The 211,760-nt window shown below is 37.1% G+C and overlaps 1 protein-coding gene across 3 annotated transcripts; it reads left to right on the top strand.

Annotated features, from left to right (window-relative positions):
- Nucleotides 1-6,789: 6,789 nt before the first annotated feature.
- Nucleotides 6,790-197,879, top strand: ATPCL (ATP-citrate synthase). Of its 3 annotated transcripts, none has more exons than XM_081741358.1 (22): nt 6,790-6,973; nt 134,125-134,299; nt 138,458-138,580; nt 141,716-141,778; nt 144,677-144,867; nt 149,009-149,267; nt 149,934-150,146; nt 151,702-151,859; nt 154,971-155,139; nt 165,337-165,510; nt 167,406-167,529; nt 168,885-169,000; nt 171,111-171,307; nt 173,549-173,708; nt 175,518-175,638; nt 177,785-178,023; nt 181,310-181,405; nt 184,197-184,406; nt 188,669-188,812; nt 190,350-190,546; nt 194,469-194,545; nt 196,504-197,879. In XM_081741358.1, the coding sequence occupies exons 2-22, from the start codon at nt 134,147-134,149 to the stop codon at nt 196,596-196,598; spliced, it is 3,279 nt and encodes a 1,092-aa protein (XP_081597484.1). In that variant the 5' UTR covers nt 6,790-6,973; nt 134,125-134,146; the 3' UTR covers nt 196,599-197,879. The 3 variants fall into 3 exon arrangements, with proteins under 3 accessions (XP_081597484.1, XP_081597485.1, XP_081597483.1); XM_081741359.1 differs by lacking the exon at nt 6,790-6,973 and adding an exon at nt 96,365-96,572; XM_081741357.1 differs by lacking the exon at nt 6,790-6,973 and adding an exon at nt 96,365-96,601.
- The last annotated feature ends 13,881 nt before the right edge of the window (nt 197,880-211,760 follow it).

Here is a 211,760-nt window from a genome sequence, read left to right as displayed (position 1 = left end):
TTTTAACATAGCAGAACATAAGACTACGTAACATAGCAAGGGTGTACTCGTTCCCTTTTATGAGCATATTTTTCAACCCTTATTTTAACATAGCAGAAATTACACTGAGACTATGAACACACAGCAGAGCATAAGACTACGTAACACATAACAACCTCCATTTTAGGGGTGGACTCGTTCTCTTTTATGAGCATATTTTCCAACCCCTACGAACACATAGCAGAGGTGTATTCGTTTTCAACCACTTAGCATAAGACTATGTAACATAGCAGTTACGAACACATAGTAGAGCAGATAATAAACACAACAACCTCCATTTAAGGGGTGAATTTATTCCCTTTTATGAGCATATTTTCCAACCCCTATTTCAACATGACAGAGACTACGAAACATAGCGGACATAGCACAGGGGGTGTATTCATTTTCTCCACCCCTAATTGAACATAGCAGAAATTACACTGAGACTACGTAACACACAACAACCTCCATTTTAGGGGTGGACTCGTTCTCTTTTATAATTACTTTTCCAACCCCTATTTTACCATAGCAGAAATTACATAAAAAATTTTTTTCAACCCCTATTTTAAGACAATGAATACCTCGAAATAACATAGCGATTCGATACGCTCTTTGAACCGATTTGGATGAAACTCGGCATATGGGGGTTTTCGACCATGCTGAGTACGAATATCATACTTATTTTTACCTGGGTCCTATAGTTTATGTGGCATACGCCCTTTCTATGACACTTAAAAACCCAATCACTCGTAAACGAAGCAACATATTAAGGTTCTGTTTCCTCATTTAGCAATTGGTCATCAACTACTACAAGTTCCAAAAATAATGACCATCGAGGTCAAAGGTAAAAATACTTAAAACCCAATAACTCGAAAACGAAGCAACGTCTTGAGGTGGTGTTTACACATTTAGCAATAGGTCATCAGATACTACAAGTTCCAAAATAATGATCATCGAGGTCAAAGGTCACAATACTTAAAGCCTAATAACTCGAAAATGGATCCACATATTGAGGTGCTGTTTCCACATTTAGCAAGAGGTCATCAACCACTACAAGTTCCAAAAATAATGGCCATCGAGGTCAAAGGTCAAAATACTTAAGACCAAATAACTCGAAAATGGATCGACATACTGAGGTGCTGTTTCCACATTTAGTAATTGCTCATCAACTACTACAACTTCCCAAAATAATGGTCATCGAGGTCAAAGGTCAAAATACTTAAAACCTAATACCTCGAAAAGCGGGCCACATATTGAGATGGCGTTTCCACATTTAGTAATTGGTCATCAGGTACTACATGTCCCAAAATTAGTGGTCATCGAGGTCAAAGGTCAAAATACTTAAAACCTAATAACTCGAAAACGGAACCACATATTGAGATGTTGTTTCCATATTTAGTAATTGGTTACCAACTACTACAAGTTCCAAAATAATGATCATCAAGGTCAAAGGTCACAATACTTAAAACCTAATAACTCGAAAATGGATCCATACATTGAGGTGCTGTTTCCAAATCTAGTAATACGTCATCAACTGTTACATGTTCCAAAAGTACTGACTATCGAGGTCAATGGTCAAAATACTTAAAACCCAATAACTCGAAAACGAAGCAACATATTAAGGTTCTGTTTCCTCATTTAGCAATTGGTCATCAACTACTACAAGTTCCAAAAATAATGACCATCGAGGTTAAAGGTCAAAATACTTAAAACCCAATAACTCGAAAACGAAGCAACGTATTGAGGTGGTGTTTCCACATTTAGCAATAGGTCATCAGGTACTACAAGTTCCAAAATAATGATCATCAAGGTCAAAGGTCACAATACTTAAAACCTAATAACTCGAAAATGGATCCACATATTGAGGTGCTGTTTCCAAATCTAGTAATACGTCATCAACTATTACATGTTCCAAAAGTACTGACTTTCGAGGTCAATGGTCAAATATTTAAGCCTTAATAACTTTAAACAAAGCCTGTGTGACCTATTCAGTTTTGTACCAAGCAGAGAGAAGTGAAGAAGGAATAAATTTGAGTGGCTTATTTACTTTTGTATTAATGAGAAAGAAATCAAAGGAACACAATTTTAACTAGCGCAGACTTTCTGTACCTTTTTGGGCTATTCAAATGGATTAACAAGAAAGAAAGCAAAGATATGTCATATTAACTAGGTATGTATTATTTAAGCAAAACGAAGGGCTAAATTTGAGAAAGCGAACATGGACCATTTTACTCAAATTTGGATGGAGCATTTATCTTTGTATGAACCAAAAAAAAATGAAGGTTCAATATTTCTATACAATTTTGTACTACCCAAATAAACGAAATTTTATTTTTGTACCAATCACAAGAAAATCAAAGAAGGGTCATTTTATACCTTTTTGTGCTATTCAAATAATAGAGGGAACAAATTTCAGTGGTCTATTTTATTTTTTGTACCAATCAGAAGAAAAGCAAAGATATGCCATTTTAACTATTTAAACAAACGAAAGGATAAATTTGAGTGACCTATTCAATTTTTTACCAACGAGAAATACCATTTTGTACTACTCCAATAAACGAAGGAATACCAACCAGAAAAAAAGAAGTGAAGATTAGGTGGATTATTTTCTTTTGTACCAACTGGAAAAGAGAAGAAGAGCTACTTTAACTAGCTCAGAATTTATGTAACTTTTGAACTACTGAAATGTTCTATTTTTGTATCAATCAGAAAAACCCGAAGAAGGATCATTTTAACAAGTTCATAATTTCGATGTTCTACTTTTTATAAAAACGAGAAAAAATGAACTAGCTGAATATACGAAATAATAAATTTAAGTGACCTATTCAATTTTGTACCAATGAGAAATGGCATTTTAACTGGCTCAAAAAAGACGAAGAAGGACTATTTTATATAATTTACCACTCAAATAAACAATGGAGAATTTAGTTTTGTACCACCGAGAAAAAAAGAAATTGCACCATTTTGGAGTATTCAAATAAACAAAGGAATTATAATTTGTGTCAACTCTAAAATCAATTAAACGAAGTAATGCATTTGAGTGAGCTATTTAATTTGAAAAACCGAAGTTGAGTATTTTATACCATTTTGTATTATTTCAACAAACAAAGGAATAAGCAAAAAAGGATCATTTTATATCATTTTAAACTAGCCTAATAAACGAAGGCATAAATATGAGTGAGCTATTTAATTTTGTAGCTGAGTATTTTCACGAAAGAACAAAATTGTACTAATCAGAAAAAGCGAAGAAGACCCATTTTAACTAATTGAGAATTTCTGTACCTTTTTGTACTACTTAAACAAACGATGGGATAAATTTGAGTGACCTGTTTTTTGTACTAACCAGAAAAATCGAAGAAGGTACAATTTAGCTAACTCAGAATTTATATACCTTTATACTAGCCCAATGAACGAAAGAACAAATTTGGGTGTTCTACTTTTTATACCAAACAAAGAAGAACCATTTTAACTTGCTGAGTATTTTATACCATTTTGTACTACTCAAATAAACGAAAGAAAAAGCGAAAAAAGACCTTTTTTAACTAGCGCAGAATTTCTGTAACGCAAAAATTAATTTGGATGGAGTAACAAGAAAGAAAGCAAAGATATGCCATATTAACTATTTAAATAAACGAAGGGATAAATTTAAGTGTTCTATTCCATTTTGTACCAAGAAGAAATGCCATTTTTATCTAGTGCTTAGAATGCCATGCTTAGAATTTCTAGTGCATGTTGTATTATTTAAACAAAACGAAGGGCTAAATTTGAGGAAGCGAACATGAACCATTTTACTCAAATTTGGATGGAGTATTTAGCTTTGTATGAACCAGAAAAAAAAAGTGAAGAAGGACCATTTTAACTAACTCAGATCTTTATACCATTTTGTACTACTTTTTGTACCAATCAGAAGAAAATCAAAGAATGGTCATTTTAACTAGCCAAACAGAAAAAAAAGGAAAGAATTAACACTTTGTACTAACCAGAAAAGGAGAAGAAGGATCAGCATTCTATACTTTTTGTGCCATTTATTGAGGTGTCCTATTTCCTTTTGTACCAACGAGAACCATTTTTAACTGGCTTAGAATTTTATACCACATAAGTATTATTTAAGCAAAACGAAGGGCTAAATTTGAGAAAGCGAACATGGACCATTTTACTCAAATTTGGATGGAGTATTTATCTTTGTATGAACCAAAAAAATGAAGGTTCAATATTTCTATACAATTTTGTACTACCCAAATAAACGAAATTTTATTTTTGTACCAATCACAAGAAAATCAAATGAACGAAACCAATGAACGAAAGAACAAAGAAGAGCTCTTAACAATGTACTATCAGATAGAAATGTAACAAAGGCGTCAGATTACAAGAAGTTTAACCCTCTAAGGATTTCCACTTTCTGAGGTAAATTTTAGTTCACTCAAACAGCTACTACTTCCTTACTATTTATCGTAGGATCATGGTTCATACCTCGTTTTTTTTCATGATAGAACATACTTACCAACGGTACCACGTGTCCGTATCATAAACCTTAATCGGGGAAAAAACGGATTTTTTTTTGAAAAAATCACCCCTTCGTAACACTTGCGCTCCCGGCCCCGGTTTCACGTAGGGATCTAAAAAAACAATTATAAATACCCAAAGGTACACACAATCCTTATGCAAATTTCAATCTGATATCGTGAAAACTAAAGGCGCGAAAAAGTTTTGAAATTTGCCTTAAGAAAAAAAGTCAGGCCCTACACACCACTTGGTGAAGCCGAGTTGACCAACCTGTTCCAAAACGCATCTGCGGTGTTCTTTGGTCCATCCTTGACTTGAAAAAAAAAACGTCTTAAATACCTGCTATAGAACCTAAATAAGCGGTCAAAGACGATAGTACACCATGGTATATAAATATACCAGAACTCTTATAAAGGTTAAACTTCCTACAGAGTAGGGATAACCACATTTTCAGGGAAAACGGAATCTAATTCTTCCGGAAACTGGAAAATTAGAAAGGAAAGACGGAAAATTTTCCGGGAAAATGGAAGACGGAAATTTTCTTGAAAAACGGAAGACGGAAAATTTTCCGGAAAAACATGTTCTGTGTCTGGTTCGGGCCCGCCTCCAAATGGTCCCTGTTTGTTCCACCGCCCCCTTTGGAAACGAAAACGTCCACCTTGAGAGCCACTCAGTTTTCGTAGATAACCTGTTTCTCTTAGTTTGAAGAAATAAAACGTTATACTTTTTATCGATGTGACTTCCCTCACGAGCCACCTCATTTGACACACACATGCACAAATAAAAGTATGGATTTAATGAACACACACACACACCAACTCACACACTTACCAACACACACACACAGAGAGAGAGAGAGAGAGAGAGAGAGAGAGAGAGAGGGAGAGAGAGAGAGAGAAAATAGACACCTATCTGTTAGAATTTATATTAGCAGATACACACAAACACACACACTCCAGGTACAGTATATCACAACATTTTATCATCTAATAATCATAGCGGGTATCTCCGTCATAGGCTACCGGGTCAGCGGGTCCAGCTGCGTTTCGGTCAGGAACTTGGTATCCCGTTCCATCTCTTGACTTTATTACTTATTTACGTGAGAGCTTATTTTGAATTTTTGCAGCTGGTGTGGTTTTAGCATCTTAATTACCTACTATCAGGACCGTCTGTGAATGGGTTATACACCACAGGGGGAAAGAATTTGTCCCTTCAGGAAATGCAGTTAATTCATTCTTGGGATTCAACATTTTAGAAATTATAAACTCTGTACATCAGTGGAGTGGGGTCTACACAGAATTAAATCGAGAGGAGGGTTCAGACACCTATCTGTTTGTATACATATCTTAATAAGGTGAACTTTTGCATACTATCTTGTTTCAAGGATGGGTTAAACCCGGATCCACCTTGCGTACGCCATTGCTATGCAGCCATTCACAACGAAAGGCACTCATAGTACAGTCAAAGTTGGCACAAAATAATTTATTCATACTCATAGGTGCATCCAGGGGGAGACGAAAATCGTTCTCCCCCCACCAGCACAGTCACCAGTGATGGAGATAGAGAATTGTCTTTATTTCAGGTTTTGCCAAGGTAGGCGTAGAGGGCGAGATTGTCCACCGACAGGCACTTACGCAGGGGAAGTCCAAATCCAATATGTGGGCAAATTACATTAAAATTTGTAAAATTACTAAAATTAGACAGTTTACAGAAAGTCGGAAGACTTCGGGGGGTCGAGTCCGTACGTCCCAACCTATCGAAATAAGAGTTCACTCAATAAATAAATAAATTACTATATTAGTACATATTTTTTTAAAAAGCATTTGTTTCCCGAACTCAGGTGGACATTTCCCCCTTGCTCTCCCCAAATGACGATCCTGCTGCAACAGCCCGGTAAGACAGAAAATTGAGATTCTTGCACTATCCCTCTCTCTACGTTCTGGATCCGCCCCTGTTCATACTGGATATCGAATTCTCATCTACATTTGCACAAAAAATTAACGGGATGGTCTTGACTATAGTATAGTATACTGATGTGCCGTAGCGTGCGATTCGACCACTGTAACAGCGTAGTGTGTTAAATATGTCTTATTTTGAAAATGCTATCAGCCATTGACCTCTCCTAGTCACCTAAGTATACAATACAAATCTTTGCTCTGTCTTTGACCTCTTTCTCCTCTGATGCCATAGTTCGTTAGCACTGCTACTAGATGGCATATTGATTCAGAAAAACACTCGGAACGTAGCCACATTGCTGGTGATTGCGGATATCGTATGTGTTTTGTCACTTGTACTTTGCTTGTGCAAGGGTTTAATGGCATGTCAGAAACAACAAATTCGAAACAAGTATTGAACTTTTTGTGTGTTGTTCGTGACTTTTCTGTATTATTGAAGTTGTCCTGGGTGGCAGACTTTTCTTAGTGTGACAATTACAGATCTGTGTTTGCATACGGTAAGTGAACTTAATTTTTTTTTAGTGTTTCCATTTTCTGTCAAATTTCGTGACACCGTGGAATGTGCTTAGTTAACAAGAAGTATTTAGCACAAATGTGTGATTTTGAAATAAATTTTAACAATTATTTTATATTAGCTCTGCATTTAGTCATTGTTTCTAAGGTATAATGAAACATTAACTAACATACTTCAATGGAGACATTTAATTGGAAAGTATTAATTAAATCCGGTATTTGATTTTTGTGCAAGAAATCTCTTAGAGCATGTTTTTATCCATCCTAATAAAAATAATTATTTTGTATCGTGGAATTCTCTTAAACAATGGTTGTAACTGGTGCAGATTGCGGCCCCGAAATACAAAATGAACAGAAACTGAAGAGAACATAATAAGAATTGAATTAATGTGTTTAACATTCTGTTCAGCAGCGAGGCTATATGAGACGTGGACCTACTGATGAACATGGAATCCGATCCAAATGAGCTCCCACCGAGAATCGAACCCCGGTCTCCCACGCCAAAGGCGCGTATGCTTACCCACGAAGGAGCTCATATCAGCATAACGGTAAGAGAAAAGGTGATAAAGGTTATTAATGTATAGTGATAAATAACGGAAATAAATTCCGGACTATACGTGTTTGTGTATTGATGTGATATTACGTAAACAGGCAGTAAAGCATAAGATGACCGTGTTACAAACCCACCGTCTTATTAAGTAACCTAGGTCGTGTACATTGCAGTAATGGAAGAAAAATAGAAATGTAGAGCGAAAACTAATAAGAGTGGAGTTACATCTGAACCAAATGTAAAACTGGGCAAAATTTTGAGGTGCAGTTTATTGTACGAATCCATAGATAAATTCATTGGCATTAGCGCTGTATTGCCGGACCAATTTGAAAACCGAAAAAAGTACGAAAATGTACTGCGTTCGGTTACATTTTGTTGGATTACATTAAGTTACGTTAGATTACGTTACATTAGGCTTGCAATATTACTATACAGATCTATAGTACGAGTACAAGTAAAAGTAGGGGCATTTATTCTGAAGTTGGACGTCTGCTTTCGTCACGTTTTTTCGCTGTCATGTGCTTTCCACAATTTCTGCAATTTGTTATTAGGTTCATTATTCCGTGCTCTTCACAACTTTTAAAAGATTTTGCTCGTCATCACCGTATTGCTTCACAAATGTTAAAAATGTTAGTTAAAAGTCCTTGTACATGCGCTATGTTAACAAATAAATGCTTGTTACTTTCCCACAATGCAACTGTTCGATTACCTTGCCCCAAGTAGTTCCCTCCGCTCGCCGTATAGTCTCATGTTTATAACCGCGGATATAGTATACATGAAGCTGGATCAGTTCCCAAAGGAGCAGGACGCTCATACGTTTAGGGATTATTCATTGAGTATGTACAAAGCGACTTTTATTTACTTATCGACTGATACGAAATTAAAAAGGAACAAACCTGTACTTACTTTATAACTGCACGTGTAGTGCCCTTGTACTTGATCTATGACTATGTGAGTGTGTGTGGAGGGGGGAAATTCAACGCATATCGCATGTCTTGTGTACATGGATACTTCTTACTATTGCACTACGTAGAAAATTTATGGTATTTCATGTAGAAGTGGTAATAGGACACAGAAGAAACGCAGACCAGGGGGTTCTCATGTATACTATTACCATAACCGCTTATATATAGCAAATAAACAGATTTTTCGAGACTTACATATTATCAAGCACACAAACGATCAAATTATCCATATCTTCCCTGTAAATTTTCAAAATTTTGGTGGAAACGGACATCCAGATTTGGAACTTAACCCGAAATAGGAGTAGTAGTGGTAGTAGTAGTAATAGGAGGAGGAACAGGTTAGAAGCCAAGCAGAGGTTGGTTGCGTTCTGTTCTCGACATGACAAGGGCAAACTTAAGACTTACCCAAGTTTTTGTATACATATTACAATCTATGGATTCGTATAGTAAAGCAAGTGTACCTCTCCGCTAAATAGTCTATCCGCCTCCACATACAGTGCTGCTTACATCATCAAAAACAACCAATCTCTTGACTTTTACTGTTCTCTTTATCTGACTTTCACTCATTCTTTCTCACAAACTTAAATAAATTCTCCAATTGACCCAGTAAATTTCCTAAAATTGGTTTGGCGATATAGCACTGAACCCAATTCATTTCATATATACTTCTTTTTCAGTAAGTCTTCTGTATCATATTCATTTTTAGTGTGTGGAATTCCACTCTTCTGTGCAGATTAACTTTTTAGAGCTTCAGTGTATGTACACGGTAAGTACTATTTTGCAGAAGACACTAACCAGCTTGTGCTAGGTGTTACTAAAAAGAACGAATTTCTCTAACCGAGTCAGGGCAGTAGCGTAGCATAGGGGCTCGAGTGGTAACGAGGGTTGCGTCCGTATGGAGCAAGCTTGTTAGCGACAGTAGGTATGGTAGTAAGAATCATTTATCTTACTAATGGGTTTTGACCAGTATGGAGTGGGATCAAGTTGTGGTTTCTTTTGTCTTTTTTTACACTTGGCAGTTTATAACATTGTCATTTGCTACAAATGCCCTGCAATATTCTTAGAAGGAAACGAGAGGTACGTACGGTGACTCAGTGGTAGAGCGCTTACCTCTTGCTACATGAGGTCCCTAGTTCGAACCCTGAGGCTCTTCGTGACTAAGCGATTAGCGTACGTGCCTTTGGCGAGGGAAACCGAGGTTCGAATCGCGGCAGGAGCTCTTGTGGATCGGATTCCACTTTAATCAGTAGGTCCATGTCTCGTATAACATTTGCGATTTTTCTTTTAACCTCCGCACTAACATGAACATATACGGCCATGAACTTCCCTAGGTCGATGGTGTACTTTTATACCTTCCAGAAATGATCGATATCGGTCGAACAGTTTTTGTGTCATACTGTTCATTTGAATTTTAAGCCTGATCCGTTGCATGACTCCTTTCTTTTCCGCGCTGAAATTATATTTGTAATATCATTTGAGTTTTGCCACTTCCATTCCACTCTGTTATCTGTGTCCTGGTCAAAATAAATATAGGCCCATGTATAAAATTTCCAACCTTGAAGGACTAACTTTGTGACAAATGTGCCGCATTTTACTTTTCTAACAACTTTTATTATGCATTAGTTTTCAACATATTTGTTGTATGGTTGTGAAACATGGTCGCTTACTCTGAGGGAAGAACATGGACTGAAAGTATTTGAGAACAGGATCCTGAGAAGAATATTCGGACCCAAGAGGAACGAGAATGGGGAATGGCGGAAGCTTCATAACGAGGAACTACATAGTTTATACGGTTTACCCAACATTGTTAGGGTCGTCAAGTCTAGGAGGCTTAGGTGGGCAGGTCATGTAGCTAGAATGGAAGAAAGTAGAAACGCTTTCAAAGTCTTGACTGGTAGACCCATAGGAAAACGACCATTAGGAAGACCTAGGCGCAGATGGGAGGATAATATTAAGATGGATCTCGCAGAGATAGGAATACAAAGTAGAAACTGGATGCAATTAGCTAAGGATAGAAGTCAGTGGAGAGCTTTTGTGAACGCGGCACTGAACCTCCGGGTTCCATAGGCCATAGAGTTAGTTAGTTAGTTAGTTTCAACATATTCCCCATTCAAATTTGAGGCAATTACAAGGTTTGAAATTCCTTCGCAAAAAGATCTCACGCCTGGGAATGAAGTTACCCGCTAAAAGCATTATGAAGCGCATTGTGATTGTTGAAGCGGTGCGACACAAGCCACTGTTTCATCTGCCTGAAGAGGTGTAGCCGAGTTCATTGCTGAGCTGACTATAGATGGGCGCACACATTTTGCCGCATCGGACACATCAGTTCGTCCATCTTGAAACATGCGGCACTATATTCACTTTTGTTCCGTAAACACCACGCAGTTCGCGATGTATAGCAGCTGTCGAAATTTTTTTCGCACTCAGAAATCGTCTTACCACACTCCACATTTGTCGGGTTCAGTGAACATTCATTTTCAATTGTTACAGTAGATGAGTGAACTGCAACACAACGTTTTTCTTCCACTGCTTACTGCCTACAGAACTAAATATTAAATTGTGACACAGAATATCTTAATATGGGAAAAACCTCGAATTCTTCCTATAGAAGTCCACAAGCATTTTTGGTTATACAAATAATGTACAAATTAAAAGCTCAATAAACCAGGTGGGTTTTAAAGTTTTTTTTTCTTTCTTCAGATGGATCCGACCTGGAAAAAAAAAATCAGGCTAGGTCCACTTGAGCAGACCCTAACTTTGATTTCCATTAAACAGTTTCAGCAATCTCTGTCCCATTCTTCAGTAGCTTTAGGTACTGACAAGAAAGTTTTCTTAGTTCTTAGAATTTAATTTTGCGCGATTACTTTGCTCCAAGGTGAAAAATGTTGAGGATCAAACTCTTGTTATTGTAAATCCCATCCCTTCTATTCAAACAGTACTTCTAGTGAACGATCTACTACTGTAATGCTTTTCATTAAAACTACTTTTGTAACTGCATAGCTATGTAACATGTTACAAGTTTTGTACAAAATTTATTCACCATTTTGTTTGTTTTGTTTGACGTTCTACAATTATGTTTCGACGTCATGGCTTATGGTAATGACGAAGTGGTGAAATGAAGAAAGTAGAAGAAAATGAGAGACTCCTTTTTATATATACATGCAGAGTTAACTTTCGGAATTCACTTGTAAAGTTCCTATTGTATTTATACGCTATGTATATACAGGGTGTTTCAAAACAACAGCGACAACGTTTGGGAGGTGTTTCTTGACAGCAGGATAAGACAAAAAAGTATAGACCAACTTGGGTGCACAGATTTCCTTTTATTCTACCCTTATTCGTAATCGTACTGATATTGCCAGTAGTGCAGTGCGCTGAAAAAACAGCACCCTGGGTGAGAGTATGCGACGGCGCCCCCGTACATATGAGTGAGGTCGACAGACCAGCCACGAAGCGCCATCGTGGTTGACGCAAAGCGTAAGAAAATTTTCAAAAATAAACCCTTTTTTTGCTCGATTTTGAACATTTTGTATTACTTTTTTCCTTCCATTTTATATATGTGTGCAGATTCATTTTCCGAACATGAGTAACATTATAGGACCCAGAGTTTGAAAAAACCCGGGTATTTTTGAAAAAAAACCCAACCCACCTGGGCCCATGTGGGTTTTATTGGTTTTTTTCGAAATATTTCAATCTCTTTGGGGTAAAAATGTTAATATATTTCATGAGTGTCATTGTCACAACTTGCAACAACTTTCTATTCACTACTGTTTTGAAAAAATTGCCGCCATTTTGAAATTTTATATTGGATCGCCGAAAAAATCTATACAGCAAATTTAGAAGGTCTTGTGCTTCTACCCTCAAAATATCAACTTAAAAAGTCCGAAAATTGCACCTTGTAGCATGGATACCCGCTATTTTGAAAAATGGACGCCATTTTGAAATTTTATGCCACCAAAATATATAGAGCTAATTTAGTCTCTCGTGCTTCTACTTTGAAAATTTCAACTTGAAAGACCTAAAATTGCGCTTTGTAGCGTGGATATCAGCAGCGGCGCAAATTTGTCAACATTGGGGGGACGGGTAAGACTATATATGTATATATAAATATATACGATGTACAAAATATTTATGAAGGCGAAAAACTGCTGAGGAGGATTACCCATGTCGGTCCCGGCGTCCTCCACAGGGGACATAAAATATGACGACATTATTATTGCTTTATAACTTTAAAATCCGACCAGCAGCATTGAAAACTGTTCACAAGGGATGATCCAAATATGACCATTCCCTGTAAACAGTTTTCAGTGTTGCCAGTCTGATTTTAAAGTTGTAAAGCAATAATAATATCGTCATGTTTTATGTCCCCTATGTGGGACTCCGGGACAACGTGGGTAGGGGAGCAGAGTTGTCTTCAACATTGGGAGGCGGTCAGATTTGAGGCTTATTCTGGGAGGTATTAATTTCATCTCACTTTCCTTTGTGACAGTTGGACACAAATCATCACATTTCTTCCTGAAAGACACATTTCCAATCGGATTATTGAGGGGGACAGTTCCAAGATTGTAGGAGATATGTCCCCATCATCCCTCCGGGATTTTCGTCAATGGATATCAGCTATTTTTTAAAAACGCGCCATTTTGTAATTTTACGTTGGTATGCTGCCAAAATCTAAACAGAAAATTTAGAGTGTCTCTGGTTTTTATCCTGAAAATTTAAAGAGACCGAAAGTTGAACACTGTGTGGTAAAGGCAGACAAACTAACAAATGTAGATCGAGTCATCCTAGGAGTCAGTGACGTTCGCCAAATACGAATACCAAATAGCTAGATTAATTTAAAACAGACATAATTCATCAAAATGTCTTGAATATTTTTCAACGTAAAATAAATAGATTTATTGTTGAAGTATTCACTTTCGATGCTTTGTGGGTTCAATTGCGGGAATTTCCCGAACACTTCTTTCACGACGGGTTTTCCCTGAAAATGCAGCTTGCTTTACTGTACATCGAAACTTCCATTAATACTGAAGTTTGAATGCAGCACTTGAAATAGTAAGCGTTACGTAGTCTTCGGAGCTCCGAGCATTAAGCTTAATTTTGACAAGAATTTTTACGTTATTGCTAGTGTTGATTCTACAGAATGCTTATTTGAAGGCTAGCAACAAATGACTGAACTTAACTGTTGTTGGAAAACCAAATTTTACTGAATACTTTTGTTACCATCGAAGGTAAGAAATAATACTGATAGCTTTCCTAATGTATTTACATATTTACTGTTAGTACTGGCACCTATGACCTTAAACCCGTCAACATATGAAGGACAGCGTCCCTCGGCGGCGCCGAGTCAGGAAATATACTATTCACGGAAAGTATTTTCTAAAATATACAATCGCTTACTTTACTTCAAATAGGCTATAAGCATAATCCGCACATTAATTTGTTCTACAACTATCTCAAGCTAAGGTGAGGTTATTTATTTATTTATTTATTCATTCATTCAGTGCATTTAGAGCTTTATAAAGGTCTAATGTTGAATATTGTTGTCTATCTTAACATGAAAGCATATAATTCGCCCAAAGAAAGTTTAAAATCTGATAAAAATAACTTTCAATGTGATCCCCTTAGTTGTACTAATAATACACTAACAAAAAATCAAAAACCCAGGTGGGTTTTTTCAGGTGGGTCCAACCCAAAAAACCCGGTGGGTTTTTTCGGGCTGGGCCCACTTGGGCAAACCCTGATAGGACCACGTCCTAAAGCAGGAAAAGGTTTTAAGTACAAACTAATTTGTAACAATATAAAGTATTCCGAGTAATTTTTCGTCTCTATTTTCCCCTTCTTTTCTTTCTTCTCCCGAATCTTGCACGCCCTTACTTCGACGCCCGGGACCGACTTCCCACTCGCCCAACCTCACGGTACTGATGGCCAGTTTTATTATTTCTTACTTCAAATATTTGTGTTCTGATTGTATTGCTATCCTCACCGTATTCCATTGAGTTATCTCAAGAAGAACGAAAATTATTTTCTTTAGAACATTTTTTGTCATACATTTCTTGAAACGGATTAACTCTTAAGTGGGTGATAGTCATATATTTCTTCTTTCTTTTTATAATGTGCGATCTGGTTTGCTGTTCAAGGATTGCTGTTATGTCTTGTAAACGCGCTGCAATTGGGCCAAAAGTCTCAGTGATACAAGAAGGCACGTGTCAAGGAGTGTATCTACGGAAATGTTGCTAAAAATAATTTTCAGGGTCTAGGTCGTTGAAGATTATGTTGCGGCCTGGGTCAAGGCGGTATGCCACACGAATAGATGATCTTGTGGAAGGTTACAAATCCAAACTCAATATGTGACAGAATGTGCAACCGCTGGCCTACGAGGCGGAGAGAGAGAGAAAGGGCATAACTTCAATCTCAGGATTCCAAATTATTTTTTCAAAGTAGACAATTTTCCGCATTATAGAAATTACTATAAATCTAAATAATTTTATACTAATTCTAAATGCGTACCAACAGACATTCTATCTACTGTTCAGGCGTGTAAATTCCACAGTACATTTCTACCAATCACGTAATTATTATTCATGAACAAGTAGATTTCATACTGTATTTCGGGGCCGCGGTGGCTCAGTGGTAGAGCGTTCACCTCTGGTGCATGGGGTCCTTGGTTCGATCTCAGCTCGCGCCAAGTGACATTTGTCGTGTCGACAAACATCGTGTGCGTGGGTTTTCTCGGGTTCTTCCGTTTTCTTCCACTTTCTTCATTCTACCATTTTATTCATTCATCATCACCGTCTCCTTTAGCGTAGCCGGCATAACTTTGGGACGTAAAAGAAAAATTTCGTGCTGTAATTCACTGCAGTACACTCTCATCTACCATGTAATATTGGTGTGAAATATTATGCACAAAGACATTCAGCATTGACAAAGCAAAAAGGTATGGTGCTTGAATATTCTCACTTCTCTCTGCAACTTGTCGATGCGCCGTTATTTGTACTCTGTCAAAAGATGTGTACTGAGTTACACGTAAACAGCGCGGAGCAAGCGAACAAGAAGAAAGATGTGAAAATACTGGAATACTAAAAATAAATTCTCAGTGGTGGAATATTCTGAAAATATTTCCATTTTATACATGTAGTTCCCAGGGTTGGCAAAAGCCATGGTTTTTATTGAAGAAACCAAAAAACCCTTCTTTTTTTTTGTTTAAATAATTTGCTCTATGTATTTGTATTACATATGGACAAAACTAGGTTTGTTTCGCCGTGGTGTTACTGTGCAACAACGGGGTTAGCTGAATTCAAATCGCTTGTTAGAATACACCCGTGAGAAATTGTTCTCCATTTGGACTCGAAACCGGGACTAATTGGCCACAAATACAATGAGTCTGCCGACTCACTCACGAAGGACTGGTGATAAAAATGTTGTACTGATCTTTACATACTTGTTAACATAATCGTCATTTCAGAAGGACAAAAAGGTAAACAGTTGCACAAATGAAACCATTATACAGAATTATATATAAATAGGGAAACTCCCGTCGTAGCCATTGGGAGAATCCTGTTATTTAAATACAAAGCAATAACGGAGAAATCCCGTTATTGCTTGGCATGTAAAATTTTATGCTCAACGTACTTCTTTAGGCTTGGTAACTACTTTTGATGATAAGAAGGGTATCTTTCCTTTCTCGCGTGATTATACCCGAAAGCTCTCAACGATAAGCTCGTGTTTTCACTCCTAAGTCAGTATGTATTTTAAGTGTCCTATACTATCTTCTTTCTGAGAAGAGTGATCTGGTTTTAAGACTTTGTGAGAAACTGTTTCACCTGAAATGATTGAATTGAAAAGACTGGGCGAGGATTGATTATTATCGAAAACATCCTTCGTTTTAACATTATTATTATTATTATTATTATTATTATTATTATTATTATTATTATTATTATTATTATTATTATTATTATTATTATTATTAAGTATTCTGCCTATTGGCAGGTCCTGGGACTAAAAAATGAGTTTTTTTTTTTCTTTCTTAATTTTCAGTTTGGACCTGGAAATGTCTTCCACGTTTCTCGATTTTTAGCTTTCCCTTTTGATTCCCAATATTTTCTTTTAATTTTCAAGTCATCTATCAGTTGTTTTTTTTTTCTACTGAGTCCTCGCTTTCCTTCATCTTTCCTTCTATGGCGGTATGAAGAATGCAATTTCTTCGCAAGATGTGTCCAATCCAATTGGCCTTTCTACGAGGGATGGTAGCTAGAAGCGTCCTCTTCTCTCCTATCCGTTTTAAAACATCTTCGTTTGTTACTCTTTCTGTCCATTTTATCTTTTCCATCTTCCTACAACATCACATTTCGAAGCTCTCTACATATTTCTTTAACTTCCGTAATGTCCAAGTCTCTGAACCATAAAGTCCAATGCTCGATCTATAGCACTTGACCAATTTCTTCCTTAGTCCAATATTAAGGCTGCTAGTTAAGAATGACCTTTTCTTGTTGAATGCTTCTTTGGCTATGGCAATTCTCGAGTTGATCTCTCTGGTGCAATACGTGTCTTTCGTCAACATACTTCCCAGATATTTGAAATGATCAACCTCTTCAAGTATTCTTTGTACTGATCTGACTCATAAAGGACGAATTTCCACGCGATATTCTCATGACTTTCGATTCTTCGATGTTGATTTCCATTCCATATAGTTTCCAGTGCCAACTACTTTGTCAATCATCTCCTGTAATCCTTCCTCGGTTCTAGCTATAATAACCGTAACATCAAAATATTAAATGACTTGTAAACACTGTTGTATTCTGAGATTTTCACACCAGCGGAGGAAGGAGGGGGTATAAGGTTTTGAGAGTTAAGCTGATACAAAAAGCGAAGTAGGTTAAGTGGTAGAGCGTGGGCTTCGCATTCGGGAGGTCGTGGGTTCGTTCCCGCGGCCAGCCATCCTGACGGGTTTTCCAGGGTTTTCCTTAGTCCTACCAGTCAAATGCCGGTATGATACCTACTGTACAGGCTCTGGCCGATACCTTCTCAAATCCTTTCTTCTATTGTTGTTAAATATCCAGTATAAAATGACCTCTGAGCTGTATCTCGTAATTTTAAATAAATAAATAGTGTAGAAGCTACACAGGAGATAGACATTCCAGGTTTCAACAGGCTCTTTGCGTTCGACCCACTCTCTACAGTTGCTCTGCTGGATGTATAGTCTGATCAAAATAACCTGATTGAATTCAAACGATTAGTTGAGAGCTAGGAATTACTTTGATGGATATATTCACATGGTAACTCTCTATCTTTGGTTTGGTTCTAGACTATGATAATTCATGGGGACTATATCGTGCCACTAGGTTTTCCCGTGGTGGTTCTGCTTGCTCCCACATGGTCATCCTACCAACTTGTCATAACGATGATGATTTGATTTTAGCGTCCTTTTTACTAGCAGCGAGGCTGTATGAGACTTGGATCTATAGCTTAACGTGGGATCCAAACCACGTAAGTTCCCGCTGGGAATCGAACACGGGTCTGCCGCCGAAAGGCCCATGCACTAACTGCGTAGCTACGAGGGAATTGTGTCCGTGTGTATAGGGCGTCAACCTGAAATATTTTTTCCCTTTCTGTAGAATGATGGAAGAAACTGTCGAGGGATCGAGGCAAACAGCTCGCATGCGATCGTTGTCGATATTTTGAAATGGAATTTCTGCTTCTGCCACAATTACGACCTTTCGACTGAAGGAGCCAGATGATTAATGAAAGCGAATGATTGTGCAAAAATTGGTGGAAAGAGAATGTGGGAGGAAAGGGAGCAGCCTGAGGAACTCCACGGACACGATGTAGTCCACGACAAACTCTCACATACCCTGAGATCAAACCAGGAACCTCTCGTATCAGCGCTGGACGCTCTACCGCAGAGATGACGTGGGTCAATGAGAACTTGACTCATTACCACTGACCCACGACTCACCGTGACCACTCTGACCCACGACCCACCATGACCCACGCCCTTCTCTCCACTGACTAGAGTTTACACTTGCAATAAAATAAGGCTGTGAAATATACTGAATTTCAGCTCCCTAAGTTGAACGGCTCGTGAGATACTCAATTTTTAGCAAAAAAATTCGGACACCCACTCCCCGTCCAGGGGGCGGCTTTAGGATTTTGATTTTGGGTAGGCCTGCTCCCTCGTTTATTGAATACATACACACATTTGATTGATTCAAGGACAGTAGGAAATTACTTTTACAATTAGTAGTTGATGCTATTTGTTAAATAATTATCTACCGTTAATATAAATAGTGAAAAGTATATGTACTATTTATTCTGTGTTTAACGTTTATATATTTTTCAAAAATTTTTGGGTGAGCCCGTGCCTACCCACTAAAGCTGCCACTGCTCTCCCCTTAGGATATATGATAATAATAATGGAAGCGATATAATAACATCGCAGTTGGGATTGGGGCCTAACTATAAATACCAAAAGTCATTTCATTTGGCCGTAATGATTACGCACACATAGTTACGTTTTTTTATATACTAATTCATATATTAGAGGTGATTCAATACTATATTTTTTCCAGTAGTCAGCTCCTCTAAAAACGTACAGGCTATTGTCTCTCGAAGGCCAAATAGTTAGTCGTGTTGCTATTGTTACAATTACAAATGTCAATATCCAAACGTGCCTGAAATTCTTTTTTTTACCTACTTATCTCAGGGAAATAAATAGAATCAAATGATAAAGGGAGAAAAATGGAGGCATCAGTGTTCAGTGGATGCTCTCTATAATGCACTGAGCAGAGTGGGTCACGTTGGGTGGTGGGTCGCAGGGCCGGATCTAGGGGAAGGGTCAGTTCGGGGCATTTTCCCCGGGGCGCAGCTGGTTGAGAGTATGTAGGGGGCGCCATTTCGATGCAAAATCGGGAGAAATTAGGGCAGGTTACGTCTTTGTCCCGGGCACAATATTTCTTAGATTCGGTCCTGGTGGGTCGCAGTGGGTCATGTGTTGAGCCACTGACCCACAACCAATAACCCATTCTATCTCTGGTCTACCGTGGTCCCTGTTGACATTTTGTGTGTAGTTTAGTGTAATAATATATTAGTTTCTTTAGTGGTTTTACGATTTTTTTTAAAACTCCTTCCCATGTTCGTATTTGGCGTCAGAAAAATAAATGCATTGAGAAAGTAAAATATTTAATATTCCAAGCCTCAGTACCTGATCAGTTACATACGAGTGGTCCGTGGCAGCAGTAACGTAAAGTTTCAATTGAATTGAACAAGGCAAGGAATGCACTGAGTCGACATTTTTTTTTTTTTTTTTAATATCCTGCAGTTGCACAATGAAAGAATATCGCGACGGAAATTCTTAATGATATAATTTCTTCCCCTTCACTGAAATCCTCGAAGGCTATATAGCGAGTCAGACGTGAACTTCGATTGGTCATAACATTTTCATCTGCACAACAGATACTGGAAGCAAATTGCACGTGCATATTCGTAAGAAACTTGTTTCTTTTTTTTTTCTTTAATAATCTTATCTTCCACACCAAGATAAAGAAGCATGAAGTTAGCTGCGGAAGCTGACATTTTCTGTCATCGAGTAAAGGTCTGAGATGTTGGTTATGTAATGATAATAATTGAGGTTCGGTTCAAGGCCATCGTTAAATATATGTAGTGCTTTCTTGGCTTATTACTGGTTAGTGCTAGGAAGTTTTCGCGGTTTTATTTTATTTCATTTTAATTTTTAATTAAGAAATTTGGTTTACCAGGATTACTTTATTATCCAGTCTATCTGCATGCGCCCATCTGCAGTGCCGTGCCGGAAGGGGGAGCGAGCGGGTCGATGGCCCCGGGCGCCACAGTAAGGGGGCGCAAAATTCGAGAGGGAAAAAGAAAAATACAATAAGTGCTCAAAGTCAAGGAAGAGCAGGGTTTATTTTTCAAAATTTGCTTACGCTCCGTGTCAAATATGGTGACGCTTCGCGGCTGTCTGTCGACCTCACTCATATGTACGGGGGTCGCCGTCGTATACTCTCGACCCGGGCGCTGGATTTTCCATGGCAAGGCACTGTCCATATGGATCACCGTCAATTTTGCCCAGGATATAGAGGATCAAGTGATGGTCCACCTATGTTAGAAATTACCAATTTCCGGGTTTACCGTTGAAACTATAGAACAAAAAGGGTAATGGATAACTATAAGTGGTTTCCTGCAAGCGCCCCATGAGAAGGGCGCCGATTTCTCTAAATTTTGGGGGGGGGCGTTCTGATGCAGGAGGATTTTAAGACAAATTCAAATTATGCCAAATATTGTATATTAATAAATACAATAGGGGCCCACATGAGCGTTGGGGGCCCGGGTCCCCCAGAATCGGCGCCCTTGCCCCATGAATAGTATTTAGATGTAGATAATTGACATTAGTACGGATTTCAGGGGCGGATCCAGGACAGACTTCTTGGGGGGGACGTTGGGTTGTAATACTGCTACTTTTAAGAGCTAAAAACTGTTTTATTTATATATAAAATAAGAAAGTTTCCTCTTCTAGGGGGAATCCCACCCCTGGATCCGCCACCAATGGATGTAGAAATGGATATTGACTTAACATGTAGATTTTGAACAGAAAGGGATTTCGATTTTAATGTATTTTTCATTATTCAGTTGAAATGATAATCATTTAAGTGGTGGTGGTTAGATTAATTGTCGACAAATTAACAATGAGATGCATATACTTAATAAATAATATATATATATATATATATATATATATATATATATATATATATATATATATATATATATATATACACACTTGTGCTCGCATTGTAGTTTTATTATGAATACACTACGAAACTTCTCGTGGAACAGACACAGACGTAGGCTACATAATAGGATAATCTCAGGCTAAAGTTTGCATATACATATATCCAGTGTGCGAATTAGATAATCTATGTTGGGGGGGATAAAATTAGGTCAACAAGTGATAAAGTTTGAAGCTACAAATTTCAAAATAAGACAATAATGCCTTACCCCCTATATATATATATATATATATATATATATATATATGTGTGTGTGTGTGTGTGTGTGTGACATCTGTAATAAATAAGAGATTTATTAATTTAATAAATCTACCAACAATAACTATGCATGTATATATTGTCTAACATACCCCCCCCCCACCAAACCTTTCTGAACGTGTTTAAATGTTGTACTCACTCTTGTACCCGTACGTCTCTAAGGTTTATTTAATTAATAATACGTCCCGAGCGATAGCCATGATCACAAGCATATGCTAATTTTTCCATTCATATTGAAATCTTACACTTTGCGTAATTACAAACAGGTAGCAAAAAAAAAAAAAAAAAAGTCTTATGAAAACCACTAAAATTATCAGTTAAACTGGACATACTTTTTAAAAAAGAAAATCTAGATATTAGCCTATCACACAAGAAATGGATTGTTGCTGGTTCCTATTTCTGACATTAAGGTCAAATCGAAGGCCAAACATTTAAAATCTCTCAATTCAAATTTCGAGCTTGCGCTTCTACTCCCCGCTAAAGCTGCGCTCTTCACGACTTTTTTCTCCAAATATCGATTCCGTGATAGGGCTCAGGAAGTCAACACTTACAATTACTTTACTGTTAAGTTGCATATAAGTTGATTCACTATGGGCTACGTTATTCAAATAAAGTAAAACATTACATTGAAGTTTTTCAGACAACATTATTAGCGTGGACAGCAAACTGTACAGTGAAAAGAAAGATAGAAAAATGAAGGGTTAACTTAAAAAAAAAAAAAAAAAAAAAAACGCTTCAGTTGAAATGCTTATATAGACACGGAGAACCAGTCGTATTAACAAATGCTGAAACAAATTTTCAATTATGCGCTTATTCACCTAGAAATCACCTTCACTAACATGTCTGCTCACTAGGAGCGTATCCCCAGCGTGTACGTTAACATATACTTACGAGAGAATACCTATATCTCAGATTTTGAGTACAGTTTCAAAATTCATTTCCGTAAACTGAAAAGGCAGTGATTACTATGTTAATTATCACAAATTAAATGCAACTTTTGATTTGCATACACACAAACTACTAGGGAATGAAGACCATGTGCTAACAAAGAGTACACTGGAAAATGAAATAACATGTTATAACAAAAATTAAAATAAGATGATAATCGATACAAATGTAGGGGATGAATATGACATGTCCGAACTTTGCCAAGTATGGTGGAAGTAGCTATTTGTTTACTTCTTCTTGGCCAACCGCTAAGAGCATTTATAAATCCATATGTGGCTTTGTTATACGGAATTAGTACATTCAAATTCACGAACGATGACGAACTTAAGGGTACGATGGTACAGTTGCAAGTAACAACCATAGTCATAATAATATAGTTCAACTAAATTGAAAATAGTGGTTAATTAGGTGGTAAGTAGAAATGACCACAACTGAATAGTTTACATCGATCATTCCGAAGAAATTTGTAGTTATACTGAGCATAGTTTGGGGGGGAAAGCGAGCATCCCCGGTGGGAATACTTCAGCTGACTTCTTTGGGGGGGAACAAAATGTGATTGAGGGGGAAAATCCCCCTCATCCCCCCGGTAATTCGTACCCTGCATATATCCATCAACCGGATGTCCTAGGATCTATAACAAGCAATGTGAATAGTAAAGTTTCCTTCTTAAGAAAGCGGAAATGAAAATAAAAGTGAGTTTTATGTAAAAGGTTATTTTGTGGATCGATTAGATTCTTGAAAATAAACGTTTCTTTACACGTCCCTTTGAGTGTTTAGGAAGGTAAATACCGTATGTAAATTTGCAGAGAATTATGTAGCAAATATTTTCCAAGGCGAGCAGGATTTTTTAAGCATTTATCGTGTATTTTGCTCTGGATCAAACCAGCTACAAGAACCATGAAGAACGAGTCAACTCATAAACCATCCAATGATATTTCTGTCTCTCGTGCAAATACATAGAACAACAGTTCTGTAAATTCAAGCGTAATTATTGAAAGTGAGTTGTGTCACTCATCTTATGAATCGGTATTAAAAGTTCCATAACGCTGCGCAGATAATTCCAATGTTCCGCTTCCGTATGCTGTCCAGTTTTACCAGTGTTTGTAGCTGAAGGGAGATTTCACTTTTTTTTTCTTCTTACTTTCTTTGTACTAGATCTATCTGGAAAAAAAGGGATCATTACTCACAAAACAAGATAATTTCCCCTTCTAGTATGTTCAAGATATTACATATCGCTTCCTTTTTCCTGAATTATTGGATATAATTGTTTTGTTTTGAATGTTATTGCAGGGCGTAACTGCTTTTTCCCCCCTACTAATATTTTGTAGTAATTGTGTTTCACTTTATCTCTCTTTGAGAATCTGACTTTTAGACTGAAATATGTCAAGAGTGCTATTAATCGTGGAGTATGAATTGGCTGAGCTATTGTGGATATCTACTCTATAGCAGTGGTGGGGGCCGCGGTGGCTCAGTGGTAGAGCGTTCACCTCTGGTGCTTGGGGTCCCGGGTTCGATCCCAGCCCCCGCCAAGTGAACTTTGTGGTGGACAAACACCGTGTGCGTGGGTTTTCTCGGGATTCTCACGTTTCCTCCCACTTTCTTCATTCCACCATTTCATTCATTACTCATCATCACCGTCTCCTTTAGCCTAACCGACATAACCGTGGGACGTAAAACTCAAAGATTTCATTTTGTATAGCGGTGGTTCTCAACCTGATTCCTATCACGACCTCCATTTTACCACGTCACTTGCCAGCGACCTCCTTATAATTTCTGGTTTGTAATAAGCTTGTGTGGGATTTTCATTATGCCTATTGCGGAGATCCCATGACATCGTCTATTTCTAACATAGTAGAATTCATTTCTTCTTGTATATAGTGGATACACAGCTTCTTCCCTAAAAGCAAATAGATTAAAATCAAAATTCGTCAGTTCATTCATATTACAAATATTGAATCCGATCCGTCATACCGTAAAACTTCCTAACTCCTTTAATTTGGGTCATATGATAAAAAAATAAAATGATTTCTAATTTTGGTGCAAAAAAACTTGGACAGTTGTTAAAAAAAGTTATTGAGTATTTTAAATGACTTGATAACATGCGTCACGAAGATTGAACCGGACATTACCGCACTAGTAAAATCACACCCTGCTCAGGTATCTCATTAATTTCAATTTTAATTGTACTTCAATCAGGAGTAAAAGTGAGGGGGAGCGCGGGGGGACGTCAACATCCTACTTCCATGAAATATCTATGGCGTCCCCCCATTTCCTTAAAAAAAATTACAATGAGTAAAAGGCAAGGGGAATGGCGTCCCTCTACCTTTTCAGGTCCACTTATCCTGATTTCAACATACAGGTTTTGTTGCATTTATATTTTTTGGTTATTTCAATATGCATTTCTCATTAGTTTCATGTCGTACCTCTTTCATTTAAATTGATTTTTAAACAACTCTGCACCTATTGAAAATGTTCAGTAGACTTATTTTTTGTTCTTAACAGCATCTATAAAAATAAAAATATGTCTATGAGAACAAAATTTAAAATAATATTTAAAAATATTTTCCGGTATTAGATTCTAATTATGTTTATCTCTTCCGATTATCTTCGCGACCCTCAGGTTGAAAAGCCCTGCTCTATAGAGATCTACGCGTATGCGGATATATGTTTATTTAGTTTCTGTGTGAATGATGGAAAAATGAAATGAAATCTTTCAGGTTAACGACCCACAATTATGTTCTTTAGACTAAGGGAGACAGATGCTTAAGGAAAGTGAATGACGATGAAAGAATTTGTGAAATGAGAATGTGGATGGAGATGGGAGTGCCCCGAGAAAACTACAAACACAAGGTTTTGAACCACAACTTTGTCGGGTATCAACCAGGGACCCCACGCATTAGATATAAGCGCTTTGCTACTGAGCCACCGTGATCCTGGTGTAGATATAATAACGGATCTTCATGAAAGACAACAATTTCCTAGTTATTCTTTAAAAGCTAATAATTAGATATAGGCCTAGTAGGGCTGTTTATCAGAGAATGCGCTGTATGTCAGATGTCACTCTTAGTGTGCTACTTAAGTGATTTTTTTTTAGTAAGCATGGGGTTCCTGGTTCCACCCCGGCCAAGTTAGTTGACATCGTGTCCATGGGTTTTCTGAGGTACTCTCGTTTTCTCCCACATTGTCATTCTACCAATTCGCCCATCATCATTCACTTGCCTTAATCATCAGTCTCCTTTAGTCTGACGGGCATAATCGTGGGACTTTGAAATGATTTATTTATGTATTTATTTTAGTAAGTGTTCTCGGACTATTAACCAGATGAAGATACAGTGAAACCTCTCTAAAGCGGACAGCCGTGGGGAATCAATAATTGTCCGCTATAGAGAGGTGTCCGCCTTAGAGAGGTTTCAATATTTCCTTACGTAAATTACTAAAGAATATGATATGCAATTTGAAAAAGATATTTTCGCATGAATCATGTATTTATGAATATTACAAAAATGTTACTGTACCTGCATTATCCTCCGCCATCCAATACTCTATGTTCGAGGCACAACATGGAAATAAGATGTTATAGTTTTCTGCGCTTTACACTTATTGCTCCTTATTAGTTTTCAGTGTGTCGTTTTAATTTGTGGGTTAATTGTAGCCCAGCAATGTCTTTTTTTTTTTTTCCAGACGATATGCGTATATCTACACGCGGGCAAAAAATACTCAACTTGTCTTCTGCTTAGTTGGAGATTCCAGCGGGACAGTAGCATAACGTGTCATCCCAAACGGCGGGCAACTGTGAATCACTTCTCTGTCTAAAACAAGTTGGGTGGTAGTGAAATACAGGCAAAGTACATGAGAGTGTTTTTAAAAACAGAGATTTCGTCTGGGTTGCTGAGCAGACAGTTGAGGAGGAAAAGTGTCGTCACAATGCTTCCTTGATGACACATGTATGAATTGAACAAAATGTATTTTTACTGTACTTTTCAACTTGTTTCTAGAGAAAGTGTTCGTTATACGGAGGTAAATAATACCTATGAAAGACAGAAAAGACTGTCCGTGTCCGTACTGGAGAGTGTCCGCTTCAGAGAAGTTTGCCAATATGTTTTTTTTTTTTTTTTTCTATTACAGTGTTTCGGGATTACAAAATATGTCCGTTACGAGCAGAGATGTTCACCCTCGCGAGGGTGGCCCTCTCGAGGGCATCCTCACCCTCAAGTTCCCTCGCCCACAGTGCCGCGAGGGCGAGGGTGCGCGAGGGCGAGGACAAGCTTCGATGGCGAGGGTGAGGGTGCGCGAGGGCGAGGAAAAACTTCGACGAAGAGGGTGAGGGTAGCGAGGGCGAGGACAAGTTTCGGCAGCGAGGGCGAGGGTGCGCGAGGGCGAGGACAAGCTTCGATGGCGAGGGTGAGGGTGCGCGAGGGCGAGGAAAAGCTTCGATGAAGAGGGCGAGGGTGCGCGAGGGCGAGGACAAGTTTCGGCAGCGAGGGTGAGGATGCGCGAGGGCGAGGACAAGCTTCGATGGCGGGGGTGAGGGTGTGCGAGGGCGAGGAAAAGCTTCGACGAAGAGGGCGAGGGTGAACGAGGGTGAGGGCCAAGTGTTACTGCAGGAGCGAGGGACTCGGGATTTTCCCGTTTCCTCCCGTTTTCTCATTCCACCTATTCTTTCATCATCATTCACTTGCAATTCCATCAGTCTCCTTTAGCCATCGATGGCATAACCGTTGGATGTTAAACTAAAGATTTATTATTTTATTTTTTTTATTATTTTTTTATTTTTTAAGATTGGTATCTTTGAAAGCGTTTTTAATATAGTGTAAGAATATGCAGCGCACAGTCTTGAAAAGGGAGACTATTTTGGGCGTCCAGTAGGCTTCTTTCTGTGATCTGTTACCCTTCATTATCGACGTTTTTATTATAATTTTTTTTTTTCGCTAAATAGGATATTAAAATAGAATGATTTGGTTCTATATCGCAAGTTTTAAAGCTCCCTGACAACTGATATTTAGTCAGCAAAGCATAGGAAAACTTAGAAATAAAGAAGCAAAACTACCTCAAGTATTCGGCTATGGTTCATCTAATCATGGGCGTCATAACGAGGGGCTTGGGTGGTCGCGTTCACACGTATGTAAGCAAACTAAGAAAATAAAAGCATATATTCAGGGGTGTAGTCGAGAGTATACAAAGGTGTATTGCTCAATCTTAGTCATTTGCGCATACTTTCTGCTTCAAGGCTTGTAGTACTATATTCAAAACTAGCATATATAACCTGTGAAATTTTTAAGACTAGCGTATACTCTGTGAAAATTTTAAGACTATGGTGTACGCCGTGTGAAATTTTAGGACTTGAGCAGGAAGTTTTTGATAGTCTATTATTGCACCACAGCCCCTGCCCGCTGCAGCCCCTAGTTATTCGTCTCTACTTTCTAAACATTTTCTATATATTTTACATCCCTGGAGTTGGTGGCCCCGCATCGTGGAGGTTGTGGGGACATTATCTAAGCCTTTGGTCAAGTGACCTTACATTTGGACCTGTCAAGTGACCTTACATTTACATAGATTACTATTGAGATAAGTGGGTAAAACTGCATTCAGGTTTACACCTATAATTTCATGATTCTTAGTGTTCATCCTCCAGAAGGGGAACTTTCGAAGATGTCCTCAATTCTAACTATAGAGAAACGTTCTCACACAACAGAATAAACATAATTTCAAACCGTTCATTATCTATATTTAGAAAAAAATAGCACTCTACTAACGTAATTTGCTGTTTTGGAAAATATAAGTTTTACTTATGAATATCTGGGAATCAGTCGATCTGTCTGTATTCTGACATATTAGAGTTAATGTCCCTTTATAATTCATCACCGATGCCGATGCTAAATGGTACGTGAATCTATAGTTTATGGTAGGATCCGAACCACCATAATGCGTTCAAACTTCACTCAAGGGAATCGAACCTGAGACTTGCTGCAAAGCAGACATGCTTGCTAGACACTATACTAACTTCTTTTGTATATTTCAATATCATTAACTTTCAGTAATCACCGGTAATCGACCTACAACCAGAGTCGAAGTCTAAGAGGGAGTTATTGAAAATGTTTAATTATCCTAATTTCTATGTAAATATTTCACTTTAGAATATTAGCGTTTAAATACTCCTCTCCCCCATACAACCATTACACACGCTAATACTATGTAACAAGCAGTAACGACTACATATTATCAGGTGCAACATTTAATCAATCAACATATAACATATAAAGCTTATAAAATTTTAATTAGTCAGCTGGATTACATCTTATGAAAAAAGTTGAATAATTTCCACCTTATATGTTAGTTGTTTGACGTAACGTAAGCATGAAGGTAAGCTTAGATCTTTGTTCGAAATTCACATTGAAATGATATTCGCAAAGAATCTTCAGTGGGCTCAATCTCTATCGTTCCAGGTTGGCTACAAGACTGCGATAATCGTAGGACGTAAAAATGAAGATTTTATTCCCCAGTCAGAATTTTTAAACTATCCTATCTCTTCAAGTCAATAATAGTCTGTTTTGCATTATTACTTTTCAACCACAGAGCAAAATAACTCAGTCACTCTACTCCCGTTTTAATGATGTATGGCAGCGTGTAACAAATTGTTGCGAGGTCCTGGGCCAGAAAAGTTTATGATCGTCCTTTCAGTTTTTAATTGCTAATTATAATAAAATTTCTGGAAATCAATTAATCTACACATTTAATTATTTGTGCTAAAGAAAATAAAGGTTTGTTCTCTTACTTTCCCGTTCCACCATTTCTTTCATCATCATTCACTTGCAATTTCATCCATCACCTTTAGCAGTTACATAAAACTCTGGGGCGCTAAACTAAAGATTTCATCTTTTCTTTCATTACTACAATCTTAAAGTTTGCACGTATTAAAGTTTGCACGACATTATTAATTGTTGACTTGGTGGATTTATAAAAGTCAGTGCTAAATCATTTTAGGCTCGATAATCTTTCCAAGGCCCCTGGAGGCGCTAAGCTCTGAGCGTGCCATTTAGGAAGGAACGGTGGCTCAGCGATAGAGAAATTACCTTTGTTCGAAGGGTCGCATGTTCGATTCCCGTCCAAGTAAGTTCGTGGTGGAGGACATCGTGTTCGTGGGTTTTCTGGGGATTCTCCAGTTTCCTACCACATTCTCATTCAACTATTTCTTTCATCATTCACTTCTGTCTCCTTTAGCATTTAGCTTGCATAATCGTGGGATCTTAAACTAAAGTTTTCATTTTTCATTTGCCTTTGCGTATTTGTAGTGTAAGGAATCCTTGAAACAACGTTTGAAAGATATCATTTCATAATTGTGGGAATTACTGAAAATAAACTTTCCAACAATGATAGCTGCCAAAAATGAACCAAGACCAAAGTGATAAAGTGCACAAATTGGCCCCTAGTGTAGTTTCTTAAGACAAAGTTTCATATTTATGGCAATTATTGAAAAAAATTAAAAATTTTAACATTGTTAAGGTAGGACAAATGTATCTCTATTAGTGGTGAATATTAACAATATTTGAGCATCGAAATTAACCTTACAAGCACATTGACACATTTCAGTTTATATTTTAAAATACCAATTAACTTAGATTCACATTCAAATCAATGAAGTCATTCATGTTATAGGTTAGAGTGGGTATATATTTCCGAGTGATAATTCAACAATAGTGTTCTGAAGTATTTTATTTGTTTGCTGACGGAGTTTCAAAATTAAGTTCTTTAGATCTTTCCCTTTGAATTTGTTCAAATTCCTCAGTTACGCTACATACATCAGGGATGGCCAACGTGTTGACTGTCAAATTCTGACAGACAGTCCGCGGCAGTCACTCTACCGCTACTCATCAAACCTTGATTTCACCTTCACCCTCATGATAGCCGCCCTTGTGTGGCTGAATACTTATGCTTGCATCGTAGTTCAAGGAACATTTTGAAGTAAAGGCATTGGATACTGTTGATAAATGATGTAAACGTCACTATCGACCGAGATCTCCATTGTAACAGTTGTTCCATTTTAGGTGTTCCACAGTAAGTTATACGATGATATGTTTAGTTTCCTTTCTTTAGGACGTATGTTAAGCAAGGGCGGATCCAGGACGGACTTCTGGTGGGGGTGGTGGGTTGTAATACTGCTACTTAGAGCTACTTTTAAGAGCTCCAAACTCTGGGATGCGTTTTATTTGTATATATAAAATAACTAAGTTTCCTCTTCTGGGGAGGAGCGATCGCCCCGATCGCCCCCCTGGATCCGCCACTGATGATAGGAAATAATTCAACAAATAGGTTGAATAATTGATGCTCTGATCCTCACGAAGGAGGCCCTCTCGAGGCCTCCTCACCCTCAATTGCCCTCGCCCTAAATGATATGAGGGCGAGGGTGCGCGAGGGCAAGGAAAAGTTTTGAGCACGAAGGCGAGGGCGAGCGAGGATAATGGACAACTCCTATCGCGAGGGCGAGGGTGCGCGAGGGCGAGGACAAGCTTCGATGGCGAGGGTGAGGGTGCGCGAGGGCGAGGACAAGCTTCGACGAAAAGGGCGAGGGTGTGCGAGGGCGAGGAGAAGCTTCGATGGCGAGGGTGAGGGTGCGCGAGGGCGAGGACAAGCTTCGATGGCGAGGGTGAGGGTGCGCGAGGGCGAGGACAAGTTTTGGCAGCGAGGGCGAGGGTGCGCGAGGGCGAGGACTAGTTTTGGCCTCGAGGGCGAGGGTGCGCGAGGGCGAGGACAAGCTTCGACGACAAGGGCGAGGGTGCGCGAGGGCGAGGACAAGTTTCGACAGCGAGGGTGAGGGCGCGCGAGGGCGATGGACAATTCCATTCGCGAGGGCGAGGGTGAACGAGGGCGAGGGCCAACTGCTACTGCGAGGGCGAGGGTGAGTGAGGTCGAAGTAAAATGAACATCTATGGTTACGAGAGGTGTCCGTTAGTAGAGGTTTCACTGTATTATACATCCGACGTTTCAAATGCAGACATTTCATTCATTTTTACAATTCCTGAAAATGAATGCAATATCTGCATTCGAAACGTCGGATATCAGTATCTTCATTTGGCTAATAGCGCGAAAACACGCACTAAAATCATGTTGCTAGGGAAAAAAAAAATTAGTTTTTTCTTCATCTTTCCCATATACAGCGACGCAAGTCTGTCTTCAACATTATATTAGGGGGGCAGGTAAAACCGTTTCCATAATATTTTTTTTTCTATGTTCCAAATATTTATGAAGTTGAAGAACTGTGCTGTGAAGTTTCAGAGGAGGAGAGTTGTCTTCAACATTGGGAGGCGGGCAGATTTGAGGCTTGTTCCGGGGGAACATTAATTTCATCTCGCTTTCTTTGTGACAGTTGGACACAAATCATCACATTTCTCCCCCCCCCCAAAAAAAAAAACACATTTCAAATCAAATTATTAGGGCGGAAGTCACCCAGTTTCAAGATTGGAAGGGACACGTCCCCCTCATCCCCCCGGATTTGCGCCAGTGCTCATATACAGTGCATAAATATAATATTTAAAAGTATTTTCGTGAATCTTTTCAGGTGAATTCTTATTTTAATAATTTTTCAGTTATTAAGATTTAGTTTCACGTATTGTTATTCATTTGTTTTCCAAAGTGTTTTAAATGTTCATATCTATACTCAAAAGATTATCATCATACTAATTATGACGTAAAATGAGTCTGCATCTAAGAAAATTTTATTAAAATTGGTACGAACAGTATGAATGAAAATGTCCACAGATTTTTTTATGTTCGAAGAAAAAGAAATTAATTAAAATATTTACAGGTTGATATACAGTTAAAAAATTAAAAAAATAAAACACGATATTTTCGACTTCGAAAATAAATATTTTATACATTATTAGCAGAATGATTTACCAAACATTGTTAGGATCATCTAGTCTAGGAGGGTCAGGTGGGCAGGATATGTAGCCAGAATGGAAGAAAGTAGGAATGCTTTAAAAATTTTAACTGGAAATCCAACCGGTAAACGACTGTTAGGAAGATTTAGTCGCAGCTTGGAAGACAATATTAAGATGGATCTCGCAGAAATACGAATACAAAATACAAACTGGATCCAGTTGGCGGTATTTATTTCGAAGTTGGTCGTCCGCCTAGTTTTTGGCTAAAAGTGTAATAATTAGTTCCTTTCTGTACCAAAGTTTAATATTTAATTCACATAAGATTGCCGAGCGGGCGTTAGCGAGTGAGATCTCCCATGTTTTCTGTCTTTATTACAGCTAAACGAGAAGGGGGATCTGTGTTCCAGAATCTTGTTGCCATGTTGGCTATGCTACCGTTACATTGAAAAGTATATATTTCTTCACGTTTCTTTACAGTTACTTGCTTACCCCATTTTATACAATTTATTTTTCATTTATTAAGCTATGATTTTTACTTACTTTTAATAGACTTTCCTGATTATCGCCTTGTTGTTTTATGAAATGTAATATTGTTACCTCGTATAGAGGACTGCGTGTCTAGCCATGTTTGCAAAACAAATGCTCAAATGCTCATCCTACCCAGCGTTGCCAATGTGTGTGTAATTACACAAAATGTGTGCAATTTTGTCCTGTGTGCATTTTGTTTGTAATGCCAATCAATGTGCATTTTGTGTGTAGTTTGGCACAATTCAAAATTTTGATCATTAATGATTTTTGCAAAGTTCCTCTCATTCAAAATATTCATTATTTCCATTTCTTCTGTAAAATTCCTTCTAAAAACTACGAGCGTCAACGCCTGACTCCAGGGCGGCGCAATAAAACCTATCTTGTTTCCTTGGTACCTCACTTCTTGCTTTTCAGAAGAGGGTGTCATGACCATTAGCACCCCCAAGCAAAACCGCGTTGTTCAAGCAAAGCAATATGAATAAATGTTGACCCTCGATGCTGACCAAAACATGAGGCGGAGGGGGTAAGAAGTATATTTTGTCTTTTCACCACTTGTCAAGAAAATGCCATTTTGGAAACAGATGAACGACAGAGTGGATGAGAGGGGTGGGAGGTCTTTTATTGAACGAGAAAAAGGTGACGATTTTACTATAATAATAATAATAATAAATCAAACTATGAATCTTTGAACAATGGTTGGTCGATGTACGTATAGGTGTGTACATCATCAGACATAATATACATATGGATAGATAGTTATGTATTGTGCAATTTTGTATGCACTGTCTTCCAGTTTGTGTGTAAGCTTGTGCAATTTAGACGGAAGATGTGTATAATTTCGCTTGTAGTGTCTGGCAACACTGATCCTACCATGCAGTAACCTTGCGCCAAATAGTTCCATGTTTAGAACAGCTTATATAAGAAAATAAACATGATTTTCGCTCTCTTTATACGTTATTAAGCACACAAACAAGTAAATTATTCATTTCTTCCCAGTAAATTTTCAAAATTTTGCTGGAAACGGACGACCAACTTTGGAACTTAACCTTAGTTGGCTAAGAACAGAAGTCAATGGAGGGCTTTTGTGGACATTGCATTGAGCCTTTGGGCTCCTTAAATCATAGAGTGAGTGCGGTGAGTTACCAGAACGATTTATACATATTTTAGAAGGAATATAAACAACACTACGTTTGAGAAGAAAGTAACATTTTCATCTTTGTTTCAAATATTGGTATATAAAACGAAGGTGGAATCAGTAATCGCAATGATTCTGCAGAGTGTAGCTCTTTGGTTTTCTCCAAGCATAATCTTTTTTTCTCCTTCAAGTATGTAATTAGAATTACAAATCTACAGCAATTAAAATCTAGTAACTTATTCATTCATGGAGAACTGTATGTTATAGTCTGCAACAAATTCTGCTTTATGCCATATGCCACATGAATGCATTCTGTGAATTGCATCTTATGAATAAGTGTATTATGGGCAATATCCTTATTAAATTCTGTCATTGTTCTTCATCTCAAGGCTGAATATATATTCAATTTGCAAACTTCCAAGTCCATGTTGAGTAGTTATGGCGGTGTGATTTCCTAGCACAACGTATTTGCAAGTAGGTATGTATTTTTTTTAAATAGTAAATATGCAAGAGAAAAGTATAAAATAAAATAACTAACTCTATTTACGACCGGAAAGGTTCACTGTCGCGTTCACAAATGCTCTCCTTTGACTCCAGTCCTTAGCCAACTAAATCCAGTTTCTACTTTGTATTCCAATCTCTGCGAGATCCATCATAATATTGTCCTCTTATTTGCGCCTAGGTCTTCCTAATGGTGGTTTTCTGATTGGTCTTCTAGTTAAGACTTTGAAAGCGTTCCTACATTCTTCCGTTCTGGCTACATGACTTGCCCACCTGAGCCTCCTAGACTTGATGACTCGAACTACGTTTGGTGAACAGTATAAATTATGCAGTTCCTCATTATTAAGTTTCTGCCGCTCACCATTCCCGTTCCTCTTGGGTCCGAATATTCGTCTCAGGATCTTGTTCTCAAACACTTTCAGCTTATGTTCTTTCCTCAGAGTAAGCGACCATAAAAAAGCAAAACTTAATAAAACAAATAGTAATATAGCCTACAATATAAACAAGGTAAAACTAATATGGGTGCTTACATATTCGTCAGTTTGGATATTATTTTTTATCTCCTTCAGCGGTACATAAACCAATGGAACTGCATGGTTGTGGACATCTCTTCCTATTGTTGGCTTCATGACTTCGTTTTCTGTTTTGTACAATATCAATTATTGACTGTATCTTCTGTGTAAATTTTCTCTTCTTTCCAGTTGAATGGTATATAATAGTGATATATTGGATCAGTCCTGTTTGGATCAATCAGTTTTTTTTTTTTTTTTTTTTTTTTTTGTTCGTACTGACCTGCCTTTTCGACTACCTACTTCTTCTATCTTCAGTTTTTTTTTTCAAATGATTTCTTATTCTGCTTACCAAATATAATGGGAATGTTAAAAAAAAAAAAAAAAAAAAACTAAATAGGCCTATATGTGATACGGTGAACTACGTGAACAGAAACACCTGTGCGTACTTATTGGAACCTGATGTTTATAAGAAACTAATAACGATAGAAAAGTGAGGGTCAGATCGAAAAGTATGCTTTTTAGTCTCACTTGCGGTGGGAAAACTGTTCTCGATCTTTCTCTATTTCCTGGGAGATACGTGTGGTTGCACACTATCCCCTACCATCTGCAAGATCTAAATGGTACCGGTACCAGTAACATATCTGGATGATCTAATTACAAACCGACATACTATTCACTTTCTTCTGCAATGTTGCAAGCGCTACGCGGAGTTAATGCAAGCGCTAATCAATTACCACTGGATTTATACACACGCATGGATTTATAATATCTACGCTAAATCTTGTGTATGCAAGCTACATAGTATTCTGTGCTGGTGTTATATTTTAGTTATCTATAGTGTAAAGTAACAGCGCTAAGTGAAAAACTACGGAGTTTTCGGGAACTAACTCCACAAGTAATTTGAAGGTATGTGGGAGCAAACTACAAATTGAACTTCCTACACTGTTGCCTAAATCTGGCAACAATGTTCCGCTAGACACACTGCATGTTTGGTCACCAGCGTGCTCTACCGAAATAGAAACGGACGTTTGAGAACCTGAAATACTAAAAATAATACAAAATTTACCATTTTTCTTTTGTTTGTTTTTCATAAGTGAAACTAAGTGAAGTGCATCACGTCAATCATAGAGAATGTTATTCTACAACAGAAAATATAAACGTGAAGGAGTTGCAGTGTTGCTTTCAATAGAAATTACAGTGTTGCCTGAATAACACTTGCCCGAAGCAACTGCTTTAACTTAGATTTTGGGAGAAATGTTATGCTGGCAACACTGAAAATTCTTGAGGTTCATATTTTCTATTGTAGAATAACATTATTTATGATTGTGGTAAGGTACATCATATTATCTCCTTTCACTTATGAAAAAACAAGCAAGAAAGAGTATTTTTTAATTATTTTATATATCAGGCTCTTAAGCGGGAAAGATACAAGGCGAGAATCATACTATTCACACTACTCAAATCCTTTTCCAGACGTTTGTAAGATTATAATGCCTATTCTTAGAACACTAAATCGATTCTCGATAAAAAAAATACCTTCTCTATATCTTTTCCCATGTTTGTATGTAGATTAATATTGAAAGCGGAAATTGTAGTGAATTTGTATCACTTCCGGTTTTAGTAGAATGAAGGATGGAAATGAAATGAATTCTTGGGACGTTTATTTGTAGCAAACTGCTTCTTGCTATTTATTACCATTTTGCTCTATAGTGATCAACGTTAAAACCGGAAGTTGTGTATTTTACCACTTCCGGGTCGAGTTTCATCTCTATCAAGGAACTCAATTCTTAACTTGTAGGAAGCGTCTACAACTTAGCCAAATTTGGTGGTGATCCATTAAGTAATACTTGGAGATTTTTGTTCTCCAGATAGACACACTGACAGGACAAAGATATAAAGAAACTTTGGTAAACCGAACGTCTTAAAATTATTATTTTTTCCTACTGATTTTTTTTTTTAAGTATGGCTTTGAATTCTTCATCTGATCTTAAATACAATGCGGCGTTGATAACTCGAAGCTGAAGGAAACACATAAATCAGAGTAATCAAGGTTGGAGTTGTCAAGGTGGCTACAACAAAAATTCAAGGTACCGAGGTTCCATGTTCCTCATTAAAAGTGGCTATATAATCTCTCTACCTCGGTTTAATTCATTTAAACTCTATAACTCGAACTTTTGTTCATTCAACCTCTATGCAACTCGAAGTTTTATTCATTCAACCTCTATAACTCGAAGTTTTATTTGTTCAACTGCTAGAACTTGAAGTTGTGAAAGTTTCTTAACTTAAATAAGATGACTAGTAAAAATAAAATAAGTGACCCCGCGTAGCGTAGTCGCTAACGCTAACGCCCTAAGTTCGATTCCCCGCGGGGACACGCAGTCAAAAAAACCTTTTTCAGGCCAGGCATCGTGAATGTGGTTTTCCTGGGTTTTCCTCATTCACACCAGGCAAATGCCGGGGGGTACCTAACTTATAGGTCCCAGGTCGCTTCCTTCCTTCCTTCCCTTTCCCTGGATAATGTGCTCGCCGAGGGACGTCATCTTTCATACGTGTAACGGACTAAATGGCCATACATGCCGAAACCCCAGAAATCTAAATCCTAAATCCCTAAAAATAAAGTACTGTACATATATTGTTTTGGAGGGGGAGTATTCATGTCTAGACATGAGTAAAACACAGTTACAATCAGTGGCGTAACTAAAGATTTGGGGGCCTCCTCGCGGACAGCGTGGAGTGGGACCCCTTCTCTACTTTCCACTTCACGATTTCGGGCCCCGTGATGGCCTGAGGCTCCCCACAATGTGGGGTCTGCGGGGCCCTTATTTACGCCCCTCGTTACGGTACAAATTAGCAATAATGACAATTACGTAAAAGCATAGAGCTATAGCTTCGACATAGAGAGTCGCAGATATGAAAGTTTTAGTTACCGAGGTGTTTAAATATGATTATGTAACCCTTAAATCTCGACTTAAGGTTGAAAGTTAAACATTCTATCTATAGAGGTTGTATTAACATTGAGTGTTATGGAGAGTTCAAGGGAATGTGAAAAATTCGAATTATCAAGGAATTCGAGTTACCGGGGACCAACTGTATTAGAATACATCGAAAATACATCAGAATAGTTTTGAGTGGTGCACAAACACCGTGCTCGTGGGTTTTCTCGGGGTTCTCCCGTTTCTTCCCACTTTCTTCATTCCACTATTTCACTCATTTCTCATTATCACCGTCTCCTAACCGGCATAAGCGTGGGACGTTAAATTTAAAGATTTCATTTTCTAAAGAATAGTTTTGAACTATCTAATGGCCTATTTACAACACAAATAAACCAATACATTATATTCATTTATGGATAACAGGTGAAACGATACTTTGGTCATATATTTACATATTACGTAACTGCGATCGATAAGTAACCTTCGTCTTTACCACTGAAATATATTTAGCATTTTGCGTGCTGCTTGGTATATTGTCAAACACGTGAAAGTCTTCCAAAGGGTTTTTTGAGACGCTTTAGATCGAATCCGTATCAGATTATATAAAGACACTTCCTAAGCGTGCTTTTGCACTCCGAAAATTCATGCAAAGGTATTTTAAAAGAATTCGAATTGTAAACTAAACTTCATTTGGCGAGATGTACGTATTGATCCAAGTGAAGTGTTATCCTATAGAGGGTGGCCCTAAAAGAAAATTATTTTAAATTTTAAAAAGTTGTTTTAATAACGTAGCCATAATATTTTGAATAGCATGTTCTAAAGTTTACATGGTTGACAACGAATATTTCTCAACTGTAAAATAGGTTAGTTGTTTTAAACGTAAATATCTAAAATACATAAAATGTAAAGTGGGTTTTAGGAAAGAAGTGAAAAAATGAACTTTAAAGGTCCATAGCTCCAAAACTATGAGACCTTTCGTAGTCAGGTCAAGATTTCACTTAGGAGCTATGTAGTATGAGCCTAAAATTAATCGTAATATGACCCATAACAAACACTTTAGCATTTTATATCGTTAAGGTCAGATCCACCAGTATTGTAACGGCGGTGCCTGAGCGATTGCTTGTAAGAATTCGAAGTCTAATTAGTGATAATTTCACAGCCTTGTTTTAATGTAAATGTAAACTCTTTATTAAGTTGAGAGGACGGCGTGGATCATGGGTCAGAGTTGACGATTGGTTTTGGTGGGTGGTGGGTCGAAGTGAATCACAGTGGGTTACGGTGGATCAGTGGGTAATGATGGGTGACGGGTCAGAGTGGGTCATCGGCCCCATAGCAGAACATGCCGCGATCTGAGATGTGATCGCAGAAAATATGCCGCGCCTCTACAGAAAAATTGGCAAGGAGAAAAAAATAGCCAATAAGAAAAGTTCACTAAGGGACTAACTGATCAATTAAAAAATTCTGAGATCTGATAAAAAAAAAGTGGTAATCCAGAGGAAGAAGATGATATTGCTATCATACATGTTTTCGAAGAATACCCCAAGTTTTTAAATTCTCTTCTGGAACAATATGAAGTTTATACACAGGAGTCTGATGCTGACGCAAGCTTCTTGAAACAAATAGTATCTAGATGAGAATTTTTGTTTAATTTCGATATTTTAACTTTTCCAAGAAGTAATGTTTCTGTTGAAAGCAGAGGACTTTCCGTCTTCTTCAAACTTTTTTGAGTTCGTGAGTATATTTCCATTTCAGTTTTTGATATAGATCAGGATCGATTTTTTTTTTTTTTTAAATACAAGATTTTCATTAAATCTATACAGGACTTGGTAACCAGCTCAAGTAATAAAGGAAAGTTTTTTGAATTGAAGACCCTCTTTCAAGTTGCAGCAACAGATTTCCGAAACAAGTACTATTTTGGAGTAAAGCTAATTATGTTTTGTTTTAGTATACCATTGTTTGAGGGCATATGTGAAAGTTGGGGTTCAGTGGTTACTAATGGGATGGAGAAAATGTCAGCAGGAAAGGATGGACTTAGTGATACTACAGGGTGCGGCACGTAAAACTGGCCCGTAAAGTGAACACATAAAATGAAATGTAATGTATTGAATATGACTACTCACCTTCACAGCAGGTGCTGAAAGTGTCCTCTGCCCACTTCAACACACATGTGAGCACGATTGAGGAGATTCATATATACCCTTGTCAGTTATTGTGTTGTAATGCTATTGGTGACATCCTGGATCCTGGTCTTGAGTTCTTCAATTGTGTGTGGATTTGTTTCGTATACTCTTCCCTTTAACAGTCCCCATAAGTAAAAGTCACACGTGGACAAGTCTGGTGACCGAGGAGGCCACGTCCTCTCTGGTGTAAACATCTCATGCACAAGGGACAATGATGCAGACTTCAGTCCCCTTAAAACACGTCTGCAACTTCTCTCACTCGCATGAACCTGTTGACTCAATCTCCTGGTTGACTTTCGAGGACTTCTTGTCATTATCTCCTCCACCTCATCTTTAATTCAGGTGTGCAGACAGATGGTCGTCTGTTCCTGGGAGCATTTTGAACCGATCCTGTACGCCGCCATTTTTCAGTCAATTCCTGAATGATGCTTTTTGCTGGCACAGAACGTCCTGGAAATTTCTCCCGAAACAAATTCTTTGTTTTCACAAAAGATCCAGTGAGAATGAACCCTTCAACAATGGCAACACGCTCGGGTATATCGAATACGGCATTATCACACACTGACACTCGCCCGGCTTAACACAACGAGGCCTTTTTCTCAACTGGTTTCGACAAGTTTTACTGGCTGCGGCTGCACGTGACTGCTGCAGGTCACGTAAGTCGACCCGACCTCGACACGCCATCTCTTGGTAGGAAGGTAGATTATTTAAGTGTTGCCAAAAACACAATATACCAGAATATTACGACGGGCCGGTTTTACGTGCCGCACCCTGTAGAACAACAGACCAGCTTACATTATCCTAAATGGAGCCCCATTAGGAAATAATAATAATAAAAAAAATCCTTAAAACTGCTCTCATTACAAAATACGGTGTATCGTATCATAAATATTTTAAATCTGATTCATTTAGCAAAACTCTTTCAAAAAATGAGAGTTGACAGGTTGTAACTCGAACTACGGATACCGCTGAAAACTGTTTACCATGCTTCATGTGACGCTGTAACGAAAACATGATTGTATCATCTTGATTTTTTATTTTGTAATTCCTGCAGAAAATTTTTGACTTACAAAATCTCATCGCAGAAAGACAGTTCTGCCATGGGGGTCATGGATAAGAGTGGGTCACGATGGATCGTGGGTCAAGATTTCATTGACCCACACCATCTCTGCTGCTTTGGAGTAAATGCAACCGACAAGGGAACATTCGTAAACATTTGCGAAACACATTCCAGACAGTCTTTGGTAGAACTTTTAGTTTTGAACTTCCACGATTCGACTTCTTCGAGCTGCTCGTGTCTCATGAACATGAGTTAAAATACTTTCCTTTGATCTGGTGGTTCGTGAGGGGATAAATAGCCTCGAGCTGACGTCCCCATTAAACAACCGGTACTGAATAAATCGATTCCTCAATTTTCTTGTCCCAATCATAGTTGGACTGCCTTGTGAGTGGTTGTTTACGATACATGTTCTAAGACAGTGCTGTACGACAATATCAGAATTTGTGTTAGCACGCAGAAAGCCTTTCATAACTGCCATATTTTTTTTCGACCGATGTCAAGGATGTTCAAGTGATGCTGAGAGGTACGAACACAAACGAAAAACGAGAGGTCATGTTACTTGCACGACGACTTGTATAAAATAATGCTAAATCACTGATAGTGCAAAACAGTTTTTGGTTTATAAAGCGTTTAATGCATTTCTCTTATTCTGTATAATTGGGTAATTACATTTAAGCTGCGTTTAACACCGAAAGTAAGCTATGCTAGCGCCAAGCGGTTTAAGCGAAGCTTTTCATACATGTTTATTATGTAAGGCTGGATGTTAGATTTCCAACCGAAGCTTTAATTTCTATTTCTACGAGATAGGATGGTCATAAACAGATATTACCAGGTACCAAACACAGTCAAATGTGTAATATAAATTATTCGTTGTCCATTATACGGCTAATGTTTACCATTTATGCTAGCATTGATAGCACTACGGTTGTTCGTCCCTAAAACCCGCACTGTTTTTAGATGATTATTTTTCTTCTTTTTATTTCTAGTAATTGGGACAAATACGAGGCGCATCCAGAAAGTAAACTCCGAAAGTACCACGGTAAACATGGCTGCGCGCATACAGTCTTACACAGAGTTCGAGGTAACTTCGGTAATCAAGTTTCTCCATCTTAAGAAGGTGTCAGCGTCAGAAATCCATCGGCAGTTGTGTGAAGTGTACGGACCGGATGTCATAAGTGAAGATAAGGTCAGAAGTTTGTGCACACAGTTCACAGCAGCAGGTCACACTGATGTCCACAATAAAACAAAAGAAAATAGAAAGTAATAATGGAGAATATTGTAAAATTGTAGTTTATAGAATTAGTAAATAAATACTGACTGCATATAAAATGTTATTCGTTGTATTTACGGACTAATGATTCCCACCTGAACGAGCCTAGCTACTTTGCTGAAGGCAATTGCTAGAACGGTTCTACAGATTTACTAAGTAATACTGACAGTACGTAAATAAGATCGTAAATGACCGTAAATAAATTGCACTCTTACTACGTTTAGAGTGTCTATAGAAACAGTAATATTAATACCAATACGGTCACACCCGTACCTAGAAGTCGCACAGATAAATAAACAATAAAACGTAATTTGAAAAATATGAAAGATACTATTAAAAGTTAAATGAATTCTTTGTTTTAGGTCCCACTGTTGGGCCGTGTGGGCTAAAGGAGACAGTGATGATGAGAAAAGAATGAAATGGTGCAATGAGAACCAGCGAAAGAACCCCCCCCCCCACAGGGTGTTTGTCCATCACAAAGCCCACTAAGATTGAGCTGAGATCGAACCAGGGGCCCCCACGCACTAGATCTGAACACTCAACCATTGAGTCACTACGGACCTGGAAAGAAATTATGAAATCAAACGAAATTGCTAGAATGTGGAAAAAGGGAATTGCTCGACAAGGAATTGAACACCGGGTTCTTCGGGCTCTAAAAGTTTACTGGCACAGACTAGATACCGAAATGCAAACAACATCGAAACATTTGTTATAAGTAGATTTCAAAGTAACTCACTTTGTCGAAGGTACTGGACTGTCATTAATCGCACGAATGTAATAAAGGGAAATCTAAATTTGTAACTCACCAAAGAAATGCAGGTTTAATGATACTTCTTATACTCTGAGCTGCTTCGATTGAAGTATTGTCGCAAAGAAACTTCTTGCACATTGTAACACACAAATATATTTCAGATTTACTTTGACCACCATCATCACATTCTTCATAATTTGTATAGATTTGAAGTTCTGTTTTCATTGCATCTACGTCGAATCTATTTCTCATGTCTGCCTACAGAGATTTCGTTTTTAAAAATATTCTTTTATATTGAGCATTGCAGTTGGATATATGGGTAAAAAAATGTAAGAGGCTATTTGTTTTGTAGTTTTTAAAGTTTGTAGTAGAATACTCTTCAAAAACGAGTCAATACTTTTCTTTGTCTAGTGTAACTTGCTTTAGCTTCTCAGAGGGTATCGTTTCCTTAACCAAACAAACGCATCCGGCTCTCTTAAAAGCAGGATCTCAATTTGCTTAACTTCAAAACCGAGTGTTTTTTTTCTAAAAGCCGGATCTGGCAACTCGAGTTATATGGTCAGTGTGTATATACAGGGTGATTCACGAAATTCGTGATAGGGCATTAACACAGTTCCTAGTGCACAGAAATCCTTGAAACAAGAACTGTTAATACCATTGCATGTGCCGAATCGCGAGGTGATGCTTGTGAAATCAGGGGCGTTTGGGGAATATGTCTACGGGGAAGGGAGGGAACTTCCAAAATTTAGATGAAAACAAGGGTTGATTTTGCTCCCATTGAAACAATCGCTTAATTTTGAACAACTGACAGGAATCACTCTGCCATATCTCTTCCGTTTGGCTGCTACACGAGCTTATTAATAGGGCAATGCGAATATTTCCTCATGCTGCAATTCAAAAGGAATAGTAAATAGTTGTTTGAAACTAAAGCGCATGCATACAGCATGCAGAAACCTTTTAATGAGCTCGTGCAGTTGCCAAACGGTAAAGATTATATAAGTGTTTCCTCTCAAAGTTGTTCAAAATTGTGCGATTATTTTCATTTAAAATTTTGAAGTTGCTCCTCCGTAGATGTATTTCCTAGACCCACCTGATTTCAGAAGCATTACCATGTGATTCGGCATGTGCAGTTTGGTCTTAACATTTGTGGTTTCAAAGATTTCTGTGCACTAGGAGCTGCGCTAGGGTCATGTTACAGATTTCGTGAATCACCCGGTACATTCTACATTGTTTTTTTTTTTTTTTTTTCCTCACTATCTTTTACTTCGCTTTGAAAACGAATGTTCTATTCTATTGAGTTTAACACTGAGAAATTTTGAGTACCGTTATGGGAAATAGAGCTTCTAATATACATAAACCGATGCTGTGCATGATTCTTATTTCGCCGTGCAAAAGTCATTGTTTTATTAACTTAATCCTACACATTACTACAGAAATGCTTAGGCATTTTTATTTCGATCTTTGCTTTTTGCCAAAGAAAATACACCTTCGGGTAAGTCTAAGAAAATTACTATAGAATGATGTAAAAAAAAAAAAAAAAAAAAAGAAGAAAGAAATAAAAGGAAAGGAGAGTAATACTGTATTTTCTTGTGCATAAGCCCCATTTTCCCAGGCAGAAAGTATCTTAAAAGGATAGGTTTAAACACACGAATGGGCAGAAATAGCACATCTGACAATGCAAGTTCATGGAACATTCAAGTCAGTCTGTTTAATATATAGAGGGCGCAAAATTTCAGTCAGACGCATTCGCCAATCCAAATATGATAGTTGCCAGCATCTGTCACGTACAAATTATGATAGCCCTCCCCCCCTGGCCTTTGGTTTGACAAAGAAGATTACATTAGGGCAAAAAAATTTCAAAACCAGACAATTAGATTGAGGATAATAAATTTGAATTGGAAAATTCATATACATGTTAAATATCTTACCTTAAGATTTCACGTTTGTGTAACGCTCTCTGCACTGAAGTACCAGTTGTCGATTACAGTTTTCGGATCAAAGTCCTTCAGTTCGTAAGGAAAGGAGGGGCGAATTACAACGTTGTGGACTTCACTTTCCATGTCCATTGTAAAGATTTGACATTCCGTGCTTTCACTCAGTGACAATTTTTTTTCTCTCACTCAGTGACAATTATTTTCGTGCGAGACAGAAACTGCGCAGCCCTGTGAATTTGCGTAGAAACCATTTCCGCTAAACACTGGTCGCCAGCTCTAAATTTCTAGTCGCCAATGGCGGATCCAGGATATGATCAAGGGAGGGGCTAAACCACAGTTTGCCGCTTTATCCAGTGTCAGGCAGGATTGAAGTGGATATATACAGGGTTTAAAGTCGAATTCCAGTATGGAGGTAGTGCATGCAGTAGGAACTGGCAACTGAGTTTAATGGATAGGCGCGCGCCAGTAAGAAGACGGTTATTCAAAATGGTGGATAGGAATACAAACGTGTACATGGAATGGAATATGGTGAAGGTGGTTTTTAGTGGAGGGTATTAAACCAGCTGAAATATACAGAAAACTTCAGTCACAATACGGTGATGAAACAGCCGCAGTAAGACATTTGAATGGAAGCGCTTCAGAGATGGCCATAAGTACGTCACTGACGATCTCGGTCGTAGTAGATCGCTACACAGAGCAGCTATTCCTGGGAACATTCAGCGCGTTTAACTAATCATTGATATTCGTCGCAGGAACCTGTCGTGAAATCGCAAAAGTGTGCAGCCTTTTGTTAGGAACAGTAATCACAGTAGTTCGACCATTTAATGTTCCGAAGTGAATGCATGCTGGGTTCCAAAACAGCTTTTCGTTTCTGCACTGTGCAAAAGAGATCTTTGTGACCTGTCTGCATTAAATTGAACGACAGCTACGACAAAGAAGGGCAATGTATCCTGGATTAATTCATCACATGTAATGAAACTTTTCCACCGTAATGATGAAGCAAGTTGTCCTAGTGGTTCAGACGTACTGACAAACCTTTGTACTCGAAGCTTCCCAGCGCTAGGAGAAATGTATACTGTAGCAGGCAGTTAGTGAAAAATAAATGCAGTGTCCATTCTTTAGATTTTTTTTAAAACAAAAAGTTCCTGATTGACGTGAACGCCTCTAGTATATGTGCTTCATCCTTAGGAGTAATCAAACAATATAGTCTCCTACTTACCTGTGCTTGATATTCAGTACACAAATAAATAAGTACAGTAATTATTCCAACAGAACATAAACTATTAACTATATGAGATTACCCACAATCTTACCATTTTATTCGGGTCGCTATAATTTATCGAGTAATTTGTAGTCTTATCTTTTGACAATTAGAGATGAGCATGAGTCGAGCTAAAACTCAACTCGACTCGAGTTTCGAATCGAGTCAAAAATAATTTTCTCGAGTCGAGTCACTGTTTTGAGGTCGAGTTTCGAGTCGAGTCGAGTTTGATGAATGGCTCGCTCGTTCAGCTTGATTTAACTATTTAAAATCATGGCTTGATTAGACTGGAAAGCGAAAGCCATAGAAATGTGAGCAGTAATAAGGAAGTGTTCTTCACGACATGGTGTATCTCGTCTCGTACTTTTAGTGCCATCTTGTGGGGTACTTTCAGTATCTCGTCTCGTCTCGATAACGAGACGACAATAGATTTTTAAACGAAACAGCTTTAAATGTCGTGAGCACCAATATAAGTATATACTAGAGTTCTTTCTATCAAGACTGAGAAGTCGAATTTTTGAGCCCAAGCAGAAGCCCAACCTGGGTAGTGATGTCAACCGGCTCGGCTCGGTGCAATTGAGAGTGCCGCTCGAGCCCGCTCGGTTGGAACAAGCCATCGACTCGGCTCAATTGAGCCGATGGCTCGAACCGGGTCGGTTGGGATGAGCCACCGACTCGGCTCATGTGAGCCATCGGCTCGAGCCAACTCCGTTAAAACGAGTCGATCGGCTTGGTTGGACGTAGCTCAGCTGAGGCGATGGCTCCAACTGGCTCGATTAGTGTGAGCGATCAGCTTGGTTCGGCTCGGGTGAGCCATTAGTTCGACTCAGCTCGGTTGGGTGAGCTGTCGGCTTGACTCACCTCTCAGTTCAATAGTGAATGACCTGTGAGCCGAGCAACTCGAGCCATTGACAACCCTAAACCCGGGCCGAGCAGTTTTGAACGTGTTTGGACGGCGCCCTATAACTTTTAACAATTTTTGGCTCGAACCTGAATACTTGCTCCTCTGGAAGTCAAACCCAGAACCTCATGACCGACGTCCTTGCCTCCTGAAGACTTTTCGACAACCGAGATCGACAGTCAACTAGTTTTCAGATAACCCCTACTTTTCTTGGTTGTATATGGCGTTATAATAATAATAATAATAATAATAATAATAATAATAATAATAATAATAATAATAATAAGTTGTAGCAGTATCATTGATGTAGGATCATCAGTTGTCTATGTAGGATGTTTGAAGATAGTACTTGGAACAACACACAGGGTTTAGCTCGAATTAGCTCGTTTTGGCTCGACTCGACTCGAAACTCGAACAGAATTCAAGTCTAGTTTCGACTTAAGTTGCAGGAAAGTTTTCGAACCGAGTTTTCGAGTCAAGCTCAAAGACGTCTGTTTCGAGTCGAGTTTCAAAGAAAACTAGCTCGTGCCCATCCCTATTGACAATATTCTGTTTAAACAAAAAATAGTTTGAATTCATAATTTCAGGTTATATTTAATTAACCATTCTGTATATACTGTTGTGTTTCCAGTGTAATAAATAATTAGCTTAATATTACAGTTACCTCAGTTACAGTTACATGTTAATAGGTGCTGTGGTTAGCGTACAGTAGCATTTTTAGATTTACAACAAAAATAGTTCTCGAAACCTACGCATGAGGATTTATACTCATGCATATAATGTTATTCAGCTGATTGAGATTATCAATTTACCTAGTTATTTCATAGATACTGTCAGAGGATAGGAAATGAAACACTGATCTTGATAATCCTTTTACAAGGCGGTACATGAAGAACTCCAATCAGTTCTCAAAATGTCCATCTTGAGCCTAGATTCAGGTCCGGAGTCTGGTGGACCACTCGTCAATGGAATTACGAACAGTATCGGTGGGAAAGTGGCGGGCTACCTTGACAGTACGCGCTTCAGGAAATCCAGAATAGGGCGTCTCTTCTCAGGCCATTGATTGAAGCACTGACTACAGTTTGTAGTCAAGCGAGTTGAAATCTGGGCTACTAGAGGGCCAGTGATGAAATCTAGGACGCTGGCTCGTAGCCACTTCTGTGTTGACCGTGTCTTGTGCGCGAGAGCAAAATCCTGTTGGAAGGTCCACTGTAGGTCGGGAACCATCGTACTCATTGGTTTAACAGTGGGCTTCAACATTGTGATGTGGTACACGGTAGTCGATGTCTTCACCCATGTTCACAAAAGTGGACCCGTGTTATGTAGTTGAAGCTGACATCCCAGCATACCATGACTGATGTTGGGTGATGAGACCTTTGCACCCTAGAAATACGTTCAGCATCTTGCACATGATGATGATCCGTACGCACAGTCATTGTGGGCATTAATGGGCTGCTCAACTGTGAACAGCTTCTCGTCGGAAAAGAGAATTGTCCTCTATTTCCTAAATAACGTTTGAGATGTTTTGATTTCATCAATCTCTGCTGGTGTAACGCATCAGTTAGGAAGTGACCTGTACGTTGTTTGTAGTCTCTTGAATCCCAGTCCTGATGAGCACTCGTGACATGTGTGGTCTTGAAATGGACATCTCTTGTGGCATCACTGATCGAGTCTTGACGAGAAGTAGCTGAATCCTCGCAGGTAGAGCTTGAACTACTTGTAGTACCCTCAATGTCCGCAGTCTCCCACTACTCTGCCTTTCCTTGACACTTCTCATTTCATTGTAACGCTGAACGATGCTGTAGGCAAGTAGTTCGCTAATTTGCAATGGTTTCTGGATGGCGAAGATCCATGGTAGTGGCATCTCATGTAGCTCTATGATAGCTCTATGACTGCAGCACGATTCTCCTAGTCGCCCCATTCCATCGTTATACGTTCCTACTGCCATGCGTCTCACCGTAGAATGAACACCTGAATGACTTACTTCACCCACGATACCTAGATGGCAATACTCACTCATTTCCAGCATGGTCAAATGGCGGTCAAAATATGACAGTATTGTAAGGTTCCATACCCTCATCTGTAATACATGCGACCAAGTATTACTGTGTTCAAGACATAAACACCGGCAGACTATGGACGCGGATACGAAGAGGACACAAAGAAAGATGGAGGAGAACCGAAGATGACTGACCTTCTCACGGACCTCCCCTTCAAGAGAACGTGTATAAGAGAGGACTTCAAGAGCTACGGAGCATCAGTTAATAGCTAATCAGTAACCTACCAATTCCTCTCTCCGGGGGCCGCAATGGGCTATAGAGAGTCCCTCTAAACGTTATCTCTGGAGGCTGCAGTGAGCGAAGGAGATATCCTATACAACCACCTTTCTTCCGGGGTTACAATGAGCTACGGAGAAATCCTGTAATTGTCTCGCGAGGCTGCAGTGGGCAAAGGAGACTCCTAATCACCCACCCCAGAGGCTGCAATGAGCGAAGAAGTTCCTATCATAACATGTCAAATTGAGCCTATATTTCCCAAGCTAGTCACCCCGTCCATCGCCTTTGGTGCGTGGGGTCCTTGGTTCGATCCCAGCTCGCGCCAAGTAGCTTTGTGGTGGACAAACACCATACGCGTGGGTTTTCTCGGGGTTCTCCCGTTTCCTCTCACTTTCTTCATTCCATCATTTCATTCATTTCTCATCAACACTGTCATCAGCGTCGCCGACGTAACTGTGAGACGTAAAACTTTAAGATTTAATTTTATATTTTTTTTTTCACATTTCATTTTTAATTATTTAGAATGGGAAGTCCGTATACCAAATTTCATATTTCTGCTCTTCAGACATTCGGAGATAGGAACATTTTATCATAATTGCCACTTGTATTTCTCCCCCTTCCTCATTGAATTTCGAAAGATCCTTCCTTAGTATTATACGTCAGCAATCCAATGCTCTGTTCAAGTTTCTAGCTTCATCGGTGTGGCCTGAGCGTTGATAAGTCAGTTAGTCAGGACTACTACTTTGAAAAATATATCTATTTCATGGGAGACTACAGAAAATTAACAGCTGCTACAAGGGGTCCACGACAATAAAAAGATTGAGAAACGCTGCCCTATGCTATTCTTTTTTTTTTCTGTTGAAAGAGGAACGAGAAGAAATTCCCTGGTGTTTCTTTTGACGTCACGGGGTCGAACGGTGACCTTGTGAAAACCACTGAATGGCGTGATACTTAGGCTTACGTAAGCTAACTAACTTTTCTTTCTTTATCGGAAAAGCTTGTTGAGAACAGGCTTGCTCTGTTCCTTATCCTTTTCCTAGTCAGGTAAAAAGTTTATCTGCTAAGCGAGTGAAAGTTTAATGATAAGTATTATATCTAATTGAAATGTTGGAATTCTGGTACGACTTAAGATTTTTAATGAAAAGGCATCAAGGTTCAGATGTATTCGGATGATTAACGCCCAGTCCCTTGTTTGATTAATTACTTCAATGAAGAGGTAGCGAACTTCGATGTAAGAAACCTGAAATAAAGGCAGTGTAAACATATGAGTCAACCAAAAGCATTCTAGCCGGCTGTAGTTCTTTGTGAGTATAATGATATTAAGGAGATCTATACGTGCAGTTGATTTGATGTATAAATCTCACTAGATAAAAGGAGGAATACTGATTGGCTAAGAAACGCCTAGGCCAAACTGCTTAACCCAGTTCCAGGTTTTGATTATCTTTTATCTGTTTGAAGATATCATATACTTACTGTTAAAATTGAGCGATATTTTAATTTCGCCGTGATGGGACCTTTTTAATAATTTTAACGTTTCTTGGTATTCGACTTAGAGTGGAAGAAAAAGTGGCAAGTGTAATTGACTAAAGTGCCCGTACAAGGCGTTCGAATTTCGTGAGAGACCACGTTTTGACGAATTCTAAATAAAATATGCGGAAGGAAGAACCCAAAATAGTGTTTACAGTGACACGTTGAGAGGATGTGTTAGGTGTAGGTAATATGTGTGTCTTATCTTTGATGCTCAACCATGAATTATTTAGTTAGCAGAATTCTGGAATGAATGATTTCTCCCCCAAGGTTAGTAAGCTCGTAAGTCGTAACGTATGTCCCTTCTCCGCACAGATATACAGTATGTATATAATATAAACCTAAAAGATGTGAACAAACTTAGGGAAGTGATTCGTGACATCAAAAGAAGACAAAAAGTCGTCCTCGATATTGACGAATTCCGCGTCGTGTACGAGTGACAGGGGTGCCAACTTGGAATTAGTGGTGGGCACAAATGATCTATGGCTTACAGAAGCAGACACTACGGTTTTCGGTTTTTAGAAAATTTTCAAAAAACCAGTTTCGGTGAACAACCGAAACCGGTTTCGGTTTTCACATAAACCGGTTTCAGTTTTCTTCCAAACCGGTTATCGGTTTTCTCCAAAACCGGTTCGGTTTTTTACCTGGTCCGGTTTCGGTTTTCTTCAAAACCGATTCCGGTTTTTTTCCAGAATTTGTTCTATTTCTGACCAGAATGGTGTTTCGTTGTTCTCCGGAAACCGAGTCCATTTCCACAGAAATAGTTTTATGTTTTCGAAAAGTTTTCACCGAAAACAGTTTCGGTGAAAACCGAACCGGTTTTGGTGAAAAACCGAACCGGATTTGGAGAAAACCGAAATGTCGGTTTTTATAGAAACCGGTTTTCGGTTTTTATATAAACCGGTTTTGCCCATCACTACTTGGAATCGAAACTCAAATCCTGACAGTTGGAACGGAACAGAAAGATGTGCACAGTGTCACTCGTACATAATATATAAACTTAGAATTAAGCCTTAAAATATTTAAACTCCAGAATTCAGCATACATAATATGTCTGCTTCTGTAAGCCATAGATCATTTTTGAAACAAGCATTTGTCGTTTTAGACAACATTAATTACAGTTTAAAGAAGGTGTGAAATTTTCGGTAGTCAGATCGCCAATGACTACTAAATATATAGTTTGGCGATAGACATCTGGCCTTTACTTTACCTCCGGTGTATTCTCCATTTTTTGGGTGACCAAACTCTCTGCCTACTGGATTCAGACTGAAATTTCATGCCCTGGTTTAACATCGCTTTTTAGTATCGAAGCTGTACGAGAAACTTGTGTAAAGTAGTCTTCAATCCGTCATACAGTGTGGACTACATTAACAATTCCAGTCATGTTCAATTAAAAAGAAAAAAAAAAGCTCAGGATTAGTAGACATAATAGCCCTTTAGCATGGAAGTGGTGGCTTGGTGTGTCCTTGAGACATTTTGAAACATGCACCGAGATATCTTTATTCAGTACGGCGTAGCAACCACTTGAGTGCGGGCATGTGTGTCTTGGCGGATTTTTAAGTGCGCAAAATGGATGAAAATTGGAACAATGCTTTTGTGTGAAATTTTGTTTTAAAACTGGGAAATCTGCTTCGGAGACTTACGAACTCTTATAAACAACTTTTGGAGACAAATATCGGAGCCGGTCAAACGTGTTTATCTGGTTTCACAGATTCAAAGATGGCCGCGAGTCAATAGAGGATGACACCCGGTCTACCCGGTCTTCAACATCAAAAACTATCGAAAACATTGCGAAAGTTCGCAATTTAGTGCGCTCGAACCGTAGACTTACAGTTAGGGAGATGGCTAAAGAGCTGAATTTAAGTTTCTATCCGGTTCATTCAATTTTAACTGATGATTTGAACATGCGTCGAGTGTCCGCGAAATTCATTCCAAAAATTTCACACGAGCAGAAACAACACAAGACTTGAAGTGTCCCAAGAACTGTTTAATCGAGCCGAAATGGACTCAGATTCCTTGAGTAGGGTAATAACAGGTGATTAATCATGGGTTTATGGGTATGGCCCAGAAACAAAGGCCTAATCTTCTCAGTGGAAGAGCCCAGATTTACCAAGACCAAAGAAAGCGTGGCAATATCGGTCGAATGTGAAGACAATGTAAGTTTTTTCTTTCTTTCTTCGATTCTAAGGGTATTGTGCATCATAAGTTAGCCCCTAGGGAGCAGACATTCAACCAGGAATACTATAAAAGTGTCCTTCAGCGTCTGCGCGAAAATGTGCGGCGGAAAAGGCCTGCCCTCTCGAAAGAAAAGGGATTCTTCACCACGATAATGCACCAGCGCATTATGCGTTCTCGATCCAGGAATTTTTGGCCAAATTCAACATTCCTGTGCTTTTGCAACCCCCGTATTCCTCAGATTTAGCCCCGGCTGACTTCTACCTCTTTCCTAAATTAAAATCGTCATTGAAAGAGAAGAGATTTGACTCAATTGAGAACATTCAAGCAAATACGGAGAGAGTGCTTCACACAATTACGGAAAATAATTTTCAGGAATGCTTTCAAAAGTGGAAACACCGTTGGAATCGATGTGTTCATTCAGCAGGGGACTGCTTTGAAGGAGATCCATCACAATAGCTTGTAAGTACTGCCATTTTAAAATTACAAGCCCAGTCTTAAAACTTTCCAATCGCACTTCGTACACTTTCTGAGCCGAGCGATCAATTTCACATCTTTCCGAGACGAGACATCCTAAGTTCTTGAGTCGTATACATCTCTAACGTTATTTAGAATTGTAAGATATTGTAATCTACTTCCTGAATTTTTGTTATGTACGAGGCCTGTCGTAAAAGTATCCGACCATGTCTTGGAAAACCAATACACTCGCCTGACGTTTTCTTCGTCCTCATCTCCTTCAAACTAGTTCCCTTCAGCTTCCACACACCGAGATTTGCAGCCTTTTTACTGCTGGAAACAAGCCTGGAACTCTCCATCAAGAAGTGCTACGAGAGCGCCTGTCGTATTGCACTAATTAGATCTCCTCTCGGGTGCGAAAGCTAGTTTTTTTTCCTGGTACCTTTTAATTTTTGGAAAGAGACAGTCTTACAAGGCTATACCCGGAGAGCAGGAAGCTTGACGAAACATCGAGATCTTCTGCTGTGGGGAAAAGGACAACCACATGAGCTGTACGAATGAATTCATTATCCTGGTGCAGCCTTCGGAATTTGAAGTCAATAGCTCTGATCATTTCGGACAAAAAAAAAAAAAAAAAAAGTCACGTAAACGAAGGAGAGTTGTCCGAAAAGTTCTTTGTATCTGTACGTCCTTCCTATACGTACTCATGTTGACATTGCCTCGGCAATCGGAGAATATCATTGGTTTGATTTTGCTACACATCTTGAGATCTTCTCTGAGACTTCGCGAACTTTTTTCAGGCCTTGGTGATGTCGGATGTTTCCACGGAGTCGATTGTGACTTTGTTCTCCTACCCATATTCCCACAACTCTACTATTTTAGCCGCACCGAGACCACAGATGAGCAACCAACATAATCACTCTGCTACAGCAGAACATGCATGTGAAAGTAACGCCATGTGCAGGAGAAAGATATCATGGAGCTCTCTTCCATGACGCTAAATTTGCGCATCCTAGACCATGTAGTTTTCTTGAGAACAAAGAAGATATACTTTTTCGACATGCCATGTCTTGTATTTTTTTTTAAGAGCGGGACCCACAACAAAGAGCTCTCTTTGGGCCACCTCTAACCTGCGGATCATATATTGAAGACCCCTGGTGTAAAGTGATATTCGAATCACTATAATTTAAAAAAATGAATTTTAGTACTCTGTTGAGAATCGAACGGGAAATACGCGCACAGAAATTACGTAGTATTGTTATATATCTGGGGTACTCTATGTACTTCAGAAAATATATATTGATTAACTAAGGTAATTACTCATTTTAAAAATAACGTCTGTTTATTCTTTTACCCAGTGATCCATACTTTACACAATTTCGATTTGACCATCTTACACTCTTATTTATAACCCAGTTACTGAACATTCACTACCTCATAGAAGGTCAGATTTAACAACCGCGTATCGTATGAAGCAAATATTACCGGTAAGCCATTTTTAGATGTGATATTAAATAGCAGTAAATTGTACGTGGTTTCGGAAGAGCCAAGGACGTTAGAATTACAAAGTTAATCTAATAATGTGTAGTGTGTGTGTGTGTGTCGTAATTTTTATTTTTAAAAACTCTATAAAGGTCAAAGTAAGGCAGGGTATTTCCCAATGTTTTGTTTTTCATAATTCAAATAGGAATTAGTGATATAGTGTGGGAAAAATCTTGAACAAGTGGGCTACTAAAATTTGTTGATTCTACGTTGCAAAATATTCATCCTATACACTTTTTTTTTGGGGGGGGGGAAAGAGGGTGTGTATAGTCTTAATTCGATTCCCGGTGTTTACATAGCACCGTCGTCAGTTAATTACACTGAGAGGCGTAGTTTGGTAATTGATCATTTTCCGGACTTGTCTGGAAGATGCTGTGGTCTGACCAATCTGCTTTTCTCACTGAATTTAGTGCGTCTTCTATTTAGGGCAGCATTTTTGCCCTTAGGAGGCCTAATCACTGCGAAATTAAAATACCTCTAATTTTACAGTAATTATGTGATATCTTTAAATAGATAAAAGATAATCGAAATGTGGAACAAGAGCGCCCTAGACAATATTATTTTGCATGAGGTACCGTTATCAGGAGTAACCTACTAGCTTTCCGTTTGCAGCCATTGAGAAATAAATGCCGATTTTTTAAATGGCTGGAAATCGAGAGCAGATAAGTGAGTTGTCATAGCGGTATCTCACGTAAAATAATATTGTCTAGGCAGGTCTTGTTCCACTTTTCGATTATCTTTTATCTATTTGAAGATGTCACATAATTACTGTAAAATTAGCGGTATTTTAATTTGGCCGTGATTGGACCTCTTAATCGCTCTTTTCTAGTCATTTCTTTACCTGTACCTTTTTCCAATAAAAAGTGCCTCTAAAAATGCCTAACCTTGCCTATAACATCGTCTATCGCTATTTCAACCTCCCTGTAAATATTATCAAAGCCATACCATTAAGAATCATTGTCCAGACAAAACACAAGTATATATTCTTTAGAAAAAGAAATGAAGTCTTTCAGTTTTACGTTTCACGCTATGCCGGCTAGGCTGAAGGAGACGGTGAGAAATGAATGAAATGGTGGATTGAAGGAAGAGGGAGGAAACGGGAGAACTCCGAGAAAACCCACGCGCACGGTGTTTATCCACCACAAAGCTCACTTGGCGCAAGCTGGGATCGAACCAAGGACCTCATGCACCAGATGTGAACGCTCTACCACTGAACCACCGCGGCCCTAATTTTATTATTTAGAAAGAGTTTCAAAGTCCCTTTTTTGGGACGAGGAGGGTATTAGACCAGGTGCATTCCCTTCGCCCAGGGGCGGATCCAAGGGAGGACGACGCCCCCTCAGAAGAGGAAACATTTTATATATAAATAAAACCCATCCCAGAGTTTAAAGCTCTTAAAAATATCACTAAGTAGCAGCATTACAACCTACCGCCCCCCTCCCAGACGTCCATTCTGGATTCGCCCCTGCCTTCGCCCTGGGTACGGCTCTGGAATAAAGGAAGGAAACAGATCTTAAGTACATACCAGTTTCATTCAGCTGTTTGCTCTTACAACAGTTCTCTTTCTCAAAGAGCCATGACCTGTCCTTGCACTCAAACAGAACGTCTGCCGCTATTGCCGGTGGTTTGTATGTCATCACGTTGATTCGTGACAGTCTCGTGGCTTCCTTTCTTTCGTAAAGGGTAAATTTCCTCGTGAAATTCCCGGCAGTGATGCAATATATATATATATATATATATATATATATATATATATATATATATATATATATATATATATATATATATATATATTTAACTAAAGTTTTGCGCATGATGGACTACCGTTGTAGTTCTCCACCGAGTTCTAGCTTCACTCAAGTTTAGGGCAAGTAGGCAACGTCCTAAACTTTAATTCTATTCAGAAGAAGAGACGAGACGAGCTCTTTCAATAGACATAGGTGCATTTTCCGAGAGGAAATGTTTTATGACACCTTTTCGAGATGAAAGAGCCTTAACTTTTGTATCATTGGCTACAAGTTTCTCGGCTTGGACTTTGTGGTGGACAAACACAGTGTTCGTGGATTTTCTCGGGTTCTCCCGTTTCCTCCCACTTTCTTCATTCCACCATTTCATTCACTTCTCATCATCACAATCTCCTTTAGCCTCACCGACATAACCGTGAGACGTAAAACTTAAAAGATTTCATTTCATTTCATTTCGATTCTCGGCTCGAAAACGGGACGAGGGGACACTATAACTCATTGGCGTCAGCACCACATAAACTTCGGGGAGAGGGAATGGGATGTATGGAATAGCCCCAAGGAAAGCGGGGAGTCCAGGGGTCTTTCATCGAATAATAATAATAATAATAATAATAATAATAATAAAATAGTCTTCATAGTTTGCATTTTAAAACAATTATGACTTAAAAACAAACAAAATGTGGTACTATTTTTTTTTTTTTTGAAAATGAGGTACTAAAAAAAAAACGCTCACTTTGTTTATTCAAACAGCTAAATTCAACTTCGTTTTATGATTTTAGTTAAATGATATCAAGTGTGTCAAACGGAAAATAATGATAAAAGATAGTGTAAAGTGCATAATCAGAAACAATAAATTTTTGAAAACAGGTTTTAGGCCTACAAGCCTACAACTAATATAAATGAAGCTCAACAATGTATAGTTAAAAACTTACTTGATTTTTCTTTTAAAAAACTAAACAAAGACAGTTTGCTACTTTACAGTTTACTCCACCATCACTTTCATAGGTCCAAAAAAAGTTTTGTGGTACTTTTCTCTTCTTCACTGTGTCTAACATTGTTTTGTGAACGTATCAAACTGCTACATGGTTGAGTCTCGTTTGGATTATAGTTGACCTCAGATACTTGAAATATTGGGAAAGGGGGGACGAAAATCGTTTTAGAACGTCTCCGGTGGGATTGACGCCCGTACTGTAAACTGAATTTTAGAGCGCCTACCTCTACGGCAGGGGTCCCTAGTTCGAGCCACGGCCAAGTAAGTTTGTGGTGGACATCATCATGTCTGCGTTTTCACGGGTAGACTTACTGTGTTTCCTACAATATTCTTATTCCACCATTTTTTCCCATCATTCAGTTGCCTGAATCAGCCGTCTCTCTTAGGCTAAAGAGCTTAATCGCGGGACGTTAAACTCAAATACACTATCTACCAAAAAAAAGACCGGTCACCCCAGAACTTTCGGAATGAAGCAAATCATGACGTATCTAATATCGGGTAGGGCCTCCTTTAGCCTGGATCACAGTATGTATCCTCCGAGGAAGGCTTTCCACCGGTTACTGATAGGCATCAGGTGGGGTGGCAGCCCACTTTTCTTGTAAGGCGGTTCCAAGTGCAGCAGGTGAATTTGGACGAGTTGGTCTGGACCTTAAACGCCGCTCCAATTCATCCCACAGATGTTCCTCAGGGTTGAAATCAGGCGATTGAGCAGGCCACTGGAGTCGCACATTGTTAACGTCATACTACGACAAAACATTGACAGCTTTATGGCAAGGGGAATTTTCATCCTAATAGTAACATAGGTTCATTCAAAAGAATTTCTACAATGTGGGAAGCACTGAATTGTCCAAAATGTCCAGATAATTCGCACTCGTCAGGGTACTAGGCACAACAAGCGGGCCTAGGCCGAACCAACAAAATGCACCCCACACCATTACACCATCACCACCACCTAATTTCACTGCTGGCACAATGCAGTCTGGTAAGAAGCGTTCCCCGGGTTGTCGCCACACCTACACCCGTCTGACATAAAACATGTAGCGTGATTCATCACTCCATAACAAGTGTTTCCATTAATCTAGTGTCCAATTTCGATTAGTCTTACACCATCTCAACCTCCTGGTGTTGTTCGTTGGAGTGATGTGTGGCTTGTGGGCAGCTGCTCTACCATGGAAACCAAGTGCATGCAGCTCTGTCCTAACAGTGTTCAATGAAATATTATGTGCCCGGTACAGTGTGGATCTCGTGCTGGACACCACTCCTTTAAGCACTTTCCGGTCCCTGTCCGTCAATTTCTTGTGTCGTGCGGGCCGTTTAGGGACACTGGTGACACCATGACGTTTCTATTTCAGGAGTGCATCACCCACCGTTGATATTGGTGGCGTAATTGGGCAGTGATGGCGCGGTTCGACAAACTCGCAATATGACTCCCCTTACCAAATTCACTAGGTTCTTGTGTGTGCGCCATTCTCAGTCAAACTGACTCCTCTCCTGATGCACGATCACTGATAATGCCTTCGTTCAAGTCTCATCCGGAAGTTATTGAGTTCTCTCTTCCGGTTTTGAGAGAGTATATTATACCTCTTCTCAGAAAGCTAAATCGATAAAATAAGCTTTTTAAAATCATTTTTCTTTTGTAAAGATTGAAACCGGAAGTTGCCCTGGATTTCTGTCATTTACAGTTTTAATAGAGAACTGAGAATGCACATAAAATGTATTCTTGGGCCGCTTAATCCATTGCAGTAAACGGCTTCTCACTATTTATAGTATCTTGTTTTTTCTCTATAGTAATGAACGTGAAAACCGAAAATGATTTCTACCACTTCCGGTTTTTAATATAATGTCCATCAACGAATTCGATTAACTTTTGACTAAGTGGCGGATCTAGAAGATTGAAACTGGGGGTAGCCAGAACCTAGATTGTAATAGGTGTATCATGAGTTTACGCAAATCATTTTATATCCCCTTCGTATATATACCAGGTTATTATAAAATAAGTATCGCTGTTCAGAGACCGCTGGAAACGTAACCACTCGACAAAATGAAATCAAACTTGGTAGGAATATATTTGGGAACATGCAGAGGCGACTGGTGTAGAAAACAAAATTAGTTCCAATTTTCGCCACTAGAGGTAATTATGGCGCTGTACGACACCAAGTAAGTGCAGCGTGGAAGAAAAACGACACTGGTGATGCTGAATGATAAGGAAATCTGTAATTACCTCTCCAGGTGCTTACTTATTCCTGAATGTGTTTCAGTGATACGGGTTTGAGTGCCACTATGTTCCAGAAGTGAATTGATTGTAATTCGGTGTTTTTTTTTCTTCCCACATTCTTTGCCTTGTGATCAAGGGGTCCCGGGTTGATTTCTGGTAAAGACACACGTGAGTCGGATCCCATGTTAACCTGTAGGTCTCGTCCTTAGAACATCATCATCTCATACGGTACTAGTCACCATGGATTTTCCTTGTCCAGGGACCTTCTAGTCAAAGACTTGACTTGGGACAGAACCCCACATCACCATCATCGCCCGTAACACATAAGCCCGTACCACAGGGTTATTAATAAGAGTACAAATCAATGCCATGCGTCGGGCGGGCGCATAATTACGGCCTTTCTTTCATTGAATATCAATAATATCATTTGTCTTCCATACCACACTTACCGTACTTAACACTGAACAGAAGTACAATAACCTCTAGAGGCGAGATTTGACACTAATCTTTTCCTGGAATTTTGGAGGGAGCTTGCATTTTATGAGCACAGGAAAGACTAACATTTAACTTCGTTTTTGGAAGATATCCAAGAATTTTAAAGAGATGATTCAGCTCAAAAGTCCCCTCCTCCCGTAAATCCACCATTGAACACGGAATATTAATAGCATTGGTAATCAATGCCACGAGACCCACAGTAGAGGTAAATACAGCCTTTCTTATCATTTAGCATCACTAGTGTCATTTTTCTTCCACGCTGCACTTACTTGGTATTGTACAGCGCCACAATTACATCTGGTGGCGAAAAGTTGAACTAATATTATTATCTACACCAATACCTTCTGCATGCTCCCAAATATACTCCTACCAAGTTCGGTTGTATTCTGTCAAGTGGTTACGTCTCCAGAATTCTCTGAACAGCGATACTTATTTTATGATAACCTTGTATATATCTCCCAATTTAACTGTAGAGTGAGCAGTTCAATAATAGCACTAGATGAAGTTTAAAGAGCTGCTGCTCTACTATATGAATGTGTATCAAATAGTTTATTTTTATTATTATTTAAAGGTTTGTCAGAGTTCCTGAATCAATCTTTCAGTTCAAAAGCTTTTTCGTACTGTGAAAAATTTGGCAGAATACATGCAAAAGAGTGAGAATTTAGTGAATATGGGAACATGCATATTATGAATGCTCTTTTCTTTTCAATTACCAATAATATGTATTATTCAGTAAAACTTGGAACGAAATAGCAAGAAATTGTATCAATTAATATTTGCTTCTCTTGTAAAATAAGGACAGCACACATCTTTGTTGGCTTTTGTCTTCGTTTTCTTATATTTTACTACCAAGCACACAATGACAACACATGATCATGATCCATTCAAGATCTAATTCGTCGATTATCTGTGTTTGCAAATTGATTTACAAATTTTCATGGTTTCTGCAGCAGTTTCCAACTGAATTCTCTATCGATAGATATGGCTAGGTTGGGCGTTGATATTGCGGACCTCAAGTATTGTTTCACTCATTGCATAATAGAAAAACTGCAACTGAAAATATATCTAATGTTTCAAAAAAATTCTAGTAAAGAATGAAACGCAGCGTTTGGTGTAAAGTTTCAGAAATATATAAATAGCCTCAATTATTTTTGTCACTCAAAAAACCCGGGAGCCAAGGCACCCCGGGCTAGATCTACCACTGTTTTGACCCTCTATACCATGGTGAAATTTAATGTTACTCCATCAATTTGTTCTTGAGATTTCTTTTTCTCCCGGATGGATACACATACGGGCATATATATATATATATATATATATATATATATATATATATATATATATATATATATATAGGGTGTAACATAAAGGTATAGCAAAATTTCAGCAGTGGATTCCTTATGGGTAGACAAGCAAAAAAGTTCATATGATCATATGTCGGGAAATGCATCGTTACAGAGTTACGACCACTGAGCCGCCTAATGGTGTGAAATAGTCACATTCTGGTCGCTCTTTAATGTGGTTTAATTTAAACCTCAATAACTCAGACCCTAATTAAAAAATGATATGAAATCTGAGTTTTACGTCCCAGGGTTATGGTGGTTAGGCTAAAGGAGACGGTGATGATGAGTAGTGAATGAAATGGTGGAATGAAGAAAGTGGGAGGAAACGGGAGAACCCCGAGAAAACCCACGCACACGGAGTTTGTCAGACCCTAATTAAGTTAGGAAGATAATTTTAGTAGCATTGTGTTCCTGAAGGATGAAGCTTTCCGTCGATATGCATTTTATGAGTGTACCCCCAAGGGGAAAGAAATGTCATCCCCAAAATCCTAATGCAAAAAAAAAAAAAAAAAAAAAAGCAAAAAGAAAAAGAAAAGAAAAGAAAAAACCTAATTACCTTCCGCTGTCCGCCGTGGTATTCCCCACATACACAAAATACATATCGGCGGAAAGCGTCGTCCTTCAGAAATATATAGATAACAAAATTATCTTCTAGCTTCATTAGGGTCTGAGTTATTGAGGTGTAAATTGAGTCACATTAAGGAGCGACCAGAATGGGACCATTTCACACCATTAGGCGACTCAATGGCCGTAACACTGTAATGATGCATTTCCCGACATATGGTCATATGAACTTTTTTGCTTGTCTACCCGTAAGGAATACACCCTTGAAATTTTGCCATACCTTTGTTACACCCTGTATATATATAAATATGAGTTTTCTTAAACCAAATTCTATAATTAATTGGTTGTGGAAGACCCAGGGCCGGATTTTGCATTTTGGCGCCCCTAGACCTAATAATTTTTTCCTCCCCTAGTCTGGTTAAAGTTACTTTCCTAAAAACCTTTATTAAAAAATTATATCAGGCCTATATGTTAATTGCTTAAACACCACTCCACGATGCAATTTTATCATTGCAAGTTTTTTGAGGAATTTACTTGGTTCTGGGCTTAACAAAATACCGTTAATGTATTAACAAAAGATTGGTGAATAACTTTGGTTTTGTTCAATTTAGCCATTTGGGTAAATAAATATATATAAAAAACTGTAATACATTATAAAATAGTTTTAATCTCAGAAACACAGCTTACATTTTTTTCTCTCGGCCGTGCGCCCCCTGGGAGCTTGCGCCCATAGGCCCGGGCCTATTGGGGAATCCGGCCCTGGGAAGACCTGGTAAAAGATTAAATTCGTACCCAGTTTTGTGTCTTCAGCACTAAATGACAATAAGTAATGTTAACAGCAATATCGCTGAGGTAACAGGTAGATGATTCTTGATGATGATATGCAGTGTCAAAGTAAACCAACTGTATTATTAATAGGTTGTATTTAATTAGCCTATATCTTCTATTAAAATAGTTAAGTACTCTCACATGCAACAATGACCTCCAAAAAAATAGCCTATTGTATTGCATCACTTCAATTACATAATTTACACACAGGACATTGGTAGCGGAAAAGGATGATTAGTACGTTGTGAATCTTCCATCAGTATTATACTTTTTCTTTAGGTGAGTATTATGAAAATATTCTTTGCTAAATTATATATTTTTAAAGTATTTTTAGTTACCAGGACACGGCGACTAGTTCTCCGTTATAGTGTTTGCTTTTTTACAGAGTCCCGCTTTTACTTTCCGAGAATAATCCTATTTAAAAAAGCTTAGGTGTTGGTCTAATTTAGGAGAAAGCAAGTGAAAGTGTTATTGTTTGGTCAGTGCGTTGGGAAAAGCTAACGGGAACGGCTTTGAGAATACGTCACTAATCCTTCACTTGTTCTTAATTTTCTTCTGTTGTGAAGCATAAAAATAGTATCTGATGATTAGAATATTGCAAGCATGTCCTGTAGAGCAGGGGTTGCCAAACTGTGTGTCGCGACCACTCCTGTGGGTCTAAGACATTGCGACCAGTCATTCTTTCAGAAAAAAATATTCCGAGGGGGCATATTTAGTATTCCGGGAGGCACTGCTGGTACTTTTCTATTTCTTATTATATTGCAGACGTATTATTTTGGTCTTTTCCGCGGAGGCACTCTCAGAGCTCCGGGGGGCTGTGCCTCCCCAAAAAACTGGTCTGGAAGAAACACTGGTTGCGACTAAAGAAAGAAAATAAATTTTAAATTTTGAGTTTTACGTCCCACGCTTATGCCGGTTAGGCTGTGACATTCATAATACAACGCAAAATTTCAAATACATTCTCATTGGCTTGTGATCCATTTCATAAAGATAGGCCCCTGACTTCGAGGTGCTGCTGTGATGTCCAGTCAAAACTTATACTGCATTGTCGTACCTCGTTGGAATTGTTGGAATGTTGTCTTTTCAATACTTAAGACATACAAATTTTCTTTGTACTGTATAATGAGAAAAAAATAGAAATTAATGAAAAAGTGCGTATTTTTTCGTATTTTTTTGGTAAATCAATGTTTGTAGGACTATATCTCGGAAAGGAGTTAACATGAAATAATTTCCTGTGCAAGATATGTAGATGCATATATTACCTGCAAGTTCTGAAAATTTCATTACTCAACACGTAGTAATTTTCTTGTTATTCAGCAAAAAGTGAGACATCATTATCTCTGAATTGCGGCGGTGTATTAACAATCTGAAAAAACTTTTAGAAAGATCTTAAAGTAGCTTTTTCAACCAAACTGTTTTGACTTGTTTTAAAAGATAAACAATCACAAATATGACATTATGATTTTGTCTACTTTGCGCCCTTCGCTATCGCAGTTTATACGGAGTGCTACGTTGCCACATTTTCCTGACGCGTATACACTCTCAGCCGGACGGGTATTTAAACTTGTTACGCACTGTCCGTCACTTTTTAGAGATATTTTAAAAATGTAATGTCTCCACAGATTTTAAACCAATTTCTTAGAAATTAACAGGATATACAGTAAATGTACCAAGTGTTCAAAATTAGAAAAGCGAACTGTTATCTTGTTTGGATTTGCATGTGATGGTCCTCGAAAATTTGTTGATTTTTGTCAGCTCTTCACTTATTGCACGCAGTACAAAATACACTTGCACAGAAACAAAAACACGCACAAAGTTTATTATATGATACAACCTTAGTTGATATGTAATATTGAGTTTACAATTCACAGAAAATCTGTTTTCAGATCTAAGAGCTCCAAGCTACATTAGAATCTGCCTTTGAATAGGAATGACGCTTTTTTTTTTTCGGCGCAGCCTCAGGTTTACTTGAAACAGAGTTACTATCTTGTTCACTCCAGGATACGCCACTGAGCACAGAATAATCAATGTCCTTACTATTAATTACTAACTCATAACCGTCTGAGTCAGAGTCATTCATCAGTTCTGCAATTTCTTTATCGCTAAACATTTTGCCTCTTCTTTTTGTAATACCGCCGCTCGTGAAGGAATATCCACTTTTTTTTTTTTTTTTTTTTTTAATCAAAAAGCACAAGATATACTCACGAAAATATAAATGCCCGTTCGTCCGTCTCATTGCAATGAACCCATATGATATGAATGCGTGTGTAAGTTTTTGACGCCTACGAACCCAAGGGAAGTATTGAAGACTTAATCAGTGCGACGTGATTAGACGCAAATACAGCCCTCGTCACCTACTCATTGCATTGTTTTCTTTCGTTGAAAGAAAACAAAGGACCCATTCTGTGTTACTGTACATTCGGCAAGGGAATTGATCGCAGAACTTGGGTGAACACGTGATTGCCAAGGCACATTTCTTTTTAACCTTTAACATGTTCGTAAGCTAGGTAGAAATGGAGCAATTGTTTATAAATATTAGGGAAGATAGCAGGAGCAGCGATGAGTCAACAAAGTCATGACGAAAGTGAATGAAGTAAAATAGATTAAGAGATGAGTTTTTGGATATGTTACTTCAACGTTTTATTTCGATTACATTGAGATGTGTACACTCATGTCCAAAATTATTGTCGCATATCTATAACTGTCTTCTTGTAAGAATATAATTTGATAATGATTTTGCAGGGTACTTTTAATACTGATACTATATGTAGAGTCGGGAAATGTATATTTGTGGTAAATTTCATAGGAAAAGAATACGAAAATTAGCATGAGTAAAACAAAATGTTGCTAAATGGATAAGAAAATTTTAGTTTCGTTTTATTGTTCTTATTTACTGCTCTTTTGACATGAAATTTTCCACCTAGCCTACATGTCTTTGCCGATTATACACATACTAACATTATAAGAAATACCAGGCGAATTCGTTATCAAATTATATTCCTACAATAACATATTTATAGACATGCGACAATAATTTTAGACATGAGTGTACATGCATTAATGTTTTTATGATGTTGTGAAAGGTTATAATAAATACTTTTTCCTATTACATTCTTATGAAGTAGGCTTCGCGCTACAAGCTTCCTGAACGCGACAACACTGCACGACAGCGTTGCCGCACTTCCATTTACTGTATGCTGTTTCTTCATATAAGCGCGGGGAATTTAAAGATTGGGTTGCAACATGGCTCACCGCTTAACGCAGAGAACATGTTGAAGTAAACATATTTTTTTAAAAAAAATAAATACTCTACCAACTAAACCCTTTTTTGTTAATAGTTCCAAATATTTGGAATACTAGACTTCCAAATTTTCGAACAGTATTTTGTACGTTTCTCTACCTACCATGGTAAAGGAGATCAGAGCTTCGCACATTTGTTTTAATTACACAAAAAATATCAAGTGATGAAAATTGAACTTTTCACAACTTACAGTTAATGGATGCATCTACATATTGTACACAGGAAATTATTTCACGTGATCTCTTTTCTGAGATATAGCTCTATAAACATTGATCTACCAAAAAAGTACGAAAAAATACGCACTTTTTCATTAATTTTTATTTTTTTCTCACTACATAGTACAAAGAAAATTTTTATGTCTTAAGTATTAAAAATACAACATTCCAGCAATTCCAACGAGGTACGACAATGCAATATAAGTTTTGACTGGACGTCACGGCAGCACCGCGAAGTCAGGGGCCTATCTTTATGAAATGGATTAGTCTAATCCTAATAACTTTTTTATAAAACCACATAAACTGACATAAAATTAAAGGGTACTTCCGGTTGACATGGAAAGTTGAAATTTGGTATGATTGTAGCTTTTCGGGACTAACGCTCAGAAAAATTGCCAAATGTGAATATTTTTAATTTTTAAGGAGTCTAAAGAGGGGATGAAAAAATCCCCATGTTTTTAAAACCTATAATCTCATGTAGGTACTTGGAATCGGAATAAAAACTTGAAGTTCGGTATGCTTGTACGTTTTCGTTAGCGTTAACTAAGTAAAACAACAAAACTAAAATTTTCCAAACTGTAGAGTGGTTTTATGAGGAACTGAAAAATCTTTCCCATGGTATTTATATAGGACATTTTCTACACTAAAATGTTTAGGCACTTCGGTCAGGATTAGACTGATGAAATTTGGTATTGTTGTCGCCTTCCAAGACTAACCCACAGGGAAATTGCCGAAAGTGAATATTTTTAGTTTTTAAGAGGTTTAAATTGGGGGTGGAGAAATTGCTATGATATTTAAATAGATGTTTTCTTGGGATCTTATGTTTTAGATAATTGAAATAGGAAAAGAAAGTTGAAATTCCGTAGAATTGTGGATTTAAGTAGGGATGCGCTCGAGTCGAGACATGTCTCGAATCTCGACTCGACTCGACTCGAATTCGAGTCGAGATTCGAGTCGAGACACACTTTGTAAAATTCGAGACGAGTCGAGACAAACGTATTTCTCGACTCGAATTTTCGAGTCGAGACACGGGTCGAGTCGAGACGGCTCTTAAAAATCTCGACTCGACTCGAATGTCTCGAAAATCTTTGTATAATTTTTAATATTATTTTGAAGAAAGAATTCACTCAGAAACAGCCTTGAAACCAATTCCAGCTTTTATTCCTTCAGAAAGGTACAGAACGCATAAAATTAATAGTTAATCTTTAAAGATCAAGATTTAATTTTCAGCTCAATTCAGTTAATTAGAACTAATAGTTAATGTCGTTGTATTTGGTTGTACTGCAAATATAATGATAATAATAATAATAATTGATTATCTAGTTTGTATAAAACTATTATCCGTAGTCTAAATCTAGTTTGTATAAAACTATTGCGATAAAGTGAACTTCATAAATTCTCTGAATGAGCAGTTGGTAGTCTATAGTAATTTAGCATACTTATAATTATTGTGTTTTCGTTCCCATGAACGCAATAGGGTTACGTAACTTCTGGATTATTCGCTTGCCCAACTATTCTGAGGCTTTAATATGTTGCAGCATTTCACGAGCTACGGATAATATATAATGTAACATTTGTTGTGCATCACATATTATGATACGAGACTATTTTACACAGTATATCTTATCTAATATAAATAAAATAAAGAGTTTGTTTGTGTGTTTGTCTGTCTGTCTGTGCGACCTGGGGACCAGACGAGTGGACCGAGAGTTCCCAAAATTTGGTCACGGGTATCTTAGTCCAGGCCCCAGATCAAGAAGAAGCGTTTTTTTTTAATTTCGAACCAGGGGGGTCTCGGGGGGGACGTTTACTGAGACCGACCTGGGGACCAGACAAGTTGACCGAGAGTTACCAAATTTTGGTCACGGATACCTTGGTCCAGGTCCCAGTCTAAGGCGAAAAGGGTTTTTGTCAAAATTGGAACCAGGGGGTCTCAGGGGGGCGTTTAGCGAGACATGTAGTAAAAGTAATCCAAATTGATCGACATTAGTGTCAAATCCATAGTTTTCACGGTCGCTGAGATCAATGGTGACACTTCCATCACCGATGACTTGCAAATTCAGCTACTACTGTATGCGGGCCGGGTGTCAGCGGGTGAGGAATACCGAGACATGTATAAATAGCCCATATTGATTGATACTAGTGTCAAATCCATAGTTTTCGCGGTCACTGAAATGAATGGTGATACTTCCACAGGTGTTGACTTCGAAATACAGCCCCCATGCAAAGATTGGGTATATTAAGCTAGTATTACAATAAATGGACTGCTTGGATGCCAAGAACTAGTACAGATAAGTACCATTCACTTCTATGAATAGGAATTTTTTAAAAGGATTTTTGTAAACACTAAGTTATAAAACAATGAACTACATACAGTAGTTATGGTTTTGGTTCCCAACATAAAAGAAATATGGATTGTTCATGAGATATTGAACTTCAACTTTCACTCCTGGAAAATTTCAATTTTGGAGTTAGGCCACTTGGCATCAAAGCAGTTCACTGTAAGATAAATACATTCCGCACATTAGTAACATAGTTGTTCAGGGGCCTTCGATTTCCATCCTCTCAAATGAAAGCTGAACGATTGCTTGATACATGCTGACTATATAGGAGAAATAGTGTATTAAGTTTTCGAGCTTTGGTGCGTATCCGTATTTACACTCTGATATAACTTTAAGTTCACACTCAAATCGAGCTAATTGTTTAATGCATTTCGAAAGCTTTTGTTTTTATGCAGCTCATTAAGAAAAATCTATTTCATAATCGTAACATTTATGTACTAAGAAACTATGAACGTAAAGTGGACTCGACCTAGCCCCGTAGCCGCTGTGACTCAGTGGCACAGCTCTCACCCTTGGTGTGTGAGGACTCTGATTCCGTGTGTGTGTGTGAACTCCGCGGCTAGTGTATGCGTCTTTGCCGTGGAAGACTCGGGTTCAATTCCCGGCGCGAGCTCATGTAGTTCGGATTCCACGTTAATCAGTAGGTCTACATTTCATATATCCTCGCTGCTGAAAGAGACGGTAAAGTCAAAATCAACTCAACAATATATATATGTGTGTGCTTATGTGAATTTCCTTGTGGCTGTATGGTTAACACATACGCCTTGATCGCGGGAGACTCTGGTTCGATTTAAGGTAGAAGCTCATGAAGTTGTTACCGGTATTCCACTTTAAACTGTAGATCCATACCTCATATAACCATAGATATGATATATATGCCTTTGATACACTTATTTTCCGACTTGGAAGCCATCGAAAATTTCCGGACACAGAGTCCCGTAGACCGAAAATGAGAAACATGGGTACAGAGTAAAACAGCCATAGAAATTTAAGCTTTTTAGGCTAACTTAATCCTTACATATAATGCAACTAGCTTGGCCAAGTTATAATGGAGGAAATGCTATCATTGCAACACTCTGAGAATAGAAAATGTTCGTCAGGTATTACTATCCCCCCTCTCCTGCAGAATGAAAACCCTGACTAAAACTCAATATATATATATATAACTATTTTGTGTAATGTAACAAACAGTGGCGGATAGTATTCATGTTTCCTTGCAGAGGTCCTTACGAGGGTTCGATTCCATCTTCCTCTCCCCAAGAACTAAAATAAATTAAAAAATTGCTATTACTTGTTAATCTTGTACAAAGGACGCAATTAAAGTCCCAGTGTAACACCCCTTCACATTTAGATTTTTCCCCTGGAAGAAAACCAGTTATTATTGTTTCTTGATTTCTCAGTCTCACCTACATAAACATACGAATAGAATTACAGGATAGGACATGTTTAGAGTGCTTGCACGTGACATCTAACTATATTTCTCATCAAATGTGTCACAGATGAAAATTTCCGTTTGTACTGCCTCTATTTTCTGGTACATATGTTTCATTTATGTTATGTTGCTAAAATTCGTTAGGAAACAAGTACAGACTGCGCCTGTGTGCCTGACAAAACGTAAATGTACTGGATAATTATTTCTTCACTTTCTTCGAGAAAAAAAAGGGTAACCCATCTCATGTCGGCTAACAAAAGGAGGTAGCGGACCAAAGATAGCCGTTGTTTACCTAAGGTCGTTACACAGCAGGAGTTTCATTCAGTCAGAGGGAAAAGAAAAAATAATTTAAGGTTTCTACATTTGTTTTGAACTGCAATATACTTCTTCCTTTTATTTTAAGAACCATTTCCTTCTCATTTGTCTGCATCAGAAAAAAATGCAAAAAAATCACTAGAATGTGCCTATTTACCCAAAGTACGTACTAGATCACTAGTTCAATAGTAAAGTCACTAAATCTAGTACGAAATCATAAATGTGGCATCCCTGGGTTGGAACGAAAGTAATGGTTGGAGTAAAAACTAGTCCGTATTTCTACTGCGTTCTGTTGTTGAATTCACAGAAATGTTCAAAAATAAATTCAAGAAGTAAAACACGATCCTACAAAAGACTGTTTACTTGCTCACTGGTTTTAGTATTGTGAACTGAAACTCAAGTGCGCAGTCATGTTGAATACTTCTGTCCCTTTCTACTTTACAACTTGAGGTGGGATGAGGGTCAGAATAGATCTAGTGATATACTGCTAAAGGAAGTGCTTCAGTACACAGTCGGAAGCGGTATGTATTGTTTATACTACTTACAACGTTACCCCCCCACATAAAATATAAATTCACCCTTTCTCCCTTCCCTTTTTCGAATACAATGAACCGACTCTTTTGCTGAAGAAAGATGCTAAAATAAAATTGAAACATCTGTGTCTAAACTTTCTTTGAAGCACAGTCTTTTGTATTTGTAAGGTTTTGCGAGTGTTTTCGAGATAGCCAAATCTTTTACCATGGACTCCTGCTACGAACTGACCGTGAGTAAACACCCGATCTCGCTGTGTTCAATTTCTCTCGCAAACGTGAAATGGGTTTGTTGTTTCCAAAATAAATAGGAAGTTACCTTGTGCTTTTGCATTTCTGCACGCACACAGGTACCATTGTTGTTTTAATGATCAGAAGAAATATCAAAACCATCCGATATATATGATACAAAACAGCTAACAGAGGGAGGCAAAGATAAAAGTAGGCCTATACCAAGTTTTCCGCGTGGTACCATTATGGAGAATAAATATTTGATAAAGTCACGTAGATACGCTTAAACCTATTCCATCTGTCCTTATAATTTTTCTGGTCTCATCAATTTCTCAGGAGAATACGTACAACATATGTCCAAATTCCATATATACTCTTTCTAAACTAATGAGTCAACTCATTAAGAACACCAACTGATATCAATAAACAGGAAAGAAAACAATACTTTATACTTCTATCATTTGGTACACATCTCTATGAAGCACAGCTTGTTTCTTTTCGAAATAGCTCCTTCGTGTCACAGCTGTGGTTAGTTTTGTTGTGTGTTAGGATGAAAGAGAGAAATGCAACATTTGCTTCGCGGTGAAGTTATATATATTATTAAGATGAGCGGTGATAAGCGAGGTTTAACAAAGAGTGCCTTTCGGATGCACAATTTAACGGGTAGTTGCAGTCCGTGTTGAGAATCGAACCAAAGCTATGTAAGACATGTTAATATTGAGCTCTTTTGTGGTAAAAGTGAACTTCAGAAACACACAAAAGACTTGAAACATCAAGCTAATGTAAAGCAATTGAAAAATAGCCTACCTATCGCTGCATCTTTTCTGTGGCTAGGAACATGCAGTGTGTAGCAACAAGAATCGTGTTAAGGACTTTTTTTTCGAACATAACATTCCCTTCCACACCATAAAAGACAATATAATGTTTGTTAAAAGAAAGTGCACATAATATTTTTAAATTTTGTTTGTGATCCTATGCAAATTATAAATTATATAAATTATATAAATAATTATATTAATTATAAATAATGCCTTTCATACTACGAGAATGAGTTCAACTATACGTCATGGCCCCTCTAAAGCGGGGCCGCGGTGACTTAGTGGTAGATCGTTCACCTCTGGTGCTTGGGGGCGTTGCTTCGATCTTAGCTCGCACCAAGTGAACTTTGTGGTGGACAAACACCGTGTGCGTGGGTTTCCTCGGGGTTCTTCCGTTCCTCCCACTTTCTTCATTCCACGATTTCACTAATTTCTCATCATCACCCCTCTCCTTTAGCCTAACCGGCATAACCGTGGGACGTAAAACTCAAAGATTTCACTTCATTTTTTCCCTCGAAAGCGATATCTTTCAAAATTTATTTATTGTTAGATATTGTAAATTTACGGTATCTATTTTAGTGGACGGGAAATTTTGCATCTAATCGGATAATTTCATGGCTTCTAACAGGAATTCGCAGTTACGAAATTTGCATCACTGTCTTTTGAAAGGATGCCTAGAAAAAATACTACTAGAAAATAACTGAAAACACAAAATGGATTTGATAGCCAAATTCACGTCATCTTGGTGCGTCATCGTTTTTCTTTAAATATTTGTATTTAGTATTAGATTAGAGTTTAGTGTCCCTTTCAGCATCAAAGCTATATAAGACGTGAACTTACAAATTAACGTGGGTTCAGAACCACAGGAGTTCCCATCGGAAATCGAACCTAGGTCTCCCGCACCAAAGACGCGTACGCTAATCATATGGACAAGGGTGTTCGATATTTAGTAATGTGTACATAAAGTTGTGAAATTGCGCTTGTATAATGGAATGCAATTCCTTCTACTGACATAAACCTTCACAATACTTAGCTGGACAAAGTATCTTTAAAAAGAAAATGCCACTCTTTATGTTTCAGTTCCTGGTTGACTGAAGGATGGAACAAATTGCAATGAGCATTTTTGGATCCTACTTTGTGTAGTTGATTCATCATAAACTTGGTATTTGATACGGATATGAACTATTACACTTATTTGGTGTTTATTTCTAAATAATAAGTCCTAATACAATTTCATAAAGTTGTAATTCTTCTTCAGTTTGTATCACTTTACATAATGACAAATCCAAAAGGTGTGTTGTATCGGTGCAGTACCAGTTTTTCACGTTTTTCAAAATGTTCCAAAACCCAAAGAATAATCTTTAATTTCTGATATTTTAGTCGTCACAAATTACAATTTTATAATGTAGTCAATGTTTATAATTACTGGGCAGTTGGGCGTTTAAACTAATGACATCATAATAAAGTCAAAACCATAATTTTGAGTTGAATTGATTCTGAGTTTAACGTCCCGTTCAGCAGCGAGGCTATGTGTGACGTGGACCTACTGATTAACGTGGAATCCGAACCACATGAACTCCCACCGGGAATCAAGCCCAGGTTTCCCACGCCAAAGGCAAATATGCAAACCGTAAGCCACGAAGGAGCTCCACCATAATTTTAGTGGGCGATAAGAAATATCTCGCCAGTGCTTTTACAATAAATAAAATTTTATAAGTATTAAAGAATAGTGGTAAGAGATTTTATAATAGCTCTTTTATTTATGAGATATTAGTATTTTGAAAGAAAAAACAACAACTAAAGAATAGGTTGGCGGAACCACAAAAGACTCGTAAAATAAACTTTCTTATAAATACATACGCACCTTACTCACCTTTTATAATTGCTATGCTTACATTCTCCATAAAAACAGAAATTCTCTTTTAGTGATACTTTACACAAGATCATGAAGTGGGTTCAAATTTAATTAAAGGCAAAATACAATACAATAATCCACAAATATTGCCTCAAGTGAGTTTAAAGATTTCTAAACACTAGTGCGAAACCGGGCTCTGCCGTTGCGATCGATTTACAGGTCTTGAGACGAAAGTAAGAAGGGACTTACGCACACAGTAAGTAAAAACAATTAATATGCCTGTAACAATTAATATGCCTGTAGTTTTAATATCTTAAAACTAACCTCACCATTATTTTTCTAATTAAATTCTAGCCCGAAATTATGTATCATATTACCCTATTCCCATTTTGAAAACTTGACCTTAATTCAAAATGGCGGATTTCAAGATGGCTACCATCAAGGTCATATCTACCATACGACTTACCCCCAGGACTTATATGTATCCACATGGTTTTTCTTCACTTTTCTTCATTAACGCTCCGTTTACAAAGGGTAGTAAGGGACTTCTGTAGTAATCTCTAATAACCACATCACAACTCTTAAAAGTTATTAAAAAAAAATAGAAAACATGCACCATGGCAAAATTTTGTCATCACAAGTAATGATGCATACATGCCTTCTATCAGCTAAAAAAGTTTCATTGAAATTGGAGCCGGACATTTGAGTGATGTCCCTTGTGGGATGTGATTGAACGTGACGTCAGAACACATCGACCCCCTTCCCGGAATTTACGGGAATTAGGTGACCTGAGTGAGCACATGTGGTGCCAGCTCTCTCCAGCGACCTATCAAGGATCATTGCGTGTATGCCAAGACGTGTCGCCGTTTTTATCCATGCCAAAAGTCGACATACTGACAATTAGGTAGGTAGTCATGATGGTCTGGTTGATGTGTGCGTATATTTTAACTCGTACATTTTGTCTCGACTCGAATTTCGAGACGTCTCGACTCGAATTCGAGTCGAGTCGAGACAAAGACTGTCGAGTCGAGACACGAGTCGAGACAGAAACATATTTTCGAGTCGAGACACGAGTCGAGACAACATTTTCTCGAGACGAGTCGAGACAGGCTTAAATCTCGACTCGACTCGACTCGAATGCATCCCTAGATTTAAGAGATGCGAGGCCGTAGGCCGAGTTAACGTCGGAGTCTGGGGGCGAAGCCCCCAGCTACCAAAGGTTAGTCTAATATATAAAATTGAAAGTGACTATGTTTGTGACTATAATTTTCATCCACCTGACCGATCTCGATCAAATTTTCAACATAGATGAAGTGCGGGCCTGGGGTGTTTTTTATTTCACTTTGACGGTGCAGCTTAGGGGAGGGAGAATATTTTAAAATGATTGAATATGACCTATATTAGTACCGAATCCCTGAGATGAACAGTGACACTTGCGACCTCGTTTAAATCTAAATTCAGCCCTGAAATTTGAAAGAGGGGAGATGTATAAAAATAATCGAAAGTGACCAATAATAGTGTTGATTACATGGTTTTCGGGGTCGCTGAGACGAACAGTGACATTCCAATGCCGTTTAAATCCAAATTCATCCCCCATTGCTCTTTGTCAAAAATGAAACTTATTTTTTCCGTGCGAGGAACGGGCAAACTAGACGTGAACTTTCTTAATGTAGACATGAACGTTCTGAATGTGGTATATCTAGAAATGAGTACCAGGGTGTAACGTGAAAAGTTTCAAATCGTTTTGGTGTAAAATTATGAACATCAAGATACGCCTCTTAGCCGCTTTACCGATGATATAACCTTTGCAGAATCCGAAACTCCTCAGGTCCCAGAGGTTCCCAGACTTCTGAATGTCAATCTGTACTAAATTTCCAACCCGCGATGGTGACTGCATCTCTCATAGCCTTGTTTGCTGGAAGGGGACGATAAGAAAAAGAAAGTATTTTGAATCGTAGAAATACGTGATTGAAGCAAGGAAATCTTGAGGAATCGAACAAGGCACATGACTAATGAACTGGTTACAGTTTCGTAAACAATCCTTATCGAAACAAGGTCATACACAGCACAGTAATTCAAAACAACAAACAAATAAATTACTGAATAATGTGGATATTTTTCTGGTGTAAGTGAAACAGTCTTCAGACTCGATTGTCTACCTTGAAAACATCTCTAAACTGTTTGATTAGATTAGTAATTATCATGCTAGATCTTATCTCTCTTCTGATATATGTATATTCAGAATTAAAGATAATGTTCACTGAATTTTTGTGTCACTGGAAAATCCCCTCCTCACCACCAAGCAACTTATTTCATACTTTCCCTATATTCGATGTTTTAATTTTAAAATTCATGTCTGTCTTTAACCCTTGTGAGTATCTAAAGCCATCAATATATAAAGGGTGACTCAAAAAATTCCTATTACATAAGGTAATTATGTTATCAGAATGACAACAAAATGTAAGAGAAAACCGTCTCCTATGATATTTTCAATCTAAAGTGAAGGATTTTTTTTTTTAATCGGACAAGCCGTTTGGGCTGTAGACTCTTTATTCGCCCAATGTTAAATGAAAATGCAACGTTGCCATTTACCTGGATCCACAACTTAAGTGAATGAAGTGAATGTCTTTTACACTATCTTGTCCATGGCCAGTCTATTTCAAACATGCCTTCGTTCAATTTATGTTGTGGATCCAGGTAAATGCCAACGTTGCATTTTCATTTAACATTGGCAACATAAAGATTGTACAGCCCAAACGGTTCGTCCGATTTAAAAAATTCCTTCACTTTAGATTGAAAATATGGTATATGGAGACGGTTTTCCCTCTTACATTTTGTTGTAACTCTGACAATAACAGTTACCCTATGTCAGGGGACTTTTGAGACACCCTGTATATGTACTAGAACATTTGCACATATATATATTACAATCGTTAAATACAGACCCAAACCGCATAGGATAACTGTTATTGTCAGAGTTACAACAAAATGTAAGAGGGGAAACCGTCTCCAAATATGTTGTTTTCAATCCAAAATGAAGGATTTTTTTTTTTAATCGTACGAGCTATTTGGGCTGTACACTATTTATGTGCCCAATGTTAATCGAAAATGCAACGTTGCCATTTACCTGGACTCACAACATAAGTGAATGAAGTTACTGTTTGAAATGGGGGCTGGCCATCGATATGTTAGCGTAAAAGACAGTAACTTCATTCACTTATGTTGTGGGTCCAGGTAAATGGCAACGTTGCATTTTATTTCAACATTGGGAGCATAAAGAGTGTAGAGTCAAAACGGCTCATCCGATTTTAAAAATTCCTTCACTTTAGATTGAAAACATCATATTTGGAGACGGTTTCCCCTTTGCCATTTTTTTGTAACTGATAATAACAATTACCGTCAGGAGATTTTTGAGACACCCTGTAATTTGTTCATCTGTTTAGATAATTTTAAAGAGATGACAGGAACTATCAGAGAAAATTTGAAATTAACTTGTAAAGAGTTTTATACATTTATTGAATGTGAAAAAGGACTTCTTAAAGGATTTTCCTGTAATTTAAGTATAAGTTCAAAGAGTAAATTTCATTTTGTAAATCCAAAGTTGTCACGTAAAGATTATACTTTTGTTCGTCTGTTTCGATAATTTTAGAGAAGTGGCATTACTGGTAAATGCAATAAAATGATCAATACTGACTTCAGTTTCTCATTTTTAGCATAATATATCAATGAAGTTTATTAATGAATGTACTAAGGATATGCAGAATACATGTGCTAATGCACTTTTGTCCACGGTAGTACATTCCCTTCCCATGGATGGGTCCGAACAGAGATACTTCACACTGAGGCCTATATCATTGGGAATTTTGAAGGGGTGCCGGTAATTTTATTTTCCTGGGTGGTAACCCTGTATGTAGTATATATGAATTTAATGTCCCAAGAATAGATTCTATCTCCCTCCTCATGCCTCTGTTGAAACCGGAAGTGGTAGAAATGTTCCATTTCCGGTTTGAATTAATCTATATAAATGAAGGAACAGGTTTTTATGCATTTATTTAGACAGCATTTCAGCGAATAGGTTTAATCTGCTCCCATATTCCTAAATTGAAACCAGAAGTTGTAGAACCTGTTTTAAAATTTAAACCAGAAGTGGCAGAACCTGTTTTAACATTGTATTTTTCTTGCGCTCAAACGGTAAAGGAGAGCGAGAATCAATTTTTGGTATGAATTCAGTGAATCAAGAAGAGGTTGCATTTCTGCCCCTGTCACTGTTGAAACCGGAAGTAGTAGTGATCATTTCCGGTTTCAGTATATTAGCTTTCCTTAGTTTGGAAGTCTAACATAGTTCCATAATGTGGAATTAAATTATTTTATTTTTATTATAGAGAGCGCTTTTTTATATCGCAGCAATTCCATTAACCTAACTGGGTATGTAATATTGCAAATTTGGAGCTAAGCGATCGACCTTTATTCCAAAGAACACGAAATCCAGAATTGAATTTAACATATTAGCGAAAAGAATAATGGCTTTGAAAAAATGTGTTCGCAGAACAAAACGAAAAGCGCTTCACCCTATTTCTAATGCTGAAAATTTTATTTTCCATTGTTTACAATGAGAAACCGCGCACCAAATACTTTTCCAAGGTTAAGTTTATGGGCATCTAGTTTTTCGGTGATTATTCTTTAATGGTATGTCCGATCGGAACATGCGACCCAGTATGACACACAGAGCGCGCTCTCGATTTCATATCAAATTTGGTCAAGGACGGTTCCGGACAGACACCGAAGTCGAGTAACAAGGAGCTTCGATCCAATAATGAATGAAACAAAATACTAAAAAGATACGCAGATTGTATTGATTTAATTTGTTGCGGGGCAAAGTTGAAATGCCCATCAATTGAAATTGACAGAAACATGCGGCCATTTAGTGTGGCAGTTGGTGCAACTTTATTCTCACTCGTTTATCATAACAACACGAATAAAGAAATGAGTCATAGCTATTAGCACAGACTTCTGGGTGCATTGACTCTGATTGTTCCACTTGAAAAACCTCAACTGATACAATATCGACCATATGTTACATATGTAAGCTCAGGATTAAGTACTCTCGGTATTATGATATTTGTTACTGATTATATAGTGTTCATTTCATAGAGGAAAGTACCAGTTGTAAAATGATTTAATTAAAATAAACTAGGAAGACGCTTCATAATTTCACTTATGATTATTATGCTGATGTACTTACGTGCTTATAACTAGACAGATTTATATATTTATTGATTTATTAACAAATTTTTGGATACATTCTGCAGTAGTGATGAGTTTAGACGATTTTTCCCAAGGAAAATTTCAGTACACGCGGTTGAAGTAGTACTGCGAATAAAATACTGGTAACCCTTGTTGAGCACGATTGGAAATTTGCGTGGCCCTGCGTAGCGTAGTCGCCAACGCTTTCGCCTTTGGTGCTAGCGGTCCAGGGTTCGATTCCCGGTGGGGACATTCGGTCGAAAAGGTGTCACAATATTTTCAGGCCGCCATCCTGCGTGAGGTTTTTCCTGGGCTATTCTCATTCACACAAGGCAAATGCTGGGATGTAAGCTAATATACAGACTCCTGTCTGATTCTTCCTCTTCTTTTCCAGGGTAGTGTGCCCACTGAGGGACACCATTCCTTTTGCGAGACGAGCTTAAGACCATAGATACCACATACTGGTAATGACCAGAAATATGTATAAATTTAAAAAAAAAATAATTGGAGATTTGTCCCGGGAGCAAATTCCAGAGCTCCGGGAGAAGACGGAAATTTCCCTCCTGACTGCCTTGCACGAGCAATTTGCACTGAAATCATCAACGATCAATAATAATGACAATATGATTGAAGTCAGTTGTGGCTTTATTTAAATACACCATTCCGAAATTCGCCTGGTAGGACCAAAGAAAAGCCATCGGAGGATCTCGGTCAAGATGGCCAACTTCAAATACCTGTACCACCTGGTTTTAATTGTATCGTTTTTTGTTCGTTTTACCATGGTTGAAACTCATGTTGCTCTGTGGTCACAGATCTGGAGTAGTGGCGGGTGCAAAAACTTTTTTTTTTTTTTTAATATCGGTTAAAATGGGCTTCAATCCTGCTTTACACTGGATAAAACTGCAAACTATGGTTCAGCCCCTCCCTTGATAATATCTTGGATCCGCCACCATATATAGGGTGTTTCAAAACACCGACAACGTTTGGGAGGTGATTCCAGACACCAAACTAAGACAAAAATCAGAGACCAACCTGGGTGCAGAAATGCTTCCTTTCAGAGTTATAGGCTGCTGAAAACATGAAAAAATGAATTTTAAGGATCCATAGCTCGAAAACTATGGGACCGACCTTAGTCGGATCAAGACTTCACTTAGGAACTAGCATGTGCGCTATCCAAAAATACATGTTTCAGAATCCTAAGGTACTCTGTAATTTGTATAGAGGGAATTTGGCTACCGGCATATAATTTGAAGTACTCACCAACTACCTCTATAAAAAATGTTGCGGAAGTACCGCAGGATTATGAAACATGGATATTTGGACTAATATATATATATATATATATATATATATATATATATATATATATATATATATATATATATATATATATATATATATATATATATAATTGGAGAGAGAGAGAAAAGTAAAATTATTTGCACTCGATATTGTTACACGTAGGCTACTGTGATAAACATGGACGTTCTGGGACGAACTAGGCAACTTGAATAAGTGTTTTGACACTTCAACCCAAGATTTCAAATATTCATTCGTAGTAAGCAATGTAGATCCGTCTATTGCTGAGATGAACACAGGTAACCTCTCTAGTTATGTACCGTCAAATGGAGTGAATAGAAACATGGGGGTGAATAGAAACAAAAAAAAAAAAAGATTAGTTTTGGATTTATCTGGACGATAAATTAATCAACAAAACTGAAATTTCTTAACATAGTCTTATATGGCTAAAGTGGTCACAGCAGAGACAAAATGTTTTAGTGAGTTGGGAACACTGAGGTAGAGGGCAGCAGCGTTCATATGTTACTGAAATCCTACACGGTATTTTGGCGTTCCGCAAACTTTCTTGGTAAGTATGACATTTTCATATTTGTTGCGTTTGAATATATGCCTATTTTGTAGTTTGCTGTTTCATTTAATGAGGTTCATAGTAAAAGTTTTCCTTTTGTAAATTATTTGTAATCAAAATTTAACTTTACTGGGTTATTGTTATGATTTTTAATTAATGATGTGAATAGAAACACTTCTTGAAGAGTGGAAAATTCTTGAGGAGCGGAAAAAAGGACCTGATAGGAATGAATCAACCATCTCTAAGAACAAATTTCCTAGTCTTCTTCTTCTTTTTAAAAAAAGTGTGACAAAACTGAAGGAGGTAAATATAAGGGCTGGATTTGAAAAGTGTGGAATTTTTCCCCTTTCTCGAGACCAAGTACACCCCTACTGAGGATGCTGCCTAAAAGAGACACTGAACGAGAAGAAACAGAACAGCAAGAAACATCTCAGACTGTAGACCGTTCCCTTATGGGTCTTCTCAAGAGCATGCGAGAAAATGAAAAACAACTGAAGAAGAGAGTACGAATAGATGTTGTTTCTGGTAAGAATTTTGGTTTGTTTTCTGAAAATGATATACTTCCATCAAATTACAACGAAACTCTACCTGGGCTCTCTCACTCCGAAAGCAACGGAACAGATCTCTCACGAACAAGAAAGTTGATGCATGTAGAACACTCGTCATCAGAGAGCTTCGACTATTATTCTCTTCACGACAGTGACAAAGATTTAAGTTTAACCCTGTATTGTCGAAAGAGGAGAAAGACAACACTCCAAAAGACAACATTCCAGACGATCACGAACTAGATGATGGTTTTCTAAACCTGATGATTTTGCTGTGGTAAGGGTTTATGGAAGCTAAAATACTCGGTGAGGCTATTCACTACCCAAGTGCGAAAATGTGAACATGGTGGATATATGGGATTGTTTTATAAGAGCACCAAAAACAATCAAATTTTCAGAAACTTCTGAAGAATCGTTCTTACTACATGAGGATATTGTGACGAAACTGTCGGGTCCTATTAGCAGTTCGTCAGCACGCTTTAAGTATATGATAAGTTTCCCTAGTGATTTCAGTGGTTAAGTCTTTTTTTCAAATATCATCAAAACTGTATGGTCGTTTGTACCTACTTTGTACATTGTATTGTTTTATAAGTTTGTAACTTAGATAATATTAGTCTTATTGAACTTATATCTTGCACATATCGAATAAATAATTCATTTCAACAAATACGCTGTTTCTTTTTCCTTTTCCAATAGTGTAAAAGAAACAACAATGAAAATAAAGTCATTGTTTCTATTCACCCCTACCCATGGGGCGAATAGAAACATTAAGAAAAATCAAGGTGAAGAAAAGTGGAGTTGATAAATTAATATCACGTTTACTTAACTTCATTAGCATATTAAGACCGGTTTCTTGGTATAATCTGATTCGCGAAATCTTAAACGTCACCAAACTTATATACTCATATAGCCAAAAATGTGTTTCTATTCACCCCATTTGACGGTACAAAAGCTACCGTAGATTCGAGAAACAGTGGATAACAACGCAGGAGATTATACCGAAGGCTTACTAATACCAGTACAGTTGTCAATGTACGTTTAAAAACATGTCCGTACTATGTAGTCATTACTCTACTTTATTTAGAGCCCTCGTATGTGTATCGAGACAAACAAATAAAAAGTTCCAGGGGCTGAATGAAGGTGGTCGCAGGCGGTTCAACTCCCTGGCCATCTTGTAGCCTTGGGTCTGGCCAAGTCTCATATAGCCTTAAAATCGGACGCTGAACTTTTGCTACGTAATTCAGCTCTGAAAGATCAAGTATTATGATCACGTAATGAAATGCATCTGTTAGCGTAGTATTCAGTTCTATTTTCTCCCTCGTAGTGCATATGAAAGGGATAGAACATGTAATCTGCTGCTGTGTAGAGATGAATTCATTCTCCCATTCATTCATTCCCTCCTTTTTGCATACAAAAGCACATCTTCATTAGGTTTTTAAATATGATGTATTGTTTGTTATGTCATCAAACCACGTCACATAAGATTCCACATGCAAGCTTGCATGAATATATGTATCATAATACAATTGATGAGACTTTGCTAAAGATATCTAACGCTTTATGTATTGTTGACTTTAGTTATCAGTACTATGATTGTGGTGCTAATGATTCCATTATCTTAGTGAATTTGTACGACACCCGTTTTATCTGGTATTATGACACTGTTTTTTTTTTTAAACTATTGATATTAACACATCTATAAACCTGTGTAAAACAGTTCTGAAAATTTCGTTATCTTTTCTATAACGTATTATAGGATGATGAATATCATTCGATATTTTATAGAGCAGTGGTTCTCAAACTTGTTGTTACCGCGACCCATATTACATACTAAAAATTACTTTGTGGCCTACCTACTTTTATTCAAATAGATATTGTCATTCTACGAAATGGTGGTATTTCAAACCAATTAAATTTTGTAAATCATATTTCTATTTTTTTTTCATATAAAGGTAACACAGAGCTAACACTATTCTCTACGCAATGCCTTACCCCATGATAGATTTTGACTCACCCATTCTCTTTTCATCCTAAGGCAGCATCTCTACTTATTGTACAACAGGGCAGGGCTCTGAGTAAGCACTTACTTTTTCACCTCATTAACAAACGCTTTCAATTTTCATTTTCTGAATGGTACTTACTTTACAACATATGTTTCTGCGTTAAAATAAAATTTTCACAATTAAGAGGAAAAACTTCTCGCGACCCACACTTTGAGAAACACTGTTATAGAGTATTTACTTATTTATTGGGACGGTGGATCAGTGGTGGAGCGCTTACCTGTGATTAAGGTTGCCAACTGGAAAATAAAATAAAATAAAAAAAAACCCGGCACCCTTTCAAAATTCCCTATGATATAGGTCTAAGTTTGAGGGAAGCAAATGTACTATGGTGGACAAAAGTTCATTATCACCTGTATTGCTAAGCTTGTTAGTGAATGTACTAAATATTAATAGATATATTGTGCTAAAAATGAGAAACTGAAGTCGATATTGATCATTTTATTGTACTTACCAGTAACTGTCACTTCTTCAAAATTATCGAAACAGGTGAACAAAAGTATATTATATTAATCTTTATGTGACAATTTTGGATTTGGAAAATGAAATTTATTCTTTAAACTTCAAGTACAGGAAATTGCTTTAAGAAGTCCTTTTTCACCTTCAATAAAGGTATAAAATTCCTTACGAGTAAATTTTAAATTTTCCCTGATACAATCCCTGTCAGCTTCTTAAAATTATCTAAACAGATGAACAAAATATATTAATCGTTGATAGATGGTGAAAGGTTTTGGATTTAATAGAATGAAAGTTACTTTTTTAAATCTATACTTTGAACTAGATACAAATTTGAAAAAAAAAAAAAAAAACGTCATAAAGGGGATGGTAAGAAGTTTGTACTGGTCACCGGCTTTAATCAAAATAACAGTAATATTTCCGGCCAGGCCAGTGAAAAACCGGACAGTTGGGAACCCTACCTCTGGTGCATAGTTAGAAATTGGCAATTACAGATGTAGAATTTGCCGAAGTAACAGCTAATATAGCCCAGTCAATAAAGGTTTTTGCAAGGAAAAAATTTGGGTAAAGCTGATTTTCTCCCAAGTGATAGACCACTATGAGGGGAACATTTTCCCAAAAGTCCCCGCCCCTCCCCCTGGAGCTTCTCCCCCCACGCTCCCTCAAAGTCAAAAAATGGGCGTTTTAGAAAATAGGCCATATCTTCAAAACTAATGAACATATTGATATGCTTCTTTTTTTCTCGTAATCTGTGAAATGTGCTCTATAATTTCGTATTCCTTAAAGTTTTTCATAAACCTAATGGTTTCTTGGCAATTTTAACCTAAAGAGTAAAAAATGAAAAAAATCGCCCGCGCTATTTTGTTTTTCCTCTTATATTTCCTTAATGAGTTGTGATATGGAAAAATGTTTCAAATAAATCTTAAAGACCATAAAATTATCTTTCCAACGGTGTATATATTGTAGGGTTACTCTTAAAATTAGCCATGTAGCGAGGTAAGTTTGAAGTCGAGCGGGCTCAAATTTTCGCCCCAAATATCAGTCTCACTATGTTTCATTTCGAAAGAAAAAAAAATAATAATAACAAAGCTTTTTAAAAAATAATAAACCACTGCATTGTTAGAAAAGCATTTTTGTTTAGTTCTGCCTCCCCTGTGAAGCTTTAACCCTTACTCTATCCCCATTATCATTCCAAATTTAAAAATAAGCGTTTCTGACAAAAGGTATTATCTCCAAAATTATTCAACACACTGATAATTTTCACATTCTGTTTTATTCTTGAAAAGTGATAACATTATTTTATTTTATTTTCTATTTTTTTATAAATCTAATAATTTCTAGATAAACAAATAAACTATAAAAATTTGAAATATTTTGTTTGCTCTTCCTTTCCCTATTTTTTGCCTTGGATCTCCTCAGTCAATTAGCGTATGAGATTATATCTTTAACATTTTTATTATGTTTACATCTTAATTTTGAACATGTGCGCTATGCTTACTGCAGTATTTTCAACTTAATCTTCCGTAGCTATACAGTATACTATTTAATTTTCGGATGTGATTCTACAAGTTCTTCCTCGGAATAGAAATGTTAATTTAGGCAAGACAGCCCATACAGTGCTCACACATTGCAGAGCAATCTATTTTAGTTATTTTACATTTACAGTATTGCCTACATCCTTGCTTACACGAACATGATATTATGTACAGAAGCTCGTCTGGTGCAAATGGCTTAAATGTGGGAATAGGTTTCAATGTCTTTTTGGAGCGTCCGTTTTCTTTAATTATTTCTATCCTCCAACCCCACTCTGTGTCATGAAGTTTATTTCCTAACCATTTCTGTGCTTGCAAAAATACTCTGAGCGAATGTTCATTACACGCTTCAGAAGTTTGGCCAGGTCAAAGTTAGATCTTAGTGAACTTTTCTTTGTGAAAGACAAACATCTGTGGTATCGGGCCTCATTCAAATTTGAGTATTTTCCCAAATCATACAAAGCCAAAACTAATTTTTCACCTGTAGATAATATTTCTCCTTTAGATTTTGAAATATATATATATATATATATATATATATATATATATATATATATATATATATATATATAAACACTCTGGTCTAGTTTTGAAATTCCGGTGATTTGAGCATATCTATTACTTTTAATTTGCCCATACCATAAAAACACGATGTCGTGTCACATCCTGTAAACGCATAACAGAACAAAAGTAGTTGTCGGCAATCTCCAAACTTTTCAATCAATGTTTCGATCCTGAAGTACCGTGTGTTCGGAGTCACACCACCTTTCTCTTTACAGAAGTAAACAGAAGCACTTTCTTTCTCAGGAGACAAAGCAGTAAGTAAGACTACCAGGTCAGTATCAGATCCTACAACAATAACTTTTGAAGCAGTTTTCAACTGTTGAATGGCCGTCATTATAATGTCAATATACGCGTCTTCCTCTGCTGTAATTACAACCAATCCCCGTTTCACGAGTTCAGACCCCAGAGCCAACGATAATCTCTTCTTATTGTTTCTATTACCTAAGAACTCGTCTTTTCCCGTGACACAGACTGCGTTTTGACAAAAAATTATGTCTTGTGAAGATTTTTTCGCCGCTCTCCTGTTTTGTTCTTCATTTTCGTGGTAGGCTCACTAGGGTAACCATCAAAAACAACGATAGATTTTTGACCATATTTATTAAGAACATGTGTACAATAGTTCTCTAAGACAGCTCCAAAGGTACAATTTTTTGGCCATGGCAGATGGTGAAGAAGAAACCCTCCGTCTACAATATATGTTGCATCCTTTACATCTAGTTCTTCGATGATTCCTTCTTCAAAAACCTTCATCAAGGATGATTTTGTACCTTTTCGAAGAGAAACTTCGTCAAACAGAGCTGGTTGGCGTACCGCCAATTCATATTCGAAATATGTCTTTAATTTGCTGGCGCTATCACAGGCACACAATATCCGATTAAAAAGCTGTTGAGGATTGATATTGACCTCTTTTGATCTTACTCTTGCTGACTTCTGTGCTGCCTGTGTCTTCACCATATCTTTTCTGTGCAGTTTGAGTTCTTGGAAATTTTTACCTTTAATTTTGTTCATGGTAGACAAACCGACATCGTATGCTTGATCACAGTTTATTGAATCATCACAAACAAACCCAGTGGCCAAAGAGACCAGTTCATCAGACAACTTTGTAAAAGGATTGTGTTCCTGTAACCAAGCTGTAAACTTCTGTAAGTCTGACAAGTCTTTCTTCTTTCTGGATTCTCGTAGTTACATGTGCTGTTCGCTAAACTGCATTGCTGTTCCGAAAACATCTTCTACAGCCTCATGGACTTTGAGCAAGAATGGTGTTCCAAGTACCCATTTTGAAAGAGTATTGTCAGTAATGCCACGGCCATGTGTCAGTCCTCCAACAGATTTCATGGGTCGCATCAAATCTTGTTCTATGCACATATCACACCACGTTCCTGACCAGTACTTGCCTTTCCGCCTAATAGTGAAGAATCCTTTCTCCTTAAAAAGAACTAGTTCTTGATTTGTGAGTTTTGATTCAAGTTTGCACATCTCTTGTGCATACAAGTGGGCGGATTTAGCATAGGGGAGATGTCCGGCAGCATGAAAATATGGGAGAATTTGAATTATTGTATTCATATGTAAATCCCAGTTTCCTGATTTTTCTGCAAAGATAAACAGCATTATAAGGTCAATGCACCTAAGGAGATTAACCCACAGCTTAATTGTTCTGCTTAAAGTTATAATTTCCTGCAAGAAATCGTTAAATTTGCTCAAAGCTTCTTTAACAGCTGGTTCTTCTAGAACATCTTGTTCATTAAAACTCTTTTCAAGAAGATCTTTAGAAATATTTTCCAAATATGCAAGAGAGCCATTTATTTCAGGAAAACTGCTCTTCATCACTTTAACAATCGCACAAGCAGTAAGGCTATATGCTCGGACAGCTCTTGCGTATGCGTGACCATTCAAATGTGGTTCACAGTCAGTTTACCGAAAACTGTAGCCCATAGGTCTTCCAAACCACTCCCCTCCATTATCTTTCCAATAGCACCCATAAAAGACATTAATAGATGGAATCCTCCTAGCCTCAGAATAATTTTTGACACTTCACTGTTGGGATTTGCTGACGCTACAATTTCAACCGCCTTTAAAACCAATGGTTGATCGAACGTAACAATACAGGCACGGCGTTGCTTCTGACATTGTTCTGCAGCATAACTGAGAGCAGAGAAAATTGTTGATGGATTGCTAGGATTCATGTTTATAAAGGGAATTCCTAATATATATGTATCCTCACAATCTTCTCTTCTACTCATTACGGAGGTCATGAATCCATTCCACCCAGGCTGCATATCTGCGCCTGCAATCCACAAAACATTCATTGGAAATATGGGATGTATCGTTCGACATTCAATTCCTCTGGTAACTTTCAAGTCATTAAAATCTTTCACAAAAATATTGGAGAGCCCACTACGGTGACTTTTTTTGGCATACGAAAGAATACGAATAGTTTCAGGATTAAATGTTCCCAACGGAGTTCAATTCACATCCACTTCTGTTTTAACACATTTACTTAGTGTTATGCATTTTATCCCTCAATGATATTTGAGGCGAAAATTTGAGCCCGCTCGTCTTCAAACTTACCTCGCTACATGGCTAATTTTAAGAGTAACCCCCACAATATATACACCGTTGGAAAGATAATTTTATGCTCATTAAGATTTATTTGAAACGTTTTTCCATATCACAACTCACTAAGGAGATATAAGAGGAAAAACAAAATGGCGCGGGCGATTTTTTTCATTTTTTACTCTTTAGGTTAAAATTGCCAAGAAACCATTAGGTTTATGAAAAACTTTAAGGAATACGAAATTATAGAGCACATTTCACAGATTACGAGAAAAAAAGAAGCATGTCGATATGTTCATTAGTTTTGAAGATATGGCCTTTTTTTCTAAAACGCCCATTTTTTAACTTTGAGGGGGCGTGGGGGGGAAGCTCCAGGGGGACGGGCGGGGACTTTTGGGAAAATGTTTCTCTCATAGTGGTCTATCACTTGAGAGAAAATCAGCTTTACCCAAATTTTTTCCGAACTTTGATATTTTTTGACCTTCATTGACTGGGCTAATATCTAACCCACATTATCATTGACTAGGCTTATGGTGAAAATGAAAATTGTTAAAGAACACATGCTGTTAATGTAATTTTTTTAAAAATCGATAACATTTCCTTCAAAATTGGGTGGGCTTTTAGGAAGTTACACTTTGCCTCTACCAATTGATGTGTAGGTATCAAAATTTGAGGGGATAGTTGGGTAGAGTGGATTAATCTGCATTGAATCTAAAGACATTTTAATAAATAAGTATATTATGTCTAGTGTTCACAAATTTCACGGACATGAAAGCTATCGTTCTGGAACAAAGAACACTGTGTTAGAACATTACCGTATTATTATTATTATTACAGCAAGTGACTCACGTTGTGAAACTTGCTAGACTTTCAAACTATTAAGAGTTCGATGTTGAAACTGCAGGTACTAGGTTTACAGTGTAACTTCTAGTTGTAGTAGAGGGATAACTCAGATAAGAAACTTACGCTAGGGACCTGAAACTATATATATATATATATATATATATATATATATATATATATATATATATATATATATATATATATATATATATATATATATATATATATATATATAATATAAACTAGACAGGTCTTACCATTTTTGCTCTTTGAAAATTAATATTGAAACTGGTAGCATCCTATTTTAGTAGAGAAATTAAGATGGGTATTTTAACAAAAGAAACACTGACCAAAGCTTAAAACACACTTTGATTATTTTAAATTATAATAATTTAAAATAATCAATCCAAAGCCATGGATAGTCTTACTATAGGATGGATATGAAACCTTTAAGTACCCATTGACGCAACTCCTGCTTCAAGGCTTTAAAGCTCAAGAGCTCAGCCCCTAATTAAACTAGGAACATAATTTTGATGTCAGTGTATTCCTGAATAATGAAGCTTTCCACTGAAATGCATTCTGTGACTATGTATCTGGGGGATAACTCGGCGGAGGAGGGGGGTAAATTCGTGCTTTTTTTTGCATCAGTTTTTTTGGGAGGTTATTTTCCCTTTGGGGATACACTAATAAAAACTGGTATGTGAAGCAGTAAAGTAGTCCACTACATGGTATTATCATATATATTATAATATACTTGTTGCTTATATGGGGAAAGGAAGGCGGGCAAAGGTGGCCAATTTTTTGAGCATAACTTTTTTTAGTTTTTTATTTTACGTAAATTACATGTGTTCTCATGACTGTTCCATATAAAACGATATATCTTTTCGCAAGATATCTTTCACTGAATTGGTCTAGAAGTATAATTCTTGTTACTGTATGTGATGTTTGCAACAAAAATGATGTGCATATAACGTGGTACTATGGTTACGGTACTGGGGGGGGGATGTCAAATTCAATGATTTTTCTTCTACACACAACTTTATTATTATTATTATTTTAATATTTCCTTTGTATTGCAGCTGCCTACACAGTAGCATAATTTTGTCGGCATAGGGTGACTGCAGGGATTGCTAGGCCCCCGAAATTCTATTTTTCCCCCCATATTTTTAAGGACTTTTTGTTTCTTCTTCTACGAATGAGGTGGAAATTGCACATGTGTCGTTGGAATCTGTGCTCCATAAGCTTTCCAACGATGTATAAATCATGACTCTGATAATTAGGAGGGGGTAACCAGGGCCCCAACAAGAGAGTCTACGATTTCGTTCAAATCTCTGGCTGGCGTAGAGAGGTTAAGACTTTTGATTGATTGCAGAAATCTGTTTCTCGTTATCTGTAACCGATTATACTCTGTGGCGATCAAAGTTGAAACTGGAAATGGTTGATTTCTGTCACTTCCCGTTTGAATAAAGGGTTAACGGAGGAGGTGAAACCTATTCTAGGGATGGTGAGTCGATTCCAGAAAATCTCGTCTCGATGTCTCTTACTATGTTTGATCTTATACCTATTGACACACAAATGGATATAGCCGTCTTGAAACGTCTGATACTTACGCGTAGTTTAGTTTGGAATAATAATAATAATAATAATAATAATAATAATAATAATAATAATAATAATAATAGTGAAGCTGCATTCTTTTCGAAGTAAAATTGTTTGAGAAAACGGGATTCTTGTGTGAGTTGAAGGAAAAGTGACTGGAATTCGTAAGCTAAAAATAAGCATATAAATCACACTACATCTCTTGCTATGCTCTAATGACCTAGAATGAGAAAAGTGCCAGTCTACAGTATGTACACAACACATATTTTCATTACTGTATAAATTCAGAAATTCTTTTGTTGGAAATTACATCATTATATGTTAGCATAATTAGAGGGGGGGATATGTAAAATTAATATTGTCTGTTGTGGGTTTTGTTCTTAAACAAATGCTAAGTGCTATACTTTGAATCATTAACAATATTGATATAATTTTCCGAAAGTTCTTTCTTATAGCGACTGTTCTTAAGTGGCCTAATTCACTTCTAGTCATAAATACAGTTTTCGAATAGTAATAAGAGCACAAAAATAAGTGGAATACTATGTTGATGTTTTTTAGTCACCATCAAAAGTACTTATCTTATATTGCACCCAGAGACGCAGTGATTCTGTGGCAGGGATGCCCTTCGCAAGCAGCGAGGCTACATAGGTCGAAATTCACAGTTTAAAGTGGGATCTAAACCGTTGTAGTAGGTTCAGTGCTTTCCCATTAAGTATCGAATTTTGGAACTTGTGCATCCCATTATCAGGAAAATCGAATTACTGTAGTAAATTGCATTGAAGGCACTCATGCTAGAGGATCCTTTTGTAATAGGCAACCAACATGTCTTAGATGTTATGTTGGTTGCATAGAAGCTAGGGCATGCTACAGATTTTAAACGGGATATGTATATTTAATGTTAGCCACCGTTATCCCATTCCATTAAGATGGCTGTTATTCCATTAACGAACTCGGCCGGAATGATTGAATGTGTCATTTATGGTAGGGAAACATTCTGTTTAGCTGATTTTGAGAAAATAAAACTTCCTGCTGGCCAAAATAGTTTGTTTCTTTCATGTTATTATGCCATTGAATATATCAGAACAAGTGTTCAGCGGCATAACAACACAAATTGAAAGAAACAAAATATTTTGGTCAGCAAGAAATTGTTTCATTTTCCCAGAATTAGCTAAACGGAATGTCCCCCTTCTTGAAATATGTTCATTTGCTCTAGCTATCTATTGAAAATAAACAGTTCAATAATTCACTTTCGTTCAAGAGACGTACATACATACATACTAAACAGTACAATCTTGTAAGTCCCACTGCATGATTCTACGAATCCATTCGAGAGCTCGGGTCTACGTCTCAGATAGCCTCGGTGCTGAAAAGAACACTGATGTCCAATCCAATCTAACAATTGACTCCCTACACTTGTTCGTAACTTATTGCCAGGAGAACATTGGGAAATAAGCATTTCATGGTCGTCAAATTATTTTAGTAAAGTTTATGTGTATACAAAATAATATCTCATGTTTTAAGCACGTCTGAACTTTGTCGTGGACAAACACCGTGTACATTGGTTTTCTCGGGGTTCTCCCGTTTCCTCCCACTTACTTCATTCCACCATTTCATTCATTACTCATCATCACCGTCTCCTTTAGCCTAACCGGCATAATCGTGGGACGTAAAACTCAAAGATTTCGTTTTCATTTTAAGCACGTCAGATAGAAGCAATGATAGTGACTACGCGACCTTTTGTCTTGGGAGTAGTTTGACTTGTCTTCAGCCGCTTGGTATATGCCGAAATTACGTGGAAGTGCATACATATGTCTGTCAGGATTTTCCTGTGTCTTCTAATACCACAGATTTTTCTACACGATTTGATTTCATTAACTTTTGTATTTTTATTGTACACTGTATAATAAATAGAAATATTGGCACCTCCTTGAAATAAGGAGCACCGTATTCTCGTAAAAATTCTGTAAGTAAATGCTTTGGGAGTCAATGTACTGATCACTTATCTCCCAAATAGAAGCTGTCTAGGTAACCAAAGCCCCTCATGAGTTTTGACGTCAAAAGTTTTAGTAGTAGCATTATTATCACTTAAACCAATCGTTTCCATGCTCCACGACGTCACAGTTTTTGTATACATTCTCGGTAAATCACACGTTGAGTACAAGTAGCAGCGTGAAATCTGGCGTTCATAAAGTCATTAATGACAGACAAACATTGTCGATCACGTTCTCCGTGGTTTTGCTAATACAGTAGTTGTTGTCTCGAAAAGTAGATGAGAAATACTTTTTTTTAAAAAAATCGAGATGAGATTAGACGAGGCGAGAAACATTGATATTCTCTTCTTGTTTTCGAGACAAGAAACATTACAGTTTTCTTATTTTCGAGATGAGATGAGCCAGTAAAATTCTCGTCTCATTTTGTAGACGAGACGAGACGAGAAACATTAAAATTTTCTTCTCGTTATCGAGACGAAAATTTTCATACGTCTCGTGGGTAACACTAATTTGCCCAAGTCTTAGATCTCGAACACTGTTTTGGGGGCGCGGTGGCTCAGTGGTAGAGCGTTCACCTCCGGTGCTTGGGGTCCCTGGTTCAATCCCAGCTCGTGCCGTGTGGACTTTGTGGTGGACAAACACTGTGCTCGTGGGTTTTCTCGGGCTTCTCCCGTTTCCTCCCACTTTTCTTCATTCCACCATTTCACTCATTTCTCGTTATCACCGTCTCATTTAGCCTAACCGGCATAACTGTGGGACTTTAAACTTAAAGATTTCATTTCGAACACTGTTTTAGTGTTACTTGATTAACAATATGAAAACTATGAATTGAGAAAGTGATTATACGAACACAATGAAGAGCATTTATCAACGTCACAAGTCATTAGACAATATACTCCAATAATAAATATGGTTTAAATGTTGTATCACAATCTTCATGGACCTCTCGTGACGGAGAAGGGTTGATAACTACAAAAAAAAAAAAAAAGCAATTTCGTAAAAAAATTTACGAAACGAAACAAGGAAACCTTATTTGTCGTCTCGTCTCGTCTCGCAGACAACACTAATGACTACTCGTACACTGCCAGCATTTAATTATTTCATTCCATTACCGCGTTTCCCCCGGTTAAGAAATTTATTTTTCTCTTTTCATTATTTCGATCGTAAAAACATTAATATTTATCATAGATTGTCGCAACAAAAAAAGAGAAAAACTTGAATTTGTTCAAGTTTATAACGTCCGACGGCATTCCCTTTAGACAAGAGAGATTGATTAATGAAAGTGAATTATTCTGTAATTAAGTTTTTTGTGTTCTCCCACTGGGAATCGAACGTGTACTAAAGGAAAAAATAATAATTTAGTAATTTCCTACTAACAATTCAAAGATTGTTTGGTGGCCCCGCGTAGCGTAGTCACTAACTCTCTCGTCTTTGGTGCGAGCGGTTCCGGGTTCGATTCCCGGTGGGGATACTCGACGAAGAAATGTAAAAACCGTTTTCAGGCCAGTCATCCGGAGTGAGGTTTCCCTCATTCACACCAGGCAAATGCTGGGGTGGTACCTAACATATAGGTCCCAGGCCGCTTCCTTCCTTCCCCAGTACTTTCTTTCCTTTCCCAGGATAGTGTTCTCACTGAAGAACGCTATCTCTCATACATGACGAGCTAACATGACCATAGATGCCGAAAGCTCAGAAATCTACTTCCTATTCCTTGTCGAGGATTGTTTGGTGTGGAATGTCTTCTCAGTACTGAAACCATAAATATCGGCGAACCTTCAGTTTAACGTAGGATCCAAATGAATTTTTTCAGTTTAACGTCTCACGTTATCCCCTTTAGGCTAAAGGAGGCATATGATTAAAGCAAGTGAGTCATGATCCAAGAATTGGTGGAATGAGAATGTGGAGGAAACGAGAGCAGTCCGAGAAAACCCACGGACACGATGTTGTCCACCACAAACTAACTTGGTCGGGGATCGAGCCTGGGGCCCCACGGACTAGAGGTAAGCGGTCTGCCACTGAGCTACTGGGAACCAAACGGTGGTCTCCCACACCAATGATAGAAAGTATCCGGCTTCGATTCCCGATAAGAGCTTATGTTCTTCGGACCCCATGTTAAGCTGCATCTCATGTAACCTCAATGGTGAAAAGGATGCCGCCAAAGTCCTGAAGAACTAACCAAAGCTAACCATGCAACTAATCTATAGGAAGCCTTACAGTATCCATGCAACAAATTCCATGTGATGTCAATAATGCTAAACATTTCATTTTATTGTTGATTGTTGCATACTTCGTATTCATCGTATGTTCGCGGACCGATGATGTGATGTCAGATTATGCAACTGTTTCTTATCCAACATATGGTACGATATGCCAAAGTTCTGGTTCGGTCTTTTAACATAAATCACCTTTCATTCAATGGATTTTTAGTTAAAAAGAAGAAAAAAATGTTACGTTAGTCTAGTTGGTCATGGAACTGAAAGTATTATTGCAACGTGTTGAAGACGTGGCCTTATCAATTGAGTGAAAATTTCTCCGTTGTGTATGCGAGTGCGCGCGCCGTGACAGTGTCTCGGCAATTGTCGTGGTGTGTGGAAGATCAGTGTGACGTTGTCAGTGACGGGAGGAAGATTGGCGATCTCAAGACGGCCACTGCGACTATAAACGGTGACCGGCTGGTGGCGTTTCCGCTTACATACTCGTCAGTTCCTGCACTGAACAGTTATCCGTCGGGAGTCTACCTCGGGTGATTGACTGACCTCCCACGAAAGGTCAGACTCATTTCAATTGTGTTAGATTGGTAAGGAAGTTATCAGCACACTCATAGTTACGGAGCGAAATCCTTTTTTAAAAATCTCTCTTTCAGGTATTAGTTAATCAGGTGTATGAGATAATTATATTGTTGGGAAGTCTGGTATGACCCTGACTTCTGGGAAAATAATTTTGTGTTTGTCATTTTAACAAAAAATCTCATCCTCTCAACATTGTGTGGTGTTGTGTGGCAGTGGATTGTGCTTCGAATACTTACATGATTTCAAGAAAAGTTTAGCACTGCTGTGCTACCGTTCTCCAGTTTTTCCATAAAGAATAAGGATATTTAGTGGACGTTCATTTACCAGTGATTTTTCTCGTAGTGTTTCTGCGCGAATATGCTGTTAAAAGTTCGTAGCAAGAAATTGTAAATATACTTAGAAATAAGTTTGAGATCATAAATGTTTTTAAGGTCTCTGTTTTTTTTTAAAAGAGAAGTTGAATTTCATTTAAAACTATGAAATTAACAGGATTTCCTTGTTTTCAGAACATTTTTTTAACACGTGTAGGATTTTTTTATTATGTGTATACGAGTTTCTTGGATGGACACTATATAGGATTGCCATCTGTCCCTAATAAGCGGGACATCCCGAATTTGATGAATATTCTCATAGTCTTGAATTGCATCTAAGAGGGACGCCAAATTAATGGAAACACAAAATATGCGAGTAGCATTTATGAATATATTGATGCCAGTGGCGGCTTTAGCGGGTAGGCCGGGTAGGCACGGGCCTACCCAAAAATTTTGAAGTATATATATAAACGCTAGAGATACAATAAAGAGTAAATATATTTTTCACTATTTATATTAATGGTAGATAATTATTTAACAAATAGCATCAACCACTACCGTAAAAGTAATTTCCTTCTGTCACTAATCAATCTGTGTATATGTATCCATAAGCGAGGGAGCGGGCCTACCTAAAATTAAAATCCTAAAGCCGTCCCTAATGCACGATATGTTACGTAGGAATATCGAGATACGTTTATGCACAGGTGTGTGTGCGGCAGGGGCGGGTCCAGGTGGGGGCGATCGCCCGCCCAGAAGGGGAAACTTTCTTATTTTATATATATAAATAAAACCCATCCCAAAGTTTGGAGCCCTTAAAAGTAGCAATATGACAACAAACCGCCCCCCCCCAGAAGTCGGTCCTGGATCCGCCCCTGGTGTGCGGATGCAGAAAATCGCATCTGCATCCATACCGGCATCCGCAGATGAGATAAGTATAAAACTGTGGTTCTTCTGTGACAGTTACAATTTAAAAAAAAATAGTTCCTATTATAATGATTCCAAATACTTCTTTATAATTTTGCGACTCCCATAATAGTAATAAAATTCAGGCTAAATAATCAATACCATTTTTTCCTATTGTACTTATTGTGAGTCAGCTACGCCAAATAAAATTCATGAAATTAGAAATACGAAATTAATAGAACACACCTACTTAAGATTCTTTCAAATGCAAACTTCTAACTAGAATAAAAGTTAATCTGATAATTCCATATCTGTCAATTAATTGTAAGGCAAATCTTTAGTTTTTTCTTGCTTGTTTTTCCCAACTGATAATACAAAAGTATCTTTACTCAGAACGCACAAGCAAAATTGAGATAAGAAAAAAACCTTCTCAAAGGAAGGATAAGCCACATCAGACAAATTGCCATAAAATCAGATTATGTCTATAAGGTTATAATCAGATTGTGTGTGTAAGATAACATATAGTCTATAAGGTTAAATGCAGAGAGAAGGGTTAAAAAATAATTTTATTCTGGTGGCTTTTTGTTCCGAAAGGGTAATCATGCTTTATTACAAGATGTAAATCAGTAATAAGTGATGATTCTTCTAAACATTAAGTTCTTGTCTTTTCACGAATATCCGCATTTTTGTCCGCCATCAGCACAGAAACTAAAAATATATTCGCAAAAAAAAAATCTATAATGATGCGGGTAAATCCGCATCCGTGCTGGGATACGGTTCTATTGTGAAATCACCGCCAATCATGTTACTGTTTGTATCCGTTCAATGGTTCATAACTTCTGTTGTAACTAACCGTCAGCAAGCTGATGCTAGGGATTTTCTGTTTCCGCATGTTCTTAGTTCAAAATGTTCATTGCAATTTTCATTCAAGAATACATGCATGTTTTCGATGTGCAACTATGTGTGTGAGGAACGTACAATCTACATATATTCGATAAGTGTGTCTGGTTTTTAGGCTTACCCAAAGCTGGCAACTCTAGTACATGGGAAATATTACATATATTTTATTAGATTTTGTGTTTTTAGATTCTAATTTCTGCTGTTTTCAGCAATGGCGGACCTAAAAGGTAAAAACGGGTGCGCCTAGAATACAGACTATGATACGTATATCTTGTGTTCACAGGTTTTCATGGGTTCTGCAGAAATTTCCAAGCTATGTCTCTCCAGATAGATATCATGACTAGATTGGACGTTGACATTGTGGACTTCAAATATTGTTTTACACGTTGCATAAGAGAAAAATTGTATCCGCAGGCAGGGGCGGATCCAAAACGGACTTCTGGAGGGGGTAATACTGCTACTTAGAGCTACTTTTAAGAGCTCCAAACTCTGAGACGGGTTTAATTTATGTATAAAATAAAAATACTGCCCTCTTCTGGGGGGGGGGGCGATTGCTCCCCTGGATCCGCCACTGGCCGAAAGTATATATGTTTAAAAAAAATCAATAAAGAATAAAAGGGAACACTTACGGTAACTTTCAAAAGTTCTCAAAATAATAGCTTCAGTTTTCTTTGTCGCTCAAAAAATTGGGGGCCCCGGTCTCGGGCTAGACCCACCACTGGTTTTCAGTGTGACGTCAATGAGCGATTTTGGATTACACGTAACTTTCTTCGTGTGATCAGTGATTGCGTTCGTATTTGTGTCGTGGAGTAATGTAAAAGCAAGATTTAACATCAAACCTATTCATAGTTTTCCCACATGTGTTAGAAGAGCGAATCAACCGAGGAGACTTATCCTAATATGAGCTTATAGTAATCCTCTTCATCTTACGAATCGGAAATGATCAGTTATTTTGTTTCCCGTTATCTTAAAAAAATGTGAAAATAGTTTACTAATTCCTAAGTAGCTCCTGTAACACGGAAATAATTGCAGGAAACGATAATGAATTTTTAAAATGGAATTCGATAATTGTCAGTTGATAGTAAAATAAATAAGTTTCTCTAGTGCTGATCTAGACCTATGCACATTCTATTCCTGTTAGATGATAAGCGGACCAGCATGTTCACTTTTGGTGCACATGGTATCGGGCTGGATTTTCAATGGGAAGAGAGCCTTGAAAGTTACACGCATTATGTTGGTTAGGATTTCATCTTAAACTGAATGTCCATATGTGATAGAGCCTGAGTGCTGAAAAGGAATGCTGAAGTCCAAACCAGTAGTTCTCAACTGATGTGTCGCGACATACTGTTATGTCACGGTCCCTTAAGAGGCCTCATCCCGGCGAAATTAAAATACTGCAAATTTTATAGTAATTGTGTGATATCTTTAAATAGATAAAAGATAATTGAAATGTGGAACAAGAGCGCCCTAGACAATATTATTTTGCTTGAGGTACCGTTATCACAACTCATCTAGTGGTTTTCCGTTTTCAGACGTTTATAAACGCGAAAATAAATGCCGATTTTCAAAATGGCTCGAAATCGAAAGCAGATAAGTGAATCGTGATAACGATATCTCATGTAAAATGATTTTGTCTAGAGCGCTCTTGTTCCACATTTCGATTATCTTTTATCTATTTGAAGATATCACATAATTACTGTAAAATTAGCAGTATTTTAATTTTGCCGGGATGAGACCTCTTTAACGTGTGTTGCGAAATTTTAAAAATTAAAAAAATCATAAAGAATTTAATAATAATTAGTTAAAATCGAGACAAACTACCACTTAACATTTCCAGCGGTAGCAATAACGTTTAGTGCTATATAGAGTCATTATGAAAACTAATTGATATTTTTATTATAAATACTAATACTAATAACAATAACTATTATAATAGTAAAACCAAATAGGTGTGTCTCGATGTACTGGACGTTCAGTAAAGTGAGCTGTCAAACAAAAAGGTTTGAGAACCACTGCTTCAAACAACCGAAGATGTCACACTTAATCTCATGACACATATTGTTTTCTATATTATTGTTAGCTGAAGCCACTGTGCCTCAGTATAAAGCGCTCTCTTTTAGAGCGAAGGATGTCAGGTTCAATCCCAGACCTTTTCAGTTTAATGTGGGCAATATCGTCCCCGTATATTTTTCTCTGAGTTCTCTCATTTCCTCCCACATCCTTAATCAACCAATTCGTTCTACCCATTCAGTTTCATTAATCATGCGTCTCATTTATCCTAAATGAGCTTCTTCGTGGCTAAGCAGTTAGCGTGTGCGCCTTTGGTTAGGATTAGGAATTAGATTTCTGGGCTTTCGGCAACTTTGGCCATGGTAACCCGTCACTAGGATTAGGATTAGGAATTAGATTTCTGGGCTTTCGGCATCAGGCCATTTTAGGCCATCACTAGGATTAGGATTAGGAATTAGATTTCTGGGCTTTCGACATCTCTGGCCATGTTAGCCCGTAACGTACAAGGGATGACGTCCCTCGGCGATCACACTATCCAAGGAAAGGGAAGGAAGGAAGGAAGGATTGATGAAGGAAGGAAGGAAGCGGCCTAGGACCTATGTTATGTACCATCTCAGCATTTGCCTGGTATGAATGACGTAAACCCAGGTAAACTCCCTGGATGGCTGACCTGAAGCTTTTACACTTCTTCGACCGAGTGTCCCTACCGGGAATCGAACTTGGGACCACTCGCACTAAAGATGAGAGTATTAGCGATTACGCTACGCGGGACCACATGCGGGCTTTTGGTGTGGCAGACCCAGGTTCGGATCCCATGTTAAGCTCTAGGTCCACGTCTCATATAGCCTCGCTGCTAAAAGGGGCTCTAAACTAAAAATAAAATATAATTTATCCTACATGATCACGATCGTGGGACGTTAAAGATTAGTTTCGTTTTCAAAATAATAATAATAATAATAATCACCTAATTAATATGTCACATGGCTGGCCAGATTGCTTAGTGTAAAGAGCATGCTGGTTTCTGTGTTCACAATACAGTAACCCTTCTCACTGGCCTAGTGACTAGCGTTTGGTCTTTGTGTATGAAGTCCTGGGCTCGATTCCCGGTGGGAGAGCGTGGAACGCAGTAAAGATTTCATTTTAAACTGTTGATGTTTTTCTGTATGGCCTTCATGTTGACCAAAATACAAATCAATCAGCCGGATTTGAATACAAGCTATATTCAGATCAGTTTAATTTACATTGTTAATTGCTTTTCAGTTTGGAGAGAGTTTTCTGTAATATGAACAGGCTCTATGCATGAGGGTGAAAGAATAACATATTACAGATACACCGGATAAAATAAATACGTTGATAATAAAGTGAAAATGGTCTCAATACCGTTACCCGAAAATAGAATCTGGGATTACACTACTTCAACTACAAAATAAATCTCTTTATTCTCGCTTTGTACACTCATGTCCAAAATGATTGTCGCATATCTATAACTGTCTTTCTTTTTGTAAGAATATAATTTGATAATGATTTTACAGGGTACTTTTAATATTGATACTGTGTGTATAGTCGGGAAATGTATATTTGTGGCAAATTTCATAGGAAATGAACTATAAATACGAAAATTAGAGTAAAACAAAATGTTAAATGAACAAGAAAGTTTTATTTTCGTTTTATTTTTCTTATTTACTGCTCTTTTGGCATGAAATTTGCCACACACATGTCTTTGCCGATTATACACATACTAATATTATAAGAAATACCGAACGAATCCGTTATCAAATTATATTCCTAGGACAACATATTTATAGACATGCGACATTAATTTGGACATGAGTGTACATGTTAACAGAAATTAACTACCAATATACTTGTCATGAGTTAGGTCATCCTTTTAACACATTTAGTAGATAAAGGCGCTAGAAATACGTACAAAATACAGGTCTTTTAAGGCATCTGTTGTCGGGACATCTTACGTCGTTGTATAAACTGATACTTTTGCACCATAAGTTTGCATGTTGAATCAAAAATAAACCATGTTAAATATTCTTAAACTATCAGATTGGATATTTGGTCTGACGTTGAGAGAGAAATAGTGATAGCATGCTCAACGGACATTGCGTGCATAGGGCAGGCGTCAATGAATCACGTGTCATTTATAACGGTAAAAGCATCAATAACTAGTGGGATTTTGGAAAAGACTCAAGTGGTTATTCGTGACCTAATTTTACATGTGAAAACAATCTGTTTATTCGTGCCTACCTGAGTTTTTGATTGAATTTTGTTATTTATCCATCCAGTGTTCTGTTCCCGATCAGTGAACCCATGAGACGAGAAATTTTTCATCTAGTCTCTATTCTCGAGACTCGAAAACGAGACGAGAGTCGATCCGAGAAGTGTATTTTTAAAATCAAGATCAGACTAGTATCGAAACGAGACTATAAACATTCCACGAATCTCGCGGGAGTTAACACAGGTCTTAGATCTGAAACAGTATTTTAGTGTTACATAATTCATAGTAAAGAAACTATAATGTGATTATATGAACACAATGAAGGGCATTTATCAACGTTTAAAGATAGGCAAATCATTACACAATGCTTCAATGATAAATATGATTTAAATGTTATATTAGATAATACTAGGGATGCGCACGAGACGAGTCGAGACACGGCTCTTCCAATGGAAAAATATACATTTTTCGAATCGAGACCACTTTTACACCACATTTTCGAGACGAGACAGCCACAAATCTTGTCTCGTGCGCATCCCTAGATAATACTTTCGACAAAGTGGATACTTTTTAAATATCTAGGATCCATATTAATTGTCCATAACCATATTCACAAAGAAATTAAATTCGAAGCTTATATATATATATATATATATATATATATATATATATATATATATATATATATATTTGGTCTAGGAATTAATTCGTGCGGTTGGTACGCACACATTGAAGCTGTAGTACAAACACAAAATACATAAATACCTTAAGAAAAATATTGTCCATCGCTAGCCACCACTTTCGCCCATCTGTCAGGCAATGTACGGATTCCGTGGCGAAAGAAGTCCTCATCCTTGGAAGCGATCTAGTCAGAGACCCATGTTTCGATATCTTCTGAAGAAGTAAACCGCTGTCCAATCAAATCGTTGTTCATGCAATCGAACAAGTAGTAGTCCGAAGGAGCAACGTCTGGTGAATACGGCGGGTGGTGTAAAACTTCCCATCCGACATTTTCTAAATAGGTTTTGACCGGTTTTGCGACATGTGGGCGAGCGTTATCATGTTGAACAATAAGTTTATCATGTCTGTTCTCCCATTCTGGTCGTGTTCTGGCCAGAGCTTGCTTCAAACGGATTAATTCTCGTCGATAACGTTCTCCATTCATAGTTTCACCCGGTTGCAGCAGCTCATAGTACACCACACCTTTCATATCCCACCATATGCACAGCATAACCTTTGCACAGTGAATATCTCGTTTTGGTTGTGATGGACCTGGTTCACCTGGTTTCACCCAGGCCTTTTTTCGTTTAGGGTTCTCGTAATGGATCCACTTCTCATCACCCGTAATAATTCGATGCAGAAACCCCTTTCTGCTCTGTCCTTGAAGCAGCAATTCGCAAATGGTTTTTCGTCTTTCAACGTCTCTGTCTTTCAATTCATGTGGAACCCAATGTGACATCTTTTGAATCATTCCCATGGCTTTCAAGCGTTTGGAGACTGTTGTTTGATCAACGCCTAATGCTGCTGCAAGTTGTTCCTGCCTTTGACACGAATCCTGCTCCAGCAATGCTGTCAATTCTTCGTCTTGAAATTTTTTTGGCTGTCCAGCTCGCTCTTGGTCTGCCAAGCCGAAATCACCACTTCTAAACCGTGCAAACCACTTCTGACACGTTCGCTCAGCTAGAGCATGGTCACCATACACTTCCACCAAAATACGATGACTTTCAGTCGCACTTTTCTCATGTTAAAGTAATGCAGCAGGACACATCGCAAAAACACTTTATCAGGCACAAATTGCGCCATGTTCACTTAACTACAAACTGGTGTTGTTGACGCTTTAATCCACTGCCCTATACTACGAACGATACGCGATGACAGGGGTTTGCAACACATGTGTGGATACTTGGAACTGTGCGACGCTCCGTTCGTTGCGCCATCTCTTGTCCACCCGCACGAATTAATTCCTAGACCAAATATATATATATACAACGATAATCATGCCTGTTGTTCTGTATGGTTGCGAAACATGGTCGCTTACTCTGAGGGAAGAATGTAGACTGAAAGTGTTTGAGAATAACATCATGAGGCGAATATTCGGATCCAATAAGAATGGGAAAGTTAAAACTTAACCAAATGTTCCATGGCAAATGTTTTACTGTACGGGACAGATAAGTTGAATTACGGAAGAGAGAGAAAAGGACTGAAAGTGTTCGAATTACGGGTGTGCAAAGATATGCCAGCATATCCTTTAATTGTAGGCAACCAGCATTCCTTTACTACTGTCCAGGTTGCATAGACGCTAGGTAATGTTATGTATTTTAAATAGGTATGGAAATCCACCGTTACCCGCGAAGATGTTACTGGATTGACTTCATTAACGAAATTGACCGAGATAATCGCTAAAGCTCCCTATTGCGAGAAACAGGATTCAAAAATTCGCTTTCGTTCAGGAGATATCGTGTGTAGTAACGGACGTGCTGACATACTAACAGTGCATTCACTTAAATCCCACTGCATGTTAGCGAAAGTTTGAGAAAAAAGGGACACATACTGGAATTAGTTTTTTTTTAATGAAGAAAAGAAATTAAGGCAGTATTTGACAAGATTTCTTTAAAAGTTTTTACGTCCCACGCTTATGCTCCGAGGCTAAGGTAGACGATAATGATAACGGACATAATGTTAGAATGAAGGAAGTGTTTGGAAAGGAGAAAACCCACGGTGATAGAAACTAAGCCCTTGCATTAACAATAGTACAGATAGGTACGATCAAGATGTTCATGGTATATACACTATAATATAATGTATACTAAGGGTACCTTTGGGTTTAGGATGCCATTGTAACTTACATCCTGGGTATGGATTGTGAAAGTGAAATGTTCAAGTGCATTGATTAATTACATGAAGTATTTTTTATTGATTACTAATAGAATGCCCGTTCTTCGTACAGGGAAAACACGTTTCATTTTCATAACTGTTACCAATCAACTAAGGGACCCTAAAAACGAAGATTTCAACACTAATCTCGGTCATTTTCAATAATTTTATATGTCACCATCCTCGCTTAGGAGTATTAATGGTGACTGAATTTGCGCTTTAAACGGCATCAGAAATGTCATTATTGTCTCAGTAACCCCGAAAACTGGAACTCCTGACACCAAGATAAGACAATGTGGAGATGATTCCTGACATAGGGTTGGCAAAAACCATGGTTTTTATTAAAAAAACAAAAAAAAACCGGTTTTTTTGGTTTAAACCAGGTTTTTTTGGTTTAAACCAGGTTTTTTTGGTTTAAACCAGGTATTTTGGTTTAAATAATTTGCTCCATATATTAATATCATATATGGACAGAAATAAGTTTGTTTCGCCTTGATGTTATTATGCAACAACCGGGTTATGTTGGAAGGGGTCACATAAGCTTAAAGCAGAATAAAAACCGCTTCTCGAGTTACATCAGAGAAATTGTACTCCATTTGAACTCGGAACCAGGACTAATTGGCCACAAATACGATACGTCTGCCGACTCACTCACGAAGGAATCCTGATAAAAATATGTTATACTGATCTTTACATGCTTCTTAATATAATTAACTGTCAAGAGTCATTTCAGAAGGACAATTTCAAAGTACTACGGAGTACAGAAGAACTAATTTAGTTCAAGTTAGTAACAACGACTTTTATTGGTCCAAATTAAAGAAATACAACGACTTAATTTGCATATCAGTAAGAAAAGTGAATAAATATACGAATTATTTGAGTCCACTTTGGCTTAGACTCATTTATACATAAATAGATACCAAAGATACTTCTCATTTCACTAAATGCCTCTCGTGGGGTCTGTATGACCCCCCCCCCAACACACACACAAAGTACGGCATTTCGATGTATATTATCAATAGTAAACATTGAAACGAAACAATATTTAGAATTTTTTCTTTGATTGCAATTACATAACAATAATAACTACAAAAAAATCACAAAACAAACATTTATAAACTGATAAAAAAAAGTTGCTTTTGTAGTATAATCTTTTTGAGTAATGAATGGGGAATTTATGTCTGGATATAATACGAATAATATACGGGAGTGAAACGTGATATCCCACAAATGTGTGTTCATCAAGATTTTACTAACACTTACACTTTTATGAACAATTTTCGTTTTTTGGTTTAAACCAATTGGTTTTTTTGAAAAAACCAGCTGGTTTAAACCTTGGTTTAAACCATGGTTTAAACCACCTTGGTTTAAACCAGCCAACCCTGTCCTGACACCAAGATAAGATAAAGTACAGACCTACCTGGGTGCATAAATGCTTCCTTTCGGAAATATAGGCTGCCGAAAACACGAAAATATTAACTTTAAAGGTTCATATTCCAAAACAGTGGGATACTGTAGTCGGGTCAAGAGTTCAGTTAGGAACTAGCATGTGTCCTATCCTAATATCCAAGTTTCAGAGTCTGCGGTACATTCCCAACAATTTTTATAGAGGTAGTTTGTGAGTACTTCAAATTATATCTCGTAGTCAAACTCTCTCTATAAAAACTGTTGCATGAGTACATTAAGGTTCTGAAATATGTATTTTTGGATAGCGCACATATTAGTTCCTAAGTAAAGTTTTGACCCGAGTACGGTAAGTCCTATAGTTTTGGAGCTATGGATCTTTAAATTTAATTTTTTCATATTTTCAGCAGCCTATAACCCGGAAAATAAGCAGAGCGGGCCCGGTGGCTCAGTGGTAGAGCGTTCACCTACGGTGCTTAGAATTCCTGGTTCGATCCCAGCTCGCGCCGTGTGGCCTTCGTTGTGAACAAACACCGTGCTCGTGGGTTTTCACGGGGTTCTCCGGTTTCCTCCCACTTTCTTCATTCCACCATTTCATTCATTTCTCATCATCACCGTCTCCTTCAGCCGAATCGGCATAATCGTGGAACGTAAAACTTAAAGATTTCATTTCATTTTTCATTTCGGAAAGGAAGCATTTTTGCACCCAAGTTGGTCTGTATTTTTTGTCTTATCTTGGCGTCAGGAATGATCTCCCAAACGTTTCGGTATTGTTCTGAAACACCCTATATATATCCTCTTGAAGCTCAGGTATACATTGGATAAAATGGGCTTCAATCCTGCTTTACACTGGATAAAGCGGGAAATTATGGTTATTATGGTTATCCCCTCCCTTGATCATATCTAGGATCCGCCACTGTTATATATATATATATATATATATATATATATATATATATATATATATATATATATATATATATATATATATATATATATAATATAAAAGTATTCCACTCCTCATTCCCAAGTTACGATGCTGAATTTGGATTTAATCGACATCACGGCATCGAAAGTGTCATTGTTCATCTCAACGACCCCGAAAAGTATGGATTCGACACTAATGACCGTCATTTTCGATCATTTTTAAATATCTCTGCCCTTCCCATCCCCTAAGTTGCACCGTCAAAGTGAGATGGTAAAAACTATTCCAGGCCCGAACCTCGTCTATGTAGAAAAATTTGATCGAAATCGGTTGGGTGGTTCAAGAGAGATGAAGTCACAAGCATAGTCACTTTCATTTTTATATATACACCCTCCATTCCAAAAGAAACCGAACTTTTAAAAACAAATAGTACCACTAGTGCCATCTGTTGTAATATTTTACCGGTAGATGGCGTAGTCCCTCATTGACAACTGGTATAAATGTCATGACATTTGGATGCACGGCAACAAAGTTATTGCGTTTCAACTGTCAGTGTGTTGTGTACATCGGTCGGAAAATGAGTTTCAAACAACGAGCTGCAATTGAGTTTTGTGTTAAACTGGGTAAAACTTTTAGTGAAACGCACCAAATGCTACAAAATGCATATGGTGATGAGTGTCTATCCCGTACGCAAGTTTACGAGTGGTTCAGGCGATTCAAATCGGGTAGAGAGACGCTGGATGATGATGAAAGATCAGGCCGTCCCAGAACCGGATTATCGGAAGAAAACATCGAAAAAGTGCGTGAATTCATCAAACATAACAAAAAATCGTCAGTGAAAGTTATTGAAATAGAATTAGGCATTCCTCAAACAACCGCATTTTGACCGAAGTTTTGGGCCTTAAGAAGGTTAATTCGCGGTTTGTACCACACAAACTCACCGAAGACCAAAAAGTTGATCGAATTGCGCATTGCAAAGACATCGTTAAAAGTGCTCGGCAGGATCGAAACTTCTTGAAATCGATTGTAACTGGTGACAAGACGTGGTGTTTTGAATATGAGCCCGAAACAAAGCGGCAAAGTGCTGAATGGAGAGCGCCGGATGAAGGAACGCCCAAAAAAAAGTCGCTTGGTGAAGTCAAAAGTTAAGGTGATGCTGATTTGCTTTTACGATTCAAAAGGAATTATCCACAAAGAATTTGTTCAGCCCGGCCAGACAGTCACTGGAGAGTTTTACTTGGGCGTCATGAAGCGTTTGCTGGCAAGAATTCGTCGTATTCGGCCCGAATATCGCGAAATCGGCAGTTGGACTCTTTTGGACGATAATGCACCATCACATCGTTCGCGACTTGTAACTGAATTTTTGGTCAAAAATCACATTATTCGGTTGCATCATCCGCCCTATTCACCAGATCTCGCTCCGTGCGATTTCTATCTGTTCCCGAAACTGCATTTGGCGATGAAAGGAAAGTGGCACGCATCGATTGATGCCATTGAGAAGGCGACGACCGCCGTCCTAAAAACCATTCCAATAAAGGACATGGAGAAGTCGTTTGACAACTTGTTGGAGCGTGCAAATATGTGTATCGATGCAGAAGGGGAATACATTGATTAATAAAAATGATTTGTTCCAAAATGTACATTGCTTTTTTGTTTTTTTAAAACGTTCGGTTTCTTTTGGAATGCAGGGTGTATAGAGATAGATGTGTACTTTATCATGGCGTGTTGAGGACTTTATTAGGTTATGACTTTATTAGAATCAGACAGAATAAGATCCATAGTAGCGATGGACTTTTCCGTTTAGCCACAGTGTCATTGCTAGATTTAACAAGCTTCTCAGCTCTAAACCTTTAAAAATACGTATTTGTTTTGTTTGCTCTGAGCATGTAGCTTAATGTGCTAATGTGCTAGCCTTCTATTAGGGAAGATTCTGCAATAACTTTCTATGGATTTTTTTTTTTTTTTTTTAATGGCATGGTTGCAACGTGGCTGATATTATTAGTAAATGTTTTGAATTACGATTATGTAGAGTGACCTAAATCATCTGCATACAATAAATTACTTCCTACTGCTGCGTTCATTTGATGATTTTCCTTCTCTGGCCAGTGTTTTTTTTTTCTTTTTTTTTTCCGTACAAAGACAGCTTCTTCCGTGTTACCGGTTTTTTTCTTAATGTACAGGATATAGCGCACTGAAGTACTAGTAGTAGGTTGTGGATCATTCATTTATTTTCTGATGGACAGTAATCTTATGACGTCACAACCTGGTTGTTTCCATGGTTAGTTGGCATTTTTTCTACAACATGAGCTGACTATTTTATTATGAGATATAGACAATTCTCAATTCTATAATATTGAGACTATTGTGTTATTCTCAAGTGTATTGGGGTGTAAAAATGAAATTTCCTTTCTATGTAGGCCCAAAATACTTCAACTGCGAAAGATTATTGGATGGAATTTAAGAGGACATCCACAAACTTTCTAACTAACTGACTAGTGTTCACGTTTTCAGTGAGATAACGTGCGGAAGAAGTAACGTAACTATAGGAAGTTGTATTTCTTTCCTGCTTTATGTTCTTATGTGTCGGGGTTTGATTCCCGGTGTAGCTATCGGATGGAACTGAAAGTAATAGGTCGGATTATGCTTTAGTGGTAAGCCCTATCTCTTATAGCCTTAGTATTTTGTTTGTTTGTTGAAGTCGGAACTCCAGTTTAAGATAGAATCCGAACCACCGTGATTGGTTCGATTTTTTTAGTGCTCTCTTGTCGGGAATCGAATCCAGAACTATGTGAATCAAAGGCGCATGCGTTTGCCACTGGACCAACGGGGAGGGGCTAGGCTTAGTATTGAGAAGAAACGTTAGACTGTAGAAAACCACAGTGGTGATTCGTATACACGCCATTAAGCGTATGATAGACAAAGCTCATTGTGCTTCGGATTCCACGTTAAACTGTAGGTTAAACTGTACGAAACATCTTGACTCGGTGCTGAAACGGGAGGTTGAACTGCAAACCATCCAGTCAATAAGTCGATCTAATATTTTTTAATGTAATTATGTATGTAGTTTCGTTCTCGCGTGGGGGGCGCGGTGGCTCAGTGGTAGGGCGTTCACCTCCGGTGCTTGGGGTCCCTGGTTCGATCCCAGCTCGCGCCGTGTGGACTTTGTGGGACAAACACCGTTTTCTCGGGGTTCTCCCGTTTCCTCCCACTTTCTTCATTCCACTCATTTCTCATAATCACCGTCTCCTTTAGCCTAACCGGCATAACCGTGGGACGTAAAACTTAAAGATTTCATTTCATTTTTCGCTCTCGCGTATAATTTTGATTGAAACTTGTTTGTCGTACGTTTTATGCTTCTGCTTTAAGCCTGGACAAATTTATAGTTTGCTTTTGAGAGTTCGCGATTCCAATCCTCAAGTTCTTAAGTGTCTAACACTCTCACTTTTGATGGTATGTCTCGGTTTCTGTTTGCAGTGTTCTACTAAATTTTCATTGGTATGTATTAGTATACATGGAATACGTGGAACAAACTGAGAGAAAGATTGGGGAAATCCAGGACTACTTTCTTTAATAGCCTTAGGAAAAAAACAGCTTTACTTTTTTTTTTTTTTTTTTTTTTTTTTTTGTCAACTCATTTTCTATTCGTAATAGAGGAGACCATGTAAGTAACCAGAAAATAGGGAAAACTTGTTCGTGGAATCGTATTTTACTTGAAGTTGGAAGAAAACATAATAGTTTTGCTTCTTTAATCCTGTTACGTGAACACAAATTTGATCTTTATTTAATCTCTTCCGTACTACCGATACTTCTTCGTTCTTATGGAAAACAAGAGTCCTACCTCTCCCTGAAACTAAGGATATCCAGTTCTCTGAAGATTTAAGGCCGATCTCAATATTATTTGCCCTGTCTGAAACTCTTGAATATACTATAAGTGGCCGAATACCTGAGCATCTTTGAAGTTAATGACCTTTTAGACAATTCTCTATCTAGATTCCGCAAACTAGGCAGAATTTCACAATCCTTACCAATATTCTAATAATAGACGCTCTGCTTTGGACAAGGGAATAGTCATACTTAATCTTGCTGGTTTTCAGCAAAGTATTCCAGTCAATAAACCGACATTTTTGTTGAGGAAATTGGTACAAAAAATTTCACTTCTCTGCTTCCGCTGTTAAATGGATCCAAAGTTGGGTACGTGACCGAAAGCAGTACGAATTAGTGCCTGCTCAGTGAAGCTTTCCTTGCCGGGTCCCTTAAGTAATATATTTGGTCCTTTTTTTTTTCTTCCTGTATTTATATTAACGACTTTCCAGTTTGTAAGTATCACATATATGCGGACTGACGTTCAGTTATGTTTAACTTCGCCACCAAGGCAAAAAGCTATATGTGTAATAAAGATAAATTTGAATTGTTCAGTTAAATGGCTAAAAGTTAATTGTTTAAATATAAATCCCGCTAAATCCCTAAGTCCGTCTGAATTGCTTCCAAACGTGCGATTGCGTTATTAGACACTTCCCTGCTTTCCAATGTAACTTCTGCCGCACCTCAACGTAGATTGATTAGCTCAGGGACCCACTTCGGCCAGGTACCGAGATGGTAGCACTCACTCATACCCAGAATGATCCAGAGGGTTAAAATCTTTTACAATATTTATGAAAATAGGGGTGAACGTACAGTCTCCTTCGTTCGGTAGCTCCAAGTTTACACCTGATTAAATGGCCCTTACAGTACTTGACAATGACATTACATTAGTGGTATTAAAATTCGAATTATCCGAATAACGAATAAATATTCGGATAACGAATAATTAAAACAATTGTTGGAATATTGAAAACGAATATTCGAAAAAATCGAAACAGCACTACGTTATACAAACGAGGAAATGACGCACATATACATATACATTTGTGTAGCTTCCTTTGAGTAAATCCTGGACTACCCCTGGTGCGTGGGGTCCCTGGTTCGTTCGGCCCACAGATGTCTGTGGGTTTTCTCGCGGTAGTCCTCCCACTTTCTCATTCCATCAATTTTTCCATCATCATTCACTTGCTTTCATCATCCGTCTCCCTTAGTCTAAATGACATAACCGTGCAACGTTAAACTGAAATATTTCATTTAATGTACTAAAGCCTGGGCCCACACTTGTGTATAATCTGTATACATGTCTTCGCATATCTTCACATTGTTTATTATATCGTTGATATGGAAATAACTTTAAATATATGCGTTCACCTCTGGTGCTCGGTATCCTTGGTTCGATCCCAACTTGCGCCAAGTAAACTTTGTATTGGATAAACACCGCGTGCGTGGGTTTCCTCGGGGTTCTCGCGCTTCCTCCCACTTTCTTCATTCCACCACTTTATCCATTTCTCATCATCACAGTCTCCTTTAGCCTAGCCGGCATTTCATTTAAATATATGCGACCTGTGCAACAGTAATGTTTGGAGGGTTGCCTAACATATAGGGTGAATTGTATAGGAGGCTTCAGTGTTCGTAACAAGAGTTACTCACACAAAAAAGTTTTCTTGATACAGAAGAATCTTATATTACAATATAAAACCATGTATATGCATTGGGGGCATGATGGCGAAGAGAATCAATGGCTGAAGGGTTATTAGCTTGATCTTTGACACGTGAGTTTGTGTGGACATAATCGTGCGACGTAAGTCAATGATCGATCTTATTAGATATCTCTATAATCTTCATTATTTCCCTTACTTTCTCACTTCTCATTCTGTCTCGTCTTGTTATCCCACACATCCAGCACAACATTCTTATTTTGCTAACATTTTTTTCCTATGCTTTATTGGCTGTTACTGCTCTGTATATCATTACTGCCCTAACCGGTATTTTGTACATCTCTATCGCGATTCTGCGGTCTCACAGAACGCAACGTAATCTCATCCAATTTCTACATCCCTCTTGCATTCTTTGTGTTATTTTCACATCCAAATTACCACTCTCGGTAGTAGATGAATCTAAATCAGCATTTCCCAACCGGTGTGCCGCGAATGGACCGCTGGTGTGCCGCGAGGAATCGAAACAAAATTATTAATTTTATAGTAATCAAATTGCAAAACGCAGGGAAAAATGTATATTTGTAGTTCACATTACTATGAACCTCTACTTCTGTACTATGAATGTACAATTTTAAGTTTCATACCGGGTTTCTGTACTGTACATTTCTAATGTTGAAAAAAGTATTTGTTATCATTGTTATGACCATTAGTGCTTCTTTATTGTTGCAGACTATTTCGTAATTTGAAAATTTATATTATCATTCAATCCTTTCGATACAATTACGTACATTTGTGCTTTAAAAATAAAAGAGATTTATTTGTTCGTTCGTTATTTAGTGATCTACCTTTTTAGTAAAAAGTTGGATACAGTTTTTAAAAAGAAAGCGTTTTTTTTTTTTCAAAAAACCTGAGTCCAATATTTCATTGCAATTCTTTCCTATTTTTAAATTAGAATGAAAAATAAGCATAATGACTCAGGTATGAGCAAAAGCAAGAAAGAAAAACAGTGATCGAGCTTTCTTCTCTGTGAGAAGATCAATAATCACAGAAAAAAATACCTCCGTGTTTTATATTTACAAATAATAATATCTATAAGTGCGCCGCGAGAATCCAGGTAGCACCCGTAGTGTACCCCAAGTTAAAAAAGGTTGGGAAACGCTGATCTAAATATTGAAAAAAAAAGCAATCGTGCTTCTCGTTGCCTTACTTTCTCATTTCCTCCGCATTGAACTTCCGTTTTTGCTTCAATCCCTTAACTCTTGAAACTATTTTTTATTATCTAACATATGACCCCACGTAGCTAACACTTTTCGCCTCTGGTGCGAGCTGTTCCGGGTTCGAGGGGACATTGGGTCGAAAACGTGTTTTTTTTTTTTTCAGGCCAGCCATTCTGAACCGATTTTTTTCTGGGTATTCCTCATTTACACCAGGCAAATGCCGAGATGGTACCTGGCATACAGGTCCAAGACCGTTTCCTTCCTTCCTTTTCTCGGATAGCGTGCTCACGTCATTCCTCGTACATGACAAGGCTAAGACCATAGCTGCCGGAAATGCTTAGAATGTGTATAAATAAATAAATAAAATTGTCTAACGTCGTTGTTCTACTATTGTTTTCACTGGCCATCATCACAACTTCCAAGACATTTAAATATATTAGCAACATTGAACGCTTTTTGTCGTGGGGCCGCGGCGGCTCAGTGGTAAAGGGTTCACCTCTAACGCGTGGGGTTCCTGGTTCTATCCCAGCTCGCGCCAAGTGAACTTTGTGGTGGACAAACACGTGCCAAGGGTTTTCTCAGAGTTCTCCCGTTTCCTCCCACTTGCTTCATTCCACCATTTCATTCATTTCTCATGATTACTGTCTCCTTTAGCGTAGCCGGCATATACGTGGGACGTAAAATTCAAATATTTCATTTTTCATTTGCTTTTTGTCGTAATACTATTTCCAACGTATGTGGTTTATAATAGTAAAGGTAAACCCATATTTCAGTAAGCCTCACGGATGGTCACCATGATCTCTTAAAATAAATAAATAAATAAATAAATAAATAAATAAATAAATAAATAAATAAACTTATGATACAGGACGCGTCATATTTCAAGTCTGGATCCATCGTTTGATCACAGTTTTAATTTTTTTTCTTTGTTTTTATTTTTTCCGAGAGCAAATTAAGTAAATTGAGTTGATTTTGAATTTAACGTCCCGTTCAGCAGCGAGGCTATATGACACGTGGATCTACTGAGATTAACGTGGAATCCAAACCATATGAACTCCCGCCAGGAATCGAACCCGGGTCTCCCACGCAAAAGACGCGTATGCTAACTGCTTAACTACGAAGGAGCTCGCAAATGAAATAAAGTAAAGACTAAATGCTTATCACCATTTGGTTGCAAATGGTGACCTGGCGACCAGAAGGTTTGCGCCCTGCTTACGAAAAGTTTTCCTATAGGAAACTTTCACTTAATGTAGATATTTTTTAAACTTAATTCCCTCAAGTTCGCAGTAATGAACAAAAGGCCAATATGGTTTTATGTTCTGCGACCAAGACCAATAGTAAGTTCGACATAGATTGATAATTGCCTAACAAAGCAAACTATAGGCTATACATAATAAATTTGTTACGTTTATCGTTGTTTTTAAAATGCAAACTGTTACGTTGCTTGACAAGGCAGTGTAGTGTATGTTTATGAGGAGCGGATATCAGTTCTCCACTCACACCACCTGTTGCATGAAAAAAACGTCAGCTATACTGTCCAATGGTTTCTCTTTGCTGTTATAGTATGTTAGCACCGGAAATCGTCAAGCGAAACAGAAGAAAAAGAAGAAACCTCCGAACAGCACTGTTGTAAAAGCGTGTTAGTTTCCCATTAAATCGAAGAGATAAGTTAATCGTACTAGTTTTTCATGCTTCTCATATTAAGGTCACAATTTTAAATGTATCGAATGAATTGTTTAGCAAAAAGCGTACCAGTTTTAGTCGTAGTAATAGGCTGCCACTGCCTTCAATCCCCTTGTTGGGAGCCGCGGTGGCTCAATGGTAGAGTGCTAATCTTTTGTGCGTGGGTCTATAGTTCAATGCTAACTCGCCAAGTGAGCTTTGTGGTAGACAAACACCATGTGCATTGATTTTCTCGGGGTTCTCTCGTGTCCTCTCACTTTCTTCAGTCCAATATTTCGTTCTGTCACCGCCTCCCTTAAGCTCGGAGTATACGTGTGGGACGTTGAACTCAATATCCTACATGAACTTGACTCGTGCGATGTAACAACCTCATAAAGGTAACATGTGGAGTGCATTGATAGAAAATATTTCAAGCTTATTGCATGACTCTTTCTTTTGAAGTAATTAGTAATCTTGTGCCTCGAGATTCAGTGTAGTTCGACCAAAATGATGCGGTCTCTGTGTCAATGCAATCGCTGGAAGATAACACAATGCTTGCTTCTGCAGTATTATTTGTATCATAACGTGTAGGAAAATTCTTAAAGTGGAAATTTGTATAGGGTAACGAAAATAAATGAGTATGAAAGAATTGGGAGAATGATAATGCGGAAGGAAAGAGAGAACCCTGAGGAAAGCCACGCATCCCTGGCGTAAGAGGCGAGCATTCTATCACTGAGCCACTTTGCCCCCTACAGGAAGTTCATGTAGGAAAAGTAATTATCAGTTAATGTCTTCTTTATTTAACTGTATAAGGGCTTTATTGGACATCTTTACTTTAATTTTGAAAATTTCCACCATCAAGTCATTATGGTTGGAATATACCTGAAACCATACCGACAAATAATACGAGAAAGAAGAAAAAGAGAAAGGAATAATTCAGGTTACAAAAGATTTATTATAGTATAGAACAGGGTTTCTTAACCTGAGGGTCGCAAGAGGTTTTCGTGGGGGTCGTGGGGGCCGCGGTGGCTCAGTGGTAGAGCGTTCACCTCTGGTGCTTGGGGTCCCGGGTTCGATCCCCGCCCCCGCCAAGTAAACTTTGTGGTGGGCAAGCACCGTGTGCGTGGGTTTTCTCAGGGTTCTCCCGTTTCCTCCCACTTTCTTCATTCCACCATTTCATTCATTTCTCATAATCACCGTCTCCTTTAGCCTAACCGACATTACCGTGGGACGTAAAATTCAGATTTCATTTCATTTTTTCGTGGGGGTCGCGAAGGTGAGCAGAAGAGATAAATATAATTAGAATCTAATACCGGAAAATATTTTTAAATATTATTTCTTACTTTTGTTCTGATAGGCACATTTTTATTTTTATACATAGACCCTACTGTTAAGAACAACAAAAAAATAGGTCTACTAAACATTTTCAACAGGTGCAGAGTTGTTTAAAAATCAATTTAAATGACAGAGGTACGATATGAAATTAATTTTAACTGCATATTGAAATACCAGAAAAATACATGTGCAACAAAACCTATATATTGAAATATAATTAAAATTGAAAGTTAATGAGATACCTGAGCATGGTGTGATTTCACTAGTGCGGCAGTGTCCGGTTCAATCTTCGTAACGCACATTATCAAGTCATTTAAAATACTCAGTAACTTTTTAAACAACTGTCCAAATTTTTTAAAAACCAAAATTAGAAGTCACTTTATTATTTTATATGATCCGAAATTAAGGGAGTTATGAAGTTTCAATATTTTCAAACGGACTCCATTTTGAAACAGTATGACGGATCGGATTCGATATTTGTAATATGAATGAACTTACCAAATTTGATTTTAATCCATTTGCTTTTAGGGAAGTTACTGCCTCCACTATATACAAGAAATGGATTCTACTATTATAGAAATAGATGAATATCGTGAGATCTCCACAATAGGTATATTAAAATTCCCCACATAAGCTTATTACAAATCCGAAATTATAAGGGGGTCGGTGGCAAGAGGATGCGATGAAATGGGGTAGTCATAGGAATTAGGTTGAGAACCACTGGTATAGAAAATGGAAATTATTCCAGGAAAGAAAAACACCTGGATGATTGTTGGTTGGCAAGTGATTCGTGATTTTAAATCTTAGTTCGTTTGCGTAATATAGCAATTAGTGGCTAAAGAGTACAATCATGAGGCCTAAGTGGTTCATAGGTAAAGCGCTCACTCTGGTTCGTGGGGTCCATGGTTCGATCCTAGGTCCCGACTGGTAGGCTTTGTGGCGGACGAAGAACATATGCATCGGTTTTCTCGGAGTTCTTCTGTTTTCTCCTACTTTCTTCATTCCATAATTTCATTCATCACCATTGTCTCCCTTGGCCTCAGTGGAGAATCGTGGGACGTTAAAATAAAAATAATAAATCATAAGTTTTGTCCCAGTTTAAGAATCCTCGTTATAGTCTAATTAATGACTTTTATTAAAAATTGTGGCTTTAGAAGGTTATCTTCTCGTCGATGAAGCATAAAGTTTCTGTCGTGGTAGCCCATGATGATCTACAGGGTGTTTCAAAAATGTGTCAGTATGTTGGGAACAGATTACTTACATCAAAATAAGAAAAAAAAAAAAACACTTCATATGGAGCTGTGCTCAAAAGTGGATAGTTTTGGAGTTATAAGGTGCCGAAAACTTGAAACAAGTGAACTTTAAAAGTTCATAGCTCCGCTACTATGGGACCTGTCGTAATCGGGTTAAGACATCACTGAGGAATTGGTACATAAACTATCCAAATATCCATGTTTAAGGTTAGTGTAAAGGGACAAGTTTTGCCGATAGATGTCGCTACAGTCTTCGTATCTCTCCCATGTATTTTTTACCTTTCATGAAAATTTACAATTTCTCTTATAAATTTCAACCTAGAGACTTCAAATTTTTAGAGAAGGAACTTCATAACCTATTAAAGGGAACAATCCGTGCCGATTTTTTATTTAGAATTTTCTTCACTGTTGAAACAGTTCCATTGTTATAAGTTTGGGTATTCATTTCAACAATGAAGAAAATTCTAAATAAAAAATCGGCACGGATTGATCTCTTTAATACGTTATAAAGTTCTTTTTCTAAAAATTTGAAGTCTCTAGGTTGAAATTTGTAAGACAAATTGTAAATTTTCGTGAAAGGTAAAAAAATACATGGGAGAGATACGAAGACTGTAGTGCCATCTATCGGCAAAACTTGTCCCTTTAAACCAACCTTAAGAATGCTCCAGTACTTGCACACCAATTTTTAGAGAGGTAGGTGGAGAGTGATCAAGTACTTCCCAAACAGACCCTCTAAAAATGATTGTGCAAGTACCAGAGGTTCTGAAAGATTGATATTTGGATAGTTCACATACTAGTTCCTCACTTTGTCAGTGATGTCTTGACCCGACTACGATTGGTTTTATAGTAGTGGAACTATGAACTTTTAAAGTTCATTTCTTCACGTTGTCGGCACCCTGTAACTACAAAACTATGAACTTTCTTTTTCTTATTTTCATGCGAGAAATCTATTCCCAAAATATTGACAAATTTTTTAACACCCTGTATAGCTACCAATATTGTCTTTGCGTGGTGTGTGGTTTGCACAACGGCTCCTATCATTGTCATTTCTAGCTGATTGAAATTTCCTAATTTCTAATCCTTTTCATTTTTTACCCCGATAGTTAAGTGCTGGAAAATTGTACTGCTACCGGGAAGAGAATTCAGATACATAAACGCGCTTTGTGCAGGAAACGAAGAGGATACGTCTGGAGTTATTTTCTTTCCATTCTCTTTCAATTATTTTGAACTTGTTGTTACCACGAAAGAGAAAATCTGTCACACCGTCTTCATCTAATCACTCTGGGCGTAATTATGTAATTTATAATATACATAACTAATGTGAAGCTGACATTTTATGGCTGTTAAAAAACTCTTAGGATGCAATAATTAATTAGATATGCCTACAAGATTGTAAGCTGTGGTTACATAAGGAAAATTATAATTGACGGTTGAAACGCATTTTCAGTCAAGCATTGTATTCAGCACTTACACGTTCAAATATATATAAAGCAGAATTTTCTCTACAAGCATTTCATATTAACTTATGATGGCAGAAAGGCTCTGCATTGTTTTGCTAACGGTTTTATTATCTGTTTCTGTTTATGCATACAGTAGTTTTAAAAGAAGAATCATTAACCATTACAATGTTTTCTTACGTTTATATCTTTATAGCAGTTCACTCTCTTCGTGATTCCTGCTGTCTTTCACTTTTGTACTGATAATATAATGGGGAAGTGAGAAGGATTTCATTTAGTTTATATTAAATTTGATTTATAAATATATTACAGAATTTAGTTTTCATCAAATATGGGACGTTTTAATAAATTTCAAGGTAAACATGTGGAGTCAAGTTCTTTAATGTAAGAGAGAATTCTCGCCTTTCTTTTAACGGGAGCTGAAAAAGCTTGATGACACAGGTATTCGACAGTGTGACGAGAAAATCGGAAGTAACCCTTTAGGGACGGCTGTCAGTTTTTCTTCAGAGATGAAAAGAAAAAAAGTGAGTTGCCTAAAAGCCGTCCAAGCCTATGATTGGGTAGAATGACTTATTTGACATAATAAAAGCTAATGAGGTTTATAGACAACACCCGTCCTCTCCATCTTAATGTGTTATATACCACACTAGTCTCATTGGAACGATCGGCTGTGTGTTTATATGCCACGTCTTTAAAACTTTTTAAAGACAGCTATCAGTTTTTTCTGAAAAGAAAAAAATAATGAAACAAAATCTTCCAGTTTAACGTCCTGCGATCATCTAAGAATAAGGGAGACAAGACGAGTAAGGCAAGTAAATGATGGGAAAATTGGTGGAGTGAGAGTGTGGGAGCAAACGGGAGTACCCCGAGAAAACTCACGGACACGATGTTGTCCACCACAAGCTTACTTGGTCGGGGATGGAACCAGGGACCCTACGCATCAGAGATAAGCGCGAGCCACCGTGCACCTCGGAAAGATGAAAAGTGGACGCCCAAAAGCCATCGAAGCCTATGATTGGGTATTGAATGACTTATTTCACATAGGCTGATGAGGTTTATAAACCACATTCATCTCCCTTTTGTAAGTGCTTTGTTCACATACTACACTCGTTCTCAACTTAGCGATCGGCTGTGTTTATATGCCACACCCATCTCTAAAGAATACCCATCTTTAAAGACGGCTATCAGTCTTTCTTCAGACACACAAAATTGATGCCCTAAAAGCCATCCAAGCTTATGATTGGGTATTGAATGACTTATTTCACAAAGTAATCGCAAGTGAGGCTTATAAACCACACCTGTCCTCGGTCTAGATCTTGTATTTATATACCACGCTTGTCTCATTGGAACAATCGATTGTGCTTATATGCCTCGTCCGTCTGTAAAGCGTTTTAAAGATTTCCATCAGTTTTTCTGGAGAGACGATAAATGGACAATCTAAAACCCACCCAAGCCTATAATTATGTATTAAATAACTTATTTGACAAAATAAAGGCAAACGAGTTTTATAAACTGCATATCCGCCCCCTCGGTCTACATGCTGTGTTTATATACGACGCCCGCTCTAAGTTTAGCTGTCGGCTATGCGTTTATATGCCACATGTCTCTAAAGGATGCTCTTCAAGGACGACTGTCAGTCTTTCTTCAGATGTGTAACAAAATGGACGCCGTAAAAGCCATCGAGGCCAATAATTGTGTATTGAATGACTTATTTGACCAATTTAAATGCAAATGTGGCTTATAAACCACACCTGACTCTTCATCCGAATGTGTTTATATGCCACAGTCTTCTGTAAAGGATTAAGAATTGTACGAGATAATTTTTATTCGAGAAAATATATTTTGTTCTTCATCAGGAAAAAATCGAGATAATTTAACTGAATATTCGATTGAGACACGTGAATATTCATAATACTTAATTGAAACATGTAACGAACTCTTAATTCTCGAGTAACAGATTAGTAAATTAGATCACCTCCGCTATTTAGTGATAAACTTTGGCTTTCTTGTCGACCACCAGTGCAATCATGTGTCGTTACGTAATATTACATAATAATGTTACGTTCATGTGCGTACAAGACAGTTGAAAACGTGGAAATACACATGATGCACAAGAAAACTGAAGAGAAAGCTAAAACAAATACCAAGAATGTCTTTTTTTTCGTTTCGTGTGTTAACAGAATTACGAATTGCATCCGCACATTTTTTTTTTGTTTTTTTTTTTTGTTTAAATGTGAAGATACTGGTTAATTCATACCTTCTTTGTGTCACGAACGGTACATACATCTGGTCTTTCTGTGAAGAAGTGGGGAAAGTTATTGAGATATCTATTTTTTAGAGTTTGCATTGATTTTGTTCAACATTTTAGTTTTATTTCATTTATTGATTTTGTTTATATGAATTTAGATCATATTGAGTGAAAGGGATAATTATTGTACATACTAGCAAAGGTTCAATGATAGAGCGCTTACATGTGGTATCAAGGGACTCTGGTTCGATCTCAGAAAACACGAACTTATAAATGAAATGAAATGTTTGAGTTTTACGTTCCACGATTATACCGGCTAGGCTAAAGGAGACGGTGATGATGAGAAATGAATGAAATGGTGGAATGAAGTAAGTAGGAGGAAGCGGGAGAACCTCGAGGAAACCCATGCACACGGTGTTTGTCCACCACAAAGTTCATTTGGCGGGAGCCATACACCAGAGGTGAACGTTCTACCGCTGAGCCACTGCGGCCCCATGCACGAGCTTATAAGTGCAAAATTGTATCCGTGGGTTTTCACAAGTATTCCTTCTTTCCTCCCATACTTTTCATTAAAGATTTTTTTTTTGTTCATTGTTCATAGAGCGCTTACCTCTGAAACGAGGGTCCATGGTTCGATCTCAGACTGTGAGTTTGTGATTGGCATTGTGTCCAGACTCGCATCCAGAAATTCTTATTGGATGCTGTCCAAAGTTGAGGGCGGAGCAATACTCAAGATACTACATTTATGTAGTATTGAACTGATCTTATTCTATATACGAGAAAACGATAAAGTAATTTTTGAGGTACTTCTACGTATATTCTCAGAAAGAAAGTGTATATATAAGAAACGAAGTTGTACAAACATAGTGTAAGATCAAAGCTTTAGGCTACGTTAATAATTTTTCTGTTAAGGTTAAGAACCAGTGGCTTCGCCAGAAGGAGCAAAGAGGGCGAGCTTCCGCCCCGTTAACAAACCCTGCTTTCAGTTACGTTGTATTACAATGTAGATTAAGAAATATAAGACTACCCGTTTGGGTATATAGAATTCAATGTATCCTCAATATTTTGTTCCCTCTGCTTAACTCTGCAAGAAATTACTCTGGCGTCGCCAGTTCCTCTATCCATTTTCTCGAAATAATAATAATAATAATTTTAAACCTTCTCATTGAATGTTTTACAGGTTAAGAAATTGTTATTCTGATGCAATGGAGCAAAGTTTTACGTCCCACAGTTATGCCGGCTAGAGGCTAAAGGAGAGGGATGATGAGAAATGAGTGAATGGTGGAATTAACAAAGTGGAAGGAAACGGGAGAACCACGTAAAACGCACGCACACGGTGTTTGTCCACCACAAAGCTCACTTGGCGCGAGCTGGGATCGAACCATGAACCCCCATGCAGCAGGGATGAACGCTCTACCACTGAGCCACCGCGGCCCCTGCAATGGAGCACTGTATGCAACTTAAGTTAATACCATTGATTACGTAGGTCTTGTAGAATCGATCTGTGGGGCCGCGATGGCTCAGTGGTAGAGCGTTCACTTCTGGTGCTTGGGGTCCCAGGTTTGATTCCAGCCCCCGCCAAGTGAACTTTGTAGTGGACAAACACCGTGTGCGTGGGTTTCCTCGGGGTTCTCCCGTTTCCTTCCACTTTCTTCATTCCACCATTTCATTCATTACTCATCATCACCGTCTCCTTTAGCCTAACCGGCATAGGTGTGGGACGTTAAACTCAAAGATTTCATTTCATTTTAAAACGTCTGTTCAATGGTGTATATTGTAATGTAAAATACCCTAATAACGAAGGATGGCCACTAAATATCCTCTCATATTCATTTCTAAAACTTATTTAATATGAATTGGAAGTTACCTGTATTCTTGACGTATTCCCATGCAGCTACAACATATTGTCATCTGGCGGAGAGTTTCTTTGTATCCAAGAATTCTATTTTTCCGATCCTCCATCAATGGAAAACTGTCTAAATCATTTAGTTATCTATGATAACTAACTAACTAACTAACTCTATGGCCTATGGAACCCGGAGGTTCAGTGCCGCGTTCACAAAAGCTCTCCACTGACTTCTATCCTTAGCTAATTGCATCCAGTTTCTACTTTGTATTCCTATCTCTGCAAGATCCATCTTAATATTATCCTCCCATCTGCGCCTAGGTCTTCCTAATGGTCGTTTTCCTATGGGTCTACCAGTCAAGACTTTGAAAGCGTTTCTACTTTCTTCCATTCTAGCTACATGACCTGCCCACCTAAGCCTCCTAGACTTGACGACCCTAACAATGTTCAGCAAACCGTATAAACTATGTAGTTCCTCGTTATGAAGCTTCCGCCATTCCCCATTCTCGTTCCTCTTGGGTCCGAATATTCTTCTCAGGATTTTGTTCTCAAATACTTTCAGTCTATGTTCTTCCCTCAGAGTAAGCGACCATGTTTCGCAACCATACAGAACAACAGGCATGATTATCGTTTTATATATTTTAAGCTTCAAATTCCTCGACAGAATTCGCGACGACAAGAGATTTTGAACCGAATTGTAACACGAATTCCCTGCTTTTAGTCGACATTTAATTTCTTCGTGAATATGATTTTCGTCTGTTAATATTGATCCTAAATATTTGAAAGTATCCACTTTATCAAAAGTATTATTTAATATTTTAACGCCTTCACAATTTGCAGTATTACGGTCCCGACGCACTTCCATGTATTTAGTTTTCTCTGCATTCACTTCTAAACCCATGTCCCTGCAAGCGTTTAATAAGATCTCTGCATTTATTTCTACTGTTCTCCTATCATCCCCTATTAAATTCACATCATCAGCATATGCCATAACCTGGTGAATGCCGTTCAACTCTAGGCCCTGGTTGCTATCTTTGATTTTCCTTATGGCGTATTCCAACACAAAGTTAAATAATAATGGCGACAACGCATCTCCTTGTTTCAGGCCATTTTCGACGTGGAAGCTCGTGGACAAAAATTTTCCTACCCGGACTTTACTTTGGGATTCACTTAAACATATCTTAATTAATCTTAGTTATCTATGATACGACTAAGAATGCTTAAGGCCTATAAACAGAATCTACTGCATGTTTATACGATATTCATGCAAGTTGCATTTTTGTACAATTAACCTACAACCGTAGTTTTCAGCCTTTTGAGCACTAGGTCCCCTGTTTGGTTGCTTCTTCCTTACAAATAATAACAATAATATATATTAAAATGGTAGGTTTATATGTTTGTCTCCAATCCGTTCGATAATGAGATGTCGAAAACCATATGTAAAAAAAAAAAAAAAAAAAAGGCTGTTATTTCTTTAGTATATTTTTTAGGGGCACACTGAAAGTTTTGAAATTTTAAAAAAGTACAGCATCATATCCTATGAGTTTTACATTTCAATATCACACATTTGTATACAGGAGCTGTATATCTCTCCAGCGTTTGTTTCGAGGCCAAATGATAATGAAAAACGAAGGATAACCATTTCTCCAGTCTAAATGAATCTTTATTGTTTGGAGTGTTTTGCGCAATGAACACCCTATATCACTGACATTGTAATTAGTTGTGTATGTAACGTATTTTCTTATTACATACTGCATGCAATAAGAAATAAAACACTGATCATACATGAATTAGAAACTCCAACGGGAAGTAGGCTTAATCTTGCAAACGATGCGAGATATTGAAAAAAATCTGCCCTTTATGGTACCCCTTGCCGATTTTTATCAAGATGTCTTTCATTTATGTCTGTAAAGAGACATGTACAGATGTAAGAAATAACAAGGATATTCATGCGCATATGTGAATGATGCGCTCTGTAAAGAGCGCAGGTTCAGCTAGTAAAATTATTAAAATCCACTTTGTCACCCATCGACAATCTGTCCACGAGCCCTGGAGGAACGGGACCCACAAATTGAGAACAACTGACCTAAATAAAACATTTATCGTTTCCGGACAGACAAACAAACAAACAGAAAAAAAAAAGGAATTTCACATTCTTGAGCGTCAGCAGTTTTTGTATATTAATTTATGGCACATTGTATTAATTATATGGCATTTGTATATTTATTTATTTAATTTACTTGACAGATACATCTATCAGAGTGTAATAGTTCTTCCTCCAAAATGGGGGCGCAATGGCTCAGTGATAGAGTGGCGACTTCGGGTGCGAGAGGCCCTCGTTCAATCCTAGACCATTAAGAGTTATTGGATAACATCTTTCCGTTTGTTTTCTCGGGATTTTCCCGTTTTCTCGTGTAATTTCATTCCACGAATTCTTTCGCAATAATTAGCTTTCATCGATCATCTGTCTTCATTAGCCTAAAAGGCATAACGGTGGGACCTCAAATCAAAGACGCTGGGTTTGAAAATCAGAAGTGGTGCTCTCACAGTTCACTACTGGGTAATACCACTCAGACTTAGTAGAGGGGTTCGGGCTCCTGCCTTTAAAATTTTTCAAAAATAGCCCTCCTGAAGTGAAGTTTTAGCTATTTTTGAATGAAAATTTATGTTTTCAGATTTGTTTTTCTGTTTACCTTCTTCTTACAGTGGAAAATGTGTATTCTTGAATAGAAATATGGCGACGATCTAAATTCTCGTCACGCCATTCTAAACGGCAATCATTTGTTATATAAGAAGTGTGAATTTTTGTTGTCGAAAATACCATGGATAAACACTCCAATTTGTCAATTTAAAAAAACCTCAGCGCAACAATTTCGATATTTTACATTTCCACCTCTAGTAAAGTCTACACAAATTTCTATCTTCCCCTCTCTGCTCGATGAAAATATCGGGCCCTGCTATGATTTAAGAAATGCAGTGAAAAATTTGAATTTTGTCTCTCTTTTTTGTGTCAACTTTTGTTTGTTTGTTTGTTTGTTTCGGTGCGAGCACCGGAGCATCCTCGGAATCGGCACCCCTCGTTAAAATGCTTCATTTCAGTTTTTCCTCCTAGAATTTATTCTATACTAAGCCAAAGTAGAGCAATCAAACATGTGTATCGCTCCTTCCGAATTCTAATGGTATTATTTTAACGTGTACAATATACTATTTTTTTATTCGTTACAGTGTTCTGTTTGATTTTTATTTTCGTCTTTCAACTTCCGATAAAATACTTTAGGAATTCTCCAGATTCTTTGGGGGTCACCCTTGTGCCACCACTGCCAATTGTGCATTAATGGAGTCGACAATAAAAATAATGGACATTCTGTTTTACCCGACTTCGATCCGACATTGTGTTCTCGAGTTATGACTGTTTTTATATTTTCTCAACGAATTTTCGGCTGGTCCTGGCACCGAAAGGAGCTATTTCTACAATCAAGTTGGTCTATATTTTCGTTATGATAGTAATATTTCGTTATGATAGAATAAAGTAGTCCTATGATACAGGTCTTTCGAATGACGTTTATTTTAGCGAGGCTGGTTATCTTTGCAGTCTAAGTTCCTGTGTTACTTTTTTTCTTTTTCGAAATTTCTGTTTTATTATGTAAATGTGAAAAGCTACTGTGTTCTGTATTTGCCTCCCAACAGAGAAACATTATCTTTTGTGTTGACTGTAACAAAAGTAGTTCAAGGCAAAGCCATCTGATTCTCTTGATAGCTTCTGACACTTAGAGTGTGTCATCAGAGAAGTATAGAACCCAACACACGAAATGACGCTGTGTTTTTGATTGAGACGTACGAGGGCAAGTCAAAAATTATCTACACTTTTCATTCTACAGTTTATTTACATGAAGCTAGGGTTATACTATGCACATCATTTTTCTACGTAATCTCCCTCCTTATCAATGCACTTGGTCCAACGGTCAACGAGCTTACGTATTCCTTCCAAATAAAAGGTTTTAGTTTGGTCAAATTCCCACTTTTGCACCGCATTTTGTACGTCTAAATCTGAGGCAATCGAAGCTTGTCGTGGATGATTTGATGGGCAGAGCCATGACTGATGTTCAAAGCAGCTGCTACCTCATCGATAGTGATTCGCCTATTCGGCAGAACTATCTCTCGAGCTTGCTGAATGTTGTCTGTCATCTGTAGTGGAGGTTGATGGCCGTCCTGCTCCGTGTTCATGAGTTACACTTGTTCGACACTTTTAAACTTCTCGAGCCACAAAAACACAGTTTTACGTGATAGTGCACTTTTCCTATATTGCGATGATAGCCTCTGATGAATGTCTGACCCTTTGAGACCCTCCAACCAGAGGAATCGGATCACTTCTCGTTGTTCCTCTTTGGTGCAAACTTCTAACGGAGCCGCCATGATATATCTGCAACAGAAGGAAGAAAAATGGAGGAATTAAGATCACACTTTCACAACATTACCACAACAGTATAACAATAAAATACGCGAGGGCAGAAGACGAAGTGCGCAATGGAAGAAAAGTTATAACAAAAGTGTAGATAATTTTTGACTCGCCCTCGTAATTTCGAAAGGAGGAGCTATAGTATGTGCATATTTCTATGAGAAAGAGTTTTCAGCTTTTATCTTGATTTGACACGAAGCATCATAAGCAAAATAAGATGTGACAAATACTAACTCGTTCAGTTCACGGCTTAAGAAAAAAAGCTTCATTGCAGCAGAAACTGTGTGAAATTAATCTAAGTTTCAGTAGTAAATATGGTTTCATGTGGTTATCACACCCTTCATGGGTCTCTTGTGACGCGGAAGGATTTTAATGACTTCTAAATGAAAATAAAAAGAAAAAATCTGGGCGTACGTAATTTTACGGAACGAGACCAGAAAAATTTTTTATTTTTCGTCTCATGCCGTGTCATGGGCAACACTATAGACAATGTCAAATTTTCGAAAATAAGAAATTAAATTAAAATAAAATAAAAGTCTTAAATTGCTGTTTTTAGAAGAATAAATGGAAGAAACCTGTTATTAAACGTTTGAAGCCTGAAAAAAGTAAATGAGGCGTTGGATTATTTATGTTGTACATGCATTGTGTACTTACAAGAAAGCTTTACTTTTAAGAATCAGTGAAGGATAAACTTTGTCCATAATGTGGAAACTTGTTAGTTTTTATTATAATTAACCGACTTAAAATCTCAATTCAACCCGTGCATGTGTGTTTGTGTTGTGGATATGTTCATGGATAACTAAGACATAGGTGCACCGATTATCACGATACTTTCTTTTCTTTCTTTTTTTTTCAAAATATATCTCCGGTGGTTCCGAAAATTTTCTGTAGGATTTGACGGTATAATCTCTGGAACTAGACTACGGAACACCTCAACAGATTCTGATCCTGAGTTAATTACGAAATGTAACATGTTTATATACAACCATACCGTCTTTAGGGTGATTGTGGTTGCATAACAGCACAGGGGTTGTACTGCAACATTTCGGAACACTGTAATAGTTCAAACAAGCGAGTTACGTGTGAGAAGTCAGTTAAGATTTAAAAGAAAAACTTCTGTTACGTTCGTATTGTTTCAAACAGAATTTTGTGCAGAGAGAAAGATATTAGCTGGAACTGATAATATATTGTGGATCAGTAAATGAGCGGAATAGTACCATAATTACGTTACTCATTGGATATAATTGTTACAATGCTTTTTAATTTAACTTCGCTGTAATTTGAGCAATATACTAATATGCACAAAATGTACGTTTAAACTATTTTTTTTCTATTTTGCAATAAATTTGTCCTTGATTCAGCAAATCTTTATTACAAGTAAATCCTACGTTTACAACATAGATAATGTACCATATCCTCATTTACTTCCTTACGGCTCCTTGTTTAACAGATTGTTTCCAGTTGTAGATAGGCTGCATTTAAAGTAGTGGCAACTGTCTGTTCTCACGTTAGAGGATTGTGTCTCAGCACTACAAGAATTTCGCAGCTGATAAGGGAATGTCAGGCGATGAAGTGTGGCTGCTGGTAAAGACAGTGTTATTCAGTCAAAAGCAGGAGTGTAGGAGAAAAGCAGAAGCGTCCTAACAATATGTTTCGGAAAGGTGAACATCACGTGTGGATTAAGATTCAAGAGGCACGTGTGCGCAATGCACAACAATGTTTTCAGACTTCGTGACGACCTTTTCGCCAAAACGAAGGAACGACTTCACAAGAAGCACTACAACTAGGGATGGACAAAACCGGTTTTTATAAAAACCGAAAACCGGTTTCTAGAAACCAAAATCCGAAAAACCGGCATTTCGGTTTTCTCCAAAACCGGTTCGGTTTTTCACCGAAACCGGCTTCGGTTTTCGCCGAAAGTGGTTTTGGTGAAAACTTTTGGAGAACAAACTATTTCTGTGGAAACGGAATCGGATTCTGGAGAACAAGGAAACACTATTCTGGTCAGAAATAGAACCAATTTTGAAAAAAAAAAACTGAACCAGTTTTGAAGAAGACCGAAACCGGATCCGGTGAAGAATCCGAACCGGCTTTGGAGAAAAACCGAACCGGTTTTGAAGAAAAACAGATTTTTTAATTTTCAAAAACCGGCTTCGGTTGTCCTAAAACCGAAAAACCGGTTTTTGTACCCACCACTAACTACAACACAAGAGAAGTCAGCATCCGTACCATATGGCGATCCCTGTGGGATATCGATAAAGACTGACGCGTTGACACTGCATGACGACTTCTACATGTATAGCAGAAGGTGATAGAGATGGAAGGTGATTACATAAAGAAATTTTTATCCAGCCCTTGTATTATAAATAGCAAGTAGACAAACTTCTTGCGAAATTTTACGAAATCCAAAGCTCAGTTTCGATGGTGCACAATCCGGAAATCAATGGTCCGTATAGGGTGACCATAATTTCAACTACTAAAACTAGGTCAACCAAAAGAAAGAAAAAAACTTTCTGAACGAAATTAATAATTTCACAATAAATAAGCACTACAAAATTTAAATGTGAAACAGAATAATATTTATTACGTAGCTGGAACCATAATGAAGCATTGTTACATAACGAACGTATAATTATATTACAATAAAAATTTAATTATGGTATTTCATAGCGACAAAAGAAAAAAGTGCCAAAATACTGTCAATTATTATTGAAAGTGATTTACGTACGTTTATTACTCGAATCCTACTTGCTTAAAGCCCCTATTGCATTACTTAAGTCAGGTTTACTAAGTAACTATGAAAATTACTACAATACTATACTTCCCAAAATTGGAGCAGGTGATCAAAACAGACACAACGTTTCTAGTGGTGAGTTGCTTCCTCTCATCTGTTCACTGTGAATACTTAACATTGAAAACTCGACATCGAAGCATTAAACATTTGAACGTATTACGATGATTCGGATTCCATCGTGAACTCTGAATCCACGTCTCATATAGCCTCGGTTTTAGAAAGGGACAGTAAGTTTCAAATAAACAAACTGTAGTCACTGTAGTATTTCGAACTGGAAATTTGTTTCCTGATCAGTTTAAATTAACATTGTGCTAAAGTAAATTGTAAAGATTATACATGTTGTAATAAAAAAAAAAAAAAAAAAAAATCTAGACAAAGTGAACGTTCTTTTTTCTTCTTAAATCGGGACTATACAGTATTTTGTGTTCTCAAAACGAGGTAATGGCAATTAATCGGGACGTATGATTACCTTAGATGCGTACTATTGCACGTCAAGACATACCACTATGCTAAGTTTGCTGAAGATCGGATAAATTAACCTGAGGACTTACGATACATACGAGGAGGCAATCCAAACGTAATGGTTAACGAGTGTGTAGTGTGTAGTATAATGATTATTGTTTAAAATTTATGTATATATATATACAGTAAAACCTGTCTTCAACGGACTCTTTATTAAACGGAAAACTGTCTTAAACGGAAATATTTCACGGTCCCATGAATTTTGGGGAACAAAACGTGTAAAACTCCCTTCATTAAGCGGAAACTGTGTTACGCGGCCAACGGAAAGAAAAATAAACATTCTGAGTTCCGGACTACGGCGTTTAGAAGATGTTTAGACATTCTGTGAGACATATACATTACACTGTCTGCGATAAAATGTTCGTTCTTTTGTTATTATTTCTGGACAGTGTTGACCTTCCCCAACCACTACTCATATTCAGCCCCACAAATTGTCCTTAATCCCCGCAACTTAATTAAGAATCATACGGAATGTCGGAAAGAAGAACACGAGACAGAGGAAGAAGAGGAATGCGATACTGAGTTCCAAGAAGAGTGTAGAATAAATACATATCAAGATTCTCTCAGAAGTTTAAAGGAACTGCAAAAATTTGCCTTACGAAAAAATGATTCTGATTCAGTTAGTATAATTTCTCAGGCTAAAGTGTATGCGGAAAGTCAAGTAGCAATGTACACAGAAAACCCTGCTTGGCTATTAGAAAAATAAAGAAAACTTGTGCATACCATAATTTGTATTCATTTTAATTTTTTTTGTGTATTTATTCGTAGAAGAATGAAGTACTGTAATCGAACAATGTACGTACTGCAATATATTTTCTCAGTATGCTCCTTTATAAGCATGTATTTTTTTAAAAGAGGAAAAGTCTACCTCCACTAAGCGGAAACCTGACTTTAACGGAATTTTTTGCAAGTCCCGCTCGATTCCGCTAAAGACAGGTTTCACTGTATATAATTTACATAGTATGCTAACAAGTTCATGACTTTTCCTAATGCTGATTTTTTTTTTTTTTTTTTTTTTTTAACTTTGCCTTTCTTTCCAAAATGCTTTCACAGGGAGAGCATCCTCTCGTTATCACTTTCAGATTTCTTACCTCTGAGGCTTTCCTTAAGCCGGGGAAAGAAGAAGTCACTAGGGACTAGATTTGCAGAACAGTGCGGATGTTTAAACAGCTCGAATCCTGCTTCTCGGATGGCAGCCATCGGAAATTTAGCTTTGTGCGCAACTTCGTTTTCTCCATTTTTCGAGTTATCACCTCGACTGTTCGTATTCAGATGAATGTATCTCCCATATATATATATATATATATATATATATATATATATATATATATATATATATATATATATATATATATATATATATATATAATCTAGAAAACTATTGAGGGTATAGAGAAGTGAAATTATTTTATTTAATTTTTATCATTATTTTTGGATCATCACTCGTATTGTTGTGATGCGGGTGTATACTGAATGTATGCTGATTATATATAGGTATATTAATTAAAGAATAATCAAGTGAAGAAAGAAAAAACTGCCGCAAGACTTTCCAACCTTCACTGTTTTGAGTCGAAACTTTTTAACTTTTTAATAATAGTTACTTGTTATACCGGTACTTTTTTTCTATGTTGTATTTTTATGTATTAATTGTATTTAATTTTGTTGCAGATTTGTAGTCCAAAAAAGAGAGATGGCAGCCAAGGCAATACGTGAAGCGACAGGGAAAGATCTGATCAACCGAAACTTGGGTCAAACAGAAGCTGTCAGGTGTCAGTTCGCGTCAGTCACAGAGCAGACTAAATGGTCCGAAGTCATTGCTGCCAATCCGTGGCTCAACACAGAGGTGAGTATTTATACAAAAACTGTTATTTTTTAAGTACTTTCCAGTTATTCAGAATGCTTACTACAGGGTGTCCAAATTACAATGCAACCCGGAGTTTGGGGTAGTAGAACTTTTGAAACGGAAGCGGTACGCAATAATGATTACACCAAAATGAAGCATTGTTTATGCATATATTTTTAAACTAGGAAGAAGTAGCGATTGAAGTACACTAGGAACCACACAGTGTTGCTAGATCTAGCCTATATTACAAATTACTGAAATTGACTCATAACTCATATGTATGGATGTTCTGTCGTTAATTTTTAGTTTGTATAGTTGGAGTAGCTTGGAAACTATGAAGCAGATTTTTTTTTTCCTTTCCACCGATAACCAATCGGATTGAGGCCTCTGTAAGGGGTAACTAGGGAAATCGTAGTTTTCATAAATTAACATTCTGAATTGGCAACAATGAAAAAGAAACTTTGAAATTATCATGATCAAACTTTAACTTATATGCACCCGGCAATGCTGCTATTCATCATGGAGTGAGTTGTCAGTTCTACGGTAGATGCTTTAAGTGCGCCCCGTTTTGATTCAAACAGGTTCATACGTTTCACCATGTTGGCAGCAACTTCACGAAGAAAAATGTAGACAGATCCTTAACACACCTTTTGATGCACTGAAATATCAACAATGTTGCCAATTCAGAATGTTAATTTATGAAAACTACGATTTCCCTAGTTACCTTTAGAGGCCTCATCCGATTAGTTATCGGTGGAAATGAAAAACTCTTTTTTCTGCTCCATAGCTTCCAAGCTACTCCAATTATACAAACTGAAAATTAACGACGGAACATCCATACATATGAGTTACGAGTCAATTTCCGTGATTTGTAAAAAAAATGATTTACACCTTCGGTTACATCTGGCAACACTGTGTCGTTCTTAGTGTACTTCAATTGTTGCTTTCTAGTTTAAAAATATATGCATGAACAATGCTTCATTTTGGTATAACCATTATTCATGTATCACTTCAGGTTCTTCAGAAGTTGTACTATCCCAAACTCCGGGTTGCATTGTATATTGGACACCCTGTAGAATGTGGACGTTCAAAGAAAGTGTCTGACGTCCAATGTCAAAAACAAAGTAATATATAAACTTTCACAGGACCAGTGCCAGTGAAAGGTAGATTCTCGACGTAGAGGAAGAAAAACGATGTTCAGAGTTCGACAGAAGATTATCCTCATACACACACAAAAAGATTCAGGGTTTCGTATGAGGTGCAAATGGAAAGTGCGCCAACATGGCTTTGAAGTAGCTTAGAAAAACGAGATTTACATTTTCAATCTACAATAGTAGTTTTTTAATATATATATACGTAATATTCTTTCTTACATTCTTAGTAACTTCTGTTTTAGATTTCTCTCTCTAAAGGTGCTGAAGCTGATCAGCATCAGACTGACTTTATCCCTCCTCTGTGTGTGACGTCAAGAGTAGAACTGACAACAGCGCCACACTCTAGACATTTCTTGTATATGGTTGGCTGTTAATTATGCATCATACTGACGATAGTTTCAGTGGAGGATTTAGGAAGAAATAAATCTGTAGGTTTCTTGACTTTTGTTTGACGTTTGTATGGGCCTTATTGCGTCAACGCAAGGTAAAATGTGTGTTTAAAAGTTGACGACAATAGCTGTAGCAGTTACGATTGAATTTTGCACGTTTTACGTTGCGTTGCGCTGTGGAATTTTTGCGAAGGCTGGTACGGAATAAGGCCCAATGAAAGTTGGCACTAATTTACTAGTTTTGCTGGATACGAATACTTTGGTCAAATGAAAAACAAGAGTTGTAATAATCATCTCTCTTCGAAGTAAAGAATCTAACCCTTGAACACCCCTTAATTATTTATATCAATTCTGTATTCCTATTAGTCTGGAAACTTAAGTGCGAAGGGAAATACAACACGTTGTTTAGTTTGGACGCATTTCATTATTATTATTTTATTGCACTTACTTTAGTATATCGCTGCAGTTATGTACCGTAGCACAATATTTATTTTGAACGCAAATATTTAGATTTTTAACACTTAATGTTAAACTCATTTAAGTGAGCAGGTGCAAGTGGAAAGATAGTAAATTTTTCGCTTCGTAATTGAGTGATCCTAGATTCGAATCCTGCGATCGCCTATGTTGATTGAATTTCCGGGCATTTCTCAGTATCATGAAACGAATGCTGGAATGGTTCCTTTTTCTATAATGGGTGATTTACATAAATAGTTTGTCAAAATTAGCGTTTGTCTAAACATATCACGTGGGCGCTTTTCTAGGTAAGAAACTGGACAGCCGCTAGCACACAAAAGATACTGTCTGCGCTAGAGACAGAGACTTCACACATAAGAAGGTGTGGTCTTTCGGGTGACTCCGTAGAAGGTAGGTTGCTACATCGACCTGAAGTTTCGATATAAAGAATAGACAAACCACCTTCAAATAAAAAAAGAAACGCTATTAAAGGCACTAACCTCGTTGAACTGGTCAGTTTTTGGGTAGATCTTTGAAATAAATATACGCGAATCACAAATTAAGATTTTAATTGATTTGCGTGTTAAGAGTTTCTGTACACACATAGCATCTCACTTATTTCGCGCTGAAAACAGATGGATAAACTCAGATCTCGAACAAAAAGATGGATACACAGTGTGATACGGAAAGTCTGTGAAAGTCAGGAAAATGATTCTAAATATGTCAGGGAAGTTGTCACATTTGTGAGAAAGGAAATATACAAACTTCACCAAAGTATTTAGAAGGTTCCTGTTACTTAAGCGATGTTAACAAGCATAAGCGCTGCTTACAGTAGATATGAAAAACATGTTAAAGAATCAATGTAGATTCAAAAAGAAGAAAATAAAAATTCCTGTAAGTAGATCACTATCTTTAGTAATAAAAAAAGCTTGAGGAGCACCAAAAAATGTTAAAATTCCAAGTTTTCAAAGAACAAATTAAATAAATTCAGAATCTATATGAGAAGGAAATAAATTAAGATTTGTTGGTTAGCAACATCAACAGCAGTTCTTATCTGCACTGAGTGAATGAAGCACCCACGAACCCAGTTTCTGAAACTTTTTTCATACGTTGAAAGTGACGCATAAAAATGTGTGTCCACTGCCTACCTCCGTGGCCAATTCTCGGGTGAATCACGGCTGATCAAGTCGTTCAAATGATGATCAAAGTGAGATGGGCGACCAGAACGTGGGGCATCGCTGAGGTCAAAATTTCCAAAACGGTCCTGGCTTCGATTCCCGGTGTGAGTAAAAAAGTGTAAAATCTTTTTCAGGCCAGTTACCCTAAGCGAGGGTTTTCCTCATTCATACCAAGCAAATGTTGGCATGGTACCTAATATTAAAGTCCCAGACCGCTTTCTTCCTTCCCCATTTCTTTCCTCCCCTCCAATTTCCCGGACAGTATGATCGCTGACTTACGTTATCCCTCATATATGTCACGAGCTAACATGACAATAGATGCCGAAAGCACAGAAATTTAATTTCTAATCCTAATCTAAATTTCCACTTTGGACTCTCAATACACTGCAGAAATTTGACTGGATGCCTCTACAGCACTAAAAGCTTTGTTTAACTCACACAAAAGAACATGTCGGAAATGATCCTTCTTTTCAGCTTGCCACTCCCTATTTCAGACTCTGAGAAACAAAACTTGAGTAGCAGTAGCAAAACCACAATAGTGCTACACATTACTAATAACATAGCTATGATTTGGTATATTCCACAGCACAGTGACATCTGGCAAAATGAACGGCACGAATTAATAAATCAACCCAATAATTGTTAGTAATGTGTATTATTTGTATTCCTTATAACTTCATCAGTGTTTCTTTATTTTCATAATGTAGTATAGTGAAATTACAAACTAAACCAACTTTTCTTGTCAGCACTAAACTATCAAAAAGGCATTAGTGTCCACGTTCGAATGATTAATAAATGTAGTGCTGCTCCATCAAAACGAGTTAGCCGCTTTCCATTGTCACTAGGAGGCACCTGCTGTTCTTCTGAACAATGCTGCCATTACATTTTACCTGTGAGGATAAAAGTTGGTTTAGTTTGTGTTTGGACTATAATTATTTTTTGAGTTATGGAGAAGTTTAAAAAGTTCGTATTTTTGTCTTTCAGAAACTCGTCGTCAAGCCGGATCAGCTCATCAAAAGAAGAGGGAAGTTGGGCTTAATAAAAGTAAATGTGGACCTCAATGGCGTTCAATCATGGGTTAATGAGCGAATGGACAAAGAAATTCAGGTAAAACAAACAAAAAGCACGGTCAGTTTACTTTAAAAATATTACTTTCGTAGTGTATAGTTCATAGCAAATTTTCTTAAACTGTGGTCCGCAATCAGAAAGACGCAAAAATACGCTTTAATGAAAACAACAGATTTTTTGATTGTATAAACTTTATTTTTTTTCTCGTAGATACCGGATTCAGTCGTGTATTTCGTTATCACTGTAGGCATAAAAAAAGGCCCTGACAAACTCATAAAAATACTTTCCGATTTCGGTTTACGTGAGTCGCACAATACACTACTTTTTGTTTCGATTGGATCCATGATTCATTCCTTTCTATCATGCGACCGTTATCTGCAACCAACATAACCAACACGAGTTCCTGCGTAGGAACAAGGGGTAAACTTCTTTGTAGACACCTCATTTTTAGAAATAAAAGGTAGGGGAAATAATAAAAATGTCAGTGTTGGCAACTTCGAAATTGTTCCTACATAAGAAATAAAATCTTTGACGTGCAAGCTATTCGTCAATTACTGTATATAAAAATGTATTTATTAAAGATATATTAGCATCCACTTTCCAGTGACGGTATGTCTTGATCACTGAAAAACCAGAGACGGTATGGCGTACCACCGCATACCGCCTCATTTCGACCACTGTATATATATCTATATGACTTCCCCCAAGAGCCACTGATAAAAAGGACATAAGATGGGCATTAAATTCGGAACTCCACATGCCACTGAGGACTAAAGATCGAAGACTAATCACCAAAGGAATGCTCAGTTATTCTTCCCAAATGCGGTGATGCTGGCTACTAAAACATAAGGAAGTCGGATTCGAAATAAGAGCTGGAAAAATGATAACCGGATAAACACTCTCTTCTATAGAATTCAGTAAAAAAGACGGCAAATCAAGTGAAAACTGATGTCAACAATAGGATAAAATTTTCTTAACAGAAAATAGAGGGGAAACTCCCCGATTCCTTTCGTGCACATAGATTTCTTCGAGGATGATCGCGGCCGGTACACCAACTATAAAGTGGTGTCACCTGGACATCTTTCACGTGATTGATTGTAGCCTGTGAAACACAGCATTTTACACTGGCAACTGATCGTTGTTCTCCATTTGTAATACCATTTGCAGTAAGAAAAATCGAAAACTGGTTTCAATACGTAAACAGTAAGCGACATGAATTAAAAAAAAAAAAAAAAAATTAAAAAACTATAAATTGAACACATTTTATTCACTGTTCCTTTTAGAGAAGCTTGAGGCATACTGGGGAAACAACATTGCTGCAATGAATTGTTTGTGAACTTAAACCAGGTTTCGACTTCGTAGCTTGTAACATCACATACTTCTTTCTGGTTTCTCTATTCCATTCTGTGCTGAGCTTTTCCCCTCTTTTCTGATTATTTCTTTGTAAACTCTACTTTCTTGGTCCTGTCATCAATTTGATCTCGCATCGCATTTCCCAATGTTCCTTGCAAAGTTTAAAATGGCCTGTTGTGCAGAAAAGATCAATTTCTCTCTCTCTCTCTCGAATCTGCCCTAATAAATTTTCACAGGTGGCATTTCTTTGTTGAAGAAAGATTCATAATGAGGGAAACATATTAGTAATTCTTATAATATGATTGTAAATACTGGCTTATTAATAATCGGCTTTCAAACAACTGTAAAAGAAGCTTTCACTGCTTATAGAAGCTAATAATTAACTCGTAAATGGGTGTTTATATTATTTGTTTTCTAGTCCACTAGATACTTTTATTCTTATTATTTTGGAACTCTGAAATCACTTAGAAAATTGGGTACATACGGAAGATTTTAATGTTACATATATTTATGTTAGACTTCAGCATGTTATGTGACTACCACGCTTCTCTTTTAAAAAATTGTATACATTAAGTGAATTCCATTTGCTGATTTTTAATATTAAATATTTCAGAAACTTTACCTAATCTGAAAGCCTGCCGCGTCGCACGAGCTTGCAATTACCAAAGCCTTCAATTTCTGGGATATTAGAAAACAAACTTAACATTGTCTCTAATAGTTCATGCTGCTGAATCTGGTCGTTCTAACCTCGTTGCAGCCCAAGAGAAATTAGTGACTCCGTAATTGATTATTTTGTCGTTTTTGAACAGTTTAATGGACTTTATAATTATAGAATAGAAATGAAATTAAAAAAAAAAAGTTGCTTAATGTATATACAGCATGGCCACAAATTCCCGTTACCCCTGAAAATAAGTAACAAACCACTAAACGTACGTAAATAACTACACGGAAAGAACTGAATGACACGAACAATAATGTTTTCGAAAAGTAACGGGACTTTGTAGCCACCCTGTATGAGAATAATGGAAAACAACGTTCTTCACTTCATTATTACTAATGCTAACAATAATTTTACTTGAAAAAAGTTTGATCGTTACGTGCCGTTGGATTTAATCGTTACGCACCGTTGCAATACCAACATTAGACGCCACTAATATTGTTTCAGATCAGTGAGGATGCCTTTGTTCATTAGTGTTCGCAAAGCAGTTTGATACTCAGCACCAACTTTAGCTTCCGAAAACCTACCCTGTCTTATAATAAAATTACATGAAATTATCTTTTTTCCAGTATCACAAGAGAGAAACGTAAAATTGCATTTGTGTGTATTGTTTTCTGGTCGAGAACTGGAACTTGCAAACCATATAATAAAAAGAAACTTGGAAATCTCGAAAGTAATAATTTCTCTCAGCATTACGTTTATCATAAATTAATTTAATGACAGGGTTTTCCTTGGTGAATGATTAAATAAGTTCCACCGCAGATTACTAATTCCAATTTAAATCTTCGAGGCCTTCAGAATTTTTTTTTCTAAAATAAATTGTACAACAGAAAATAAAATAAAATTACTTTCATAAACACAGACATTATTTGAAAATTCTACCAAACTATATTACAAATATTTTCTTTTCTTTTTTCCTTGTTTTTAAAGAGATTTTAATAAATAATGAGAAAGTTCAAATAGAATTTTAAAGGGTCTTTTTTATGTGTACGAATCTATGTTTTTCTTCTTTACATATGTGTTCCGATTTTAGCAAAAAGTTCGTTATTTATTCTTGGTTATATAAGCGAAAAAAAAGATTAAATAAAGTTTCCTTGTTCCAGGTTGGCAGAGCGAGAGGCAAATTGAGGAATTTTATCATTGAGGTTTTTGTCCCACATAAACAGGTAAGATATATGCATATAATACTAACAAGTAAGTCTTTCTTCACTTCCATATGTTCTGAAAAGTACATGTACTATTATCCAATATGAATGTTTAGTCTGACTTCGGTACATTGATGATAATATTACTATTAAGTTATTAATTGTAGTATAATACCAGGAATGAAGTCCAGTGGTCACCAGATAACGGGTGGATATATTATCTGGTCCGTGGGGCCAAGGTTGCTAGATTTAACTTTGCAAGCATATTTTCAACGGTAGTGAAATGAAATATCGCCATACTTTGTAGGGATAGAAGAGTGTTGTAAATTTTAAATAAAAGATTTGTATGAAAATAGAACATGTAGCTTGGTAAAATATCGTAGGAGGGTTTTCAAGTCCGTTCGAGAGATGTTTTAAAAGTATTTCTGCTTTCAGCGCAGACGAAGTACTCTTTTGGCCTCTTTGTGTAGTATTTATTTCTCTCATTCCATTTCTGTTACTGTGAAATATTTTTCAGCAAAGCAAGAGACATTTACAATGCTTATAACCGTTGAGAAAAATATAAATGTATTATCGCCTCTGTAAGACCAATAAAATAAGGCAACGATTTTGATCATGCTTTGGCATTCATTTTATTTGCGACATCATATGACTGTTGTGTGCTATCGCGCAGCGACAGCCGTCTCACTTCGTTCGTGGTAGTCATTTTTAAGTAATGCAATATTGGTATACAGTAAGAAAGGCCGATTTATAGCTCATGAATATGCTTGTTCTAGAACTGGACTACCTGAGGAGTCAAAGTCATACAAAACTACAATAACCGCTGAGCATTTCTTGATCGCTTACCTCTGGTAGCAGTGGTCCTTACAGACTTTTGTTGAACAGCTCGTGTTCGTGGGTTTCGGTAGGGGTTTTTCGTTTCATTTTACATCTTGGTTTTTTATTCTCCGGTTGTTTTATTGTCAGGAGCAGTTGTGATTCGTCCCTTTCAGTTTGCAGTGCATAATCGCGGGGCTTCAACCAAAAATTCTATCATTTTGTAGTAACTAGTAAATTAATGGTAGTATAAATAATTTTGTGTATTGTGTGATTTTTCTCCCACGTTCTGAGCTTCAGAAAGGTTCCGAAATCCATATTACAACGTGCAAATTTCTATTTCAATTTACACGATATGCTTATCTAGTTGTTTGGTTGATTTGTCATGTAACATGCCCCTTCATAATCGTGTATGAGAAATGGACTTGTGCTTAAGATGGGATCTGAACTACTAAGCTCCCACCAAGAACTGAACCCAGAGATCCCGTGGTTTGCGTATTATATAAGCACGGGAAAGACTCTTTCTGGTGAGTTACCAAACTTGGGACACGGTGATTCACTGGTAGAGTGTTTTCCTTTGGTGCTTGGGGTCCGTGGTTCGATCCCCCGTCCAGTAAGTTTGTGGTATACATCATGTTCGTGATTTTTTTCAGACTCCATTTCCTTCCACGTTTTCATTCCACCGATTCTTTCATCATCATTCACTTACCTTAATCATCCGTTTCCCTTAGCCTAAAGGCCATAGATTTCATTTTATTTCATTTTTAAACTGTATGTTTGGAAGTTATCATAAGAGTATACTGCTTTGATCTTTTCCGATCTCTTATGCTTATCATACGGATTGGTTATTACAATCTACAAAGAATCGTTAATGTTTACTGTCCGCAGTTATTTTTAAGAGTATATTTGCTAATAGATGCTATACGATACATAACTTAAATAAGAATGTTCTTTTTATTCTATAGCTTGATTTTGGTGATTCACTCTAATAGTTTCAGCGTACTCGGACATTCATTTCAGTAACGTTAAAATTGCTAGATTGGGCGCATACTTGGTTTCCTCCTTTCTTACGGAACTACCGTAGAAAAGAATTGTAAAACCAACCTCGCAACTCAAATAAAACTGTATTCATTTTGGCCAATCTTGGTATACATTTGCTATTTAATAATTGCGAAAATTTTGATTGGGAATTCGGGAATTCCCATCTCCCTCAGCGGCGTACAGCTAAATCGTCACATCATACGTTAGTTTAGTTCGTTAAGTTCTTGCGTGTAGAAACAATGTTTTTCTTTATGGAAACACTTTGTGTCGTACTATTAATAATGATTATCAGTAGTCTTAAACCTTAATCAAAAGAGTAACAAAATTCCAGAAAATAGTTGATCACCTTAGTACTGGGTAAGGTACAGCAGAATTGCAGAAAACAGTTGATCAATTTCCACACTTCATTGTTTGTTTAGCAGCACAACGGAGTCTCTGCAGTATGTCAAAAACGTTGTATTTTACATACGCTGTCTTCACACAAAAGTAAATATTTATAAGGCAATATATAAGTGAATTTTTAGTTATTCAGTAATTTATTCCAAAATCTACGCACAAGATTAATAAAGTTTTCAGAGTCTGAGTAACATTTAACCGGTGCATCATACTTTTTCAAAGAAGTCTGTTTCGTTGAAGTGTGGGAAATTATCACCTATTTTCTGGAATTTCCCTACCATTTTACTCCAAAGAAGAATTAAGTACTAACGACTAGTGCTGATCATTAATAACAATGCCATATAAAAGTTTCCATTGTTCTTAGCGTAAAAACTTTAGAAACTACCATGTGATGAGTTTGTTTCGATGCATTAAGAAAACTACGCTGAGAAAGGTGGGAATTCTCATTGAAAATTTCCGTAGTTACTAAATAACAAACGCATAGTAAGATAAATATCCAAGCGAATATTGTTTATGCAAGTTACGAAGATTAAGGTTTTACTATTTCGAGGATAGTTCCACAGAAAAGGAGGAAGCCTAGTTTTCTTATTCTTGAGTATAATTTATCGTACAGATAAAATTTGAGTGAATTTTGTGTAACTGTGTGATTTGTTGTTCCTTTGTTAGGAGGATGAATCGTACGTGTGTATGTATTCTCATCGCCATGGCGACACAATATTGTTCCATCACGAGGGTGGCGTAGATATTGGAGACGTAGATGCCAAAGCACTTTCTGTGAATGTACCTGTTGGAAGCGACATTGATTCAGCCACTATTCAGAAAACGTTACTCAAGAATTTAGCCGTCGACAAGCAAACGTAAGTATAATTCTTTGTGTTCCGTTGGTTACACCATAAAGCCACCTTTTGGAATGTTTCCTCTCTGTTTCCCCACTGGTTACACGAAAAACTCCATTGCAATCATTGAGATAATATAAAGCCCTAGAGATGCCCTTCCCTATGTCAGAGTGTTGATTCGAACGTGCTCTCAGTTGTAGCGTTCGATTCGAGATACCCTCTCCCAACATGGCGTATTCCGCAAGTTTCAGTCAGCTGATATGTAACTATCTGCTAAAGTGAACGTTAACTTTTTTTTTTTTTTTTTTAAATAGAATATCGATAAATAACGTACGACTTGTATAGTATATCAGTCGATAGACAGCCACTTGCTCACAAAGGGATGTCGCCCCTGTGTGAGGTTTCTCTTTATACTGTCCTGTTTGGTTTTCCTCTCCCTTGAAAACTAACTGACAGGCAATAAACTGAACCCAAACTGTTGCCAAATCTTTGTCAATGATACTTTTTCTTTGACACAACCTCACCCCCACACACACTGTTAGACACATGGATGGAAGAGAAAGAGAGGGGGGAAAGGAAGGCATTACGTATGGCAATGTTTAGTTTTTTCTTCTTTCGAAAGAATCACAAACTTTATGACGGCTTCTTTGTGCAAAATTCAGTCTCCCGACTGGCTATCGTCTGGGCGCGCTTTCTATATGAGATAGACCTATTGTTCTTTGTAACAGTGAGTGAGGATTATTTTATGCAGTAATTGCCATCAGTAGCAATTTCTAACGTAGGCAAAGTAGGCCTACTCCCTCCACAACCAAACAGTTGCCTTGCCAAGGAATCACAGAACACTTGTACGTTACATAGTTTTGGCAAATTTTCAACAGTTCATAAACATGTAGTTCAATAACTTAACTTAATAGTTTAACAATTCTTTAGGTAATAGCCTTTACGTGTCTTTTGACGGTGTAAATACAATGAGTATGCCTGTTCACCGAGTGTTATTACAAATCAGGGTTGGCAAAAACCATGGTTTTTATTAAAAAAACCAAATAAACCGGTTTTTTTGGTTTAAACCAGGTTTTTTTGGTTTAAACCAGGTTTTTATGGTTTAAATAATTTGCTCTATATATTCATATCATATATGGACAGAAATAAGTTTGTTTCGCCTTGATGTTATTATGCGACAACCGAGTTATGCTGGAAGTGGTCACATAAGCTTAAAGCGGAATAAAAACCGCTTCTCGAGTTACATCCGAGAGAAATTGTCCTCCATTTGAACTCGGAACCAGGACTAATTGGCCACAAATGCGATACGTCTGCGACTCACTCACGAAGGAATCCTGATAAAAATCGTTGTACTGATCTTTACATGCTTCTTAATATAACTGTCAAGAGTCATTTCAGAAGGACAAAAAGATAAACAGTTGCACAAGTGAAACCATTACACAGAATTACATATGAACAATTTCAAACTACTACGGAGTACAGAAGAACTAATTTAGTTCAAGTTAGTTAACAACGACTTTTATTGGTCCAAATTAAAGAAATACACCGACTTAATCTGCATATCAATAAGAAAAGTGAATAAAGATACGAATTATTTGAGTCCACTTTGGCTCAGACTCATTTATACATAAATAGATACCAAAGATACTTATTTCACTAAAGGCCTCTCGTGAGGTCTGTATGACCCTCTTCCCTCCCCCCCCCCCACACAAAAAGTACGGCATTTTCGATGTATTTTATCAATAGTAAACATTGAAACGAAACAATATTTAGAATTTTTCTTCGATTGCAATTACGTAACAATAATAACTACAAAAAATCACAAAATAAACATTTATAAACTTATAAAAAAAAAAAGTTGCTTTTGTAGTATAATCTTTTTGAGTAATGAATGGAGAATTTAGGTCTGAATATAATACGAATAATATACGGGAGTGAAACGTGATAACCCAAAAATGTGTGTTCATCAAGATTTTACTAACACTTACACTTTTACGAACATTTTTTGTTGTTTGGTTTAAACCAGTTGGTTTTTTTGAAAAAACCAGCTGGTTTAAACCTTGGTTTAAACCATGGTTTAAACCACCTTGGTTTAAACCAGCCAACCCTGTTACAAATACACAACTACATTATATTATTGACTGTTAAAGGGTAAAAGAAGAAAGAAAATGACTTACCTTCGACATATTATGAAATTCCAAAGAACGTTGATGTTTTTCGTCATACAATTTTTCCTAAGAGCACACACGATAGACATAAAATACTATGTAGCCTTACGTGAAAAACACCTCTTTATCCTCTTCCAATATGACGGATCGATTCGATGTATGCGAGTTCGATACCATCATATAGCATCAGGGCGTCTCTAGTTGTTTGTATTATCTCAATGATTGCAACACTGATTGTTGCTATACAAAAATGTAACTCTTACTTAGACCAGTAACAGAAATCATGTACACAAACAATAGGGAAAAATTATAAATAAATGTTCTGTATAGCAGGGGTGGGTGACGCGTCAACCAAGAAATTGTGGGACAGCTCGGTATGCTGTGTGTCACTCTGTTTGTATTGATCACTCACAATTTTCACAATAAATTAATCAAATTTAGGAGGTGAATGTTCAAACATTGTCCAAAGAGAAATTCATTCTCAATTATCAGAGAATAATTTTTATACTTTCGTGATATTTTGTTTCTTTCATTGTCTTTTTCTTGTTCATCTCAACCATAGGTTGGTGGGCAACATGGAAATAAAAAAAAAAAAAAAAAATCTTTCTCTTGGGAGAGCAGTTTTATACTTTGATAAAGTCTTTGTAACTGCATCTAGATATTCTATCCTTGGCCTTCTTCTTCCGGTTTTCCCTCTGCCTTTCCCCCTATCAACACGGTGATCCAATCGGAGTTCCGAATAAGATGGCCAAGCATGCTGTTTTTTCTTTTCCGTATTATCTTCATGATCTGTCGTCCTTAATTAGCTTCCTTTAATACGTCTTCATTCCTTTTCCTTTAGGTCCATCATATGCGCAGCATTCTGCACCAGCACCACATTTCAAGTGCTTCCAGCTTGGATATTTCAGCTTTTCTCAATGTCCACGTCTCTGATCCGTAAAGCGCCTCGCTCCATACCAGGGTCTTAATAAATCGTTTATGAACGTCCAACACACATTTCTTGATATTAGCAGTCCTCTTTTCCTATTGAATGATTGTTTAGCCTGCTCTGTTCTTGAACTTACGTGTTTTTCACTTCTTCCGTCCGAGGATATTAGACTTTCTAAATAAAGAAACGTCTTAGATTTTCTCTCCCTCTAGCCATACGTCCATTCTGTCCTGCTCTTGTGCACTTTATCACTTTTTTTTTTTTCGTTCAAGTTTGAAAGTGCTTCCTGCAAGTCCTTTTCGTTCTCCGTTATCAGTGCTACGTCATCAGCAAACCTTATTGTGGTGAAAATCTGGCCATTTATTTTAACGCCTTTCTCGTTTTTATCAAAGAATTCTTTTATAGCCTCTTCTATGGTTGAACAGAAGAAGTGAAAGTCCACATCCTTGCTTTACTTGTTGAGAGTTTTATTGTTGAAAATGTGCTTCTGAAGAGTAAAATTAAGTATTCTGTACATTGAATAGAACAAAATAATCGAAAAGTGTACGGATTATTCTCTAAGTATTATTGCTTCAATTTGTTTTTGGGCAAAGTTTGAGTATTTATTTCTTGGATTTGATTAAATTGTTTTAAATATTGTCGCTTCTACAAACTACATTGGAAAAATTCAGGTGCACCTAAAAAGAAATAAGTATTGTGGTTAATATACTAGTAACGTAATACAAATAAAATAAAATTTAAAAAATAATAAAAAAACTTGAAGTGAATTTTGTAGACCTAGTTATGTCAGATCACGTTTTTATAAATATTATACCTATCTGAGGAATCCAAAGGAAGCTGTGTAGTAAATACGAGCATGTGAAAAAAGTATCTGCCTTCACTGGCGGAGAAAGAAAACGCGAGTTATTTTCGAAATATCGAAGTTCATGCTTATTATCTGACTTCAGGAAATATCAGTTTAGGAATGATGTAAGTTATATATAGGATAATTGGTCAAGTCACGATAACTGTTTTTGATCACCATGTATATGATCAAGTATTTAATTCAGTATTTTGCTATTTACAGGTACGTAGCAAAGTTCATCGAGGCTCTGTACAAGATGTATGTTGACTTGAACTTTACTTACTTGGAAATCAACCCTCTCGTGGTGACTGGGGGAAAGATTTACATTCTCGATCTGGCAGCCAAAATAGATTCAACTGCTGACTTCCTTTGTCGGAACAAATGGGGAGAGATAGATTATCCTCCGCCGTTTGGCCGCGATGCCTTCCCAGAGGAAGCTTACATTGCAGACCTCGACGCCAAAAGTGGAGCTTCACTCAAGGTAAGTCGAGGGAAGACTATTTCTTGCTTTAAATTTATATGGCTCGAACTATCGAGTCGAGACTATGCTCTACTCTTAAATGTATATTACACGTTTACAATTTATAATAATTATTTTCTTGACAGCTATGCTTTACAGCTGTAATTACGGTACAGCTCACAGATGACGAGAAGAACCCTAAAACAGGGGAAGCGGGGAAAGGTCAAGTCCATTTTCGGTTTTTGAGGTGTGGTCTATACTTGGATGTCGTCTGCTACTCCGGGTAGTTATCTGTGTGTTATTCCGTGGTGTCATTTGAAACCCCCGTGCGAAAAGTGGGCGAGTCCATACCTACGTCACACTACTTCTGCTAGGGTTCTTCTCGTCATCTGTGAGCTGTAAAATCTGGACGTGAATGGTTAAAAAATGCGAGGTTTGTCAGGAAACTAAAATTATAGAAGAAGAATATTAGACACAAAGAAAGATAGTCTGGATACACTTGTTAAGAGTGTGTTTCTCCACATAAGTGAACATTGTCCAAACATTTGTTCCAGTACGGAAGAAGATTTTGTATCCCAGAATCGTAAAAATTCGGCACCTGCATCTGGAACCAAATTGTAACTTCTTCCCTGTTTGAAGTGTTTCCTTTCTACAGTTTTTAAACATAGTTTCTTTCTTTACTTTCAGCTCACAATTCTGAACAAAACTGGTCGTATCTGGACGATGGTAGCTGGTGGAGGAGCGTCGGTTATTTACAGTGATACCATCTGTGATCTAGGAGGAGCAACTGAATTAGCCAATTATGGAGAATATTCAGGAGCACCTTCGGAGCAGCAGACATATGAATACGCTAAAACTATACTTTCACTAATGACGCAACAGAAGCATCCCAACGGAAAGGTTAGTATTTTTTGTTTCAAATGCTCTAGTTAGAAGCGAAACTCATGTTATTAACCAAATAAGCCAGACAGATGTTAATTGTATATTTAAGACTTAAAATATTGGTTGAAGAACTCTAGATCAAATTTATTGTGTAGAGACGTATCAGAAAATGATTTTCGAAGTTTACATCCTATGATCGGGTAACTATGTGCGGTAAACCTAATAATGTTCAAGGCGGAGTGTATAAGGTTGCCTACCTCTGGTCATGAGTTTATCAACATCATCATCAGTACTTTTGAAATGGTGACAAACAAAACTTGAATGTGCGTATTTTTTTATTTATGTATTTATTTATTTTAAGTATGTGGCAAAAATTTCATAGGAAATAGCGGAAACAACTTTTCATTTTACATTGTATCTTTTGTATATGTTTATTTGGGTGACTGGTTAGCTAGATTGAAATATACCGCCCCTTTCAACACCGAGACTATGTAAGACGTTGACCTATAGTTGACCTACCTATAGATGGTAGTCGAACCCCCGTAATGCACTCAACTTTCCTGGCTTTCACTGGAGAACTAATGTTTCGATCGAGTGTGATAAACTGATGTCAGAAACAGAAACTACTGCGAATAAAATTTCCTCCAAGTGGTTGTGAATTTCGATATGTCCTGCGAGAATTATTGAACTATAAGAAAAGATTTGGGACTCTCTAGAAATGGTCTTCACAATTAAGAGGGAACAAAAATTTGTATAACATACTTGGTTGGTAGGATTTGAGTTCAGCGTTCCTTTTAGCATCGAGGCTGTATGAGACGAAGACTTACAGCTTAGCATGGAATCCGAACCCGGGATAATCTTCACCCGGGAATTGTACTATAATTTCTTTGTTTTATGTGTAGTAGTTAATTTTAATGAAACTGCTCCAGTTTTCAGTTAAAATTCCGGTGTAAAGAAGCAAAACCTGCTACATCCATTTTTCAGTTTTGTCGGAAAAAAAAAAGAAAAAAAAAGTGACGCCCTTATGTTTCAGAATTGTTGAATAACTTTTTCAGTTTAGTGGTAGATTTAACTCATCTTCAAGTAGTGACCACTAAACAAAAAAATTGTTCAACAATTTTGAAACATAAAGGCGTCACTTTTTCTTCGTTTTCTGACAAAACTGAAAAATGGATTTAGCAGGTTTTGCTTCTATACCTTTTGAATTATTGTACTTTACTACGTAAGCCATATATGTGGTTGCTGTATATAAATTCTGAATATTTCATATCTTTCTTTTCTTTTCCCTAAAAATCGTGAGTTTTCTGAGTTCTTCAGCAGCCCCACCAGACGTACGCTGGTATGGTGTCTTAAAATATAATAATTTCTGGCAATCTTCCGAAACTTTTTTTTCGCACTTTACATTGTTACAGCTTCCCATGTAAAATGGCCTAATAACCTCATAAATGACTAGGTTAAATAAATAAATGTTTAAATAAACCTATTTGTTAGTAGGTACTCAACTTCTACGATGGAATGCTGGAACTTTTTAATTATATGCCTGATATTCAAAATTGATTTTCTTATATTCCAGGTCTTAATTATTGGTGGAGGTATTGCAAACTTCACTAATGTGGCTGCCACTTTCAAAGGTATTGTAACAGCTCTCCAAGAGTATCAGCCTAAGTTAGTGGAGCATAATGTTTCAATATTCGTTCGAAGAGCTGGTCCTAACTATCAAGAAGGTTTGAGGTAAGTTCTCGGTGCACAGTTGTTGTTTTATTCAATGATTCAGTAGGATAGCACAATAGTACAAGGGTGTACGTCCGCCTTGAAATAAGTCCAATTTGGTATACTTGTTTGGACACAAATTTTGATTGGTATACAACCTATTTGGAATATGACTCGCCTGCTAAATTGTGTGGGTTAAAACGAGTAATCACACTGCGCACTGCCCTTGTTTACCTCTCTTGAGACAAAGCCTTCCATAAAGTAAGTATAGTATTCAGTATGTACACTCATAAAGAGCATGCAATAAACAGTGGGCCTGTTACTGAGGAGAATGCAGAAACACACTAAAGAGAAGACAAAAGCAAAGTTTTTTGGACAGATCTGTTGAGCCTTACGTCAACCAGCGAAGCCCCGCGTGGCCTACTAACTAGCACGCTTGCCTTTGGTGTGCGTGGTCTCGGGTTCGATTCCTGATGGGTGTAGAGTTGGACGCAAAAAAGTGGTTCGGATTCCACTATAATCAGTAGGCCCACGTCTCTTTTAGCCAGCCAGGCATAATCGTGGGACGTTAAACTCAAAATAAACCGAACCAAACCTTACGTTATCGAGCTCCAAGTAGGGAAAAAGAAAGAACACCAGAATTTGATTTTTTTTAAAGCTTTACTGTAAGCTGACTGTCCTTCCGAACGTAAAAAATCTCCCTTTTCAGCAGTAGGCATTCAGTTCTTGTTTAGCAGAGTGAAGTGAGGTTAACTTTTCATTTATTTCATCTAATTCTTTTTGTATTTATGTATTTTAGTACTAAGCAGTGTTTAAATGTATTTTATACAACCAGCCCCAGTAATGCCAATAACATTATGATTTTTTATGGAGACCGACGATTAGTAATTTTCATTTTATTTCTTACGAAAAAAAAAATGTTTCGTATATATCCTTTTTTATAAATCCAAAAAATCCTGGAACATAGAAAGAGGGCTGTACTGAAGTACCAGTCTTTAAGTTTCGTAATTGTTATAAATGATAAATGGGAACTCGCAAACATGAATATAGTCTTAAAAAAAAAGTTTTGTGTGATGTAGGTTAAATTCCTCGTGTAACCACCTAATCATGAAACAATAGAAAACGACAGGGTGGCTCAAAAGTAGGTATGCATCCCTGCATTGATCAAGTATAACATTCTAGTTTATGGATTTATTTGTTTCAACTGTTCCGGGCTTCAGTTGTAAGTAAAAAGACGTTAAGAACAAATAATAAAGAAACTAGGTCTACCTGTTTGATAACAATAAGAAATAATATAAAATATAGGACGGGACTGCATACCTACTTATGAGCCACCCTGTACAAGACTGATGCAGATACTTTGTAACTAATCATAGAAAATTGTTATTACTTAAGGTTAATGTTGATATTCTTATTTTGCAACATATTTGAAAATTTGATAAAGAGAGCATCTGAACTTTTTTTTTAAGTTATGAAAAGTCCCTGGTTCTTATTACCAGTGACTCTTAAGTGGAACAAAGGGGAACATTGAGTTAGGGAAATCAACAACAGAAACTTACGAGATGACTGGTACTGTTTACTGCGAGAATACCCTATTTCGTGATCGTGTTTGAATGATACGCCCGATTTCGTGATGAACTTGAAGACGTTTCTGATGATCTCAGAACATCTTCCATCATACGGATGGTCATGCGAGATCCGACTGCAGCAGGTTGCAGATAAGTTTCACGAACGACTGGTAGATGGACGTCTCATCTGGGATAATCAAAAACTTCTTCACATCAATTACGAAATCAGACTATCTTTCAGACACATTACTAATGAGATAGTGCATTTTCGTTGTACAGTTGTGATCATTTCATTAGTCTGTGTTGCTGATTCACCAAACATGCAGCAAAACTATGTTCGTTCCAGGATTTTGTTCCACCTAAGAATCCATGAAAACTGGAACCAGATTGTCCCAGTTGTTAGAATTTATGCTAACAAGCGGCACACGCGTATGAGTTCAAGAAAAAATGTATGTAAAGTCATTCAACTTATTGAAATGTCCGGCTTGCGCTCCTCGGGCCAGATACTGAACCACGCACAGAAATGTATAGAAATACTTTTCAGTATCTTTAATCACTAGTAAGTTCGCACAGTCAGAATTTTGATGCTTTTTTCCCTGCTTTGTATACGAGTATAACATACTTTTATCATGTACTGGCTTGTGATGTTTACCCCATAGGATGATGATCCAAGTAGAGTAAGCATTGCATTAGGTAGTCATTGATCGAATATTTCATCCGAGCGTTAACGACAAAACAAGTTATCATTAGAGTAATAGCTTCTTTCACCGCTAACCACACATAGGCGAAAATTCAAACGACAGCCTTAAACTTATGAAGAGAATAAAACTTCAGCATCATTTGAACTGAAAAAGAACATAAAATAATAAGAATTCTTTCATATCAATATATTGCACCATGCACACCAAAATGAAGAACACGAGGTGACACTTTCCGGGTCAGAATAACGCCAATGATACGCATAAAACGCTGATTATTTTGATACTAAGCTCGATACTTACAACTCTTCAAATGACGTGGACCAATTATATCAATAGAAAATGTGGATGTCTTCTGATTACAAAAATATAAAAGGATATGCAAAACTTTGCTTTGTTATGTAAACTGTTTGTCGCAGGTGAGTATGAAATGATTCCTTTCGAAGAAATGTCTTGGCGCCCAATGCCGGCTACATCACGCAGCTTCCTCTTTGTCCCTGCTGCTCACGTGAATCTCACCTACTAGTGACGTAAGCACAGGTAGGACTGTGGTTGGCTGCTGTCGATGGCCAAGGCCGTTGGCTCCTTCGTCTGCCTCGTTGCTGATATATTCGTTGCAAGAACGTACAACGATTACTTATTCTATGCGTGGAAAAGTAGCAGCCTTTAAAATGAAATGATTAAATTGTCTGAGCTGGACACACCAAAAATAATGCACAAATAAGTTTATTACAGGGTTTCTTAATATTCATCGGAAAAGGTTTTTCGCGATATTCCTACGAAAATCTTACTTTCATTTGGTTTGTTTTGTGTATGTGTATATGTATGTATGTATTTAATAATTTGGAGCTTTTATTATTTTCTAGAATAATGCGTGAAGTTGGTCAGAGTCTTGGTATTCCACTGTTTGTGTTCGGACCAGAAACACACATGACTGCTATTGTAGGAATGGCCCTCGGGAAGAGACCGATTCCAAAAGAAACAGAGGAAGAATTTAGCACAGCAAACTTCCTTCTACCAAGTGGACAAAATAAGGTAAATAAAATTGTGTAGAAAAAGTAGTCGATTTTTATGTATCTGGTATGAAAATAGATTAATATTTGGAATTGTAAAGGACATTCATAGAAATGGCACAAAAATAAATTATAGAAATATCCTTTCACTCATCGCTTTATATATATGTATCGTGGCGGACATAAGTCTTTGACCAGGTAATGACGACTGTTTTGAAACAAATGCAGAGTATGAGAATTAAATCTGTCATATCTGTAGTTTCGTGTGGAGGAGAAACAAACTTGTGAATCAAAGGTTTAAGAACAACTCAAGTTATTAATATAAACTTTGCGAAGATTATTCACTCATATCATCATAAAAGAAATGCGAAAAACGTTTCGAATCGAAGAAATGTAACATACAACTTTGCAAGCGGAGGCAAAGAAACCTAACGTAACCAGACATAAAGACGAATCGTTTACCGCGTAGTGTCCGCGGTTCAGTGGTCAAGGCGCTTTGATGGCGATTGATCGGCGATGACATAAGTTTTATTATATTCAAATATTTGAATACTCGGATGTTTCAATACTTGAACTATCAAATCTTCAGGAATAATAGTAGTAGTAATAAACTAATAACTGCTCTACAAAATGAAACTTTTTGAAAGTTGTTTTTGATTTGACACCTGATGTTATATAATTTGAGGTTGCTAATTACGAAAATGAAATTAGTTTTCCCCCATCACATCAGGTTTTTCACAAATCTGAGAACATGATTGAGTAAATTGTGCTATTTACACAGCAAAGCTGCTAATATACAGTAACATTATGACTATATATTTCTAACAAAGGAACATTATTTTGTGTCAGAACTAATCTGAACATCGATATTCTAAATAATTAAGGTCATCAGTGGCGTAACTAGGGGCAAATGGGGCTTGTGCCCCGGAGGCCGGATTGGGAGGGCCCAAATTGGGCAAATATTTGGGGAGCGTTTTGGTTTGGTTTTTCATGGGGGGCGCTAAGGCACGTGTTTACCCCAGGCGACAACTAGCGTATTTACGTCGCTGAAGGTCATTGATAAACAATTTACCTCATTTTTGTATCTGTTTTTTCATTTGGAAGCTCCTAAAACTAGACTTCCTTTTGTGAGTATTTTGTGAATCTTCACGTACCAACGTTCCAAAAGTAATCCGCTAACATTGTTGTTCTCCAACGTCCCTGATAGTGGAATTTAATTGCTTTGATGTCCTAGTGAAATCTTTCATAATGTTCTTCACTTTAATCACCGAAGTTAGAAGGAAAGCTGTCTAAATGTGAATACAAAAAATAAATCTTAAGACTCATTTTGTTTCCTAAGCTTTTAAACTTCTGGAGCATATTAGACACAATGTACTTGTAATTTTCGTCTCTGTTGTTCCTGAGAAAATTATGACACACGTCCCCGAATGCACTCCATGCTTACTTTTCAACACTTGTCATACAATGTTCAACGTCTGATTCTTAAACAACTTTCTGATCTGAGGACCAATGAACCTTTTAACTTAGCACTTGAAAGTTGTGGAAAGTTTGTAACTAGATACTGGAAGCACTGACCATCATTATTCAGAGCTTTGACAAATTGTTTCATTAGGCCCAGTTTAATATGCAAATGTGGTAATATGACTTGTGAAGGATCTACGAGGCAGATGTTTTTCAAATTTTTACTTCCTATATTGCGGCTTTCGCTGACAATCAATTTGAGTCCAACGTTTATTGCGTTCTCTGCTGTTCCATTCGCAAAATGTGAAATGGATATTTGGTGTACCCTTACTGCTGTCCAAGAGGCATACATATCACCTCCAGATCGCAGCACAATAATTAATGATGATCCTCCTATTTTATTTTTTTAAAAACATTTCCATATTTTCGTAAATCTCCTTTAAATGTACAGAATGAATAATGGATATACAGAGGGTTGTGAAGAAGCAGACCGTTCAAATTTCTTTTGTTGGAATCAATGAATAGCCTCCATTCCTCTGCATTATAGTTCTTGTAATCACAGGTTACACAGCGCTGTTATTGCATTCCCAACGTGTAATGCGTTGTGATATCATTCAGTGCTATCAGATACAGTACATATTTTTTCAATGTTAGCAGAATAAGTAACTGCACGTCTTTGTTACAAATTCAAAGATAATCAGAAGGCTATGGCATCGAAAGTATATTTTTATATTTGTAATTATAATCAGTACTTCTTCCGAAATATACATTTATTGGGTTATTTTCCTCTCCCCCTCCCCTCTATTTTAAGAAAACTGTACGTGATAGAGCACAACTAACTACATTTTTGGATTTCTCAGGTCAAAAACATTAAGAAAACGTTAATAATTTCCAAACAGCAAAATCATTGTAGAGCAGTGTAATTATTATCATCTCGTAGAAGATTAAAAGCTAGGAGCTAATTATCGCTCAGGTCATACCAATAGAAGCAGAAACGACATTTCGAAAGGATATTTCGGTTTTGTTTAATGTTGCCCACGAGAAGAGGAATTTCTCATCTTGTTTCTAAAACAAACAAAATAATGAGAATTAACATTTTACATTCGAGACGAGACGAAAAGTATCGTAAACATTTCTCGTCTTGTCTCGATTCTCGAAATAGTGTATGTTCATTCTTTAAGTAACAATTGCTCTGTAGACTAGATCAGGTAGGCTATTTTGTTACTTTGTATTTCAGAGCTCATTGAATTATGGTCTCTGTAGGTATTTTTGTAGCAAAGCTTTTATAATTACCTCTGCATATCCTAAAAATTAGTTTATTATATGCCTTACTGTTGCGTGATAGTCAGTTATTTTTATTACAGTTATTTTCCTTAAAACATACAGTAGAATACTTTCTACATGAAACTTTAGTGAAAAGCTTTTGTTTAAAATGTGCGTAGTTGCAGACGTGTGTCGTAAAGGCACGGAACCCCTTCTCTGAAATCCCTACGTTTAAGTAAGTTTTGCCAAATTTTAGGGCAACTTTAAAAATTTTAATACCATTATTTATTATTATTATTATTATTATTATTATTATTATTATTACTGAAGTGTTATTAATTTAATGGTTCACCCAGTTCCACCCAGCTCCTTCCTAGTAGGCATTATGCTGGACAAAAATCGTGTATGTAGGTTTTCTCCGGGTTCCGCTTCCTCCGACTTTCTTTATTCCAAAATTTCTTTCATTCTCATCATCAACATATTCTGTAGCTTAGCCGGCATACCCATTACTTAAAAACAAATTTTCTTAGAGCTCTTGCGAGTTCAGTAGCCCTACTTTCTACATGAAATTTACCTGGAAACATTCCGTTTAACATTTAGCTAGTTGTAGGGAGGTATGCAGAGGGTATGTCCTGATGATACTGACACTTCTCTCCAATCCCGACAATTTTGTAACTTTTGCCTAACGCTAGGGGCGATTTTACAGATTTTAATACAATCTGTCGTCATACGGAATTTATCTTTTATTGCCTTATAAGAGGTACTTTGGAAGGAAAAGAAGGGGAAAAAGGTGTCAGCTTCTGGACAATACGACAATCGAACCTTCGGATGCCTTAACAGAAACTAAGTAGAATTTGTCTTCATCACGATACATAGTGACGCCCTTCCTTTGGGTAAAAGACTGGATTATGTATGCGTTGTATTGATATTGTAACAAAATATGCGTACAAATATAAAAAGAAAAAAGAATAGTTCCTATTTACAAATTTTGGTTGAACAGATATATGGAACGTGTTGGAAATGGCAAACGAAAATATTATTATCATTTCTAGTAAGAGTGAAGAACTTGGAAACAATTCCACAATGAAACAATAACGTTTCAGACACATTTCTGACTCATACTTTATGTATTCACGAATTGTTTGCTAAACACGCTAAGTTTTCATAGATAATACGAATCGAGATTGTAGACTGTAACGTCATGTTGTCAGTATTTCTCCTGTGAAGGAAGTCGTTTCAACTATAACTTGTAAGAACGAAAGAAATTGACTATTTTTCATTTTAATATACGTCAGAAATATCAACATTGTAAATGATATTTTTTTTCTTAATTTTCTCACAAGGAATCGATCCGCGGACCCTTAAGTTACGAAACGAATGCTCAAGCCACTATCCTAAGACTGCTGTATTAAGTAAGAGTCAAGAAACACTCGTCTATGTAGCAATAATTCCAGAAATTGTTAATGGTGGTCCCTATCAGCGTCAAGGAATATGCTGATACGCATACACAATCCAAAAATGCATATTACATTAATTTTCAATAGGTGTACAGAGTATTCCGTGCAGGGTATAATTCTGAAACATCCTCTTAATAGTTTTCAGATATACCCTGATTTCAAGGAGTGTCCAAAAGAGACAGGAGGTAATCCTTGACAACAATCGACATCCAGTGCTTCGGAGGGAAGTCGGAAGTGTTAGGAACCTGCAGCTCCATGGTTTTTGTGTTCGAAATAACGTGTGATATGAAGTATTTCGTCACAGTATATTTCACGTTTTCTTCGCTTGTAAGCGTGAAAGAAAAAAATCGCATCGTGCTTTTTTTCCGAATACGAAAGACCGTGCTGTTGACGATTCTTAACACTTCCGACTTCGCGGCAAAGGATTCCGTGTTAGGGCTGCCAAGGCATGTCGTTTGCCTACTTCGGACCAATCATAAAATCAGAGCATATCTCAAAATTGGTTGATGGCATGTCTGGGAATTTCACCCTGCAGGAAATATTCATCATACCCATTGAACATTAATGAAATATGCATTTTTGGATTGTGTAGGCATGACTTCCTTTACGCTAATAAGAACCGCCACTCCATGATTTCTCGAATTCGAAATAGAGCCTATTAAAATTTGTTTCTTTTCCCGCAATTTTGGACAGCCATAGCTCTGAAACTATGCATTTTTCCCCAAAGGTCCATAGGAACTTTTTGACTTATTTTGATTGAGTAATCACCTCTTACAGTTTGTCGGTCTAGTGGGCGGAAAGAGCGGACTATAGGGGTTTTATCTCCAAATTTGAACTACATAATGGCAGTTGATTTTACGAGACAATAATAACATCAACTACAATCTAGGTACTAGACGTGTTTCACCATAGTTGGAGTGAGTCGGTGGGTCAAGTGGATCGAGTTTTCTGGTGGGTCAGTGGGTCGTGGGTTAACAGCATGTGATCCACAGCACCCACCACTCACCGTGACCTACTGCGGCCCACCACCTACCATGATCCACTCTGACCCATCGACCAACTCTGCTCACTGCATTGTCGACAGTATCTTCAGAACAGCATATTTTTCTTCACCCTCGACCCTAGCCATAGAAACTAAAACACGTTTCTGATTGGTTGCAGTTTGCGATTGTCCAAACCTTCTGGTGTATATATTGTGTATTATAGTAGTAATAGAAGAAAATTGTCACTTTGTTGGAGTTAAAGAAGAAAATTAAAGAAGCAGCTGAGGTTAAATTAATATCATGGCAGTCAAGGTGGAACAAAACTAGCCCCGCGAGGCTTCTAACCCATTCCTACTACTACTACTATTACTACTTATACAGTGGAATCGTATAGCAAAACTGCACTCGTAAGGTAAGTAAATAACTTTTTTGAGTATTATTTTTTTATAAAAATAAAATCCTTGGCCTTGGTTTGAACCCACACCAAAACAATTATAATTACTAGCTCATTGCGCTAGTACGCTCTGTCACCAAGACCACCAGTAACAGCCATTTGATTTCTGCTATATTTAAGGTACGTGGCGAGAAACTGATAACTCGAACTAACCAGAACCGCGTATTTAGCTCCTATAAGTAGAGTCGAGCATGATTTAAAAATATGCTTCTGAACACTGGTGAATTTGTCTACGTTTTATTTTCAAGGCATCCATTTCTCTTTTTCATTTGTTTCTGTTTACTTACCTGAGATGAGTATCTCTTAAGTGAAAAAATAAAACCTGAGACATTTTTGGATATTGATATTTGTAACTGGAATAAGAGCAATAGGACTTATACTACTACTTGCCTTTCAAGACACAGCCTGTGAGTTTTTAGATGAGCTAACTACTGGAAACAATACATTTTTAAATCAATGTAATATATAAAATATTATATAAAAAATTGAATGTAACTGTGTGTGCCTAATCATCACGGCCAAATGGCAGTCAAATGAAGTGAAGTTTGGTATATAGTTAGGCCTTAATCCAAACTGGGATGTTACCATATTGCTTTTATTATAATAATTTCTTAAGGGATAGTGGGGATACGAATTTTGCGGGAAAAAAATGAGTATCTCACAAGCTGTTCAACTTATGGAGCTGAAATTCAGTATATTAATGTATTGAAAATGAACAGAACGTCTTCTAGTATTTTTAAAACTTCTTCTTTTATTATATGGAGCACTTAGAGCACAGGGCAATCAACCCATAAAGTTGTGAGAAAAATAGACATAAAATTTGTAATGTAAGCTACTGTACGTTGGTCTACTTACCTTGATTTGAGACTTTTAAAAATTTCATGGGTCAGTGGTTCGTGGGTCAAGTTTTCATTGACTCACGACTCGGTTAACTGGTTTCGGTTCGGTTTAAGCTTGAAACAGAATGTGTCCGTTTATTTCAGAAAATGAACCGTAACTTTGTTCAGTTTTGTTTGAAAACAGACACAATATCCGTATATATTTCAGAATATCCGTATATATTTTGGAAAATTTCCACATGATATGTAATGGTTTCGTTTTAGGTTAAGGTATTATGAGTCTGCTGTTTCACTTTTGAATGGAATTACCATTCCCCATTTTTTGTGAAAACACGTTAATGAGCAAAAGAAAATATAACTTTTTCGGTTCGGATTGGTTTGGGTTAACAGCTCGTAAATATACTCTTTACGTTTAATGTCCCACGAATATGCCTGTTAGGTTGAGGAAGACTGTGATTAAACCTAGTGAATTATGATGTACGAATTAGTGGAATGAGAAAGTGGGAGTGTCCCGAGAAAACCCACGAGCACGATGTTGTTCGTCTCTGGCTTACTTGCCTTGGGAACGAACCAGGTACCCCGCCTACCAGATAGTTTAGTAGGCGGGGTCTCAGTTTCGATTTTCGGTGGGAGAGCCTTTGAAATATTACATGTCCTCGATGTATCTGTGTTCGTGTCCCTATCATTCAAGGTTACTGGAAATAACTGTAAAACGAGAATAACCGAATATAATATAGAATAACCGAGATAAGTTACAGAGATACTTTCGGTGAATCAGAAAAAAAAGTGGTCTAGGCTCCAGGTTAAGGATTCGAATTTCTCTTAAGACCACTTTCTCCTTCATGTTCTTGCGTGTGTGTAAGTCTTTTTAATTTAAATTTGAATTCTCTGGACTATAGTATTTTTATCATGACCGAAATCAGCGTTCAATCGTTAATAAAATATTGGAATCCTAAAGTGTGAAATTTGGTACATAGACGAGTATTTCTTGACTCTTACTTAACACAGCAGTCTTAGGGTAGTGGCTTGAGCATTCGTTTCGTAACTTAGGGATCCGCGGATCGATTCCTTGTGAGGAAATTTAAAAATATATATATATCATTTACAATGTTGATATTTCTGACGTATATTAACATGAAAAATAGTTAATTTCTTTCGTTCTTACAAGTTATAGTTGAAACGACTTCCTTCACAGGGGAAATAGTAACAGCATGACGTTAGTCTACAACCTCGATTCGTATTCTCTGAAAACTTAGCGTGTTTAGCAAACAATTCATGAATACATAAAGTATGAGTTAGAAATGTGTCTGAAACGTTATTGTTTCATTGTGGAATTGTTTTTAAGTTCTTCCACTCCTACTAGAAATAATAATAATATTTTCGTTTGCCATTTCCAACACGTTCCATATATATGTTCAAACAAAATTTGTAAATAGGAACTATTCTTTTTTCTTTTTATATTTGTATGCATATTTTGTTAAAATATCAATACAACGCATACATAATCCAAAGTCTTTTACCCAAAGAAAGGGCGTTACTATGTATCGTAATGAAGACAAATTCTACTTAATTTTTTTTTATGGCATCCGAAGATTCGATTGTTGTATTGTCCAGAAGCTGACACCTTTTCCCCCTTCTTTTCCTTCCAAAGTATCTCTTATAAGGCAATAAAAGATAAATTCCGTATGATGACAGATTGTATTAAAATCTGTAAAATCGCCCCTAGCGTTAGGCAAAAGTTACAAAATTGTCGGGATTGGAGAGAAGTGTCAGGATCATCAAGACATACCTCTGCATACGTCCCTACAACTAGCTAAATGTTACACGGAATGTTTTCAGGCAAATTTCATCTAGAAAGTAGGGCTACTGAACTCGCAAGAGCCCTATGAAAATTTGTTTTTAAGTAATGGGTATGCCGGCTAAGTTACAGAAGATGTTGATGATGAGAATGAAAGAAATTTCGGAATAAAGAAAGTCGGAGGAAGCGGAACCCGGAGAAAACCTACATACACGGTGTTTGTCCAGCACAATGCCTACTAGGCAGGAGCTGGGTGGAACAGGGTGAACCATTAAATTAACAACACTTAAGTAATAATAATAATAATAATAATAATAAATAATGGTATTAAAAGTTTTAGAGTTGCCCTAAAATTTGGCAAAACTTACTTAAACGTAGGGATTTCAGAGAAGGGGTTCCGTACCTTCAAGACACACCTCTACAACTACCCACATTTAAAACTAAAGCGTTCCACTGAAGTTTCATGTATTCTGTTGTATGTTTTAAGGAAAATAACTGTAATAAAAATAACTGAATATCACGCAACAGTAAGACATATAATAAACTAATTTTTAGGATATGCAGAGGTAATTATAAAAGCTTTGCTACAAAAATACCTACACAGATTATAATTCAATGAGCTGTGAAATACAAAGTAACAAAATAGCATACAAAATTCAGTCTACAGAATAATTGTTACTTAAAGAATGTACATACACTGTTTCGAGAATCGAAACAATACGAGAAATGTTTACGATACTTTTCGTTTCCTCTCGATTCTCATCTCCAAAGCGAGACGATAATTTGAGTTAGACTTGTCCCGTCTCGAATGTAAAATGTTAATTCTCATGTTATTTTGTTTATTTTAAAAACGAGATAAGAAATTCCTCTTCTCGTGGGCAACATTAAACAAAACCGAAATATCTTTCCAAATGTCACGTTTCTGCTTGTAATGGTATGACCTGAGCGATAATTAGCTCCTAACTTTTAATCTTCTATGAGATAATAATAATAATTTATTATTATTATTATTATTATTATTCCTGAAGATTTGATAGTTCAAGTATTGAAACATCCGAGTATTCAAATATCTGAATATAATAAAACGTATGTCATCGCCGATCACCATCAAAAATCCTAAAGTAAAAAAAAATATGTCCGACGTGGATTCGAACCAAGAATCTTCAGATTACTGGTCAAGCGCCTTGACCACTGAACCGCGATCAGTGCGCGGTAAATGATTCGTCTTTAGTCTGGTTACGTTAGGTTTCTTTGCCTCCGCTTGCAAAGTTGTATGTTATATTTCTTCGATTCGAAACGTCTTTCGTATTTCTTTTATGATGATATGAGTGAATAATCTTCGGCAGTGTTTATATTAATAACTTGAGTTGTTCTTACGGCTACAGTTTGGTTACGGGCATATAATTTAGAGTACTCACCAATTACCTCTGTAAAAATTGTTGCGGAAGTACCGCAGGATTCTGAAACATGGATATTTTTATAGGGCACATACTAGTTTTTAAGTGAAGTTTTGACCCGACTACAGTTGGTTCCGTAGCTTTGGAGGTTTGGACCTTTAAAGTTCATTTTTTCATATTTTCGGCTGCCTGTAACTCCGAAAGGAAGCATTTGTGCACCCAGATTGGTCTATACTTTTTGTCTTATCTTGGTCCCAGGAATCTCCTCTCAAACGTCGGTGTTTTGAAACACCGTGTATATACACTCATTCATTCTACAGCCCGAGAAGACGTATTTGTTTTTTAGGTAATATTTTGCAATTCTTTAGGGGTTAAATACATGCTTATTTTTTAAATTTTTAGCTCATAGAAATACGAACGCCAGTAATAAGCCATACACATTCGGTTTTACAGCAGACGTGGTTTTAAAAATAATCTTAACATCCTTAATACTTATTATTCAAAATGTGTTTTTGTACTATATTTAAGCAGTAATTTTTAAACGTTACTTTTTGTGTATTTTTCCAGCAAAGTCCTCATTCTTCGAGGAAAAGTTCAGTGTCGTGTGCGCAGGCGCTAGCGGCTGAACCCAGTACTGTCAGTAGTCAAATTGGAGATAGCGCATCACAAGGGAAGGAAGACCCTTTAATAACGAACAAAACAAAAGCTATTGTTTGGGGTATGCAAACAAGAGCTGTACAGGTGAGTTGTAGATGTCGGCTTTTTTAATTGATCAAATGTATCAAGCAGTCAATGCATGTGTCTTATTCCTTGTAGCTTCAGTTAAATATGTTTTAACTAATTTTTACAACAACTAGAAGACAAGAAATTTTGTCTGTTGGAAGTTTAGTTTCAGTTAAGAAAAACAGGAGTTTTTGAAATTTTGCTTCAGTTTCCTTAAAATTAGCCAAGATTTCTAGAATGAGTTAATTATAAACGAGGTCCTTAATCAATATATCATATTTGTGTGTCAACTGAGGTTTGTGGAACAGCCGCACTTTTTTTTTTTTTTTTTTTTTTGTAAGGAATCTAGAATATAATTTTTCGTGATTCAAAGATGTTATTTAGTATTGTTACTGTTACTGAACAATATATTTAAGTGATAATTTTTGAGCAGTTAACTATAATGGGTTCGTGTATAATCTGGTCGCGATGACGTAATAGTTGATTGTTTTGCATTTGAAGTCATAAAAATCAGAAAACGTCGTTAGTTGATCAAATTACGAATGTTAACTAGAAATTCTTTATTACAAAGGTGTTAACTAGAAATCCTTTATTACGAAGGTATTAACTAGAAATCCTTTATTACGAAGGTGTTAACTAGAAATTCTTTATTACGAAGGTATTAACTAGAAATCCTTTATTACGAAGGCATTAACTAGAAATCCTTTATTACGAAGGTGTTAACTAGAAATCCTTTATTACAAAGGTGTTAACTAGAAGTCCTTTATTACGAAGGCATTAACTAGAAATCCTTTATTACGAAGGTGTTAACTAGAAATCCTTTATTACAAAGGTGTTAACTAGAAATCCTTTATTATGAAGGCGTTAACTAGAACTCCGTTATTACAAAGGTGTTAATTAGAAATCCTTAATTATGAAGGTGTTCACTAGAAATCCCCTATTATGAAGGTGCTAACTAGACTTACCTACTTCGTTTCAGGCGTATAGTGGCATGCCCAGAACTCGTTTGTAGTTAAAAGCATTCAACTTTCAAGTGCGACTTTCACTAACCTTAATTTTCACATGACAATTGACAGAAAAGTAGCCAGAACACAAACATGTAAAAGGGTATTGCAATGGAATACATCTTAGACATACCCTTGTAACTACAATTTAATAACAAGGCACAGCATGAAATAAATCTGGTCAGCGTCTTTTATTACCCCATATGAGGTAATAAGAGACAACAACCGAATTAAAAAAAAAAACAGTTTTCCTGTACATTGGGAAGAAAAAAAATAATTTTAGTATTGTTGCCCAGTAACAAAGTATATATACACAAAGAACCAGAAATGTGACTTAAACTGTTAACATTTTAATTTTTTTTTGTCTCATATTACCCCGAGTGTCTCTTATTGCCCCATCTTCCCCTACTTTACGAAATTTCATATTGCCGTACACAACAACATATACTGCACCGTACGAAATGTTATACAATGTTCGAAGATTGATTTGCCGGTCATTGTAAATCGTCTCTTCAATGGCCGTGACATTCTGTTCGCTTAACACTGTTGCTGGACGCCCGGCACATCAGTAATCTGCAAAATTCAGAAGACTGTTTTCAAAGAATTTGTAGCACATGGAGATGTTATTACGGTCCCGTACACGCACGCCACTTCCATGTGAATTGCACTCCGGATTGTCCTTTTGCCTTATATAAACTCTTCACAAGTGGTCGATTGTGTCTGCTCAGTAGTCCACACTTCTGCTATTAGAGTTACACTTGATCGAACAACTACAAACTACAGTGCCAATACTCCTCTTTCAATTTTCACGTAAAATAATAATAATGTTACATGAAAGTAAATAATTTAAAAAAAAATGTGTTACTTATTGATCCCTCATCATCATATTATCATCATTTTATTTTTCAGGGTATGTTAGATTTTGACTTCGTGTGTAGGCGGAAGGAACCCTCTGTTGTTGCAATGATCTATCCGTTCACTGGGGATCATAAACAGAAATTCTATTGGGGTCATAAGGAAATTTTGATACCAGGTAAGTAATTATTGTGAGTTAAAGTGTTTGCTTCTGTACTACCATGTGATTATTCTCCACTATCCTTTCTTTTAAAATACTCTATAGAACATCATTTTTGAGTATTGTTTTCAGCTTTTAGGTCGGCTATTATTATGTTATTTCACAGTGGCTTAGTGGTAGAACGCTTACTTCTGATCCTTGGTGTCTCTGGTTTGTTCCCGGCCAAGTAAATTTGTGGTAGACAACACCGTGTCCGTGGGTTTTCTCGGGTTACTTCCGTTTCCTCCCACTTTCTCATTCCACTGATTTTTCCATCATCATTTCACTTGATTAAATCATCGTCTCCCTTAGCTTAAAGGACATAATCGCGGGACGTTAAACTAAAAGATTTCATTTCGTTTTCATTTACTGTGTTATTTCATATTATTTGGTTCCAGTGTCATTTTTAAATCATGCATCCCGATAATTTTTTTTTCCGGTTTAGAGGGTCTCTAAATCAGTTCCAGATCATGTAAATTTGTAATGGACAACATTATGCTCATAAATTTCGTGAAACATTATCCTTTCATTCCATGTTTCCATACTTGTCAATTTTTCCGTCATTGTCCGCTTCTAATTTGTTATTCTATATCTCCTTTTGGCAAAAGAATATAACCGCGGAATGTTAAACTAAATACTTTTTTTTTACCAATATTATTATACTAGCTTGATATTTACCGTTCTTTCAAGTAGTAGTTTTAATATGTGCTAGCTTGGAATTTATTTTATACTAACTGTAAGCATCCGTCGTTGCTGACTCTTAATTCAAAATGTCGATTAAAAGAGGGGAGGAAGTCCTTACTCTATTCTCCGGTATGTATCCTCTGCTGATGGATAAGCCCTCACAACCGTGAATTAATGGGAGATGCGTACACGCAAGACGTTATTAGAAACTGTAATAAACGTGCATATGTTTTCGTATACATTTTTACCCCTTCAAATCCGACCTCCTCCCCGTTAGCCGAAAATAGAAAAAGTGCTGCGTACAGGATTAGATCTGATAAAAATCTATGCGTACTAAATTTTGCGCCTCTAGATCACTATTTTCTATGCAAAGAGCTGATAATAAACAGATAGATACACACAACCATAGTACTTTGTTCTTATTAAAGATTGGAATAATTATTTAAATTCCACAAAGAATCGTATAGTTTATTTTTTATATTTTTAAACTTTTCATATTGACTGCAGTGTGAATAATTAAAATGTATTGGTAGTATTGTTTCTTCACTTCACGAATTGTATGTTATATTGCAACTTAAAGATAGTATTATCCATTTTTATCTTCTGAAGTACATATACACTTGTTTTAACGGAGAGTTCTCCTTTTCCAGTATACAAGAAGATGTCAGATGCAATGGAAAAGCATAAAGACGCCGATGTATTGGTCAATTTCGCCTCTCTCCGATCGGCTTATGAGAGCACAGTGGAAGCGCTTCATTATCCACAGGTAAAGTTCCTCAAACAACGAAGAAGAAATAATCAGTTCAAATTCGAGTACTTATAACATTCTATTGAGTATCGCAAAAGTGACTTCGTTTCCATGAAGAAAGGTAATGTTTTGTTGCAAAAGTTCGTTCAGAAATTTATAAACTTAGCTACCATTCCAATTTCACATACTTTGATACGACAGTCATACCTTGAATAAAAGATCAAATAAAGGATTTTAAAGTTCATGGAACAGCAATATTAGGATTATAGTAACATATAATAAACACTAAGCACACCATAAGCAAGGTAACTATCCGTCATAGAAGTTGTTCGAAAATTTAAAAGATGCATTTACGATTTTAATATTATTAGAGCTAGGAAACCTAAATTAAATCAAGGTAGAGGCACTCTGGACATACAGTGGGATTACTAACATTACAGCAAGATTCAAAATAGGGAATTCTTTATACATCAAAAAGCACTTCGAGTTGGCAACATTGATACAAATATGGTAGAGTTCTTTCAAGTCACAAGTTCAATAACGAACCCTTACGCATCGGTAACGTATGTGCGTATGTCATGATGCTTATACCAGCATATGTCACAGGTTCTCTTCAAGAACCCACTTTTGTTCTTGATTGGTATGTCTCCGAGCAACTGGTATTACTGGAGATCTTTTATTTATACGTATTACTAGGCATTACCGGCATATATGGTTTTAAGCCCATCACTTATGAGTGCTGACGAGCACAATATTCGGGGAAGGGAGAAGGAAGGAAGCAGTCTGGGACTGGCATGTTAACTATCATCCCGACATTTGCCTGATGTGAATGAGGAAAATCCAGGAAAAACCTCACTCAGGATGCCTGGCCTGAAGATTTTACACCTTTTCGGCCGAGTGCCCCCACAAGGGAATCGAACCTGGAACCGCTCGTACCAAAGAGGAGAGCATTAGTGACTACGCATGCGAGGTTACAAACTATACATTTTAATATGACAATTTCTGTTATTTGTTATACTGTCCTGAAGAGAAGCTAAATTTACGTTAAAATGTTCATTGTAATAATGATGAAAACCTGATATTTCGAATCAGAGTAGGTCTGTGAAAAGACAAAAGTTATTTTAAGGACCATTTGCAAAATAGTGGTATTTACCAAGCTTTTAACACATTTAATGAATCTTACATTAGAATACGGAAAGGTACATTGCCACCAGAATCAAGGAACACATTAGGAGTATTAACAGTGAATTCTCTATTTCCGGATTGTCTCAGCATTTGAAGAGTAATGATTTGCGAAATGTAAAAGAAAGAAAAAAATGTAAATAATAATAATAATTTTGAGGAAAATTTTAAAAACGCAAAAACCAATAACAACATAGAAAGAAAAGTAATCGAAACATTACACATTACTTTATGAAGGAATATGTGAACGTAATTGCACTTACATTGACATGATAAAACGCAATACCAAAGGAAGTGTTAAAGAACGTATTAGAGATTCAAATGAGGAAGGATATGCAATTTCAGACTTACGTAAGCATTTATTGCAACAAAAGCTTTATAAAATCATCGTCAGATGTTAAAAAGCATACTTTTGCATAATTCTTTACGATAATCAAAAGTCCAGATCTGAATACAAACAAAATAATTTAAATGACGGTGGGGAAACAACTGTATTAATAAAATTACACGATGATCATTTAAAAAATGTTGGTTACGTACAGTTTTATATGTCAACTACAATAATTTACATTCTTACATACAGAAAAGCAAAGTATTTGTAGTTGGATCCGTGGTCTCCCCAAGTGATATCACTGGCAACAATATCTTTTCATGTTGAAAATATATCAGATATGCAGTACTACTATATCAAGAAACATTTATTACGGTTTAACCAAGTTTTCATTCAACAGAAGCACTGTCGGCCTAATCAAATTCGATTAAGCGGGACGCTAATGTATTTTTTTTTAACGATAATTTGCCAAAGAGCATTTTTTTAACGCTTGTATACAGGTAGTTTAGTGAGTAAATAAAAATAGCAGAACTTTCTAGAACAGTATTTGTTTTTTTGTCAGGTATTTTTACTCGAAAGGAATATATTTAATACATTTTGATTTTATTCCTGTAGGTCCGAACTATTGCCATTATTGCCGAAGGTATTCCCGAGAATCTAACACGAAAACTGATCGTAATGGCAAATGCAAAGAAAGTTGTAATCATAGGACCAGCTACTGTCGGTGGTATTAAGCCAGGATGTTTCAAGATTGGTAACACGGGAGGCATGATGGACAACATTCTTCATTCCAAATTATACAGACCTGGCAGGTACGTGAAATAAGTTGGTTTTTGATATGGTAACTAGATCATATAAAGAATTTCAGCTTATAACAAATAATGGATTCATTATATGTTGTACTAAGAAAATATTGATTTCCTGAGTGTGTTTCGTGGTGTGATGTGAAGGGCACCTACTTTTGTTTCCCGACGTTTGATACATGAAAGAACCCATGGATTCCTGAAATATTCCTCAAAATTTTTCTTAACATAAGTTAATGTATTATTTGTTTACCGAAATATGTACTATACGTATGTAGTTCTTATTTTATTTTATTTTATTTCTTTGAAAGCTAAGGATTAAGTTATATCACTTTGCACTGCTGTGGTAAAGGATAGGACAAAAGTCAATTTACGTATTCGAAGAGCAATATTTAAGTGATAAGTATGATATGACCATTATCCATGGGTTTCCGTGTATGTGTTAATTCCACATTGTGTAACAGTACAGTACAAGGTGGCCAGAAAGTCCCTTTACACTTACACTTATTTCAAGTCCAATTTCATGTGGAGCTGCATAGTGCTCTGTGCGTCTGCAGAGCGCTTTCTGGTCGACTTATATGGTGAACGCATAATTGACGCACTAACTTACACACACGTTTCCTTTCGGGTTGATGGATGACCAGAACGAAGGGTATCCAAAACACTTCCCAGTCGAAAATCTTCCTTCTCCCACGTGATCAATGTCTGACGACATGGTGGGTCCTTAACCGAGCCGTTCACGAAACTTATCCATCACTTGCGGCATATTCTCATTCTTGTGCTTACGTTTATGGACCCACACACTTGCCACTAAGCGTTACTCCAAAGGCAAGTCTCTGGTATCTGCTATTGTTGTTCACTAAACACAGAAGAGCGAGACAATGAACTGGTCAACGCGAAGACTTCATTCTTCTTCCTTTGCGGAAAGTCACGTGGCAATTCACGTGAGGAGCACTGTTACCATATCAGTGATCAGGATGGAAGTTCAAATCGTAAATATCTTAACATCTTACGTTGTTACACACATTTAGTTTAGATGTGAATGGACTTGGTCACCCTATACAGTGATTTTGCATATAGTCTGTTTGATTCCCGGTGGGAGAGCACTAAAAATGTACTTTCACAGTCATTCGTCTTCTTTAGCCTAAATGGCATAACCGTGGGATGTTAATTCACAGGCGCAGAGTTACGGAAAAGCTCCGTATGATTGTAAATGGGTAAAAGAGACTCTTAGAGGAATTTCCCATTTCATCTCACTCCGTCTCATTTCTTCCCTATTAACTCAAATCTTAGTACGTATGTTGCATAAGACTTAAGTTATATATAGAACTTAAATTATATTTCATAATACCATAGTTCATGTCATTCATGGTCATGCAAACATTATAGCAATATTCTGAACATTTCCAGAAATGATCATAAAATATAATGTGCAATGTATTAATTTTCTGAAAAATCAGTATGTCCAAAGAAAGAAACTATCCCTGAACGCGGCCAATGGGTTAAAATTAAAATTTCATTGCATTTTTTTAGTACAGTGCTTTTCAAATCAAAAAGGTTTCTTTTAGTCTCATTTCCGGAAAGGTATTGATTATCATTCTTTTTTTTTTTTTTTCAAAAACTATTGGCAGATTACGTAATTTAAAAAATAGTTTTGAAAGCAGTGGCGTTGCTAGACCATTTTACAAGGTGCAAAATGGTTCAAAGTCCCCCGGAATCAGCAACAAGAAAAGTGAAATTATTTACGGAATTAAACAGGGTATTCATACAACGCGAAAAATTTATATCATGTTTTAATATCAGAAGCGTGTTAAATTACTGTCAGAATAATTAGTTCTGTGATTTATGGTAGGAAATTTGTCGTAGTTGCAGGTTTGATCAATGGAGGTAGATGCCTTGTATCAAAATCTCTTCGAATCAAACTGGACCAGCAAGTTTTTTCTCGTCTAACCACGGTGTAAAAAAAAGTTCAATCAATCAACAAATTTCAAACTTCTCCAAAATAACAATATGTAATAATAATAATAATAATAATAATAATAATAATAATAATAATAAGTGCTCTCAAAATCACTTTTACTTGGCGCACAAGTCACCTAATCGAAGTATTAGATAAGCTTCTGCCAATGTTGCTGCTTGAGGGGAAATAAAAAATCTACACTTAGAACATAAGTTAGAAACCAAATGAAAGAGAGGTAAATTTCAATTTTTGGTGATTTTAAAATAAACTTACGATTTCTTCGTTTTCAGTGTGGCGTACGTTTCAAGGTCCGGTGGCATGTCCAATGAACTAAACAACATAATCTCTAAAGCGACAAATGGTGTCTATGAAGGAGTAGCCATTGGCGGTGATCGTTATCCAGGGACCACTTTTATGGATCACATCATGCGGTATCAGGCAGATCCTAAGGTAGGTCGAGGGGATTTTAAGTATAGATATATATATTTTTTTTTTCCTTCTTGACAGTCCTTATTGTACTTACAAATGCTATTGAAACTTGTCTTCCATCATGTTAAATACATAAGGTACATCTCTTCAGCACTGATCCGTAAATATCACAACATAACCAATGATTGACATATGTAAATGTTTCTCGAATGTTTCATGTAAACCAAATCCTACGGTTGCTTGGAAAACACTTGTCTTCGACAATACCCCACATGGAGAAGTTTCATCGTGCAAGGCTATATGAATGAAGTGGCCAATCTGTCGTACCACGACGACTGATCCATTCATTGAAATGCTAATCCAAGAAATCCCTCAAAACAATACCAAAATATGCACGTTGTTCCTTTGTTAATTTGCGATATGTGTGATATGATTTTAGTGTAGTGTCTCTTTCAGCAGCAAGGCTATATGAGACGTGAACCTACAGCTTAACGTGGGGTCCGAGCCACATGAGTTCCCTCCGGGAATCGAACCCTAGTCTCCCATGCCAAGGGCGGTATGCTATTCACATAGCCACGAAGCTCTTTGTTAATTTGCGATTCATCTCAATACCTATACTATTCGGCACAACTTCACCCAGTAAACAAACTTTTAAAAAAATAGTACGAAAACAACCAACCAATAGTGGTGCGAATTCAACTATTAAAAGAAAAAAACGCTTATAGCTTGCTTTCTTTCTCCCTTTTGTTCTTTTGGGTAAAGCGACTTTGTACCCATCCTGAATATTGGAAATATCTGCCAAAAAATTATATGGATGAATCATGATTCTAAATGTTTGCCATCATTGCAGATCATTCATCTACATAATAATCTATAATTAAAACATAGGTACACACACTCACTTTGTGGCCTATGGAACGCGAAAGTTCAATCCTGCATTTACAGAAGTTCTCCATTGGCTTCTGCCCATAGGAAACTGGGTGTAGTTTCTATTTTGTGTTGTCCTATTTCTGCGAGATCTATCTAAATATTGTCCTCCCATCTCCCTCTAGGTCTTCCTAAGGGTCTTTTTTCCGATTGGATTTCCAGTTAAAATTTTGATTCTTCCATTCTAACAATATAAACTGCCCACTTAAGCCTCCTAGACTTAATGACTCTAACAATGTGAGGTAAGCGGTATAAATTATGTAGTGCCTCGTTATGAAGTTTTCGTCACTCTCCATTCGCATCTAGCTTCGGTCCGAATATTTGCTTTAGGATTTTATTTTCAAATACTTTGTCGTGCTCTTTCTTCAGAGTAAGCGACCATAGAATGAATTTTAAACACCTGAAAGTATTAATTCACAATGTAATTACCAAGAAATAATAATATACTAATCCTGACCAAAGCATATATTAACTAATAAATAATAGCGTTACAGTTTCAGCAAATTACCTTTGTCTTCATCAGGTACATTAATGCCTTCATAATGTGTCTGATGGAGGCAAAGTTAATTTGCCGAAACTGTAACGCTATTATTTATTAGTTAATACATGCTTTGGTCAGAATTTGTCTTTTATTGTATACAAGAAGTTCCAGAACTAAAATGAGTGGTATTCACAAAGAAATAACTAGGCGCTGAACTATCAGAAACTCTAATCTCTCTAGAGATAGAGTATTTTGTTTAACCAATTGAACTACCAGCGTTGATTTGTACTTTTAATTACTTAGTGATGTGAATAATTACTTAAAGTTCTGCAATGTGAATCATTTTATTGTAATGAGAATTTGCTTTTTGTAAATAGTTACTGTATGTATTCTGTAACTTAGTTTTCTGTTTTATTTTTTAGGTGAAAATGATAGTTTTGTTGGGAGAAGTTGGCGGAGTCGAAGAATACGAAGTGTGTAAAGCTTTGAAAGACGGCCGGATTACGAAACCTCTCGTAGCTTGGTGTATTGGCACATGTGCAAGTAAGTACAGCAGCGGATGTAACAGACAGATTCATTAATGTTCCGCATAGTAAATCTCATAATGAACAACTGGACTAGGGTAAATGGTAGCCTTTTGCTTTCTAATGTGGAATTTCTTGGTTTGATTCTAAATATCTCAAGGCACTCTGCTTAAAATAGCCGAATTAAGCCTGAACATAGGTCCATAAATGTAACGTTCGAAAGTTAAGAGTAACGAATCGGATTAGTTTTCGGTCAACTTTGTAAATTCCTCAGAAATATGATTCGACTTGTATATTATCAAGTTTGTCAATTTCTTTTGTTTAATTTTATTTCTGTTTATTCCATTTGTATGAACAGGCCCCCATACAGAAGGCCAATGTAGGATTTGAGCTCTTCTCTAGCCCTAGCATACTAATCCAAGGTTACCTATTGTATGCTAGTCTGGGTTGAGAATTCGTTCAGTATTCTCGTTGGTGTTTGCTAAATAATCCTTGAGCTACCCCATGCATCATCATTGATGGGTGCCTGTTTTAAATCCTTCCTATTAACACTTGTAGCGCAAGACTCAAAATCGGATGTTTTACTTTGGGAGCAGTAGTGTTCACTTGGTTATTGAATAACACATGAGATGTGCATAACATGCAGATTGCTCAGTAATAGACAAGTGTGCGTGGCCCCACGTAGTGTAGTGACTAACGTTTTCACCTTTGGTGTGAACGTACCGCGTTCCATTCCCGGTGGAGACACTCGGCCGAAAAAGTGTAACAGGTTTTCCAGGCCAACCACCCCAAGTGAGTTTTTTTTTTTTTTTCCTTCTCATTTATACCAGTAAAATGCCGGAATGGTACTTAACATTCAGGTCCCAGGCCGCTTCCTTCCCCGGATAGTGCACTCGCCGAAGGACGTCATCCCTCATACCTGACGAGCTTAAGGCTGTAAGTGCGGGTATGTCCAGGAATATATATAAATAAATAAAATAAATAGACCAAATATGCATAAAATATATGCACATGGCACTTAAAGTGCTAGATTACATGCCTTATTATGCCGTACGTTTCTTTCTTTCTTTTTATGAAAATCAATTGAATAATTTCATTGTAGAGTCCTAGTGGCTAGTGCGCACTCCTTCGATAGACGAGATCCGGGTTCGATTTCTAGTGGGAGAGCATCGAAACACTACAGAAATTTATAGCCTCGCTGCTGATAAAGATCATAAATATAAAGCAATTAATCGATCAAGCCTTAATACTATGTACTATTATCAGATGTACGAGGGGCATCCAACAAATTATCTACCTAGGAAAGAAGGGAGAGGCGGAGCATAATAACGCCTGACACGCACGCTAAGGCCCGCGTGGGGAACCCCGCTGCGCAATTTGAGGTCAGTCGGAGCAATGTAATGGCTGTGAGCAGAGTGTTTGTGTTACGTCGCGTAGCGAATGTTTGTGTGACGCTGCGAACAACGGATTTGCAGAAGTTGGAGGTGTGGTTTCCAAGTGTTGAATCGTCCTCCGTAAAGTCCGGACATGGCCCCTGGTGACTATTTCCTCTTCCGAGACCTGTAGAAATACCTGCGGAAACAACGGGATCTAACAGGCTGTTTTCCAGTGGTTTACAGGCCATGATAAAGGCTATTTTTTCTCTGGTATTTCTTCGATGCCCACACAGTGGCGACGACGCATAGACCTCAATGGGAACTTCATCGAAAAATAGTAACCAGGTGAGCCTATCTGTATTCCTTCCTATCTAGGTAGATAGCGTATTGGACGCCCCTCCGTTTTTTTAATCACTGTCTCCAATACGTACCGAACCAACCTTTATTTGTATTAGGTTTTGAATGTTTTGAAAGAATGAACAAATACTCAAAACCTTTGGGTTTGAATTCGATTTCTGGCTCCAAATAAACCTCACTTTCTCGGTGAGCTTTATTTATTTATTTATTTATTTATTTTGATTTTATTTCTGTACTCGCATTTTTATCCTCAGTAAACAACGTTACAAAGAAGAGCCGAAACCTCGGAAGTAGAAGGATTTCCAGAATTTGAAGATATTAAGAAGTTAAAATATTAGAGTATTAATATTGTTGTATTAATATTAAAATATAACCATTCTCTTTTGTTATTTAATCCATTATTTAATGTTGTTTATTTGTATGCTATTGCAGGCATGTTCACAACGGAAGTTCAGTTTGGCCATGCAGGTTCCAGTGCTCATGCAGAGCGTGAAACGGCCATTGCCAAAAACAAGGCCCTAAGTGAGTGTGGTGCTGTTGTTCCTAATTCCTTTGACGATCTTGGTGATGTCATTCACGCCACGTACGAGAAGCTAGTGGCGAAAGGTATCATTTCTCCTGAACCTGAAGTGCCACCGCCAACTGTGCCTATGGATTATTCATGGGCAAGGGTAAGAATAAACACATTAAAATCAGTTTTTATATATTTATTCATTTATTTATTTATTATCGAATTGTTAAGAAAAGAATTTATTTCGTAAATAAAAAGGTCACTAAAATAATCTGACCCTTCCCGCTTGTATAGTGGCCAGTGTCTGTGCGTTTGATACACTCTGTCCCGAGTCTCTAGGGCGAACTGTTAACTTGAAATTTAAACAACGTAAGAAATGGGGGGGGGGCATGGTGGCTCAGTGGTAGAGCGCTTACCTCTAGTGCGTAAAACCCCTGCTTCGATCCCCGACTAAGTAAGTTTGTGGTGGACAACATCGTGTCAGTGGATTTTCTCAGGGTACTCCCATTTCCTTCCACTTTCTTATTCCACCAATTATTCCATCATCATTCACTTGCCTTAATCATCGTCTCCCTTAACCTAAGAGGCATAGTCATGGGATGTTAAACTGAAATATTTCTTTTCTTTTCTCTTATATATATATATATATATATATATATATATATATATATATATATATATATATATATATATATATATATATGTATGTGTGTGTGTGTGTGTGTGTGTGACTTAAGGTACCACTAAAGGATTTTTGAAAATTCGATGAGGGAGGGGAGTGAAATGGTCGTTATAATTATTATATGTATGTCCATATCTCGGAATCCTTTAAGGGTGCAAACATAAAACATAGTGTTTGAACTTTTTTGAAAGTAATTCAACACATGTTTCAGCGTTATTGTATATTTGACCTAGAAAGGGAGAAAAAAATAATAGGAGGTGGTTCTCTAAGTTGCCCATACGAGGAGTTTGAATTTCGTGCGATACTTCGAGTTCAGATGTTCTATATGAAAGACACTGGAGGAGAAACGGAAAATATTGCCCAGAATAGTACGTGGTGGCATTGGCTACTGGAAAATATCTCGTTAAATACAGTATGCGGCAAAACAAACAATACTAAAATTCGCGTACGGATGGCGCACAGGTGCAATATGAGCCGTGAGCGTCACATGTGTGCTTAGTTATGTGTGTTGTAGCGTAGTATGCAGTTGGTGATAAGATAATATTATAACAGAGGAGAAGGTGTTTATTGTCGAGCACTATTTCCGCTTGCACGGTGTGGAACAGCATCTCACTGCAGGAGATGAGCGCGTACGTCTACTGTATTGCTCTGGAGCTGTGGCATATGAAGATGAAGATTTCGGCAGCAACAATGGTTCAGTGATGAAAGCCATATGTGCCTTGATCGCTACATCAATCGTTGATTATTGACCCATTCTTGCATGATTTGTGCAATTTTTGCCGCACCAAAAATCAGTCGTCACACCAACAATGAATGCAGCAAGACGGAGGTACTGCCTACACTGCAAGTGAGTCACTTGTCCATCTGCCCACGAGAGTTTGGACATCTCTTGATTTTCCATAGAACGGATTTTCCATAGCCTTTCCACTTCCCTGACCTCACGGCTCCAGATGTCTACATACGGGGTATGCTGAAGAAGCAATTTTCCGAACAAATAGCCCACCAGCACCATACTTGAGTTAAGAGAGAACATTCGGTTATTTGTTTTGTCGTTCCAGCAACTCGTGTTCTCTAACGCTTTCATCGATCTACAGGACTTCTAGGAAGAATGGATGCGACGTAATGGTCAACATTTTGCACACATGATGTACAGTAGTGGTTCCTTTTAAATTTACGATATACGTTGAGTAACATTTAGTTGACATCCATTTGACAACATTTTTTATGTTTCATTACGTTGTACAACTAATAAATAAACAAATGTCAAAGATGTGATTTCAGTATTGTTTGTTTTGCCGCTTACTGTATTCCAACGAATTACACAGGTGACTTCCACGATAATAGCGTATTTTAATATGAATAAAATGTACTCCTCTTATTTACCCTGATTGTGTTTAATGGTATTATTTCGAAAGCTCGTTTTACTTTATCATCTTCTTCCAAGTTCAAAATAATGTGTAACACCGGCACCAAGAGTTCACATGTTATGTCGAGCATTAATTAATACTACTGTAATTCTTCTACAGACATTGAAGAAAGTTACCAATTGTCGCTGAAAGACTTACCAGATTGAACCACTTGTACTCAGATGTTTACTTTTCAATTTCATTATTATTATTATATAAAAGAATTACTATTAACGAGTATTCTGTTACTTTGAATAGTTCCGTAAACATTGCGCCTGCAATGTTTTAGATATTCCATGGATATATCTAGTGTTTTCACCAAAGATAAATATGCTCAGGTGATATAATTAAAAGGAATTGGAGTCAGAGCTTAATCGTGGGTATGCGACAAATTGTATGATCGTTCCATAGAAATGGGCAACACGTTGTACGTAGAGTGTCCGCTGTGTTTCAGTGTTGGCGCTAATGGTTCCAGGAAGCTGTACACGTACGTCAGCCCGGTTCCAGATGACAGTTGCACAGGATACAACCGTGACATATGCATCGGACGAAATGGGAAAGCAGAATCATATCACAGACAAAGATCAACATTACTCTTTATATGTCATCTGCTACCATTTTCATCCGTTTGTTGGACGCAAAACTACGATTTAAGGAGCTGTTCTCTAGACCTCTCATGCTTTTCTACTATATAGCTCATCTCCAAAAAGTGTCGCAAAAGTAGCAGTTGAGAGGAACCTATTGGATGTCGTGTCGTTGTATTTAGTATTAAGAGGCGATTCTGCCTTAGATGAAAATTACAGTCGTTTGGCTTGTTTGCACTTCCACAGTATGAAATACAGTGACCAGTACCAAGGAAATAACCATTTGCATTGACCAGATGACCAGTGCAACATAAAGCAAGAACAACGTCCAAGCTATTCGTGTACGATTAGAAAAATGTGCTCTTAACAAGACCGTACCCATTCACATCTCAAAGCATGCGTCTGCCCTGGCTTCCACGATCGCCAGACATGATTCCCATTGAGAATGTGTGAAACTCGATCGAACGTCTGGTCCAGTCTACAACCCCAGCGATAAATCTTGACCAATTACTCCACAAGTAGAAGGGTAGAACGTCATTTCGATGAATGACAGCCAGCACCTCTATCATTGTCACCATGCAGGTGTCTAGGCACGTTAAAAATGAACAACGGAATAGTGTTAGTCTTTGAGACACCCTGTACATTCTGTCCGTAAGTGTAAGACCCTGTGCTTTGCAGAATGTGTGTGTATGAAGTTTCATTGTCGTTAAATTGTATTTTCTTTTTGATTGTATATAAATATCAAGCAATTCACATTTCCTTTTCTCATTGCAGGAACTTGGTCTAATTCGGAAGCCAGCCTCTTTTATGACCAGCATTAGTGATGAACGAGGGCAAGAACTTCTATATGCTGGAATGCCAATTAGTGACGTAAGTAATATATTCAGAAAGTTTGCTAATGCACGCTATAGAATATTCTTTGTCTCCGCCTTTTCCCATGTTTATATGGGGCCGGCGTTCCCGTCTTTAATTCTTTTCCTCCACTCTCCGCTGTCTTGGCTGTCCTCTATTTTCTATCTCCTCTTCTTCAAATTATTTTGTATCTTGGGTCTTCCTCTCCCCCTCTTACCTGGTACTTAAAGCTTTAGAATTCTCTTTTCCATATAGTCTTAGTTTTTCTTTGTTCTATATGTCCAAGCCATTTCAGCCTCCATTCTTGAAAGATTTTACTCAAAGGTCCTCTGTTAGAAGTGCATTTCATACAAGGAATAATCTAAAAAAAGTTACAAAGCCTGTTGTGACACGTATGAGACATAGCTGGAAGATAACACACTTGGTAATAGAGGGCACTCAACACTGGTTCTCGATGTAATCATAGTTTTTGTTCAACCGCTTATCACAACGGCCAATAAAGTTTTCTGTACTATTTGCATAGAAATTCGCGTCAAGTTCTCGTAGCCACCGTGAAGCAGCGGTTTTGACATAATCACATGCCGGATAATGATGGCCAGCCACAGTTTGCTTTAAAATGGGGAAAAGGTGAAAGTCTTTGGGGCTAGGTCAGTGCTGTAGTCGTTTCAAACGTAACATCTGTAGTTGAAGTTTGGGTCTACTGCTGTGTCCAGAATATTGTAATTAAGAATATTGGTCCGTCTTGCTCTGAAGGCATGACACCACTTCCCTATATGTTGCTTTGAAATTTAGTCCTCCCCGTACACCTCTTCAATCTGCCTATGAATGCCAGCAAGTGTAGTATTTATGGCCCATAGGAACCACATTACTGGCCTCATTTCTATTCTTGATCAATTTTCCAGACGAGTCATCAATTTTAATGTCCGCTTCTTGGGCATATGTGACCAGAATCCTAAGTCTTTAAACCTGCACCAAGACAGACAAATAAATCTATTAAATAAATCTGAATAATCTATTAAACTACAAATAAATTTTCATTAAGTTACAGTGAATAATATATAAAAAAAGAAATAAGCTTTGTAAACTTTTTTCGATCATCCCTCGTATATTCGTTCTTTATTCTGTTTTTCCTCATCCCAACACACATCCATCTTTAAGATTCTCATCTCCGCCACTTCCATTTTCTTTTTCTGGGCCCTTGTGATTGCCCGCGTTTCATTAGTGTATATCGTGGTTGGTCTTATAAGTTTTATATATATGGTCTTTTAACCAACAACTTACTTTCTTGTCGCACTGTACCACGCTCATTCTTCTCCAGTTTAGCCAGACAGATTGTATTCTGTTTATATATATATATATATATATATAATCTTCCATCCTGATCGAAGTACAATCCAAGATACTAAATTTTGAGGTAGGTAATACAGTACTCTTTCTCTTTGAAGTTGTAGGAAACTCCCATAAGCTTAAGGTAAAAAATTATCAATTTTAAATATAAAAACATTCAATTAACACTCATAGGTTTTAATCATCACATTTCAAATCTCAATCGTATAGTATGAATAGCATAGATCTTATTGAAACTTGCGCCTTGCCTTATTTCTGGAAAATTCACAAATTAAACTGTTATAGTTAATTTTTGATATAATTTCGTTTTGAATACACAAAATTGCTAAATCGTTCAAATGGTCTTCTGTTAATGTGCATCTTAGATAGATAGTGTTCCGTTTTTTTGAACTGATACGTTTGAAGCAGCTGTGCACAGAAATATCCGAAAGGCGATGCCAAAATTTGGATAGGTGGATTCAAGTACTTTCTCCCTCATCATTTTTAGTAGTTCGAGAACCATTTTTTTCATTTGGGTTAATTCAAAAGAACTACTTCCACTTGCTTATCCGGATGAAGCATTGTTTATTATTAGGTTTTCCTACTTTCCTTTTTTCCCTGGTGACAGTACTATCACTGCCAGCCTGATTTACATTCACAGAATTTAAATGAACTTGGAAATTGATATATTTATCAACAAAGGCTTTTTGCAAGTGTTTTGGGTGGTATTTTAAGAGTTTCTATCACAGAAGTCTTACTGTAGTTGTAAGGAAGGCCAGAGGAGAAAGTAAAGAAACTACTTCAGTATTCGCATTTCGCCCCCAGAAAGCAGAAAAGTGCTAAGCGCCACTTTCCTTTATTTCCAACTAAGTGTATATCGTGACTACCCATTTCATGTTTAATGTTGTGCAGAAAGGAGACAAATGGCAGGAGACAATATGAAAGGTTTGCGGTAAAAACTGAATTCTAGAAGAAAGAAAGAATCGGAATTAGTGTTTCATTCATTTTTATGCTCTCTTGAGGAATTTTCCATTTTGGTGCTTAGCACCTTTCTGCTTCCTGGGAGCGATTTATATTCTGTACCAAGAAACATAATGTTAGTAGTTTACGCGACATGCATTCGAACTGTTGACTGTGAACCTTTTTTTACCGGTGGCACGGCACCTATGGTCGCCTGGTGGTAAAAATCCCACTGATTTTTACGTCGTGTCAAAATTTTACCCCAAAATTTAGTGAACGTCAGTACACTTCTCACTAATTATCATTTTTTTTTTTTTTTTTTTTTTTTTGATTGTTTAGATTTTTAGTGTTCTATAATCCCTTTAAATTATTCAGTAGCACAGGAAAAAGTAGTTCTAGGGATTATAATTGAAAAATTCTTTATATATATATATATATATATATATATATATATATATATATATATTCATTCTTCGAATTTCACAGTAAGAAATTTCAAATATTGTTTATGTTCTTATTCTAGGTATTGAAACAAAATTTGGGTATTGGAGGCGTTATCTCCCTGTTGTGGTTCCAGAGATGTCTGCCGTCCTATGTGTGTAGGTTCTTTGAAATGTGCCTAATGGTAACAGCAGACCACGGCCCAGCAGTGTCAGGAGCACATAACACAATTGTTTGTGCGAGGGCCGGAAAAGATCTAGTCTCGTCATTGGTATCAGGACTTCTAACTATAGTAAGTTCATATATAATAGTAATGGCCAATAGAGTAGAGTAGAATAGATTTTTTTTTAATTGTTGTGAAGCCTGCCCGAGGCAATCGACAACGACAGGTGCATGTATATTATGTAGTTGACACCAGTATCTTATTTTACGTATATGTCGTAGACGTAGATCACACACGCACACTGCAGACATACACATATATACTACAGACATAATTTACAATAAAATGTTTTTATCTTAAATCAAACATTACTTACAAAGGTTATTTTTTAAGTAACGCTCATTTTGTAATAAAAACGAAAGAAAAGAACTAAACGGTGTTCAAGAAAATGTATTTTCTGAATTTACATACAATTCTCTATTTTTCTATGTAAGTTTCGTGCTGGTTTAAACGTTTATCATAACCATTTACTATTTTTTGGTTACCCTCCTCAAAGGACTTTACCACCCGAGATGATAGCTAGTTATTCACGGTCGTTTTCACTTCTAGTCGTCGTGATGACAGCCAGTTGCCGTCTTTACAATTTGGAAATTGCGAATTTTCTCTTTTCGTAAATTTTGATTTCGATAGCCTACACCAAATTGTAATTGATTCAGATGGCCGAGCAGAGAGCGATTTGTCACGGAATTTTTTGAACAGTCAGACCTATTTTTTCACTTTACTGTCACTCGTTACATTGTCATCATACATCTCACATATCTGACCATGAATATTCATAGCTGGCATATTTCTTGCTGTTAAGAATCTAGCAACTGACCGCATTTCAGAGTCGGCGGACCGCTCGATTTTCTGAAGCATGTTAAACTCTTACTATAGAGTGTATAGATGGACAACCTGAATTTAAATGGCGTCCGATTGGACCCAAACATGCTTCTTAGCCTGCGCGTGCTCTCATTCTCAAGGAGACACGAAATTTCAAACAGTATTCAAAAATGCATCTTACTTAAAAAATAACCCTCAAACTATACAAAGGAGTTGAATGTTTGTAAGATATTCATAAATTTTATATTTGTAATAAGGTAGATGTTAATGTTTGTTAATCTATTAAGTGGCATATCAATACAGTCGCCAGACCTAGTATTATATGAGTGTATATCTTGTCTATATATCATAGTAGATGAATTTTGTTTTGTGCGAGTTAGTGCCGTATAGATAAACAGTAATTTGTGTCGTAATAATAATAATAATAATAATAATAATAATAATAATAATAATAATAATAATAATAATAATAATGCATCATTTACATGAGAACTATTGCCCCAAAAACTTCAGCCAAATGCTGTAATAGTTTGGAAAAATAAAATTAAAAAAAAAAATGTCTACCTTACCAGGATGCTTCCAAAGATGAACCTTCAATCTGGGGACAATCTGTATTTTTCCTGAAAGGATTTGTCGAGCAAGTTCCAAAACGGGTTTCAATTCCTTGCCCAGAAGTGACTCCGATCCTTCAGAGATAGAAATATAGAACAGCTTGACCTATATGTCTTATATATAAAAGTGCTTCGCATGACTAGTAGATTAAGAATATAACATGCACTACCAATTACATCAAGGTAATAAAATCAAAAACTTGATTATTTCACTATAAATATTCTATATTAGCGGACCTATAAAAATGAGAAAAGCATATCCATAATATCCAGTCAACAAAAAGTCATTTGTTATCACCACTAATGTGACTCATTGTTATGGCTAGATGTGACACGTTCGGCGTATTTCAATTTCTATATATTCCTCGATTCACCTATATACGTTGCCAGATCCAAACGTTCATTGTATATTCATCAACTGATAATCTAGATGAGTTGTTTAATAGGTCACACGGCACAAAAACGTTCAATAGATTTTGAGTTACTAATTAGGTGAAAACAAGTCGTGGTGGTAATTTGAGCTCATTTACTCGATCCGAACAGCTCTTTCTTTATAGCTATATAAACCGATTTGTCATTCTTGAGGATTTAAGTCCTCTCGCAATGACAAGGCTCGGGTAATGAGAAGAAAGAAGGCTCCGGATAGATGTTGTTTGCCGGAGCTTGGCTTTTGTTTCTGGCCATGTGTGAGAGCCATATAACTTACACCTCACGGTCGTGGCAAGATGGTGCTTGGCCTTTGTTTTTGAGGGCCACGTAACTCTCACTTTTTCGAAGTTATTGGAAGTTGGGAATATATTAACCTCCATATAAGGATATGCCCCATCCGGGCAAGGAATTGAAACCTGTTTTGGAACTTGCTCGAAGATCCTTTCAGGAATATATATATATATATATATATATATATATATATATATATATATATATATATATATATATATATATATATATATATATATATATATATATATATATATATATATATATATATATATATATATATATATATGTTGTCCCCAGATTCGAGGTTTAAGTTTGGAAACATCTCGGTTAAAATAATTTTGTGGAATAATCTCTCTTAAATGTCATACAATATAACAGATCGTTATTAAACAAAATGTAGAATTTCTAAGATCAGATTTATATAACGAATATAAGTAGATACCAAATAACCTGAATAACATTTTGTAGAGCTGTTAGGTCTTCAGTTTTCATTTTCTTTAAAGTAACCATTGCCTGATACTGGGACTCAAATAAAACCACTGAGTGCCACAAGGATTCGTTCTTGTGTCTTAACTTTTCGTTGTGATGAGAAATGAATTTTCATTAAGTTATCACATCCATATCAATCCTATAAGTTAATGAACAACTTTCCTAAGTATAGTTGACCGTCGTTTATAGTAACGATTAAATCAATAGAGGAAAATTTGATAGAAGGAATAGAAAAAGAAAGAAATGTGAACCAAAGAATAGAAATTATACGAGTAAAGTAGGGAAAGAACCTATTGGCCAGAATATAATTATAATATTGGTGGACACATACACAGTTTTTTCCTTTTTTAGAAATTCTCGAAATTCTTTAAAGTTAGAGACATAATTTTGTTTTATTTAGACTTTTCATTTAAAATAATTGAAGAAGTAGTTTCAGTGTTTTTTGATGTTGTCTTCATGGGGAAATATAACGTGTGAGTTGCAATTATTATAATAAGATGTCCATATTTGGAAATCTCCATTAGAGACATTTTAGGGATATGAAACTTGGTATATACCGAAAATTTCGCTTTCAATTTTTTTTTTTTTTTTTTTTTTTTTTTTTTCAACATATAAAAGTGACTTCTAGGTCGTCAGTCTCATCATTAGGGGAAAAGGGAACGAACAATTTGAAATGAATTTTTGAAAACAGCATTTGGCCCGACATGGGTTTTAATTAGTTTACCTTGATTGGAATGCGTATTCTAAGGGGAAAGGGGTTTACATTTTTCGCCAATAATAATGCCATCAAGCAGGGATGCAATATCGGTGCGGGCGAGTATGTAATATCATACCGAAGATAAGTAAATGATTTCTATTGTGGGATGTGGGCTATTGGGCTAGTAAAATGTTGTTGCTTATTTGCATCCCTGCCATAAAGGTATTCTTGCGTGCAAAGAACGGAAGCAAAGCTTGAAATATGAGGTGCTGAGGCCATAGGCCGAGCAAATTTGGATGTCTAGGGGTTGAAGTCCCCAGATAGCCGAAGTGTAGTATTTTATAATGGTAAATTTTATCAATTTAATGAGTACTCAGATTGTTTCGAATACCCCGTAGAAGCGTAGTGAAAATGCATTATTAGTAAATTTTAGGTGTAATCAGATTGAATCATAACGAATCGAATGACGCATTACCAATTATCTATTTCCTATATACTTCTAACCTTGACGAGTTACACAATGTCACGGAAGTGTGATACAGATGGTACAGTCCTACATGGTATAAAATGGACTTTTTAACGTAAATGTCTAGGCTACAGTTGCGATTTTTTTTCTATAAAACTGTTTTTGTATTAAAAGATTGTATTATATTCGGGCAATACGGTAAACGGCTTTTCACACATGCTTCTTGTATCTATTCTACGGTAACCTCTCAATGTTAACAATATTGTTATTGAAGTTACATTTACAATTAAAATCTACAAATATTTACATAATAAAACTTCGGAAATCATGAAATGGAACTTCATAGAAGGAATGGAGTTAGAAGATTCGGAACCCGAAGATGAATCACGGGACGACATGTGGTAACTCAAGCTTGGTTTATTGTAAATAATGTACGGTAATAATTGTAATTGAATGTTTTAATTATGTGAAATGGATTAAATTTTGTGTTACCAGTGACTGACTTCTTTTCTTTTTCTAATAGGGTGATAGGTTTGGTGGAGCATTGGACGGTGCAGCCCGACAGTTCAGTGAGGCTTATGACTCCGGCCTTTCGCCTATGGAGTTCGTTAACTCTATGAGGAAAAAGGGACAGCTTATTATGGGCATAGGGCATCGTGTCAAATCGGTAAGTTTCTATACTGTGATGTTACCTCCATTAAAAATTATTATTTATAATGAACTATACTATTTAAATCGGATACACTTAACAACATTAAAGGAAGCAACACTATCTGACTTAATAATGAATCTATCTAGTTTCAGTAAAATCAGTCTATTTGACTTCCGCGCTAATAGGGTGGATATCAGTAAAACCATAAGAATATAAACAAAGATTATTTTTATTCTGTAAGTTGAGAACTTACATAAGTCGGATGATTTTCTGTAGAACCAAGATGACCAAAATGCACGTTCTACTGTACTTTATTGATTTATTAATGAGCATTGACGTCCCTTTTCAGCAAGGGCTTGTCGAACAGTCTATCGCCTCTCTCTCTCTCTCTCTCTCTCTCTCTCTATATATATATATATATATATATATATATATATATATATATATATATATATATATATATTAAACAAATATTATGTGAGGACCACATTTTCATACAACACAACTTAGGTATGTCAGTTGCTATGTACGAGAGCGTGAGAGCTTACTTCTAACAGTAAGCTTTGATATATTTAGAGCTTACTATACAACAAGTACCATCAACTTTCGTAGTACAGAATGTCCATAATAAATGTGGGGAAAGTTTAGAGAGACTTTGGTTCGGACATTGTCACATATATATCTGCTCTCAGAAAGAATACATAGCTGTTGCTCTTAAAGTAACTGCAGTGCAAGTGTGTTTACAATGAATAGAGAGTTCAGTGTTGGCAGTCAAGACATAAGTTGGAATTATTTCAAGTACAGTGTGTTAACTGTTCTTCTGTGACCGTATTACATCATAATATAATTTTATCTGTATATTTTTAACAGTTCTATCTTTATTCCGGTGATCGGCTTGTGGCAGTGTCCGAATATCTTCGAAAAGCAGTGAAAATAAAATTCCGTTCTATGTTGTTTTATTCTCAAATTGGACGAGTTTATTATACATGTGTGTGTGAATCAAAAAGATGTTTTTAAAACTTGTTGATTCTAATGTGATATTGTAATTAACGATATCATTTAATATTTTAAGTCCAAAGATTTGATTTTCATTAATTAGTTTGAATTAAATATTTTTCTTTTCTTTCCGTACGTCTACATGCTTTCTTTCTTTCCGAATTTATTCATAATGCCAATTATGTGCTCCCTAAAGGTTTTTTTTATTAGTGGAACTCAAAAATTGTATGCTTTCCGAAGTAAAACTTGCTAGAGAAGTAAAATGACACGTTCGTGTGAGGGTGTTTGTGAACGTAAGCCCGTAGATGAAGTGGGTCCCCCAGTAGAAAGCTCTGGTAAATTTCTTTTTAACGAATTCCGCGTCTTAAGGTGAGTCATATTCAAATCATTGTAACCTGTTTATATCTTACTTTTATTCTGGGGAAAAACCTCGATATGGTTTGAAATAATATAAAGTGAACCACACACGAAACAGTAAAGTACATAATAATTTTTAAGTATTATTTTTAATGGTTATATAGTTAAATTAATGGAGTTCACGAATTCAAATTTTCAGATCAATAATCCAGATATGAGAGTGAAAATCATCATGGAGTTTGTGACGCAGAACTTCCCAGCCACTCCTCTTTTGAATTATGCTTTAGAAGTAGAAAAGATCACGACATCGAAGAAACCGAATCTTATCCTTAATGTGGATGGAGTCATTGCAGTGTCCTTTGTAGATCTTATGCGGCATAGTGGAAGCTTCACAAGGTTAGTACACTTTTTATTTTATTTTATTTTTTAAATCTCAATTTCAGAATTTTACACTGCACCAGGGATCCCATTCCCTAAGAGCTTGGGCGTTATTCGAAATTTGTCATTCTTTCTCCCAAATTTCCGACTCTCCATCTCAAATATACTATTCTCCCCCAAAGTTTATCATTGTCCAGTTTCATTTTACCATTATCAATGAAAAATTGCCACCTCCCCTCCCCTTAAAATATTTTCAAATTGCGCCCTAAAGCTTAAAGCTCGCCTGTAAGCACCACTGCACTGCACAAGGTGTTTCGTAATTCCTGTTACAGCAGTTGGGGGTTGAAAGCAAACACGAAAACAAGCAAAAAAAAAAAAGAAAAAAAAAGAAAAAAAAAGAAAATTATTACACCGAAATCGAAAGCGGCGTCCTTTCCGAGTTATGAGCGCGGAAAAGTGCAGAAAATTGAACTTTGAGCATTAATAGCGCAAAGGCTTATAATTAGAAGACGATGATGAATTTCAGAGGAAACTATACTTGTATTGTCGAAAAACGCCATATTCAAGATGTTCGTGAAATTACGCAAGATTTTATTAAACTTTGCCCCATTGAATCCACAATTATCTAGGAGCCTTTCACTTAATTTGTGAAATTCTGTATCTTCTTCCCCATAGTCCTTGAACTTGGTATTTTCTGACAACACAGGTGTGATTTCCTCTGAAATTCACCAAACCTCTTCTTCTAACACTATTACTCTTTGGCGCTGTTAAGGTTCAAAGTTCAATTTTCTCCATTTTCCCGCATTCATAACTCTGAAAGGACGCAGCTTTTCTGCTTGTTTTCGTGTCTACTTTCAACCCCTAAGTGCTATAATAGGAATTATGAGACACCTTGTATATATTTTAGTTTGCATTGTTCATATTAAAATGTTCGTTGCACATTTGTTTTAACAGATTGAAAATTTCCAGAAGAATCTAGAAAACACTTGCAAGTAATAGCGCAAATATTAGAATTTCTTAAAAATCACACACGTGTCACTATGGCGCTGTATTTCAGCCATGTTTGAATTAGGTCGTCTAAATTGATCGTTGCTAAATCTTCAAATGAAGGTTTTTGTAATGTGTATAGCGAGGTAACTAAAGATGGTTGTTTTAGCAGAAGAAAAAACATTGAGTTAGTTGTAGTAAATATGTATTCTTCAATAAAATTATTAATATTAAATACCCAATCCTTGTCCGAATTTAATGGACGGATGTTTCGTCCTGATTAAGAATGACTTGGATACATTTCTTCCAAATTTAGCTGACGTTTTGTGAAAAATATTCACCTCCTTGTTGCGATATTGACAAAACATAGATGTCGGAACAAATCTAATACCATCATCTGTAGCATCCCTAATACATTCCTTCATTCTTCTCCGTATGTTCATTTTCAACATGTCTACCGTATATACAGTAGATACTCTCACATTCATAATTATCCTCCTAATTCGTCCACAAAATAATAATTCTTAAAACCATTGAGTTGTGAAAAACTAGTATTGACATTATTTTATTATTTTAAAGTATTTTCTTTAAGAAGTCTTTAGTTTAAGTGATAGTGAACATATCAATATCTGATTAGTTCATGAACCAAGCAGATCCACCGTGCCAGGTCCCTCAGGGATATGAATTTAGAGGATGTATTGTTTTAAATATGTGAGAGGTTGTATCACGGTCGGTCATTACCGTTTGAAAATCAGTAAATATACAACAGAGAGTAAGCATTGAGAAATGAATATCACACAAGCTTTAATTACTGTATGTATTTAATGAATATTAAATCTGAAATGTTGATTGTGTGTGTGCGTAACGTGTTATGAACTAACTAATGTAAGTAAGCAATGTTTTTTGATACTGACTTCTTTACATTTGTGCGATTACTGTTTATTTTAAACTGGCAATAACTCAGCTTGAGTGTGGTGCCGGCCGATCCATCTTCCCGGAAATGTTTTATCCAAATAGGACGGACATCTAACCCCCAGTGAAGTGGCACACTATCTTGTTCGAAAGTTAAATCTGGAATGTCCTGAATCTGTGACACAACAAATAACTGCAACATATCAAGATAGGTGTTGGCTGTGATCATCTTTTCACGGAAGAAAAAAGGTCCTATGGTTTTATTGTGCATAAAACCGCACCGCACGTTCAGCTTACGGCTGTCTCTGACGGTCTCAAACACAGCGTGAGGATTCTTGGACCCCCAGATCGTAGCGTTGTGTCGGTTGACAACACCATTCAAACGAAATGTGGCCTCATCTGAGAGAAGAATACGTTTCAGATATTCAGCATCTTCCTCAATATCAGACAGCATGGCAATAGCAAAGTCATAACGAGCATTGTAGTCCGTTGGTTATAGAGACTGCACGATCTGGACTTTGTAAGCACGGAAAAGTTGTTTATGTAGGATGCAGTGCAATGAGGTTTTAGGAATCTGTAACTCACGCGAGGCTCTGCTGACTGACTTCTTGGGACTTCTCACGAAGGCGACTCTCATTGTCTACGCATTAGGTCCAGACCTGCCTCTTCTAGGGAGATCATTGATGCAGCCTGTTTCCCTAAACTTAGCATACCACATCTTGATCCTTTTAACATCTGGTAGTTGTCTATGGTATGCCGTCTGGAATTGTCTCTAGACTGTTTTGGGTGACTGTGTCTCGTGATACCAGAGGACACATTGGGCTTTCTTCTGTTTTGAGTAAATGTTTCTGCAAATGGTGTCCGATTCGGCTGTTGTTACGTAACTGGGCCCTGTAACAAACAAAGTAACAGGAAGTAGGTACACAAAAACTTGAATGGCTTACATGCAATTCAAGATAAAAAGTATTTGTCTGTATGTCATATTTTATGCCTTTTGAATGTTTATAATCAGGGAAAGAATTTTGAGACACTCGATATATATTTCCAAAACTTATATATATTTCGATGATATATTCCCAAAACTTAAAAAAAAATAAATTAAAATATATTGTATGTGTGTGCTTTAGTCACATTTTATTTTTATTTCAATGATCATGTGTTTCCTAAGTTAATTCAATATGTCGGTAGTAAAAAACTTCATCAGATAGAGTAAGGAAACAATACGAACAGAATATAAATAAAAATAAATAAATAAATAGGTGAATAAGAGACAGAAAAAAAAAGTGTGATGCTTTTTTGTGGCTGCCGTGTTAGAATGTATGGTCTCCTGATGTCACTAGGCTGAAAGTACAGTAGATTGTGTTTAAGTGGACAGAAACAAAACTAATGGAGTGGATAGATCGACAAAACAGGAGAAGAAGAGTAAAGGGAAAAGGATTGAAAATAATTAATGAGGAAATTAACAAATAAATAACTAAATAAAAAATACGAAAGTATGATTTTAAAAAAATGGGAGGTAAGGTGGAATGGAAATGGTCTGGGAGAAATAATTGTAAATAATAATAATATACACGTGAAACTTGTGAAATACACGGATTCCTTCCCCCCCCCTCTATGAATTCATAATAATATACACGTGAAACTTGTGAAATACACGGATTCCTTCTTCCCCCCCCCCCTCTATGAATCCTTGTGTAGCTACCACAAAAATTATGCAATTTTTTTTGTAATACTTTTAAAGTTGGCCGACATTGTTAAAAATTTGTAAACATCCGCAACAGTGCCTGAACTTGTCATTTTACAGTTTACTGTAGTATTCAATTTATGACGTCAAGTAAAATAATAATTTTGTCACTGTTTTATTGCGTTTGCATACTAGAAAATAAAGGTAATGTTATTTTAGTCAAAGGAAAATGTTTACGAAAATTTATAATAAAAGTGTTGTGAATTAGAGGTGAAAAAATGCATTCCAATATTAATCGTTTGTGTAGTTTTATATAGCTATAAAAAAAAAAAAAAAAAATACTTTTCGTCTTTGCAGGGAAGAGGCCCAAGACTACATTGAAATGGGTTCAATCAACAGCTTGTTTGTTCTCGGCAGGAGTATTGGTTTCATTGGTGAGTATGAAAAAAGAGAGTTTTAAGGTTATTTGTTTGCTCACACGATGCCTGTTTCTTCAGTCTAATTAATGATGTCAGCATAAGGATAATAAAAGATAACAAAACTGGTTGAGTGTATGAAAAACAATAGAAATGAATTAAAAAGGTGAAGAAGAATACACACTCGTCCTACACTTTGCTTGGTAGTCGAGCATGCTAAATCACGATAATTCGCCATTTATTTTGTAAATTTAAGAGTTCGTGCTTACCTGGTTCAAATCCCATACCAACTTTTTAATTTTTTTCTCCTACGATCTACTTGTATAATTATTCTTTTCAAATATCTGTTATTTATTTTTTTCATTTTTTTAAAGGAATGTTAAAATTTAAGTGTACATTTTGAAATCTCTTTGAAATATTGGATAGTCGTGAGGTAGTATAAAAACATCTATTTATTTATTATTTGAATTCGACAAGTAATTTGATCTGAGTCATTCCCTTTTTAAACAAGTCTTTATTTGCGATTTGTATTCATTTCAAAACAATAAAATTACACTGATTTAGCTAGAACATAGGTATTTTTATAGGAACTATTTGACTTAACCTGATAAATATTTGCTTCTTTGTTAGGATAGGAGTTATACTTATTCTTTGTATCGGCGCTACTGGTAGCGTAATAGGTGGTGCTACTGTCAACGTCTATCGACTTTAACTGCCATCTGAAAAGAATCGAAGTAACTATTTAATGGATGGGTAGATTTACTCCACGGTTCTTTAAAGATCCATATAAACGTTGCTTTGCTCAACATTTGTATTTTAGTATAACTTATTGAATATAGCAAAGCTAGTATGAATCAGTTATTCATTAAATCGTTCGCACTACGTGCAAATGGATCTGCGACGTTGCCACATAGTGAGATTTGTGACAAAAATCCGAAAGGGTATATTTTTTCCGCTTTATTTTGACCTGAAGAATTCTGCTCAGTGGTCCGCGGGCACCATTTTTAGTACGCCTAATTGAAAAGGACGTTGATAAAAGCATAGCAGAGTGAAATTAATTTTTGAACATAATTACCACTTGAGTCCAGTTTTTTTATATATCATTTCTCTTTGATTGAAATAAATCTTAAAGGAAAGGTGTTTATATTTTTTGGCTGGGAAAGAGTATTTCACGAGCCCCTGAAATTTGAGAGGTGTAACTCTACATATAATGTATAAATTTTTCATTAAAACAAGTGAACGTGTTTCGGAAAGTTTGCTTCTAAAGAGGAAAAGTGTGGGGGGGGGGAGGAGTAACATCTAATATATTCACATTTCCGTTTTGATATTCCTTAAACCTTATTTTTCCACTTGAAAATCGCACAATTCAGCTGGTATAGATGTATACAAGGATAATCCCAAAAGTACTAATGAAGGGAAGGAACACGCTATTTTTTTTAACCACTACGCCACCTACTCTGTCTCGAAGTTGGTGCTCTCATCTCGGAGCACGTGGGTTGTACCACAGACTCCTGCTGTCATTGGATAATCCTATGTCCATGTACCGAGTACCTTATGACAATTGTGATTTTAAATTAATTAAATAAAACAAATTGGTTGTTTCCTCCTTTGATTAGTATATATGAAATCACAACAGTCATAAAGTTGCCCTTGCCCACCGGGGATCGAACCAGGGACCCCACACATCAAAGATAAGCGCTTTACCACTCAGCCACCGTGCCATCCGAAATCTAAAGATGGTTACGTTCCTTGACTTACTTTGGAATAACTAAATTAAAACAATACGGTTCTTAAATTGCAATTAAATTGTCGAATTCCCTGCATGCTAGAGACATCTATTTGGCGTCAGACAGTCCAAGTAGCGACACATACTTAGCGTGACCCACATAAAATGTCCCTTTTATAATTAGGACTAATGAGATGTGTTGCTTTAATAAATGACACTGAATTCTGATTCGTTTATTTTTATTTTTCAGGCCACTTCCTCGACCAGAAGAGATTGAAGCAAGGCTTGTATCGCCACCCGTGGGATGACATTTCTTATGTACTTCCTGAACAGTATAACAACTAAGAAAAACAATTGAAGAAAAAAAATTAAGTGTGTGTGTTAGAGAAGAAATTTTGAGAATCAAAAATTTGAGACTAGATGTATCTCAACATGCTGTACACTTGCACTGAAGGAAAAAAAAAAAAAAAGAATTAGTCCATTACAAAATGCATACACAAAAATCGATGTAGTTTAATATTTATTTTATGTAGTTAGCTAAAGTGTTGTTTTAGGTAACGAAACCTCAGTCCACCTTCAAGACAAACAGATAAGAAAGTAAAGAAATGAATCAAAAAAGCTGTCAGTGGCATAAGAGTCAGGAGGAGGGACTTGTATGTTTAATAAGACTTTTGTCCTATTATGTATATGAATAGCGATCAGATTTTAGCTATTCTGTGCACTGGCATTCCATTAGCTTGTCTTGTACTACTTTTAATTCACTTTTAATCAACGAATTATTTGCTGTTTTTCGAAGAAAGAAAGAAAAAAAATCTTTTATATCAGTCTTGGCTTGTAATATATTTTAAAATATGAAGAGAAACTAGAATGAATATTTAATTTAATTTAATTCAATCATGGTTCTCCCTCCTTTATGATCCGATGACTGAAGGGTATTATCCTACAGTTACAGAGTTAAGTAGAATAATTTGTGAAGCATAAATAGAAATTTAGTTGCATAATGTTTATTGTATTTTTATTCTTTAAAAAGAAATGCTATTTAACTAGGTTGCTTGCTTAGATACACACACATCCATATGAAGGATATAAGACACATTTAAAAATTAAAAAAAGACTGTTCTTGATGTATGTAGTGAGAGAAGATAAGAAATCGTACAGTATTTTTTAAAATTTTTATTTTAATTAAGACAATGATAGAAAGATTGCATAATGTAAAGAAAGAATGTGGATGTAAATTATTTGCAAGATACAATACTATTTTTTAAAAAAAATAGTATTTTGTTTTAATTTCTGTGCGTTGCAATGTGCATACGTAGCGTAGCACAACAGGCTTCCTTAATTGTGCCACAAAGCATAATAGTAATAATGATAATAAATATCCAACATATTTTGAGATTTTTTTTTTTGAAAGAAAAGATTCTTAATTCAATTTTTTTTCATTCCCGTTGATTATATTTTATGCCATAATGACAATTTTTTTTCGTGCATTTATGTAAATTTTGGTGTTATTGTGTGATCGTTGTATATTTTTATGTTTGTAAATAATGGATTTATCTGTTTTCTCTTTCCTCTATATGAGAATGAAGATACTGAAATACATACACACACTGTTTGCTATTCAGTCAATGATGTACTATTATTTCTAGTTTTATCATGTAATTATACGTATTTCTATTATTAATAGTGTGCAATTAATATTTTACAGTCTTAAGAAAGAACAGCGGACACGTGGTGCTTGAGGCTGTTGAATTGTATGCAAAATACTAAGAAAAATACAAATAGAGGTTGATTATTAGAGACAAGAGTTTTTCGCAATGCGCGATAAAACAAAATGTGTCAGAATTAAGTAATTTTCAGTTTCTTGACGTTTTATGATATTATGTGTGTATTTTCATTGATTTCCGTTGCGCGATAAAACGTGACATTGGCAGGTTTGCGCGAAATTTCTAACAATACACGAAATAACACGAAATTTTAAAAATGTATGTTCATTAATTTAAAAACGCCAGTTTTCCGCTGACGGAACGGTAGAATGTGGCATGAACGGTGCATTTTGGGTGATTCGGACACGGCTATAGAGAACATGTTGCGCGTTAGCTATCACCATCGCAAGCTTTTCTATTCATAGTAAGTTTTGTTACTGATTTTCGTTCACTTTGATTTAAAAAAAAAAATGTATAAGTGAAATTTACAATATCAAGTGAAATAGTCAGTGTATTTTGTTTTCAAGTAATTAACGGTTTATTTCTGTAGTTATCTATGAATAAAAGGAACAATTGTGAAAATGTCAGGGAATATCTTTTTCACAAGAACTACGAAACGCGAAATTTTCAAATTCTTAGTGCGAAAAACTCGTGCGCTAATGATTATAAATGATTCATTGCGCCTGAAGGGGCTTTATTAATATATATAAGACAAGCAACAAATGATCCCGCGATATGCTGAAGATGATTTGGCGCTTCTCCTATGTCTCCTAGATCTTCTGAACTGTAAATTTGTGATTTATTTTGTCTTTTGAGGGCATATGAAAGATAGTGTATGTGCCTCCATACCAACAACTTCCACTCCCGGGATCGCATTGCAGCTGCAGTTATGACCGTTAGTAGCGATATCCTGGAGCGCGTGGGGGGGAGAACTAGATTAGATGTCTGACGTAAGGAAGCCACATCGAATATTTATAACTATATGTCTGAAACGTGGACAATTTACATATTTTCATGTATCATTAATGATTTATGTTATACGGTTTTTAATGTAGCCGTTTCAAACCCGATGAACTATTTATAATCATGTGTATTAGCGTATCTTCGTGACTTATAACAGCAGTGGTTCCAAAATCAGAAGTACGTGGACAGGATATCTACCGGTCACGAAAGTCACAAAAGCTATGAAAAAGTCACGAAATCAGAAGTCGGTCATGAAAGTCATGAAAAATTCACGAAATTTAGCGTTTGGGTCACGAATTTTTTTTATCTGTACATATATAAGTGCAGCAGAAAATTCTGTTCCATTAAACGTCAAAATTCACCACCAAAAATGTTTATGATCGGCTTTAGACTCTACCAAATCGCAGCAAAAGTATGCTTCTATCGCATGTATGAAAATTCGGCGTAATTCGCAGCCAAATTCGCACTTGAGAATGTTACGAAATTTTATGGTTTGGTAAAGAAAAGGTCACGAAATTTTGTTTTGAAATTTTAGTAGACATCCTGGTGGACACACGCAGACACGCTCCTTGCTGGCAAGTGTTACTTGAATCTGAAAAAAATACAAAGGCTATGGTAGAGGTGAGACAGAGTTTTTCCTGGCTTGGCAACACTGTTTATGGTCTCGTCACTAGTCTCGTCGTGTAGGATGACTAATTCTATCTGTAGCAAGTTGTTACATGTTTCCACCACGTTAGTGAGCAGCTGTGTTGAGCTACGCGGAACGTGTTTCGTTTACCTCTCCAGGTTTTTGTGTATAATTGCTTTTCGCGAAGAGTTTTCAAGATGAACAGCGACATAACATTTTGTTGGCGTTCAGGGAAAAGTACTTCGGAAACATGTGCAACATGCCATCAACATTTGAGTAGAGCCACAGTATACCGATGGCACAAGTTTTTCGAAAGTAAGTGCGAATCAGGCGCTTTACTTCCGCATCCTGGACGAAGACTCGTCTATGATTAACGAGTACTGTTGCAACAATTATTTTGAAGACAGGCAGATGTCTGCAAGAGTGCTAAGTGTCATTTGAGCATATCGAAGGACACCCTCCACCGAATTCTGCGTGATCATTTGAAAATAAAGTAAGTGTGCTCTGCATGGGCACTGCATTTTCTTACAGCTAAACAGATGCAACAGCGTGTGTATGTTTGCACCTAGTGGAAGAGACGTATGAAAGATGATCCCCTCATTCTGGATCGAATCACAACTGCCGGTGAAACGTGGCTTTGACCCGCTTAGAAAACAAGAAAACAACACAAACAAGTCACTACAGTCGCCTTGCAACAAGAAAGTGCGGCAATGGAAGAGTGCAGGTAAAGTGATGCTAATCTCATTTTGGGATCGAAGAGGCATGGTGTACCAACATATTGTCCCTCCCGGGTAAATAATGAATGCAGTGTACTACCAAGAAGTAATCGAGAGACTGCGCCAGCACGTAGCAAAAAAAATAGGCCGCGTTTGAAGAACCGCTTCATCGATAACCCCCGTCCCCATACCGCGCAGGCTTTTCAGGAATACGCGACGAAGAGAAAAACAGACATTTCCCCACATCCAGCATATAGACCGGATCTTGCATCCTGCGAGTTTTGGCTATTTCCACTGTTAAAGGCCGCTTTGTGTGGTTGTCATTTCATGCACGAACAAAGAAATGATCACCGCAGCGCAGGTTTTTTGTCAGTTCGCTACCTGACAACGAATTTTCAAAGACATACACAAAGTGCCAGGAGCGTATGGACACTTGCCTAGCTGTCAATGGTGCCTATTTTGAAAAAGATGTATGTCAACGCAATATGGCCCATTCTGAATAAAAATGTTTTGGTTTGTAAATTTTGTATCATTTTAACGATTCTTGGAGGGGTCCATGCACATGCCTGTCTTTTCACTGCTACCCAATTACGACTATTGCGCGTTCATTTTGGTCTCAGTTGGAAGCTAATGAACCAAATTTTCACCCTAGTACATTTGCTAGCCAATTGAGGTCCCTGTTTTCCTATACAGGAAATGGTCTCACCTTCTCTGCAAAAGCTTTTGTACTTTCTTCTTTATTTTCATATTATTATCAGTTTAAAATTTCTATTATTGCTATAATAATTTCTATATTACTATATGAGAAATGGTGTCGAGTTAAACAGAGAATTTAAAGCTTAAAATATACAGGGTAAGGCAAAAAGATGTTAATATTAAATGGAGGTTTACTCATGTGAAATTACAAGGCAGGAATTTGGTTTCAATTTGACACCCATCCCGCTCAATCCACTTATGGAGTCTGTTCATTGTTGATTGTATGGCCCTCTGGGCCATTTGCGCAGGCATAGCAGCGATGACCTAAGTGATGCGGAGGATCAGGTCGTTCAAGTTGCTAGGTTTGCTGGTATACACACGATCTTTGACAATGTCCCACAACCAAAAATCACATGGTTCAGGTCAGGGGAACGTGCTGGCCATGAGAGAAGACCACGTCTGCCAATCCAGCGTTTACCGAACGTGTCGTTCAGGTAATCCCGAACCATCTGACTATAATGTGCAAGGGCACCGTCTTGCTGAAAGCACCCTCGCTGGAGAATGGCAAATGGCGCGTTCTCCTCCATGAACCTGCTGAGCATGGCAAGGTAATTTTCTCCCCTGACAGTCTTCTCTTCAGTTCGGACACTGTTTCCCTTACAATCGTCTTGAACGTCCCCGTCCTTACAAACGTTTCGTAGATCCTACCAATTGTCAGGCGCGAAGGTGCATCCCATCAGATCCAGCCGTGAATTTTTTTTTGTACAGTTACCCACATAAGTACCTGAACCCCTGACTGTTATAATTCCATTACTTGGGGTCCAGGTACTTATGTGAGTTACTGTACGATGCTTGGGGACTGAAAAAATCCATCCAGGCAGCTATTTTCCTTCGTTCCTCAATGGAATATCGGCATACCATGGTTTAATCGGCAAAACAAAAACAAAAAAAGAACACCCATTTAATGTTAACATCTTTTGGCCTCATCCTATATAAAGCGATAATTATGCGTGCTGTGCTGTGGTCTCCTACTCAGAGGGAAGAACGAAGACTGAAAGTATTTCATAATAAAAGTCTGAGGCAAATATTTGGACCCAAGAGGAACAAGAATGGAAAATTTCGGAAACTTCACAATGAGGAACTGCATACTTTATATAATTTACTTAATACGGTTAGGGTCATTAAGTCTAGAAAGCTTAGGAAGACAGGTCATGGAAGAAAAAGAATCGCTTTCGAAATTTTAACTGGAAACTCAATTGGAAAGAGATCATTAGAAAGACCTATGATCATATGAGAGGACAATATTAAGATGGATCTCGCAGAAAGTAGAAACTGTATCCAGTTGGCTAAGGATAGAAGTCAATGGAGAGCTTTTGTAACTGCGGCATTGAATCTTCGGGTTTCAAAGGCCATAGAGTATAATGAACAACTACTGCTTAACATAAACTCTGTTTCTAACCAAAACTTGGTCATCGATATACTGTAAGGCATAAATTTTATTTCAATAATTACCTGTGTTCCATTTCATTGGCGAACTTAAAATTACTACTGCACTCCCCAAGCACACTTTTAATAAAACAGGACAACAATACGTAGTATATCACTTTCATAGGACAGTTAAAAAATAAATAAGATGGCGGAGGGAGCACTGTTTATTTATTTAAAGATAATTGAAATTAAATTGTGTACACCACTACCACGCTCATATTTGTTTTTGCTGAACACTTCTTCCCACTCCTCCGTCACTTGTTCACGTGGAATAAAGAAAAAATTTAGTCAAGGACTGTTAACTAGAGAAATTCGTAACCATTATGCTGCGAGTTGTCAAATGACTGTAACTGCCGACAATAAATGATGAGAGGAGCGATGCAGATAAAGATGTACTTTTCCATGGTAAGAAATAGCTCCTTTTGTATGTGCATAATGTTACTGGAAGTATTTATAATTGCAGCGGTCATGCAACTATAAGCGTAAACCCGAGTCACTCTGTCTTTTTTTATACGAGTTTTCTTTTTAGAGCTGCTTCAATGTTGTTTAGCGCTGAAAGGAGTTTTTTTTTTTATTTATTTTATTTTTGGATCAAAAGATCCTATATATTTCAGTCAAAAATTTTCTTGTAGGCCTTATATCTGGAGAACTATATACGTAGGTTGCCAAACCCAAACTATCACTTAACTCAGTATGATGTGCTTATTCCGTAAAAAATACGAAAACTCGACTTAAGGGCCGTTCAAAACTTTTGTGGCCCCTGATCCAAAAAATCCAATATATTTCATTTAATCAAAAATGTTCTTGTACACCTTATATCTGGAGAACTACATATACTGTAGCCAGAACTAAATTATTACTTAAGTCAGTATGATGAGCTTATTCCGTAAACAATACGAAAACTCAATTTAAGGGCCGTTCAAAAATTTTGTGGCCCCTGATCCAAAAGTCACAATCTTTTGATGCTTTTTTTCCCCCTAAAATTTTTGTTACGCTGTTACTTTTTACACTATTACACGCAACTTTGTAGTATCGGGATGTAAGCTGCTTGAAGAGTAGTCCTATAAATAAAATCAAAAGTACTCACTTAGCTTTTCTGTATCCTGCTACGTGAAAATACAAAAAGAATGTTCAGAAAATCGTATTAAACGTCAAATTTTCACTAACTGCTATTATTATCATGATAAAGGGGAAAAAGATTTAATTAGTGGGAATAGATGTATGAGAATTAGTTACGGAGGTGGTGACTGAAAGCTTCAACATATTAACGCTAATAAACATTGGTTTCGCAATGTACAAATTTTGTGATTCTTCGTTTCCAGATAGTAACAATTGTGAAGGTGTCAATCATGTTATTCCAACTTTTGTCCAGTTCCCCTGTGATGTTTTTCATTCGTTCACAGTCATTATTAGTATACGAAGTTTGGTGATTGTAAGCATAGCCATTCTTTAATTCAAAACAGAAAACGAAATTAAAACTCATGAATGTGTTGGAATATTGAAGAACCGCGGAGGAACAATGCAACAAATGTCAACCAAGTAAATTGTGCAGCTCATTTTGCACCTGCCATGACGATAGGAGAGGCAATTTAATAGCACGATGGCTCAATGATAAAGCGCTTACAATATGATTTTCTGGGGTCGTATATTTTTTTTTCTTAAGTTCTGGTTCAATGAAATGTTTCACTCTGTTAGGGAGTTTCACTGGCTTGACCAGATGGTTTGTTCGACCTTTTTCTGTCATATGTTAGCCATTACGACTCTTGTAAGAGTGATAGCAGAAATCCTCATTCACAGCTTGCTGCACAGTGGACACTGCAAAACCCATTTCTCACTGGATTTTTGTCTCCCCCTTCCCCCCTGCAATTTAGACGAATCCTGGTGTTGCAACAATCGGAACATCCTTTGTGTGTTTTCCTACCAGTCACAGCTTCATAGTCTGCGTTGCACCTCTATATTTTACGTTGTATCGCTTTTATGATTTCACGCAGCATTGAGCAGCTGTCTTCATTGCGGAATTCGGATTTCCGACACGAATAATCTCTCAATATTCCCGTGGCATCCATTCGTCCACCTTGTATATTTAGAGGGTATTCAAAAACATCACCTTTATATATATATATATATATATATTACCAGGTTCCATTTCCTTTATATATATATATATATGAAATGGAACCTTATCTGGAAACATGGCAAAAATTATTGACCAACATTGGTGCACGTATAAATACATTTCGGGGCAGCTCAGGTAAAGGAACAATAGCTATACCATACGTAACATTCATTTGAATTTTGTTCTCGTCGAGAATGGTAGCAGGTTCAATTTTACATCATTTCACGTGCAATGAGAGAGAATAGAAGCGGAAATCGCTCTGGATATATATCTCCAAATGGGACCACAGATGTTCAATTATGTTCAGGTTCGGGGCCTTTGACGGCCCAGAAGTGGTGTTAATTTCATCCCGATGTCCCTCAAACCAGCCGCAATAGCTCCAGTTGTGAAAGTGGGCGCATTAACATCCTGGAATGTAGCGTCATTCCCCGGAAATGCCACCTGGACCATAGAATGAACGTGGTACTCTAGAAATGGTGACATAATCTCGGACAGTGACGCGACCAGTAAGCATCAGCGCAGGACCCACTGAAAACTAGGATATTGCGGCCAATGCAATCCCAGATCCACCGCCATGTTTCACGGTTGACTAGACACACTGTCTCTTATACACTTCTTTGAGCCCCGCCACACACAAAATACGGTTCGTTATTTGAAATAAGGTAAACAATGACTCATCTGATTACATCACACGTTTCCAGTCATCAGGTTCAATGTTCACAGCACCACTGGCTTCGTGCGACAATGTGATGGTTCCTTATGCAACTCACGGCAAACTGTGATTGTCGATACAGGCTGTACGAGGTTCTGCTTGAGTTCTTCCGTCACTTGCACCACAGTCGCATGACGGTTGTGAGTGACAATCCGCTTCAATACTCGGCAGGGCTGTCACTGTCCCTTTTCGCCGACGTAGTTTTGCCATGAGTTTTCTTTTTTAAGCTATTATCACCTTGGATTCTGTTCCTCGCGACACACCAACGCACTGGCCACTTTCGTCATGCTTGCACTGCATAATCAAGCGCCAGCAATTTACCCTCTTTGGAAAGTAGAGAGGTCGTCCATTTTACACTATCACCGTCTGGTCAGTTCACTTCACACTACCGTTCTACTACTACTCACTTACTACGGAGTTTGCTCTAACGCCATTACCAACAGTCCGTCGCTGTGGTCGCCGTCTGGCCGTTGCCAAACCAGATATCTGACATATATACATGGTAGGCGAAACCTAAGGATGAAAGTAAGTTTCGCATGCTGTCACTTACAAATGGCATAATTGGTGAAACTTGAACGGTGCATTGATAGTAGTGCTACAGTATGATACAGGAAATAACAGAAGAAAACATCTGATGAGAAGAGTAAAAATGGCACTTTTGTACAGACACAACACAGGGTGTCTATCGGTCACGAATGTCACGAAATTTAGCTTTTGGGTCGCGATTTTTTAAAACTACAAATGTAATAACAGATTGGAAAATTTCGTTCTACAAAACGTCAAAATTCACCACCAAAAATGTCAGTGGTCGGCTTTAGACGCTACCAAATCGCAAGCAAAGTACGTTTCTATCGCATGGATGAAAATTCGGCCTAATTCGCACCCAAATTTGCTCTTGAAAATGTTAGGAAATTTTATGATTTGGTGAAGAAAAGGTCACGAAAAAGTCACGAAATTTCATTTTGGAATTTTAGTAGACACCCTGCAATAGCTTACACTAAAATCACTGCGAATCATAACGGCTCCCGTGACATAGGAGTGAAATGGTTCTTAGAAGGGTGTTACTATTAACAGCCATGCATGCTCTGCAACATACTTCCACGCTGCTCACAAGATTGACAATGAGTTGTATAAAGTTTCGTTAATCCAATACCGTTCCTGACAACTACTGGATGGTCCTTAGCATCTGGACGTGCTGCAAGACGACTTCTCATATCATCCCACACGTGCTCGATGGGATTCAAATGGGGAACAGGGAGGCCAGTCCATTCGCCGAAAATTCTGTCGTTACAAGAGCTACGCCACCTGCGCTGTACGATGTGGTCGCGCATTATTATCCATAAAGATTAAATCGTGGCCGACCATACCTATGAAAAAACGCACATTGGAAAGGGTTACAGCTTCACAATTACGTTGACTGATGAGTGTACTACGTTGAAATATTTCGAGGTTAATATGCCCATGTAACATTATGACTCCATACAGAAGAACATTTGGAGCACCAAAACGATCATATTCGACAATATTCCTAAGTTCATTGTATTTTTCCACTTCTCGTCAGAGGAGTATGTCCAGAGTCAATATTCAGACTGAATCTGTTTTCATTTGAGAGAACGCGTCCCCACTTCTCCTCGGTCAATCCTGATGTTCCTGGTATCACAGCAAGCAGTACCGCCGATGCACAGGTTGCAATACAATATAACATAGCCGTCGGGCAAAAGGATACCACCCGTATGCAGTCGACATGCCACTGTGGAGTGTAAGGGTGGACACATTATTGTTCCGTTAAGACTGTGTCCAACACCTGGAATGCGATAGAAATGTCCTCTATATAATAACAAATTTATTTCCAAAGTGTTATGAAAACTATTTTGTACAGTACATTTCAAAATGTGTCCAGCTGGGTGTTCATTTTTTTCTTGCTCAGGTAATATTAGAAGTCAATAATTAGAAATTAATTTTCTTCCATTAGAAAGTGGTTTAAAATACGAAGGTGACTAGGAAAGACTTAAGATATAACCAAACGGGACACTGTAAGAAAAAAAAAATGTTGCTTGCATGAGAAGCATCCCTCCTTTCTAAGTAAACTGGCCCAGTCTCGCGACGATTATGCCATATGACGTGGTGAGCAGTGTTGCCAAGTGTCCGGAGTGCCACCATTTGCACCGCAACCATGGAGTTGGAAAGGAGAGATTTGTGAGCTATGCTTCTATACGAATTTAAATATGGTTTAAATGAAGCCAAGTCGTTGGAAAGGTTGACGCGAGCCTTCAGGGAGAATGCACCGTCGCTGAATTGAAATCGTCGAGTTTTACGTCCCACAGTATGCCGGTTAGGGTAAAGAAGACTGTGATGATGAGTAATGAATGAAATGGTGGAATGAAGAAAGTGGGAGGAAACGGGAGAACCCCGAGGAAACCCATGCACACGGCGTTTGTCCACCACAAAGTTCACTTGGTGGGGGCTGGGGTCAAACCCGGGACCCCAAGCACCAGAGGTGAACGCTCTACCACTGAGTCACCGCGGCCCCGAGTGCACCGTCGCGTGCCACAGTGTTTCATTGGTTTTCAGAATTTAAACGGGTCCGGATCTCATTAGAAGATTAGGGGTGCAGTGGAAGGCCATCAACATCAGTGGCAGATGAAAACATTGATGCTGTTATCGCGAGTGACATAATTTGGCATCGAACTTGCTCTTGGGATTAGTGCACCGAATGTTTCAACCATCTTGCATAAACACTTGCGTACGAGAAAGGTTTCATCTCGGTGGATGTCACATAATTTGACTGAAAATCAAAAGCAGACAAGAGTGGAACCGTGTCAAACATGCTTCAGCAATTTCAAAGCGGCGACTCCAGGAGGGTTTTAGATATTGTGACGGCTGATAAAACCTGGATTTACCAGTAAATTAAGTTAAAATAAAAATTATCTTTAAAGTGCTAAAAATACTCGATGAATGTGTATTGTAATTTCATTTGGAGTGGAAATAGTGGCGTCACTAGTTATATAACAGAAGACGCTTTTGGAGTGCAGACTACCCAATAATTCCAAAAATCCATTTAGTGTTTTAGATTTACGCGTATCTCCAATCAAGAACAGTAAAATTTACCTGCTTTTAGAGCAAAGGAATAGGTTTATTGTAACATTTTTGGGATGATGGTAATGTTTATTTAGTTTTATTGTTACGGAAATGCACATTCTAATATTTCACAGACTCGTTAAGATATTAAGTACGCCATATTTTAAAAACTATTTCTTTTTGAGAAACTTCTGTTTCAGCATTTTTTTCGACTTCTGGCCTTCTGTCTGTAGTAGTAATACAATAAGGTTTTAAAAAACCAGAATTAAATAGCATAAAAAATTATACTTAAAAGTCATCTATCTAAAATTTTGGCGTATGAGCTAGTTTACATTTCGCAAAATAACCTTCAAATCAGAAGACAACACGTTTTTGACATCTCAACGTGGGAAACAGGAAGTATAGTAGTAAGAATTTCAGTTATTAGGCATTGTATTTCCGAATGAGAAATGCGACAGAAAAATGTAATTACGTGTTAGTGCATATAATACCGTATCGCTTTTCCCAGCTAAAATTAAATCCCATAATAATCATAAACCCCGTGGATACTTTCCGATGGTAAGGACCTTTGGCATCGCTGTTACGATGTGTCAGTGCCAGATCAGCAATTATAGTGTTTAAGTTATTGTGAGGACTGTATGCCATTCGGATTCCGCCACGTCTTTTTCATAATTTTCTGCGGTTCGTTCTCGTTCTGCAATGTGTACGGAAGCAGGTGGTGTACGCGAATCTTACAAACCCATCTCAAAGCCACTTAAGAATGGCTATTCACAGTTGAAGGTACTAAATTGAATCGCTGGCCTATCACACGTTAGATTTTCCTAGTACGCCAAGCGGCGGATCCCCTGCAGCACTGCGAGTGTTGCCTTCCTGGGCGACTGTTTCGCCACGCTCTCTGGTTCTTGAAACAGGCCACAATAGTTTTTGCAGTAGTCACTCCCAGTGTGAACCCATTCTTCCAACACTGTGTATATGTAGGAAAAACGAGCATGGAAAAGGGCCATAACATACCTTCCCAGTAACGATTTAATGTAGGTAACATATTTCATGAAACTCGTCCACCTACAGCTTCAGATCTTACTGCTCACAACAGACACGACGTTCTAGCGTCATTCTCCAAATGGCAGTGGCATCTAAATCGGCCCGTTATAAACCGAACAACATTCTGTGTAAAATGGGATCTATTGTTTAAAGTGAAGTTCTAACTGCTTGGCATGGGGTATGATAAGTTCCTATAAGAGTACGCACTTTGTGCTGAACGTCATATTACAGGAACGAAAACAAACACAAAACAACTGCACCTACTACTTAAACTACTTATCTTTACTTTCGTATGGAACGAAAAATTAAATGGAATAGAATACAGCATATATAGTTATTACTAAATAAATGTAAAATAGTATCTTTAAAGAGTACGCACTTCAAAGTACTTAAGGAGACGAAAGAAAGAACTCGAACACGTGACATACTGAAAGGCACCCTGTCTTTGATATGAAGACCACGCTTCACACCACCATTGCTCGCAACCTTCACATCGAGTTCAATCTCTAGTCATTGTCTCCTCGCAGCTTTCTTAACTTTCTGTGAATATTATATAAATATATATATACAAGGGCGGATCCAAGGGGGCTAAGGGTCTATAGCTCCCCTTGACGCTCAGGTTTACACTGGATAAAATGGGCTTCAATTCTGCTTTACACTGGATAAAACGGCAAATTATGGTTTAGCCCCTCCCTTGATCATATCCTGGATCCGCCACTATATATATATATATATATATATATATATATCTCGAAGGTCTGTAGATGTGAAAGGTAGAGCAGTATCAAATTTCAAGCGCTTTTGCTGTTTGCAACGTTTGCCTGCTTTACATGCGTCCTTGGTGCATACACTACTGTTGCTTTATATGGTGATATTATTTCGGATCTCTTCCCGCATCTACGGCGCTTCCACCCATGTTTGGCTTTGGGCAGGGGGAACAAATCAAAGTGAGATACCCATAGGTTAACTTCTGTTACTGCCACTGGACTTCCAGACACTACATTATGATTGGAATTCCTCGGATGCTGAATATCAACCTCTAGAGGCCCAATTGAAATATCGGAGCACTGACAGGTTTCCTCTTGGTACTCTGCCATAGCTGGTCGATTTGTTACTGCTGCCGGTAGGAAATCATATGTGAAAATGTCAGGGCTGAATGGATGTACTCCTATCCATTGGAATGATACTTTTTATCTTTTTAATTGTTGCAATTCGTTCATATGAACAATGCATGTGTACTCCCTGCAAACAGTACGCATGCGAACTCTTTGGGTACTGTTCAATGCCATGACTTTTTGAGGACAATGCTACTTTTATGTTTGGTCACCATATGGTAGAATCAATTAGACTATACATGTGCAATGCACACCTATGTAGTTTCAAGGCATGTCCAGATATTTACGGTGAAGGTAATCCGTTATTGGGCAGACATTATATTAGATTGAAATGACATGAATGTACACTCATGTCTAAAATTATTGTCGCATGTCTATAAAAATGTTGTTGTAGGAATATAATTTGATTACGAATTCAACCGGTATTTCTTGTAATGTTAGTATGTGTACAATCGGCAAACACATGTATGTGGAAAATTTCATGTCAAAAGAGCAGTAAATAAGAATAAAACGAAAATAAAACTTTCTTATCAATTTAGCAACATTTTGTTTTACTCATTCTAATTTTCGTATTTATAATTCTTTTCTTATGAAAATCACCACAAATATACATTTGCCGATTGTACACATAGTATTAGTATTAAAAGTATCCTGCAAAATCATTATCAAATTATATTCTTATAAGAAGACAGTTATAGATATGCGAGAATCATTTTGGACATGAGTGTACTTACTTGCTAATTACTCAATCCCTGTTCACCGCCTATTACTTCCTTCATGATCACTCACAAACTTCCTTACGCTGTCTGCTAACGCCTAGACACTGTCATCTCACAGTGCTACAAACTTTGGAAATTGGCACTACGTACTCTTATAGGAACCTACCCTACATATATTCCGCACGGGTTAAAATTTGTTGATACAAAACAATTTTTTTAAACATTTAACCACGTTTTATTTCTTTTAAAAAAAAATAAAAGAAATATAAAATATTACATTAAATACTTGGGCGCACTGAATCGACATTTCCTTTTAAAATACAAATATACATATATATTTATGTCATTTCTCATTAATGTAAATATATTATGAGCTGCTAACTTCATTCTGATTCTTTCGGAATGAGGAATCAACATTTTTCCAAGCTGAAATAAATGCAATTACATGCAGAAAATTTAACTTCTCTCACCATACGTATTATGTATTCTATGATAATAATACAACCATGTTCATTTTTTTTTCTTTCTTTCT

The sequence above is a fragment of the Thermobia domestica genome, chromosome 15 (genome assembly GCF_964235325.1).
Source record: "Thermobia domestica chromosome 15, izTheDome1.hap1.1, whole genome shotgun sequence".
Classification (NCBI taxonomy): domain Eukaryota; kingdom Metazoa; phylum Arthropoda; class Insecta; order Zygentoma; family Lepismatidae; genus Thermobia; species Thermobia domestica.
This window is presented reverse-complemented; position numbering and strand designations above follow the sequence as displayed.

What these genes read in the sequence shown, in the direction of transcription:
- ATPCL (XM_081741358.1), top strand. Translation starts at nt 134,147, where the DNA reads ATGGCAGCCAAGGCAATACGTGAAGCGACAGGGAAAGATCTGATCAAC. An exon ending in AGAAGCATCCCAACGGAAAG is followed by an intron (nt 150,147 to 151,701) that starts GTTAGTATTTTT and finishes CTTATATTCCAG; the next exon opens with GTCTTAATTATTGGTGGAGG. An exon ending in TGGATTATTCATGGGCAAGG is followed by an intron (nt 178,024 to 181,309) that starts GTAAGAATAAAC and finishes TTCTCATTGCAG; the next exon opens with GAACTTGGTCTAATTCGGAA.